Here is a 276,780-nt window from a genome sequence, read left to right as displayed (position 1 = left end):
TTAGCATAATAGAGACATTGTTGAGAACGAAACCATTTGTTTATGGCTTAGATGGGATTTAGATGATAATGATAAATGATGCTTTGACATAAGAAAAATATATTACTATCGCGTATAATTTTCTAAAAATAAAATTACTTGTCGGCATGAAAATGGTTTAGTGAAGGAGATGAAATCGGAACTAGATATCAATTCACAACCATATGTAAAATAAAGATTAATTTATAACTGCTATAAGACTATATATTTGTATCGATGTCAACAATCGCTGTAATACACGATACTGCAAGTGAAATAAAAAAAGTACTAAATCATGAGTTTCAAACTGTTAACAAGATGAGCAAGCACACGAAACCAAAATCATATAAATAAGTGGATAGAAGAAGAAGAAGAAGACAAGGAGAACACGAACAAGAGCACCAACCAATAACCAAAAATGGTTGACCAGAGAGGAAGGGACTGACAAGGCAACAGTCTTCACACGTTATTGGGCTCTCTATAGTAGTAAATATTAAGAGGGACCAACCCAACCGGCAATTGGGTTGGAAGGGAACACCGTGGGTCCCACTGATTGTAACAACACCCAACTTGCGAAGGCCCAAAAATCTTTCCGATCCGAATATAATCTTTTCCAAAACCAGAAACAGTCCCACGCTTCCGGACCCCACCCTGCGAAAACTAGAACCTGTTTATTACCTTTTCTTGTTTTTCTTAAAGACGGTAAATTTCTCTTTTTGGGGTAAAATTTCAGACAGTGAATCTGAAATGTCAGAGTCGGTGAGTGTGGGATTTGGTGCCAGCTGTAGAATCAACTGCCCAACTGCTTCTGGCTAAAAGTTGCGCCACGACGCTCTAATGGCTCCAAAAGTTGACAAATAGGCCACGTGGGTGGCTAGGATGCGACCATCATTAGGGTTTCTGTTGAGATTGTGTGAGCTCACTTACGCGAGCTTCTGAGTGCGTGCTGCTCAGTTTCTATTCGCCGTGCCTGGTTGCTCAGAGTGATGGTCGGTCTATCTTATAAAACAAAGACATAATCCATGCTTTTAAATAATTCTAAGATATCATCTACCTGTACTAATTTCTCACATTATAATGGTTTTGATGTGTGGTTTAGGGGTTTCCCTAATTAATTAAAACTTGATAGGGTTCCCATTAGAGTTAGTAGACAACTTTCTACTTGTGCCAACTTTAGTAAAACTGTTTGGACATTTTCTTTCAATTCCATTGCGGAAAAAAGATAATCTAGAACTTCGAGTTATAAACCTCTGTTTATACACCTTATTTTTCTTATTCGGCACCTGTTATTTTTCATTTTTAACTAAAATACTCAACAGAGAAAGGAAAAAAAAAAAACAACTAAAACAATTCCCTTATTTGAAAGTGAGAGTGACGCTCTGCGTAGGGGGAAGGTGGATGAGGCGAAAAAGTCAAACGGATTCAACTGGAATCACGTGAGATTCTTACAGGCTGGGAGTGGGGCCTTCCTACGTGGAAGACGTTGAAGTCATCCAAAACCGCTGCTTTATTTATTAATTAATATTTCAACCTTTTTTTTTACCAGGGTCTGCTTTTTTCAGATTGATCTCATCACATCATCCGAAGCCGTTGATTTCTACGACTCTGGACTCCTCCGAGAAAAAGATAGAGATGACTTTCACAGCTGTTAGTCAAAAAAAAGGAAGTATGGTCCCCACTTTCCGTTTTAAAACGTTTCTGTTGTGTTTAACAGCTCTGGCTTTCCTGTCATGTGTTAAATGCACTCTCTCTCCTAGCCTCCTTTAACAATTAAACATACCAATACAACTGGTACTACCTTAGTACTACTCTCTCTCTCTCTCTTGTCCCTGGTACGAGAATGATTTTATTACTTGTTTTTCTGCAGCCTTGGGGATTTCCCGGTTCCTCAATCTGCTTTCTCTTTTTTACCCCTCCATATATGTCTGTCAGTCTGTCTTATTTCTAATTTCAATTTCTCGTTTAATTTGCTCTCATTATCTCGCGAGAGTACACAACTGAATTGCACTATACAATTCTAGTTATGAATTGGCTCAAATAAATGTGGGTTTGTAATCAACTGATCATGATTCATCATCAGAAAACAACTGGTTAATAATGCATCTGCACAAGACAACCAAATGTGGTATCTATTCAATTTCAACTTTATTTCCATTTTTGTTTTCATAATGAATTTATTGGGCTAGGAGTTTGCTATCCACCGGATGTGTGGTACATATAAATGGGATCAAGCCTTAAATATAGATAATGACCTCAAAAAAGACAATTCTAATGAAAGTACTGTGTGCGCACATGAAAGTAATGCACACACATGATTAATGTGACTTGATTCTAGAATATCAATGTAATATTATATTCGATATAAAAAATTTAAGAAGAATAATGACATCAATAAAGAATTTAGTATAAATTTGGACACACATAGATACTTTGTGTTGTAGACAACAATCATCCCAATAGGTTCTATTGTGGATTTGAACGAGTTTTCAAATAAATTATAACCTTACATACAGTAACAAGTTCAATTAAAGATTGTATAAATTTATAGAAATATAAATATCTATTATAACTCAAATACTTGCCTTTTTTTTTATAAGGAGGGCTCAAAGACCGAAACACTAACTAAGTAAGAACAATTCTCGGTCTCAGTTGACCCTCTTTTTCTTCTTTGAGTCTTCCATTGATACAATCAAACGGTTCCTCACAAAAGTATTGTCCCAAATTCAAAGTATGTTCAAATTGTGCTAAACCATCTGCAGACATGTTACATTCTCAGTATATATGCATTATTGTGCAATTTCAATTCCTCAAATGCTTCCGCTTTTAGAAAATCCAACCAATAAGAAGTGATTTTTTAACAATTAACTCTTTTTTAATTTTCACTATCTGGATAATCATATGACCCTTTCAAAAACCAAATAATAATTTCAACGATATATTCGATGATCAACCAATGAGGGTCTCAATAAATCATGGAAGGGACAGAAGAGTAAAATTGCAAAACCAGCAACCGGAGACAAAGCACAATCAAGCTGAGACAAATCTGCGCGCAGAAAAATGAAAGAAAATGAGTAACGGGGTGCGCATCTACGCACTCGGTTCCAGTTAGTCCCCCCACCCACTTTACAAAAGCCAGTTTCCTGGAAGCACCTAACCCTCCTCCTCTCCCTCTCCCTCTCCCTCCCCAATATAACCCTCAGACCCATTAATTGGACACCCCAACTGCATAACTCCTTCTTCCTCCTAGTTCATGCACCTCTCTCTCTCCCTCTCCCTCTCCCTCTCCCTCTCGTATATAAACACCCAAAACCTTCCCTTTTCCTCATATTCTCTCTTACTCAAAGCCTCTAAAACTCTCAGTCACTAACAATGGATGCAAATATTGCCATGAATATGTGCTCTTCTTCTACTTCTACCTCCGACTCTTCTTCCTCGGAGTCCTCGCAGCCCAGAAATCCCAACAAGGCCGAGAGAATCAAGGGCCCATGGAGCGCCGAGGAGGACCGGGTTCTCACCCGCCTCGTCGAGCGCTACGGCCCCAGAAATTGGTCTTTGATTAGCCGCTACATTAAGGGTCGCTCGGGCAAGTCCTGCAGGCTTAGGTGGTGCAACCAGCTCAGCCCCAGCGTCCAGCACCGTCCCTTTTCCCAAGCCGAAGACGAAACCATCCTCGCCGCGCACGCCCGCTACGGCAACCGGTGGGCCACCATTGCCCGGTTGCTCCCGGGCCGGACCGACAATGCGGTCAAGAACCACTGGAACTCGACCCTGAAGAGAAGGGTAAGAGAACCACAAGACCACCAAGAACTGGATCATCAGGGCGAGGGTAACATTGGCATTGCAGCGATTGAGGTGATGATGATGGGTAATACTACTACTACTAGTAGTGCTTCAGCTGCCTCCGGGCGTAATGGGTCCATGGATCTGGATGACCCGTTGACCGAGTTGACTCTGGCCACGCCGGGGATTGGTGGCTCTGTGGTGTCGTCGTCGGAACAACACCACCATCACCAGAGCAGCAGCGAGAGTTTTCCTCCGGCGGGGTTTTGGGATGTGATGAGGGGTGTGATTGCCAGGGAAGTTAGGGATTACGTGAGCTCGTCATTTTCAGAAACTTCTGGGCTTCATTGATGATACTCTTCTTCTTTATATATATTGGTCATTGTCTCTTCCTGGGTTGAATTAGTTTTCTTTTTTTGTTAATATGTACGTGGTGGATTTAATTCAAAATGGGTTCAAATCAAATGAACTCTACTAGCTTCTTCAATTATGAAACTGGTATGAATTTACAGGCTGTAAGCTAGCAACGGACGAATATTATGGAATTCGATGAGATTCGGAAAGACAAAAGGGGGAGGATGTTAAGTGTTTAATTAATCACTTTTAAAGTACCTGCTTTCCGAACTTTGCAAAATATATATAAGGAGGTTTTACAATGCCGTGTTCTCATTCTGCAAATTGCAATGCATGGTTTTGCTTTTGCCTTTTCTTAGTTCTATGAAGTGTGATGACTGGATGAAAACAAGTGACTAACGAATTGGTTTGAATGGTATGCACAAATTGTTATAAAAAAAAAAAAAAATGGTATGCACAAAAATACACGTCGCCTTTGCCTCTATAATTAACATTTTTTTGGTAGTTTCTGAAACTTAGGAGTATGGAGCCCAGCTTATGCCCTGACCGAGATGTGAATGTTAGTACACATGCATCTCCACTGAATTACGGTACAATTGTTTGGATAAGAATGGATAATGTGGCATTGCATCTAAATATAAAAACAATTAAGTTTAGGAAAGGTATGAGATTTGTATGATGATTTGCTTTGTAATGTGTTCATTTTATAGTATAGTGGTCCAAAAGGGATCGAAGATTATTCTAAAACGCTATAAAATTTCAGAGTCCGAAACAGGTAGATTAATTTTTGTCTACGATGTGCTTTATAATGAGCTAAATCAACGTACAATTCTAGATAATACTCTCATAGGTTAAGCAAGGTTAAAATGAGGGCTCTCGCTCTCTCCTCTTGGCGACGGCTAACTCTAGGGTTTCGCCGGCCAATTTTCTTGGATTGCGACGTCGGTGTCTGTGGTCCTTGGCTGTCGAGTCTCTTGGACTCGAGAATCTCTCCTCTTCAACCTTCGGGTTGCTGCACCCTAATCTCGTCGTTTTGGCGATGGGATTCACCCCATTCGGGTTTTGCTCGTGCTACTGTGGCTGTAATCGGTTTCAATGATAATGGTGGAGGGCAGCGCTGTGATCTGGTGGATCCTAACCAAACTTGGGATCCGGGTTCTATCAACAATGCGTTCGGATCCTCTCTGTTTCGGGCCTTGGTTTTGCCAATGCAATCGGCTTCCGGTGGGAGATCTTTTCCTATTGCGCTTTGCCAGGAGAAGGTTTGGGTCAGATCCATTCATGGGCGACTAAAGGCGGTGTTAGGCGGCTGCATCATCGAGGAGGTAATGGGCGAGGGTGACCCCGTAGGGAGCGAGACGGCGAGACGACGACTGAGTCCTCTCCGGCGAGGGTTGGAGGCACTGCGTTTCTGGTATCGTCTGCAGATCGACTCAGAGATGTGCTTGTTCAAGTCATTCGCTCGACTGCTCTTCCCAGATCGATCTCTTCAATCAACATCGGTGGAGTGACGAGTTGATTCAAGAGGGGATGGCGGGGTTGCTGCTCAGATCGGTGATGGTTGGGTGCCCAGTTGCCTGGGTGCACAGAGCAGCGCTTCTTGGGCTTGGGCCCTTTTTGCTGCATCAGTTTCAATTTTGTCTTCGGGTCAGATATGGATCCGCATTTGGGACCCGGGTCGTACCCTAATTCTGATCTTGGATCCGAAACAGCTGCTCATATTGTTCTGGTATTCAGGTATTGGTTCTGGTTCTGGTTCTTGAGTTCGTCTGCCAACATCCGAGTTTTTGACACCCTCGGTTGCTTTCGATCTCTTGATGAACGAATCACCTCTCCTAGGTGGTCATATCATCGGCTATAGTTACGGTTACTCTTCTATTTACACTGCTTTAGTGACATATGCAGTGCAGCGATGCCTTATGGCATCAAGTCACATGGTTACCTTTCATCTCGATGCGATGGTGCATCTAGTTATGCGTTACTTTTACGTTATTATAGATGCGTTTGTGCATCTCGTTATATTTTATTACTTTCTTTCGATGTTTTATGCATCGCTCCATGTACTCCTCAGTTTCACTTAATATAGTTTGTCGTCCTTCTTTTAAAAAAAAAAAAAAAAAAACGTACAATTCTAGATTTAGAAATTTCAATATTTCAAATATTAAAAACACTTTTAGATACGCATATTCACACACTTATACAGGCAAAAGTGATTTAGGGTTTTGAAGGAAGGTTATTTAGTTTGAATTTCAATTCAAAGCCAAAAAGACGCAAACTAGCCCATAGGCGCCTATATGGAAACTTGATGGTTAACGCACTAGAAGATCTATGGAGTGTCAATGAAGACTGGTTTAAGCGTCAATGGTTAACGCAAACTCTTTATCTACAAGTTTACTAGTTAAACATCTTACTCGCTTCACCCGCTTGATGTCTTCGCAAAACATCAGAACATGCATTTGTTTCCTCAAAGACCGGTTTAAAATTGCAAATAATATAATCAAATAACAGTTTTGATAAATTGTCTTAAATAGCGTAACAATATATTGTCACCTCTCTAACGTATGAATCCTGACAACACACCATTTGATTATATACATTCACTGGTCTATCAAGAACCATTTCTTTCATGTAATCTGAGTAAAATCAAGTTCAGGTACTTTAAACTCCATGACTGGCCTCTCATGTCGAATACCGGACGTTGCTTTCTTTGAGTGGGAGAAAAAGAAGAGATCCGGATGAAAAGTAAGCAGGATATTAACGAATAAATTAAGAATAGGGGCACCTTGTTTCGGAGCGGTTTGAAGCAAGCAACTATGAACTGGCACTCAAACTTGTGTCCTACTTTAAACAAACAAACACACACTTTTGCCTTTTGGATTTGCCCAGTTGATGTGATTGGATTCATGCATATGCTAATCTATAGTGCATGCATGTTTTAAATGTGTCGAGCCTTTATCGGAAGGAACCATGAAGCACGTAACTCGTGCATGACAACCAAGAACTGTCTCGCTCATCTTGTCTGGGGTTTCATAACTTGAGAAGGCCTACGATCCAAATCCAACATAAACATGCTTGTGAACTCTATAATGACTATGAATCAAAAAAAAACTCTATAATGACTATCAAAGTGTATACCCAAAACCATGTATCAATAGGGGAAGAGGCCCGGCCCAGTGTTTAGAACCATTTTTTGCAACGCTTAGATTTTCAGATTCTATTGTGCAACACCTGCGACCGAAGTTTTAAGTGTCGGACATTACAAGCATATCGATACTCAAAATACTCAAACTCAAATTTAAGGAAATATAGGCAGATATATTGGAGATGTGTGATGAAGCGTATTTTTGGGGCAAATGATAGGCAGATATGTCAGAAGTATCGGCAAATATTTCATACCTTACGTACGATGTCGACTACACATATGGCCCCACTGTCAAGCAATTACGTATCTGGAATACATTGAATCACATATCATCCACACTAGAGTGAAAAGACAAGACGATTGGATGCATTTGCCATAGACATTAGACAGAGTACTCTGGTACTATTTTTGAACCAGGCATTGAATGCAAAGCCAGTAGCAACATGTGCAGAGGCTCGATAGATGTTATTTTGTGACGCAGTCGGATTGATAACTAGGTTTACCAGCAATAAACCTAAGCAAAAGATTCTGGAGTCCACCAGAGATAAAAGAGAAAATCTCTATTATATTGATTAAAAGTTGAAAGATGCGTTCTGCAGCCGCAAGTAAGAGAAAAGTATCCTAGGGCGACTAACAACGAAACCCTAAGGCCCATGGATAAAAACGAAAACAATCCAAAAATAACTAAGAAAACCAAAAACGGGTAAAATAGAAAAATGCCGTTTTGAGGCCCTAAAAGATCCCGAAAGCCCGAAAAATGCTACAGCTCATGGCATAGCAATGAGTCTTGTTTCTGGCGCGATTCCCTTTCCGGAAAGGTAAGGTGCGTCCCAATCAGACACCGAACTGCCATTTCCTGTCTACTAGTCACTTTTCGTTTTCCTCCTTTAGCACGGTCTAACTGTTGTTCAAATTGAGCCGCCATCCTCTCTGCATCATTTTGCAAAAACTTGAATATTTGGATTTGGGATTCTGTTTCCATTATGAAGCGTATGACTATATGAGCAAATGGCTTTTTTAGTTTACTTCTATTCTATTTTGGAGATTGTAATGTTTACTTTAGAGGAGTGAAATTTGCACTCTGTTGAAGGAATATCGATTTAGTGTGCCTTATCAAACTAGGAGTAGCAATAGGAGAGAAGGTTCTAGATTTCCTAATCCTACACGGATTGGTATTCCTTGTAACATTAGAACTAGTACTTTGTAATCCCTATATATAAGGCTCTTATTCTCAATAATAATACACATCTCTCTCATCAATCTCTCTCAATACCAATATACTTAAACACGTTATCAGCACGAGCCCTAAACCACAAAAGCCAAAAAGCCAAAAAGCCGAAAAGAATTTCATATCGCCAAAACTGCCGCAGCCCCTAGCCCGTGCTAGCATCGCTGCAGCCTGCCCCGCGTGCGCCCCTGCGCCTACTGCTGCCTCGCGTGCGCCCCTGCGCACACTGCTGCTCCGAGCGCCCGTGCGCCTGCAACCTTGCACAGCAGCCCCCGCTGTCCTGTGAGCTGCTCCTGCAGCCACACGCCCCTGCGTCGCTGCCTGCTGCCCCTACAGCTCTGCCGCACGTCTGCTGCTCCCTGCAGCACCTGTTGCGCCCGCTGCTACCTCCTGCGCGCCCATGCGCCTGCAGCTTTGCGTTTAGCAGCTGCCACCCCTGCAGCCTTACTGCACCTCTCGGCCCAGCTTCCTCCTGCAGCCCCTGCTGCACGCTGCTACTCAGATTGCTTCGCTCCATCACGCCTGCATCGACACGCGCGTGATCCAAAACCAACAAGTAAGTATCCAAGAGAGTAAGTTTTGAAGTTCTTAAAAATTTGAAATTTATATTTCTTCTTCTTTTCTCGGGGACTTGAAAACCTCCCTTCTTCTACATCCCACCTTTCTTATAACGTGGGTTCGATCATTGAAAAGCGGAATCGTGGGGATTCACGCAATTAACGAACTAAGAGCGTTCGTAAGACTTCGGACTAAGAGCGTCCGTAAGCATCGATTTAACGAACTAAGAGCGTTCGTATGCTACGGACTAAGAGCGTTCGTGAGCATCTATTTTGACCATTTAAACATCATTGTTTCGGTCTAATCCAATTATTCTTGGAAATCGATTTCTTGGTAGCATAGCTCGGAAATCTTATTTATATTAGTTTTCGTGGAAGCATTGACTCCGAAACTAACTTGTTCTTGTTTCATCTTTCAGGATGTCAAACATGAACAAACTCGATTTTGTTCCATTGGATTATGCAGGCAAAATGTACTTAATTTGGGTCACTGATGTCGAGATCCACCTTATTGCCCGTGATTTATTGCATACAATCCAAGAGCTTTGTCCTATAGAAACAGCTCCAGACCCTCAATCTGAGAAAGATAATTCCAAGGCACTTGCCTTCATGAAACGTCACATGGATAGTGACCTACAGTTTGAGTTCATAAATGAGGATAGCGCCATAAAGCTTTGGCATGCGCTTCGCTAACGATATGGCAATGTTCGTGACTCCATACTTCCGAATACAGAAGCAGAATGGAAAGATCTTCGCTTCTCTGAATTTGACACTGTCATGCAATTTTATTCGGAAGCTCTCAGCATCAGAGCAATGATGCGTCTCTGTGGAAAAACAATCACAGAAGACCAATTGATTGAGAAAACCCTCAATACCTTCCCCGTCTATGCTATGAGGTCCTCTGACTTACTCCGGACTCATGTAAATGCAAGACGGATCACAAGTTTTCAACAGCTTATTGAAGCTATGGCCACTACTGAAAGACATGGCAATGAACTTGTGCAAAGAAGATTTGATAGGCTTCAAGATAGCTATCAAGAGCATCGTCCTATGGCTAGAGAAAGTCGCCATCGACGTCATGATCCATACGATCGGAATGCTCAAGAAGGTAATCGCTCAAGGCGACAATCACACGACCGTAGGAGGCGTGATTTTGAGGGACATAGGGTTGGACACCATGGAGCCAACGTTGGCCATGGGCACCACTTTCCAACGCCACCAGTCCTAGGAACTATGCATATTGCGCCAATGCGCCTCAATCAAGGGAGAATCCTCTTTATGGTGTCTATTTCTGATATGGAACGTCTGATCAATGGACCTGAATTTGCAATGTACCTACGAAGGTAGTCGCATCATGGTGATCAAGACATCGAGTTCACAAAGACTTTAAATCTGGCGATGAAGATAAAATGCCGCAGATTTTATTTATAGTCTTTTATTTTTCCAAGAATTATGGCAATTATGCCTTAAATCAATAAAATGACTTATTGTATTCACTTTTTCCCTCTAGGCGTACTCAAGAGTACTTGTGATGTCTAGGCAAGGTTTGATCTGAGAGAACGGTTTTAAAAGTGAGCAACGCTCCACCAAAATCTCTCCTTACCTTACCTGGTCACAACTAAATTGAAATTACCGAACGGATTGAGTGACTACGATTTGTCTACGGTTTGATTTTTATGTTGGATTAGATTTTGGTCAAGAAACTTTGATGTAATCATTGGCTATTATTAATAAAGTGTCGATTTCTTTTATCTCATGTCTTGGATATCTTTTTCGACTTTATTAGCTTCAAAGATGTAAGAGCCAATGGTTTTCATGTGGAAACACATTGTGAGAATGGACAAGAGTTCCTTTGCATCACCTCTAATGACTACAGACATAAACGAGTATTAGAGAAACTTACGTGTCGCTCTAGTGAGTTGTATGCAACCACTATTCGAGTCATTGACTCCAACCATGTCATGAGAGATGATTTATGGGATTCCGACACATATAGGCTTTGGCACGACCGTTTGGGACACCCAGGTCGTGACATGATGATCCGTATATTAAAGACTTCACACGGACATCCCTTTTTCAGAACGAAAGGAAGTAAAACTCGAAATTTGGATCAAGGAGGAGCACCTGCGCCTCACGGCGCCTTCCCCCTTCAAGTCCGGCCACCACTAGCCGGCGCCGCCATCCCCCTGCGGCTCAAGGGTGGCTTTGACGCCACCTCTGCTCCCTTGACTCCAATTTCTACTTCTAAAGTCAATTGTGATTTCATGGCTCAACCAACATCCTCATTGGTTATTCCTAAAGCCCATTATTCGTTCTGCAAAGCCTGCTCTTTAGCAAAGTTAGGATCGAGACCATCCTATGCAAAGGACACTAAAGAAAATATACCATTCTTGCAAAGAATCCAAGGTGATATTTGTGGACCTATCCAACCACTATGCGGACCATTTCGATATTTTATGGTGTTGGTTGATGCATCGACACGCTGGTCACATGTCATGCTATTGTCCACAAGGAACGCTGCATTTGCTAAACTCCTAGCACAAATCATTAAGTTAAGGGCTCACCACCCTGCTCATCCTATTAAGTCTATAAGATTAGACAATGCTGGAGAGTTTACATCAAAGACTTTTGATGATTATTGCATACCCATTGGGATTGATGTTGAACATCCTGTTCCTCATGTTCACACCCAAAATGGTCTCGCAGAAGCCGCCATTAAACGACTACAAATGGTCGCTAGGGCATTGGTAATGCGCACCAATCTCCCTATTTCTGCTTGGGGCTATGCAATATTGCATGCAGCTGTGCTTATTCGTCGAAGGCCCACTGCCACTCCACCATTTTCTGCGTCCCAGATGGTAACTGGGTATGAGCCTCATGTCTCACACTTACGCATATTTGGGTGCGCAGTATATGTGCCTATTGCGCCGCCACAGCGCACCAAAATGGGTCCTCAACGACGATTAGGCATTTATGTTGGATATGATTCTCCAACGATTATCCGCTACATAGAACCCTTGACAGGCGATCTCTTTACCGCTAGATTTGCGGATTGTCACTTCGATGAGACAGTCTTCCCGTCGTTAGGGGGAGATAAGAACATAATGTTCAACAGGAACGACAGGAATTGTCGTGGTCTGTCCCCACTCTGTCTCATCTTGATCCCCGAACCGCACAGTCCGAAACTGAAGTGCGGAGAATTCTCGATCTTCAGAACGTAGCAGAATCGATGCCTGATACGTTTTCTGATATCGCTAAAGTGACGAGATCACACATACCTGCTGCAAACGTGCCTGCAAGGATTGATGTCCCTAAAACTAGAGGACATGACGCCAACTCAAGAGGATTTGAGCATGGCGCCAACGTCCCCTCTCACAGTGATGGTGACGTTGTGGCTAGGCGCATGGCTCCTGCCAGGAAGCGCGGGAGGCCTATAGGTTCGATGGATTCTCGCCCAAGAAAGAAAGCGAGTTTGGCACAAAATAATCCATTAATCATCGATGTGAATAATCCATCTCATGAGAATATTCCGGATTATGGTTATGTCAGAGAGACATCATTGGGGGACGCTCCAATGTCAGAACCAACTCCAGAGAATAGAGAGATCTCCATAAATTACACTAGTGTACATGAGATGATGGATAGAAATTCTATGGCAATTGATGATGCGTTTGCATATCATGTTGCAAAAGGAATCATAGAATATGATGATATCGAACCTCGCTCTGTTGAAGAATGTCAACGAAGAGCAGATTGGCCTAAATGGAAAGATGCGATCCAGGTTGAATTGGATTCACTAACAAAGAGACAGGTATTTGGGCCTGTAACGCAGACACCCCAAAGTGTAAAACCTGTTGGCCATAAATGGGTCTTTGTTAGAAAGCGTAATGAGAAAAATGAGGTGGTAAGATATAAAGCCCGCCTTGTGGCGCAAGGTTTCTCACAACGCTCTGGAATCGACTACGAGGAGACATATTCTCCCGTAATGGACGTTATAACGTTCCGCTACCTTGTCAGTTTGGTAGTTTCCGAAAAACTTGACATGCAGCTTATGGATGTGGTTACAACATATCTCTATGGGGATCTAGATTCAGAGATATATATGAAGGTTCCAGATGGACTTCAATTACCCAAATCAAGTGGCTCTAAACCACGGAGCGCGTTTTCAATAAGATTAAAACGCTCACTATATGGATTAAAACAATCCGGACGGATGTGGTATAACCGTCTAAGTGACTACTTGATTGGGAAGGGATATATTAACAATGAAATATGCCCATGCGTGTTTATTAAGAGAACAAGTTCCGGATTTGCAATCGTAGCAGTTTATGTCGATGACATGAACCTAATTGGAACTCTAGATGAGTTGAAGGAAACTGCTAAATACTTGAAATCCGAATTTGAGATGAAAGATCTTGGGAAAACACGGTTTTGTCTCGGTTTAGAACTCGAGCACCGTAGTGATGGGATTTTGATCCATCAGTCTGCATATACTCAGAAAATCCTAAGGCGCTTTAATGAAGATAAAGCAAAGCCTGTGAGTACTCCCATGATTGGTCGTAGTCTTGAGCCCGGAAAAGATCCGCTTCGTCCAAAGGATGAGGACGAAGAACCATTAGAGGCCGAAGTGCCCTATTTAAGTGCAACAGGCGCATTATTGTACTTAGCTCAGTGCACAAGACCGGATATCTCATTCGCAGTGAACTTGTTAACTCGACATAGCTCTGCGCAAACACGCCGCCATTGGATTGGTGTAAAGACAATCTTTCGATACCTAAGAGGTACGATTGATATGGGCCTATTTTATCCCTACAGAGAGAAGAGGAATGACGGAAGAATGGGATCGGACCCCATTAGGCATGGAGCCACCGTCCACCATGACAAAGTGGCCGGCCATATTGCCGCCGACGCCGCCACCAACACCAAGGGTGGCCGGCCTCACCCTACTCCCCTCCATCAAAACGACAGTGATGTTTTGATGGGTTTTGCTGATCCAGGGTACCTCACTGACCCTCACAAAGGTCGCTCCCAAACTGGTTATGTCTTTACCATGGGAAGCACTGCGATATCTTGGAGGTCTACGAAACAGACCCTTGTTGCTACTTCCTCGAATCATGCAGAGATTATTGTTCTACATGAAGCCGTTTGTGAATGTATATGGCTAAGGTCTGTGATTCGACATATTCAAGGAAGTTGTGGTTTGAAGTCTACCACAGATGAACCTACATGCATTTATGAGGATAATGCAGCTTGTATTGAACAAATGAAGTTAGGTTTCATCAAGGACGACAACACCAAGCATATATCGCCCAAGTTCTTTTATAATCAGCAACAACAATCACTTCTAAAGATTGAAGTGAATCAAATCCGATCAGAGGATAATATAGCGGACTTATTGACTAAGTCGTTACCTAAATCCACATTCGAGAAACATGTGAAGAGCATCGGATTGAGAAAGTTATCCGAACTCCCACGATTGTAGCAATCAGGGGGAGATATTGACATCAAGGGGAGTTATGATGTCTACATGTTCGATCTCGAAGAGTGAATGAAGTGTTGTGCTCTTTTTGTCCTTCGACCAGGGTTATTTTTATCCCACATGGTTTTTGTTACCTGGCAATGTTTTTAACTAGGCAACGGATGAAGCGTCACCACCAAGTTTGAAGCGGCACAAGGGGGAGTGTTGAAGGAATATCGATTTAGTGTGCCTTATCAAACTAGGAGTAGCAATAGGAGAGAAGGTTCTAGATTTCCCAATCCTACACGGATTGGTATTCCTTGTAACATTAGAACTAGTACTTTGTAATCCCTATATATAAGGCTCCTATTCTCAATAATAATACACATCTCTCTCATCAATCTCTCTCAATACCAATATACTTAAACAACACTCCACATTTTGCAAACCACACTTCCTTTGCTTTTTATTTCAGAAATACCCCTAGTCGTTTTCTTTCTTTCATTTATCTTTTTGTCTTCAGTTTTTCATATGCTCACCTAGCAATGCGGATGACAGTCGAGCCTTTGTAGCTACTCAAAGACCTGGAGATATTTAAGCCATGAAGTATTTTCCAGGGCGATTCTAGCCCTTGTATGTAATTTGGTGTTCACAATATTGCCTTTTTCACCTGATCAATATTCCTTGCCGATAAACCCAGGTTGTGCTAGAAGACCTAATGAGATCAGTGGGAACTTTAGGTTCGGAAAATTGGAATTCTAGAAACTGGTGTCACTTTCGCTGATGATCAAGCCAAACTGAACTTAATTGCGAAAGATTGTTGATTTCTTAAAGAACTTGAAGAAACATTAGATGTGATGAACTAATGATTGATATCGATGCTTATCAAGATAGGCCGTTGGTTGAAAGAGAAAACATTTCTTTTCTTTGAGGGAGACGAATAAACCCCAAAAGATTTTGAGTTGGGAATCAAGTTGAGAACGTTAATTCTTTTCGGTCTATAAGTTGGGATTTGGTTGATTGCAGGGTTGCTTTGTGGGTATTGGGTGGTTTTAAGAGTTTGGCTAGCTAGTTGAAACCCATAGCACAGAAGTTCAAGTTTTATTCTCTAATAGGTATTATAGGTTGGACTAGAAGGTTGAGAAGATAACAGGGAGATAGAGAAGATGATAGAGAAAGAGGTGTTGGAAACTTTCTGCAAATTGTTCTCTCTCACAGACGGGAGTTAAAGAAAAGCATAAGAAGTTGACGATGATAGCTTTGTAATTTACATGAATAAAAGTTACAACGGGAGTGTGGTTTGCAAAATATGGAGTGCAAATTTCACTCCTCTTACTTTAAGACTAAAACAAAATCCTCTTTTATTATGTATATGTAAATGAAGAAACAAGCACATTTCAATTTATTCTCCGATAACTTGTATACAGTGCCATAAAGAAGAAGAAGATCTATCACCGTCTTCATTATTCTCACTCAGATCCTTCCACAATTATTAAACACAGAATAATAATCAATCTGGTATGTGTGTGTGGTAAGTGCATGTGTTGATAATATTATATAAAGGCCAAAAAGGCTCTTGTTAATTGTGCGTATGGATCATCAGTTGTTCCAATGAGGAAGTGGCACGGCAAAGAACTTCATGAGCCCGTCCTGGCAATTGTAGCCATCTTTATCACCACTGGCAAAGTAGTAAGGCCTCCACTGGTTCAGCTCAACCTTGAACCCCTCGCCGCCGCCTTGGTTTGGACCGGCCAACATCTTGGCCTTGCTGAAGTCGCATTTGATGTAGCTCCACAGGTTGGGCAGCAGGTAGACACTGTAGCCGCTGTTGTTCTCGCTTGGCGGATCATACTTGAACACTGCGGCATTTTAACAAACACATGCTAAGCAAAACTAAATGACACGCATGCATGTGACGTGTTTTGAAATGGAACTTACCCAGTTCGTCATTTATGTAAAAAGGGCTGTTTTTGAAGACCCAATCGGTGTAGTTGAAGCCGAAACGCCATCCTTCGCTCCCTCCAACGACAATGGTTTTGGCGTCGCTGACTGCCAATAGAGAAGCAGCAGCTAGGAGGAGGATGAAGCCATGTGTAGTGTAACTGATGAAAGCCATTTTCGTATCTTAAAGCAGTAGTAGTTGCCCTTCAACTTCAACAATGCGCCAAGTAAAATGTATAAACTGGAAGATGAGAAGGTGATGAGAGAAGATAAGGGCTTATAGGGTTTATATAGGAAAAGGAATTTGACTATTGCCTCTTTCAATTGAATTGATTGGTGATGAAATGCGTGGCTTTTGATTCAGATAATTAGCATGTTCTTATCTCCAGTTTGACATGGTGACTTTCAGCTCCGTTTTTCTCAGTTCGTAATTTTTGAATTGCCAAAGTTCAATTAGTCAGATTAGGTTGCTTTGTAGGTGGCCTGAGACAGAAAGAGTCATTTTGTGACACATGATCATAAAAAATGGAGGGCAGAAGTGAAATGCATGGTTGACAAATATGGTTTTGGTCATGGTAATTCTGGTCATCATCCACTAAGAGCAAGAACTTCTGCAGTGGCTATAATTACAGGCGCATTAAGGGTTCAAAAGGTCATCGTAAGGCAACGGAATATATTCAAGTGTGGGTTCGTTAACACGAGGATTCAACGGTCAACCATCGCCATTTTCCTTTTCTCAGTTTGCAGGCTTGTAGAAAATTTACAGGAAGTGCGGTTCAGAGAAAATGGAGAAGTAGAGCGACCTAGAGAGATCGGAGAAGGAAGAACGCCATTTGCTCTATCGATCGCTTTGATTTGCATGACAAAGCTTGATAAAGACCATTCATATTCTAAAACACCTTTAGATTTCTACAAAAGATCAATCCAACTAGATCCAAAAACCATTCATATTCTAAAAACACCTCAACATATGCACTCAACTACTAGAAAAGCTAAAATTCAGTTCGATTCTCACTATGTCCATTCAATACTTATCGATTTTGAAAATCTTTCTTTGGATATCGATTTTGAATTTGATTAAGTTTTTGCAAAAGACAATCTATAATAATGAAAATTAATGATTACGACCATGATAATATGAGAAATTCTAAGCCTTAACCTTTCAAATATCCTATATGGTTTTTCTTGTGAAACCCTTTCGGCCAAGTATATTTTAGGTACGATTATGAGATTATCTGACCAACAAATCATAATAAACCACGTAGACCAGTATCAAAAATATTCTACACTACCTGTTATGAACCGTTGAACCCAAGTTATCGAAAATGTCATGATTCTACTAGTGAGCTTGACTGCCGCATCCAAAATCTGCTCCTTTCGGCTCGGCCAACTACGAGCTTGACATAAACGGATCCGGCTCCTCTAAAGTGAGAAAAGTGTGAATTTACTTCAATTTCATAAAATCTAAACTCTCTATCTAATCTAAAGGTCCTAACAATTGACACATCATTCTTCCACCAATTTTTGATTCTTTTGTCTAAACTCCAGTTAACTTACCGTTAACTCTAAAAAAAAAATTAGGATTTTCTCGTCGTGTTTTTCCTATGCATTAAGGTTTTTTTTTTTTTTTTTTTTTTTTTTTTCCAATTAACAAAATGGCCACAATTCATTCACTATAGGTGCCTATGGCACAAACTAGAACAATTTCTACGAAAGAACAGATTTCATAGCCTCGGATTACAACTGGACTTTCCTAAAAGGCTAAAACTTCAGTAGAGTATTTCGATAAGTACCTTCTGGAGGCATTGGTGGGTGGAATATACATGATCAACTTGTTGTTGAGAAGTTAAACTAAAACCAAGAACCAACCTACCCATTTCAGCACTGTACCCCAACTGCTATCTAAACCTAATGCCCAACTTATTTTTGTCCACGTACAGATGAACAAAATGGCCAAGCTGATTAAGCAAATTCCAATCGCCTATTACCGGCCATCGAAAGTAGCCACAGCCACAAGACCTTCTAGACTTGAATTGGGTTCGCCTCTTCTATGTCAAGAACAGCACCGTCATCCCCATAATTGCTTAGAGTTCCTTGTCACGACAAAGGGCCTCATAGCTCTCCAAACCAGTCTTCTCCAACCCATCTTCTTCTTTCTTTTGTAGTATATTGCAAAAGAAATCGGTCAATATAGTATTCTAATCAGGCAATTTTGTATAGCCAGGGAAATAATTGATGTCAATTCTCTACATCAAGTTCCATCTTTACACTTCATTTTCTATTTCTCTTTGCTTCCATTACTACGCACTAATCATGGAATGACTACGCATAGGGGGGGTTTAACTCTTTTTTTTTTTTTTTGCTAGAGTTAACGGCAAGTTAACTGAGGTTTAGACAAAAAATAAAAAATTGATGGAAGAGTGATGTGTCAATTATCAGGACCCTTAGATTAGATAGAGAGTTTTTTTTATTTTTTATTTTTTAGAATAAGATAGATAGAGAGTTCAGATTTTATGAAATTGAAGTAAATTCACACTCTCCTCACTTTAGAGGAGCCGGATCCGACGTAAACATAGCATTACAACATTATTGCCATATCCTGATGTGACAATTTTTGATTCCATCAGCCTTTGGGCATTTAACATTATTGACCAATAAATGCAAAATTGCAGAGTAATGCTTCGTGGCTTCAGTGGTTCTGTATATGGAAGCAGGCTAGGCTAGGCTGAACCCAAGCCATCCCAAATGTCATGTTTCTACTAGTGAGTCAGACCAATTTTTTGGTCCTAATGCTGGATCCAAGATCTTTCCATAGGCATAAACATTGCATTACTACATTATTGCCATATCCTGATGTGACAATTTTTGTTTCTTTTGGCCTTTGGGCATCTAACATTATTGACATCACACAAAAAAAAAACCCTAATGCGACTCTGAAGCCGCTCCCAAACCCTATTCCTCTTCCTCACGGCAGTAACCTTTACGGCCCCCTGTGCACTGCAAATGGCGTCCATTGACGACGTCACAGCGAGCTTCGCTACATCCCTTGCCTTAGCAGGCTCTGACGTAGTTGACATCTCACACTTGAATGGCTCAGAGAGGCGCTCAAACTCTCAGGCTTTTCTCTTAGCCAAACCGCTGACAAAGAAACCATTCGGCACTCAAGATCTCCTTCGCCACTTCCGACGCATCTGGGTCATCGATGGAGTCTTTAAGGTTCAAGATTGTACCCAAGGTCGTTTTGCCTTCTCCTTTGATCTGAAACGTGACCGAAATAAGATCTTAAGGGGAGGGCCGTGGTATTTCAACAAAGCCCCAGTTCTACTTCAGCAATATGATGGCCTGGAGGATCCCCTCCACATCCCCATGCATCTGCTCTTCTTCTGGGTCAAAATCACAGGTATCCCGCCAGCCCTAGAAGATAAGAAAACTATCATGAATGTTGCTTCTGTGGCGGGTAAGTATTTGGACTTTGATCAAAGACTTTTTGACAATAAAGGTCAGATTAGGGTTCACGTTGCTCATGCCATATCTCATCCATTTTTTCTGAAGAGGACTCTCAAAATCATTCCGGAAGTAGTAAAAGAAATTACCTTTTTCTTTGAGAACTTACGTGGACAATGCAGGGGTTGCCATCTTTTGTTTCATGAGCAGGGAGTTTGCCCTAATGCTGATGCACCAACTGTGGATGAAACTGCTGCAAGTGCGACGCAACTGGGGAAATCTCTAACATCCCAATTCCCAGGTTTTTCCGATCTTCGTTTCCAGAATGGAACATTTCGGTTTCAGGGCATACAAACCCCTATACTGCCCCCAATTGCGCGCAACCTGTTTGGCACTCCTGTCATGCACAAGCACCGCAAGCCTATTGTGCTCCGCAGTGAAGACTTCAAGCATGTTAATGAGGCAAATGGTTTAGCCTTGGTCCCTGTTGAAGTGGAGTCCTCCACGGCGAAACGAGGCCGTCCTCCATCGCCATATACATCCCCAAAAAAACTGAAGCTTCTGTTTCATGAAGGTGAGACTGCTGCTAGCTCATCTATGGTGCCCAAGAAATTGAAGGTCCCGGAATTCCACACAAAATTTTCAGCTAAATCCCTAGGTCTCATTGAAGCTCCAGGGGGTATCTTAGTTCCTAAGGAAGGCTCACTCCCTCAGGCATCTATGCAGCTGCTCAAGGTGGATCAAAAAAAGAAAAAAGGCCGGCCTCTGGGATCGAAAAACAAAAACCCTTCACTGAAGAGGGTTGCAGCTGAAAAGGTGCTTAGCGTGCTTTGCCCTGGAAAACCTCCTAGCCCTAGTGTTAAGGGCAAGGAGAAGATTTAGTTTTACGTTTCTTTGAACTATGCCTATTTACTTGTCATTGGTAACATAGTTTATAGGCTTTTCTTTGAATAAGTGAGCATGGGTACCGTCAAATGATCGGACCTAATCTATGTATCGCTGTGGTTTCACCACAAACTCTTTATCTACCCAAAGTCGGTAGAGGGAGGATATGTAATGGTCCTTTCTGGCCTGAGAATTATTTATATATCGACATGATATTCTTCAAAAAAATCTAACATTATTGACCAACTAATGCAAAATTGCAGAGTAATGCTTCATGGCTTCAGAAGCTCTGTATACGGCAGCAGGCTAGGCCAGCTAGCTGGCAGCTGGAAAATTGTTAGTAGCTGCCATTGAGATACTGTAATTGCCAGAACATAATGTCATTGAATTGCTGTGAAAAGGACTAGAAATTCAAAAAATATACCAAAAACCCACTGGCCATATAGCCATTATAAACTTAACAAGGTCTAGTACCTATCATTATCAGCCCAAGATGGGAATATATGATTTGATTTTGTTGCTGCTTCTGCAAAAGCATACAACTCTAGTACTAATCATCACATGGTCCATAGTCCATACACACATTGCATTAATGCCACAGCAACTCACAAGTCTAAGAATTGAATTGCAGAAGAACAAGAAGAAGTTCATTAATCAAACCAAAACCAGCTGAAGATCGCTACCAGTTCCACCTATTCTTCACTTAATCTAAGAGCTAAAGACATTGCCCTTTCCTTTTCAGTGGCTTAAATTGATGTAACATAGCACCTGACTTGGTCAATGATCAAGCAAATGTAGCAACTGCCATTAACTTATGTGTAAAATACAGCTGAAGAGCTAATCAGCTAGCTAGGCAATTCAAAAATTCAAAGACTGAGTCTTGCAAATGCAAAAGGACACCAAAACATCAAAAAACAAATAACGGAAAAGATCAATTTGCCTACGATATTGAATCGAAAACCCAGAAGCTAGCTAGCTAGAAGTTAATCATTTGCAGTAGGTGCTGATGTTTGAGCATCATATTGCTCAGATTGTTGGGCTGGTGATGTTGCTGTTGACACATTGGGCCTGGGAAGTGAAACACTGATCCTTCCATCAATGCAAGATGAGCATTTGGTCTCGGCCCAGCTCTCCATATCGAAATGGCCGTAGCCCATGATAGTCTTGCCGGAGCAGAGCCGTCCGATTACGACAGCAACTACGGCGAGGATTACGACCATTACAAGCACACCAACCACTGCACCAATCGAGCCGTGGGGGGAGTAAGTGCTGGCGTCGCTGCCCTGTAGCACAAAGGCTTGTGGTGGTGGTGGTGGTGGTGGTGGAGGTTGCTCAGCATATGGCCTAGACATTTTGTCGAATACCTGGTAGCTAGACTAAACCTGTGTTTTCCTTTCAGAACAGAACTGGCATTGAAATACACAAAGAGCAAAGCTTTGGTTCACCCAGAATGTAATCTAGCCAATGCATGGCGTGGGTTTGTGCAATTTGATTCTTGGAAAGGCTTGGTCACTTCATGACTACTTGTGACTTGTGAGAGAGAGAAGGCCCAGAGCTAGTGTTTATTCTCTCTCACTGGAGAGAGAGAAAGAGAGAGAGAGAGAGAGAGAGAGAGAGTGGAAAGATTCTGTTGATTTGAAAATATGAGAAAGAATCACCAATAGGCAAAAGGAAGGGATGAGGGGGTTGTTTTGAGTATTTGTCTTTGGTTTTTAAGTGAGGGGGATCCCCCGGAGGCAGTAAAAAGACAAGAGGAAAAGTAAAAAGTGACCGGAAAAGTTGGAATCTTTGGAAGTGTTGTTAAGTGCTTTCCAAGAGAAGCACTTTTCGAAAAAATGTCCTCGAGCCTTTTCAGTGGTTTTTTTTTCCGTCACTGTAGGAGAAATCCGGCAAACAATGATCTCAATACTGTAGTACCAGTCTTGACAATTCCCTGATTTCAAACTTGACCTTATTCTCAAGCCTCGGCTCGGTGTATAAATGGTAAACTCCGAACTCTCGAAATTAATCAATCAAAATGAAAGGTTATAATTTTTGTAATTGAAACTGAACAAAACTGTCTTAATTTTTGTTATTGTTAATATTGTTGAAAAATTGTTAGTCACTCTCTTTATATTATTTTCTTTAAACAAAATTAGTTCATTATTTTGCCATGATTTATGGTTTCGAAAAAAAATTAACAAGAAAATAAGCAATCAGATCATTGAGATGAATTCAGCAGGCCAAGCCAATGCTCAACTTGGTACCTTGGAAATTCCAAACCATGATTCTATGATTCCTCTCTACCCTCTAAACTAAAAAGCTGCTCAGACACTTGCTGGTCATCACTCATCAGTGATGAAGCTAATCAAGCTATAGGAGGAATAGGGCACAGCTATTAATCCCTATTATGGGATAGAGGAGTGACCCTGACAATACCATAACCCAATTCCTGATCCCCAGAATCTTTTAAGTCGTCTGAATCTACGGACCATGGTCTTTCTCCTTGCCCCATAAAAATTCAGTACTACTGTACTGCCACTCGTTACTCCTGTCCTGCCATGGAATAGAAATGATTCAAAAGGAAATGATAGACCAGCTAGGACACCATGTGATGGCTGCCCCAAATCATAGACATAATCAGGTCCGCTTACATAGTTTGATACTCTCGAGTCAAAGTAAATTCAAACAAAATCGAGTACTGATGGAGTGGGCATTTTCAGTTTGGGCTTGTGGGCAGGCTTGTTATTGATCTACCACTGTTTGGATGCTTGGCAATGGAGGCCCATCAAAACCATTCAACCATTCCTATCCACATCCAGAATTCGGCGTCACTTTTAGTGATATCAAAACAAAATATCAGTTGGTTTTTGTTTTTCTTGATTAAATCCGCCTCGTGCCTTTATCATATATATATAATATGGGGATAAGACCGCCCCAGGTCTCAACTTTTTCTCTGTCGACAAACCCAGAATTACGTGACGTATCACCTTATACGTCAGCGAGATCATCCCTCTGTGATTGCGGATATCCAATGATCATATCAGATTGCTCAAAGGATTAGTGGTGTTGATGAAAAACAGAAGCAACAGAACCATGCAATTAGACGCAGGTGAATGTTTTGCCCATAATAATATTACATATGTGAGCCCTAGCTCAAGAAAGCTGTGGCCCTGTGGGGACGTGCATTTTGTGACTTTTGTCTCCACGCGTGGGTTATTCGCTTTTTATCTGTTTGCGAGAGATATCGATCGACTGGTTCATTCATCCCCCCCATATACAAAAAACACACATACCAAGCCAGCTAGTCTAACTGGCCGGAGAGTAGTGCTTGAGTTGAGCGGCCTGAAGATGAATGGAAGCGACGGCGGCGGCGGTGGAGGCACAACTAGTGGTAAGCCCCAAGGTCAAGGTGGAAGAGGCCCTGTGCCCCCCAGAGGAGGTATTATTAAGAAGATCCTATCTGGTGCTTAGCTAGCTAGACCATTTTCCAGCGATCTGCTTCCTGTTTATATATTCTCATCGATCGTCATGAATCGAGCCATGTTTAATCTCTGTGGTTGTGATCTTGTGTAAATATGTGTTTGAAGACTGGCATCTTTTGTGTTGTAGTACTTGAAGAATAAACCCCCCATTGATTATATAGTGAAGCTAGAAAGTGGGGACGAGCTTAGAGAGACCAGGTTGTACTGATGGATCGATCTGATTTCTTTTGGAATTGATCTAGTTAATTCAATGTAAATACTTTCAGCACTTGCTTCTTATTTCTTTGATTTTTAAGTCTTTTTTTTACATCCCTTAGAGCCATGAGTTATAAGTCGGAGCTTGATTGTTCTTGAGATCTAACCATGATTCGGTACATTAATTTAACTTAATTTTCTTACAATATTAGAAATGATTAATTTTAGATTTGGTTAGAAATAAATTTGACTCCAAAGTTTTTCTTTACATTCCTTCCTCACCTAAAAAGTTGGAATAACTTTAGGTTAGTGAGTGATTTTTTCTTGTTAAAACATTGGGTTTGACCTTCAATATTGACAATTTTTTCATTCTGGCCCAAAAATTATGAAACAGCGGGTTAATCTGACCCAAAAATTGGACGGATAACCATTCCATATGCCCTAGCCCAAGTAACTTTAACTAAGGAATTAAACAGAATGTGAAGTCGGATACAATTTTGTGTCTGCAATCTCATTCTAGAAAGTGGAGACTAGAGAGGCATATAGATATGATGAAATCTTGAAAAGTAGCCACCATGTTCTACTTCTACCCAACCGTTACCCAACGGATTTCATACCCGGCAACCAAATTCAAATGTCTGAAAAGAAAAAGAGCAAAAGCAAAAGCCACACACACACACCCCTTTCCCTCTGTTTTTCACTTGAAAATAGGACTTGCACTATATCAACAGGTCACCCATATATGTTACCACATCAATTTCCTACAAGACGGCCAAAATCAAAACCCAGCAAAAATATGGGTTCTTGCATAAGCAAATGCAGTCCCAAAAACCACTTCCAAGTCGAAGAAGATGATCAATTCTGCAATCATGTCCAAGACAAACTGGTAATCTCGACCCAACCTCCTAAACCTACCACTCCAATTCCTTCTCACCATTCAAACAAAATCTCACCCTTTCCTTCTTCCCCTTCAAATTCCACTTCCTCAGCTTCTTCCTTCAGTTATTGCCCCACCACCACTACTAGTAGTACTACTAATTCTAACTCCACCATCAACTCATCGAGCTCAACCTTGTCAAGCAGCGCTTCTTCAGTTTCGAGCAGTTCAAAGATCGACAGATCATTTTCGAACGAGTTCTTGTGGTCTTGCTACAAAGAAAACCAGCATATATCTCGCATTGCTTCAATCAAGGAAGCACAAAAACCAGTTGCAGCGGCAACGTTGAAAAAACAGCAGCAGCCGAGCCCAATAAACAGAGGAAATGGGTGTACTAAAACGACACCGCAGAAGAGAGTCCGGACAAGTACTTCACCAACTCTGAAGCGACAGAAGAGCTTCCGTAAAGAGCCCGAGAAGCCCGTGATCTCTGCATATTCTAGAAGCTTGAGGTCACCGTCTCCGAGTAGAAGGTTCAATGTTTCAGAGAAGAACAGGGGAACAGTAATGGCCAACCCGCCAAAAAAGGGCTCAAATCTTAGGCCGGCTAGTCCGAACAACAACCCAAGTGGGTTAATGGCTCGGCCTTGTTTGAAGAGTCCTGCGAGAGAGACACAGACAAGGATTCACAGGATCAGTTCCAAAATCGATGAAGTTGCTGTTAGAGAAGCTCTGGCTCATGACCATTACATGGAGTCTGTTCCTGAGGACATTGATAACCCTCTAATCTCTTTGGATTGTTTTATTTTCTTGTAGACTTTCTTGTTCAGTGTGCTAGTGCATATAGAGAAGTTTTGATTTCCTTCATTAATTATGGGTTTAGCATTTGAATGGATTAAACCCTCTTCTGTATATTTGTTTGGTTTGATTTCTTGGGTTGTACTCGCAATATATTGTATCGTATCTTATGATGGTGTTCTTGCAACAAATGTTTGATGTTTTATTGCTTAAAAATCGAATTGATGTGTGAATGATAAATGACAAACTCAATCCTCTTTGCTCTACACCTTGGGCCTTCATTGTCTTGTTTATGGGCCCAATGAGTGGAAGATGCTGGCCCAAGATATTTTTGGTGGAGGGCAGGGCCTAAAACCCCAAAAGATTGAATTACATCACCAAATTCATGATCACAGGTCTGGATCGGACCGTCATTCTACATTACTTGTGAACTAACAAATTTTGATACAAATTCAAGGATGACTAAATTCAGTTTGCCTCCTCAAACTTTGGGACAAACATCAGTTTGGTCCCTAACCTTTTTTTTTTAGGACAAATTACTGGTCACACCCTGTACTTTGGGTGCGTCGACAGTTCAGTACCTAACATCCTAATTTTAACAAATAACTCCTCAGACATTCAAATCTCACACAATTTGATCTAAAATGACTATTTTACCCCTCACTTCCTTTTTTTTATCTTTTTTTTTTTTCCTCCCCCTCCCCCTTCTGGCTGGTTATACCCCCTTTTACTGGTCCAATTGCTCCAACACCTGATCTTTGGAAATCTCCTTACTCCCCTTAAACACATAGACCTTGCTCAATTCGGCGAACCCCAATTCATGCACCTGCACTTGAGTCCCGAACGAGATGAACCCAACCAACGCATTCTCAGGCAGTAACCCAATCGCCTGTTTCAGCGTCGATTTGACATAAGCCATCTCTTCCTCCATCATACACATGTCGAGCACGAAGACGAAGACCGGTGCCAGCAGAGAGTGCGGAGTCGAATCGAAGGGGAGGGAGTACTGGACAATGGCGTATTGGGGGTAGAGCTCGCCGAGGAGGTTGGTCTCGAAGATTAGGGAGTAGTTGGGAGGGAAGTGGTTGCTCTGGTAGCAGAAGGGGCATATCCAGATCTTGGCGTTGAAGTGAACGCGCGAGAAGGGGTTGAGGACGGCAGAGAAAGTCTTGCAGCGCAGCAGTGCGTAGGGGAGTGTGGGGATGTCGTTGTGGAAGTGGATCGGGGCGATGCAGGCGGCGAGTGGGTGGCCACACGTTCCACGTCATGCGGACTACATCGATCTCCTCAGAGTCGGTGTTCGCCATCTCCGACATTGCTACTATCTGCCACCATGTTTAGGGAGGAAATTTGTTTTTAGAAGAGAGAGAGAGAGAGAGAAAATAATTTTAAAAAAAATAAAAAACCGAGAGAGAAGAATTAAAAAAAAAAAAAAAAAAAAAGAGGAAGTGAGGGGTAAAATAGTCATTTTGGACTAAATTATATGAGATTTGAATGTCTGAGGAGTTATTTGTTAAAATTAGGATGTTAAGGATTGAACTGTCGACGCACCCAAAGTACAGGGTGTGACCAGTCATTTTCCTTTTTTTTAATCATGATGGTCCTCTTACTTCCATTTTTCATCACGAGCCTCCATAATTCAAAAATGACTTGAAATGTGACGTCATAGGCTGATCTAGACCAGACAGCAGAGGCCCACTTGTTAGATTTAATCACCCCTAAAAGGGCAGAACAGACATTTCGCAATATTTTGCCTCCAAAATTTAAATGACATAATCTAATCCCTTTTTAACCACAAAAGGGTTCCAAAATCTGCTCTAAACCTCCAAATTAACCTGCTTCACAGCAAAGCCTGAACATGACCAGAACACTACCAAAAAATTACCAAAACATGAACAAGAGCAGAAAATTACCAAAACATGAACAAGACCAGAAAATGGCCAAAAAATTACCAAAACCTGAAACTGAGCATAAAATGGAGTGCATAAATTACCAGAAATTGTTGTAGCAACCAAATAGATGCATCAAAGTGTTTTACATCCAAACCAACAAAAAATACAACTTGGATCGAGTTGCACATAATCATAAGTCTAATCATCTAAACAAAAGATTAGACCTAGCAACCTTTTGGCACAGCACAAGGTTGCACAAAAAATTGCAACATGCATCTCTAAATCATAACCTAATCTTGGTTGCTAACCCCATACAACTCCTGCTCTATTTTCCACCATTGTTTGCATTTTCCTGGATCCTTGCAGATGACCTTGATGAAGCCTGTGAAGAAGCAGCTGGTCTACCCTTGCTTGAAGGAGCTTTTGGAGGTCTTCCCTTGCTTGAAGCAGCTGTAGTTGTTGATGCCCTTGCTGCTGCCTTCTTTTCATCCCTCTTTTCCTACAATAATGAGATGAAAAATAACTTAGAGAACCAAACAATAACCAAAAATAATAAAACAACTAGTTGCATCAGTTTACCTTCTGTTGTTTAGTTATTCTCTTAGTTGTTTCTCTACGCTCATTTTTAGTCTTTGGCTGCTTTTTACTACCCTTGACCTACACAGCAAGTAATGTGGTCAGTGGCCACAGCTATATCATTTGCAAGTTCCTCTAATAACCAAACTGTGAAAAATATCTGAGTTTGAGTATGAGTTGATGATGCCTCTCCTGTGTTCAGTTTCCTCCTCTTACCTGCCTTTTCTTTGGGTGGAGGGTGCCTATGACATGTCTTCATAATATGACCCAGTATGCCACAATTGCTACACTTCAAACTCTTTTGAACCCTGCCAAGCTTTGGACCCTCATACTCCTTTTCAGATGTATCTTTGATCCTTTTGGTTCTTGGCCTACCAGGCTACCTATTGTACTGAGGTGGGAGGATTTTAGGTTCATTACTAGGGATCCATAAGTCCATACCATTCACTAGTTTTACTATGTTAGAGTAAACTGCCATGTAGGTCTTAGTGAGGTAGTAAGCATCCAAATAGTCTTCTGGACTCTGTCTCATGAAGTTGATAGCAGATATGGCATGCTTGCATATGCCTGTGACTCTGTGAGATCCAATCTCCTACATGCACATGTCGTCCTGGTCAGGTCAACCACATGCTTAGACCCTCCAAACCTTTCTACCTCAATTTGGGGGCTGCCAGAGCCATATGGTATGCAATCTGTTGCAAATTTGACCTTGTTCTTCTCTAGGAGTTCTCTAGGTTTGGGACAAATAGGGTCCAAAAATTTGCTCATCTTTTCTCTGCTCATAGCAATCCTCTTCATCATCACGACTCTAATATCTTCAAAGAATGAAATCACAGCCTTGCTTCAAGCAGGTAAAATGAAAGTATTGATACTTTCACACAAATTATTGAGAAGAACATCAAATTTCAGGTTGGTGCCAAAATGAGCTCTACACCAGTGTTTAGGTGGTCTCAAAGGATCTACAAAATGAAATACAAGACCATAATTAAACTTTTATCATAAACACATGTGGCTTACAATATATCATACCTGTTAACCAGTCATAAGCTTTGGGTTCCATTTGCTTCATCAGAACTAGCTCTTTTGGAGTAATAGGCCATGGTTGTTGCTTTGGCAATTGCCCAGACTTGATCCTTGAAAACTTTTTCAGGAAATAGCTTAATGAAATTGGTCCACAAGTGTCTAACATAGAACCTATGTTCTGCAAGTGGCACCACAGCTTCACATGCAGGTAGCAGTTCTTTTTGTTTATCTGATATGAAAGTCCAACCATTGCCTTCTCCTGTAATATCCAAATCCTTCACCAATAACCTCAAAAACCAATCCCATGAATCCTTACTCTCCATCTCAACCATAGCATAAGCTACCACACAAGTTGTGTTGTTTGGATCCAAACCCACTGCTAACAGTAGCTGACCACCATAAGCACTCTTCAAGTGGTAACCATCTAGCCCCAAAATGGGCCTGCATCCAGCTCTGAACCCCATCTTCAAAGCTCCTAAACAAATGTACATTCTCTTAAACACAAGGAGCTGACCAGGGTTGTTGAAATCACACTTGATATCAACTGTGGTGTTTGAATCAACCCTTTTTAGCTCCTGTGCATAATCTTGTACCCAGGCATATTGCTCCTTCATGCTCTTCTCAAGCAGACTCAATGCAGCCTTTTTAAAATGAGACTCTGGCTCTCACACCAGCTGCCATTATCTGCGCAAGAGACTTTGTGGCAACAAACAAGTACAAAAATGAATACATTGCTCCTTCATGCTCTTCTCAAGCAGACTCAATGCAACCTTCTTAAAATGAGACTCTGGCTCTCACACCAGCTGCCATTATCTGCGCAAGAGACTTTGTGGCAACAAACAAGTACAAAAATGAATACATTACAAACTGTTAAACACAGGCAGTAGGCCAATAAGAATTCAAAAGAAAGGAGTTGCAGATATTATACTTGTTGATATACCAGGATTGAGCTTGATTTACTTAGCAAACTTCTATGTGAGGTATGGTGTTTTTACCATACTATTATCAAGAATCTTTGGACAATTGTGTTCTCCATTGTAAGTCTTTATCATCAAGGTGTGCATCTTTGATGCAAACCGCTCAAAGGGACAGTATGGTGCCTTGCAAATGGCTCTAATCCTCAGCTTATCATTCTTCAAAAAAATAGCTTCCCAACCATTTTGAATGGCCCTCTCTCTTATGGCAGCTCTTAGTACCTTTGCTATGGCAACTTCAGCCCCTTGTAGAAGTGTGGGTCCCTCATATCAACCTTAGGATTAAACTCAGGGAATCTGTCCTTACCCCTATCATCATTAGAATTATACTCTGGCTCTAGCCTTTCCTCATATGAATCCTCTGCCCCAAACATTGTCTCATTGTCTTCTACATTCTCAAAACTTTCCTCATTACTCTCCTCAGCTCTACCTACCACAAAAGGGTCCTCCCCTTGATTAGACACAACCTCAGCTTCTGTTAGCCAATCAAAGAGAAAATCATCATCCACTCCATACCCTGCATACTCTTCATAATCTTTTGCAGGGTTGTAATCATAATCATTTGAATCATCCTCATCAGAAGCTTCCCAACCACCTTCTTCACCATCATCTGCTTCCTCCTCTTCTGGCTCTTCCTGAAACCAGCCATCATCTTCACTCTCATCTTCATCAACTAATTGCTCTAACTCCACTTTCTTCTTCCCCTTATCAGCAGGATCAACAGTTGGAGCTCTGCTAGCTTGAGTTGGAACTTCATCTTCAGACTCAGTGATCTTCACACCAGGTAGAGCAGGTAGGGCCTTCTTTTTGTTTGCATACACTTTATACCTTGTTGATGGTGTTGTCACTGGCTTTACCACCTCAGCCTGCCTTGTAGGTGAATTAGGCAACTCCTCAATCTTCACCCTTGATTTTAGCTTCTTTGGTGAATCAGGGAGCTCCTCTATTACAACCCCAGATGATCTAGCTTGACTGCATCCCCAATTAGGTATCTGATCCTCATACATGAACAAATCATCCAAATCTTCATAACCCGGGACAAGCTCTAAGTGGTCTAGGTACAGAACAACCAATCTGATTTCAGGCACCATACAACACATTCTGATGACATCTGAGTCATTGTTTAGCTTAGACATGACATCTTCCTCACTGCCAATAGAGTACCAGTAATCAATCCTTGTTCCCACATACTCACTCTTGATCCCTCTCACCATGCCATCCACCTCAATCAATGACATTTTGTCATTGTCAACATTATCATAGTAGCTTACAATTCCACCAATGTACACCCCATCTTCATGCTCTATATAGCCACCATTATATACCTTGATTTGTAAAATAATCAGGGTGTACTGCAACACAAGAATACAAAATCAGTGAGCACAATACCCTAGCCAAACAGAGCAATACATGAAACAAATGTAACGCTACTGACAGCACACCAGGGTTGCAACATCATACATCAATAAGCCCTAAACAATAAATAGGGTAGTTGAAAAAGGCAGCTTAAACAAAGGGTTAAACCTTACCCACCAACCCATTTCACAACTGTTCCAACCACTAAAACAGTAAAACCCTAAACAAAATTCAATTCTCCAATGGGACCATTTGAAATCCCTTTTGTTAAATCCCTTATTTGAGCTACCCAACAACAAACACATGCTCCATTCAATATTGAATATAAACCAGAAACAGACAAACCCTAAAAAAAACAAAAACAAAACAAAACCCTAAATCTCAAAACCCCCAATATGAAGCTTCTAAACCCTATCTCTTATAACCCACAACTAAAACCTTAAATTGGAAGCTTCTAAACCCTAAAATCCATAACACTTGCAAAAATCCACACAGATAAATTCATTGAAATCGAAAACCCTAACTCACAGTAATTGGGGATTTCCTCGCCTCTAGGCTTGATCAATCGGGGCCCCGGCCATGTCGCCAACACGGCGTGTTTATAATCCAATAATCTCTTAATCTGGGTTTCCAATTGTGTTTGAAGAGGATCATGATGAGAGAGAGATGAGAGTGAGGGAGTTCAGTTTTTGATTTTTGATTATGGGTCTTTGACTCGTGTAATGGAGCCGTAATTGAGTCAAAACGGTAATAAGGGGTTTTTAGGACATTTCGCCAAAAATGAAGGGACAAAGCAGAAAAGTAGGTCCTGCTGTCTGGTCCAGCTCAACCTATGACGTCATGTTTCGAGCCATTTTTGAATTTTGGAGGCTTGTGATGAAAAATGGTGTTTGAGCCCAAAATTATTTTTGGTAAGATCCCTTTAGGGGGTTCAGCATGGCCGGCCGATACCTGCGGCCCAAAATTAAGTCTACTTGGGTTTGAGTTACAACTTCGCCCATTCCGAGATCCATAAGGAAAACGAGCCCTTATAGGAATCGAGTAGCAGAGACTAATTATGAATCTTCAATTAATAATCCTTCTATGTCAAGGAACAGTCGAAACCCTAAGGTATAAATACTAGGGTTCAGGGACGAAAAAAAAACACAACTCTCAATCAACTAATCTCTCAGATTATCAAAGTCTCTCCGGAGTAAACCTACCTTCAACCTAGTTGAAGCCAGTGAAGCAAGGGTAACGCCATCGCAACCCAGCGAAGCTAAAGTCACGCTTTAGCAAAACCCGTGTTTTCTCCTACTTCCCGGTGATTGCTCTGCTTAACCTATAACGTTAAGTATCAACTCGGTGACGCAAATCTAAGGAAAACGAGCCCTTATAGGAATCGAGTAGCAGAGACTAATTATGAATCTTCAATTAATAATCCTTCTATGTCAAGGAACAGTCGAAACCCTAAGGTATAAATACTAGGGTTCAGAGACAAAAAAAAACGCAACTCTCAATCAACTAATCTCTTAGATTATCAAAGTCTCTCCGGAGCAAACCTACCTTCAACCTAGTTGAAGCCAGTGAAGCAAGGGTAACGCCCTCGCAACCCAGCGAAGCTAAAGTCACGCTTTAGCAAAACCCGTGTTTTCTCCTACTTCCCGGTGATTGCTCTGCTTAACCTACAAAGTTAAGTATCGACTCGGTGACACAAGAGATCACATCACAAGTCCTTATTCGTTAGGCGAAAGTCATTTTCCGAAAGGCAGAGAAAAGAACCCGGTGACGAGGTTGGTGCTCTCCTCGTCCACAACGTTTGATCAAGAAGTCAGGTCAATGGACGCCCCGACAACTACACCGAAATGTGTTGGCACGCTCGCGCATTCAAAAGAGACTATTTGCACGCCAAACTGGTTTTGGAGCCAAACAAATGGAAATAACATGACCATCATGATTAAAAAAAAAAAGTCAGGGACCAAACTGATGTTTGCCCCAAAGTTTGAGGGGGCCAACTAAATTTAGTCCTAAATTCAATAAGAATCCAATAATTTGGGTGATTTACTTTAGTATTTAGATTTTAGATAATAGTTGGAGAATTTTTTAACTTAATTGTTGATTGTATTGTCCAATCAAATACAAATATGCTATAATCTAACAAATCAAATACATATTTAGTTTTCAAGAATTTGCCTAGCTAATTGTCGAATTGCATTGAGTTGAAAGTTTTTCATAACCAACCGATTGAACTTAGGTTAATCCAATCCATTATCTATTGGAGAAATTTAGAGATATTAATATGATATTCTTTCCGGTATGTCACCACTATGTCAAAGCAAATGGAGTAGCTATTTGTGCATTCTTTGCTATTTGGTGCTTGTTAGAATACATAGAATTTATAGAGAGTCTTGATATTATTTCAGGATGTTCTCTTTATGCTTATTGTAATCTGGCGTTCAGGCTCTGTGTCCCCCCCCCCTTGTATTCTGCAATTTCATTAATCAAGGCTTGAGGGCAGCCGCACCAGCCCCTTAAAAAAAATGATATTCTTTGACCTAATGGAGAGTGGAAATATGAGTAGGCTCAAAAATTCTTCTATACACGGCGGTGCAAGTCCACATACACCAACTATGCAATCTCAGCTGTCCATATGTGGGGTCCGTTATTTATCACTCAAAACTGTACAATCTCAGCGGTGCATGTATATTCACGCCGTGTACCGAAGACTCTCCCAAGTAGGCTAGGATTGCAGTTGGTGTAATCCTACAACTAATTGAAGGAGCTTCAAAACTTGTAGGCCAACTTAAAATATGAGTTGACTACTTGTCCATATACTATTACGCGCTTTAAGCAGGTTGACTTATACTTAGATTATGCTTAACTCTATCCGGATCTTGTGGCAATCCTCCTCAATAATGTCTCCCAAGTCCCATCTTAATAAGGTTTAATTAAGAATTAATGGCAAAAACAGAAGAAGGTTTGATTAAGAGCGTTAAACCCAGAAGACAGGTAGGGCAAACATATTGCTGGAATAGGACGGCTGAGATCACGTGCAGCAGTCCTAGGACTAAGTTGGATACGCATGTCGGCAGTCGGCCAGAAGTGGTTAGTTTTTCTGTTGACCCCTTTTGCCATTTCCTTACTAAAAACCATAGAAGAAATGGCCCTCCCTCGCAAAGCTACTCGGTATTGCTTCAGATGGCTACTGTGGTTTTCAGAAACGTCGGCCAATCATTCACACCAAAACGAGATTATGGAAATCTAGGTCTGGCATGGGGTCTCATGTCTATCTTCCTATCCAGTTCTTGCTCGTCGAGGAATCTGAAAAAGACCCCCATTTTTCTTATATATGGAGCTACGTACGAACCCAGCTGGCTTCTGTTTTTCGTCCACAGAATCGAACTTTTGTTCTCCACTAGCCTAATATCAAAAGCCTAATGATGTTATTAGAGAAAGAGAAGTTTTATCCATCTATGATTATTCGATCTATTTTTATAATCTATGAATCTATCTACTGGTAGTTAAGTTATAAGTACTCCAACTAGATTGGTTAATTAATACTGAACTATAAAATGGGTCTAGACTGCAGCACCTTATTCGACTATATAATAAACACAAATGCATACATGGTTCGGCAAAGGGAGGTAGCCCTAGGTCGATCTCTTACATCGTTCTTCTATGTGTCGATACTCTGATGCCCTCGTTCAGGAAACAGAAAAATTATTGGCCAAAGAAAAAAAGAAAAACGAAACTGAAGACTATGCTGTAAGTACGAACGTACACCTCCTCGATTACCTTTGCATGTCCCTAACAAAAAGAAAGAAATAAAGATTAATACCGAATGAGATCATAATACGACCAAATAGTTTACTTAATTTCTTTCCCAGAGAAAAGGAAGTGATATGATTAAGAGTTTGGTAGTGAAGTAAGCAGTGAATTGAGCTAACAGACGAGAAGCCAATGAATTAAAGAATAATCCTCTGGTGAGTGTGATAGTTACATAGCCATTGGCCAATAGCTGAAAGTGTCTACTTCAATTAGCACTTGGATTACTTAATCTATATATGAACTCGATCAGTGTATACAGATCCAAAATACCTGCCAAGAGGCGCTGAAGATCAATTATAAATTAATACATTGATCATGCAAAAACTAATAAACCTTAAGCGTACGTGCAAGTGTCGTTTCCTGGTTAGGAACATATATGTTTTGGCCGGCCCTGATTTCAACTAGGTTCGATCTCATACAAAACTATAGTTGTGATTCTATGCATTCCAGTTGGTATAGTTTTTAATTTTGATCAAATACAGGTATATACAGTTTGTTGTTACATAAAGAAAAAAGGCAGAACGGTGTAATTAATTATATGTTGTGCAACTAGTATTTCCTGCCTCTTATCCCATGTCTATAGATGTATTGAGTTGGCTGCACCTACATGCAATGGCGGAAGCAGAATTGTTCTCTCGGGTGGCTAGAAAGCTCCATGATATGTAAATATATAAGAAACTCAATTTCACAAATGATCACTCAACTATGACTCATTTGCCATTTTGGTCACATAACTTTTAAATATATCACTTTGGTCACTCAACTATACTCTGTCAATCACTTTAGTCACCAAATGGGCATTTTGTCTCACTTTAATCACTTCTCATATCCATTTCAATTCAAATTTCTCAGTTTTTAACAATTGATTGGTCGAAAATATTCTTGATATTGTGAAAAATAATTTTTTTTTAATGAAAAAAATTAACGAAGTAACTAAAGTGAATAAGTTAAAGTTGAGTGACCAAAGTGATATATTTAAAAAGTGAGTGACCAAAGTGTTGAACATGTAAAAGTTGAGTGACCATTTGTGATATTATCCCCACAATCTATATAGAAGTTTCATTATGGTACGTACTTGGGCTATAGTATGGCTCCGCCCTTGCCTACATGATACCAAGTATATTATTATCATTTTGGTATAATACCAATATATTATTTTATTGTATTTTTAAAAAAGAAGAAGATCTCATTAATTCAAAAAACAAATTACTTACTTATTATTAGTATGAGCGTGGGTAAGACTTGCAGTAGCCACATGAAAACCTAAAAACTCGACAATGAGGATCAACACTTGTATGAATGAAATACGTGATGAGAGTCGTATTTAATCGATCACTTGTACGAGTGACTTTTTGAAACAAAATATAAGTACATGAGTGGATCATTTCAAATTTTTTGTAAATTCATTTTAATCAAGCAAACAAAGTAACAATTTTTTATATAAAGGATTATGTAATATTAGCCCTCGTTAGTGGTCTTTGTGTGAGGCGCCTACCCTCCCCATAGAGGGGAAATAACCATTACACCCGAAAATCTACCGCTCATCCCTCCATTTTATATTATTAATAAAAAAACAAATACAAGTGAAAAAGCAAACAAACTAAGAAGTGACTGTGATTCTATCTTAACCCAAAAAATATTTGCCTCTCAAACCCACACCATGGCTCTGGATGGATGGAGGGAGTAGGGGAGGGAAGATAAGATAGAGGGAAGGAGGGAAGTTTAATAAGCAATTTAGATGATTTGTTGAACTACTTAATGTCTAGGTTGTATCTTTCTATTTCTCTTTGGATGAGTTGCACAGTGTAATTTATTTAAAGTACACCTGTATAGAACTATAGATGTATAAGGTTTTGTTTTTTACCTAATCTAGCCTTAAGTTCGAAATTCAAATCCTTATAGATTTCACATACGAAATATAGCCTTATTTTCAAAATTCAAATCCTTGATATATATTCCAAGTCATTAATTAATGTCCATATGAAATGTCACCTACCAAATATTTAAAGAGCAGTTTTCAAAGAAACTTTATATTAGAGTCATTTATCTTATCTTAGTGATAGATTTTATTCTATTATGATTAAAGACTGACAATTCATCTTTTTCAAAAAAAAAAGATTGACAATTCATTAAACAATAATCAAAATCAAAATTCCGACAGAATTTTGTTCGAAGAATACTATTATTTTGATAGGAAAATAACAAAACTTATTTGTTAACAGTTTGTATGGAGAACATGTACAAAATGTATCTGTATAAGATTACAAATTTCATTTGTGTAGCCTTTGCCATGCCACATAACTGAAAGGAAATATTAATTACCATTCGTTTAATTTAAAAACTAGCATGGCCCACCCACTTTGTGTGTGGAGAGAAGTTAAAGGTAGTGGAAAATCTTTCATATAAGTAACCCGTTTTCTTAAAAAAAAAAAAAAAAAAAAAAACACCGTTTTCTACTATTTTTTTTTAATTTTATTAATTTATTTTCAATTTTACAATTCACTATATTATCCATATTAATTAATTGGATTAAAGTTTGTTTAGTCCATGTACTCTGACATTTTTCTCGTTTCAGTCCCTGACATTCTCATTTAATCTAAAAAGTCCCTAACGTCACAATTTCCTTCTGATCAGTACACTTCGTCCAATTGCTCCGTTTGTAGGCTGACGTGGCATCAAAGTCAACGCCACGTAAGCCTTTCCAATTGCGAAATGTCCATACTATCCTTGCCCTCCATTATGGGTGTTTAGGCCCCTTCTCCGTCCTTTTCTTGAGGAGCATCAGATCGAGCGACGGTGACCCAGCCCTCTCTCCACCTTCCGGCTACCTCTTGACGTCGGATCGGTGTCATTCGACTCTTCTTGGCGGCCCAAACCTGAGCCTGCTCTTCCTTGCTCCGAACGAGCGGCAATAGTGGCCGAGCGAAGCCCGAAAGCATAGAGCGTTTCTTGCGAGGTTTTCTGATTCCGGTCAAATCGTGGCTGCTCCTCTGAGTCCCAGACTGGAAATGGAATGAGCTGCTGGGCCAAGCGGCGTTGGGCTTGGCCTGATCTGAATTGACCGCGTCTTCTGATTCGAATTGAGGGGTGTCTTGGACGGCGGTGAGGGACATGATTTGTGCTCCAAATCTTCGGGTTGGGCGGCGGAGGACCAGGAAAGGATCACAAATGGAGCTCCGCGCGAGGAGTGTAGGCCTTGGCGTCGCAGGATTTCTATGGCTCTCACATGGAGCTCCGCGCTAAGGATCACACTCCTTCTCCTCCTCCTCGCCGCTATTGCCACCGTCTGTTTCACTCTCCCTGTTGAAAAGGTTTCATCTTTCTCTTCTGGGTTCCTCATATATGATTTCCTTGTGCCTTGTTTGATTTTTTTGTTATGTATTGTTAATTGGCTTATTGGGCATGTGAATTTAGCTCCCTTTATCATCTGTGATAATTTTGGATTCATTGTAGTTTTGTTGCAATTGGGGGCTTATGATATTGGTGGATTACATGTTTCTGGGCTTTGAACCGTATTGGAATGTGTATAATAAGAGCACCGATTTGGGGGAAGAACCTAATGTTGATGAATTGGGAGCTTGGATTATGGTTTTGAGCTTAACTACAATGCTGGGGGATTAGAAATGAGGAGTTGAGAGGCAGTGGCTTGGAGAAGTGGGTCTGGGGATGGTTGTGGTGGAGGGTAGGTGGTGGGATTGGGTGTTGTGACAGGTGGAGTAGGAGGTGGTGCAGCAGCAAGTGGTGGTGGTGAGAAGGTGGTTTTGGTGGTGGTGACCTTGAAACTGCTCTCGGCGAGTCCTTCAATATCAAAGAAGTTGGAGGATCATTGAATGACAAATCCGAGGAGGTTTTTGGATGGTAAGCTTAGTGGTGGTGGTGGATAGATTGGTGGCCGGTGGTAGTGGCGGTGGATTTTGGTGTGAAGAAAAGAAAAGAAAAAAAAAAAAGAATAAAAGAATGAATGAGGGAAAATCCGGGGGGGGGGGGGGGGGGGGGGGGTTATATTGGACAATTTACAGCTTATGTGGCATGCAAACTGCTGAGTTGGCATGGCTTCGAGTGCCACATCAGCAAGTTAACGGCCCAAATTGACGGAATGCTAACGGCAAGGACTGATCGGACGGAAATTGTGACGTTAGGGACTTTTTAGATTAAATGAGAATATCAAGGATTGAAACGATTTTGGAGTCATAGTACAGGGACTAAACATAATTTAATCCTAATTAATTCTATTTCATAATTTTTTAATATATAAAGGTTAAATTGGTAAAAAATTTCAGTTTTGGAGAGCAAGCTCTCTTATCTTAATAATAATATATATATTTTTTTTTTGACTTTGTCAAGGGGAACCCAAAGACTTCCTAGGCCTAGGATAAACCCCTTCGGCGCATGTGAAATGCTCCAACTGTGCATTGCAGCACAGTGTCTGGCCACTTTGACAGCTTCGGGGTTCGAACCTAGGTTGGGGAGCACACCCAACTAGGTAAGAACCATTAGGCAACTTGCAGTAGTTAATTAAGAACAATTCTCAGGTTCACCCCTTGGGGTGAAGCAGCATATTCACCCTCTCTTATGATTAACGCATAATAACTTTTTAATTTTCTAATCCAACCATTCAAGTTGTATAATGTAATACAAAGATTAGTTCTGTAAAAAATCAATCAAATTGAAGACCTTTTAATTATTCATTTATATGAAATACATGGACGATTCATCATAATAGCAGTAAGTGTTGTTAGAACCGTCCATTTATTTGATTCAATTAGATAATTAAACGATTTCCGATTCGATTGATTTTTTACAGAGATGATCTTTAAATGCTAATTTAAGATATGGACCGTTAGATTATAAATTTATTACGTAAAAGTGAGTTAATCAATAATAGGGGTGAATATGCTTGCTCATCCAGGGGTGAACCTAAGAATTGTTCGTTAATTAATAATAATAGTATAGATATACATGAATGGCAATCCCAAATTTTATTTTGTTGTAATTACAAAAGATTTTTTTTTTTTTTTTTTTTTTTAACAATAATCTGCGGATTTGCGGAATCCCGACAGAACTCTGTAATTTCCTGTATGTCCTAAAATATAATAGGAAAGTTATTCTTTTCCGGCTATAAAAGCAGCAGTCTTCCCGAATGAAATCTAACCAAATTCCCCTTGGTCCTTTTCTTAATTGTCCCAATAGTCTTCTTCTTCTTTCTCTCTCTCTCTCTCTCACTGTCTACCAGTATGGCCTCTATCCTTCTGTCATCACCATCAAAGCTCCATGCTCAACAAACCAACCGTGGCCCTATTGACTCTTCCTTTTTGCAGCGGCAAACCCGTGTTCCCAGTGGTTTCATTTGGCCAGAAGCCGACTTAGTGGCGGCTCACGAAGAGCTCGATGAACCACTGATTGATCTCAAGGGCTTCTTCAAGGGTGACGGTGTGGCAATCGAGAATGTTGCCAAGCTAATTAGGGCTTCTTGCTTAAGCCATGGCTTTTTCCAAGTCACTAACCACGGTGTGGACACCAGCCTCATCAAACTCGCTGACGACCATTTGGATCAGTTCTTTCACCTCCCCGTTAGCGAGAAGTTGAGGGTCAAGAGAGTCCCCGGTAGCCCTTGGGGTTATTCCGGCTCCCATGCTGACCGATTCTCCACCAAACTTCCCTGGAAGGAGACATTGTCTTTCGGCTTCCATGACAATGGCTCGGAGAAAGTTGTGGCGGATTTCTTTAAGTCCAGATTAGGGGATAGTTTTGAAGAGACTGGGTAAGTAATATGGTATACAAGTAATTATATTACTGAGTAATTTTTTTTCTTCTCTTTGCAAAACAGAATAATTATTATGATATCTTAGGTTGTCAAACTGATATATTAATTTGTCGAATTATATTTGACTTCATTCAAATGAATAGTCATGCAAGAGAGCAACAAAGCATATGAATGGTCATAAACAGTTAATTTGTTTCCATTGTTCAACAATTGTAGGGTGTTTAAATAGTTGTATTTAGACCCGTCAATGGACCGGATTTTTATTTGGATTGGTCCAAATTCGTGGTTATTGAACGGGTTTGGATTGAACATTTGATCTATTAATCTCGACAATGGTCCGGATCCATTAATCGGTTTATTTAACTGATCAAACACGGATTTAGGTTGATATGATCTATTAATGATGCAATATGTTTTTATGATTATTTAACTTGTATTTATAAAAAAAAAAAAAATAAAAAAAAATTTGCTTACTATGTTGTATTGTTCTCAGGAGTATTTTGATTATTTAATTCAACATTGGGTGATACTCTTCATTTTATTAAAATATTTTATTGAAATTTTACGAAGTATCAATGTATCATGATAAAACAAAAATTATTATTATTATTTAAAATTTAAAAATATTCATTAATTATAATAACGGTCATACTAGTCGACCGGGTATTCTTTAATCCACTGGATACGGATTTAGACTGAGTTATTAACGATCCGCTAGATTATCGGATCAGATTGGGTTGGGTTGAATTTTATTGTTAATAAATAAATTCAGATTTAGGTCGATCCACTGTAAACCCGATCCATTTACAGATTCAGCCTTGTATTAGATAATACTAGTCTTCCTCCACACATGTTCTGCATGTGCAAGTATTTTATTTTATTTTATTTTTTCAGAAAAAAAAAATGGATTAAAACAGTTATTGTAGAGAGAAGTTAGTGGGAGACAAAAGTGGGTTGTGGGATTTTTTTTTGTTTATTTTTTTAATAAAAATATAATTTGTAATTGTCATAATGTGATTTAATTAATTCTCAAAGTTTTTTAATATTTCAGGGTCATTTCTATCAAATTTTTTAGTTTTGGCTAACAAAGCCTCTTTTCTTAATAATAGTATAGATAATACACACACTGTCCAGCTAAGTTAGACAACGTGTTTGCTCTTAAGGCACTATGAATAATAAATTATACATGTACATGCAATATATATTAATTTGGTTTTGCGAATTTAATTAAATTTGCAGGAAGGTGTATCAAAAATACTGTGAAGCAATGAAGAGTTTGGCTCTTTCAATAATGGAGTTACTGGCAATCACCTTAGGAGTGAAGCGGTTGCACTACAGGGAATTCTTTGAGGATGCTCACTCTATCATGAGGTGCAACTACTATCCGACTTGCCAAGAGCCAAGCCTTTCTCTTGGGACTGGTCCTCATTGTGATCCAACATCCCTAACCATTCTTCACCAAGACCAAGTTGGGGGGCTTGAAGTGTTTGTCAACAACAAATGGCAATCTGTGAGACCTATTCAAGGTGCTCTGGTCATCAACATTGGTGACACCTTCACGGTACATATCTTAACCTAGCTAGACTTTAGATAGTACATGAGATAACTAGTACCACTCATAGTCATTTGAAATTATGATTAGAAGGGAATCGTTTAAATTTCGCCTAGAGACATTAAAATCTCAAATCCAACCTTAATTAAACAACATATTTGAGTCGAGAGACAACCCATATATATTATAAGAGATAGATACCAGATCACTAGCTAGATAGTGGCCGACCCCAGATTGTGTAAGATGATCGAGATAAGGTTTTTGCATGTTGAACTATGCTATATGGATCGAGAAACTACTAAATTAGCTAGCTAGCTTTTCAAGAGTACCAAATCAATGGATCACAATATTACAATGATTTTACTCGGTCTCATTGTACTTGGCAAGCAAGGATAGGTGCTCAAAACCATTAATGGAGAAAATATGTACATTATAACGAATGAATGGAGATTTTTCAGAATGAAATATCTAAATATAAATACAAAATTCTTTTAAATGTGAAATTAATAATGTACTTTCTCATATATGTCAGCATGCATGCAATGGTGCCCTAATCTGAATTTACGAACTTACTAATAAACCATTTAGTGTTTGAGCTCGCTCGAATCAATGTGTACGGACATGTTACAGGCACTATCGAATGGATTGTACAAGAGCTGCCTGCATCGGGCGAGTGTGAACGCAGTAAAGGAGAGGAGATCTTTGGCATTCTTTTTGTGCCCCAAGGATGACAAGGTGGTGAAACCTCCAGAGGAACTTGTTACTGAAGTAGGGACAAGGAAATACCCGGATTTCACTTGGGCCAAGCTACTCGGATTCACTCAGAACCACTACAGGGCTGATGAGTCTACCCTCCAGCAATTCTCCAAGTTTACCCAGTCCGAATCCAAATCAGTTAATTAAAACCTAGTCAGCTATTCTCTAAACTGACATAGATTGCCTAGCTATATATGTTGGAAATAACATTAATTTAGAAGTTGGAAATAACATTAATTTAGAACTATGTTAAGAGTTATGGTGAAAATAATGGTGAGAATTATGATGAGAATAATAGTGAGAGTTAGTGCTTCATAGGTTATGGGAGCTAGGAAGGTTTAAGGTTATTGTCACCGTCTAATACTTATGTCCGTTGTAATTGTCATATTTATGGCATTGTCTAGTGTAGGTCTATATAAGTAGGCTAGTCTAGTTGAGTAAGGTGTAGATGAATATTTTGTAGAAATATCGTAAGAGTGAATTCCTTTATCAGGTATTTTGATAGTCTCCTCCATATCTCTCTAGGAGCTCTGTACATGTCTTTGGACTATACATCTCCCATATTGAGTGTCATTCATGCACATATCTCCCTACCCAAATTAATTTTTCAATATTTACGCTTCCATTGTTATCCAACAAAGTGGTATCAGAGCCCAAGGCTCGATCTCTTGGGTATGGAGAAAATTTTTTCGTGGTGCTGGCTTAGGTCCTGATCGTGAGCGATGAGAAAGATGTTATGGTGTCTCAGTGAGATAGTTGGAGTAAAATATTTGCTCCAAAACTATTAAAAGAATTGAGAATCAAAATTCTCAATGAAGATCAACCTTGAAACTCAAAGGTTGCAAAGAGATTGAAGAGTTAGAGTGACCGGTCATACCAAGACTTGCTCATGTTGTTGCAAGGTGGTGGAGAAAAAAAAACGACGGTGTATCAACTGTTGCTGATGGGCAAAAGGTGAAAGAAAAATGAGAGAGAGAGAGAGAAGGGCGGCAAAGAAGAAAAAAAAAGGAGAGAGAGATGAGCAAAGGAAGGAAGAAAAATTGAAGAAGAGAAGATTGCGAAGAAGAAAAGAAAGGGAGTCAAAATGAGGGAGAAAAAAATAGAAAGGGAGGAATAGAAGAAAAAAAAAAGGGAGAGAGAGATGAGCAAAGAAAGAAAAATATAAGGTAGTCAAAAATATGGAGAAAGAAGAAAATGAGGGAGAAAAAAAATAGATGGAGAAGAAGAAAGAAAGGATAATGTATTCCTCGGTGAAAGGGTAAAAGTCATTGAAAGAAGGTAAAAGGTTAAAATCCCTCAAAGAAGATGAAAGAATTAAAGTCCCTAAAGGAATATAGGGTTAACGTCCCTAATAGAAGGTGAAGGGTTAACGTCTCTGAAAGAAAGAATGAAGGGTATAAGTCCCTGAATGAAGCATGACACAAATGGTGCCACTAAAAAGAGGTACAAAGGTGCCACTAAAAAGAGGTACAAAGGTGCCAAGAGGAAAGAAAATACTCCCTGGAAGTGGCAGAAGTCCTAAGATGAAGATGAAGGGTTAACGTCCCTAAATGAATATAGGGTTAATGTCCCTAATAGAAGGTGAAGGGTTAACATCCCTGAAAGAAAGAATGAAGGGTATAAGTCCCTGAATGAAGCATAACACAAATGGTGCCACGAAAAAGAGGTACAAAGGTGCCAAGAGAAAAATGCTCCCTGGAAGTGGCAGAAGTCCTAAGATGAAGATGAAGATGGCACAATGGTGTCAAGTTGACAAGGCTCCCTAAAGGCACAATGGTGCAAAGAAGTTGATAAGACTCCCTAGATGCATAATGGTGCAACGAAGATTGGGTGAAAGTCCCAAAGAAAAGTACTCCCTAGTGGCCAAAGTTGATGAAGACGAAGACAAGTCAGTGTTCATGGAAGCTCCAAGAGGCATAAAGGCCTTAAGCTATTAGTGAGGTATGAAATGATCTCACATGGAAAGGAGAGAAGAAATTTCTCTAAGTAGTGAGAGAAGAAAAGCTCCAAAGACCCGAAGTGACTAGAAAACTGTCACTAAAGTCAAGCAGATCAAGGTGTTGGTATTGTGTGAAGAAGATTTTGGCAATTTTCTAATGTGTGAAGACAAGCACAAGAATGACGGCGATGCATGTCAAAAAGACAATGAAGCAAGTTGAAGAAAAGAAGAAAGAAGGGATTGAGTCATTGACAGTGACCATGAAGATGTGAAGGCAAGAATCATGATGAAGAACTTGAAGTTAGAGTAATTCTAAATTAAGGGAGAATGTTGGAAATAACATTAATTTAGAATTATGTTGAGAGTTATGGTGAAAATAATGGTGAGAATTATGATGAGAATAATAGTGAGAGTTAGTGCTTCATAGGTTATGGGAGCTAGGAAGGTTTAAGGTTATTGTAACAGTCTAATACTTATGTCCGTTGTAATTGTCATACTTATGGCATTGTCTAGTGTATGTCTATATAAGTAGGCTAGTCTAGTTGAGTAAGGTGTAGAGGAATATTTTGTAGAAGTATCGTAAGAGTGAATTCCTTTATCAGGTATTTTGATAGTCTCCTCCATATCTCTCTAGGAGCTCTGTACATGTCTTTGGACTGTACATCTCCTATATTGTATGTCATTCATGCACATATATATCTCCCTACCCAAATTAGTTTTTCAATATTTAAGCTTCCGCTGTTATCCAACAATATATTGGTAGTGAAGGTCTCATGGTCCATTATCGACGTCAATTGCCATGAAGATTCTCTAATAATTTTTCATATCATTATACACAGATATCCTGAATTAGTTCTTAATCAGTTAATTGTTAAGGAATTTCTGCAACATTTTTAGTGATGATGATGAAAATTTGCAGGAAATCAAGAACAAACTGAAGGAAGAAGAAAAGACGATGAACATCTACTATCTTTGTTATAAATGGTTATTATATAAGGCTGAGCTGATTAACATAATGGAGAGGTTCAATTTATACTAACAGAGAGGCTTATAACAGAGTCTAAACACTACTTTAAATAAACACGCCCACTTTTGGATGCGTATCAAGCAGAGCTGCTAACCTGGCTACCTTCATTACCAATTATACTCTTTACAATTTCCCCTGCATGTAGTCTCTAATTCTTAGTTTTTATACCAAAAAGTATTTCTCTTGATCCTCTATAATATTTTCTCCTTGCAATTAATCTAACCCTCACTCTGTTCCCACAGTTTGATGATCAGAGTGATCAAAGACTCTCACTATGCACTATACTAATGATTAATGGAACTCTAAACCCGAAATTCGGAAATAACATCTAATAAAGTAACAATACGTACTGTTACTTTTGGTTTCTAATTTACTTACCATAACGCAATTCCAGGGGGAATCGGTAGTTGGGCACTTAGACACTGGATCCCGTTGGACTGGAGAACGTGTGACGTGGCAGACCCTTCTCCACAGTCCAAAACCATGGATTATGCATCAGAGATTTACTGAAACTCGGGAATCCAGTAGTACAAAGTACAAACATTGATGGATCACCAGGATGCACAAGGACAATAGGCTCACATCAATGTCCTTGTGTTTTTTCGAACAAAAACACACACATATAAGTACAGAGGAATATGCAGGGGAATCGGAGAATAGAAAATGGACGTGGCGAGAATATAGAGGGGGGCTGCATGCACACACAGGAATTAGGGTTGCTGGCTGTTGAGAGTACAGATCCCGCGTGGGAAAATTAAAATCTTACTTATGAGTTTATAAAGGTTTGAGTCATTCCATACAGAACTAAATTTGTTCACTATATTTAGTTAGGTGGTGATACCACCACTCCATAAACATTTGCTACGTGTCTCATAATCTAACTATGATTAAGTTTTTAGAATTAGTATTAATAAATTAATAATATTAATGGTTAATGAAGAGAGAGAAATAAAAAAGAAACAATACTCTCTCTCTTCCCCTTCAAACCCAGTAACATGCAATAGCAAAAATAGCACCACAACTTTGAATTAATGGTAACAAAGAGAGAGAAATACAAAATACTCTCTCTTTCATACCAGAAAACCCAGGTTTGGAATTTGATTTGAGTTCTGCAAACTTTTTCATTATCAATTTCTCCAAGTGACAGAAAAAGTCTTAATACTATAATACCCAGTCTTTAATTTCCAACAAAATTTTCACCTCGAAAACCCAAACTGAAATTGGTTGCCCACAATCATAGAACTTCAATTTCTCAAATTGCTTTGAACTTCATGCATGGAAAATTAAGCCCAAAAGTAAAAATAAGTTAGAAGAAGATCGATGGTAGGATGGTCTGCAATTGAGTTTGCTGGGATGGGAGGGAAGAGATCTGGGTTTGTATCTAATATGCCCTCACAAACCCATCACTGCTCTCCTTCGTTTTCGCATCACTTTCTATTCGTTTATGTGGCAGACAAAACCCAAAGAAGAGTTTATGTCCATTTGGGTTTTCTAGGTATGTAGGATTTTGCTGGGTTCTAAAGTTGAAAGAAATCATTGTAGGTTTTACAACTTTGTTGGGCTAGTGTCAGTGAAGAAGATGAGAGAATTAATATCTTTATTTAATTACTATCTTTTATTATTAGTTGATTTAGTGAATAATAATAAGAATTTTATTATTATTATTATTATTATTATTATTATTAATTAAGTTAACCATGGTTAGTTATGAGTATGATTTATCAGACATGGCAGTTGTTTATTGGGTGGTGGTTTCACCACCTAAAGAGTAGTGGTTAGCAAATTTGAATCCACTCCATTCTGTTAATTGGTTTTGAATGTAAACTTCATATTACTTTCTCACAAACAAAATTCTGACCCAGTAACAAGAAACTACATTTGTTGTTATCGAATATGGCTGCAGAGGTGGGTAAACTTTGTGGCTCACCACCGGCTAATGATTAACCGTAGTTAGCTCATCAGCTATCTAATTAATATCGTTTCTGATTTATTATGTTCCTTTAAGTTTGCTCAACAGCAGACAAAGGAAAAGATGATTGCTTACCAGGGATTCGATATAGTAACTTTGTACGACATGGATACAGGCTCTCTATGGCTATGTTTGGTATGGCTGTGCTTTTAAGAAAAGCTGGCTTCTGCTTATTTCTGAGAATAAGTGGCTGAAAAGCAAAGCAGCTGAGTGTTTGGTAAACTGACTTTTTATAAGTGCTGTCAGTGACAAAAGCAGTGGCAAAGTGCTTGATAAACTCAAATTGGCTTGTGATTTTTGTTTGTGGAATGACCAATTTGGACATGAAAGATTATTTTGCCTTGATTGTTTGGTAATACAATGTTGTTTAGATGCTCTTGTTATCATTTTTAATCTTTATTATTTCCTTATAAGTTTTTGTTAACTTCAATTTTTATAAATCATGGTGACCATATGATTAATATTGGCCAATTTTAAAAATAACTTATACAAATATATTAGTAAATTAATAACAATTGATTTCGGATTGGCATCAAGTAACCACAAAAAATATCATAACATATTCAAATGTCTACGTTATTACTCACACTCATCAAACTCTGAGTAATTTTATTTCTTATTGTTTCCATTTCTTGTGCATTATGACCATTGACTCCATTGTATTCTTCTTCTACATCATCATCCATCTCTATCCTACCACTTGACCCATCACCCAAACTTTCTTCACTGCGGACAAAATGTAGTCCAAGCTTTAGTACCTATGACATACATATGACAACAAGATACTAAATAAGCTGAAAGATTTTAAAAGCAAGGAAACAAGAAAAAAATAAGAAGAGTACCAAAAAACCCGACATAAGAAAGCAAAAGAAGGTAAGATTTTAGTCTGTGGTCTTCCAAATATGAATGTTTAATTAATCAACCATGCCTAAATCAAAGATTTTGGTCTGTGGTCTTCCACCAAAGTCTGCACGTCATATGAGGTATAATGTTGTGGACTTACGTATTTGCTTCAGTATCACTTACTTTGTGGTCTGCCTTCTTTATGTGGTTCGTGGCCAGGCAAGTGTGAAATAGCTACAAAGCTTCTAGCACAATCTTAATCATTCATCTCAGTTCTGATAGAGATTCATTAAAAAAAGACAATATTTTCCAAATTTGTAAGCAACAGAGGGACAACTATAAGTGTTGTAATTAGGTTTTGAATTAAATGCAAAGTAGCAATACGCTTTTACAGATCAAGCCTAAGATAGATTTAACACAACTGCAAATGCTTGAGGAAAGCAAAGAAAGTTCACTACAAAACATCTGTTAGCTAGCAATTCGAGAATCATCCATGTTCCACATGTAGTGATTCTGTCATATGCTTCTTCATCTTTCTTTTCAGAGACCAGCTTTGTTCAAATCATCAAAGTAAGGGTGTTCCATAGCCTTCTTTGCTGAAATGTGTTTTCCAAGCTCATATTGCAACATTTCCTGTACATGTAAACAATTCAAGCAAGTATTATTTACAGTGCAAAGTAACAAGAAACAATACTAAGTAAGAACAACCGAGTAGATCGACTTACCAACAACAGATACAACCCATCAATATCCAAATTCGGAACAGCTTTGGACAAACTCTGAGGTCTCCATTGGGGGTACTCATGCCAGTTCATGAGTTTGCTTACACCTGGCCACACTGTTTCATTTGGAGTACCCAACAACCTACATCACATATACATACACAATAAACACTTGATCTTTTGACAAGGAAAAAAGAAGGCACATCATCACTACTAAGGCAAAACTGGAGCCATCTTGGCCAACTTGAGTATATGTAGGAGCTGCTGCAGTTCAGAATCCCTAGGGAAGAGTGCTTGCTTTATGGACTTATGTATTTGCTTCAGTATCACTTACTGAAGCAAATACATAAGTCCACAGCATATTCTCTGCATAAGAGGTATAAAGTCTGCACGTCTTCCCCTTTCCCTTAATTAGACATCTTCATCTAATTTACTCCCTCTCCTAGCATATTCTCTACAAAAGTTCCTATGTCTCCACTGTATCAAGGGGTTGGTAAGCCAAATCATATCAAAGCTTTGAGAAACCAAACCACAGGGGATATATAAACAACCACAAACAAGACAGAAAAGAAATCACCTCATAATGTACAGCACCTCCAGATAAAACACATACACATACATGAAACCTCCCATGTCAGTAGAGATTTACAACTCCACTTTATTGAGAAATATATAGCATAACAATCACGTGATTAACTTCTAGAGTATACAACCTTACAAGAAGCCAAAGAATCTCAAGGCGAAACGTTTGCAATCTTATATTCATCATTTGGTTAGGAAATAAAAACCTCAGACAAAAAACCCTTAACATTTCGTTATTCTGTTTTCTAAATGAACATTTGATCATTTGCTAATGCTAAAACTAGTGTTGAATCCTAATGCTCCTCTTGATCATGAAAACTGATGAGGCAACCTCAACTTCATGATTTCAAAATTCATCAATTCCCAAACAAGTGTTAAATCTTTTATGCATCTTTAAGTATAATAAAGTGTCAAATCCATACATTATCATGAGGTAAGTGTTAAATCTTTTATGCATCTTCAAGTTTAGAATTTGAACAAAGATAATGGTGTATCAAGGTAAGTGTTCTGAACAGGCAAGTTTAAGAATCATATTGAGCCACCTCCTCCTCCTCCTCCTCCTCCTCTCTATTTTACTTTCTCACTCTTTATTCTCATGTGGTCACCCACACGCACACATCCAACGAACGTCATCAGTAAAGTCATTGTAGGGAGAAAGTAATTCCAAAAGCTAATTAGTTTGCTGCATTAAGAGAAAAACTAAATTGCAGCATCTACGTTTATCCCAAACAAGTGACATACATTCTGATCCATCCAAGAGAGACTATGCCTAACGCAACTAGAAATTTCTATATTAAGAGCCACAATATCCTTCAATCAACACATTGATTCAATGTTTTGAGAAAAGACCACACCAAATTAACTCTCCAGCTTAACAATTGTACCATCACATAACAAAGAGTTGCACAAAAAATGGAAAATGCCAGAGAACAAGCACCCAATTCCTACATTAATCACTGGAATATTCCTACTCATCTGTTATGAACCTATGAGCTCCCTAGCTACTTGTGGTGTCGAAAGATATTAAAATCATAGAGGTGTTGACTCACAAATTATCACTAACAGAAAGCTCAGTACATGAAACCGAAATTGAAGATACATATCTCACATGCTTCACCACCATACTTAGGTCGTAGATACTGACACTGAAACCGAAAACCCATCCAATTCTTGTCCACAACAATCAAAACACAAATTCGACTACAATCAATCTATAACAAGCAACAAACACATAGACATAATATCAACCAAACAATCCACAAAAGAACCCAAATTGCTCACCTCCCACTAAACAAGGCATTGAAAACGAACAAAACCATATGCTGATCAGAGAATGAAGGACGTACCTTTTCTTTCTGCAGGACGGGCGAGTGGCGTTGAAGTAGACACAATCGATGTTCCTCTTCAGCGTTGGTGATGCCAATGATCCACAGAGAGAGGAGTCCGTGAAGAAGAGAAGATGGCTAGGTGTAATTCCTCTAGGAAAGGGAGGGTAGGACTTGGTATTTAAAAAAATTCATTTAACTACAGTAATTATCGCTACAGTGGCGCATCCCTGCTTCTGCTTCCCCGGCTTCTAAGGCTATGTTTGGGGGGGCTTTTTAGCTCCCCTGCTTATAAGCACAAGAGGACTATGTGTTTGGTTAGCTGACTTATGCTCAGCTTCTTCGAAAAGCCACTGCAGCTTCTCTCGAAAAGCAGAAGCTGCCTGAGGCCAGCTTTCAGAAGCCAGAAGCCAGAAGTCAGCAGGCTACTGTAGCGGAGGGTACTGTAGCTAAATGAATGTTTCAAAATGACGGATTCTATCCTCCATTGGTTTAGGCAATTACAGATTGCCATCAAGCCTTCGAGATGCAATCAGAGGCCGCACAACATTTTCATCTCTATCCCATCTCCACTCTCCCTCTGACGTCGCCGGGCTCTCATCACAGACGAAGCTTCCCTCTCATCAAAGACGCCGCCTCAGCCTCTGATCACGAAAACCCCAAGCACAGAGCAACCGAGCCAAACAACATCACATCATGACCTGAACCCACATCCTCCCCCAATATCAGATCGGGAAGCCAGCTTTTCTTCATCCTCTCTTTCCTACAGAACGCATTCTAGTGAGGAAAAGCTAGTTTGTGTTTCTTGATTTTCGATCTCCGAAATCAATTTTTCTTTCAGCTTGGTTGAATAAAATTTCAAAAACCTGTTTGGGTTCTAGTATTTATTTCTATTTCAAGATTATGTGTGTGATTTTCAAACTTGGGTTTGATTTCTGGGCAACAAAACGTACGATTTGGTTGAAATTTTTTTTCAGACTTCATGGGTGAACAACGAGAGCTCTAATGGGTCAGCTGGGACAGCTGAGGAGGTGAAGGTGGTGAATTTGTTTGAGGACGCCAGATGGGTCAATGGGACTTGGGACTTGAAGCAGTTTGAGAAAAGTGGCAAAACGTGCTTTCTTCCTCAGCTCTCTCTCTCTCTCTCTCTGTCTATTGCTCAAAACAATAATCCCTAGCTGCTTCATTGTTCATGGTTTTGGGTGATAAGGGTGTTTGTTTGTTTATTAACTCATTGAGGATTATCGGGTATTTTCTCAATTTGTGTTTGAGCTGTGAATAATTGTTAGAGTATCGCAATTGAGGTCCTATCTGTAATTAATGAACTGTCAATGTTCGATGTAGATTTGTCTATAGTTTAAGTCGAATTTTGTTGTTAAAACTCTTATATGATTTCCTCGAAAGAGAAGAACAGCAGGGAATTACCTGGATGCCAAATGATAGTTTTTAGTTGTGTGATTATCGGAACTGCATTACATACACGTTTGTTTGGACCATCCACACAATGCAGTTCTCCTCATATGTTCATCTTTTGAGAAGGAGTGCCGCCCTTACATGTGTGACACAAGTTACCGCCCTTACATGGTTGTGGATGAAGTTGCATCAATATCACTACTTGGTTATGCTTCATATGATGTAAAATGTGTATATATGAGTTAATGTAATGTAAGTTCTGCTGAAACAAGGTTTGCCTCAGTTTGTCAATTGCAAAGTTTTTACTGATATTCAAGCAAAAAAAAATACAAAAACAAGAAGAAGAAAAAATTGTGGTATTAGTAATATCATATCATTTGATGGAGAATATAGTGGAAAGCTTGTATGATTTGCAGACGTTAACAAAAATTAATAAGGACATAATAAAGATGAAAAATAATAACAAGAAGTACTCATTGTATTACTAAACAATTAAGGCAAAATAATTTCTCATGTCCAATTTGGTCATTCCACAAACAAAAAGCACAAGCCAGTTTGATTTACCAAACACTTTGCCACTGCTTCTGTCACTGACAGCTCTTATAAAAAGCCAGTTTACCAAACACTCACCATCTTTGCTTTTCAGCCACTTATTCTCAGAAATAAGCAGAAGCCAGCTTTTCTGAAAAGCCCAGCCATACCAAACATAGCCTAAAAGCATTAAGCATGCCTGCAATGGCTTCTACTTTTTCAAAGAAAAAGCCGGTGCTTCTTGAAAAAGCAGGCTGGGTTGTCATTTACCAAACACTAATATGTGCTTTGCTTATAAGCACAGGAGCTAACCCGTACTGTGCTTTGGTGCAACTTATTTTTTACTTTAGTAGCTACTTGTATTAAGCAACTCCTCATCCAATCCAAAGAATCGAACAGAAAACCTGAGCACAACTTGTGGGTTGGTCTTTAAAAAACAGATCGACTATATATATATATGGTGTAGTGCATGTACATCAAGTACAAATGCATAAGTCATTGAAAAAAAAAGTACAAATGCATAAACCCAAACAACTCTACAATTAATGAGTGTAGTGCATGTAATTAGCCTATTTGTTTTAGTTAGATTGCAATTTTGATCTATATAGTGTTATTGTTAAATAATGAGAAGCGTGACTTATTACATTGATATTGTCTCAACTCAAATATCTATTATGTATCGAGTTTTAATTGAAAAAACCTCAGATACAATAGTTTCATATATCCTCCAGCTCTAGACCTCATGTGTCCATGCTCTAATACTATTCATGATTCATTTGTTGGATCTGGATCCTCTCCTTGACTCCACTAATCCTCATTTCTCATTGACTTTTAATGTCGTCCGTCGATCGGTTAATAACGCTCCACATCAGCATTTCTCATTTAAATAACCAAATATAAAACAAAAACGAAAAACCAACCGACGCCTTGTAGTTCCGTTACAAGACTGTTAGCCCATCGTTTTCTGTCTCTTCCAACCCAGTTTCTCTCATACTGTTTTTTTCTTTCATCATATTGAGTCGTTCTGGAAATTTCACTTTCTCAGCATCAAGAAGCATGGCAACTATGGACTTTCAAGAGACGCAAATACAAATTTGACCACTGCAACCTTTTTGTTACCCTCCCCTTGTCATTTTCATCTTGTTTCTCTTGGTTCTTATCGGTACTGCATCAAGTCCTGCAACTACTAATCATTGAAAAAAATTGCTTAGTACAAGCCTGGATTTTAGATTTACTGCATCAAACCCGTATTCTAATAACTTCAGACGTCAGACCCATATTTTTTGTTAGTCTCAATAACAATAAAAAAATAAAAAAAAATTCCACCTGGGGATCGTGCAATTCAGTAATAGATAAACTGAAAAGATTTCAACTTTTGTCAACAAGAAACCAAGCACGGCAAAGAAGGAAAAAAAAAAAACAAGCCTAGAGAATACCCCTTCATAAACTAAATGAAAAATTGAAAACCCATCTGAAGTCTGAACGAAAGATATGAAGGAGATATTTCTAAACTCCATAGCTACTGTGTTCTTGTTGATGGGGAGATTGAAATTTCTGGAAGAAGAAAGCAGACAAACATTGAGAAGGGAGAAAGGGGAAGAACAGAGCAACGGTGAAGGAAGATGAGTCGATGACGGAAAAGAACAGAAAACAGACGCCGTTAGCATTAAACAAACAATATTTAATTATTTAAATGTGAAGTGCTGATGTGGAGCGTTGTTAACCATCAGTTAAGGATAAACAAGAACTAGAGGAAGCCAAGGAGAAAATCCAGATCCTCATTAATTATGTTTCTGTCTTTATAGTTTATATGGAGAGAGGCACCATCAGTGAATTAGGCTTAATCTGTCAGCAGGTTGGACAAATAATTCAGGGATTCATAATTGAGACACTGCTTGGTTACCCATTGGCCGACAGACTATTAAGCTTGGATTAAACTGGAACTTATTGTACACGTTAGTCAATAGTTTGTCATATCCAATATACTCAATTATCGATGATATATAACAAAAATATCGACTTAATTGATAGAAGCTATATGAATTTCTCGACTAAAATCATTGAAAATGTATTAAAACAAAATATCTGTAAAAGTAAATTGAGAATTGGAATTGGTCTACTCATTTCATTTCATAGTCTCTTTATATATGGAGAGAATTATAACGGAAATATCAATTACAATGATGACATTAAATGCTGATTGATCCGTAATCCTTGATGATTGATGGTAATCGCTAATTCCTTGATTCTCTCTCCGTCAGTTATTTTGACGAAGACACATAATGTGCTTTTCTTTTAACACTCCCTCTTGTGCCAAGTCAAAGACGAAATGATGCATGAGTTGTTGTCTCACTAAAAACCTTGCCAAGTAACAATAAAAACCCTGTGGGACAAAAAATACACCTTGGTCGAAGGAAAATAGCACAACACACCTTTTACATTTGAAGATGACATGTGTGTGTTAGACTTCCCCTGACGTCTACACCTCCCCCTGATCCTTACATTAATCAAGGGAGCTTGGAAAGTCTTTGCATTCCTATGTTTTTCACATGTTTCTCAAATATGGCCTTAGGCAATGATTTGATGAACAAATCTGCCACATTCTCCTCAGACCTTACTTGATTCACTTGAATCTTGAGGAGGGCCTGTTGTTGCTGATTATAGAAAAACTTTGGCGATATGTGTTTTGTATTATCACCCTTGATATAATCTAGCTTCATCTATTCAATGCAAGCTGCATTATCTTCATAAATGCAAGTAGGCTCTTCAGTGGTAGAACTCAAACCACTAGTCCCTCGAATATGTGTAATGATAGCTTTTAACCATATACACTCACGAACCGCCGCATGTAGAGCAATGATCTCTGAGTGGTTCGAGGAGGTAGCCACAAGGGTTTGCTTGGTTGATCTCCAAGATATCGCCTTGTTCCCAATGGTAAATACATAACCAGTTTGGAAACGACCTTTATGTGGGTCAGAGAGGTACCCAGCATCAGCAAAACTAACTAAAACGTCATTTGGCGTTTCGGTGTAGTGAGTGGCCCTTTCACCATCAACATTTCCTTTAGGGATTGCAGTTCCATTTGCGGTCCCTCTTGTCTCTCTGTAGGGAAAGAACAGTCCCAAGTAAGTGGTTCCTTTTAGGTATCAGAAAATGTTCTTGATACCATTCCAGTGACGTTGCGTTGGCGCTGAGCTAAATCTAGCTAACAAGTTCACTGAGAATGCAATATCTGGTCAAGTACATTGGGCTAAGTACAATAATGCGCCTATTGCACTTCGATAGAGAATTTCAGCTCCCAACACCTCTTCGTCATCTTCCTTTGGACGAAATGGATCTTTCTTTGCATCCAAACTTCGACCGATCATGGGAGTGCTAGCAGGATGCGCTTTGTCCATGTTGATAGAAGCATTTTAATGTGATATTTTAATAGTTAATTCCTCACATTTTGCTTAGTTAATTCCTTAACGAATCGATTTTTAATTCAATTTTTATTTTTAGGTACATTGGAGTAGATGATGATGAAATAAGTGTTAGGTCCATAAAATGATGGAGAAAAATGGAAATGCACTAAAAAGGTCAACTTTACACATTTTCCTACTCCGGCTAGGAGAAACCAAGCCAAGCAAGGAAGAAGGAGCGACCACCTGACCAAATGAACTTCAAATGAGCTGAAACCTTCCAGATCCATTCTAGACATCCTAAGAAACATTTCTTATGAAGAGTGCAAGAGCCAAAAAGAAGTGGAAGGCCTTCAAACAGTCAGCCCAATGTTCTGCAGAAGCAAAACTGGAAAACTGGACCTGTAAGGAGTCCAGCAGAAATTCCGGCCCAAACACATGGAGATAAATTCTGAAAATTTTACAGAATGATCTACACTCATGATGGATCATTTCATATGAAGAAGTCACGGGCAAAATCTGAAGTCTTGGTGGAGAATTAATTGAAGGAAAAATGAGTAGAAAGTGACTCAAACCTAACAAATTCCATTAGTGTTTAAATATTCAAACCTAACAAATTCCATTAGTGTTTAAATATTCAAACCTAATAAATTCCATTAATGTTTAAATGCTCAAACCTAACATATCATCATTTGTTTAAATCCAAATAGTTTTGCTTGGTAGCCTATAAATAGAGGCTACAACAAAGAAGAAAGGACATTCCTTCATCCATTCCATCTTCTTTGTCTCTCCATTTCCTTTCCATTTTCCTTTCCATCCTCTAGTTTCAAGTTTAGTCATCTCCACGAGTTCAAGCAAGGCCAAAGAAGAAGAAGAGAAGCCGTGAGCACTTCCATCCATAGCCATCCTTGAAGCTTGCTTTCGAGTTTCAAGAATCCACAACGTGAATCATCCATCTCATCTTCATCCACGGTGTAATTCGATTCTCCTTTGTAACCTTTGCTTTGAATTTCGTTGGTTATGAACTAGTTGACATATATGTTTGAACAAAGTATTATTTCTGGAATTTTTATGATTAATTGAGAATTTTCAGATTCATATATTGTGATTCGAGAGTTGCTTATGTGGGTTTGTTTAATTAAATTTGCGTTATAGATAACTTTTGTATTTTAATCTTATGTGGTTGCAAACACTTAGGGTTTCGATATGAATGGTGCTAGGTTTAAGAACATGAAATCGACTTTTCGTTTTGTGTAAACTTGAATCAAAGTAGTAAAGGTTTTGTACAAAGATCGAATTTAATTAAAGAGAATTGCAATTAGGTGGACTTTTCCATACTAAGTTGTACACTTGAGTTGATAGCCTTTCTCTATGTGTAATGCGTTAAACATGACATGATTGACTAGCTTTCTAGGGTTTGATTGCATGTTTGATAGGATTAATCTAGGTGCTTTCGCTTAGGTTAATTAGCATTGAAAAGTAAAAAATGGGAATTCATTTGCTTTCGAATGTTTCACATGATCAACTCCTTTCTCATGACTTAGATGAACAATATTAGGGTTTGAATCAATTTTAATCATAAGTTTCGGTTTTGATCTTTGTTCCTTCATTCCATTCGTATTTTTATGTTTTTGCATTTTAATTGTTTTTGTTAACTTAGTTTCATTTTCAAAAAAAACCAAAAACAAAATCCCCCCTTTTCGTGTAAAATGTTTATATTTTGTGAATACATTTGTGAATATTATACTTTGTTTTAATTTTAATTGTTTAATTGTTTGACAATGACAGGTGTACCCTCAATCCCCGGAATAGAACGATCCCTATTTGCTTATACTACTAACGATCTTTTCAGGGTTAAATTATGCGCTTGCTTTGAGCGTATCAATTTTTGGCGCCGTTGCCGGGGATTGAAAAATCACTTGTTTTTGTTTATAATTGTTGTATATAAACTGTTTGATACTTAGTTTAAATTAACTAGGTTGTTTTTTTTTATTGTTGAATACGAATTTAATTGTAGGTTGTAAATTAAAGAAGGAATAGGTGAAGTCGTGTTTATTAATATTGGCCTAAACCCCTTATTGGTACCTAGTTCAGGTCCCTTAAGGTTGAGGGCGGCCTTTATTAACATTCATTGAACTGTCTAACACACTTAGGACCTTTTACATCCTAGTAAGAATATCCTATGTGAGATGGTGTCTAGGAAGGGGACAACGTTCATGACGGGTTTTTGAATCCAGAAGTGCTTATAAATGGGCTTAGCTCATGCCAAAATGGATTTTTCCTCTCGTGTTCACCCTCCCCTACCTGGCCATTTCAGTAAGGTTGCCCAACGGATGTAGGAGGGACTTTGTGTCTAGACGACTATACTTGGGCCGCACGTCCACTTGATTTACCGCTTGGAATTAGATTTGATATCAATAATGTTTATAACAAAAGAAATACTTGTGCATACTCTTTACGTGTAAATTATTTTGTTGTTTCACACTTTATACTTGTAAAAATACTTTTTACGTTTTATACTCACTTGTGTACTTAACTTGTGTCTTATGTACAAAATACTTGTTAATTATACTTGTAGTTTGTAATTCATAGTTACTTGTTTATTTTTTTTTGTATTTCTTTGTTAATATTAAGTTACTAACTTTATTTAATGTAGGTACCGTCTGGCTGCAAGACGTAAAATACAAGCGCTGCTTGGGAGGCAACCCAATTCAGAATATAATCAGATTTGCTTTCTCTTCCCCTTTTACTCCTCCATTTTCTTTTTGTTTTAGTAGTTATTTTCGTAAATTCCATCCCTATATGCTTACTTATTTCATTGCATGCTTTTAATTGATTACATTGAGGATAATGCAATATTTAAGTGTGGGGGAAGGGATTTATATTTTTGTCTTTCATTTTGAATCCTATAAATATTTTTGTCTTTCATTTTGTGTCCTATAAATATTTTTGAGTCCTATATTTTTTAATAATAATAAAAAAAAAATTAAAAAAAATAATAAAAATAAAAATAAAATAAAATGCATTCATTCAGTCTTATTAAATTCAGCTTTTTACAAAAAAAAAATAATAATAATAATAATAATAAAAAAAAAAATTTAAAAAAAAATAATAATAATAAAAAAAAAAAAAAATGCATTCATTCAGTCTTATTAATTTCAGCTATTTACAAAAAATAAAAAAAATAAAAAAAAAAAAAAAAAAATAATAATAATAATAATAATAATAATAATACTCTATACTAAGCCATGTCTGCATCTCTGTAGGAGTTGAGGCTGAGCTCAAGGGAAATGTGAGAGCCACCGCCATAACCGCTACCTCTCTCGGAAGTAGTCTTCATGATGCCCAAGATGTCCTCACCATGCATGGGGAACAATGGAAGGGTTTCAATCTCCTGGTGATCTCCTCCTCGTTGTTGCAGGGATGTTTGTCCTCCTGTTGTGCCAAAAGAGTTGTACTGGTAGAATCAAAATTTAGGGTTTAGGAAGAATCAAAATTAGTGTTGAAGTGTGAGGAAGAATATGAAACAAAATTTAAATCAAGAAATCCTTCATTACCAGTAGAATCAGTGGAACCAAAGTTGAGATTAATGGATCTACCATCATCAGTAGAACTAGTGGACCCAAAATTGATGTCAATGGATCCACCAGCTGGCCCAAAATTGATGTCGATGGATCCACCAGCACCAGTAGAACCAGCTGGCCCAAAATTGAGATCAATGGATCCACCAGTACCAGGAGAACTAGTTCCCATGGGCACTTGAGCAGCCTGATTGCACCTCTTCATCTGCTTCTCTCGAGCCCTGACATTCTGAAACCAAAAATAAATGTTCTTGCCCTCAACATGTCCATACTGGTTCAGCTGGAGACAGATCTCGTGAATATGCTCTGTAGTTGGGCGCTTAACTCCCTTGTCGTAGTAAAGATCCTTGAGGATCCTTATTTGATCTGGAGTAGGAACCCACCTGGCACGGCTTCGCCAGAAATCTGTGTAGGCACTACTCCCGGCTGCTTGGTTGTTTCCTCCATCCTCGATTTGTTGCTGGGTTTGTAGCTCCATCAGTTGCAGAGTTCGTGGTTCCATGGTGATGGGTTGAGGGGATGTGAAGATCGAAGAGTAAAGTTGTCAAGTGTTTGAAGGAGTTGTTGTTAAAGGGATTAAGGATGATGATGGTGTGTTGGAGATCTGAAAGTTCAGAGGAAAGATGAGATTGAATCAACTAGATGGGAGAGAAGATCAGAAGAGAAGGATTGAATCGAAGAAGAAATATTTTGAGTTTTGAAAGAAGAGGAAAAGCTGAAGAGTTGGGAGAGAGGGGCTGGAACTCAGGAGAGATTTTCGTTCCTTTGGAGTGAACAGTTGCGCCCTCAGAATGCACCTATTTATAGAGCGAGGTGAGCAGATCTCCACCGTTGGATGGACGATTCCTGTGATTCATTCTACGCGTTGGATTAAAGTCGCCCTGAAACCCGGAAAAGTTGTTGGCGCGTGGAGAGCGTGTAAGGGGACCGAGGGAATCTCGAGGCGCTGTGGCAGACAGCTGTAGCCGAAAGCAGATTTGACTGCCATAAATCACGGAAGGGATAAGCCGTGACACAAGTGGGCCGTACTTGGGCCTGTCTCGGATCAAGGCATCACTGTAGCTGTGGGTGGAGGCCTGATGGGCCGAGTTTCTGAAACAGTTTTGGACATGATGGGCCGAGTTTCTGAAACAGTTTTGGATGAGTTGGGCCGGATTTCTGCAACAGTCTTGGATGTTTTGTGCCGAATTGTTGAAACAGTTGAAACAGTTGGTTTAAATAAAAGGATTGGTATGGATAATAACGTGAGCAGCCGTGCTCGAGTGGTTGAGTGTAAAGTTCGTGTACAAGAGGTCTGAGGTTCGAACCTCGCCTCTCGTTTATTTTTATTATGTTCGTTTATGACATAATAAGTATAAAATTTGTACACATTATATTAAGCACAGCTTGTGCTCCAGTGGTTGGGGACAAAGGTTTCGTGCAGCAGGTTAAGGTTTCGAACCTTGCCTCCCCCGTTTTTATTTTTTTATTTTTTTTTTTTTTATTATTTTTTTTTTTATTTATGTCACTCCATCAGAACCCTCCTCCGAAGGCTGAAACCAGCAAGAAGGCTGCCACTCGCCCGCATACCGCTCCTCCAAAGGAGTAAATGGAGGTACAAGTCTAGGCTGAAAGACTTTAAACATTAAGCGCTGCATGGGAGGCAACTCATTTCAACCGTAGCTGTGGAGGAGCCATCAACGCAGATTTGCTCTCTTAAACTCTATCTCCTCTATTACTATTTTCTGATTGTATCTTTGTTATTTGCATTTTTAGTTTTTGTTTTTAGGTTTTCTTGAGTTAATCATTCCATTCACATGATAATTGTTCATTGCATGCTCTAACTTGTTTAACATTGAGGACAATGTATGATTTAAGTGTGGGGGGAAGGATTAATGCTTGTAGTTAGTTTTTGTCATAAAAAGAAAACAAAATAAAAAATCAGAAAAATCAGAAAATTAAAAAAAAAAAAAAAAAAAAAAAAAAAAAAAAAATCGTTAACTTTGTTTTAGGTTTTATATTCATGTTTTGGTTTTTGTTTATCTTTGTTCTTTAGTTTGTTTGTTTTGTTTGTTTGTTGTTAGAGTCAAAATGAATTTTGGGTAAATATCTTCTTCATCGTAGGCGCATCCAATGGGATGTGATGTCTAAAGGTCTAGTTTGGATATGAGAAGTGCTGACAAAGGGTCTCGTCCCCTGTCAATCAAGTGAGCTGAGCTCCGCCAAAATCGTTCCTCTCTTCACCTGGTCATGTTCCAAAGGAGTTACCGAAAGGAGAAGAGAAATATCCCTAAGTCCAAAACGTTTTTTTTTTTTTTTTTTTTTTTTTTTTCTTGTATGTTGCGTCACTTTATGTGTTGTTCTTGTTTTTGTTTTGTTTTGAGTCTTAGGATGCCTTTCAACTGTCTGGGATGATTCTATATCTCTGAAATCATGACTAAAAGAGGATCACAACATTGAGATGATTTTAAACATGGTATTCTTTGGTTAATTGAGATATATGAAAAATATGTGCTTTGTAGTGGATATGGATTGCATGACCTTGGTACAGAATATAAGCATGTTAAGATGAGTTGTGATTCATAAAGCCCATGTGAGATAATTGAGCCATGTCCCTTTTTCTTGGAGTGAAATGAAAATATATTCTTAATTTCTTGGCGATGTTTTGATGATCTCATTATTCTTTCATCTTGATTGACTGCTTGCCATAGATTAAGTTTAATGGACTAGAGAATGCTAGAATTCGCTCTTGTGCTTGTTGAGACGTGATATCAATACATGGCCCTGATTCTGGAAGGGATAGAGGTTCTCTAGGAATTACCACCATTGCCAAATAAACTTGTGTCCCCAATTGTGCCCGTCGTGGGACCCCTCTAGTTAAGCCCCTTTGAGCCTACATTAAGCCTTTTCGTTCATCACCCTTAAAATCCTTAACCATGAAGCTTAGTATAGTTACAACTCTACCCTTTGTTCTAAGAACTTAGTAGAGCTAACTTTTGAGACATATTACATGGGTTTGGTGTTAAAGATGAAGATTGAGAAGAGGTGAAAGTTCAAGTGTGGCGGTAGAATTGTCCATAAAGAAAAGATATGTGAAAGCCGTGAAAAATGAAAATAAAGAAAAATATATATATATATATATATACGGCTAAAAAGAAATAAAAAGAAAAGTATATGGACTTTAATACCCCATACTTAGTGATTTTGGAGTTTGCTTTGAATTGAAGGCCCACTACAGAAAAATTTGGCCTTTGTCCATTTCACTAGATTCAAGGGAAGTTTACATTGAAGATTGGGCCCAACATGAAGACATTTGGCCCTCTTATATTACCACTATGGGGAAGTGACGTTTTTGCAATGCCTTGGTGGAATATTTCGAAATCTCTACATTCATATGAGCTCTACTAGGTTTTTAGGACACTTTGATAAATCCTTACCTTTCGTTTCTTTAAACCTTGAGCCTGAGCCCCATTACAACCCTTGAGAGAGGACCTTCTTGATCCTTAAGATGGGACAGCCCTTGATGTGGAGATAAGTTACAAGAGTTGAACCTATGGCAGTCCATTCGTGCAAGTAGTTGATATCCTTCATGAGATCTTTAAAAGAAAAATTATGTGCTTTTGTTTCTATACATATGTGATCTACTTTGTTTATCTTTCACATGTACTTGAGTGAATAAGCTTTTAAGCATTGCCATGATCTGAGAGAAGAAAGAGGGATATACTTGTGAGATTTGAATCATACTTGTCTGAAGCATGCTAAGCTTAAACCCATCACCATTGTTACAACCAAGTCCTACTTGTGTATGTGTGGATTACATGTTTTAATTAACTCTCGAATGCCTAAACATTAATTCTTGGTTGAGTGCTAATCTTGGTGTGGTGAAAGTAAGAGATTGCTGAGACAAAAAGTTGAAGGGCAATAGAGTCATTGTATTTGTAGAGTCTTTAAATTTTCGTTGAGTCTTAGTTGTGTCTGTGTTTTGATTTTGCTAAGGGACTAGCAAAAGCTAAGTGTGGGGGAATTTGATAGAAGCATTTTAATGTGATATTTTAATAGTTAATTCCTCACATTTTGCTTAGTTAATTCCTTAACGAATCGATTTTTAATTCAATTTTTATTTTTAGGTACATTGGAGTAGATGATGATGAAATAAGTGTTAGGTCCATAAAATGATGGAGAAAAATGGAAATGCACTAAAAAGGTCAACTTTACACATTTTCCTACTCCGGCTAGGAGAAACCAAGCCAAGCAAGGAAGAAGGAGCGACCACCTGACCAAATGAACTTCAAATGAGCTGAAACCTTCCAGATCCATTCTAGACATCCTAAGAAACATTTCTTATGAAGAGTGCAAGAGCCAAAAAGAAGTGGAAGGCCTTCAAACAGTCAGCCCAATGTTCTGCAGAAGCAAAACTGGAAAACTGGACCTGTAAGGAGTCCAGCAGAAATTCCGGCCCAAACACATGGAGATAAATTCTGAAAATTTTACAGAATGATCTACACTCATGATGGATCATTTCATATGAAGAAGTCACGGGCAAAATCTGAAGTCTTGGTGGAGAATTAATTGAAGGAAAAATGAGTAGAAAGTGACTCAAACCTAACAAATTCCATTAGTGTTTAAATATTCAAACCTAACAAATTCCATTAGTGTTTAAATATTCAAACCTAATAAATTCCATTAATGTTTAAATGCTCAAACCTAACATATCATCATTTGTTTAAATCCAAATAGTTTTGCTTGGTAGCCTATAAATAGAGGCTACAACAAAGAAGAAAGGACATTCCTTCATCCATTCCATCTTCTTTGTCTCTCCATTTCCTTTCCATTTTCCTTTCCATCCTCTAGTTTCAAGTTTAGTCATCTCCACGAGTTCAAGCAAGGCCAAAGAAGAAGAAGAGAAGCCGTGAGCACTTCCATCCATAGCCATCCTTGAAGCTTGCTTTCGAGTTTCAAGAATCCACAACGTGAATCATCCATCTCATCTTCATCCACGGTGTAATTCGATTCTCCTTTGTAACCTTTGCTTTGAATTTCGTTGGTTATGAACTAGTTGACATATATGTTTGAACAAAGTATTATTTCTGGAATTTTTATGATTAATTGAGAATTTTCAGATTCATATATTGTGATTCGAGAGTTGCTTATGTGGGTTTGTTTAATTAAATTTGCGTTATAGATAACTTTTGTATTTTAATCTTATGTGGTTGCAAACACTTAGGGTTTCGATATGAATGGTGCTAGGTTTAAGAACATGAAATCGACTTTTCGTTTTGTGTAAACTTGAATCAAAGTAGTAAAGGTTTTGTACAAAGATCGAATTTAATTAAAGAGAATTGCAATTAGGTGGACTTTTCCATACTAAGTTGTACACTTGAGTTGATAGCCTTTCTCTATGTGTAATGCGTTAAACATGACATGATTGACTAGCTTTCTAGGGTTTGATTGCATGTTTGATAGGATTAATCTAGGTGCTTTCGCTTAGGTTAATTAGCATTGAAAAGTAAAAAATGGGAATTCATTTGCTTTCGAATGTTTCACATGATCAACTCCTTTCTCATGACTTAGATGAACAATATTAGGGTTTGAATCAATTTTAATCATAAGTTTCGGTTTTGATCTTTGTTCCTTCATTCCATTCGTATTTTTATGTTTTTGCATTTTAATTGTTTTTGTTAACTTAGTTTCATTTTCAAAAAAAACCAAAAACAAAATCCCCCCTTTTCGTGTAAAATGTTTATATTTTGTGAATACATTTGTGAATATTATACTTTGTTTTAATTTTAATTGTTTAATTGTTTGACAATGACAGGTGTACCCTCAATCCCCGGAATAGAACGATCCCTATTTGCTTATACTACTAACGATCTTTTCAGGGTTAAATTATGCGCTTGCTTTGAGCGTATCACATGTTAAATCGCTTGAGCATCTTTTGGACATACGCAGACTGGTGGATTAGTATTCCACAAACTCGGTGTTCTAGTTCAAGGCCTAGACAGAATCGAGTTTTCCCAAGTTCCTTAATCTCAAATTCGGATTTCAAGTAGCTCGCGGTTTCTCTTATTTCATCAAGAGTACCTATTATGTTCATATCATCGACATATACAGCTACAATTGCGAATCCGGAACTTGTTTTCTTTATGAATACGCAGGGGCGTAATTCATCGTTCTTATATCCCTTCCCAATCAAGTAGTCACTTAGACAGGTATACCACATCAGCCCGGATTGTTTCAATCCGTAAAGTGAGCGTTTCAACCTAATTGCAAACGCACTTCGTGGTTTAGAGTCACTTGACTTGGGTAATGTAAGGCCATTAGGCACTTTCATATATATCTCTGAATCAAGATCCCCATAGAGATATGCAGTAACCACATCCATGAGCTGCATTTCCAGTCCTTCGGAAACTACCAAGCTAACTAAGTAGCGGAAAGTTATAACGTCCATTACGGGAGAGTATGTCTCCTCGTAGTCAATTCCAAGGCGTTGTGAGAAATCTTGCGCCACAAGGCGAGCCTTGTACCTCAGGAATTCATTCTTCTCATTACGCTTTCTGACAAAGACCCATTTATGTCTTACAGGCTTTACACTTGGTGGGGTTAGCACTACCGGACCAAATACCTGTCTCTTTGTCAGAGAATCTAATTTTGCCTGGATTGCTTCTTTACATTTAGGTCAATCTACTCTTTGTTGACATTCTGCAACAGAGCGTGGTTCGATATCATCGTGCTCTATGATTTCTTGAGCAACAGTGTATGCAAATACATCATCAATGTGTATGGAAGATCTTTCTATCAACTCATACCCACTCTCGTAATCCATTGAGATTTCTTTGTTCTCTGGAATCATTTCAAACATCGGAGCGTCCTCCAATATTGATTCATGGACATAACTATAATCAGAGACAATCTCATGAGAGGGATTCTCTACATTGATGATTAATGGATCAGTTTGTGCCTTACTCGCCCTCTTCTTCCTTGGGTGAGTGTCAATCGAACCAAGTGGCCTCCCCCTCTTCCTTTGGGGAGCTACGGCCTCAACCACACCTCCACTAAGTGTGGTTGCAGTGCCTCTGTCTGCAGCACCGTGCCCTTTGTTGGGGACTTCTAACCTTGCAGGCACATTTGCAGCTGGTATATGTGATCTCGTCACTTTTGCGATATCAGTAAACACATCAGGCATCGAGTCTGCTACGTTCTGAAGATCGATTATTCTTTTCACTTCACTTTCATATTGTGAAGTGCGGGGATCAAAATGAGACAGAGTGGGGACAAACCATAACAATTCCTGTCGTTCCCTTGGAAAATCCTTTTTCCTATCTCCTCCTAACGACAGGAAGACTATCTCATCAAAGTGACAATCCGTAAATCTAGCGGTAAAGAGATCGCCTATCAAGGGTTCCAAGTAGCGGATAATTGTTGGGGATTCGTATCCAACATAAATACTTAATCGTCTCTGAGGACCCATTTTGGTGCGCTGTGGGGGCGCAATAGGCACATATACTGCACAACCAAATATGCGTAAGTGTCAAATGTCAGGCTCATATCCAGTTACCAACTGGTACGCATAAAATGGTTGGCTAGCAGTGGGTCTAAAACGAATAAGTAAAGCTGCGTGCAATATTGCATAACCCCATGAAGATATAGGCAGGTTGGTGCGCATAACCAATGCCCTGGCCACCATCTGTAGCCTTTTGATGGTGGCTTCTGCGAGACCATTTTGTATATGCACATGGGGTACAGGATGCTCTACATCGATCCCAATAGACATGCAATAATCATCAAATGCTTTTGATGTAAACTCTCCAGCGTTATCAAGCCTTATAGACTTGATATGGTGATCAGGGTGGTGAACCCTTAAGCGTATAATCTGTGCTAGGAGTTTTGCAAATGCAACATTTCTTGTGGACAATAAACGACATGTGACCAGTGTGTCGAAAGCATCCACCAGAACCATAAAGTACTTGAATGGTCCGCATTCTGGATGGATAGGTCCACAGATATCTCCTTGTATCCTTTGTAAGAATGGAATGTTTTGTTTTGTGTCTTTAGCATAGGAAGGTCTCGATCCTATTTTTGCTAAAGAGCAGGCTTTGCAAAACGAGTGATGTGCCTTTGAAATAGTCAATGAGGCATAATGGGAGGGAGGTAGTGCTTCTGGTACTTCAGAAGGCAATGACTGCTTTTGAGCAGTACTAGGACCGACACCTTGCAGTGTGGCAGATTTTTGTCCCATTTTATTTTTCACTCGAAAGAAAGGATGTCCGTGTGAGTTCTTTAAAATACAGATCATCATGTCACGACCGGGGTGCCTTGGGGGTCAAGCCAAAGCCTGTATGAGTCAGTGTCCCACATTTCATTGTTGGTGACAGCATAGGATTCAATGATCCGAATCGTAGAGAGGTACGGTCCACTAGATTGACTCATAAGTTTCTCTAAAATGCGTTTCCTTCCACATTCATTAGAGGTAATATGAAGGTATTCAGTTTCATTCTCATAGTGGGTTTCTATATGATAACCGTTGGCACGAATATCTTTGAAACTTAACAAGGTTCGATTAGCTCTTGGTGCATACAGAGCGTCTGTGACATTAAATATATCTCATATTAGTATTCCTATTTTAGGTAGAATGATAATCTTTTCATTCTAATAATTTTTTTTTTCTCTAGATGTATTGCTTTACATCTTTATATTGCTATTTCGAACCATGTAAATATGTGTAGTAAATAAAATCGAATAAATTCAATGCTTCAGAATAAAATCCGAAATTTATTAATAAGCCAACGATAATCAAATCAAGGTCTTGTTCAGAAATCTAATTCATCAAACCATTATTGAAAAAAAACTTTAAGACCAAGCAATAGTCTAATTAAAAATGAGGTATTACGCCTTCACAACTGTCTTTGGAAAATAAATAGATAAAGCAGATCAGTCAAAATCTAGTGCATCCATTGACTGATCAAGTTCTTTATTGCCATTGAAGTCTGCAATTGTGAGGATGACATCTGGCTCATGGCCTCTTTCTTCCATATAGTGACCTCTTGTTCTTTAGACTCCCTATACCTCTTGTAAGTGGCTGCAACTATGTTGCTTGCTTGGCAGTTCTTGACTTCTTGTACCAATGCATAATGACTCCACACCTATAGCATGGTTCATTGCCAACTCTTTCTTGTTTGACTGAAGGATTCTTAGGTGCCTTTTGCACCTTGTTTCCACGACCCACACGTCCCTTTCCACGTGGTGCATTGTTGCCACGTGGGTAGGGATCAGCACGTCCAAACCCCTTTTCATTGGGGTTCTTTCTAGGGCTAGATTCGGTTCTGAAAATGCAAAAATTCGCCGGAACCGGAACCGAAACCGGAAAGGGAACTTTGGTTCGGTTGTTGTAGTTGACAGTGCCGGATCCGACGGGAACCGGAACTGAGAACCTTCGGATCGGTTTTCCGGTTTCAACGGTTCCTTGATGAAGTTGAAAAAAAAAAAACCCAGAAACAGGCAATTTTCCAGTTCCATCTCTTTGCAGCAGCCTTCTTGGTGCTAGATTGAATGGGGACCTGGGCCGTCTTTGGCTTCAGGTCACGCATGACAGCCATGGCCGGGGCGGTCTTGCATCGCTGGAGAATGGTGGGTTTGCGGGTCGGGGCATTCCGGGGTCCGGAAGATGAGGAAGACGATGAAGAGGGATGTGGGTCTTGGTGTATTTCATCATGTTGGTGTGGGGGTTCTTGTAAGAGAAGCACAATTGGGTCGGTGAGGGGAGGAGGGAGATTGAAAGAGAAATCATGAGGGTCCTCAATGATGGGTTCAAGTGGGGGTGGGGAGGAGAGAAAAGGTTCATTCTCCATCGGAGAAAGCAAGGGAGGAAACAGTTTTTTTTGTTTGGACGTAGAAAGCAAGGGAGAAAAGCTGAAAAGAAGAGAAAGTTTGCATTTTTGTATATAAAATAGGCCTGAGATCTCCTATAGCAGAGTTTATTTTAGGGAAATAAGCTTGGTCAAACCTCCAATGATACAAGGACATATGTCGTTCGGTTCCCAGCAAAAAAAAAAAAGAGAACCGAAACCGAACCGAAAAAAACTTAAGTAAATATATTGGAGAACTGAACCGAACTGAGTTTTTCGGTCCGGTTCGGTGCGGTTTTGTCGGTTTTACGGTTCTAAATCCCAGCCCTAGTTCTTTCCACCTTTCATTTTGCCATAATTAGCCTCAGAAATTTTCTTTGTCCCATTGGGCCTGACATTGTTGTTCAAGAGAACCTCATTATGCCTCTCAGCCACTTGCAGTAGGTTGATCAGCTTATTGAAGGTTGTGATTTTTGTTGTCATACTCCAGCCTATACTAGTTCGCTAGTATAAGTGCTAAAGTGGGAAAAGTGGAAAGAGTTTTCTGGATCATATCATTCTCTGTGAGTTCATTTTCACAGAAATTTAGACGTGCCTTTAGGCACAACATGTCCTTGTTGAAGTCATTGACCATTTTGTAGTCAAGTAAGCGGATTTCATTCCACTGAACGGTCAGTTCTGGGAGCAAGGTGTCATGAATGTTCCCAAAACGTCCCTTAAGGGCATCCCACAGTTCTTTGGGTGTCTTCAACTGAAGGTACTCCCAGCGTAGGATAGGATCAATATGTCGCCTCAGAAACATTAAGGCATTTGCTTTCACCTTATTAGATGGTTCATCATCTTTGGGGTCAGTAATGGTGGCAGTGTAGTCTTTTGCCACAAAGGCAGTTTCCACATCGGAAACCTAACGATGGTACTCAAGTCCTTCTGAGTCCAAGATGTCAAATTCAGGTCGAGTTGGATCAGCCATCTACATAAACAAGAGGGAAGATATAAATTACGCAGTCATAAAGACATCCACGTGAATTATTTTCCAAAATATGAATTAGATTTCAAGACCAAGATTCGTAATGGTCACATTTTTTTCAATGCTATGTGAAAATGCTTTATCACGATAAGTGTGTATGTATAATGCGCATGAATTTTCATTATCATGGCAAACTGGAATTTATATGTTGCATTCTAAAAATATCCATAGCACATTTAATAATAAACAAAACATAGCATATATAAAGATAAACTACATGGCATGCTCAAAATTCACAAATATACAACAAAATATATGCTACACATAATAAAAGCAATAATGTATCATGCGTAAAATAAAATATAAACAATAGCATAATATAAAGGCATGCGTAGGAATAATTATATAAGCGTAAATAAAATTCACAAAACATGCTTACAAGTGCATAAATAATATATAACAAAATATATATGTCATGCTTAAAAGTAGTAAACATAAATAAATGAAATTCACATGTTTTAGATTCCACGAATATATATCACATATATAATAAGCAATAATATAGCATGCTCAAAAAAATTCTAATTATAAATAATTAAATTACCATAGTATGAAATTAAATAAATAAAAGAGAACATACTTTGGTTTCGAGAAAAATAAAACAATCCTAGCGCACGCGCATGTTGATGCATGCGTGCGTAGCGATGTTTTTGGGCTTGAGAAAACTGGGCCGCTTCCTCTCTTTTCAGTAGTGGGCCTTGTTTTTTTTTCTTTTCTTTCTCCTTTTTCTTTGCCTGCTTTTTTTTTTTTTCTTCTTTTCTGGGCCGCAAGGCCTGTTTCTTTTTTCTTTGCTTTTTTTTTTTTTGTTGGGCCGGGTAACACCTTTTTTTTTTTTTTTCTCTCTTCTTCTTCCTCCTCTGTCTGGTTTGCAGATGGGTTGGGTAGATCGGATCGGAGGCGCTGCTGCAACTGAAGAGGACGAATCGGAGTCTGAAGAAGAGGACGAATCGGAGTGTCAAGGGCGGCGCCGGTGGTCTGGGTCCTCTCTGTCAGAGATGGCGCTCGGTCTGCGTTGTCGGGTTGTGCGCAGGGAGGCCCGTGTGTTGCAGGCAGCAAAGCTGGAGGCTAGGTGAGGCCGGTCTGGACAGAATTTTTTTTTTTTTTTTTTGGGGGCGGTAGAGAAGAAAAAGTTTTTTTTTCTTCTTCTAGGTTTTGGTTGTTCGACGGGTGGAAGAAAAAAAAAAACTAGAAAACTAGAGTTTTTTTCTTGGCTATTTCGAAGCTAGAATTTTTTCTTTTGGTTATTGGCTCTCAGCGTGCTGATAACGTGTAAAAGTAAATTGAGAATTAGAATTGGTCTACTCATTTCATTTCATAGTCTCTTTATATAGGGAGAGAATTACAACGGAAATATCAATTACAATGATGACATTAAATGCTGATTGATCCGTAATCCTTGTTGATTGATGGTAATCGCTAATTCATTGATTCCCTCTCCGTCAGTTACTTTGACGAAGGCACATAATGTGGTTTTCCTTTAACAATATCAAAGAGATACTGTATTTATTATAGGTATTTGTTGAAAATACAAAATTTTAAAAAAAATTTCAAGCATGTCATAGTTTTTTACCCGTATCTTTAAATTTACCACAATTTTAAATAAAGACGGTATACCGACATATTATATGCTCAAAACGTTTGTTGCACAATTTTTATTTTTTATTTTAGAGTAACTCATAGTTGCTTAGCAATCTTTTGCTGTTGCTATTGGATCAGTGAATTCCAAATGATCTCGCGAGTAAACTCATCATTAATTCAGCTGAAGTTCTGTACCCAATAGCTTCTCAGAGGGTTAATTATATTAGGCAGGCTATTATATGATTTATATCAAAAACCATGCAATATTCAATCACAATCTCTTAGATAAGTCGGGGGTTACATGCTCAACAACCCTATGTAGTTTATCAGTTAAAAAGATCTTAAATAGATTTTTTGAAGGAAAAAAAATGTCAATCTAGTTTTAAAATTCAGCAAGCAGTACACTATCAATTAGGGAGGACATCTCTCCCACATCGAAAGTGAAGGAGAACTCATTCTCATTAATGCTCATTTAAGGAGCACAACCAATCTCATTAATAGGAACTAATAACTACCTATTGTCGTTACTCTGTCAAATTAAATAAAAGATACTGACTTTGGCATCAAAGTGATTTAGACCAACACGCTCGGTCATCTCCCTCGCAGCGGTACTATTATCAATAAGAGCAACTCCAACAGATTCCCTATATTTTGATTTTTCTCTACTTTAGGGAAAAATAAGCCACTTTTGCTCCAACAGATTCCCTATAACTATCTCTATTTTAGGGAAAGTGAGGAAAGAGAAAACCAAATTCCCTATATTTACAGCAAACTCTAAAATTTTAAGAAAGAATATGGAGATTTTACAGATTGTTGTAAAATAGGGAATCTGTTGGAGTTGGAGAAGAAAAAGAGGTTAAAGCTTTGACTTTTGCTTCCCTATAATACAGAAATTATAGAGAAACTGTTGGAGTTGCTCTAATCCTAGTCCCATAACTCACACGTACTTCTACTATTTCCTGCACTCGGACATAGACCGAAACACACTCAAATGACTCAATCACACACGTACACTAATATACTATCACCTCTGTATCAAAAAAAAAAAAAAAATATATATATATATATATATATATATATATATATATATATTTTTTGATATATATATATATAAAGAAAGATACAAGAAGATGATTTTATGAAAGGGTCTGTAGCTCTCTGTTTTTGTTCAGTCCCACACTTCTCCTATTAGACACCCACATGAGACACAAAGTCAAGGAAGACTTAAAAGTTCTACAACAACTTATTCAACATAAGTTAAAATTGACTAACGCATAAGGTTAAAGGAAGTAACTATCCTTAGATAATTAGCGGTGCTTGGTATTCTATATTTCTGATTTTTTCCATAGAACAAAAAAGTTGAATCCGTCACTCCCCTTGATGTGTATAGAATTTGATGATGTGAACCAAATTTAAATTATTATATATGTACAAAGACTTCAGTCGAATTAAATCAGCACTAATTAACTTTCTACACAAGATCTAAAAACAAATATTATGTATCAAATTGAAACATAGCTAGAGTGATGATCCAAGTGCGAAAACAATGATCCATGCGTTAATATTTTGACAAACACTTGGATAGTTGCTTGAAGTTTTATGTGAAAAATGGGCATGATATCCAAGTCGATTCCTCGAAAGTTCAGATAATTAATCAATTGGTGGGCTCTACACGAATCCATAATTCATGCACTAGGAACAAATTCTTCAGGTCAATCCTTCAGAACAGCTGGTTCTGCTCCAATCAATTTCTGGGGGTGGGGGGGCTCTTAGCCCCCGAAGACTAGCTTAGCTTGACTAGACCTTAATGCACCCATCGGTCTCTTCAGAATCTAAGGGCATAAATCAAATTAATTATCATTGGCGTACTTTCTCAACCATATGCTTGAATGATTAATTGCACGTACAAATGGGACTGTGTTCTATTAATTTAGATCCGAGAGGTAGAAGGAGCCATACTGGGATGCATGAATTTTTCTTTTGTGAAGGCCAGACTAAGAGAACCGCATTCATGCATTATATTTGCTTAATTAATTAGTTAGAAATATTAGTCTCTTATTATACTCCTAGCCTGCATGCATGTGCCCGGCTCTTGGTACTTTTTGACGCATTTTTACAAGAATTTTGTCACACCATAGCCTTGCAGAACATATAGGAGAAAATTCAAGGAGCTGGCCAGCTGGCCAGGTAATTTCTAGGTAGTAGATGAAGTACTGTATGTGAGACAAGAACTCACAGTCATAATTCATTTTCATAAATGGCTGGACCATGATGCTGCGTACGTACGTACGTAGGGTTAGCGTCTTACTGATAATTAGGACAGTCAACTGATCATAAATCTTCCTTTCCGAGTAGAGAGACTCGAGCAAGTCTTCCTATCTCCTAGCCGCCATTAAAAGGACCATAACTCTCTCACAAGTTTTCCACTCCCAAATTCCTCGTTCCAACAATAGATGAAACTAGCTAGCCATGTCTATGAGGATAAAGAAAATGTTTTTGCTGCAATTGGTGCTACTAGCTAGTATCATCCCAAACAGTGGATACTACAAGTATCATCCCAAACAGTGGTATCATCCCAAATAGAGGTGCTACTAGTATCATCCCAAACAGTGGATATTACAAGAGAGGGTTGCCAAGCCAAATGTGGCAATGTCAGCATTCCCTACCCGTTCGGAACAAGAGAGGGTTGTTACTATGATGAGGATTTCCTCATTACTTGTGATAGCACAAGTTATAACCCTCCGAAGCCATTCCTGAGAAAGAGTGACATTGAGGTCACAAACATATCCATTGATGGGAAGCTCTACATTACTCAAGACATAGCCATGGCTTGTTATACCAAATCAGGTGTGCCCTGGGAAGGCAACTACAGCCCTTATCTTTCTTTGAAAAAGTTCTACATCTCAGACACCGATAACAAATTCATAGGTGTAGGTTGCGACACCTATGCCGAAATTAGGGGCTTCCAGGGTACAAGGTGGGTGCTTGTCGAAATGTTATAGCACTGCCTTTTTCTCCAATTATTCATGCTCTGGCATAGGCTGTTGCCAAACACCTATTGCTAAAGGAATGACTTACTTTGTGAAAATACTAGATGGAACAAGTATTGATAAAATATTTTATCTCAATGAATTTAACTAAAGAAAGTACGATACACGACACGAGGATTTGCTAACGCAGTGTAAACCTCTCCACTGAGGAAACTTCACTGCGTGGCTTTTAACGTAGCCAACACGAAAAGAACAATCCAATATTAAACACAAGAGTTTACAGAACACAAGTAGTGTTGTTCATAACAAACAATTTCTCTTAGCAAGAAATGCTAACTTGTTTTACAACCGTTCTAACTCTTAATTCAACATTCTAGACAATCAATCTTCAATCTTCCTTTCACTCAAGTGAATCACTGATCTTGAGAATGAGTATGAATGATTATGCAATATCACACATGAAACAAGTAAAGAGGGTTTTTAGAAAAACGATTTTAACCTCACAAGTAGTTCAATAGAAAACAGTTTATACCGTCAAAAACCCCAACAAAAACTTTTGTTTTAAAACCTTTTTATAAGGGAGAAAAACTCCCCCTCAATCAAATCTTTTCTCAATAATTAATTAAGATAAACATGGAAAGGTTTAAAACAGTTTTTTGAATATGCAATCGATATTTTCCTAAACAAGATTTCAAATTGATATGCATGTTAAACACCACTTTAATGCATAAGAGATTATTTATTCAATACAACGATATGCATATCAATTTAGAATTATACCAAATAATATGGAATGAATACACATTAAACTCAAGATCAGTGACTCGATTTGGCTTGATCTTTTCTTCAAGATCCGATCTTGTGATCTTTCTCTTTGTTTTTCTTGAAGCTCCGGTTTCCTTGTTGTAATGGGAAATCATTTGTTGAATGGCAATGTGCCAATATACTTACACTTTGACATAAGCGTAAGCAGCTACAAAAACCAAACGAAAGTTTGGAACTTCAATCCCTGCAGCTATGCTTTTCTTGTCCAAGAGGGTAAGTTCAACTTCACCTCCGACATGTTGAGTGATTTAAGAAATATCTCTCAGTTTCCCGTGGTCCTCGATTGGTCAATTGGAAATGAGACATGCAGCCAGATCAAGAACAATGCATGTAAGGGGAACAGCAACTGTGTGGCTGTCGAGAATGGGCTCGGGTATCGCTGCAAGTGCAACGAAGGTTACGAAGGGAATCCATACCTAAATGGCTGCACTGGTACGTATTTCACTTCTCAAAAACTTGAATTACAAGCTGCTTATTTGTTGGTTGGTTCTTATCGATCTGTAGCTACTATATATATAATGTTATGTCATTTTTGCAGACATGCACGAATGAATGCGAGGATCCGGTAATTGCCAAGAAGTGCAAACAAAGTGCATAAATACAGAGGGGAACTATACTTGTGCTTGAAACAAGGGGTACCATAACAATGGCACAGCAGACTCGGTAGATTGTATCGCTGACCAAAAATTTGTTCAAATTATAGTTGGTAAGTCCAATAGCAATACTCTGCTCCATTTGGTTACGAAAAATACCAGAACTACTAATGCTTAGATGTGTGTTGGAAATGTAGGACTCGGTGTTGGCCTCATATCCTTATTAATAGGCAGCTCCTGGTTGTACTTGGTCTACAAAAGATGGAAGCTCATGAAGGTGAAGGAGAAGTTCTTCATCCAAAATGGAGGATTGTTGTTAAAGCAACAGCTTTCGAAACGACAAGGTGGTGCCACTAACCAAACGGCCAAAATCTTCACGGAAGACCAACTTAAGAAGGCTACCAACCATTTCAGTGAAGCCAGAATCGTTGGCAAAGGAGGTTTCGGTACAGTCTACAAAGGGATTATAGCAGATGAAAGAGCTAAGGAAACAGTGGTTGCAATCAAGAAATCCAAACTTGTGGATCGAAGCCAAATAGAGCAATTCATTAATGAAGTACAGGTGCTTTCCCAAATCAATCACAGGCATGTGGACATGTGGTGAAGCTTTTGGGTTGTTGTTTCGAGACAGAAGTCCCACTACTAGTTTATGAGTTTGTCACCAATGGTACGCTATTCGACTACATCCACAACAAAAGCAAGGCATCCAACTTTGCTTGGGAAATTCGTTTAAGGATAGCTGCAGAAACTGCTGGAGTGCTATCACACTTGCACTCTGAAGCTTCTATTCCCATCATTCACAGAGATGTCAAGTCCACAAACATACTCTTGGATGATAATCTTACAGCAAAAGTGTCCGATTTCGGTGCCTCCAGATTGGTTCCGTCAGATCAAGCTCAGCTATCTACAGTGGTGCAAGGAACGGTAGGGTATTTGGACCCTGAATACTTACAGACGAGCCAGTTGACTGACAAGAGTGATGTCTATAGCTTTGGGGTTGTTCTTGTGGAACTACTAACAGGAAAGAAGGCGCTTTCGTTCGACAAGCCGGAAAAGGAGAGAAATCTAGCCATGTATTTTCTTTCTGCCCTGAGAGAGGACCGATTGGTAGAGGTGATTGATGGTAGTGCCATTAACCGAGCAAACGTTGAGCAGCTTAAGGAAGTTTCAAACCTTGCAAGGAGGTGTTTGAAAGTAAAAGGAAAAGAAAGACCAACCATGAAGGAAGTGGCCATGGAGCTCGAGGGACTGAGAAGGATGGTAATGCATCCATGGGTTAATAATGATGAATCCAATGCAGAGGAGAATGAGCACTTGCTTGGTGAAATAAGACTGGAAACTTTTAGTCATGGAGGTGGTGGGGATACGAGTTCTGGGTATGATACCATGAGGAACCAGATCACATTACCAGTTGATGATGGGAGATAATTGTGCCACTGGTGCTGAACTAGTCCCATTTGACAATGTGCCGCGTCTCTGTGATTGTGTTGCTAGGCTTGTTGAGTCTGTTCTACGGAAATGCATAGAATCCTTAGTTTCTTTCTTCATCCTTGTCTTCTTCAGCGGTGGGAGTTGCAGATAGTTGTGACTTGTGACTGCCATTTGTGCCCTGTGAGCCTGTGACAAATATTTTCTAGTCTATAATAACTTTTTTTCCCTTAGTTTGTGTAGTGTGTGCAGAGAGACTTGAGCAAAAATAGTCTTGAATATCAGGCAGAAAGCAATGCTATCTCTATTAAGAAAATATGTGCAGTAAAATGTCAATTCTTGTAAATTGATTATCAAATTAGTTGCGTGAACCTGATCAACTCAAATACTAATTCTCAATTGATGTGCGCGTGGTTCTTGAATCTTGAGGTCACAATTTAGACCAGTCAAATTCTAATTGGAATATTGGTACATATGAACTTCGCATAAAGGTTCAGATGGATGACTTCTCAACTATACTTTTTTTATGTTTATAATTGTTTTTCTTGATTGATTAACCAGTTAATTACAGTTTTTCCTATCATTCTGATGTAATACCAGATGTCCAGATAACGTGTGAAACATCATACATTTCATACTTGTGCTTGACAAATTAAACGCTTGGATGATTGGTTTTGAAAAGTTTGCATCATTATTTTTTGGTTGAAATGGTCCATGAGTAAACAAGACCACACCAAATGTAAGAGCATCCCTTGATACGTTTGATATGAAATATCTAGTCTGGGATTCTACCTTCCTATTTAGCAGAGAAGAAGAACCGGAATCAAACACAACATTATGCTTCTCCAACTTCTGCTAATAGGGTCAGTACTAATAGCCACAGCAGCACAAGCACAACTAGCTGATCAATATGTGAAACCTGGTTGCGAAGCTACCTGTGGAAATGTTAACATACCATACCCTTTCGGTACCAGAGAAGCTTATTGTTACCATGATAAAGAGTTCCTTGTAACTTGCAACTCCACATATGACCCTCCGAAACTATTTCTGTCCGGAGGCACTGTTGAGGTCACAAACATTTCTGTTGATGGCAAGTTGAATATCATGCAATATATAGCTCACGATTGCTATGAATCATCTGGTTTCCGTATCAAGAACAATTCTCCATGGCTCCGCCTTTCAAAATTCATCATCTCCAACACCGATAATAAGTTCATTGCAGTTGGATGTGACACTTATGCAGAAATCCGAGGCTTCCAGGGCGAAATCAAGAAGTACACAGGTGGCTGCATATCAACATGTGACAGCATTGATTATGTTGCCAATGATTCATGTTCCGGTATAGGGTGTTGCCAGACATCAATTGCTAAAGGTGTGAGCTATTTTGATGTGTCTGTGGGCAGTTATCAAAATCATACAGATGTTTGGTCTTTCAATCCATGCAGCTTCGCCTTTATTGTGGAAGAAAGCAAGTTCAACTTCTCCAGAGCTATGCTCAAGGATTTAAAGAATGTAACAGTACTTCCTGTTGTGCTTGATTGGTCAATTGGAAATGAGACTTGCAAGCAAGTTGAAGGCAAAATGAAAGCTGGCAGCGCGTGCCAGGGGAACAGCACATGTGTTGATGTCGAAAATGGGTCTGGATACCGATGCAAGTGCAAGGATGGTTATCAAGGGAACCCATACCTCTCTAATGGTTGTCAAGGTATCCATCAATCATATATTCATATTCTTTTTTTGGTTTACCATAAAAGCTTTGCAAGTCTGAAGAGAACTATGTTGAGAATACTAATTCATTTTTCTTGTATTGACATTTATCTTGTATTGACATTTAATGTGTACAGATATTGATGAATGTGAGGATCCAAAACTCAGTAACTGTGCACAAAAATGTGTAAATAAGGAGGGAAGTCATTACTGTTCTTGCCGCAAAGGGTACCATGGCAATGGTATAGCAGGGGAAGAAGGTTGCATAGCTAACAGAGCATTAGTTGTTCAAATCACTGTTGGTGAGTAAAGTTACTCAGCATAGCCTATTGTTGATGCTCCATTTGGTTATATATGATGGTTCAGATATCAACCAGAGAGAGTTTATGTTTGATCATTTCTGAAAGCTATAGAGGTTAATGCTCAAAACTTTTGGAAATGCAGGAATTGCTGTCGGCCTCATATCGTTGCTAACGTGTTGCTCTTGGTTATATCTCGGCTACAGAAGATGGAAACTCATTAAGCTGAAGGAGAGATTCTTCAGACAAAATGGAGGATTAATGTTACAACAACAACTTTCAGAACGACAAGGTGGTGCCACTAACCAAAATGCAAAAATCTTTACTGCAGAAGAACTTGAGAAGGCCACCAACAACTACCATGAGACTAGAATCGTTGGCAAAGGAGGCTACGGTACAGTGTACAAAGGAATTTTATCAGATGGAAGAGTAGTTGCAATCAAGAAATCCAAAATAGTTGATCAAAGCCAAATAGAGCAATTCATTAATGAAGTACTGGTGCTTTCCCAAATCAATCACAGGAATGTGGTGAAGCTTTTGGGTTGTTGTTTCGAGACAGAAGTCCCACGACTAGTTTATGAGTTTGTCACCAATGGTACGCTATTTGACTACATCCACAACAAAAGCAAGGCATCCAACTTTGCTTGGGAAACTCGTTTAAGGATAGCTGCAGAAGCTGCTGGAGTGCTATCATACTTGCACTCAGCTGCTTCTGTCCCTATTATCCATAGAGATGTCAAGTCCACAAATATACTTTTAGATGAAACCCTTACAGCAAAAGTGTCTGATTTTGGTGCCTCCAGATTGGTACCATTGGATCAAACTGAGTTATCGACAATGGTACAAGGCACGCTCGGGTACTTAGACCCTGAATACTTTCAAACAAGCCAATTGACTGACAAGAGTGATGTCTATAGCTTTGGGGTTGTCCTTGTGGAGCTACTAACAGGAAAGAAGGCGCTTTCGTTCGACAGGCAAGAGGAGGATAGAAATCTAGCAATGTATTTTCTTTCCGCCCTGAAAGAAAACCGCTTGGTACAAGTGGTTGATGAGTGTGTTCTGAATGGGGCAAATGACGAGCAGCTTAAGGAAGTTTCTAACCTTGCAAAGAGGTGTTTGAAAGTGAAAGGAGAAGAAAGACCAACCATGATGGAAGTAGCAAGCGAGCTTGAGGGACTAAGAAGGATGGCAATGCATCATCCCTGGGTTAATAATGATGAATCCAATGCACAGGAGAATGAAAGCTTGCTTGGTGAAATATCACTGGAAACGTTTAGTCATGGAGGTGGTGGCGATACGAGTTCTGGGTATGATACAATGAGGAACCACATCATATTACCAGTAAATGATGGGAGATAATTGTGTTATTGTTTTGCTAGGCCTGCTGAGTCTATTCCATTGAAATGCTTGAACATTATTAGGTAAAAAGAAATGCAAGGATGGGAAGTGTTCAATCAAAAATAATTTACTTTTTCTGGTCCATATATTTTTTCTGTGTATAATTTAATTCCTGCCTAAATAAACCGACAATATTCTGGACTTAAATATCTATGGACAGCTCTTTTGCATGATTCTATTACAAGCCGTTTACATCCCTCTAAAACTAATTTAGTTTAGCATGTGAGACGACGTTTCTTTTATGTACACAAACGCATAGATCTGGTGTGGACATATATCCAGCTATGAGTCTACATCAGTATGCACCACGCCCACCACCGCCCACCAACCCTTCCCACACTTCTCCCTAAGGGAGCTAAGGGCAGGAGCTACCAGTTCCGCATACAATGGGTTGAGTTCTTGAAGGACTTGGTTTACCCGTCGATCCTTGCGGAAGCTGGAATAGCTTTGGACTGCATGCTCTGACACAATGGGTCATAAAAAATGGTTTCCCACTGTAGTATCTTCATCCTGCAAAACATGGAAGGAAAAAGTTATGTTACAACTCAAGACGCTCAAAACCTTCTTATATTTCTTTAAGAAAATTCTGGTCATACTTCTTTCAGAGAATGTCAAAGGAAGCTCCTCATCTACTGTCCCTATTTGATCTGACCAGCCAGGGAAACCCATCTTATCTTTTGAATATTTCCTACTAGATTCCGCAGGTAAGTTGTCTTCATCTATACCGCGATACAAGTGTTTCATTATGAAAAGGGCAGTATCGTAATCCCTCCAATAGTTTCTGCACACAAAGGGTTTACCAATCAAATGACGGACAGAAAAAAAAAATAGATGTGTTTTATAGACACAACAAACTGGAGGTACCACATCTATATACATTCATATGCTTATTGAAAAAAAGGACAAAGATAATATAGAAGATCCGACTTTTTTTTACAGTTCCACTCGTAAAATTATTACCTCTTTTTTTTTTTTTATTGATAGGGATCATTTTATTCATGGAAATACAAACAGAAAAGGATATGCTTCTGAAAAGCATACGTACTGATAACTTGGTAAAAAACTTATTGGCTATCTAAAATTATAAATAAAAGTCAATTTTCAATATGAGAAACATTCGATGAGGGCTTAATTGATAAATCCTGTGCTAGTGCAGAAGTATGCATGACAGTTTGCATCAATCATACCATGCTTGGGTTGATAAATAAAAAGGAGAAAGAAAAAAAAGGAAACAAAAACAAGTTCAATTGTACAAGAAGACATTCAAGCGGATACTTACGTATGTGCTCCAATTGCAGAAATATACGGATGTTCAAATGTCTTGTCCTGCATTATCAACACAAACTTAATTGAGGAATCAGAAAAAGTAGCTGTACTAGTTACATAAGAGAAATAAATATTGTGGATCTAACTGAGGTTAAGGAAAGCAACAAGGCAATAAGGCACAGTCATACATGGGGGGTGAATATTTAAAGCAGAAAGAAGGACCTTTAAATGAGGACTGAGCATCATCTATATATCCAAATAACTTATCACTTGCATCTTTTGTATGTCAAGGTGTCTAATTTAAATTCCTTAAGGGTTCTAAGTTAGCAAATACAGCATTCAAGTTCGCCACTTGTGAATTTACAATTGATGGTCCATGCAACAACATATGCCATTGCGACACTCTAACTACTTCTTCAATTTAACTTTTTGAACATTATTCACTTGTTCGGATGGTATTTTATATCACCATAAGAAAGAAGAAGCCGGGGAAGGAACAGTAACAGCATTATGATGGCCAGCCTCTTTTGTCAATCTCTCTCTCCTTCCCCTCCCCCATTCCAATCTAAGGCCTATCCTGATTCCCAACCCTAGTGTGGTGAGAAAGAAATTGGTGATTTCAGCACTAAAAGGAATTTGAAAGTAATTGCATATTCACACAGGAAGAGACAACAGAGACATGCAATTTCAGCACTAGAATAATAACTTATTAGTGCCAAGCATATGGGAGAAAGAAAGTTGCACGGCATATTTCTGGAAAGACAAAAATGAAAAATGAGACTGCGGATGGACAAGCGTGTGTGTGTGTGTTTGTTGTGCCTGAGTGGGTGAATGCTTGCATGTATGTCTATCAAGAGTGAATGGGTGCTGGGATACACACTTGAAGCACATGATCTATCCGTCCTTCTTCACTTCCAGTTATCCTTTCCATCATAAGAGTACCATATGATCTCTCCTCTCGTTCTTCGGCATTTTCTGCTGCTTCTGTGATTTAACAAAAAACAATACAAATGCAGTAATCGTCTGAAAAAAAAGTGATGGATAAGAATAGTATTACTACTTTTTATTATTATTAATTTATTACTATTTAGGGTTCGAAGTTTAAATTCCAACTCCCAAACTCTTTGTTTTATTTTTCGGTTTTTCCTACATAATATTAAGAGATCCTTCATTCTATATGTCACTTGAAGTAAAACAAAATATCTATTACCTTCTAGGATATCCGTCTTTCTTGACTGGCAAACTGTCAGAACTTTAACCTGTACAAATAGAGCAAAACCCTTAGGTTTGCAATAACTTCTACACATAATAGAACCAAAGCATACATGTAATCGAATAACTTGATTTTGTGCAACAATTTATGCAATCTGATTAGGAAATTAACAACGAACACATATGAGTATTTCTAAACTGGAGATTGCATATATCATTGTATGGACATAAATAACCATTAAGTAGGCAGTTGACATTAAGAAGAAGATGATATCAACTTTGAAAAGTATAACGGAACTCACTTTTACGAAGTTTAGATTATCCATTATTGCTTGAGAACGAGCAGCTAAATCTTCAGTAAATTCCTGCACTTTCAGAGTATGAGAGAGAGAAAGAGAGAGAAAAGTCTTCCACAATTCTGTATATGCTAAATTGCCTACCTGAAATCCAATATGCAACCTCTTTCCACCTTTGTGGTAGGGTATGATAACAGGTCGCTTGCCGAGGTATTCTTTACACACAAGTGGCTCTATTCTGTATTTAAATACGATACAAGTTATCTCAACCGTTCTAGATCCGACATGATTGTATAAGAAAAAACAAAAAAATAACAGAATCATCAACAAACACTATTGAAAAGTATAACTTCTTTTAGATGTTCAAGTGCAAATGTTCATATTAAGCAAAAAGATGACTGAAAGTGATCTTTAGCTGTGTGTGACTCCAGATTTAGCAGTCATAAGTCTTATGTTTGACCAACATGTGATCTCCAATGCATATGCTTCATTACACTAAATATAATTAAAACTAATATAAAACCCATCACAATTATAAGAATCTGCACACACACAAGGGGCATTTTCAAAATGAATTTTGGTCTAAGAATTTTATAATAGATTCGGTCACTCCAGTTTTTGTTTCATGTCATTTAAGCTAGCTACCATGTGACATTGATCCACCGAGTAGTTGCCTGTATGAGCCATATCCCAAAAGAGAAATGATGTTTGCTAATGTGTTGGTGCAAATTGGATTTCATATTAGATATTTGAATCAAGAGAGCTGGACTGCAACAGACCTATATGCAACAGGATCAAAGGGGTGAAATATGTTGAACATTTGCCGACAAGCTGGCATCTCCTCACTTATATTTTCCTCTTCCCAATAGTCTTTCCCCTTGCCTGGAATAGAGAGGAATTAGAGCACATTAAATCTCTGACGCAGGTCTCAAAAACATAAAACATCTAAGCTACCAAATCTGGACAGCCACCAGCCTAGCACCATACTATGACAACAAGAATTACAGAAGAACCCCCATTAAACAGAATCAATACAAATCTCAGCATATATCTAAATTCCAAACCCCATTGCTAACATATTGTATCAGCATATATGAGAATTAAACTATTCTATAGAGAGAGCTATATCTGGGCAAGAACCAGCAAGTAAAGCATATTAAGACATGTTCATTCATTATTACCAATTCCAATACGAATATTACGAAGGGCCAGGAAGACCCCAAGGGGTGATCCAACTGCAAAAAATGTATCAACCTGCAATATGAATGAGTTAAATTCAATGAGTGACAAAGTCCATAAAAGATTATATCTTTTTCACCATTTGCATTCAAAGAGTGCCATCCAAATTATTTTAACTTTCAAGATAAATGAATTCAAAACTTTATTTCTTTGCATATGCTACTCTGGCAGTAACATGGGTACACAATACAGGAATATATTTCTCCTTTTCTTGCACCTTGAATTCAAGTTTCGTGTATTTGATATAAGGGGTATAACTCTGAGTTGAGCCCTCTTGCCTGGGAGGCAATTTCTCCGATATGGATCTCTGCGGCGAAGTTGCAAGAACCTCTTCATTTTCTGTGCAGGTTATGCATATTATTGCACAAGAAGCAAAAGGTAAATGAAATGAATAATAGATAATACACATATCAGAGATCACCTTGATACAAACCAGGACTACCATCTCTACCACCACATTTGGTTTCCAGTTCTGCTATTTTGGCTTTTAGAGAATCAATCTGGATCAGAAAAAGAATATATATTAATAAAAACACAAAAAACCACTGAATATATACCTAAACAAAACATTCATAAAAAGGCCAGGCAGAGTATATCATCTCTTTATGTATCTCACCTCCTCCCTCAGCGATTTGACTACTTCGTCTTTATTGCTCGTTTCTTCACATACTTCTTCAACCACTTTCTCTATGTGATCAACTGGGACTCCACATTCCATTCTAGTAGTTTCATCTGAGATATCCTGTTTAAACTTGTCGCTAGCTTCACAAACTGATTCGTGCACGTAATTGTTACCCTGCGTTTGTTTCGAGTCCATAGACCTTGCATTAAACTCATTCAAATCTGATGTCTCACAACTCGCAACATTACACACATCTACAGCATTTCCCTCCTCATGCATTAATAGAGTTGGTTGTGCATTCAATTTTCCTTCAAGAATTGAACCCATGTCATCAGTTTGATTATATACAAAAGAGACTGCATCTCCCAAATTAGTAAGAGAGTCATCGGTAGGTGATTGGTTGTTCATATCAGGAGAAGATTCTTCATTTCTAGCATGTTCTTTGTACATCCAATCCATTGGAAATGGGGAGGACAAATTCTCTTGATGACAAAGGATATCATAAGAGAGGACACTTCCCAAAGAATGACCATATATGGAAACCTACATGGACGTAAGAACAACTTGAGATCACTAAACTTGATTTCAAACTATTATGGCCATCGCTTAACTAAATATATTAGTGAACTGTCTTTCAACCACATACCTTTCCATCATAACCTGGGTTCCTCCTAAGAAATTTTAAATATAACCGATTTAATTGGTTGGATACCTGGTCAGGAAAAAAAAAATATTGAGTGCAATGAAGACACCACCAGTTTTTTTCCAAGAGGACATCCAGAAGAAACTAGACTCACAATATCATCACAAGTATATCAAGAAAATATACTGACAATCTAACAACCAAGTATGCCCTACCGAGTTAATGATGTCCTGACAATATATGGGGCTCATGTAGTATAACACATCATGAACAGTCGCACTCAGCATGACACGCAAACCCTTCACACCGTCTAAAGTACATTTTTCCACTGCAGTTTCACCACTAAGCTTCAAACCCTTTCTCCACTGAAATGCAAATACCAGTAAGTTAGAATATAATACAAATTGTGTCCCACAGAAATGAGACAGGAGAGTTATGTTATCATACTTATTTTACATGGATCACAAAACTCTCCTGTCTCATGCTTTATGAGACGAGAGTTTAGTTATCATAGAATAGATATCAAGTTGATAGATATGGGCTAGACATTATATGAAAGAGATAACTTGCCTGGCATGGTATGAAAAGAACCCTCTGAGTATCACGTTGGAGTGAAGTAAGGTGTGTTTCGGCAAGACTTGCTGTTATATGGTGAAAATTACCGACGTCATCAACCAAATTGGATTTTTCCAATCTTTGACCAATACCATGAACCATGAACACAAGATGTCGAACAGGAATCTAAACCAGAAATGCAGCATTAAACATTATCACTTTTACAAGCAAACTGCAGCAGTAAATGTTATCACCAAAAAATAAATAAATAAAAGAGAGTTTACTGTTACAAGCAGCTGATTTAGGAAAAAGATTAACAACTCAAAAGACTGAAACAGACTCAAGACAGGCGCTTTTTTATCTTCTCTGAAAACTTTTCAGGTGAATAAGTTTATGCAGCCTGTAAATTAGAGCAATCACCCTTAAAAAGCATTTGTGACCTCGAAACTGAATATCAAGTTATTCTTAACCTAAAAATGATAATCTTATACACAAAAGGCAGGATGATTCTAAAAATATGGGTCACATGATGTTCTACTTCAGGGATATCTCAAATTGTTTTGAGATTGGCATTATATAAATCAATTATAAAACTAGTCAATCGCATACGCATTAATCCACAGCCTACACACTTTACTATGACCGGAGTTCAACAACACCGACTACCCAGGCCTTGCAGTGAATCACAAAATGACAACCAGTTGACTTGCAGCTCAAGGGAGCCATTCACCCTGCTATGTGTTTCTAGTTACAGATCAAGGTATTCATTCTCCCAGCTATTTGTTCAGAACTATATATCACTGAGATCTGTGTAACTTCATTTTTAGGGAAAAAATGCATATATTATGCAAAGGTTCTATGATGAAAAGAATACTTTAGGGAAAAAATCCAACAAGCAGAAATACATCTTTCTTTAAAAGTGAAACAATCATACCTGTGAACAATAATCATCCATTTTCTCCTCCTTCTGCTGACGTAATTCATTCTATTGAAAAAAAAAAACAAGGGGATAAGTCGCTTTGTATAGGACTCTTATGTAGAAACTGATAATATTATCTTGGTGGAAATCAGGACACAACAAGACTGGGATGTCAACAAACCATAATTAACATATACTGTTATGAAACTCAGGAGACAATCATACATTCTGTCTTGACACTAATGACAATATTCATGTGCTACACAAGATCTAAACATAGCTGCCTAATGAGACCCCATTCCAGTTGCTTCCACCTACCTATCAAGACCAAATGCAAGTAAACTCGAGAACTATCATGGTGTCAACATTAATTGTTGCTATTGTCTTTGTTGCCTTTTTTCTTTTCTCTTATTGGCATTATAGAAAAGATGAAATTTACGAGTACACCAGTTCTTGAACAGATTGCTGACTTCCACTAAACTTCAGATCATCCATCTCATATTCACACGTCCAGCCTCATATTCACACGTCCAGCATATACCAAATTATAGACACCAATAGATTAAAATGACATCAAAAGAAAAGCTCACACAGAAATAACAGTAGATACGTGCATCAATAACAGATATGCATTAGTGGGATACTCAGACAAACTCCGAAGAATCTGAGAGTTGAATCGAATATTGGAAGAAATGTACAATCTTGTAAAAAGAAATTGAAGGAAGTATCACAACTTATGTCCTGAAACCACTAACCTGAGTGGGTTTTGGAGAGTGAGATGCAGAATATCCACGCCGTAACTTAATTCCATTTCCGCTGAAAGAAATGACATTAGAAAAACCAGAAGCATCTGCATTGAGCCAAGCCTCCCAAGTATTATCTTCTCCAGTGAAAAGCACATGCAATCCCTAGAAGTGCATCACCAACTTGTGTTTAAGAATTAAATAATAACCTATAGAAAATTGTATGCAATACCAAAATCCTTACATAGATAGAGCCTTGCAAATCAACTCGAGCTGCAAAAAGTCCAGAGGGCTGAAAAGTTCTCCGATGCCAAACCTGCATAAGAAGTCAAATTTCATCTCCTTATGCTAACCACCTTGTAAACCAAGTGAGGCTGCTAGTATGAATTCTAAAATGAATGAGAGTCAATCAGATCTTCATACATGCAGAAACATGTAGAAGGTGCAGACTGCAACATCTTCATATAATCCATGGATCTAAAATTTGGTATATTTCATATATAAATAATCCCCAGATTCTACATAAACTTAGGCAGTTACCACACTCTCAGACATATAAAATCTGGAAAATGAGTACAATATGTAGATAAAAATAACACATCTCAATAAGAGGCAAAACCTGGCTGCGATATGCGATCTCCAATTGTTCAGCAACATTTTCACGAAGTGGCAGCCAATCAACCCCTTTACGAGCAAACCAGTGGCCTCTTAAGACACGCCGGTTTTCTCCATCCCAATATACAGGGAAACAATGCCGCTTCACTAAATCTACCTGCAGCAATTATTCAACTCAAATGATTATCCCAAAACTAGTAGGAGTTGGATTATTTCACGTTTAGGAGTTGGATTATTTCACGTTTAAAAGTTGCCGTTACTAAACAACAAAGTATCTTAGATGCTAGGACATTCCATATATTAGCTCAAATTTTTCCATATGAGTCTAGTAAGGAAAAGAAGGCATACTTCATAAAGCCCTCCCTTAACAGGGACACCAACTCTCTCTTCTTCTTCTTCATACAATGGAACCGAACGAGCCTTCTCATCCACTTTCTTACTGGAACTAGGCCGCTCTTTCGGACCTTCACTGCATTCTGCATACTCTCTCCACCAACAAGAAAGCAACTCTTCCTCCCTCTACATTGTGCAAATCAAACCACCATCTAATCAAACCAATTCCAACAGAAACATCTCAAATTCAGCTCTAAATCATAACAAAACAACCAACCTGCAAAAACGAGGCCTCGATTGCCAGAGAGTCCCTCATGCCGAAACGAAAATACTCCCCCTTCCCCACTATCTCAGTCCTCGGAACTGAAGCAGCCAGCTCTGCAAATCACAGAAGCGAAAATCATCAATTCCGAAACTCAGTAGCTTAACCTGGATGTTGACCAAGCCCTAATTACCATTCTCTCCCAGAGGGACCTTGTTAAAGTACCACCGGACGTCGCCACCGTCGGAAGGACTCAAAGTCTGCGCTAGATACTTCTGGTGGCCCTTACACTGCTCAATCTCATCTTCCAATCTCCGAATGTTCGACGGCGTGTTCTTCAGCAAATCGGGGAACGACGACTCTTCGGCCGGACGCTGTGCTCCGGAATCCGCCATAATCACAAGTGCCTTGAAACTCTGGCCGACTCTCTCAGCAACTTAAGGGTTGCATTACAAAACCCTAGCGAGAAATCGAAGCTCTGATATTATTGATCAGAGTGAGAGCGAGAGAGGATTTTTTTCAGAGGGGAATTGGGAATTGGGGAAATTGTGGAAACCGAAACGGAAGAGGAAGCAGGAGAAAGTGGAATGCAAAACCCCAATTTGTGCGGGAATTGCAGAATGAGAAGAGTGTGGAAAAATCATGACCGGGGAAGAAGAAAGGAAGCGAGATTCTTCGGAGGAAGGAATGACAGCTTTGAATGGCAGGTGGGTTACAACTGCTGCACATCGCTTTGGCGGTTGCGTGCCATTTCCTTTTTCTTTCTTATATTTTTTCTGTTTTTTTTTCAAAAATTTTTATTTTTATGATTTTTATTATTTTTTCTTCTTTTTTTTTCCTTCGACCTTCGTCTGTTTTAGATGAGTTTTAGCGTTGTAATGCAGAGATGTTCGCCGGTTTCAGTAACTAACCGAGCAAGAAAATTATCTCAACCATTTTTAGATATAGATCTAATGGTGAAAAATAAAGCAATTCAAACTTAAAAAAAAATTCATCTTTAAATCTAAATTCTGAAGTGATTTGGTGTAATTTCCTTAATGAGAAGTACTAAGTGGGTGGACATTATTAGTTTAGTGGGATTGTTGCTCTGTAAATGTTTACGTAAATAAACCTTATTTATTTTAATTTTTGTAAGTTACAATCGATCTCAGACATATCATTATATCGTTAAAATACAATTGTAGTAAATACCTTGAACCATGCTTACATGAACCTAACTCAATCAATACATGTATTAGAAAATTCATACTCAACAAATTTGTTTACTAAATTGGAACCTAACAAGCTCAGCTCGTGCAGCAAATATATAGTGTCAAATATATGTTCACCATACTTGTGCGATACACGTGTTATTGGTAAAAGAATGAAAAACGATGAAGTTTGAAATGGCTTAATACCTCAAACTTATTTGTTATATGAAGTGCATCAAAATGCATTTCTCCTATAAACACCACGACAATCATCTTTTGAATAAATTGTTATTGCATAGAAAAGAGAGATTTCAATTAGTGTTCAAATAATTGAAAAGGAAACCTCAAAACAAATGGCTTGCCATTTAATAATTTTTGTTCACTTACTTTTTGTTGATATAAACATTGGCAAACATGGGTTTGTATATTGCTCTAAACTTCTGAAGCATTGAAACTAATTTGAACGTGGTTAAGTCTCTCATGGAACCCATGAAGCATGGAAACTAACTTTAACATGGTTAAGTCTCTCATGGAATAACTGATGGAAACTTATTTGAACGTGATTAAGTCTCTCATGAGATAACTGTTCAATTTTTTAATGATTATGGATAACTGTATACTTTATATACTTCCAATAAGACCATTTAAATTTATTAGTTCTTTGAGTTTTGTTTTATTTAGGCAAGGATATATTAGTCAAACCATATATTGGTGAATCCTTTGACACCAAAAGAATGGCCTCACTTTATAGTAGTACAGATTAGTCGAGCAACCCCTTTGACTTGTTTTAGGTTATACTAGAAACTGTTCATACCCTATGGGTGTGGAAAGTGGGTGGCTACTCGTCCAGAAGTATGTGGTTTTTCTTTTATTGATCAAATAAGAACTTCATTAATGAACGTAGATTACAATGAGAAATGGTAATAAGAAGCTCCAATAGAAACTCTGCCCACTTAGACTTCACAATCGAAGTCTACTGATACATTGATGGAGCCAACTAGGTCCCTACTCCAAACACAAAAGAGGTTGACTTAACTTCTAGAAGTGAGTAGTTAGTTTATGAAAATAATAATAATTTTTTATTAATTCTTTATTTAAGTTTTGACTTTTTATCCCTGACATATAAAAAGATATATAAAGTTATTTAATATTATAGGGGTATAAAAGTAAAAAAATTCAGTTATGATAAGTAAATTTTTTCTCTTAAATTTAAGTAGCATGTGCCCACACTTCATGCATATCCCTTTTCACTTATGCAAATTCTCAGCTAAATTAATGATCGTTTGAGTATTCATAATCATGATTTACTAATTATAAACACGAACAGTTCATATTGGACAGATTCGGTTCGTCAATTGATTTGATGTAGTTCAATACCCAAACGATCATCAACTCAGCTGAAAATTTGCAGAAATATCTACTCATAGGAACCTAAAAACTGAACAATAAAGATGCTGATATGTAATTACAAATTAGCCTAAAAGATGATTAGTTTCTTAATACAAAACTAACTGGTTAGCTCTAAAAGGATATCCACGCAGAAAATGAAAGCTACAAATTCCAAAATATGTAGTATGGGCCTTTGGGCTACAAGGCAAATAACCATACAAAGGACTAGCAATCCATGTATATACTGGCCCAACAAACTCCAACCCTAAACTTGAAGGGTGGGTCACATAACCCGACTCTATTTAACGCCTTAAACCCTCCAAAGCTCACACGTAGAGACACACACAGTCGTATCCATTCTGATATATCAACTCGCTCCCTCCATCCATCCACTCAACCACACTGACATTTATTGAAAACCCTAGATTCCTGCCCCCACTCACCTCATCCAAGATTTTGTGGCCACTTTCCCTCTTTAGATTTTGATCCTATGGCGGAGGAGGAGGAGGTTGTGGTAGTCTCCGCGAGCCCTAAGCCGTCGGATCACAAACGAAAGCTCGAGGAGTTGGAGCCCGAACAAGAATCGGTCCTTGAACAGCCGCCTAAAAGCTCCGGCGAGATTGCCGACTCGAATGCGAAGCCCGATGCAGCCAATGAACTTGATGCCTCGCCGCCGTCGGACGAATCTGACGCCAAACGGCCGCGTCTTGATGACAAGTCCGATGATACAGGTATTATTTTAGCTCTGATTTGATTTCCAAGGTTTCTGCATCTCTATGTAGGTATGCACATAGCGTTTGAGTGTTCGATGCTGCCACTTGTAGCTTAATTCGTTTATCTTGTGTAATGGTGTTTTTTTTTTTTCCCTTTGATTTTCATCTGTTTCTGTTGTTTTTCCAATTTGCAGTAGAAGAATTAGGTTGATAATCTGCAGAACAGCTTTCCTCGTAGAGTTTAATATGAATTACGAAGCGAGTAGTTAAGACATTTTTAATATGAAGTTTCATGCCATGTTACAAGTTCATAAGACTCTCTGAGTTATTGCTTAAACTTTGAATTTGATGATAACAGCCAGAGCAAATGGTCACCAGGAGAAGTTGGATGATACTCCGAAGGAGAATGATGAGGAAGAGGTAGTGCCCGGCCCTGCATTTGTTGACCTTACGGAAACAGAGATTGCTCCTTCTCAGCCTGGGTTTGTGGACCTTACGGAAACAGCAACAAATGAAGAACACTTTGGCACCAATGGTGAGACAAGTGACATCCAAAAGCCTTCTGTTGAGGATTCTGTGGCCGATGCCGCTCAGGAACCTCCTCAAGAGGAGCCTCAACCGCACTCCGCTGAGGAAGGGGACGCTGTCCCTGCGCAACCAGAGCAAGGGGACGCTCTCTCTGGGCAACAAGAGAAAACAGATACTCTACCTGTGAACCAAGAGCAAGGTGATACTTTCTCTGGGCAACAGGAGCAAGGGGATGCTTTCTCTGCCCAACAGGATCAACTTCCTGAAAATGAGGCTATCACACACAGAATGGAGGTTCCTAATAATAAGGTCAGCTCAATATGCCTATAGTATGTTGTGCTAATGATTATGTCATGCTAATATTTTGTACATCATGTTGTGCTGCAACTGCTTTACCTTTGATGTTATTTGCTTTGGGAACCAACAGTCAAATTTTCCAGGAGGTAACTCCTGGGTAGATGTTGACAGTGTTGTTGCATTCTCTGCAACAGTCAAATCCCACCTTTAACTAATGTGGAATTCTAAACTAAAATTAAGTTGAAAGAGAAGATCCATATTCTGTGGAATTCTGACAGAAGCATTAAAATGCAGGTTGGGGTTCTGATTGGTAAGGCTGGGGATACTATTCGATACTTGCAATACAATTCTAGAGCAAAAATCCAAATCACAAAGGATGCTGATGCAGATCCATATTCTGCAACAAGGCCTGTAGAGATAACAGGAAGTTTGGATAGTGTCACCAAAGCTGAAAAGCTTATAAATGCTGTTATTGCAGAGGTTTGGTGCTGTCTCTGACTTAGATTTGTTGTGCTTCACTCTTATATATACATTTGGAAATCTAAATCTTCATATATGCTGAATTCAATGTACCTTTTGGTAGGCTGATGCGGGGGGTTCTCCTTCTCTGGTGGCTAGGGGCGTTGCTACCGCACAGGCTGTTGCAGCTGCAGAACAAATTCAGATACAAGTACCAAATGAAAAGGTAAGTTCTATTAGTGTTCTTTTGGTGGCTTACCTATCGACAATGCTGGATTTAAGACTTTTCTTTTACTTGCCAGGTTGGTTTGATAATAGGCAGAATGGGGGACACCATTAAAAGTCTGCAGGCCAAAACAGGGGCCCGTATCCAGGTAGTTTATTTTGTATGGCTTGCCTCGTTTTGATGCATGTAAGCACATAGTTGCTTATTTTTGTCGTCATCCCGGCTTTACCGACTTATCCTTTTTTTACTCGCTATTTTAGTTGATACCCCAACATCTTCCAAAGGGAGATGAATCCAAAGAAAGGACAGTGCGAGTAAGTGGTGATAAGAAGCAAATTGACATGGCCAGGGAATTGATAAAGGAAGTTATGAATCAGGTTAGTTCTTGGCCTGATGGTTTTCTCTTTAAAACAGGAACTCTGTTGGTATTTAATTTGTGGTCGTGTTGTTTTGGTGGTTATTTATTATATTTGATGGGAGTGATCTGCGGTTATTTTCGTTGTGGGGCGATACTGTGGTTATTAGAACTATTGTCAGTATAGTGTTTGAGTTCTCATGCCTTGTTCCTCTTTCTGATCTTGTATTCCCTCTTTCCTATACAACAAATGGTTGGTTTATGTATAAACTTGAGATTTGTGTTAGTGAGTGCCACTAGGAGTCTTCCTGAAGCATGGTGGGGCTGCTTCTTTACCAAATGATCTCTATATAGATTCTCTTTAATCATGGACCGTAGAATGAAGGACTTTTGTATGTGGTAAAATAAATTTGATTGGAGCCAATTAAAGTTGTGGCAGCGAGCTCATGATTTACTGTCTTGACTTGAGTAGAAATGAATCTGAGGTGTTTGGGTGTCTTAGATGCTATAAGTTATAGTCAGTAAATAGGTATAAGCATGATCATCTAGTTCATTGTATATGCCCTATGCAATTTCTAAGTAAGAATAACAGAAGATTGGTTAAGTTATAAATTCCTTTGGCAACAATCATTTATGGTTATGGAATGATTAGCTGTCCAATGAACTGTATTTGCATGCATGTGACACCTTTCGATCCATTTGAGGAAAACTGTTACATTATTTTCCATGGGAATGAGAGCCTGAACCTTTGATCCTAAGACTTTGCAATATTGATGAATGATCTATGCCAAGGTCACTTAAAATGCTGTTAGGAAGATCATGTATTCAATCAAAGATGCCGGTTGCCATGATTTTTTTGTGTTGAAGGTGCCGATTTCGAGTTGGTTGGCTTTAAAAATGCAGATTGGCTTTTGCCTTGTCCATGGGGTCAGCATGGCTTAGACAACAACTATTCATTCTCATCCACTGAAGAGAGGTATCAGGCTTATAACTCGCGATTGCTGGATGTTTATAGTTGGTAAGATTGCTTTGAGACCTGAAAGTTGACATAATTCAGTAAGACTATATTGCATTAGCCTTAGTGCTCATAAGCACCTCCCTTGTACTATGCATTAGACGTCTATGGAAATTTCTTTTCATTTCTGGTGAGTTGTTTGGATCTTTGTTTTTTGTATTCGAAGTATATGGGACCTGGTATGCATGCTTTAGTGTACAAGTCATTCTAAAGTTAGGATAGATGCTATAGCATAATATATGTGACCCCCGAATACATATGTTAGCCATTTGAGCCAAGTTGACATGATGCTGAAACATGTTGCATGTATACATCAATTAGGGTTGTTGACATAGTCTGAAAGAGTAATCAGTTAACCATGTTCCTTTCCATCCATTGCTAAATTTGTGGCCTTATTAGTCGTTCACGCTTCATCCTGACTTATCAAATGCGGTTAATAAATCTGTCGAATGCTGTGATTTTCTTGTATTGTTGTCATCAGAAATTTGAATCATTAGTTATGGCCCATTTGACTAGGAAGTACTAGGAAAACGAATGTTATTATTACTCTAGCATAATAGTGATAATGTTGAAGGGTTATCTTGCTGCTAGTTTGCTACCTAGGGTTATGAAACGATATATGCAGAGGCAATCCAAGCATTATCAAAACTTGACCATTGCATTGAAAATGTAGTTTGAGTAGTAGTGCTTCATGATCTAGGACATTATGTAATAACGTCTCTGGAGGCTGCCAAAGGGGTTGCAGATGGTTCAAACTTACAGAGGATATTTCCCAAATCATCTGGATATCTCTCAAATAATATGTTTTAATTTGGGTAAATTCCTCCTATGGTACCTGAGGTATTGCTACTTGGACAGTTTGATACCTGATGTATTAAAGGGGACAGTTTGGTACTTGAAGTTAGACTCCGTTTGACACTTTGGTACTTCTGTTAATTTTGCTGTTAAATGTAAGGATAAAATTGACATTTAGAATATATGTATAAAAACTTAATAAAAAAACATGAGTTTGTGGGTTGATTTTCTTCATAATTTTATAGGTATGAAGACCTAAAATAATACCAAATAATATCATCGCATTGTGTTTATGAAGAGGAGGAAAAATCCAAGTTTTGGAGGAAAAATCAGTGGATTCATAGAGAATAGTACAAAAAAAATATCTGATTATTATATTTTTTTAACATAAAATTCGAATATTTCACCTTCAACATAACTCATAAACATTAATTCATACCTATAAAATTATGAAGAACGACAATCAACCCACAAACTCATGTTTTTTTATTATGTTTTTATACATATATTCTAAATGTCAATTTTATCCTTACATTTAACTGAAAAATTAACAGAAGTACCAAAGTGTCAAACAGAGTCTAACTTCAGGTACCAAACTGTCCCTTTTAATATATTGGGTATCAAACTGTCCAAGTAGCAATACCTCAGGTACCATAGGAGGAATTTACCCTTTTAATTTTATTACGTTCCACCCTTTCTACTTGATTGATAAGGGAGGGATTGTGGTGCCAGATACATTTTTCAGGGCTTACATATCTTTTTCTTTTGTTGAGTATACTTCAGTTGAATTCTTTGGTAGCCTACAGCTTGCCTGTTATATTTGTATCCCTTTTATTCTGATGTTGTCTCTATGTGGGGCAACAGTAATATGCTGTTTGTTGCCTCAGACCTTTTTCTTAATTAATTCTGTGTCATGGTTGTTGATGGTAATTTCACACTTGTTCTGTATATATGTACATCTCCTTCAGTCTATATGATCCCCCGGAGCCCTCAAATTTTAAGAACAGGAGATGTGGTTAAAGACGCAACTTCTACATTCACTTTTAATTTTTAAAGTTATATATGAAATCATTCATTTCCCTCTGTTGATGATTTCTTTCTGTGATTGCCTTTGAATAGACTGTGAGGCCATCCAGTGGTTTTAACCATCAGGCTTATCGGTCCCATGGACCAGGTGGTCCTCACTGGGGTCCACGAGGTGCTCGTCCATCCCAGCACTCTTCATATGATTATCAGCAACGAGGACCATATCAGTCCCGTACTCAGTACCCTCCTGCATATGGGAATTATCCTCAACATATGGGTCCTAGAAGTGGCTTTGGTTCTGGTTGGGAGCAAAGGCCACCTCCAAACATGCAGGGGATGCCTCCACATGGCGGTGGTTATGATTATTATGGCGGACAAGGAGCTGAAGCCCCAGCCCAACATTCTACTCATGGCCCTTCTCATGCTCATGGCCCTTCTCCTAACCCTATAATGGGTGGACCTCCATCCCAAGCAAACTATAATTATGGACAGCCACATGGTTCAGACTATAGGCATCCGGCTCCTTTTTCTCATGCTGCACCTCCTCAGCATGGCTATGGGCATGGGTATGAAGAACCAAAATATGATAATCACGCTCCACCACAGCACTCATATGGAGGACACGGAGCTTCTCAGCCGTATCCACAAACTGGAGCTCAGCCAGGTTATGGTCCACAGCAGCATTATGGTAAGCCACCAGCATATACCATGCCATCTCAGGGACCACCTCCCCAGTCTTATGGCGGCCCCATGGGTAGCCAACCAGGAGAAGCAGTTTATCAGACACCAGCTCAGTCATATGGTCAGAATGTCCCAGCTCAACAGCCATATCCATATGCATCCACTGCACCTGCACAGCAGACTTATGCTCCGTATGGTTCTGCCCCAGCTGCTGATGGGTACACTCAGCCACCAACTGCTTCGAGTGCAGGTTATCCACAGCAAGGAGGGCAGCCTGCTAGTTATGGTCAGCCTGGCTCGCAGCCTGCACCTGGCTATGCACAAGCAGCTCCTGCAGGGTATGCACAATACCCAACGTCTCAACAAGGTTACTCCGAGCAGTCTGCTTCATACACTGGTGGTTATGGGTACCAAGGGTCTCAAGATCCTGCCTATGGAGGTGTCTCTGCACCTGCCTATGGTGGAGCTCCAGCTGCGCAACAGGGCTACGCACAACCGGCACCCGCAGCAGCTGGGGCACAGCAGGGCTACGCCCAGCCAGCACCAGCAACAACTCAACAAAGCTATGATCAATCGATCCCGCAGTCAGGCGGTTATGGGAAAACAGTATCACCTCAGCCTGGCTACGCTCAATACGACTCGAGTCAAATGTATGCTGCACCTCGTTGAATAATATTAATGTAGTTTTGAGAGCTTCATGTTGTGGCTGATGTGCCATGTTCATCTTTTGTTCTAGTAGTAAGTAGTTAGGCCTTTCTGACTGGATCGTTCATGGAACTTTTGCACTTGCTGCTTTTATTGATGTAATGCAGTGTTGATGCTTTCTTAAAATTCTGAAACTTGTCCATGAGTTGCTGATAATCAATCTTCTATGGTACTGTTGATGTCTATCAATTTGTTCGTGCCTCTCTTCCTTTTGTTTTTGTTTTCTTTTGTTTGTTTACATAAAATCTCAAAATGAACCGGATAATAGAGGCTAATAATAGGTGGATTTATAGCAATTCAACATCTATAAGAGTTTACAAGCGATGCTGGTCAGAATCTTCTTGTGATTTCCCTAAACCTGAAAGTTACCTAGTTCATTGGAGCAGTTTGCTCTGCTCCGTGGTACTCCGCTATCATTTGGTTCATTTTTATGAAGAAAAACTACATCAAATACTATGGAGAAAAATATCGTCAACATTCAAATTTTTTTTTTTTAAATTTTAAATTTCAGTTTTCTTCAAAATAAATGTTGTAATATCCTTAATCATCACAAAGATCATCAAATATTATAGACAAAAATACCATCAAATGTTAAGTTACATTAAAAAAGAAGTAAAAAGTAGACGAAAATCAAGGTACAATTATTCCTGCGCATTACATCAGGTGTAAAAGTGTAAACTGTAAAGAAAAAAAAGTAGATTATGAGATCATATTATGTTTAAATGTTTTATCAAATCGAGGTGTCCAGATATGGCAGGGGGTTTCAGCTTTCTGTGTATTGTAATAGCTATCTTGTGGGATACGCAACAGAAGGGTCCGATTCTGACATACATTTTTGGGGCACCTCACCCTCTCCTAACTCATTTATTATCTCACTCCATGTCGTCACTCTCCCATCAACACTCACATTCCATCCGTGAGATCCACGACATTATGCCATCACTACATAAAACTAGAGAGGTCCACATTTTTGGTGAGATTCTATTGTTCATATCCTCTAGCAATTTTATATTAGGTAACTTAATTCCTTCATAATCTAATTTTTAATCTGCAATTGCTACCAGTGATGACCATGGGTTAGAATTAGACTAGATTATAATTTGATACTTACCAAAGAAATTATCTGTTGAGAGACCAAATGACCAACAGGGTATGTAGTTACATGTTATTTATGAGTTTCATTTTTCGTTTTCTGTTAATAGTCCATTTTTACGGTTTTACATTTCCAAAATTCTAAAATGAAATATTGTTCTCCTCTCAATTTTTTTTTAAATTTTTTAAATTTTTTTACATGCATTCAATAATGTCATGAATTTCAGTTTGCTTTAGCAAGAGACTTGGGACAATAATAAGGTCCTTCTTAAGGTACTAGTAGTTGTCTAATGTCTAATATACAAGTAGTAGCAGGTTTTTTTTTTTTTTTTTGTTTTTTCAGTGTATCAAATGTTTATTAGGCTAAAAAACTAATTCATTGAGGGACCGAACGACCAATAGGGTATGTACCATCTTGAAAACTAACTCCGCACAAAGAAGTCGCTCCGGAGATCTCGGAGCTGAGCATACCAAACCCTAGAGGCTTCGGTAGCAGGGGCGACGGCGATCTCCGGATCTCCTTTTGCTTTGGGTGACTCGGGCGTCGCAGGCATCGCTCTTTCGCGGCGGAGGCGGTGCAGTCTGGTGGTGGATCAGTTTCGACTTGTGATCGGAGCTATCGGGCTTTGGGATTTCAGCCGCATCGGCGGTTTTGTTTGATCGTTAGCATACGGTGTGTAGCCGACGTGAAGCGGCGTCAACTTGGGTTGGTGGAGGGGTGAAGCGCTGGTCGGTGCTTTGTCGGAGGCGAAACAGGCTTCGTATTGGGATCTCTTTTTCCTTCGTTTGCAGATGCCTCCAAGCTAGAGCTAAAGCAGCTTTCCTTCCAGCTTTCTTGATGGGGGAAGGCCGTGGAAGGCCGCCAGAGGGGTGATGGGCGGAGGCCGCCTCTTCTGAAAGGTCAGAACCGGTCGATCTGGGTGTGGGAGGCGAAGGGTTTGGGTAGTGGACTTTTGGGCCTCTACCGATCTGGGCTGCACTGCAGGCTGGTGAACTGGGCCTAGTTGGTTCAGTTCCCCTTTCCTCCTACACTTGGGTTGGGCTGGGTTTTGGGATTTCTGGAAGGTGGCCTATCCTTCTCTTTACCCTGTACTGTTCCTCGAATGTTGCTGTGGCTGTGTTGAGTGTTGCGACGTACACCATGAAGGTCGATCTTAGGCGTCAAGATGTTCAATCCAGTGGTTCTATTTTAGGGCAGTGTAGGGATATGGAGTTTTTAATTTCTGCATTTTATTTTTGCAGTTCCTTTAGGATTTTAGTTTTTTTGGAGGTTCATTTTGGATTTTAGTCATTTTATTCGAGCATTGATTTGTAATATGAGGTGGTCTTTGGACCTCTCAAGCCTGACCGAGTGAGGTCGTATGATTTTAATATCAATGGATCAGTCTTCCATTCCCCTCAAAAAAAAAAAAAAAAAAAAAATAGGGTATGTACCATGTAGTAACAAGTTATTCATGAATTAACATTTTCCGTCTTATGTTAATAGTCCATTTTTACATCTCCAAAATACTGAAATGAAATATTGTCTTCTCTCACTGTTTTTTTACCTGCATTAAATAATATCATGAATTTCAGTTTACGACAAAAACATACACACTTATATCCAAAAAAAAAAAAAAAAAAAAATACACACTGAAGCAGAGAGTGTCCAAAAATATTCCTAACAATTCATAATAGTTATTTATAAACTAAATCAAAAATAGTAATCAACACTACATCAGGGATTGAAGAACAAATCTCCACACTTGCATCTCCAGCTTATGGGCTTGTAATTCGACAACTCGTCGCCTCCTCTGGAATAAGCAGTGCTCTTGGGGCTTGTTTTTCTAGTAGAAGAAGCAGAGCTGCTGCTGCGTTTTGCTCCATTGTTGTGGCTTTGTTGAACTTGGGGAGCCACCGGGACCTGCACCGCCACACAATGCCCGCAACCACCGCACCGCCTCTGGCATTGCGGCGGCCTTGACCCAATTTGACGAGCGTTGACCCTTTCCTTTCCGCCAGCATTTTCCTCGTTCAAAACATTGCCTCCCTGAAAATGACTCTTGTCAGAGATTAATAGACACAACTATAAAAGGAAAGAGTTGATTTCTAGAGTTATGAACTCTTACTGTAGTTGCTTCAGGTAGCTTGGTTGGAATTGGTCTAGTAGCTGGAATATAAATGAAGAAAACCCATTTTAATACTTAGTAAATTGATTTCAGACTCAGAAATTTGGATAATGAGGTGGGACTTTACTTACCTTGTGCTATGAAACTGAAGTGGGTACTGAAGCTTGAAACCAAAACTAGTAGGATGGGAATGATTATGTGTCTATTTCTGTGCCAACAAACCCAGTTTTGAGAGCTGGCCATTTTTCAGAAGAGGGTGGTGATTGAGATGAGAGACTTGTGATTAAGAGCAGAGCCGCAAAAACACAGCGGCTTTCTTAGTGTGTGAAACCTTGAGAGCAAGACAACTAGGAGAGAGAGGCAATTTAAAAACAGAGCAAACAGTTAGAGAGAGAGAGAGAGAGAGAGAGAGAGAGAGAGAGAGATGACTGGTGGCAGTGAGAGATACTAGAGGAATGTAAATACTTACTGCAAAGTGAAGGAAGGGAGGTTTCAGAAATTGAATGCCACCTCCATTATACAAAATACGATGGCTCTGTTTTGCTCTGTTTTGATCAGTTTTCACTTTCACCTCCCCAAGTACTCTGTTATATATAGTGAATGATCTCATGTAATATCAATGCAACGTGGAATTACACAGGCTCTACTACGTACAAATGGTGAGAGCTCACAAACGAAAACGCGAAGGACCTCAGAAGTCTCGATTTCTGAGCCTCCGGGAAACCAGGTTTGTACAATCAATTATAAATCTGGTGCAAAAGAGATAAACTTTGCTTTTATGATCTGTTTGTACATACAGAAAAAGAAAGAGAACTTTGACAGCGCAACTCCGATAGCGACTAGCTTCTCGGGAGGTCGTTTTCGTTTACTGTGTGGATATGAAAATCTTAGAGAGGCTTCGCTTGGATTTAGATTTGGATTTGGATTTAGATTTGGTTTTGGTTTTGGTTTTCTTGCTTCAATTGCTGGCCTAACGTTTGGTTTTCTTTTTGTGGAAAGCTGGGCTAGCTTAGGTCGCTCTTCCATTTTCACACGCTACAGTCAGACTGATTCTCTCCATTCGATCGCTTTTCTTGGAAACATACATGTAATGGGTTTATCTTAATTTTTTAACAGAAAATTCAGGCACCCATTTTGAGTCAGAGTACTGAGTAGTGTGATAATTGGTTTGCATTAGATTTTGCATTACATCATGAGTCGTGATCGAAGCAATAATGGGATTAGTTATTCATCAAGTCCCCAAGCTATTATTGGCCTAGGCTTTTGAATCAGATACCTTACGTGCGTAGTCTATCTGATTCATGCTTCTTTTGAGCCTAAACTTTGAGGGAGGCCAAACTTTGGATCGGAGACTCCATCCTTAATCGGGCAATCGAGTGCTTTGTTCTAACTTTTGGCTGCCACTTTTTCACAGAGGTTCAGCGAAAGGTCACATCAGCAATAGGATCAGTGTGTACTATACAGAACAAAACAATATTCTCTGTAAGGTATTGCTACTTAATTATAGTTAACTTGTTAATGCTAGGATTGCTGAATTTGTTTTAAAATTTGAAACCTCAGTGTGGAATGAACAAGTTTGGTGAATGTAATATTGTGCCGTTGCATATTCTCTGATTACAGTCATATGCCTCTCAATGTGAAAAGGTTAACAGGGATTCTATAGTAAGTGAATGGGGGGAGTTTTAATTGAATAAATGGTGTGAGGCCTGTTATAAAGTTGTTGGTCCCTGGTACAGAAGGTAATTTCAAGCATGAACGTGGCAGACTGAGTCATTTTTAATTTTATATGCATGAAGAGATACAAATCACGTCTTAAGGGTAGACAAGGACTCAAGGCCATTAGGCCAAGCCAAATCGAGCTCTGTCCATGCAATTAATATTGTCAACCCGTGAATGGGAAATACCAGTTTCTTCTCCCTCTAAGGCATTGAGTGAGTAGTGACCACATCGATCGGGTCCAAAAAATTGTAAATCTTCAGTCCAGCTTCCAACTGTTTCTGCTCTTATACTTTATGGACCACATTTACATCTTCCTCGTGTAAAAATTTCAGACAGCATGTAGGATCTCTGATAACTACATTTATGTTTCAGAATTAGTATCATCGACTCATCGGACAAGGTATCTGGTAACAGGGCATTACCCTATGAGCGTGTGTTTTACGCGGCACAAGCTGCTTCATATTTATTACTATAGAGATTATAAATGCTCAACTGGGATTATGAGTTCCTAAATATGACCTCAATGATAATGTAGAGAAGAAAATAACTAGTAGTATCACATCGGCTGATGAGCAGCTTCAAGTATTACTACTTTCTTCAAGAGACATGTACATGTGGAATCGGCAGGGGTTATGTTTGTATTCTTTGTATTGATGCTCCATGACTGTCTCTTTCCTTTCACACCCAAAAGTAGGTTTAAAATTCTCATCTGAGGCTGGAATGTTGACAACACTCCCGTAGTCCCTTCTCTTTGCCAAGAAAAGGGCGTCGTAGGGCATAGGAGATTCTGATGGCTTTCAGTTGATAGCAAATTTATTCACTGACCATGTCATATACGAAAATTGTCCACCATGTGTTGGATCACATCAGCTCCATCAGAATGTATACAATAAGTTTTCACCTGACCCACAAAAAGAGTAATTAAAGATTTGAGATCAGTGATTCAGTAAAGTATGCATGCATGGTGAAACAGATATTAAACATGGCAATGGTGAATTGCTGGAAGGTAACTCAGTCCACCGATGACATTAAAAGAGTTTACTTGTCACATGATGTGCTTCAAGGAAAATTTTCAATTTACCTGAATGGTATTATGTGCAAGGTACTTTTGTCTACTTCCACTAAAACTTACATCAATCCTTTCCCAGCTCACCTTGGTCAAACCTCTGATCATTTCCTCTGTAATCATGCTGAGAAATTAGTGGAAAAAGGCAAAAAAATAAAAAAATAAAAAAAACAAAATCAAGGAGCTAGAACTAATGCATTGACTGATTGACATGAGCTCAAACTAACTATCCACATTCTAATAAAGTAATAATAATATGTGAACTAAAGAGGAAATCTGGAGGGTTGTATTTCAATCCATTAAAAATTGGATTTTTAACAGTTGAAATTCTTCTGCAGCTTTGGCATGTATAAGCTTCAGAAAACAATTAATCACTAGTAATAAGTACTAAGTTACTGGTGAAACAAGATAAAGAACTAGCATACCTTCGAAGTCAATATTCACGTCGTCCTCCAAAGCAACTTCTTCTTGAGTACTAGCGGTGTTTATCATGTCCTCATTTACAATATGTGGATATTTGTTGTCTCTGGATAAATGTTTAAGCTGGTGGAAAATTTCATGGTAAGATTAACTCCAGATATAATCAAAGAATTCAAGTAGCTTCAAAATTACCTTTGGCAGCTCCTTCTTAGGACGTATAGAAGACGTACTCCATCCCACGAGGTCTATATGAGTCAAGTGTTCCACATATATAATGGATATAGTAACAAAAGATTTGTTGAGTATCAAATTGAAAATATTGATACACTTCAACTTTTACTTGCATCAGTTTAACAACAAAACTTTTATCTACATTTCAAGATCAGATCTGGATGGCAAAGTCCCAGATTGCAAAACATCTCCTTCAACAAGAAAAGCATATTAATTACAAAAGAAAACATTAAGAAAAAACATAGAGCTAAATAAATTAAGAGGATACGATCATAATGAGCATTTGCATAGGCAACATGACGCCTGAAGGACTTCAATGCAGATCTGCAGAGACAATAAATTTTTTGATGGCAAGTTATTGAATCATTACCACAGTTTCCTAGCATATGTTACAAAACAAATGCAATTATAATTAGGAATTAAGGACTCACAAGAATTTAAGATCTTCAGAATCATAAACCATCTGAAGTAAAAGGGGAGGTTTTCCTTTATCCCTATCAGTTAAAAACAGATGTCTTCCAGTTCTACCTAAACACCATGAAGTACGAGCTGCTGCTTTTTCAAGGATTTGAAAGCCACAAAACACTGGAACCTGAATCAAAAATAGAATCTAGACCTCATAAAGGAGATTTGAAGCTTCGCAATTCAATTAATTCTGCTATAAACATAGACCTAATTCTTCATTCAAGCAAAACAAAATCTCTAATTTGACTATCAAGTGGCACCAAAATGTAAGACATTTGATGTATAAATGAAACTTCTGGTATTATAATAGAGAGCTGAGTATGCAACCATAACCAACTGGAGTGACCTGTTTATGCCCCCATGAACCGAGGTGCGGAGTTGCAGACGTTATAAAATTCACGGGCTCCAGCCCAGCAATTTTGCTTTTCGCTTTCTGTTCCAGCGATGGATCCTCAAATCCATTGCCCCTACATTCTCCATTTTCCTGAGAAAGTTCCCTTGTTGTGTGGCGTTCATAAAGCCTGCCAATGGCATACCTTGCTATAAGGCCACCTAATGAGTGACCAACAAACGAGATCTTCTGAAGACTTTGGTGGCGTTTTATTACAGATTTAACCTGAACAAAACAACAACAAAAAGTATAAAGCTCGAAACTCAAACCAGCACTTTCAATCTGATCAACCCAACAAACACAAAATAATGATGATGATTCCAATTTGAAGGAAAAACGAAAAACAAACGAACCTCTTGTGCTAATCTCTCCCCCATTACATCCACACCATCAAATGTCAACGTTGAACAATTACATTCACTGCCTGCAATGCAAACTCAACACATGCAACTCAAATTGGAAAAACCTTGCCAAAATAAGAAACTTGAAAAAGAATGAAACTTTAAACTCACAATGCACAACAACATCTTCTGGGTATCTCTTCACAAACTGGGTCGCTGCATACCTCCAATCCTCGGCACTGCACCAATCAATCAAAAAGAGCCCTCAAAACTCAAAACTTTAAACCATACAACATTGAGTAAACAAAACCCAGAAACAATATTAACCTGCCTATAAGCCCATTAACCATTATGACAAGGTGGGTCGGGTCCGCTTCATCCTCCACCTCCATATCGAAACTCCCCTTCCCCTTCCCGTGACCGTCAGTCGTTTCCGATTTTAAACTAAAGCACCGAAATTTGGGGAGGTAACGAAACGCACCGTTTTTGGTCTTCTTCTTGTTGGTCCTATTTTTTCTGGCTCTCTGTTTGATTTCATTGGAAGATTCGGCGGTCCGTACAGAGCCGGCCTCCGACTCCAGAGAAGCCATGCTGGTCAAAATGGTTTTGTTTGTTTGGGAGCGTCGCTGCGGTTACGGACCGGACCTTTCAGTTTTCACTAGTTAAAAATACTTGAAATTTCATATGTATGGCTATGGCTCCACGCCGGAGATTGCCTTTTCCGTCAATGTTGACTCGTTTTGCTGTGTTTTTGTTGCTTTATACGTTGTTGGTCGGGTCATGCGAGGGTGTATGTAGGCCGGTGACATGGAAATTTCCACTTCAGGTTCTATTATTTTATTTAAGGGAAATATTGAAATAAATGCCATTAAGCCCAATAAGCGAAAGCCCAAAATATGAAAAATATCGTTTTACTTCGCCTTTTCCATGGTATGGTACGAGAGGTTGAAAGAACTGGTGGTGGAGAGCGGAGCAACTATTCTTTATACTTGTCAAAACTACATGGAGATTTCCGTGAGGATTTAATGGACTCTATTGCTCCTCCACCACTTTGGTGCCACGAAAAACAATGGGTTTGGGTTTTAGGCTGAACCTCAAGTGTGGTTTTCCAATTCATAATTCTCATTGGCAGACCAGTTCTCCTTCCAAGCTTTCTTCAACTTCTTCTGGTCAGTTCATTGCCTCTTTCACCTTATGACACTTTTGCTTTGATATTTTGGTGCAGCTATTTTTTGCAACCTTGAACAGTTCATAATATGTTACTTCTGAATTTGGATGTGTATATAATTCATATCAGAAACAAAGAGTAATCCCAAATGTACCATCTGATTGGTCTTGTTCTGTCGAATCGATACAGTTAGAGGCAGGGAGGGCTCTTTCAGTTCAGCAAGGCTGTCCCCTTTGTCTGTTATTTCTGAGGAATGTGAGACTTCTAATAAAGATTCTTTCAAAGTCTACACGTGTCCATCTGCATCCCCACAACTCTTAGATGATGGTTACTCAGAAGTGGAAGAGAAGGTTTTCCTTTGCACTGATTTGTTGCTAAAAAGTTGAAATCTTTTCGTTATTTTTGCGTGAAGTTAATCTTATGATAGCTTTTACCTTTCAGATGAACATTAGGGGGATGTCAAAGAGTGGCTCACCTAACATGATTGATGATAAAGAGCACAGCTTTATATCCAGTGCAGGGTTAAGAACATCTCATTTTAGCTTGTTGCTGCAAAATCTTAATGTTTTGGAGGAGACTTTTGCTGATTCAGATGTGTCAAAGTTGGAAAAGGAGATCCTTTCGCAATTAGGAAGGCTTGGAGCTCTGAAGTTATTTGATATTTGTCTATCGAGAACGCTTAAAACCTCGAGCTTTTTGGATTTATCAGACATACCTACTGAGCCGATTGAAGAGCATAAGATGGAAAGGATGAATATTGTCCGTTCTGGCAAAAGGGAAGAACGAAAATTAAGGAAAAGAACATCAGATGATTCCAAAAAGTTTACTGGTTCCTTGCCTTTAAAACCAATGAAGGAAGGTTTTAAAAAGCCTACTCCTTCATCATTTAGAAAAGCATCGAATTCTAGAAGTCAAAGACTATTGTTGGCTAAAAATGAGGCAGAAATGTCAGTCGGAGTTAAGGTAGTACTGACATTCAAGGGTGTGGATTTAAAATAAAATTCACATGCATGAAAGATGTTTTTACCAGCTATAGTTTTGTATCATTACAGGTGATCGCTGACTTGGAGAGGCTTAAAGCAATGTTGGAGAAGGAAACTGGTAAAGTACCGACCTTAAGATGCTGGGCAGAAGCAGCTGGAGTTGATGAAAAGGTGCTGCAACAACAATTGCATTTCGGTTGGTATTGCCAAGATGAGCTTGTAAGGAGCAGTCGGTCCTTGGTTCTATACCTTGCTCGAAACTATAGAGGACTTGGAGTAGCCTTGGATGATTTGCTGCAGGTTTGATAAGCATATACTCTTGTAGTTGTCCACTGTTCTTGTTTTAATGAAGTACTAGTTCTTTTTCTTATTTAGAAGAATATTTCTAAGTCAACCTTGCCTTGAATATTTTACATGAGATTATGTTTTCATTCAATCTGACTATACAACTTTTAGGTTTTGAAAGAGTCATTGTTAAATTATAGACTGAATTATTTGAACTGGGTTAAAGTCCCACTTGCCATAAAATAAGAGGATGAAGAGTTTTACTTGGCAGTGACATTCCGTTCTTTGTTGATTATTGAAACAGATGATATACAACAATATGTTTCAGATGTCAAAACATAATGCAGAAACTTTAAATTATAACGAACTCTGTAGTACTACATGTATTTGTGATATTTATGTAATTTTTACTCTTGTTCTGTTAGTCTCTCTCTTAATGTTCTGTATTATTCAGGCTGGAAACCTGGGACTCCTACAAGGTGCAGAAAGATTTGATCCCTCGCGGGGTTACAGATTCTCGACCTATGTCCAATACTGGATAAGAAAATCAATGTCAAGATTGCTGGCACAACATGCCAGAGGGATCAAAATTCCTGTATGTTCCTCTTCTCTTTGAAAGACCTTCTACAGACAATATGCATGTCAGTCAATGCTGTGGTTGATCCTTGACTTGTTTTCATTTTAGAACACACTAAGTAAAGCAATAAATCGGATACAGAAGGCTCGAAAAGCCAATTACAGCAGCCACATGAAATACCCAGATGATGAAGAAATTGCAAAGATTACAGGTCTTTCTTTGGCGAAAATCAGATCGGCTAGCAGGTGTCTGAGAGTTGTGGGTTCAGTAGATCATAAGATATGGGAATGCTCAGCTGGGACGTATATGGTATATTAATCCTGCCAACTCTCTCTGCTTCTCTTGCATATGCATTTATAATTTTATATACATATTTTTCTTTTGCTGGGATTTAATGACCTAATGGGAATAGAACTGAAAAAGCAAAATGGAGATCAGTAGATCATAAGATATGGGAATGCTCAGCTGGGACGTATATGGTATATTAATCCTGCCAACTCTCTCTGCTTCTCTTGCATATGCATTTATATGTATAAAATTATTTTTCTTTTGCTGGGATTTAATGACCTAATGGGAATAGAACTGAAAAAGCAAAATGGAGATCAGTAGATCATAAGATATGGGAATGCTCAGCTGGGACGTATATGGTATATCAATCCTGCCAACTCTCTGTGTCTCTCTTGCATATGCATTTATAATTTTATATACATATTTGTCTTTTGCTGGGATTTAATGACCTAATGGGAATAGAACTGAAAAAGCAAAATGGAGATCAGTATCATTAGCTTACTTCAGTCATCTTGCATGTTCAGCTATAAAAACTCTCATAGTTAGTTACATGCGACAATTTGGAAGTCAAAACATTGGTGTTCCCTAGTGATGTTTTACGGTGCTAGAGATTATTTAATTTTATTTACTAGAAATCGTGTTTTGCATTTTTGTCCAGGAGTTTACTCCAGATATAGCAGTAGAGAGTCCTGAAGAACCTGTCATGCGGCAACACATGAAAAACGACATTCATGATCTGCTGGAAGGCTTGAATTCTAGAGAGAAGCAAGTTTTGGCACTACGATATGGTCTAAACTACTGCAACCCCAAGTCACTTGAGGAGATTGGAAGGCTTTTCCATGTGAGCAAGGAGTGGATACGAAAGATAGAAAAGAATGCTCTGACCAAGCTGAGGGATGAAGAAACCAACAAAAACTTGAGCCATTATTTGAAGCAGTGGTAAGTTTCAGAATAATGTCAACAGAAAGTCAGAAAGTTTAAGGTTTTCTATCAGAGCAAGTAGCTAGGCTGGGCGAATAGTCATCAGATATCGATTACTGTCACTACTTTCTGGGAAACATAATAGAATACACAAACTTACCATCACTATTGCAGCTGACAACTCTACCATGGGAATTTTTGTTTCTCCATTTGAGGATTATAATGCCATATATGTTAGCATTCTTTCAGTTTCCTGGACTGGTGGGGGGAAGTTCATGTGCTGATTGTTCTTGTAGATCCCTTTTCAGTTGACTGTATAGTGTATTTGTCACTGGTACATATGATGATATACTGATAATCTGATATGAATACCGTTATGTAAAAATCCTTTTTCATTAGCTGAATTATGAAATGATTGCTTGCCTTTGTTTTATTTTTATGGTAAGGTGATAGTCTATTAAGAGCGAATATTAGAAGTGATGTCGCATCTTTTTTAAGGCACAATAATGAGTGACATTATATAAGTAACTTCACATATTTTTCAACGCAACAAGTGCAGAAATTACCAATTTTGAAATCGGCTATTAAAAACATGAACTCAATGTCTGAAACTTTCGACATCATATGCACCTAAGTAACTTTTCATTTTCACTAATGCAACAAGTGCATAACGGGCATACCTTGGAATTGACAATTAAGGACTATGAACTCAAGGTCCGAAACTTTTTATGTTGTTTTACCTAAACATAAATGAGTTAGAATAGCCTTTATCCTCCTGGGCTCATGCCTAAGAAGATACCAAAAAAATAGCCTAAGATTGTACAATTGATAGATCACGATAAACAATAATAAGCCCGAGTTGTGACCCACTACTGTATTGATTTATTCCAACTTAACCACCTATAACACAAGCCATTTACGGTTATCATGTTAAATAACGACAAGTTAACACAATATCGGTACAATAGTGAGCCACATACCATGCTTGTCGTTGTTTAACACATCACTTGAGTTTAAGGAAAATGCATAAGCCACCAGCAGACACCGAGACAGTTTAGAGTCATGAGGTCCTTGCTTGTAGAATGTTGTACAACATGATCACCATCAAAATGAATGCTCGAACCGGACCGTAGACACTGTGTTTTGTTCTAATTATTGTTATCAATTTATTATTCTAATTTGTTGTATTGTTCTAATTTATTATTATTATTATTAATTTTTTACTCTATTCTTGTTGTGATTTTGGGTTTTATATTCCTTTGCTGATCTAGTAAATCTGCTCAATTATGCAACGGAAAATGGAAAACTGGTCCCCTTCACTTCAATAAAAGTTCCTTAAATTTTGTTGTCTCATTATTTAGGGCATGTATAACTCAAGCAGTCACTCTCCTCTCTTTTTTAGTACCGACATACCACCAAATTTACATTAAATAATGATTTATTAATTAGAGTTTTTTTTTAATAAAAGGAAACAAATAGTTAGTCCCATCTGAGCTGCTTTCACCAAATTTATACACGTGTCCGACCTTTAACCTTTTGCACTAACCATCAAACCCATTTTGTTAAGAAAAAACGTTTCCATCACCCAGCTCTCCCCCGTTGAGCAGTCACAGACCAATAGTCTTCAACCCTTCCATTGACAATCAAAGTCAAACTTCGGATAAGCAGCCTCCGTCGGTGCCTTGCTGGCACCACCTCTTCTCTTGGGTCACGCAAACAACCTCCTCCGCGGGTGACTCAACAGTTTAACCTCCACTTACGACTTTATTGCCTCGGACACGCGCCGCGTCCTGATGCAAAGTCCGTTATTTTCCTTTGTACGGCGTCGTTTTCCACGTTTGGTTCATTATCCGTTCTCCGTTATCCAAGAGAGTGTAGTAGACGTTCCATTACAGCAGCGTGAGATCCATCTTAATATATGATCCTGCACGCTCAACCCCACGATACACCAAACCGCCTCCACCAATGCCACTCGACCATGCACAGAGAAGAACCAGTAACCGCCTTACACAACCACAAGCTCACATGCACCCGACCGCAGAGGATCACCCCCATTATCTTCCCCAAAAATCAATGAACTCCCCTCTTTCTTTTCTCTCTCCTCCATTTCTTCTTGCAGAGCGATTTCTAGGGTTCTTCCTCCTCAGTTGGAATTTCAATTTCAAGTCCAGGTCTTCGAAAATCCAATTGAGCTCAGAATCCAATTCCAAAAGCTTCAAATCAAATGAGTAATGACTCTCGCCAATAGTGAATGGCTCGCTTTCACCCTCCCACTCTTCATTTCGCATTCTGCTTCATCCTCATAGCTCTAACCACAAACCCTAGCCTCCTCCTTGCATCCGAAGACGACGACGAGTTTTCTGATTCCAATCTCTTCCACCAGGATTACTCGCCACCGGCTCCGCCGCCGCCGCCGCCGCACCCGCCGTCGGTGTCCTGCACCGATGACCTCGGCGGCGTCGGCTCGCTGGACACCACGTGTCAGATAGTCTCTGATTTGAACCTCACCAGAGACGTGTATATAGCAGGGAAAGGAAATTTTTATATCCTACCCGGTGTGAGATTCTATTGCGATACTCCTGGTTGCTCCATAATCGTTAACGTTACTGGTAATTTTAGCTTAGGTAACTCGTCGTCGGTTTTCGCCGGAGCTTTTGAGGTCGTGGCGCACAATGCCAGCTTTCTCAACGGCTCAGTTGTGAACACGACGGCTCTGGCGGGGAAACCGCCGCCGCAGACGAGCGGGACCCCGCAGGGGATAGACGGTGCCGGCGGCGGCCATGGAGGGCGCGGCGCGTGTTGTTTGGTGGACCATTCGAAGCTTCCGGAAGACGTGTGGGGCGGCGACGCCTACTCGTGGTCGTCGCTGCAGAGGCCGTGTAGTTTTGGGAGCAGAGGCGGTTCGACGAGTAAGGAAGTGGATTATGGAGGCTTAGGGGGAGGGATAGTGAAGCTGGTGATTACGAATTTTCTGGAGGTGAATGGGAGTGTTTTGGCAGAGGGAGGTGATGGAGGTGCCAAAGGTGGAGGTGGTTCTGGTGGCAGCATCTACATTAAGGCTCAGAGAATGTAAGTTTCCTGAATCATTCCTCCTCATATGTTTTCTCTTTTACCCTTGGGCACCGAAAGAGAAAACACTCTTTGTTTGAAAGATTTTCTAGCTCAAAGAACTATAGTACAAAAACGAATGAGGTGAATCTAGTTTCTTGTACTTCTTGCTTTACTGGATTCTAGTTGTGCATTAAGACATGGTTACAGCATAAGCATTATTCAGCTGAACATTTCCCACCCTGTTACATTTCATTGTTGTGACGCCCCACGTGTTAGCTGATTGTAGTTTCCATCTGTTGAAGTTGTATCACTGCAAAATTTGTCGTATGCCTTCTTTTTATGGAACTGGTAGTGAATGCCTTTTAACAGATGTATGCTATTATGAAGTGCAGGACTGGTAGTGGCAGGATAAGTGCTTGTGGTGGTAATGGTTATGCTGGTGGCGGTGGTGGAAGAGTGTCAATTGATGTTTTTAGCAGGCATGATGACCCTTCAGTATTTGTGCATGGTGAGACATCTTTTATTTGACTGACATCGCTACATCTGTTTCTGTTTCTCATATTAATCACATTTTCAGGACCTCTTTTTTCAACTTTCTATGTAATTGTATGAGTCAGGAGGGGTTTATAATTGAAGATCTTGGTGTAGTCTGTCCAATAGGTGCATTTTAGTTGGACCACCATGTTCACAATAATTGCTCTGATTAAATAGGGTTCTTGAGATCTGTCTTTCCCTTTTTAAAGTCCTGGTTATTTGGTGGTTGAAGCTGTTCTATATAACACAAGGCAGTCCTCTTGTTCACTAGTTAGACTTCTTAAATGAATAACTTTAAATGCTTCTTGGTTTATTGAACTTGTTTTGTCTAATTCCTAGAAAGTGTATTCTACTCGAGAACTCAACTCGGGTTCTTTCCTTAAATTTCTGGTTCAAAGTTTAAAGAAATATGGATTTTTATATTAACATGAATTATGCAGTTAGCCTCCTCGGAGAAGAAAAAGATTTTGTTGGTAGTGATTAATTATTGTTGTGAAATGATTGGAGTATCATTTTATAAGTGTGCAATAGTTTGACCTTAATTATCTTATATGCAGGAGGAAGTAGCAATGCATGTCCAGAAAATGCAGGCGGTGCTGGTACTTTATATGATGCAGTTCCTCAAAGCCTTATTATTAGCAATCATAACAAGTCAACAGATACAGAAACACTTCTTTTGGAGTTTCCTTATCAGCCTCTTATGACAAATGTATATGTTCGAAATAAAGCTAGGGCTACTGTCCCTCTGCTTTGGAGTCGAGTCCAGGTTTGTAAAGCTCCAAATTTACACTTCGGATGTTGTTTCTTCCTATCCTTTACATTTTCATATTTTTGACTGGCTTAGTTGTACACTTTCTTGTTGAGGATAATAGATGCTGATTACAGAAATTTGAAAGTGGTTTCAACCCCCGTTATTGTGTCTTTAGACGTGGCACAAAAGATGCGATGACACACCACAGATAACAGAAATGCTATAGTGTTTTTTTATTTATTTTTTAATTTAATTTAAATTTGTAATTATGAGATACATTATGTTACATATGAGGTTTTAGGTTCAGTCAACCATTCTTCATGCAATGTACAGGTGCAAGGACAGATAAGTCTTCTCTGTGACAGTGTGCTTAGCTTTGGACTTCAACATTATGCTTCATCAGAATTTGAGTTATTGGCTGAAGAATTGCTAATGAGCGATTCTGTAATAAAGGTGAGTGGTAACTTTGTGGATTTTCCTTGTTTGCAGTTCCTTTCTTTAGTCTATATGCAATCGCATTGAATATATAACTTTTTCATTCGCTTCACCTATTTAATTATTTAATTCCTTGTCATGTGGATACCTCCTATATATGTGGTAGTTTAACAGACAGATTGCGCCACTGAGAGAGCTTGATTTTTGCTAAATTTTTGGTGCGTGGACTTTATACGACTCTAATTATAAGCTGATGATAAACTGGCCTTTCATTTATTATTACTCCAGGTGTATGGAGCCTTGCGCATGTCCGTAAAAATGTTCTTGATGTGGAATTCCAAGATGCTTATAGATGGTGGTGGAGAAGAAGCTGTTGACACATCCTTACTTGAGGCTAGTAACTTGGTTGTTCTCAGGGTAAATTGCCTACTATCTATGTGCATTTCGTGGAGTTTGTTGCTCATGATACATTCATGTTTGATGTATCATGTTTGACAACTAATCTTTTTAATAGGAGTCATCTGTGATACACTCTAATGCAAATTTGGGAGTTCATGGACAAGGGTTACTGAACCTATCAGGACCAGGAGATTGGATTCAAGCACAACGTCTGGTGCTATCACTATTCTACAGTATTCATGTAAGTGCTTGTTTAGTCAAATTGTCATTTTTTTTCCTTTGTACATGATTTTTTATAATTCCTTTTCCTTTATGAAGGTTGGGCCTGGATCTGTTTTGCGTGGCCCCTTAGAGAACGCAACATCTGATTCTGTGTAAGTTTTACCAGGGTTGTATTGTTTCTAGTCTGGTTGAATCTTCCCTCCAACTGTAGAGCTTTGTATCGTCTGCTGGCTGAAATACTAATTCTTTCTATTGTCATGTTCCATAGAACACCAAAGCTCTACTGTGAAAATGAAGATTGCCCGGTTGAGCTACTTCATCCACCTGAAGATTGCAATGTGAACTCCTCATTGTCCTTTACACTTCAGGTCTGAATAAGTTGAGTACCAAGTCATGAGGCTTTGTATTAACTGGTGCAGACAAGTTTACAGTGTGGCTTTGCTTTTTCAGATATGCCGGGTTGAGGATATCAATATTGCAGGCCTGATAAAAGGATCCATTGTTCATTTTCACAGGGCAAGGACCATTGCTGTCCACTCTACTGGAATGATAAGTGCATCAGGAATGGGTAAGCTTTCAGGAATCCACTCCTCCCCCAAAACACTTGCAGCAGAGTATATTTTTCGGGTGGATGACATACTTGTCTTCATGCAGGCTGCACTGGTGGTATAGGGAGTGGCACCGTTCTAAGCAATGGAATTGGCAGTGGTGGTGGGCATGGCGGTAAAGGTGGGGCTGCATGTATTAATGGTAGTTGTGTTGGGGGTGGAATCACATATGGGAATGAAAAGTTGCCTTGCGAACTTGGTAGTGGAAGTGGATATAACAGTTCAGCTGGTTCAACTGCTGGCGGTGGTATTATTGGTAAGCTTATGTTTTGAGTTGATAGGCTAGGTGGTTTTCATGATACAAGAAATTTGAATCTAGCCACATCCTAGTGCTTGACTGGTAGTTTTCCTTCTCAGCATATGCCCAGGGCTAAAGTAAAGCTAATATCTGCCAATTTCTCTAAGCTTGAATTTGATTATGGTTTAGTTGGTTGCTTGTGTTATGACTTGTTCATACTTATTTGAGTTCACTGTTACCATTTTCCAGTTCTTTTTCCCTTAGTAAGATATTGTATTTTCTCAAACAGTAATGGGTTCTTTAGAACATCCATTGTCAAGTATGTCTGTTGAAGGCTTGGTGACAGCTGATGGTGAAGATTCTGAAAATGGACGTCCTGGGGGTGGTTCTGGTGGAACTATACTTCTCTTCTTGCGTACATTAGATCTTGGTGAATCTGCCAATCTCTCGAGTGCTGGGGGATATGGGAGTTCCAATGGGGCAGGTGGTGGTGGTGGTGGAAGAATTCATTTTCATTGGTCAGACATTCCCACTGGAGATGTTTATCAGCCCATTGCAAATGTGGAGGGAAACATCCATGCAAGGTTTGTAGTCTAAGCATATTTTGTTATATACCACCATGATTAGGACACTTCTAAATTCCAATCCACCTTGTTTTCTGTTTCACTATTGCAGGGGAGGGACAGGCAGAGACCAGGGTGGTGCTGGAGAACATGGGACAGTGACGGGAAAAGCATGCCCAAAAGGGCTATATGGGACCTTTTGTGAGGTAGCTTACATTGTTTTTTGACGCAGTTGAAATCTATCTTTTGTGCTGTTTCATTTGTTAAACCACTTTGCTTCTGTTTATATTGCCAAAACTGTGTTTTTAATAAATTTGAATTTCTTTTAGTAAACCCTTTAGCATGTCCGATTGCTGCGACACTTATCATGTTACCTCTTAACCACTTGGGGATCTCTCTCTCTCTCTCTCTCTCTCTATAGATCAGTTGACAATTCAAACACTTGTATTGCTAAAATTCTTATTTTGTTATTTAGGAATGTCCACCTGGCACTTATAAGGATGTCATTGGGTCTGATGGGGCACTTTGTCATGATTGTCCTGTTGAAGAGCTTCCTCAACGTGCTATTTATATTTCTGTTCGAGGTACTTCCATGTAAATAGGGTAGCCAGAAGGCTTTTGGGTTCCCATGGAATCACATTCTTTTGCATCTTGTTTCCAGCTCCATATTGTGTTTCTTGTTGTGAAAATCATGTTATAAGTATTTTCTCTTCTTGTAATTAATCTAGCAAACACATTGTTCTCTTATCAGGTGGTGTTGCCGAGATGCCTTGTCCTTACAAATGCATTTCAGACAGATATCACATGCCAAACTGTTATACGGCTCTTGAAGAGTTGATCTACACATTTGGTGGGCCTTGGCTATTTGGTCTTCTTCTGATTGGTCTCCTCATCCTGTTAGCTTTGGTGCTAAGTGTCGCGCGTATGAAATTTGTTGGGGTTGATGAATTACCAGGCCCAGCTCCCACTCAACATGGCTCACAAATAGACCACTCTTTTCCATTTCTTGAATCATTGAATGAGGTTTCATTCTTGCATTATAAAACTTGTCCTCGTACTAATTTTTGCCTGAAAAATAAGGGTTTGGCACTTAATTTGCCCCCACTTTAGAGATTGCTAAGCTGGTATTTGTATTATAGGTTTTGGAAACAAACAGAGCTGAGGAGTCCCATAGCCATGTGCACAGAATGTATTTTATGGGTCCGAATACATTCAGCGAACCTTGGCATCTGCCTCACACTCCTCCAGAACAAATAAAAGAGATTGTGTGAGTTACTTGTATTTACTTATTTCTTTATATTTCAGTATCCCGGTATTTAAGAAACTTTGGAGGTTATGGTTGCTCTCTATCTATTTATAATCAATTTTTGATTCCAATATAGTATTCCCTCCTAATTTTTCTGATCTGGCAGATACGAGGGTCCATTCAATACATTTGTTGATGAGATTAATGCCATAGCCAATTATCAGTGGTGGGAGGGAGCAATGTACATCATTCTTGCTGTTCTTGCATACCCCCTTGCATGCTCATGGCAACAGTGGCGCCGAAGATTGAAATTGCAACGCCTGCGTGAATTTGTTCGATCGGAATACGATCATGCCTGCTTACGGTCTTGTCGTTCACGTGCTCTTTATGAAGGAATTAAGGTTAGAATGGCAAATTTCTAGTTTCAATTTGCCCTGGTTTATAACACGATGTTGATTACAATGAATATTTTGATGTGATTAATTCCATATATATAAGGATGCTTGAAACTAATTTGATGTGATTAATTCAACTAGAATGTGTAGGGGAAATTGATCTATATGCTCTCAGTAAGATTAGCTTTCATTGCTTCCTTCATGAGCTGTTATGTTGTTAATATCTGTTCTTTCCCTTTCTTTGGAACTTTTTTTCCCCCTTTGTATGCTTTGAAACTCTTTCATGGATTGTTTATATGTATCGCATTGTTGATTATTTATATAATCAATAGTAAGCCTTGTAATGGTTTAGTTGTATTGCTGTTAGGTAGCTGCCACTTCTGATTTAATGCTAGCTTATGTGGACTTCTTCCTTGGTGGGGATGAAAAGAGAACTGATCTTCCTCCTCGTTTACATCAAAGATTTCCTATGTCATTACCTTTTGGGGGTGATGGAAGTTACATGGCTCCTTTCTGTCTTCACAGTGATAATATTGTCACAAGTCTCATGAGTCAGGTTTGTTGAATGATGATGACAGATTCAAAAGCCAGTTGGCTGAACTTTTTTTTGTTCTTCCCAAGTGATAACTCCTGTACAGTTTATTTAACTGTAAAGATTTGTTTTGCAGTCGATCCCACCGACCACATGGTACCGTATGGTGGCTGGTTTGAATGCTCAATTACGCTTAGTTTGCCGTGGAAGGCTAAGAGTTACACTCCTTCCTGTCCTTAGGTGGCTTGAAAGCCATGCCAATCCGGCTTTGAGGAATTATGGTGTACATGTTGATCTTGCATGGTTTCAGGCTACAGCTTTTGGTTATCGCCATTATGGACTAGTGGTGTATGCTCTTGAAGAAGACCACATTGATGGAGCAATTGGAACTGAAGAATCACGGTAATGGCTTGTAATGTTTGTGTTTGGAAATAATTGTGTACTATTTTTGTCTTATTTTGACCTCTGCTTATTCTGTCCTCGTGTTAGATTAGTGTCAGAACTGGTTCTGCATAATGAAAATCTGTCCATGAGTTTATAACTAAAAACACATGCATATATATATATATTGCTAGAGTTGTGTTTTATGGTCGATACCCTTTCCTTGCAAATTGGCATGCTTTGATTAATGTAATAAAGATAACCTCAACATAACGTGCAAATGCATGAACTGAGATCAGTGGTTAGACAATACAAGAAACAATGGCAGTCATAACATCAAATAAAGAAGTCTAGATGTGTGGTAAAACACTAAAATTGAACAGATATATACATAAGTTTGTATAAAGCATATATGTCGTGGTTCACTTGGATGATAGCTGAGTTTGACTTTTGCTCTTTGATTTTCAGTGCAAATAGCATTTACGATGAAAATTCTTCTGGTCATTTGATAGAAGAACCACTCATAAGCCAATCTCACAGAAGCAATGTGAGGCGAAGGAGAGCATATGGAGGGATTGTAGATGCCAACAATGTACAAATGCTTATGGAACCGAGAGATATATTTTATCCTGTCTCTCTTATGCTTCGTAATACTAAACCCGTTGGACACCAGGTATCTCTCATCCTTGAACTAATAAAATATATACACACACTATATATATGTATTTAATAGTAATGTCTGTGCTCAGATTTTACATCTCTCATTCTGACATGTTTCTTTTGTGAACTGCAGGATCTTGTTGGTTTAGTCATCTCAATGCTTCTTTTAGGAGATTTTAGTTTAGTTTTGCTCACATTACTCCAACTGTATTCGTTTACATTAGTGGACGTCTTTCTGGTTCTGTTTATTTTACCGCTCGGCATTCTTCTCCCATTTCCTGCTGGTATTAATGCTCTGTTCAGTCATGGACCCAGACGTTCTGCCGGGCTTGCACGTATACATGCTCTGTGGAATCTTACATCCTTAATTAATGTTGTAAGTTGCTGTTTTCTAACTTGTGTTTTGTAAGTCTGTCTGCTGAGTTGAATAACAAATAAATAAGGAACTACTTGCTCTTTTAGTTATTGGATGGCTTATAAAAGGAACAAATATTTGGTGCAGTTTTCATAACTTCAAAAGTGTTTTTTTTGTTTTGGCCCTTGCGAATTATGTGCTGACCGGAAACTGGCAAATTATTACATATTCTTGGAATGATTGAATATGGCATATTGATCTGGCATAATCTGTTCTCAGGTGGTTGCTTTCGTTTGTGGATATGTTCACTTTAATAGTCAAGCATCGAGTAAAAAACATCCATTTCAACCCTGGAATATAAGCATGTAAGAAGATTCTGTTGCTGAAAGTGCTTCCTTAGTTCAAATATATGTTATATCATCGACATTGTATTCAACTAATGGGTTGTTTGCCTTTATTATCTGTGGTTGTGGTGCAGGGATGACAGTGAATGGTGGATTTTTCCTGCTGGTCTGGTTGTTTGTAAAATTTTTCAATCACAGCTAATCAATTGGCATGTAGCCAACCTGGAGATTCAAGACCGTTCCTTGTACAGCAATGATTTTGAGCTGTTCTGGCAATCCTGATAATTTTTAACAGGAGAATGCTCTTCCACATTAACATGGTTTTTGGCCCTTTTGTAATACATTTCCTCTGTACGCTATTTTGACAGTAGGAGTGAGTGACATAGGCAGGTAGCAAAAGAAAAATGTTGAATATGAATTGTGAAAGTGAAAAGAAATAGAAGAGAGAAAGATAGGCATTGATGTTAATGTAACCACTTTTGAACAATGTGATGCAGTTTTCTGTATATAGTAATTGGGGCATATACCCACTCTTTAGTGGATTCTAGTATCGGCATTGTCAATTCTTTTGCACTACTCGTCCTTCGGCCTGCTCACAAGTGTGCAGGTTATTTTTGCTATTATGAAAGCCTTTTTTTTTTTTTTTTTTTTTGAAGTTCTGTTCCCTTACTGATCGTATGCCCAAAGGGAATAATGATCACCTAAATCAGTATACATGTTCTTCAATGCCTTGAGAATAGAATTCAAAGAAGAATTGAGAGTTTTTGATTTTCAGAATCAAGTATGGAATATTTGCCATTGTTGATTTACGGACTGGTACAGTCATATTTGTGCCGAGTATGAAAAGATATGGTTTTGTCCGGGCCAAGAACACAAGTGACGGCAGGTATTGGTAGTTAAAATCTATTAGAATAAGAAGAGTTTGCTTGTCCAACTCCAAATGCCAAGAGGTGTGCTGCTGAATTCAGGACGCCCCAAAGACCATGCTGTTCACTCCGGCTCTATATACATGCAACTGAGATGCACTCGTTACGCTAATCCGAGTATCTGCACATGCAAACAGAACATCTCCTTGGATAATTTCATTATCTCCATTACAAGTGCATATTGTTCCCTTTCCAAGAGTGACCACAAAAATTGAAGGACCAGCTACTGCAGGAAACTCGGTCGATTCCCCACCCGGAAGATGACACCGATCCACCTCAAATTCATCGAAAGGCGGGATGTACCTAGTCACATAAGGATTCATGGCAACTCCTCGCATGATTTCAGGGAAACCCTGCTTATATGTGAGCATAGAACAAAGGGTCTTAACATCTCGATGCTTAGGAGTAAGGCCAGCCCTGACTACGTTGTCCGAGGTCGCCATGCACTCAATGCAGTCCCCGGATACATAGGCATGAGGTTCATTTGCTCCGAGGCACAATGCTTCACAGTGCATTTCAGCTTCTGAACACTCCCCTGCCTCTCCATCTCCATTTTGCAATTTGATTTTGCTTTATTAACACTTAACAATCGAAAAACGAAATGGACTAGTGGAATTGAATTGTAAGGAAGGTTAATTATATGAAAATTATTCTTGGGATGCATAAATATAGGATGCTTGTGGGCATGGGCATACAAATAGGAGGGAGAGGATACGTGGTAGTCTATCATACAGGATGCTTTTTATAACTATTTACTACATCACTCCCTGGAAGTACATTGTACAATATCCTAATAAGTGTTTTATAGTGAGTTCTTGTTGAAAATTGATGTGCTCCAAAATCCAGTTTTTCATCCTAATTTGAGCGAGAGTAACAGTGCCTTCTCAAGCGAGAACTTGGCTGATGTGCTTCAAGAATGACTTTCTTCCCCCCAATTTGGTGACCACCGACTAGAGTTCATTTCACATCCCGAATTCTCAGTGATAAATGGCGTTAACTTGGCAGTTTAACATGGTGTCAATTTATGTTTATGGCGATATTTGCTGTCATGATTATGAATATTTGAAGTAAAACCTTTTGGAATTCAATTTTCTTGCTGTCTCAAGTCTTCCCAGGCAAAATGCTTTGATGGTGTCTCAACTTTGTGAAGTATTGAACCCCTAAAGCGAATCCAGTAAACAACAAACAATGGCTATTCCTTAAGATGAGGAGAGTGAGGTCAACAATTCAGGTGCCTTCAAGCACAAATCAGCTTGAATTTCACTAATAACCAACTATTACTGTAAAAATTAGGAGGAGTCTGAGACAGCAGAGAATTCCAACTACAATGATCAAAATGAAAGATCTAAATCCGGTGAAGGCAAAACGAGGTCGTTCATAATGCCAGTGATTCTGTCGTGATAACGCTACTCTTTGTTCAAGACCTTGGGAACCTTGATGTATGGCTCCTCATAATTTGGAATAGCAGCAATTATGGCATTCCTGTTGCATATCAGCATGCTTCGTTAATTAAGGATTCGCTTTGGAATAGACATTGCTTCTGCCTATTTCAAAGAACTGAAACTACCATCTCACCTATTCTCAACTGTTTCGGGGACATCAGCACGGAAATTATCACCTTCAGTATCTGTAATACACACAAAGAGGAATCAGTTATGCTACAAGTGAGAATGAATACGAAAGTAAGATCCAACCTCCTGCCTTGAACACAAAACACATCAACAGGAGAAACAATGTGATTGGATCCTCAATCCCATTCAGAAATGAATGGTTTCTTTTTCACAAAACAAAACCCTAATCAACAATGTGAAGTGCAAACTGAAACTGACTATGAAGCACCTGCTCTTATAGAGGGCTCCACGCTTTCAAGATCAACTGCTTGAAGCTGTCCAAACCTGCAAACAGACCCACCAATCATAACAACCGCAACACAAATTCAGCATGAGTTAATTGAAACAGAAGACTAATCTTTACCATTCCATGACTTGTCCAATTTTGGGAGCAAATTCTTCAACCTTCAAAACCGAAAAAAATTATAATGAAACATTTAACGAACACAATGTTTCTGAAGAGAAGAGGGGTAATGAACCTCTTGAGGGGTCAGAGAAATTCGAGCAGTCTCAGCCAGACGTGGCACATCCAGAGGTTCCAGAGAAGACCCAGCAGTTGTTGCAGCTGAAAAACTTCGCCGCCGGTGAAGCACTTGCGGAATTTTTCGGTGGGAGTTAAAGTTGGGTAAAAACTGGTTCTTGGGTAACAAAGAAGAAGACACCAGAAGCAAAGCCCTGCTCCCCATCTCTGATTCTCACTTCGCTTCTCAACTTCCTCCTATCTATATCTATATTATTATTAATTAGCTAGAAGCACAACCCGTTTCTCTCTTGACCCGACCCGTTTCAGTTGTGAATGAAATGACAATTTTATCCTTATACCTCCTCTTAAATATATAATATATAATAAATACTATAGGCAATAATAGAAACAAGAAGAATAATACTTCTTTTAGGCCAAAAAGAAGAATCAGCCATTCAAGCTATTCATATTTCAGCCTCGGGCTTTCACACTAAAAATGATCTTGACAACAACCTGTTTTCTTGCATCTTAAACGTGACATTAGCCTAATGATATGTGTTACTAACACGGGAGGAAATATTTACAGGACTGTCAAAAACAATCAGTTAACTGTGGTTCGAAAAGTTATATGTCAACTTTGTCTGAAGCTCCTTCATCTGCTGCTGTTGTATTGCTCCTCTCTGTAACGGGGTTGTTGCAATGCTGAAGTGGGGGAGCAGCAAATGAACTCGTCTGGTACATGTCAGAAGGTGGTTGATTTGTACATTGCGTTGTGCTCTCAGGCAATGAGGTAGATACTACTGCGTTTGCTGGATCTGTGTCGCTGGTTCCACTATGTCCGACTCCGTCTCTGCCACAAGCTGCTACCGATGCTGTAGCTACAGCCATAAACATACAAATGAAACTACTCAGCAAAATGCTTTTGCCCCCAAAAAAGGATGAACAGAATTCTAAAGTGAGCAATTTGTTTTGGCTCCCTTTCATCCCTATGCCTGGTCTCCATATACTGTCCCAAAACGATTTAACAAGAAAAGACAAAGGAAGAAGTTAAATAACCTGTATGAGCAGTGGTGGTGTTTGCTATGCTTGTGTTTGAGGGCACAGATGAGGTTCCTGCTCCTTTTTTCATTTTAGACTGCAAAAGATGACCACAAATACGTGATACATTAGTCAACTTCCTATCCATAACTACCAGAAACTAGTGCACAAGATCTGCTCTTGCTTTCTTCTAAACTAAATGCATTCATGTCCATGTTTGTTAACATAAAGAGATGCACGCCCTGGTGAATGTGAAATGCCTGTCTCAAGTTGAACCCAAAAGGAGAAGATATGCTCTACCCAAGAATTTACACATTTTTCAGCATCTCAAGAAAAACTCCTTTCAAATCATGTTAGTTTTCATACCCTTGCATTTTCTTCACAATGCTTTACAACAAAAGAGATGTTTGTGTAACGGCCATGCAATAGTGTGTAAGCCCACAAGAGAAGCTTCCTTGGAATGCTAAGGTCAAGGATTTCAGCCCCCTCCGTGCTTGGTCTGAATTGTGTATCCCTTGCTAACCATGATGAAACTAAATACAGATTGACACCGGATGAAGGCATTACACTTGAGCTCTCACGATAGAAGTTGTACGAAGATCGAAGCAAAGCACTGGCAGTCTCTAAATTTTCATCTGAAGCTTTCTTAACAACTAAGTTCTTTATTTTAGAGAAAACAGGATTTCGTTTTGCTTCAAGCTTTTTAAAATGGGTTGGGTCCTCAAAAGCTGAACTCCACAATTCATCTGTCTGCAAATCAACACAGAGCAGCTGGCTATTTTCCAACCCACCATCTGAAGGATTTAGAACCTGAATCTCACTTGCGATTTCAGACTGTGATGGAGTGATCTGTGCCAACCACAATATAACAGATCTACACCAAGCAATGGATGCATGCCTGCAAACTTTCGCACAGTTGCTGTTTGACAATTTTGGATTCTTGAAACGCTTTCGAATCTTCTCATTTATGGCTTCAAGAGTGTCCAATTTACCATTTTCCTCTAATGATATGATATGTTCATGAAGATATCTGCAGAAATTCAAAAGGTCCATTAGACTCGTTGACATGACCACTAACACATCGAAACTCACACTTATTTCTAAGATTAATAAAATGGATACAGACCAGGATACTGGAGACAATAAAAGCTCAGACTAAAAAAAATCTAAGACCTCCATCAAGGTTTCATCAACAACTTGAGAATTGATAACTATTCTGTAAAGCTTAGGACTTTTTGGAAAATAAAATCAGCTAAATAGTACGTAAATTACCCATATAAACTGCTTTCTGATGTTTCTGTGACCTTAATCTCAGGCAAACCACATATTTCAGGCCATAAGTTCCCCTGTTCCATGAACAAAGAAAACACTTTCTCCAATATATGCTCGGAATTATCTACAGCCCCAGAGCCAACAGTTTCAACTTGGCGGATCGATGAAACAAGGGCCTTTACATACCTCCCAAGGGCAACTGGAACAAGATCTTCAATGCATAGTGAAAACTGCATTTTTTAATCAAGTTGGATCATCTTAAATTGGTAGGGAAAAAAGCAGATGACATGTAGAATAAGATGAGCTATTTAACGGTAATATTGGCACATATATTATTAATACTTAAAACTGTATGGACAAGTAAGAAGCACTAGTAAATATAGATGAAAGATATAGACAGCGGAGAGATATAAAACTTCAGTTAGCTAATCTGTATACAGTCATGCACAAAGCTGCAAAATTTGTACTCTGGATTGTCTGTAATCCGTCTTTATACAGATTTTAAAAGCTGCAGATTTATATGCTGCAAAGTCATAATTTATGCACGACTGTATACAGATTTTGATGGCTGAGGTGGTTGTTAGCTAGCAGTAAACTATTCTCTGTGTCTCCACAGATTTTTAAAATCATCAAGAAATTGCTTCAGCCATAGCAGTCACTGAAACACACGAGAGATTAAATCATTACCCTCTTATCAGACCGAAGAGAGATATAAGCACGGTCAAGAGTACAGATGTCTCCAGTCTCCTCCAGCAGTTTCAAATAGAACAGAAGATATTTCCTAATGCAAGTAATGAATTTTCTAGAACTTTCAGGTAAGTTAACCTCAAGGGACCTTTTGCTCCCGCAAACTCCAGGAGTTTTCCGCCTGGTACAAGGAGAAGATATAACTGATTAGCTTCAAATGGAATTACAGTTTCAGCTACATAATACCAACTTAAAAAATATAGACGCTACATAGATTTATGGTTGTACCTTCCTTTTTTGGCTGTACTATCAATTTCCCACATATTTATTGTAAATGATGACCGAGATGACTTGAAGCAAAAAGAGAGTTCATCTTTTGCTCTCTCAGATGCACCACTTTTCCCTCTTTGATGCAGACCTTGTGCAAGCATATATCTGGCTTTATGAAAATGTTTAAGCTCCCCTTCAATACAAGTTTCAAGGGCACAAAGACAGTCGCTGTAAAGCATGTTCCACACCTCTGATTTAACCGCATCTTCATGCTTCACCTTCTCAGAGTTTGTTTCTGTGCTTCTATCCTTTGGTGAATTTGACATTTCCGCATCCATGTCACCTAACATTGTCATGACAGCATCCTTCGTTGATTGACTAAAGGCATATGCTGAAAGAACCTGGAATGGCCAAAGATTAATTGGGATATACACAAGTAACACAACTATAAGACAAATTGTCTCTAAGTCCATAAAGCATTTATTTGTAGGCAGGTCACAAAGACATGTCCATCTTAAAGACTTGGTCAGTTGTTCATCAGATTGTAAAAATATAAGGTGGACCAATTCAGGAAGATATCATTTGGATATTCCGAAAGTCTGAGGATTGAGAGATAGAATGTTGATGATCTGGAAGAGAAGCCAGACAAACATAAATAAAAAATAAAGGAAGAAAGAGAAAACCTTTAAAGCTTCTAGATTTTGTTTTCCACATGTAAAAAGTAATTTCAGGCGCGAAGCATGCATCCTGTAAACAGGATCTACAGCTGTTGGATTCAGAGCAATAGCTTTATCATAATATGATAAAGATGTCTCATAGGAGTACCCAAGCTTTTCACAGAGCTTCCCAATATAGTAAGCATGGGACCAGTCTTGCCTGATAAAGAAGAAAGCACATAAAAATCCATTTGAATTTGGCACATGAGGTTTGTATAGGTAATTGCACAGAAAGGAACTGCAGAAAAAAGTACATACTTGTGAGCAAAAGCCTTTTTAAAGTGTCTCATCGAGTTCTCGCAAAACACCACCCATGCTGCATCCTTCAAGGGTACAACAGTTCGTTGATCATAAAATGGCACCACGCTTTGAAGGCTATCATAGTATACCAATGCCAATAACTCGTGTATCTCACTCTGAGCCACAGATTAAAAACAAAAATCATTACCTTATCCTTGACATCCAAGAAATATTATAACTCATTGAGATAAGAGCCTTTACGACTTAAATGGCCTGTATATCATAGCATGTTAAGAATTTATATGGGATCCAATAGAACATGAACCCCAGCCTTAAAATCTGTAAATTCAAAAAAGTACCAACAATCTCAAAGAATTTGAAAAGTCCCAAATTAGTGATAGCAATACAATAAATAACCCTACCAGATTAAGGCTGAAGGCCACATGCAAGGACTTTAGATATGAAACCTAACCAAATAAGAGTGCAGTAATATTTATGTAGTATATAGATCTACAAAAAGATAAGAGGGTAAAACCTGCTGAGCTGATGTCTTTGCCAAAGCCAAACTCATTAACAGACACCGCCTACTCCTCCTTCGACTTGTCTCAACCCTCTGAGGTAATGTAACATTCTTCCTCCATCCTGCCACATTGATGTGTTTACTGCCATCATTTAGTAACAAGTCCACTTCCTGTAGAAAAGGATCCCCAGAACATGACACTTCAAGCATTTTTTTCGCCTGTATTCACAAACTAGAATGACAAACAACAGTAGATATTACCTCGTCATAGATATGTCCTAGTCTTTGCCAACTTTCAAAACGCAGAGGGTTGTAGAGTAAATCATATTTGAAGAGATTCGCATTATGCTGTACAAATTCTTCCCCTTCCTTTGTAAGCACAAAGCCAGGCCACTTGTCTGTAGCACTCATTTCCTCAGAGAGGGCAAGGAAATAATATAAATTGCAATAGACATCCAGATATGGTTCAGAGCTGCAAGCAGTCAATTACAGATAGTTCATGATCTCTGAATTTAACCATCAAGTGAGAGAATGAGGGATTACATTCTGAAAAAAAAAAAACAAACAAACAAATGCGAAGCTATACTTACCTCCCAACGGATGATGACTTTTGTTGTTTAAACCTTCTCTCATCAGGAAGTATCACCTTTGTTATGGTCTCAAGAAAGCCGTCAGACCCAGCCTCATCTGAGAGCTTATCTTCACATAAATTGAGATCATCTAAGAACTTATCTATTGCATTTCCAGCCAAAACATCTTCTGGTGGTTGCGGAAAGTGTTTGCGTATGGCTCTGAGTACTCTTCGAACTTTGACTAGTCCTGTCCTCTGCAACATACATGAGTAATGACAGTCCATAGTGGTTAGAAAACTATGTATTTAAGTAAGAAGCATACTTATTTAAATGGGGAACCATACAACATATACAAGCACTTGGAAGACGATAGAGAGAGAAAACTCACAGAAGAAGCCTTTGCATAAGGAAGTATGTACTGAAAAACATCAGCACATTGTTCCTTTGTCTGGTAATCACCAGGGCTAGTATTTTTGTGCACAGCTAAGTCATCTTCATAGGATGAATCAGATCTAATATTTAGACCATATAAGCAGAAGAAACACTGATCCAAGGCATAATCAATTTTCAACTCAACCTCCTCCCTTTCATCTTCTATGAGTTCATCTTCGTCTTCATTCAATTGATCGCTTGCTTCTTCACCTCTGTTGAACTTACCACCAGAACCATCTTCATCTTGCTTTCTACCTTCTGATTCCAAATTAAGATCTTCCTCTAGAGCTTTATCGGATAAAATGTTTTTTGATGATATTGCTTCTAATACATCCTTCCCTGCAGTACTGATTTCATCTCTTCCAGTGTGAACCATTTCCACATCTAGTGTATCTGATTTTAATTCATTTAGAGTTATTTTGGCAGGACTATTTAGGTCAAGCAGCTCGTTGTCTTCAGTTGTTTCTTTACTTGATGAGTTAAAGGTAGATTTAAACTTCATATCCAAGGCCAATAGATGCTTAATTGCAAATTTAAGAAACATTCCTTCTTCCTTTTCAGTACCCTGACCCGCACAGCAGAGTCCATATTCCGCCAGTAGATCGTGCATAGTGACAATTAAGTCAACCTAAGATGCAAAGTCAGAAAAAAGGAGAAATGAAAAGGGAAAGAAAGACAAATGAAAAAATAATCAGGAAAGAACTCAAAATATAACCAACTTGAGAATATTTTACTCACTTGAGTTTTAACAGGTATCATGTGGTTGAGGTGTTGAAGTTTGCAGAATGCAATGGAAGCTTCAATAAAGCAACTTTGTTCAATTTCATCAGCCGTCACTAGCTCAGGAGATTTCTTACAGAGGAATATGCTTGCAACATTACACATGACTGACAAGAGCAAGCATTGGAGATCACCTATGCTGCTCATTGGAACAGAATTGCTGTCCTACAAGCATGAGATAAATCATATAATCAGATACTGTACAATTTATGAAAGTATATTATCTTTAGATTAATCTATCGTTATTAACACTGTAATAAGTTTGCCAACATCATTACCCTCCTGTTTCTCTGATCCTTATTAGCATCTCGTTGGTTTTCAATTGAACAAATTTGATGAAACTTTACGGTTTGAGGTAAGCATGACCAACCCCCCCAAAAAAAAAAGGTAATATTAGAGCTATTCGTAATTTATTCATATACATTGACTTACAGAAGCTCCAGGTTGATCAATAAAGTTCTTCACTTGGGACGCACATTGAGAAATGGCCTTTACTTCCTCTGCAACCAAGAAATTCCAGCACTGCTTGCTCGAACTTTCATTTGAATCTATGACAGAATGGAAGCGAGCTTTTGACCCTGATTTAGAAAGGAAGGATTTACAGGAAGCCAGGCATTCATCAATCCCTGCTGCTGCCATAAGAATTTGCAGTTTCCGACGATGACAATTCAAATAAATGTCAACATCCACAGGTTTTGTCTTTTCACAAGCTTTGATTAAAATGTCTAGTGCTGACAGTTCAACTGAAGTAATTCCTTCACCTTCTTTATTAGCTAAGCGTAGAGGTAATGCATCAGGGGGCACATTTCTTGTGGCAAATAGAAGCGGAACAAGCAAGGTCATGCACTCCATATACATTTCCTTCTCAATCATCTCACCTAAAGTCTTCTGCGTCAAGAAATCAACCTTTAAAATGTTAATTTCATGGAGAATCCTACCAACAGTTAACTCTTTAACAACCTTGCCATATGGGAGGCGGATTACATGCTGCGAATCACTGATATTTTCCTTGTTTGCCAAAAGTGACAATGATATACAGAATTCTTGGTGGGCTTTTTCCTTGTTGCCGTCTAAAATAGATAATCGTCCACTTAACCAGAAAAACCGAACCCAAAAAGAGCTACTTGCTAACAACTTGTCACCTAATGATACATCCTTGCAAACAGAATTGTCGGCTGATATTCCATTATTACCGAAGAGTCTCTTAAGCCCAGATATGCTTTCATCTTCCAAAGCTACTGATTCGAGAATCTTACAAAGATGATAAGATGCCTCGGACATGAATACTGACAACCTTGAAGCATCAGACAATGAACCAAGGTCATAATAAAGCTCAGCAAGGAAAAGGCAGCATTCAGGGGTCCTATCCTTCCCCCAATTCCTTGTCATCTTTTCCAAGTCCAGAAACTTAACAAATGCATCCTGATGCTGAAGATCTCTACTTGCAACCTCTTCCAAAAGCAAGTGAGCCAAATGGAAAGCACCGTAGTTCTTTGAAGCTTTTTCAACAAATCTGCAAACATCACCATATTCAGTATCCCAGGGATTAGCTTGATCAGGACATGAAACAGAATGATTACTAGAATGATTGGACTCTGTGATTCCTGATCCGCCAGCAATAAAAGGTTCTAGACACTGAATAACAACCTTGGCCTGAGCTTTACCATTAGCAAAGTCAAGATCTTCTTTCTCTGGTTTACGAGTTCTAAGCCTTTCAAGGCGAGTACTCCGCCTCTCCTGTTTTTGGAATTCTAGAAGACTTGTCTCTTTCTCTTTAACACCTGTTCTTCCAGTGTTGCAATCACCAGAAGAGGTATTTTCACCAATTGGGGTCAAGTTATGTCCTTTTCTTTCCTCAGACCCTCTGTTACCTTCTGAACTAGAAGGTAAGTGTAAAATTAATCTGATGTCTCCAGATCTGTATTCTTTTGCATTCCCCATCTCAGATCTACAGCCATTCAACGGAAGTAAGATATCCAAGAGCGCATCAGCAAGAGCTGCCCAAGTAGCGTCTACAAGGTTCAAATCCATGCTCTGGTTCAGCTTCTTGGATGCAACGCCCTCCTCTAGAAGTGCTTGAGTTGCTTTTCTCTTGTCAACAAATTTGAGACGGACATGTTTAGGTTCCAGCTTATCTATACCTCTAGGAGCAAATGGAACTGGCTCTGACTCTTCAATTGTTTTCTTGACATGCAAAGCACGAGAATGTGATGGCCAATGCCTCAAAATTAACTCTGCCACAGAAAGGCATGCAACCTCATCACCGATAGCAATAAGAACTTCCAACAATTTCTCCATGCAGTTCCCTGCATAAACAGTTTCAAAGAAGATTCACGATTTGTATTACAAAAAAGTAATCACACAGAAAGCCAAGTATATAATTGAAATATTAAAATTCTTAAACACCAAAGACACTCACAATTATTAGGGCTGCACAAAAGCCCTTGCTCAAATGCCCAACGTGATATACTCAGAGAGCCCATCGAGCATGATAATGTTCCGAGCTGGTTCCAGACAACAGAATCTTTGGTATCAATCTCTACAGCTTGGAGATAACATCGTAGAGCACTCTCATAATGTTCTGAACCTTGTTGAAGAAAAACATTGGCAAGGTTCTTCAGTGCCAAAAATCTGCAGCCAGCAAGAAAAAATAATAATGCAAGGCTCTTCATCATATTCATTTTCTTTTCTTTTTATCTCTATTGTTCCTGAGAACTACCAAAAACCAAAACTAGCATCCTACATGATCTGTAAGACTTATCATTCATCTTATGTGCATTAGAAAATTGTAAATCCACTACAGATAAGTTCTCTAAAATTGGCCGAGACTACAACGGATGCTGGGATAATGCATGAATCCAAACCTGAGTTGCAATAGATGACAATCGCTGACATTACCATCCACCTGCACGGCAATAGAAATTTGAATGAATATCCGGCTCCGCTAACACAAAAGAACCACCAAACTACCATCTCAAAAAGTATTTCTTTTAAAGATCTTACCCGCGCGTTTTCTATTAAAGGGTCTATTAGAACAGATTCTAACAACTCACTAGCCCTCTTGTATTCTTTAGTTTGTAACTTGTGAAGTCCTTCATGATAAGTTTGTGAGAGATGAAATTCCTGACAAGACCAAACCAAACAATTCATCAGCTGTAAAAATGACAATGCTTCTGAATTGAGCTTACTATACAGAAACTATGCACTTAGTTCATAACATTCAGTTTATCTGAGCAATGCCAGGAATGTAATAAACTTCCCAAACACTAAAATTACCTCCAGTAAAATGTGAAAAAAACACTCAAACTTAGTCATTAGTAGAATACATCACAAAAATTCCAACTCAGTGAACAAAAATTCATGAAGTAATTCAAGAAAAGAAAGCAAATTTTCACAGAACAGAAAGAAAAAAAACGCAAAATAAACAGAGAGAGGGGATGGAGAGGCATGCCTGAGCTTCTTTGGTAGGAGCTAAGGGCTCCCACGTGCCTTTGGAGCCAGTATCGTCATTGATAGCTGCAATTGAGAACTGAAAAAGAAGCAAGCACACAAATTCAGAATTACATTACCAGAAAACTCAAAATTCAATTGAATAAACGAAACTCTCAAGCTCAACGCACCATCTTCAGTCGTCGTCGTTGGAATTCGGTAGCAGGCAGCAGGTTTTGCTTCGAATTTAGGGCTTACTATACTCAGAAACTAGAATTTTACAGAGGAATTAGGGTTTTTAAAAAGGGAGGGAGATTGATTTCGTAACTAAACTAGTGAAACGCCGGTGAGTGTAATAAATCCTTATTGGCTGGTTTAGTCAAAACAAAAACGGTGCGTTTTGTGCTGTGTGTTTAAGTGCGCGATCATTGTTGGAGTTGCTCAAGAAAAAATTAAACGGAGTCGGAGACCGCGAGGTTCTGATCGACTAGTGCTCCGATTGGTTGCTTCCAAAAGCCAAACAAAGAGAGAGGTAATAAAAACTTACCCACCTTCAAAACGATTCGTTTCGTTCTTGTTTCGCAACGATAAAAGGTTAAAACTACTCCCTTCAAAAAGAGTTTGTAGTGGATCTGTACAATTTTCATGAGTGTGTATTGCCCCGCCAGGTGTTTGATAAAATGCGCAACTGAAAGAAATCGAAGAACATAGCGGCAGCCACAATGTGTCAGATACGTGTTTGTAATGTTTTGATTACCACTCTCTACATTGTCTGGATTGCTATCGGTGGTTCGGGTTTAAGCCATGGAAGCCTGTGAGTGTATCGAAACAACCCCCAATATGTTTCTGCTGACATGGTGTTAGTTTTAACCAAATTTGCTGGCCTTACAGGATAGACAACAAGGTTCTGAATGTTGGGGAAGAGCTATGGAGGGAGACTCTGCCACTACGTATGGGTTCGCGGCTTTACCGGCTTCAAGGGATCAAGCCTGATACTTGGTATGAAGTGAAGATATCATATCCAGCTTCTGTATGTACTTCCCAACTTTTCATGGGGTTCACTTTTGAGTCTTTCACCAGTGCCATTAATTATGTATTTGTTTAACTTTGTATTGGCAAACAGATACCTGCTAGCTTTTCCATACAACTCAAGAGAGGGGACTTGGAATTGCCTTTGAATGGGAACAGAAGATTACTGAACACAGAAAAGCTGATTTTCAAGAGCGAAAATGATCAGGTTCGATTTCGCCACTGAAACTTTTTAATGCATTGTTGCTGCACTATGTAAATATACTTAATTACTGCTCAGGGTGGCATGTATGTGTTGGTGTCGGTGGAGCCTGAGGGGGTTGTTGCCATACCAAATGTGCAGGAGAGGGAGTACATCATTTTCAACATAGGTAATGTGCATTCACTAAATTGAGCTTAATTTAGCGATTAGTATGTTGTGTTTCCCTAGTGCTGAAGAAGATCAAAATGCTTCCTCATATACTTGCTTGCATAACAAAGTTTCATCTCTTGTTGGTAGCAGTTTGTGATGAACTATTGCTGGGGATTCCTCATCAAGCTTGGTGGGTTGTAGGCTTTGTGGTTGTGTGTTTGGTTTTGGCCTTCATCATACCCTCATTTCTTCCACCCTTTTTGTTACGAGCACTCGATCAGAATGCTTCGAAAGATTCTTGAATATGACTCTGACTCGAAACCAGTGGCCGACACCATCAAATTTTGAAGATCATTTCACTGAGGTTCCGAGCAGAGGTATCGAAAGTATGATAAATTTTCAGTTGGCTGCCGTAGATTGTTTTGAATCACTTCTGGGCATCAATGGGGCTTCTCAGTTTTTTCTTTTTCTCTCTTACAAATGATTAGATGAAGTAGACTTGTTAGCTTCAAAATTTCTTCCTCTCTCTTGTTATAGATAGATTGGCACATTATATGTTCAGTTCGGTATGCATTGAAATCAATAGAATACCACTTCGTTTTTCGTTAGTTTGGTAGTGCCAGAAACACTTTTGATTAAGCTAGCTTCACAAATGCGCACAGGCTATGAAAGCAGAAAAGGGGTTTACCATAAACAAGAACTTACACAAACCACATTCAATTACAGAAACAGAAAGAACGTAAACACAAACACAGAAGAAACACCAATGGCCTCATTCTATTACAACAAAACACAGTTATATATGACACTTTCATAGACCAATTTGCATGAAATTAGAGCCCCCATATGCGTCAGCCCTTTTCTTGGCAGCGAGGTAGTCAGATGCGTATTTAATCAACCATGATAGTGCCATAATCGCCACCACGCCACACCCGCCGGAGAAAACCAAACCACTTGCTGCAAGGAAGAGGACTATCCCAGCCGGGACTAGGACCGGACTAAACAGCACTATAACTGGGCTGGCCAAGATCAGGGTCATCACTGTCCCGGTTAAAGTTAACCCGGACAAGACTAAGAAAGTGACACCGATTGCTCCAGTTGTCAAGACCTTGGCAGTGCTGGTCCGGTCGCGTGAGGCCACCGGCTCATTGGGCTTCTGGGAAGAGGCGAATGACCTGATGTTGATCATGGCTACTGCGACTGAAAAGTATGAAGAAGAGTCATGGAATCGAACAAGTCGTATTTGTAGGAGAAGAACGGTCGGTGGTGATGATCTTATCGTGTTTTGTGTGGCTCGATTGGTGGTGGTGGGTTGCATGAGTTGATGTTCATCTGGAGTATAACACGTCGCTACGAGTGAATGGGTGCAAGAACAGGTGGCTGCATGCCTACATCCTAGAATTCACATTAACAACAGATTCTTCACCGTTTTCCATGTACACGCAATTGCCTTGAGAAAGTTTTTCACCTCCAAATTACATCCTCTAGTTTAACACTAATATCAAAACATACATGTCAAAACTCATTCCTTGTTTAACACCTATTTCTATTAAAAATTGTCTATGTCATAGTAATACATGATTTTAAAGAGCTGTTTCAAGTGATGGATTATAAAAAAATCAATCCAATTCTTTTGTAAGAAAAGCATATAAAATCTGTGGATGTGCTTAACCTAAATTGAAGAGACACTATTAGCCTCACTTGCATGGATGTGTATGTATACCGTCAGCTTCATTAAACAGGAGTACTTACATCGGTGTAAACACGCCCATACCATCGTAAGCCTAATGAGGCTTACCCACAGTTAACCTTGCTTGCATGAACGCGGATATGCTCACGATTAACCTCACTTACCATAAACATGCCATAAAACTTCGTAATGTATGCACTGCTTATGAAAGCTGAAAAGGACGTAAACGCAAACCACATTAATTCAATCGCTTGTATCCCCAAAAAACTGCCCACAAACCACGTTCAATTATAGAAAGAACGTCCCTTCACAAACACAACACTTACTCATTGATCACTTTCAAATAAACCCATATATGCGCGAGTGAGCCCTTTTCTGGCGGCCACGTAGTCAGATACGATACAACCATGACAATAACGTAATTCCTGCCACGCCACACCCGCCGGAGAGAGCCACACCAGTCGTTGCTGTGCAGAACAGGACTAGAATCGGATCTAAACACCGCCTGAGAATAAGAATGTACAGTGCAGACATATATATACTCACTACGTAGTACGTACAGTAAGATTTGACTTCACATCCAACCTAGCTTAGGCAATCCAGGTATACTTGCATATATGTATCGACTGAGAGTTCATGGCCGTGTTGCTTTAGCTGTTCCTCATGTTCTTGACATAGGTTATTTCTTTTTTTGGTATATCCTTTATCATCTGATCTATACTTGTTTTAGCACGAACATTGTTTGTTTTTCTTCCTGTAGATAAATTGGCATATTGTGTCAGGTTATGCTTCTTCTTTTTCTTTAGTTTGGTATTCAAGCTGCAACACGTTTCATTAAATTCACAATTGCTCACAGGCTATACATGAAAGCAGAAAATTAACGAGTTTATCAGAAACAAGAACTTACACATAAACCACATAATCTTGCAATCGATGCATTATTACAACGCACATATATATACGTACGCACACACTTTCATAGACCAAATTGAGCGTAAGACCCCCCATAAGTGTAATCCCTTCTGCTGGTAGAGACGTAGTTGGATACATACTTGTACAACCACGTCAGCGCCCCGATGGCAGCCACGCCACACCCGCCGGAGAAAACAAAACCAGCTGCTACTAGGACCACGACTATTGCCGCCGGGACTAGGACCGGACTAAACAGCACTAGAACTGGGGTGGCCAGGATCAGGGCCATCACGGTCCCGGTTAAAGTTAACGCGGACAAGCCTAAAAGCGTGGTGCCAATTGCGCCGGCGGTTAAGAACCTGGTTATGCTAGTCTGGCCCCGTGAGGACGGATACGAGTACTGATCGACGTCGTGCTTGTGATGAAAGTCGGCTGTGGCCATGATCGACGGCGGAGATGTGATTGAGACAATTAGTGATGGAGCCGAGAAGGGTTAGTTCTGTATGTATATGTATAAGAAGCAAAGGTTTGTTTGTTATTGCATGTGAGGTAGCACGCTGGTGATCCTAGACTGTAAACACGTAGCTAGCTAGAAGTGAATGATTGGCATGTCGCGGTGTCATGGCATCCATTTGTCAAACAAAACCAAAGAGAAGATGAACACGACAAGAAGTTAATGGTCGCTTTTGCTTATCGTTATTCTTGCAGATCGTAATACCGTTACGGCGTTATTTATGTCGTTTGTATTTATTTATTTTTTTATCTGAAATGTCGTTTGTATTTTTCTTTTCTTCTTTTCAACAAAAATTCGAACGTACGTGGATGTTCTAGAGACGGATTATAAGATTATTGATCTATATATTCGCATTTGTAGAATAGAAAATACTATCACATGCAGTTCTAGACTCCTATCATGAAATTGATGATTGATATATAATTCAATTTTCTAAACATTGAAGCCTAAATCTTTAGGTCTTGCTCTTTTTTTTTTTTTTTTTTTTTTTTTTTTTTTTTGAAATGGGGCTGATTTAGGTCTTGCTTATCCTAAACAAATCTGTTTAATATTGCTCAAAAGACATTATTCAACCACTTTTACTAGTATTGTGTTTTAATGTTCGGTTCATAATGCTAATCATTTAGGTTTCAGAACAGTATATAATCAAATAAATTGGATCATTTTGTTCCCGTACGTAGCTAGGATTATGAGTAACTGGTATGTTACTGAAAAAGATTTTTGGCAAAACAAAATACATTTTGCAAAGATATCGACTCCTATAGATTTAACTCTGTTCTTCAGGTATTAATTACACAAAAAATTAAAATTAAAAATAAAACATGAAAGCACACAGCTCTACTTGGATGGAATTATAGCAGCTAGAACATGGGTATACTTCATTAACAAACTAAATCACATAAACCACTTAACCCACTCCCACAATGACCATAACCAACCAATCCACCCGAATCTCATTTGCAAGTACTTCCTCACAAGCCTACGCCCCAGATCAAATAAAAACTGCGTCCAATTCATTTTCTTCGACGCGTACTTATACAACAACGATAATGCCCATATTGCACCCACCACCGACGACACAAAACCAGCTCCGACTAGGAGTACGAATATCCCTGCCGGAACCAGAATCGGACTAAACAACACTACAACTGGCGTAACCACGATCAGCGCCATCAAAGTCCCGGTTAAAGTTAACCCGGACAAGAAATATAGCGTGATACCAATCAGTGGCGTAGCCAGAAATATGAATTAGGAGGGTCAGGATTCAAATATTAACGATTAGTCAATTATATTAAATAAATATAAAATTTCATCAAATAACATAAAATTGCATATATTTTTTTTTTATCAATTAAAATTGCATATGTTAATCGTTAAAAAAATTGCATATATTCATTTATATATCATTCTTCTCATAAAAGAAAACTTTTAAATTATTACAATACTCAAACATAACAAATTCCTCCAAACCAATCATCACTTTTTATGATCTTCATGGTGAACAAAACTTGCTCTCTAGTTGATGTCAAAGTCTTCTCTAGGAGAGAAAATTGGAAAAAGACAGATGAATTCTTTAGTGAAATATAGATACAGGCGAGAAAGATGATTTAAGAGAAGAAAAAGTAAAAAAACCTAAATATATATGGATAATCATTGATCAATGAATAAAATATAGTAAAAATTAAAAGAACAGTGGAGCTGTGCAATTGTCCAAGTTGTAGATAATGGGTAAATGGGACAAAACTGTTCTCAACAATTTTGTTCCCTTCCTGTCAGAAGGGTCAAACAACATATTAGAATATAACTTTTGTGTTGGAAATCTCTTGTATCGAAACCAATCAGACTGTTTTCAAAAGCTCAGAAGGGTCATTTGACCCTTCTCGCCCTAGTGTGTCTACGCCACTGATACCAATTGCGGTTGAGCACAAAAACTTGACAGTACTAGCAGTGTCGCCGGATGATAGGGCCGAGTAATCTTCCGGCTTCTGATACGACTCCATCGCCGCCACGATCTCCGACTGTGATCAAACTTCAGCCTTCAACCTCCGTGATTGAGTGACATTTAAGGGGACAATGTACGGTGCATGGGGCGGTAGTGACGGTGAGCTTGAGTTTCTGAGCTTGACACATCACTAGAACTAAATGCGTGGCAGCACACTTGGCGGTTGTAGGCGACTCCACGTGGCGCGCATTGGGGAGATTGTCAGTTTCCTACTTCTCTTGACCGCTTGGTACGACTAGCTTGGCCCACATGGTAGAGGAGCGTCTAAGCGGTGGCAATCACCTGCATTACAGGGAAAAACTGGAGCGTTTTAAACCGTTGATATCTCGGGTTCGTAAATCACAAAGCTGCACACTAGTGTACGAGATTGCACCCAAAAATTTTGAAAATCTTAGGGAGGAGACCAGAAGCGGGATCCCACGTGGCGAGATCTGGGAATTCGACCGTTGCGAAGTACTGGCTTTATTCAATCCCCTTCTTTAGAAATCCCTCTCTCTAATTTCAATTTCCCTTCTCTCTCTTCTCTTCTCTTCTCTTCTCTTCTCTTCTCTCTCTAATGGCGATTGCTGCGGAGAACCAGCCCCAGGAGAAGGTATGAATCGAATTAGCCCCTTCAGATTTCAATTTTTGAAGCCGTTGGGGGCCCGCGAAGAAACCCCCAATTCGAATCCTAGGGTTTTATGTTCTTTCTGGTCATTCGTTTTTTCTTTTAGGGTTAGATAATGGTTTTTGTGTATTCTTTACTGTCCAATTGGGCTCGAAGGAAAAGAATTAGGGTTTTAGGAATTCTAGAATTTTTTTGGTGTAAGGAATTCTAGAATTTATTAATTCGAGGAATCTGGGATTGATTTGTTGGGTGATTGGGTTCGGGTTTTTTAGGGCTTTAAGCTAATTGATGATTGTGAGGAATTTAATTGTGGTTTTGGTTTCTGACAGGGTTCATCGGAGGTTTCGGCGACGGAGACGAAGAGGTGGACCCTCAATGACTTCGATATTGGAAAGCCTCTGGGACGAGGGAAGTTTGGTCATGTCTATTTGGCAAGAGAGAAGAGGGTATGGTCCTTCTTCTTTACTATCGGCATGTATTTGTTCAATTTGCTTCTTCTTAGCTTTTTTTTTGGATTACAATCTTGGTACTTTTCTTAATTATTGTTGATTATGGAATTGATTGGGTTTGTGGGGTTGATCTGCTATAGCTGTTGGATAAATGGAACTGTACTGATTAGTATACATAGGTGATCTACTGATTTCGTAAACTTTTCACAAGAAATGGAGAGAGGGGATGAGATATGTGCTTTCTTATCAAATGATGTGGAATGTCCTTTTGCAAATTTTAAGTTGGAAATGAATGTTTGCTATGCATCATATTGGTGTGGTATCTCTTTGTTTGCCTTCTGTGAATGGGTGTACACAGTTTTTGATATTTATCTATGCCTGAAACAGAGCAATCATATAGTGGCACTTAAAGTCCTCTTCAAGAGCCAGTTGCAACAGTCTCAGGTTGAACATCAGCTTCGCCGGGAAGTTGAAATACAAAGTCATCTTCGCCATCCCAATATTTTACGCCTTTACGGCTACTTTTATGATCAGGTATACTGCTCATAGGTGGTTTATGTTTGCACCAAATTGAACATCTACTTAATGGAACCACATTGGTACTGAGTTACTGACCCTTGTAGTGGAATTGTAATTATTGCAGAAACGAGTTTATTTGATATTGGAATATGCCGCCAAAGGTGAACTATACAAGGAACTCCAGCGGTGTAAATACTTTAGTGAAAGACGTGCTGCTACCGTAAGTTGTTTTTGTGGTTTCTCTGAAATCATTCCCCTTTCACTTTGTCTCTCAATTATTGAAAAAAAAAATGTAAAAATAAAAAAAGACCAGAAATCCTGATCCATGTGGCATTTGCAGTATGTTGCATCATTGGCCCGAGCCCTTATATACTGTCATGGAAAGCACGTAATTCACAGAGATATCAAACCAGAAAACCTTCTCATTGGTCAACAGGTGCTGACTGCCTTTCTTTGCTGTTATTCCTTTTCATGACTTATTGATGCATACTTGTTGCTTATCATGTCAATGTGGATTTTCTTTGTCAGGGTGAACTCAAGATAGCTGATTTTGGGTGGTCAGTGCATACATTCAACCGCAGGCGGACCATGTGTGGCACTCTTGATTACCTCCCTCCTGAGATGGGTATGAAAAAGTGTTTTCTGCAAATGCTAAACGAAATTTGTCTTGATTGTCTTCACTTGCTATGTTACATGTGTTTAATTTCATCCTTGAAAACCGGTCTGTTCATACTGATCTTCTTTCACATGCATTTTGTTTCATTATGTCAAAGAGAACTTTTATGGAAAACTTTTGAAACTTGTTTTGCAAAATCACAATTATTTTTAGCTAACACTCGGGGTTGTGAAACAGTGGAGAGTGTAGAGCATGATGCTAGTGTGGACATCTGGAGCCTTGGTGTCCTGTGCTATGAGTTTCTTTATGGAGTCCCTCCATTTGAGGCCAAGGAGCATTCAGACACATATAGAAGGTAAGGTGTGGATTGCAAAATGATTGAAGATTGTATATAATCATGGCTAAATGGCTCTACTATTTTGTCTTTGCAGGATTGTTCAAGTGGATCTGAAGTTCCCTCCTAAACCAATTGTCTCATCTGCTGCAAAGGACCTTATAAGTCAGGTGCTTTTGTCTACTATGATTTGCAGTTTGCACCTAATCAGTTCAAGTACTTGGTAGTATTCCATTGATTCCTCGAAATAAAAGGGTTGTTGGTAGTAATGCTGGATTATATTTGTCTTATAAATGCAGATGCTTGTCAAGGATTCTTCTCACCGCCTGCCATTACATAAGCTTCTTGAACATCCTTGGATTGTTCAGAACGCGGAGCCATCTGGCGTTTATAAGATCTAAGGGGAGAATGGCAGTGGTCCCTTTATTTTTTTTATGTAACAATCCAATATTATGAGCATCTAAACAATATCCTGTATTGATAAATGATAACAAATTGTTTGTTAATAAAAATTCTTTGTATTAATCATTGTTGTCTGATTTTACGATTCATTAAGAGGAGTGAAACATGTGAAGTTAAGATACTATAAAATGAAACATGGGAGTGTGGATTGTAAAATAAAGTGTAAATTTCAATCCCCTTCATTAATTCGTTTAATACGACTGACCTTGTGCCGCTAAACGATAAGCCAACCCCTAAACCCTTTTCCATTGGGAGTTTCGGGGTTGGCTTGTTGAAATCGGCTACCATGGAATCGATGAAGGGGTCGCCGGAAGAAGGTTTTGGGTTGGGTGGTGGATCGGTTGAGCTGTGCCCCTAAACGACAGGCCAACCCCTAAACCCTAAAGCCCATCGGGGGTTTCAGGGTTCGCTTGTTGAGGTTGTTGAAATCCGCGACCATGGAATCGATGAAGGGGTCGCTGGAAGAAGGTTCGGGTTGGGTGGTGGATTGGTTGAGCTGTGGAGGACTGAGAAGACTTGGCGGAGCATCCTCTAGTTGTTAGGACTCTTTGCGGTGTTTCCCTCTGTATTGAGCTTTTTCTAACCTTCAGCAGATGAACTGAGCTAATTGCACTACCCGCATTGCAGGAAATGTAACAGATGGCATAGCAACAGCTGATATGAACTCTTATACATCCAAACTACTATCAAACTTGAAACATCCAAAACTATCCGACAGAACAAATGGCCAGTAGCAGCACCTGACATAAAAATATGCAATGAACAAGTAATTTACAAATTCGTACAAGGGTGGAGCTTAATTGGATTCAGCTAAATAACATTCCAGAAGCTAGTTTGGCTGCTACCAAATGAGTAAATCTTAAGCAGGAATTCTTCTGATACAACAGCAAACAATTATGCTCCACAGATGATACTAGCAGTAAAAAATGTGAATTCACATCAACATTCCCATCAAGGAAAGATCTGAACTAATGATTCTAACAGAAGGTTTCGAATAAAACAGTCTCATGTTTTCATGTCATGCTAGGAATGTCTTTAGTACTTGCTATCTTTACAATTTTCCCCTTCTAGCAGTTGAGTTGGAGGCTCTTCCTCTTTTTGGACTTCATCAATGTCTTTGGGGTTCAAGAAGCTCGGCTGGTTGGTTGAAGAAAGGAGTCGTGCCCACATCCTATCGGTAATCACAACCTTGTTCTGGCTCTCAGTAATACGCTGTATATCAAAAGTTTAAAAAGATCAATCAGTAAGTCTCAACTTCAAACTCTTTGAGAGCAACATTTCGAATGATACAATATTAACGATGCAGTTAAAGTAGAAGACAAGTGTGACAATAAACAAACTTGTAAGAGGAAGGATAACTATGTGAGTGATGAAAAACCTACATTAAAAGGAATGTAAGAATGTCTTCCATTGACAGGCCCAACTACAAAGCCCGTGAACCCTGCCATTGCTCCATGAACGGCACTTTGAGCCAGCAGTGTGCAGTAGACATTGTCAGCTGCATTACTTGGAATAGCCCTGATCATGTATGTAGGATCTGGAAAACAATTTGACTCGTTAGATAGCATTTTTATACTCATTTAGTGAATTTTGGAATGAGGAATATAAACAATTACGGGAGGTAACCTGAGGCAACTAACCTATATATTTCAGATTAATAGACATCTTTTGTTGTCTTGCAAAGTGATCCTGAAACAGAAGCAAAAAAAATGGCTAGCCAAACAAAAGAAATTCACAGGTCCAGTACAAAGGTATCTACATCAATAATTAATTTCTCAATTGACATCACAGTTCACTTGGAAATGGAAGAACAGAGATCAATTTCCTTTCCTTTTATCTGATTCTTATTCCACCCAGATGAAAGCATGTAGGGGAATGTTTATGTCAATATGACTCTTTCATGATATCATGTGATGCAAAGAAGAAAATATAAGGGATTGCAAGTAATACCTTGATCCTCTGAGATATCCATAACCCAACATCTTGAAGTAGCTTGTTTCCTGAAGCATCTTGCTGGTTCATGGATTGCAAGCTCTCTGAAAGAAGATCCTGTCCTGCTCCCTCAGCCATCACAATAACCATATGTCCATTTTCTTTGAGTCGTCTTTCAATGAACTCAAAAAGTCCACCTCGTCCTTCAAGAAAGAAGGGGGACTCTGGAATCAAACAACAGTCCACATCTCGACTGGCAAGTGTAGCATACATAGCTATGAAACCTGCAACAGGAATTCCCGTTTAAGATGAAAGCTGTATAAGGAATCAGAACATAACTATTACAAAGATTAAGTATTAGGATCAGTATTTGCATGACACTGAAGAAAAATATGAAAATGTAGACATGATAATTACCGCTGTAGCGTCCCATTAGCTTCACAAGACCAATACCATGCTCAATACTTTCAGATTCCACATGAGCTGCACATATGGCACGCTGGGCCTCCTCAACCGCAGTATCAAAGCCAAAGGATCTATCTATAACCTGAATCAAGAAGACAAAAACACTGCATGAAGCAACAAAAGCAGAAAACTAAAATTAGATCATCTGTTCTGTGCTGTGTCTAAGAAGTACCGGTATGTCATTGTCTATTGTTTTAGGAACTCCTACAACAGAAACTTTGAGGCCACGGCGTCTAACTTCCTGCACAATCAGAAGTAACTGCCTCATGAATAGCTCAGACATCAGAAACAATATGACGATATTTTTCCCTGCCTCATGAATAGCTCAGACATCAGAAACAATATGACGATATTTTTCTATTACAAAATTGATGCAAAGCAATGCAATGAACTATATGGGAGGGGGAGATATGTAAATATGTACATATATGATAGTATAGAGAGACTGTATATCGATACATGCACGTCCTGGGGACATTAAACCATGCCTTAGGCACCCAAAAATTACTAACACCAAGGAACCATCAAATAACCCATTCTACCACCATGACCTTGTAAATAGTGACTAATTGTTTTTTTTTTCAAACTAATTATTATGCAGGCTGGACTAGCAAGGTACCTGATACGTTAAGGAACTTAATTTTGATACCAAAGACAGAAATGAGATTGTAACATATACTTCACCAAAATAAGTCAGATGCAGTTTCAATAAATCCGTTAATATTGACCGTAACGATGAGTTTTAAGGTGGCCTCATAAGTAACTACAAAGGTTACATCTAGAAATATATATACATAATGTCCTAATGAGAAGACATCAAAATTGAATCCTTTAGCAGAGAGTAGATTAACCTCAAATATCACAGATGCTCCTTTTTGAGTTCCATCACCTCCAATTATGTAAACCTGTATCACAAGTAGAGAATGCCATGAGAGTCTGTCAGTGTGCCTGAGCTATGAGCTATAATGTTTGAATTTAGAATGTATGGCAAACATCAAGCAGAACAGTTTAGCCTTACATGGTTAATTCCACGATCATGAATGCTGTCAACTATCTTCGAGGTATCATAGCCTCCTCGTGATGTCCCAAGGATAGTACCACCACGTTTGTGGATGTCATTCACAACCCTAGGTGTCAACTCAATAGTATTTCGGGAATAGAAACCACTATATCCTCCCTAATATAGGTCAAACAGAATATGTTAGCGCAAAATAATGAACCTCATGATATGCAAACCACAACTCTTGTAAAAAAAGTAGTACCAAATTTATCCCTTTATTGAAATTATGGAAACAGATTAAACATCGATTTCACCAGCATATATGGTTACTCACATCTATTCCAAGAACCCTGGTGACACCATACATGTGATAAAGTCCACAGACAATTTCCCTGATCACCGTGTTGAGCCCAGGGCACAAACCACCACAAGTCACAACACAGGCATGCACTTCATCCGCCTCAAAATACACCTGAACCAACACACAACCCATCAATGCATGCACTACAAATGCAAAGTGCATTTCTATGTAGTATTACTTCAACAGCATCCAGACAAACATAAAATGTGGTACCTTTTGGCGTGGTCCTGCTCGCCGAAGGTGTGTCCCTCTTGGACTATCCTTGTGCACAACAATCTATAAACAAGTGGAACCAACACAAATTAAGCTCACATATAACTCAGCATTCACTCATTTGTCTTGATCAAAATCAAATCTTCTTGGACATGATCATCTTTTGGTCACTGTAGTCCAATTCTTTTTGGTAACACAGTACTCAAATTGATGAGATCTCAACTGAAATAAATATATATATCTTTTTACGAAAAGCTTAAAATCAGAGTGCTACCTTTTGAGCAACAGTGTCATCTTGGTTAACAAAATATTGCCTGGAAAAAAAAAAAGTTAGGTCTTAAAAGAGTCGCTGTGTACTGAACTGGAAACGAATCAAACCAAAAGCATAGATCATCGTTCTGGAAAACTAGTACGTACTTGACTACAGAGTAAGCAGGATTGATTTGCAGTGGATTGGGATAAGTCTGCAACCAAACGCCGCCAAAATCGATTCAATCATAGTGTTCAAATACAACGACTTCAATGCGAAGACTAAAAGAGTGTGAGTGAGAAAATTACAGGAAGATCGGACAAGTAATCGGCGAGATGAGGCACATCTTCGAGGACGTAACCGGCGTCGCCTTTGACGATCTTCATCTTCAGATCACCGGAAACCGCCATTGTTGTTGTTTCTGGATTTCAATAAGAACCAGCAGCAGCCAAGTAAATTGATTTGGACTAGCAGAAGCGAGGAGTTAAACGTAGATTTGAAAGAGGGATATTTAAAGGCCGCGGAGATTGGGCCCGTGAGGTCCGGAACGCGTGAACGGCACGTGAGTCGTGTTGTTAAAGCTAAACTGGTGGCTGGTTTTTGAGTGGCGGGTTTGGAATAAAGGAAAAGTGGAATGATGCGACGCCGTTTTGGTGCTGGAAAACAGGTGGCGGATTACTGGTCTTTCGTACCTGGTTTTGTTTTTGTCAAGTCCAAGTAGGGACGAGTTCAGTATAATCATGTGCTTTCACATCGGTCTCTCTAGAGTCTAGAATGAGAATATCTAGATGACGAGAACAACGGCTTTGAAATTACGTCGTTGATAATTCGCATGACTAGTTAGTTCTACCGACTAGATGTAGTTCCCTGTCTAAACAAATTTCATAGTTTAAGTTGTTTTTGGCCATGAAACAAAGAAATTACAATCTAAATCTAATATAATTACTGTCAAAATTGTCAAAGTAAAAAGCTAAACTAGCTGAAAGAAGCAAAGCATTGGCCCAAGCTTGAGCTGCTTTTAGATGACTAATTTTAGGCTTTTAGCAATTGTATCGACAAGAAAATTGGCCTCACACCTGACATATGTTTGAAAAAAAACTACTTGAATCTTGGAAGCGAGATTAAGATTTTAATCTTCCAAGGAGCTTGGCAAGCAGCATATATACTATCAAAGAGAGCTATCGTTCAGCCGCTTCACGTATTATTTACAAAAACTGTATTGCCCAAAGGGGGCATGCTGCAAGAGCGTAGGTGAGTGGTTAGCGTAGGAGGCGTGCCTTTGAATCTCCTTCAACTTCAATATTGGTGAAACCATGAATTAAGGCTACCTGTAAACCAGCTCTAAGGCCATGTTTGGTTTGCGGAATTAGGGCCTTGAGAAAGGAAAGTCATTCATTTTATGTGTTTGGGATGGCAGAGGAAAGGAAATTTGGGGGGAGGGGAGGGGGGGGGTTATGGTACTCCCCACCCACCATAGGATTCACTTTCCCTCCTAGTTTCCTGCAATTATTACAAAAATATATGACCATATCCCTGGCCTTTTCAAACACTGGAAAGGAAAATTGATGGGAATTGCAATTTCCCATGCCAGTGGAATTGATTTCCTCTCATTTCCTTTCCGCGAACCAAACAAGGTCTTCCGCATACTGCAGTAAGAGCATTTTTAGCAAACTCTCTATTTTGGCTTTTTAGCTATTTTGGGGAGCATGTTTAGCTTTTTATATATTTTAGCAGCTGCATCAGACTCCTAAGTGGCTCTCTATTATAACTTTTAGCTATCTCGCTCCTAAGAGCATCTTTAGCAATGCTAGCCATTTTTTAGTCAAATTTTAGCTAAAGTAGCTAAAAAGTTATTTTAGCTAGCCACTTTAGAATTACGTCTGCATCAATGCTCTCTATTTTAGCTAGTTTTGAATTTATATTATTTTTTAAATGAATATTAAATAGTTTAAATGTATTTACAAATTACATAAAATAACTTAAAATGAATGTTTTAAATTATAGAGAGCCTCATCCCGCTCTCTATATTTAGGAGCGAGATAGCTAAAAGTTATAATAGAGAGCCACTTAGGAGTCTGGTGCAGCTGCTAAAATAGATAAAAAGCTAAACATGCTCTCCAAAATAGCTAAGGAGCCACAATAGAAAGTCTGCTAAAGATGCTCTAAATATACTAATATAGAGAGCGAGATGAGACTCTCTATAATTTAAAACATTCATTTTGAGTTATTTTATGTAATTTATAAATATATTTAAACAATTTAATCTTCATTTAAAAAATAATATAAATTGAAAACTAGCTAAAATAGAGAGCAATGATGCAGACGTATTTCTAAAGTGGCTTGCCAAAATGATTTTGATTTTTTAGCTACTTTAGTTAAAATTTGACTCAAAAATGGTTAACATTGCTAAAGATGCTCTAAGCACATAAGTGATTCCTAAATTCTTGAAAGCAGCTAAAATAGGATTACCATCATCATTCCGAAAAACAAACCCAGCAGTACTTTGATTGTTTTTCAACAACTTTACGTCGAATTTTCCTAAAAGCTTTTGTATATAGTTTTAATTCTTTCCTTAAAAAAAAAAATTAAATAAATAAAAAAATGCACGGACTCTTCTCGGCCCAACCAATTACTTGAAAATGAGTTTGGTCCACCGAAGAAAATTGAACTTGTTCTAGAGTCGTGGACTTCTTCTCCAGGCCAATAGAGTCGTGGATTTATGGCTCTCCGAAAAAGGCCAAACAAGTCCATTTACATTCGCTTCGGCTTTAGTCCATAAAAAAGGGACAACTCACACCTCGCCACGTAGCTTGGCCGTGACAGCAGAGCTGTCGTCTTAGAAAAGCGAGCAAGCGTCACCAAAATTCTTACACACCCCATTTAATTTCTCATAAATCTTCGCACCTTCCATTTCCATCGACTCTCTCTCTCTAGAACCATCATCTCTCTCTCTCTTACACACCCCAAAAAATCAGTGAAGGAAAGCCAAGAGAAGACCAAAACGATGTCGTGGCAGCAGTACGTGGACGAGCACTTGATGTGCGAAATCGACGGCAACGCCCTCACGGCCGCGGCCATCCTCGGCCAAGACGGCAGCGTTTGGTCCAAGAGCGCCAACTTTCCTCAGGTTCCTTCCACTCATTCGTCTCTACTACTTCAAGTTTAAGCTCTAGAATTTACTTCGTCTCTGGATCTGATTTGTTAGCTAGGTTTCAGTATGATCTGATGATCAAGCTTTAGAAAAATCACTGATGAACTCAAATTTGAAGTGTTTGTGTTGTTATTGATATGAGAATTTGATGTTTAGAATGGGAATTAGGTTAGCTAGAACAGATTGATAGGTTTATTGTGTATGCGATTTTTGTTGGATATGGTTTATATTTGGATTATTGTTGATCGGAGCTATTGGTTGTGTGGTGTTGTAGTTTAAGCCGGAAGAGATTGCGGCCATTATGAAAGATTTTGATCAACCCGGAACGCTTGCCCCCACTGGATTATTCCTTGGAGGGACTAAGTATATGGTGATTCAAGGTGAAGCCGGAGCGGTAATTCGTGGAAAGAAGGTAAGGTTTTAGTATCCTGATGTATATATCTCCTATGTATGCGTTTTGAATTTGGATGGAAAATATGCAAGAATGCGTTGATTTATGGCTCGATTCTGAAATGGTATATTGAATAGTAGTGCTTTGTTTACCTGGCATGCTCTCGTGACAAAATAGTGAGAATTAGAAACCGCGTGATAGATGTGTTTGTCACGTTGTGTATTTCGTTTGACTTGATATATATGCTCCATACCAGGGCTCTGGTGGCATTACTGTTAAGAAGACCAGTCAGGCCTTGATCATTGGCATATATGATGAGCCTTTGACTCCTGGGCAGTGCAACATGATAGTTGAAAGGCTGGGCGATTATCTTATTGAACAGGGTCTGTAATTGCACTGGTAAGTTGATGATTTCTCCATTTCCTTGAATATTCATGGTTTTTTGGAGGAAGGGTTAGTTTGCGTAACTAAATTAACTGTGTTTTTGTTTTTTTTGGTACAGTACGTTACTATTTCATGGTGAACTAGGAGTGAGAACGAAGTTGTTGCTGCTTGGAATGTGATGGATTATGTGTGAGCCATTTGTTCTGGATTGCCTTTGTGAATGATAGTATCTGGATTTTACAGTTAATATTTTACTGGAGTTATTGACTTATTTCTATACTGTTCCGCTGAAGCGTATGTAATTGAATTTGTCTTCTTGGAGATACCATGAACGTATGGCTTTGTAGTAGTTTGTTCCATCAGAAATATGACTTGGGTGTAAAATATGAAACATTCTGCTTAACCTTCCTTTTCACCGTCTGCTGAAGATGTTTACTATTCTTGAGAAAGTGGATTTGCCATAATGGGATTTGGAGAGCCAAAAGTTTTGTCGGTTAAATCGTGTATGTTAGGCATAATTTGGTTTCTGTATCAGTAGTCATTGCCCGAACATTTTCCATATTTGAAATGATGGAATTGACCGTCTCGCACGAAAATTTCAAGCTCAATGATTCTAGAGATTAATTTTGTCGTGTAATGGTCGTTACAAACTCGTGAATCTTCACGCTAAAATTGTAGTTACGGGACTAGTGCTGATAAGCCCAAATGCAATGGCCATCACAGCCAAAATTGTAGTTCCGGGACTGGTGCTGATGAAGCATCCTCTTCTTCTTCGACTGTGTAATGAAGCACCGGATCTGTTTGTAAACTTTGTATCCAGCTAGCTTCATCTTCCTCCTTAGAGCAAGTTCACCGGGCTTGATTATGCCCGGGCTCCACGTCAAAAAGTGACCAAAGTCACCAAAATCTAACTATTGAAGCTTCCACCGGGCTTGGGCAAGCGAACAGTGCGTGGCCTAGGACACGAGCTCGGGCAGCAGGGTGACTGAGGGCGTGACCCAGGGCTCCAACGTGGCCGAAGAGGACAGACGCGCTAGGACAAATGCATGTGGTTCACTAGCTTGGAGCGTAGTGCCGAGAAACCCAGATGCGCGTGAAGTGCAGGTTTTTGTCATGTAGCGGCAGTGGGGGGCCGACGTGGCAAGTAGCCATTGGTCTCCTTTGGAATTTGAATGTAAGGTCCACAGATCTGGACCGTTGTTTTGTTTAATTATGGACCTATGAACTAGGTTTGCAGATAAAAAAAAAGGGGCAGAAAAAAAATTTAGGGAAAAGTATAAATACCTCACCTCCTATTTTACCTCTCACACAAAAATGATGTAGTGTAAAAGCATCTCCAACAGCTTCCCTATAATTTCTCTATTATAGGGAAGCAAAAATTAAAATCTCCAAAAAAAATTCTGCTCCAACTCCAACAGATTCTCTATTTTACAGATTCCATAATTTAGGAATCCTTTCCTAAAATTTTGCAGATTGCTGTAAATATAGGGAATTTTGTTTTCTCTCTCATCACTATCTCTATTTTAGGGATAATTATAGGGAATCTGTTGGAGCAAAACAGCTAAATTTTTCCCTAAAATGGAGAAAAATCAAGATATAGGGAAACTGTCGGAGTTGCTCTAAAGATCATGTCTATTTATTGAAATTTTTCATGCAGATAAAAGTCGGTAGATTTTCACTCTTTTAAAAACAAATTGTCGGTTGTGTACATAAGACTTAAGTTATTAAAAAAAAAAAAAAAAGACTCGTCGGTGGATATATCATTTTTTTATCCATAAATTTTTTTTTGGTTGGATTTCCAAATTGTTTATCAATACTATTTATTTATATCATACATTTCTCATTTTCAAAAAAAAAATTAATAAAATATTCGATGAACAATAACTGACTGGTGAGTGGTGACCCTGACCCAACGGGTGGAAGGAAAGATCCAGTGGCAGTGAATAGTTTCCTGCCCTGGTGACCCAACGGGTGAACTTGCTCTTAGTCTCTAAACTTCGGGCATATTTTGTTGAGTAGAGGATAGATAAATCTCCTGTGGACTCATGAGCTATGTTATCCACCTCTGTCCAACTACGGCTAGGGGTCTTTGTTACTCCCTAATTTCACCCTGTCTGCCTACACTATTGCATCATCAAGCCTGTTCAGTGACTATGCAATACAAATGAGATACAATTGAGTAACTTTGCAACCGGAACTTCTACTACACACAAACACACATGATTCTATGGTGGTCGAGCATTGTAACGGCTTTACAGCGCATCACTTGCAATTTGGTGTACAGTAGCTGATGGGTCACTGTACTAATACACAAAATTAAAAATTAAAGGACCCCTTTCTCCCAACGAGAGCTGCTTTAACATTTTGACATGGATCCTTTACACCAGTGATCAAAAAGTTCGTCAAGAAGAACCTGCATGAGTCTAAGCATCTTTGGCACATCGAGAACTTGGATGCTCTAAGCAGTTCCAATCCCTCGAGTGAAATCTGGAGAATAATCCATGTCCGAGATAAGCTTTGTGGACTCGCGGATTGGCATCCTAGAATCAGCAGGATCACTAATACCATCATCAAAGAGCGTGTCAGAATTCCTATATATTTGCTTTTATCCTTGTCACCTCCTCTCCTTATGGAGTGAAACAAAGCATGGACTGTATTCGATCAGCAGCATCACAGAAATTGCATCGAGTCTGAATAATTTTAGTTTTCTTGAAACTCTCCTTTTCTTGATTATAAAAGACCACAACCCGATCATTATATATCATAAGGATTTCACCATCACTGAAGAACATAATTGTTTCATAAATATCACGGAAGTGATCATACAGGAAATCAGTTATATACGTACAAGTTTTCAATGACAAGACTTTTAGTCCAAGACTCTCGGACACCATTTATAATCCTTCACAAACCAAATTTCAAATTCGTGCTCATCAACACCAACCACAGATAATGACAGACAACTTTCCCAAACTCCTAACCTGAAACAATCATATTGGGAGCAAGACCTCAAACGATCTTCAGAAGGCAAAAGTAGTGGTCGAAATTGTTCAGTTTCGAAATCGAAAGAATGTATAACGTGAGAACCATTTAAACCCATGAGAAGCCAATGAAGAGTTACATGCAGAAGAGAATTGCATGGTGACATGTCATCAATCATCAGTAGGAGCATTTCCAATGCTTCTACAAACTCCTGTACCAATTTAGCCTCAAGGTAATCGCTACACAAGTTTGGACGAAAGGTATCCAACAGCTTGTACTGATTGGTTTGGACGCTAAAACCAATTCCAAAAAAAGCTCCAGGTTGCTGGTCCTTATGATAAGCGGTGGAATGGTAATAGACTCGCTCAAAATGGGATTGCACATGTAAGAAACAATCTCATTTAGAACCAGACCTAGACAAACAAACTAATTAAGCCGTCGCACGAGTTTATCAGAACAAATTCAGTATTGGGTACGCTGTTTTTAGGAGTAAAAGTCATTTTCTGCTCGAGAAAATCAGAACCACCGTCAGCAGATTTTTGTGCCTAAACGAAATGAAGCCTCTTTGAAATATTTCTACTGAGATTAGAGCGGAGCTGGTACAAGATTCCAACGGGTGATCTTGAATGGTGGAGAAGAACAAAACGAGGGTCGGAATTTATAAGAAGCCATGCTTTGGAAACGCACCTGCAATTGAATAGGGTTTTGGCAGAGAGCCTTGAGAGAATGTCGACCAGTAAATCATCAGGAAGGTGTTCGAATCTGCACGGCTCATCTCTATGCCTCTTTGCAGCTGATACCTGCTCAGTGTGTCCCTTTCTTTCTTCTCTTGGCAATCAGCATTACTTGTTTTTTTGGATCGAATTAGCGGCAATGGAAAAGAGAGCTGTTTGTAGGGTTTCAAAGGTCAGGCTGGGTTTTTTTCTCATGAAAATTAAAGGGTTTTTTATAGTGCTCTTCCCATCTTCCCACCGACTTTTCTAATTCCATTTCTACCAATTGCGTCATTGTTATTGCTTTTTAAATAACTATCGATTCATCTTTTGATCCAATGAATAATATAGTTATATATGAAGGTCTATCCATGTAGCTTGACCTGCCATTATTAGGCTAGTGATTGTCTATGGGGTCATTGATATACATCGCCAACAAAAAATAAATTCAATAATACAGCACACATTTAGACAGCAACTAAACTATTTCTCACTTCAGAAACATTTAAGAAGAAAAAATAAACATTCTATCATAAATTGGACTATGGTATACTCCTGTATAAGGTAGATGTTCGCAAAACAAAGAACACCACCACTGCTAGCTGTACAGCCTGTACTTTGTAGATTCCTTTTGGTTACACAATCATAAGCACCCTATGTATTTTGTATTTTTTGTTTGTGCTAAGAAACAATGCAGTTGGTTTGCATATTTAGATTGATAAGAATGACATTAGTAAAACATATATGCTAGACTGGAGAAGTAAGCTTGTAAAATTAGGAGAAAATCATAACAAATTAAGAAAAAGCAAAAAAAAGCCTGGGGTTAGAAAATACCAATAGAAATTTCATAATAACTAGGAACTTCAAGTTTAAACAGTACAAGCTCTGAAGCTAGGATTGGTCCAACAAATTAAAAAAAAAAAGAAAAAAAAAACAGACTAGGCATTAGGTGCATGTTGTTTTGGTAGTATGATACATGGTTACTGTCACGCTAGAACAAAAACAAGCAGCCTTTTTCCCATCTCTGCCAAGGACCAAAGCCACAACAACCTTCTCAGTTACAATAACTTCCACACACTAGCTAGTAATTGAAATAAGAACAAAGTCACAACAACTTTCACACAAGTGATTGAAAAATTGTGAAGTAGAACCGGCATGCATGAGTTGAAGAATCCTTACAAATTAGCAACTCCTTCATTGTGAAAACATAATATCCTTAGTGCACGTGCCAAGTAGTAGAAACCTTAAATGAGTAGCATCTCGATCAAAACCAGCAGAACCATGTACTACTCCACCAAAGAGCTTGTCCGATTTCCTATCCTCTCATCTTCCTGACCTCCTCTCCTTCAAATAAACTGTGAAGTGATGCAAAGCAGGGACTATATGCAACTGAGTGAAAGGAGTTGCACCGAGTCTGAATGATTTTTGTTTTTTTGAAAGTTTTTGTTTTCAGATTATAAGAAACTATAATCCGATCATTATAGACCATTAAAATTTCCCCATCCCTCAAGTACATAACCGGTTCGTAAAATTCAGTTTCAATGCGCTCAGTTGGAAACATGTTTTCAACGACAAGAGCTTTTATCCAAGACTCCTGCACCCCATACTCCTTCATAATCCACAAGTCAAATTTGGTAGCATGTACATCAAACACACAATATGAGAGACCACTCTCCCACACTCCCAAACTTATACCACCTCTGTTAGACTTCAACTTCAACTGATCACTTGAGGGTGGCGGCTGTGCTTGAAACTGTTCTCTTTCAAAATTGAAAGAATGTATCAAGGAAGAACCTCTAGAATCGATGGGAGCAAAATGAATAGCTCCATGCAGAAAAGAATTAAAGGGTAATATAGCCTTGTCAGTAGGAGCATTTCCAATGCTCCTCCAAACTCCTGAGCCGATAGTGTATACTTCAGCCTGACGGTTATTCGTATAATTACACCAATCTGGAGAAAATATTCGCAACAACTTGTATTCATTTGTCACTGAGCTAAAACCAAGTGCAGCAAAATCTCCCCATTTCTTATTTCTAGCGAGAGGAACTTTAATGTACTCGTGCAAAAGAGGATTACACACAATCAAAGAGCTCTCTTCTTTATATATACCCAGACAAACAAACCAAACCGTTGCAGGAGTTCACTACTGTAAATACATCAACGGGTGCAGTGTTTTTAGTAGTGAAGGTCAATTTTTCCATGAGCAAATTATCAGAACCAGCACACTTATCTACCTGAGTGAAATGCAGTCTCCTAGCAATATTTTTATTATGGGGAGTACTACGGATCTGAATCAAGATCCCAGAGGCAGATCTTGAATGGTGCAGACGGACAAAACGGGGTTCAGAAATTACTAAAAGCCAGGCTTTACAAACAAACTTACAATTCCAGATGGTCTTCACCGGGAGCCATGACAGAATCTCAATGAGTAAGTCATTTTGAAGGTGTTGGATTATGCAAGGTCCGTCAGGTTCCCATTTCTCTTGGATGATCGGTGGTGCTTCGGGTTGCCTTGGATAATCCCCTGAGCGGTCGCCTCGGTTTCTCTTTGCAATCGGCACTTTGGGTGGTTTTGTTTTGTTTTTGCTGAAACTGAGTACCGGAGTAGCTGGCACAAGAGGGGAGCTGTTCTTAGGGTTTCAAGACCCACACTGGGATTGGGATTTCTCTTCCTTTTTATTTGAGTAGGTTTATATGGAAACCATTCATGGTGTCTTTTTATTTTCTCCAGGTGCCAACCATGCTATAGCTTGTTCCAATAAATTAATAATTACGTCATTATGACTGTTGCAGAACTATGAACTTGTATCAATCTACTAATTAATAACATGAACAAAGGATATATATATATAAAAATATATATACAGATTTGCTCACCTAAGAGACAGTTTTAAGGGACTGTGGATTAATCTGGCTTTGCCAGGCTTTCGCCGCAATGTCGGTGCAGGTGTCCTGGCGCTGGGATACCACTGCATGGGTGTGTGAGTTACTAACAACTAACCCGATCAAAAAAAAAAAAAAAAAAACAGTTTTAAGGGACTGTGAGGGACAAATGCATCTCAACCACATTTATTAATAAATATAAAAGTAGAAATTATAACAACTTAAAACTGTGCATTTATTTTCAGCCGTCAGATTCACTTGTCCCTCACAATCCCTTAAAAACTGTCCCTTAGGTGAGCAAGTATTTATATATATATATATATATATAGAGGGTTATCTAGGGCTTTTTCTTTCCTCGTGGACAAGGTGGAGATTTTTCGTTTTCGTACGTTGGCATGGGACGAAACTTTGAGTGCGGACAAAGTTACCAACACATAACGGCTGTCAATCAGTAATCGCGTGTTGAAATTCTTTTAATCGGATAATCATCCAAAGAACTCAAATAAGAAGCATAAATACTTGTTCCGCTTATATTTTCTAGATTTGGATATCACGTAAATAAAGTTGTTGACTTTTTATGTTTAAGGACTATAAAAACAACATTACTGCTTTATTTCCTTAATTTATAAATGATTTAAATAAACCGAGTGTCTTAACTTCGTATATGTGAGCGATGTTGATGTCTATTTATGAGAGTATGAGACATTATGAGGTTCATCGAACTAGTTATAATACATGGATTCATTTAACTAATGAGACCTGTTATATAAGTGGTGGCTGGCTGATGAAGTAGGAAAGGTGGTCAGACGTTAACATGAGGGTTAACATCGATTGGCACGACAACCGTAACTAGGTGTTAAAAATTGAGCAGAATGGACATGTATCTTTGTATCTCAAGATAATAATAATAATAAAAAAGATTATCAATTTGAGTCAAGCCCTTTCTGGATTTTGCTTTTAGATATTAGTGATTTGAAGTTGAGCTCATCTTACGATTTTATTTGGATTGGATTTAGTTTGCAATTTTGATTTTGGGAGAAGAAAATGGATATGATGTGCAGTTGGGGAGGGGGCGGTTTTGAGATTCATGGTGGGTAGTGGGAGCTTGTGAGCAGAGATTCATGGTGGCCGACCGGTATTCATGGTGGCTGGTAATGAGAGAGAGAGAGAGAGAGGAGGTTTCAGATTTGAGTGGGGAGAGAAAAAAAATTAGAAATTAAATTAAATTTGAAATGTCCATTTTACCCTTCTTGTGGGTTCAAAATCAGATATGTGGGACCTCCTTGTCGGCTCCAGCTCAGCGAATGACGTCATCTTTGGAGTCAAATTCAAATTTTGGACGAAGTTGATGCAATTTGGGAGATCAGGGATGAGTTTGATTAAAAAAAAAAGAAGAGGGACCAAACTGATGTTTGACCTAAAGTTTGAGGGACTAAACTGAATTTAATCCTTTAATTTTTGTTATTGAAAAAAAAAAATTATGCTGTCTGATTAAGGAATGGATATGTAATTAAGATTTATAGAGTAATTAATTCATTGAATTAACTAAGTTTTTTATTTTAAAGATTAGTTTGTTTGTAAATTATATGAGTGAAGTTATTTGAGGAAATTCAGTGAGGTTTAGTGAGTAAATTTAGTATTAGAAAATTTGATAGGAGGTGTAAAAAGCATAGGAGGTCAAGTAAGTAAATTTGGAGGTTCCAATAGAAAAACTCATTAAACATCACCTATTTAGTATGAAAATTGTTGGGCTCTCTCAATATGATTACTGATCTTTATAGGAAATTATTAGAAAGAAAAAACTATCTAGATTGAAACCCAAAAGACACCAGCCCCAAACCCAGTAGTAGTCTGACCCAAGCCCCGGCCGCACCTCCATGCACAGAGCCTATCCATGATTGCCCGTAGTTGTCACGGTACAAAGGTTGCTGCCGCCACCACTATAGCCAACGACGGGCCCGTGCAACGATCTAAACCCATCTGAAGTGAATCCTATCGCACTGACCACCAACACACTCTTTGATGTCGACATTGACCCTCCCCCGTCCCATGATCGAACCCAATTTTGACATGCCTCCATGAATCTCAACCTCACCTGCTTCAGATGCGTTAGCCAGGGAACCCAGCCCGTCGACCGCTCCTATCAGCCTTGCAGCCACGAGCTCTAGACAACCACCACCCATTCGACACTACTTATTAATATGTTTTTGAATATTATATACTATTTATTTCATGTATTTATGTACTATTTCATCAATGATTAATATTTTTTGTGATATATCTTTTATTTATTACATCAACTATTACTCTATATATTTATTGGGTCTTTAAGAATGTGTAAAAAAATTATTATATGATGCATTTCACTAGGTTTTTAGTAATATAAAATTTTTAATTTATTGAGATTTTACTGTAGCTCGTTTAATCTTCAAGACCTGCACAATCACTATGTTCATTTTTAAAAGTAAATATTTAAGAAAAAAGAAAGAAAGTAAAAAAATTGTTTGGAAAAAAGAAAACCTTTTCCTAATAGTAATATGTATTTTGGTAAAGGTAGTGTCCTATCGGTGGTCGATTTAGGATTAAACTAGACTCCATATCGCCCCATATCGGTGGTCGTATAAACACCCCATATCGCCGCCCCGCTGAGGAACATAGAAAAGCAGTAGTCCCCAGTTATTGAAGCAAGCATGGCCACCATCTTTGAGAGACGTGAATTTACCACCACCGTTTATCAAAGGTATGAAAACAGAACCTACCGAAGCAAATCCTGCGTGGACGTACTTCCGATCAAATTCTACCGGTGGAAGACATATTCAGACCATAACCCAGATATGCAAGTTTTTGACACTAAACCTCCAATTTTGTCATCTACAAAAGTTCTCAAGTTGCGGTTCTCGAGGGAGAGGGCAAGTGGAAATGCAAGGACAACGATGGAGAGACTTGCTAGGTATCAAAGGGTCATAGCTGGGTCTCCCAGGGAAGCAAACAAGTTACAGAACAAGTTGGGTAGGTACCTTACCACAACTTTGGGAATTCACGAAGATGAGCAACCGTTTGTTATTGTAAAAGTATTGGAAATGCTCCGAGAAGCCGTCCCCGATAAAATTATAGAAGTGCACTTGATAGAAATTACATTTAGAAGTACGAATTGGTCCTTTCTGTGGGGCTTCGACAAGGACGGGGACGATATACACTACAGGGCTAAGCTAGTTCCTGCTCCAAAATCATTCATCGAGTCTCTGGAGGAAGTGAGACTACTTGATGATGATAATCTGGAATTGCTTGGATTGGAGTGTCCTATTTGTTTGCAGGTGTTTGCAGAGAAAAAAGATACCAGCATTACTCGATTGCCATGCTCACACTATTATCATCGAGATTGCATTGTCCAGTGGCTCCAGATCAATCATGTCTGCCCCACTTGTCGACACCCTAATGCTCCGAGTTGAGTTGAGTTGATGCCCCAGGCCATCAAGGGAAGGAATCTGGCTACTACCTTGTTATTGAAATTATTTCTATGTTTTTGCTGCCTTGATCATCCATCTTTTGTATAACGAAAATTCCAATGTTAGAACAAATTTCAAACTGTTGCTCAGTTGCTACAATCTACATTACATGTATGCTGTTTAATCTTCCCATATACAGTTAATTCTTTTGTTTGCTGCTGGGATGTACTTGAAACTGCTTGTCACCATAGTTCATATCCCTAGCATGGCTGTGGGCTCTCTACATCTCTGTATTCGCTTGATAGCTATAGATTGCTTTGGCATCTTTGTAAATTTTCTTTGTATCTAGCACCAAGCTCATATTTTATAGGGCGTTCACCTTTTGTGGTCATAGCTGTAGGCTACGCTTATTTGCCACTTAGAGGCTTGCCTGGGTAATTTCACTTGGGACATCTCTCTGTACATCTTGTAGCTTGAAAATATATCCATCTATTCAACAATTCGGCAAAGACCCCCGTGCTAAGCATATGACTACTTAACTCTTGTTACGTCAGCTCATTAGTGATGAACCTGTGTCAATGCCCAGACGCGGACCAAGTGGGGCACCAGTTCCACAAATCTATCTATATATAAACTCCTAGAAGTTTATTGGAACACAAAGGTATAGCTATCTCAATAGGAGTCCATCTAAGATCAAGGTAATAATAGTTTATATAATAGACATCCTTCATATTCCAACACCCCTATGAATTGAGCCACCAGATGAAAGAGTCTCGCTAGTCGAGACCAATTCATAGAGTGCCCTCGAGGTCCAGCTCACTAAAGTCACAGGTGAGCAAGTCTTAACAGCCTAGACTAACACACATAGTGCACTCGAGGTCCAACTCACTTGATTCGCCAGGTGAGAGAGTCTCAATGGCCGAGATTTGCAAAGAACACTCGAGGTTGGTCGACTCCCAACCACCACGACCACCATTTATGAGACTTTTAGACCGAACAATAGTTAGAGGTCTTACACTCCCTTATAAATTATGCTAATAGTTTAGTTATGGCAAAAGTAGAGACAATACACTTAGGTACAAAATTAGAGCCAATAGTTAGAGCTCAAAGGGAGACAAAAGGAAGTCATTTAACCTATCCTCACCTTAATTTGTCAAGGATGTCACCCTTCTTTCTATTGGAGATCAGTCACCAATGAGTTCAGTCTCCTATCATGGACCTTCGACATTTAAGGTTATCATCACCCCTAGTCGAGGATGTCATCCTAATCCACTCTTGTATTCTCACTAAGAACCACCTACTCAAGCTTAGATTCACCAAATTCTTCCTCATATTGAGTCCCCTACCCAACATAAGCCTTGCTTGGCCAGGGAACTGGGGGCTTGTTGATGTCATAATTTGGTTCAACAAATAATTTTGACTTTTCAACCCATTTCACTTAGAACGCGTTGAAATGTCAAAGAGTCCACGTAGGACTCTAACCTTTCAACGCACTTAATCCTTTCATCTAGAAAGAAAAGGAATCCTTAGACATAAATAAACATGACTAGTGAGATGCCTAACCATGGTATGCCGAGTCTTTGACCTTAGACATCCACCTCTCAGGTCTTGGACAGTCACCATGTAATTGACTTATCGTCTTAGATGGCAAGGTCAGAGCATATCGTGACCTAGCTATTAGAATAGCATAGTCCGAAGGAATCAGGAGTCTCAACCCCCAAGGCCAAGAATTCGACCTCCAAGGCTTAGAAGCCTCGACCTCTAAGGATCATGACCACGACTTCCAAGGCTAAAGCCTCGACCTCCAAGGCCACGCACATGCAATCGTCATGAAGAGACATGGAACACCAATCAAGGCAAAATCTCACCAACCATGCCAAGTGTCAAGTTCTGACATAAGGCATGGCTCTTAGGCATGGCCCACGAGCAATTCAAGGAAAAGGTAAACTTGGATAGGCGACACCTGTCTCTTGACACTTCACCAACCAAATCAGACTACATGGTGGTGGCATGTGTCACTGAATCTGTCAAACCCATCCTGGAGTGTCAGTAAGCAGAGAGTAGGGGCTGACACCCGGATTTTATGGGATTGAGCCCATGCTTTTCCCTTTCCATCTCAACCAACTTTCTCCTATAAATACCCAGCATTCACAAGGCTGAGGGAGGGACTTCAGCTCTCTCTTCTCTCCCAACACTATGCCGAAATATCTATGCCATGAAGCTCTGCCAGTTGGAGGCCCAGCATCAGGTGAAGGAAGTCCGAGACGAGACTATTAGTTTCAACCAACAATGTAGCTTGGAGGCCCAACATCAGGTGAAGGAAGTCCGAGACGAGACTATCAGTTTCACCCAACAAGGTAGCTTGGAGGCCCAGCATCAGGTGAAGGAAGTCCGAAACGAGACTATCAATTTCACCCAACAAAGGAGCTTGGAGGCCCAACATCAGGTGAAGGAAGTCCGAGACGAGACTATCAGTTTTACCCAACAAAGGAGCTTGGAGGCCCAACATCAGGTGAAGGAAGTCCGAGACGAGACTATCAGTTTCACCCAACAAGGAGTGTGGAGGCCCAACATCAGGTGAAGGAAGTCCGAGACGAGACTATCAGTTTCACCCAAACAAGGAGCGTGGAGGCCCAACATCAGGTGAAGGAAGTCCGAGACGAGACTATCAGTTTCACCCAACAAGGTAGCTTGGAGGCCCAACATTAGGTGAAGGAAGTCCGAGACGAGTCTATCAGTTTCACCCAACAAGGAGCGTGGAGGCCCATCATTAGGTGAAGGAAGTCCGAGACGAGACTATCAGTTTCACCTAACAAGGCAGCTTGGAGGCCATACCTTCAGTCACAAGAAGTGGACGACCAAGGCCACATATATAATCAAACTAATCGAAGGAAGAGATAGGCCCACTTTAAGAAAAGCAACCCCACCACTTTACACTCGAATTTCAACGGAACCTCCGTTGACTCGTTGTTGCCGAAATTGGCACCAACACTCATTTTAGTTTTGTATTTAACGATTCTTCTCTCTCTTGTAGCCTTTCTTATTGCTTCTAAGAGAGTGGTATCTCCATATGACTAAGAACGAACCTTCTGTTTCACACAATGAATTGACATCCCTGGAACATCCAGGCAGGTAAGCATATTCATTCCTTATTCTTGGATTGGCTGACTGGTTTGCTTTATTGTTGTGACTTGATAGGGGGCAGCTAGGAATAAGTCATTGAGGTTGGTGTACAAATCCTTTCAGGCCATATGTAATCAAAATTTAGTTAAGGATTGTCTAAGGAGAAGGTCATGTGATATGCTTGCAATAGAAATTAATGAACTTTGAAATGCTGGCAGGTTAGGACCAAAATGTGTTGGAATGGACTGGGTAGCAATGGTTAGGGTAAATTGGAAGGGATCCAACAACCTAGATGTGAGCTAATTATTAAGAGATGGCTGGTGAAGCAATTTGTGGCCACGATGAGAGATGTATATGTGTTCTGTCCATATAAATAAAGAAAAATGCAGATTTTGCTTAGCTTGATGGGTTTGGTAATGCTAGTCATCGTTTGGTTGATGAGGCTTGCATGTATCTTGATAATAAATTGTTGAAGCATGAATCTGTATATATCTTGGCATATAGCGTAGGCAGGAACGAATGTGTATAGAAAATTATATTTGGTTATAACTGGTTGATGATTACAGTTATTTTCTTGCTACATATTACATGTGTAACTTTTCTTTGTGCTTGGCCTGGATTTGATTTGGTTTGTGTAGCTTAGACTAGCTTGATTAACAAAAATTTATTTGCTCGGCTCGACCTTGTTTGATTTGAGCTGTTCACAGCCATGCTTGGTTGAGATTTGAGCTTGTGTTTGCCCCATTGCTTACGATGATGCATTTAGAATCAAATGGACTACACAATCAGTATGGCAAAAACAATTTTTTTTTTTTTTTCTAGTAGTTTAAAAGAAATTTCTCGTATCTATACGAAGCAACACTGAGTTTGAAATATGAACTACTATTTTGAAAAGTGGTATGAAAGAACAGTTGAGTGGGCAGTGACAGAAATTTCTCGTATCTAAACGAATAAAGACATCTCCATGATCATTCGAATTGTGTATATGTACAATATCAATACAATGATATTATAAACACACATGCATTACCTATACTTTGTTTATAGTAGAACTGAGACACTCTTTTACTATCTCCTGAATCCTTTTCTTCAACAGCTTTTCTTTAACACCTTCAAGCATTTTTTGATAGAACTTTTCCAACCTTACGAGCTTCGCAGGATCTGCTGACTCTAGCATTCTGTCCCATTCCTTTCCAATGTCATGAATACCTGAGTTCTGCAAGGAGATTGGAATATCCTGCTCTTCCAAGGGTTTTCCAAATATTGAACCATGAAGTATGTCAGCATATCGTTCCATCACTGCGAGTTTTGATTGAAGAAGTTTCGTTTCTTCAATTGCTGAACACAAGGCTTTTTCTGTTTTGGTGACTCCTTTAGAATTCTCTTCCGCAATTCTGTCTCCCTCCCCAACAGTATTTAGTTCTTCTTGCTTGAAATCCTCTGTAAGTGGAGGCCACAATACAACAGTGGGAGAAAAACAGTCGATTGTCTTGCCATTTCCGAGAACCCCACTTCTTCCTCTCCCCCAAGACCAAAGCTTATATCCATCATTTGCTACAAGAACAGTATGGGCAGCACCACATACAACTTGGACCGGCTCCTGAAATTTAGACCCATTGGATCCGTTACACAGAATCTGTAAGGGAGAAATGGCATCCCCTGCATCTGTCCCAGTAAAACTAGCATCTGGGCATAGACCGAGACCCTTCTCCATCCCCCATGACCACACATCTCCTGCAGATGAAACAACACTAGTGTGGAATAAGCCACAGTCAACAGAGATCAGATACACATATTGTGGCAATTCTTTCACAGTTTCAGGAGATGAGGCACTTTGGGTGGTTCCATGCCCAAGTTGCCCATTTTCTCCAAGGCCAAACGTCCAGCACATGCTTTCTAATGTCTCACTTGGTCTTTTCTTGTGGGTAAGCACAGCTGTGTGAAAAGCCCCACATGCTACTTCATAAACCGCAAATATGGAGTCCTTGTTAAAATCTTCTACTATTTCAGGACGACTCCGGTTCTCTTTATCCCCGAGGCCTAACTGCCCATGATTGTTACTACCCCAAGAGAAGCATATAAGATCTTCACCTTTATATGTTTCTCCAGCCGTGACTAGGGCTACTACATGCTCATTTCCGCATGCTACCTTCACAACCATGTGGCCATGGAAATCCCACACTGGGGTTGGAGTGAAACTGCTCACAAGAGAGAACCCACCTTCACTGCTGCTGCTTTCTAGTGGACAATTGCCCCACATCCAAAGGGTACCGAGATTATCTATTGCTAGGGACATCATTCCTCCAGCCTTAACAGAACAAACCTGATGTAGACATAAGCGGCAACAAAAAGACAGCATATATCAGGCTCTTATCTTACTTAGTTCAAGTTGGCAGCGATAATACAATTCTTCCATACCTGTAGTGGCACTTCACTCCTCGTTCCAGAGCCCAACTCAAGGAATCGCTCTAGCAAGCAGGGTACTAGAGAATTTTCTCCATTTACACCAAGTTGGCCATCCATTCAACAGTCAAGGAATTAAACAATGTAAACAAGGGGGGGAAAAAGAGCTTATGATGCAACTTCCACAACTAAATCCTGTTATGAAGGATACAGATGTTGTAACCCCAACACCAAATGGACCCATCATCTGCAACAACAAGAGGACAGTTAGAGCATATGAGATCATGTACACCGATGAATTATTTCATTGTGCTGTCAGTTCAAAAGTAGATAGGCTAAAACCCTTCACAGACATATATTGTTGAGTTCTGATATCTAGAGGATTTGATGGTTAGTTATATATAATCCTTAACGGTGTCAATTAAACCAGTCATTGCATTTACAGTAAGCACAATGCACAAAGCCAAATCACAACACTTATAAGTAATAATGTAGATGATTCTATCCACAGGTCATGCAAAGAAGTATAGTAGGCTTGAACTTGATAATCTATAATTCCATTCCTAGGCTCTATAGTTGAATAACTTTCCATGCCATCTAAGCCCAGTAAAAACTTCAGACAGGCAAACTAGCCTGATTTGTGGATGCAAATAGGAGAAAGCTATCAACTTTAACCATCCAGCGGATTCTTCAATAACAATAGAACAAGAAGAAGCCTCTTTCTTGTTGTTTGGGGATAGATTGGAAATGGTTGAGATAAGTGAGGAAGAATCACATATACCATAAGTCTTATGTTATGCAACACCACTATATCATCATCTACTAATTTCAATGTCTGCCACAAACATCTGCTAAAAATTTCAAGAATCAAAGACTCAATGAACTCAGAACAAAGATCATCAAAACAGGTAGTAAAGCCTATTCCAGCAATCACCATAGCTAAAAGATTGATGCTTGTCACTACTCAAAGCTAAAACTTACCAGCCAGAGCAAGACTGTGGTAAGCACCAGCAGCCACTCCCACAAATTTGAGCCCCTTTTCTGGTTTAAATTTGACCCGAACCGGACAGAGCTCGTCGGATTCCGAACCGGTTCCGAGCCGCCCAAACATGCCTCTCCCCCATGAATACACATACCCATCACCTGAAAATCAACCCCACAATCATTCAAACTCAAAATTCATGAAATTCTATCATCATGCTCTCTATGTTATAGTCTCTCCTACCTGTGAGGGCCAGAGTGTGAGCTTCTCCGGCAGCCACCGTCACCACTTTACGAGCCAAGTTGCCGCCACTGGAGGGAGACACGCTGACATCATCGCTCTCCTCCATTGAGAAATGCAGAGCTCTATAGTCTATACTGAAACTGTTTCTGCTCACCTGGTGTTTGACCAATGACAGACGAACAGGTCTATATGCTCTCGAAAAATATAGTCACTCGTATATATACTACTCTGGGAGCATAATAAAAAAATTGTGATATTTTGGGCAAATTTTGGCAAACCATCATGAATCTATGACTAATCGCACCGCATGGTTCTTGTTAATTACGTCTTCAATTTGGTTGATTAAGTATGATATAGATATGTACCTGATAATGCTAAAGAATGTGGCATTTTCAACTGGACACTAATTTGGTTGTAAAGTCGTCATTGGCACATGTATGTTGAACTGGACTTGATCAGAAGCCAAGGGACCATGTCGTTGAGAAGTTTATCTTATCTAATTCTGTTCTTCGTCAAATACATATCATTCACATTGTGACTCAACGCGGAAAACCCTCATACGTATCGTTAATCCGCTCCTCATGCAATGAGAATTACGAGGCAGATGCATTCATTTCCGTCAAGTCGGTGCTAATTTACATCACACACAGTGCTATTTACACTTACGTACTAATCATCCCGATCCTTCATCCTTGATGTGATGTTGTACCAAAAAAAAGCTTCGTCACATTAGATCACCTTGTCCTAGTCTGCGCACTTCCATCACTTCATTGCTAATATATATATATATATATACCGTTTTGTAGGACTCTATACCGAAAGTGTTTCTGCTTATCTGGTGTTTGATCCAATACAGATGAAGAGGGGTCTATATGCTCTGGAAAACGTAATGTCACTGATATATGGGAAATATACTACTCTGGGAGCAATTATTATTTTTTTTTTTTTTGTATTCCTTAATCAAAATTTGTCATACACCTGATTCCATTCATAATTCTCATTCTGAACCACCAGATGCAATGAGAATCTCATAAATACAAACCTATAGGAGGCAATGACCTGCAAAAAAAGGCAGTAAGTTGCTCTAGACCATAAACGACATAGTTGGTGGAACAACCACTTCACATTAGAAAAATTCAGGAGCAAAACCTAGCTTGTGGAACAAAGACTAATTGACCACACATCAACATTATGGAATGTCCATCACAAAGTATAGGGGAATAATTTTTTATTTCTATTAATCTCATAATGAGGTTTAAATAGAATTACATCAAGTATACACATGGTAAACATTTAACACCTATACTAATCAATCAACCATCAATCCTAATCGGAACAGCTAGCTCATGCAACAATGTCAAGCTCTATGAACCTCAAGATGAGCAGTTGTTCTTTCTCCTGGAAGATCTCCTCAAGAATTCCGCAACCAACTTCGAAAATGCAGAAGAGTTTTCCTTAATCAGCCGAGCAGGAGAGTCATACTCCACAATCCTACCTGTATGAACCAAAATGTGAACGAAATTCAGTCACTAATGCAAGCCGTATCAAGTTCTAGATGACATATATTCCTACTGCAGTATGTATACTATATGTCAAAATTTTCTTAAGATGACCATACAAGTTTTACTGTTTTATTTCTCATAAACTGTTTTCTAAAAATTTTACCGAACACATTCTCAAGTCACAAAAATGCCAAGTAAAATTCATTGTTTTTGTTTTGTGAAACAATTTTTCAAAAATCATTTTGTAAAATGTTACCGAACAGGCCCTTAGGTTTTGATATATTGTTTATAGAATAATAGTTCAAACACAAGAAATCAAGAATATATTTTTGAAATTGGGCATTTTCGAAATTAGACTTCAAATGCCCAATTTCAAGAAATCAAATGGGCTAAATTCTTACCCTCTGGTGACGAGTACCAGTGACCTCAGCCAAACCGTCTTGAACAGTTATTGTACGAGTATGCTGAAAAAAAAATTGATTATGAAAGAGGCATTAACAATCATTATGAAAATCTAGAACCTCACAATCAACATCAAAACACCATTATGAAAGTTAAATTGCTGCAATATTGCTGCAGATATAGACTTCCATAGGCTAACGCCGTGTGTCTATCCAGCTGATACGTACGTGTGTTATTATAAGTTTAAAAACAATGCTAAAAAAATTTATGAAACTCACCCTTATATTGTTTGTTTTGAGAGATTACTTTGGCACGAGCAGCCGTGAATTCTTCTGGAAGCACAAGACCCACAGCAACCTGCCAGCATTTCATATTTTATTACTTGGATTGTAAATTAATTTAATGGATGAAGTTAAAATGGGCTGAATTCTTACCCTCTGGTGACGAGTACCAATGACCACAGCTAAACCGTCTTGAAGAGTTGTTGTAGTGTGCTAAATAATGCCCAATTTCAAAAATATATTCTTGATTTCTTGAAATTGGGCATTTGAAGTCCAATTTCGAAATTAGGTCTGATTGTGAATGTGATAATAGGGTGTAGGTCTGATTGTGAATGTGATAATATGCATGTTCACACCTATTTAGGGTTGTTGGATAAGGATGGGGTGGTTTCACCACCAATATCTTCCATTGACATTCTCGGAAGAAAACTTAAGTTTTCATCCCAACATCCGTAGTTGCGTTCACTTGCCTTTTTTATTTTCCTGTGATAAAATAAGGGAAATTGAATGCGTTCATCTTTGTTTCTTATTTTCCCAACATTCACGTTCACATTCCCAACATCCGTAGTTGCGTTCACTTGCCTTTTTTTATTTCAGCCACGATCTTCAATGCATCCAGAAACTCAGAGGCATACATTTTCCGGGTATCGGGATTCCTACTGTTGCGAAATCGATCACGAATGTTAATCAACTCTACTTGTACTGAATCCATGGGCGATAACATTTTACGGGTCAGACCACGAGCCAAACGAGTATGAGTGCGACCAGAAGCCTGCAAAAACAGAAACATTAAATTCCAGATAATTTGATTAATATTGCAACTAAATCAAGAATGGGGAGAGAGAATTACCACAAACTTGTGAACAACGTAATAGTACAACGTAATAGTGATATATTGCACATCTCATCCTCTGAAATGAAAACAGATTCGCATCTTCAACCACCTCATTCCTGATTTGCTACAGATATAGACTTCCATAGGCTAACGTCGTGTGTCTATCCAGCTGATACGTACGTGTGTTATTATAAGTTTAAAAACAACGCTAAAAAAATTTACGTACGTGTGTTATTCCTGATTCTGGATGCATTCAATTTCCCTTATTTTCCTGATTGTGAATGTGATAATAGGTCTGATTGTGAATGTGATAATAGGTCTGATTGTCTGATTGTGAATGTGGTAATATGTCTGATTGTGAATGTTATAATATGTCTGATTGTGAATGTGATATTAGGGAGAGTGCTGGGAGGCAGGTCTGAGGAGTGAGAACGTGAGAGAGTGTTTCCCAACATCTGTAGTTGGGTTCATTCTCCTTTTTTTTTTCAAATTTATTGAGAAAAAATTACAAGTGACAATACACAAAATAGTACGGAAAAACACAAGAACATTGGGTTTATTCTAAATTGAGAAAAAAAAAGGCAAGTGAACCCATCTAAGGATATTGGGATGAAAACTTGAATTTTCTTCCGAGAATGTCAATAAAAGATATTGGTGGTAGAACCACCCCATCCTTATCCTTGTGATTCGAATTCTAGGGTTGGTAAATATGTTCAGACGTGTTTAGTGGTTATCAATTGCTTATTTAACTCTTCCATTCATTGATAGATCAATATAGAACGCTATCCTATCAATATCACATATAGTAAAACATACTCAATGCATTAAGATTGAATGGAAGTTTGATCGATTTTAGAAAAGCACATAAGTGTGGAACGCCTACCTTACATGCAATTCTAATTGTTGATTTAACTTTCGTCCAAAAATCTTACTACTTATGAATTAAGATCATAGAACGCTACTTTCTTAAAACTAGAACAATTATGCTTATATCCTAAGTTGACCATCAAAGAACACAAACACATAAAAGATATCTATATGCACGAAATCAACAATAATTCTTAAACATAATTCCTTATTTTGAGAATGATCGACAAATCCTTTTGAGCAACTATAATTCAGTAAATTTCTTCATTGGACTATTTCAAAACTTGTGATATTTTGGCCAAATTTTGGCAAACCATCATGAATCTATGACTAATCGCACCGCATGGTTCTTGTTAATTACGTCTTTAATTTGGTTGATTAAATATGATATAGATATGTACCTGATAATGCTAAAGAATGTGTCATTTTCAGCTGGACACTAATCTGGTTGTAAAGTCGTCATTGGACATATGTACGTTGAACTGGACTTGATCAGAAGCCAAGGGACCATGTCGTTGAGAAGTTTATCTTATCTAATTCTGTTCTTCGTCAAATACATATCATTCACATTGTGACTCAACGCGGAAAACCCTCGTATGTATCGTTAATCTGCTCCTCATGCAATGAGAATTACGAAGCAGATGCATTCATTTCCGTCAAGTCTATTTACAGGTACGTACTGATCATCCCGATCCTTCATATCCTTGATGTGATGTTGTACCAAAAAAAGCTTCGTCACATTAGATCACCTTGTTCTAGTCTGCGCACTTCCATCGATCACTTCATTGATAATATATATATACATCATTTACACATTTATTTATGGTTTTGGAGAATCGTCCCTAGTCGTCATCCTCCTCATCCTAGTCGTAAGCAGCTAAATTCAAGTACATGTGCTACGCCTGCTCGCGGCTGATTGTACTGCTCCATTTTGCACTGCATATTGCACAATGAGGCGACTTGTTCCTTGCGCTCCTCCCCCACTTCAAGAAGCATTCCTCATGCATTGGATTCCTACATTGCCCACAATGCACCGCTTTATCTCTCTTTCTTATCTCATCCAAGCAAACAAGGTAGCAGCTACCATCTTCAATTCGCAGACTTAGGCTTGGCCTTGATGAGAAAGACCTCTCCTGCTGGCTGCTGCTGCTGTTTCTTTCCAAGAGGATGGATCTGATGAAACCAGTGTCGGACACTATCCTCAGCCAGTGATGCGCGTGACATGGGCAGCCCCAACAGCCAGCTCACCTCGCTTGGATGGAGTGCGCTCCTCCTAACATAACGGGTGTCGATACAAACACCCAATACTTGGAGATACACAAACAGCAGGTGCTTGCAGGGGGAGACAACGTCAGGGCACGAGCATGTTGACTCGGTGGACAATGTGACAGTGTACACATTTTTGGTGTGTCCTAAAACGAAGAACCTGGAACCAGAGCGGTGCAGGAGGCGGATGTGCTGGTGGATGGCTCGCTCCACCCGGTCTTCGAAAGGTTTGTCCGGGTTGTGCCACCGCGACATTGGAATTGAAAGACTTAGGCAGTTGTGAACAAGCAAATGTGTTTGAAATGTTGGATTCTTTCGTCGGAATTGGAGAACTACTTGAGTAGGGAATTATGAAGTTGAAAAAATGCAAAACCTTGACTTGCAATCCACAAGATCACTTCTCCTAAAATTACAGAAATGTAATTGTAAGAAATCAGTCAACATCGAACAAAAGAAAAGTAAAACTGCAATCTATTCCACTTTGAAGCCAAACTAAACGATTGAAAGGGTAAAAAAAAGCAGATATAATTTACAAGAACCCAAAGGATTGACATGTATCCCGAATGCCTCAAGATAATTGAAAACACAAAATCTGGGTCGCAAGGATTGATAGGCATATACAATCCCTTACTGCAGTTTGGTAATTTTATTCAAGTTAAAATTGAGCATAATTTTCATCAAAGCCTATTCACCCTCCTCTAGGCTTAAACGTTATCCATCCTAGTATTTTCACTTGGTATCAGAGCTCATATTGTTAGTTGACCTATTTTTCTTTTTAGACAGAACAGTTTTTCTAAAAAGATTAACAAACATGTGAAACTCTTCCTCACCCACAACATAACCCATCCTTACTACCCTCAGATCTCACTAAGTATGTCTAGTGACCCGCTCTGATGCCAAGTGAAAATACTAGGATGGATAACGTTTAAGCCTAGAGGAGGGTGAATAGGCTTTGATGAAAATTATGCTCAATTTTAACTTGAATAAAATTACCAAATTGCAGTAAGGGATTGTATATGCCTATCAATCCTTGCGACCTAGATTTTGTGTTTTCAAAAATAACCGTGAAGAGAGCAACACACAATCAAAAGGCACAGCGGAAATAAATAACTCAAACACAAGAGATTTGCTGACGTAGTAAAACCCTCAAATCGAGGTAAACAACTGCGGGCCTTAACTCTTGAAGGCCAAGTGTAAAGCCACTCACTAGGTGAATATGAACAAACAAATATGAACTTACAACCAACGCGAATAGCTATGAACTCGGTTATTTCTGACTAGACTCCTCTAGACGGTTGCACGAACACCACATTGTTTTTCTCCACCTTCTGAACTGCTTCCACTCGTCTCTCTAACTTTGACACATGAACTATGCACGACACTTCCTCCCAACTGATCTCGTGGGGTTCTCGGACGTGCAGATGATATGAATGATATGAGAGTGTTTGAATGACTTATCAATCCACTTCAACATGAAAGAAGTGAATTAATAGTTCTCAATGAAGCTCATGAGTTTTTCTATGAATGAAAAAAAAAACTCTCTCAACTAACAATGGACGCACAATATAATCTTCAGAAGCGTCGAAGAAAGAAAATACTTTTCTCCTATTTGTATGCACAGCCAACATCCCAAGACATCAAGGGAATTTAAAACTCTATACCTAATTGATTTCTATTAGGAAAGAAATATTCCTAAAGAATATCTAGGTAATAAAAACTGATTTTCATCCCTAAATAAGATGCTATGCATAACTAACCAAATCAATCAAATAAAATGCAATCCTATAAATTAGACATATGATTGATTTCAATTGAAACTCGTCCATAATGGTAAACTAACATTAATCACGCACAACTACCTTTCAGACTACTTCGGGATTGAAACACAGTCTTCAAAAGCAATCACACAAGAAACAACCATGCTATATGAGATGCAATGAATGAATTACCTTTTCAGAGAATCATCTAGGATCAGCTGGGGTCTTGATCTTCATCTTGTGATTCAATCGCTTTAGTCTTTACTTCAAATACTCACACAGTTCTAACCTAGGCCTAAGACTCATTGTTTTATGTAGGGAATGCCAATACACAAAATTCTTATACTAACAATAATAAACAAAACATAATTTGACTCAAATCACTGCACTTCTTCAAATGGATAAGAGTAACGCATATTTGACCAAACAAAATAAAATGATGTGACAAATTCCTTCAAAGAAAAAGAAATCAAATTTGTTTTTTATTTTGATTACCAAGAAAAGAGAGAGAAATCAAATCAAATTTGTACCAAAAAGCATTACCGGAACGGACAAGAATACGTAATTTTAATCTTAAAAAAAAAAAAAACAACGTGGCAGTTGCAGCGGTAAGGCGGCGAGCGCTTTTGTCTGTGGGCGTCCTTTCCAGATTCATATGAACTCACTCTTAGAAGTTAGAATCGTAAACAAGAACAAACGCGCCTCTCTCTCTCTCAAAAATCCTCTCTGTGTTTTGTTTTCTTGAGAATGGGAATTCCATCGGAAATGAGGGACATGTGGGTGAACAACCGTCGAAACTCTCTGCTGATTCCTTCGCCATATGAAGATGAGATTCAACAGAAGGCCTTAAGGGCCAAAACTTGCACCCAAGGTTTGATTTTTATCACTAATCCTGCCTTCCCCATTTTGATATCTAATTCCGGGTTGAGTTTGATCGGAGTATCTGATTGATTTGTATGATTAATTGATAAGTGTTTTTGGTTGGTTTTGATTGAGGAAAACAAGAGTGACGATTTGATGCGTTCTTAAAAAGGTTGAAAACAACCTTTTTGCTGATGTTAAGCTGAAAAGCAAAGAATACAAACAAATTGGGGGTCATATTTTGTTATTGTTAATCTGATGTGAGAGGGTCTAATATTTCCATGATTTGCAGAGGGCGCTCGCCAGGGATTCAAGGCAGCTTGCATTTGGGGTGCTGTCAGCGCTGTGCCTACAGTATGTGTTTCGTTCAACTCTTTAATCTGTTTTCGGCTGGAATTTGTTTCTTCCATTAGAGATTGGTAGTTGTGTAATATGCATCGGAGAAACTTGAATGGCATCATGACCTTCTAAACTCGTTGGCATTACCTTCCTGGTTTACTGCAAGATGAATCAGTGAACTTCAATGTCCATATGACAGATATCTTTGAGAAAAGAAAGGTCCCATACTTTTTTCCTTGGCGCAACCTAGCTAGCTCCAAAACTAGTGGTCGCAGGTTTGAGTTGCCAAAACAACCTAATTAGAAATAGGGAAATTGCAGCAGCACATGTGTCCTCCTCTCCAGATATTGCATTGACAGCCTTATGCCAAAGCCATTTCTTTTTACGTAGTCTTTGTGTTTTTGTGGGTTCAATTGACATGACAGCTTGCAATTGACATGATCTTCATATTTCCAGTTGGCTGCTGTTCGTACGATTCCTTGGGCAAAGGCTAACCTCAATTATACTGCTCAAGCACTGATGATATCTGCTGGTATGTTTTTGTATTCATATATTGCAGGCCTTGTATAGCAATTCAGAGTTTTAATTGTCAATGCCCCTAACAAATTGAATAAATTTTGGAAAGTTTTAACATGTGTTTTTATTTGATCAACAGCATCAATTGCTGCTTACTTCATCACCGCTGATAAAACCATCTTGGAGTGTGCTAGAAAAAATGCGCAGTTGCAACAAGCCTTGAGCCGCCAGCAGTGATATCAATCATATCATGCCTGTAACTCAAAATGATATGAATACCATCCAGTGACTTATCATGGCACATGATGGTGCGGCTTGTTATGGATAGCAGAGGAGTCTGTTTTGTGTATTAAGTGTACTCCACCTTCTCCTAACAGAATTTTCATTTTACATTCCAAGCTTTATAAGCAAGATTTTTTAAAGATTCTTTGTGTTTTCTTCTATTTGGCCAAGGAAGAATAGTGTGTTCATTAATAAGGCTGGGGATCGGTACTGTGAAATCGTTCTGTGGCCTTATTACAATAATTACAAGGATTTCAGTTTGTTAATGTGCATTGTGTTCATATCAGTGGATGTGCGTGTAGCTCTTGCCGACCCCTTTTTGGGGTAGAAAATTGGGGAATTCTGAAAAGTGAATTTGGCCCTTTACTTTCTGAAATTGAAGAGATTTATAAGTCACATGACCAAAGAAAGAACCTATGCCATTAAAGCACTGTGATTTTACATTCTTTCTCAACATGAAAAATACAAAAAATGAAGGAACTCCACAAAATTACATTCCTTCATTTGTCCACCTATAAGTTAGTTTCTTTTCAGCTTTGAAAGACATCATGGACAAGTGTTATGGAGGTAATTACATAAACAAATTGCATGCCGGAACTGTGTTCAGATAAATGTATCTAGCACAAATCTCTTTTTGAGCATAAAGAATGGAAGTTTCAGTCATTTTTGACGGAAACAATCGAATCATCTTAAAAGAATCTGGCAGGCAGCATGCCTCATCCTAATTATTAAGCTATGTCCTATTCCAGTTCTTCTCTGTCTGAATCAAAGCTCAAAATGCATACCGGTAGATCGCATCAGCTGCACCATCTTCGTCGTTACTGGCACCAATTAAATTAGCCACAGCTTTTGTTTTCTCTGAACCATTGCTAAGAGCAACACCTAAAGAAGCTAGTTCAAGCATCTCAATGTCATTTTCTCCATCGCCAATAGCCATGATCTAGATAATAAGTAGAATCAATCAGGAATGAAATCATATCTCCTATGATTGTATATAACAAAGGTCTAAGAAGGGAACATATAAACATTCAACAGGGCCCATTTGTGAATTCGGAAGGACTCTCCCAATATAAGCTACTTGTGGGTTTGGATAGTGAACATACTACTTGAATGAAAGCAACTCTGAATACAGTACCATGTCATATTAACTGTTTTTGTCCATCCCATGATCCAGTTACGTGAAAATAAATGAACAAGTGTATGAGGTGATAATCTGTGGATCACATTACCATTTGTAACTGCTCAGCTATGCTTATATTACCAGGCAATGATTGAACACCCTTTCTCAATTTTTCTTGATATGTTTGATGCCAGTCAAGTGGAGATAACCAAATAACTCCCTTTAAAGTATTAAAAGGCAAGCATATACAAGATATAAATGTAATTATGTTAATCCTTAGTCCTTACCTCCTTTGGAGTGATGCCCAAATGATCAAGCAGCAATTTTACTCCACTCCCTTTTGAGGTCCCCGGAGGGACAATTTCAAGCATGTCCGGCTGAGCTTGAACAACTGCTGCACGATCTCTAATTGCTCCTGACCAGTGTGGCCTCAAAGTAGTTGCGACTCCTTCGGCAGTGTCCATGAAGATTACTTTCTGTATATAAGGGGTGTGTCCTCAGATGAAGCAAAAGCAGTATGTACAATATATTAAGTTAATCATGTTGTTACAGTTGATACCAAGTGCTGTGGAGAAGAAACAAGATCCCTGACATCAATTTCCCACAGGAACAAGTGTTGTATTAATCAAGAGAAACTATGAGGTCCCTTTGCGCACACTCGTAGTTTCACGAGCAAAAGCATAAAATATTGTTATACAAATCTAAAGTGTAATTTGTTGTTGTTTGGTTGGGCCCCATGACCCTAGCCAGGGCTGAGCCTGCTAATAAGCAAAGCTGGATGCAAGGACCATACAATTTCATAGAACATAAACTTGAAATGGCTTGAAAGCAAATCAAGATTAGATATCCGTTCAGAAAATTAAACCAAGTCGACACTGAGACAATAACATTAATGGAACAAAATGGTTAACTATCTTTCATCCTGTTGAAGTTGTGGAATGCATACAAGGAATGTAAATGAACTTATTTATGCCTTCTTCAGGACCATACCTGTATGTCACCAGCAGCCAAGAGATGCTCAACTGAAGGCATGATCTCCCCCTGTAAAAATGTCTCCATGTAAAATATGTATAAAAGGAAAAGGGAGGGAACCTTATTAGATAACAGAAGACTTTTGACCCTGATGAAACATTAATCTTTTAGTACCTTTGGCTCATGATATACAGTATGTAGTGAGTCAACTAGTGGGTGGTCAAATAGAGTGAAGCAACGATCCTCACTGTAAGCAATAAGAGGTATCCTATTCTCCCAAGAGTAAAGACACGCCTGCACATAAAGAGCATATTGTCGTTTGCATTATAACAATTCCAATAAAACAATGAACTTGCATGCCTTAACAAGGTAATACCTCTCTGCAGACATTTGGATCTAAATTCCCTTTAAAGATTTCCCGACCTTGCTTACCATAAACAAGCAATCCCTGGAACCAAGTGGAGGCAGACAATAAGGCCAAAATGTAGTAATATAAACCCCAGACAAGAAAGGAGAAATATGTGCAACAATTAATAATGCATTCTGGTTCTGGAAGAGGACACGGGACTTTGGTGACGGACAGAAAATGGAAATGTTTAAGCCGGAATATGTATGGGTACCACAATTCACTGTAGTGCCTTAATCAAGCTCAAAATGTAATGATTTACAGTGACAGAATTGGGTAGATAAGTGAATTATGCCATGGTATATAAACACTTGAATATATTATTGATAAGAGCTCTCTGAACAGAAGAGTTGGAATGTATCTGACAAAAGAGCTCAAATACAATTATTTTATCACATTGAACTTGGCAACATGTCGAGGATAAAAATTGCAAGGATAAAAGATAAACCTGGCAGAAAACCCCAGGAGAAAATTCTGAAACAATGCCATCTTTTCCTGCTAAGTCTACCATTTTAAAAATGTTGATCACAGCTGAGCGAGTCTGTTCCAAAGAATTAACAGCAATAAGATGATTGTTTTTTAATCAGCAGTATCCATCACTAAAGAAATAAAGTAATAGGTAATCCTAGATCAACAGTAGCAGATAATAATAACAAAGTTACTACGACAGACCAATCAACATAAGTTAAAATTTCTATTGACCAAGATATATGGAACACATAACGATATGCCTGATAATTAATAATAAAAAAATGTTCTTACTTTTCCAGTTGCTATCACTATTTTCACACCCCTTGATGAGACCTCTTTAAGAGCCTTTGCAGTTGTTGAACTGATTTGAGTTTTACTGTTGAGAAGGGTGCCTTGTAAACCAAGAGAATAAACATAAGGCTACTAATAGAAATAGAAAACACAACAAACGAATGCATAAGAGCAGAGTATAGCCTCAAACTTACCATCCATATCGCAGAATATATATTTGAACTTTGGTTTATAGTATCGAAGGCTGCCTTCTCTCTTCCTGTCTTTTAACAAAAACTTGGAAGATTATCTCACTACAAAAATAGCTACAGAATAAGTGGGAAATGGATATGATTAACAAGCTAAATAAGGTCCAAAGACCACTGATGTCAAGTGAAACTGAAGGACGAAAAAAGTTACCATCCTGTTTCTCCTCATGGGAAATTGCATTGATTTCAGCATTGGACGCACTCTGAATCAATCCTTTTCCCGTCCACCCAAGGCTCTTCAAGAGAAGCTCCTCCTCCTTCTCCATTTCCACTTCGGCTTCTTCGCTAATCTCATGATCAAATCCTAGTAGATGCAGCAATCCATGTATCTGCAGGAGAGTTCAGTAAATAACGTTATCAAATGACACTAAACATATTATGAATCCAAACCACCACATAAAACTTCAAATATAAACACATTAAGAAGCCAACCATGAGAATACGTATCTCGTCAAGAATCGTATGTCCTCTTTCTTCTGCTTGTCTCGCCGCAGTCTCAACAGAAATCACAACGTCACCCAACATAAGCTGCAAAGACGAAAACACCGAGTAATCACCAAATGTACCTCCTTTATTTCAATATATCAAAACTAAAAACAAGCATAAAGCAAATGAGCTAGTACAATGGGAAGCCTAAGCTCAGGGACATGTTGTGACATTGAAAGCACATCAGTAGCATGGTCCTCATCTCTCCATTCTTTGTTAAGCTTTCGGATAAACTCGTCATTGCAAAGCATCACCGAAAGCTCCACGCTCTGAAACCCTCCGACGTCACTGATGCCATCGTCCCTGGTTTTATACTCCGAATCTTTCAAGCCATCAAACGCTAGCTTCATTGCCATCGGAACATTAATCCTGAGCAACTCCGCTATCCCCTGCATTGTTCAATGTCAAAACGTCAGAGGCATTTCCACAAACACTTGGTGTGCGTTTCAGAATGGCTCAGGCTTACAAGGATTTCAGGATCGTCAGGCAACTCTTCTTCGATGCAAATGCTGACGTTGAGCTCGAGCTCCTTGTCCTTTCTCTTCGGGGCTCGCCGCCTCACTTTCCGGTAGTCTCTCTGCGCAGCACAGATGCGTAACGACGGTCTCGGACGAGCTCTCCAGTCGCCGCCGCAGAGGGCGTGGAATCTCCGGCCGAAGAAGAGCGAGGCTTTGGAGGCGTCGAAACGGTGCGGTTGGGGAGGGACGATTGAATTCCGTCTGGGGGTGGTGTTTCGGATGGGAATGGGGGTGATGGATATGAGGGTGGCGCGTGGGATGTAACGCGCCATTGGGCGGGTAGAATGGATGGCGCGGAGGAGAGTAGAGAGATGGAGGAGCATGTAGAGAGAGAGAGGCCTTTGGAACTCGTGAACGGAAGAAATGGTTGGTTGGTTGGTTCGCGCTTTGTTAGTCACAAACTAACAGTGACTTTCAAAACCAAACTACCAAAGGCTTTTATTTTTATTTTATTGAGATAGGTTATGCAGCGAGTTAGTAACAAATTTACCCGATCAGTATTTGGAATATACTAGCAAAAGTTCCCACCGCAGATGCACAGACTCGAACGCCCCTCAAACTTGCTAGCTACAAATAGGTGAGAGTTAGGACTTGAATACTAGACATGAGGGTTTCATACTAGGTCGCTCGATCAAAAAAAATCCAAAAAACAAAAAATCTCCATTGTAATGTAGGTTTCTGCTCCTCCATGGATACATGTACAAAGCTCTTTTGAATAGAAAGAATAAGATCTCCATCTCTGTAGCTAGAATCACTAGCAGTTCTTTTTAACAGAGAAAATAATGGGATCGTTTTAAACTGTCAAGAATCTTCAGGAGGGTTGAAAGCCTCATCGTAACTATTAAGCTGTTTATATTGCTGTTCTTGTTTTGGTTGAATTGAAGCTCACAATGCATAGCGGTAGATTGCATCAGCAGCACCATCTTCGTCGTTGCTGGCACCGATTACATTCGCCACAGCTTTTGTTTTCTCTGATCCATTACTGAGACAAATGCCCAAACCAGCCAGCTCAAGCATCTCAACATCATTCTCCCCATCACCAATAGCCATGATCTAAAGAACATAAGTAATAATAGTAGTCATAATCCTACCATGATCAAACACCCTTTCCTAATCAGTAGTCATAATCCTAATGTCGATCAAGTGGAGGTACATGATTCTGACATTAATAACTGGCAAACAGAAAAAGGCCCCTACCTCCTTTGCAGTGATTCCCAAATGATCAAGCAACATCTTTACTCCAATACCTTTTGAGGTTCCTGGGGGAACAAGTTCAAGCATGTCCGGCACAGTTTGAACAACTGTGGCACGATCTCCAGTTGCTTCTGACCAATACGGCCTCAGAGCAGTAGATACTCCCTCAGCAGTGTCCATGAAGACCAGTTTCTGTATATGGATAAGGTGTGCACATCAGTACATGAACCAAATGCAGCAAGACAATTGTATTATGTGTCATATTTTTCAGTCTATACATAAATAATGGCCTTCTCAAAAGTCACAAAACTAAATCTTATACAAAGAAGTGTTCTTTGAATAACGGGGGAGAATTATTTTGCCATCTTGAGGATCATACCTGTATGTCAGCAGCAGCCAAGAACTGCTCAACTGAAGGCATGATCTCTGCCTGTAAATCATATATAAAAGGAGGGAAATAAATATGGAAGTTGAGGTCAATATACTATAGATTAACAAAATACCAAAGCATCAGATGTAAAGAAGGTTTTCAATGCTGGTTTTCCGGTTATACGAGCAACCCCACAAGCTTTTACATTGGAACAACGAAATGCATATTAGCGTGATGAAACATGAATCTTTTCACACCTTTGGCTCATGATATACAGTATGCATAGCATCAACATATGGGTGATCAAACAGACTCGAGCACCGGTCCTTGCTGAATGCAATGAGAGGAACCTTATTCTCCAATGAGTAAAGACATGCCTGCGCAAAAGGATCATATGGCTGTTGCTTAATTTATAACCAACAAAACAATGAAATTCTTGCATGTTGTGCCGAGGATTTACCTCTCTGCAGACATTTGGATCTAGATTCCTTTTACAAATTTCCTGACCTTGAATTCCATAAACCAGCAATCCCTGGAGTCAAGTAGAGGCGCAGAGTAAGGACATGATGTACTAAAGTTAATCTGAGACTGAAGTAAATATAGTTTTAAGAAGTGCAAATATTTGCAAACAATCAATAATGCATATTTGTTTCTTAAAAATTTGACCTAGTATTACACAGTGGAGTCATTGGTTCTATATCTTACACAGAGGAATATGCTTGGATGGGAACAGGAATGAGTGCTGCAATTCACTACAGTACCTTTATCAATCAAACAATAGAAAATACACACAAATCTAAACCCAATGCAAATTGAGAGCATCACAAATAAGGTACTTGGGTGGATGCAATCATCCAAGTGAATAGATTAGAGGCAAACTTGAAAATACAAAAGATAACATCTCTGACAAAAGAGTAAGCATGTATCTGACAAGTGAAGACAGTTCTTTGTTCATCACATTCAACTCAGCAGCATGCTTAAGTTGAAATCTTCAAAGGAGAAAGGATAAACCTGCAAGTAAACCCCAGGAGAAAATTCTGAAACAATACCATCTTTTCCAGCTAAATCTACCATCTTAAAGACACGCATCACAGCTGGACGAGCCTGTTCCAAACCGCTGTTAACACTATTCAGCAATCAAAGAAGAAAAGAAGTAATATTGTAGCATACAAACCACAAAAAGTAACAAAGTAACTAAACAGATCAAAATAAAAAAGTGAAATTATAGTAGCGAAGACAGATGAGAGCACATTTCAACTATCATATCTTGAAAATGATCGAAAGAAGATGTGCTTACTTTACCCGTGGCAATCACTATTTTCACACCCCTTGATGAGGCTTCTTTGAGAGCCCTGGCAGTGGTTGAACTCAATTGACTTTTGCTGTTGAGGAGGGTTCCTTGAATAGCAATAAACATCAAACAATTATTACAAGCTAAACAAAGAATGTGATGAGTGTATAAGAGCAAAACAAGGCTAAACTTACCATCCATGTCACAGAACACATATTTGAACTTTGGTTTATAAAGTCGGAGGCTGCCTTCTTTCTTCCTGTCTTTTAACAATTCACTTGTGAGATTCTCTCATTACAAACTTGACTAAGCAAATCTTGGCTACAGAATCAATTGAACTATTTATAATTTTACGTAGTTAACAGAGTAAAATAAGGATCAAAGAAGAATGAAGTGAAACTGAAACTGATAAATAATAACATTACCATCTTTTCCCCTCGTTGGCTTTTGGATGGGTTTCAGCATCAGATGCAACCATTCTTTTCCCCTTCCACCCAAGACTGTCTAAAAGACGTTCCTCCTCCTTCTCCATTTCCCCTGTAGCCTCTTTACTGATCTCATGATCAGATCTCAATAAATGTAACAATCCCTGCACCTGCAGCATGGTTCAAGGATATCAAATTACAACAAAATTACTATGAGTACTTTAACAGATCAAAACCACACATTCACTTGGATTTTCCTTTTACTCGTTTTTCTTTCTCTTTTCGGTCATAAAGTTCTTTACTTGTTATGGCTGTGAGTTCACATATATAATAGCCAACAACTATTCCTGCATGAGAAATTATCTCTTCACTGAAAACCTTAACCCACAGCTGGCTTGCACATTAGAAACGGGCAATCCAAGATGTGTTTCTCCCAATGAAATCAAAAGTACTATACATTCAGCCTTCCAGTAGCAATTTTTGCCATAATGGCATCAACATGCGACTTTCACATCAGCAATTATCATGGATAAATGCACTATAATGGGACTCAGAAAGCATCACATTCATTCAACAAAATGTCACATATAGCAAGAGTAATATAAGCATGAAACAAACACTAATTGTCCTACCATGAGAAGGCGCATCTCATCAAGAAGTGTGTGGCCTCTTTGCTCTGCTTGCCTCGCCGCCATCTCAACAGAAATCACAATGTCACCCAACACAACCTGCATATTAATACCAATACCCGTCACACATTCATCTCCAAAAAATACATCCTTTACACCTTTACATCTTAAAAAGTAAAGACGAAAATACAACTTCCTACATTTGGAATCTTAAGACCAGACACATGCTTGGACTTGGAAACAACACCAATAGCACGGTCCTCGTCTCTCGATTCCTTGTTACGTTTTCTCATAAACTCATCATTGCACAGAATCACCGAAAGCTCCGCGCTTTCAAAACCACCACCGGAATCTTTCAATCCACCAAACGCTAGGTTCAATGCAGTTCGAACATTTAGCCTAAGCAATTCGGCAATCCTCTGCAAATTTCATCATGTAATTTGCTTCAGCCACCATACTCAAAACATTTAGACCAACATTAGTTGAGCTTACCGATATTTCGTGATCCTCAGGCAAACCTTGTTCGATGCTAACGCTCACATTGACCTGGAGCTCCTTCTCCTTCTGCCCAGCGAAGACTCGCGTCCTCACCAATGGCCTCGCAGCGTCTCTCCGATCGTAACGGCACAGCGCGTGGAGTTTCCGGCCGAATAGCGCAGATTTCGAGGCCTCGACGCGATTCGTTCTGCCAGGGACGACCAGTTTCGGAAATGACGCGGTGGATATCAGGGTGGCGCGTGGGACGCAACGCGCCATTTGAGTGGCGGAGGAGACTAGAGAAGAAGGTTGGTTTGTTCGTTCGCGCTTCGGGAGTGACAAACTGATGGTAACGGCGACGTTACCGGTTAAAATGAAAGTCAAATAAGTCAAAAAAAACTAGCGGGGAGTATTTGGTAATTTCGCATAGAATATAGAGAAAGCCGAGGGCTTTGCTGGATGAAACGTTTGGAGTCTTTTTAATTAATCAAAGTCTGTGCATCTTAAGATCAAAATCGAACGACTCTCTCTCTCTCTCAAATCCTCATCTCCACTTGTTTTCTCGATCTTCCCACCCACCTCTTCAATCCCCCAATTCCGTCCAAAAAAAAAAAACCTAATCCCGATTTCCGATCTGGAATTCGTTAGGTTTCCGATCTCAACAAATTAGGGTTTTTGCTTTCGGCATTTTCACTCTGTTTAAGTCAAATTTTGCCTCCTAAGCCCATTTTTACTCAATTTTGCAGAGAATTTTGATATTTATTTCCCAGATATTTTTGGAAATTTTGCTATTTTTGGTATAGAGGCTATAGCCGTGGTGTGTTGAGGTGAGAAAAAAGGTTGGGGTTTTTTCTGGTGCTGAGATGGCGGCCTCTGAGAGTCGGAAAAATGCTTTGTCTTCTTCGTCTGAGACTCCGCAGCCGCCGAGGAGTTACGGCATCACGAAGCCGATTTTTCTCTCCGGGCCGTCGCAGTCTGATCGTCAACGAAATATCGAACTCGGGAAGGTAATCTGTAGTCATTTGGTTATGGTTTTTGTGTGATTTGTGGTGGACCTTGATTTGAAAGTTTGTGATTTTTGTTTAACGTTGTTCTGATTTAGTTCTTGGTTGATTCGGGGCTGTATGAGAGCAAAGACGAGGCTGCGAAAAGAGAAGAGGTTCTTGGCTGCATTGGTCAGGTAATTGATCATTATCCGTGTCTCGCAATTTATTGAGCAAAATCAGTTATAGGGCACTGGTTTAGTTTGATTAGATTGAGAATGCCTGACAATTTGGTATTGTATATTTGGAGTGGTGCAATATTTGCATTGGATGCAGTTTTATGTGGTGGAAGTATTGTTGATACTGAGCTATATTTTGCTGTAGATTGTGAAAGACTGGGTGAAGCAATTGACACGCCAGAGAGGCTACACCGATCAGATGGTGGAGGATGCAAATGCTGTCATTTTTACTTTTGGATCGTATCGGCTTGGGGTGAGTTTATGTTTTCCGCAGTTTCTTCATGGTGCTGTACATATTGGCTTCATGGATCATATTTCCAGCTACATACGTAATGAAACTATTAATGCCTTCTGTGCCATGTAACGTAATGAAACTATTAATGCCTTCTGTGCCATGTAACATTTTTCCTCATTTTTTTTTCAATGGACTGTGCTTTGACGTAGCAAAAAATTTATTGACAGGTCCATGGGCCTGGAGCTGATATAGATACTTTGTGTGTTGGACCATCATATGTGAATCGAGAGGTAATTTTATCTGCTCTGAGTATATGTATATTCTTTATTCATCTTTGATGCGTATGACCAGATTTATTCTCAGTGGTTCTACCTCACACTTGATTTTCTCACTCCAGGAGGATTTTTTTATTATTTTGCATGACATCCTGTGTGAAATGGAAGAGGTAACTGAACTTCAACGAGTTCCTGATGCTCATGTCCCGGTCATGAAATTCAAGTTTCAGGGCATATCAATTGATCTTTTGTATGCAAGCATATCTCTCTTGGTTGTCCCAGAGGTGAGTTCAGAATTCAGCTTCTTAAAACATGTTTCTTTTTTACTTTTTTTTTTTTTTTTCATTTACCAATTTTTTGTGCTTGTAACCATATGTTACTCATAGTCATATAGAGGACTATTTTCAAGCCTATCTAAACATAGTCATATGAGTTGCTTGCCGCATTTAACAAGAACAACTCTGTTTTTCACCTAATTCAGTTGATGGAAAATTTTTCTCCTTATGGGAATTTAAATTTCTGGTTTTAACACCTTATATTCAAGACATTATACGATGTACTAATATTGTAACAAATTTGTAAGGTACTAACATTTGAAAGACCATTAAGCTGCTATATTGATTCCTGGTGTTATTTATACTATTGATGTGGTGTTGGAACATGCTTGTCGACAGGATCTGGACATCTCAGATGAATCTGTGCTATGCAATGTTGACGAGCAAACTGTTCGAAGTCTGAATGGTTGCAGGGTTGCAGATCAAATTCTTAAGCTTGTTCCAAATGTTGAGGTTGATCTTATCCTATCTATTACCCTGGTTTATTTCTGTGTTCAAATGACTCGTCCCTTGACACTCTATTTGATTGTAGCACTTCCGCACAACACTCAGGTGTTTGAAGTTTTGGGGCAAAAGGCGCGGTGTATATTCTAATGTAAGTTTGGCAGTGGTATAAGGTTCTCATTGTCATTAAATCATTAGTGTCACACTTTTGAATTGTCATATATGTGTGTAGGTTACTGGATTTCTTGGTGGTGTAAATTGGGCTATTTTAGTTGCTCGGATATGTCAGCTTTATCCCAATGCAAATCCTAGTATGTTGGTTTCTCGGTTTTTCAGAGTGTACACTCAGTGGCGTTGGCCAAATCCTGTACTTCTTTGTTCAATAGAAGAGAATGAACTTGGGTTACCTACATGGGATCCTCGTAAAAACCCTCAGGATCGCTTTCATCATATGCCGATAATAACTCCTGCATACCCTTGTATGAACTCTAGTTACAATGTCTCAGTAAGTACTCTACGTGTTATGACAGAGCAGTTCCACCATGGTAACAGGATATGTGAGGTAAGAACATGAATTGAATTTCAAAATGGCTTGCTGCCTATGTTTGAGCATTGATGTGAATTGCTTATTGGTTTTCATACAGGAGATTGAGCTGAAGAAAAGCCAGTGGAGCGCTCTGTTTGAACCTTATCTTTTCTTCGAGGCATACAAAAACTATCTGCAGGTGGACATAGTAGCAGCCGATGCTGATGATTTGTTGGCGTGGAAGGGGTGGGTGGAATCTCGGCTTAGACAGCTCACCTTGAAGGTAATTTTTCTGGGGAGACAATTCATAGAGTAAAGGCTACTGAGTTTTGTATCGTACATGTCCACCAAGTGAGTCTATTAAGACAATTAGTTAATTGAAATTGTTGTTTTTCCTGAATGTTATTTGTCTTCTTGCAGATAGAGCGAGACACAAGTGGAATGCTTCAGTGCCATCCATATCCAAAGGAGTATACAGACGCATCCAAGCCTTGTGCGCATTGTGCTTTCTTTATGGGTTTGCAGAGGAAAGAAGGAGTAAGAGGTCAAGAAGGTCAGCAATTTGATATACGTGGAACAGTCGATGAGTTCAGGCTTGATGTAAACAGGTATGGATTTTGGAAACCTGGGATGGACATGTATGTTTGTCATGTTCGCCGGAAGCAGCTTCCTCCCTTTGTCTTCCCCGATGGGTATAAACGGTCTCGATTTTCAAGACATATAAGCCAGCAAGATGAAGGAACTTATGAAGAACCCTCTGGGCCTACTGAAAGACACATCAGGAGGAAAATTAATCCTAAAATAGAGGACACGAGGCCGAGTGAACTAGAGAAGCAAACCTCTATTAGCCCACTACGGGTGGAGTCTGTATCCCCAGAAAGTATTGCAGGTATATCTGGTGGAACACCTAATCCTAGCTTCAGTAATGGTGGTAGATTAGAGTGTCTACCAACTGGAGGCAATTCTGGTGGGCAACTGGAGAGTGTAAAGGGTACCATGGTACCTGTGGGGTTAGTTGAAAATGTTGTGTGGGAGTCCATCGCTGAAAATGAATCAACAGCTATGTGTGCTTCTGAATTCCCTACAGTCCAGAAGCCTTCAGAAGAGGGTAAGGAGTTGGTACATCCGTCTGCAATATCTTTCTCGGAATCCAAGGAAACATGCCAGATTGAAATAAATGGGGACAGAGTTGGAAATGTGGTTTTGGTGGACAGGAAGAATATGGAGACTGACTCTACTGGTAGTGTGCTGAATTGGACAGAGGGTGCTATTGATGTTGACCAAGAATTAGTCAAACCATGCAGTCAGACTATGGGGGTGGAGAATGCTGAAGGTGTATTAAAATCAACTTCCAGCAGTCGGAACCTCAATTGCGAGGTGAGTTTCTCCATATGAGGATTGTGGATTAGGCATGTACTGGATGGAAGTGAGAAAACTAAGAGTTTTGGAGATAGTGAAACATGGGGATCTTTGCAGGATGATTTACTTTCATCAGGAGCACAGTTCCTTCGGAAAAGTGGCACTGGAAATCTGCACGGCGTACTATAAAATGCCTGATCAGAAGAGTTGGAGGTTTTGAACATAAACTCTCTTATGCTTTATTCTCTCTTGTTTGGTTCTCTTTTAGACTCGTGTACATAATCTTCCATTGTCTTTTTCTGTCCTTCACTCTTTTTTGTGTTAACTGCTTGACTAAACTCTTTTCCTTCACATGCTGGTATTAAATTTTTTTATTTTATTTTTGGGTTATTATCACAAATGGTACCTGAACTATACCTTAATTTTATTGATGGTACCTGAACTTCAATTTTGATCACAACCAGTACCTGAACTTTTCGATTTCATTTTAAATGGTACCTAGAGCCACCTCCGGTCACTATTCCAACTAAAAACGGCATGGGAGGCGATCATAGTGATGATTTTTAATGATTTCAAGGGTTGCGATCATATATAGTGATGATTTTTTGGTAATAGACTTGCCTTGAACTTGTTTTTTTTGTTTTTTATTTTTTTAGATTTGGGTTTTTTGGCCGGAATAGTGACTGAAGGTGCCATTTAAAATGAAATCGAAAAGTTCGGGTACTGGTTGTGATCAAAATTGAAGTTCAGGTACCATCGATAAAATAGAGGAAAAGTTCAGGTACCATTTGTGATAAACTGATAATAACCCTTTATTTTTTATTCTAGATTTAGATATTGATAATGATAAATTTCTTTTTTTCTTTTTTCTTTTTTCCTTTTTTCCCCCTCTGAACAGACAATGTGCTTACTGGTGCATATTGTGGTGGCAGGTCCTGCACCACTATAAGCGCTTTGTTTCCAGTAACTATGCTTAGACCTTACTATCTTCGTATCTCATTCCCTTTTTATTTTTTTTTCATCTCTTCTACACAATATATGTTTTTGTTAACCTGATGAGTCTTTCTGATCCTTGATTTTGTATTGTATAGCCAACTGTAATCGCATATGCTGTCAATTTGGAAGCTGGAGCTAGGTCAGAATCTATGCAATAGCCAACAATATGGCCTGCTTTGAAACTCTTTGTTCTATTAAGCAAATCATTATATCTTTATGCTGGTCTGTTTTGTTGTGCGGCTGTTCTGTAACAGGTTAAGTCTGAGATCAATGGAATGACATAGCCGAGGAGAATTGTTGAAGAGGGAGTCTCACTGCTATTAGAGAAAGACCCAGCACAATGGTAAGTGCCACATAACTGCTGGCTTTCATTATGGCTTAGGTGGGCATGTGTAAAATGTGAAGCCTAGTGCCTGGGAAGGTTCAGCAATGCAAATAGCACTGTGGTGGTCTAGTGCGTTGGAATTTCGAAGCTGGTGGCGAGACATTGAGCACCATGAATTTGAACCGAGTATGCTGGTGCATTGCAGACTCAAAAGGACCTTGTTATTTGAGGCAACTTGGTGAGGGTGGGAAGGAAGTTCTGCTGCTCTGTATTGAAACTCTTTCTTGGCAAAGTGGTTGCACAAGGACTTAAGGACCCTGTTATTTGAGGCAACTTGAGTGTGTGGGAAGGTAATTCTACAGCTGTCTGCGTATGGAAAAGTCATTGTTGGGGCAAATAGGTTCCAAAATATTTGGGGCAGCGAGCAGTTACTTTCTTGTTTTTTGCCATGTATAACACTCGTCAAACTTATTAACTTTGTACCCCCCAGACCATTGTAACACAGTTTCTTATACAAGTTGTCTTTTGCCATCTCTCTCTCTCTCTCTCTCTCTCTCTCTCACACACACACACACACTGCACGCAACAAATGAAGCATCAGAGACAACTGTTTTATAAATTGTTGTGCACAAGCAGATTTATTTCATGAAACAGGAATGTATTTTTCCAAGTTTGATGAAAGGCAGGAGTTTATGATAAAGCTGGCAGAAACAGTTTGTCAATATACAATAGCCATTATTAGGGATGAGTAAAGAGAATTGACTGGAGCATTGATCCTGAAAGCTTAAAACAACAGTATTGTGTAACAGCCTTGAGCTTGGCTAACTTAGTCTTAGGCCCCGTTTGAGATTGCTTCGCTTTTAAAAAAAATCAGCTTTTGTTTAAAATTTTAGATTTTATTGTGTTTGGTAAATAGATAAAAAACAGCTTCAATTGAAAATTATAGGTCACTGGCAGTAGAATTTAGAAGCAACCCAAAAGTTGGGTTGCTTCTAGAAGAAGCTGTGGATCAAAACACGCTCTAAAGTTGTTTTATGTACTGACAACACTTTTAAAAATATTATTTATCAAACACGAAAACAGCTGATTATTCTGACAACACAGCAGCAAAAGTCACAACAATCCCAAACTAGCCCTTACAATCCTTTTAAGCAGAATCCTCAAGAAAGTATCAATACCCTGTGTGTGAAAAACTACACTGATTTTGAGACAGACTTGAGCATGGATAACCTAGTATTTACTATATAAGCTCAAAAAAACTAAAAGCAGAGGATCCTCTATCCAGTGCTCAGATTTCTTCACAGCTATCCAGAGCACATTACACACTGTAAACTATGCTATCATCTACCTTTTTACTGCGCTTGTAACTAGAAAGGTAAGTCGCAGTGTTAAGGAGAGGCGCAATGTCAAACTCACTCCCCACCTTTTTGACATCAGAACCATCTGACAAACCATACCCGCGAAGAATGTGCAGAACTTCTTTCATGGCAGGCCGAGTTGAAGGTAGTGTGCTAGTGCAGATAAGTCCCAGTTTAAACACAGTAGCCATCTCTTCCAAGTAACATGTTTTCTTTATATCCTCATCCAGGGCCTCATTAACGTTCTTTCCTTCGCCAAATAGCTGCCATGCCCATTCTGCTAGGTTGGTATATTCGCCTCCACTATTAGGTTCTCTGCCTGTTGTTAGTTCTAGAAGTACTACTCCAAAGCTGTATACATCGATCTTTTCATTGATTTTTGTCGTATAAGCATATTCTGCACGAAACATCACAATGTCAAGGTCAGGTAATGATCAAAACTGAATGTAGCACCAAAATAGTATGTTCAAGAACATGAAACAGTTTAGGTTAATGCTCAAAACAGACCAATTAAAGACTTTACCTGGGGCAATATAACCAAAAGAGCCTGCAATAACAGACATAGTGTGGGGTTGTCCTTCTCCATGCTTGGCCAAGATCTTGGCCAGCCCGAAATCTGCAATGCGAGCTTTGAATTCTGAGTCCAACAAGATATTGCTGGACTTGACATCTCTATGAATTACTGGGGGAGAGCACTCATGGTGCATGTAGTACAAGCCTTGTGCTGCCCCTATTGCAATCTCCAGTCTCTTTGGCCAGTCCAAAACAACATGTTGAGCCAAAGTCATTCCCGCCATTATTCTTGTCTTCTTTCCATGAAGCCACTTATCTAGGCTATGATTCTCCATGTATTCATACACCAGAAGCTTTGAATTCTCACTAGAAATGCAGCACAGCAACTTAACAATGTTTGAATGACGAATGGTGCCCAGTATCTCAACCTCAGCATTGAATTCTTTCTCGAGCTTCTGATCTAGTTCCTTGCTGTTCCAAATCCTTTTAACCGCGACAAATTCACGTGGGCAGTTAGTACTAACTCGATAAACCTTCCCTGAGCCTCCACTTCCAATGAGATTAGTATCTGTCAAGTTTGTCAAGACATTGAACTCAGTGAAATCCAACCTCTGGAATGAGGTAAGCTTCCATGTTGCCAAGTCACGGCCACGCTTCTTCCTCCGGTAGTCTCTGACCACGAAAAATGTCAATAGAACAGTAACTAGAAACACAAGAATGGAGAGGACTAAGATCATGGCAAGGACTCTGGAGGACAACTTGTGGGAACTATGGATTTTGGTGTAGCAACTGGGAAGGTTTAGAATTGGACTATTAGCACATAGATTTGAATTGTTCAAGAAACTATTTTCATAAGCAAGGTTATCAAACACATCTGGAATATTCCCAGAAAGCTCGTTTGAAGACAAGTTGAGGGAGTTGAGCCTCAAGTGGCCTAATTCAGATGGGATTTGACCTGAGAATTTGTTTCCTGACAAATCCAAGTAGAGGAGGTCAGGCAGAGAACCAATAGCTGTTGGAATGTAGCCTGAAAGCTCATTTCTTGAGAGATCTAGAGTAGTCAATGATCCCCACGCAATGATCTGCGATGGTAATTCACCCGAAAATCGATTCCCACCGAGTGACAAAGTGTTCAGCTGTGAAAGACTCGTCAATTCTACTGGGATTTTCCCTGAAAACAGATTCCCACTTGCCTTAAAAACAACCAAAGTTTGCCAAGATGAAACTTGAACTGGAATTTCACCAGAAAATTTATTGTTGCTGATTTCCAGTCTAGACAGATTCGAAGCTAGACTTGTGCTGGGAAGCTGCCCCGAAAACGAATTGTTGCTCATCATCAGGGTTGAAAGATTCAGTGAAGTCCAAAGTCCCTCGGGCAGCTCACCCGAAAAACTGTTGTCGTGAACTTGAACTGCACGCAAAGCACGACAATTCCCAAGCCCTTTAGGCAACTCTCCACTAAGTTTGTTAGAGAACGCAATAACTCCTTGCAACATGCCTTTGCTGCACAGATGCTCCGGCAGTGCGCCACTCAGCTGATTCTCCGAAACCTCGAATCCTTCGAGCTCCGAGTTAAGACCTAACTCCGGCGGCAAAGTCCCATTCAGCTTGTTCTTGAAAACCCGAAAGCCCCTCAGCGTCGAAATAAGGCCTAAACTTGCAGGAATTCCACCCGTTAGTTGATTCGAGTACAAATTCAAGACAGTCAGGTTGCTCAGCTTGCCGAAATCCGGTGGAATTGAGCCGGTCAAGTTGTTCATAGCAAGGTCAACTTCTGCCAAACTCAATGCTTCAACGGTGATCGGTATCTCTCCGGTCAATCTATTGCGGAAGAGATACAAATTCCTCAAATCCTTGAACAAAAACAAGCCATCAGGAATCTTGCCTTCCAAATTGTTATAGCCAAGATCAAGCTCCTGGAGGCTCACAAGATTAGAGAAAGTAGCCGGGATTGGACCGATCAACTTCGACCCCCTCATCCGGAATTCCTTCAGCTTCTCCAACTTTCCCAACTCCGGCGGGATTTGCGCAGCGATCAGATCACCGTTAAACGAAATGTTTAAGATCTCGAGATTCAACAAGTTGCCTATCTCCCTCGGAACTGTTCCGTTTAACAGATTTGAGTAAAGCTGCAAGGCCTTCAGCTCCGTTAGGTTTCCGATAGCCGCCGGAACGTCGCCGGAGAAGTTGTTCCCGCCGAGGTCCAAGTATTGTAGAGACGACGAAATCCGGTCGATATCGCCGGGAATTGAACCGACGAAGTAGTTCTGGGAGAGGTCCAGGTATTGCAGCTTGGAGCAGTTGTAGAGAGACGTCGGAAACTCGCCGGGAATGTAATTCCAGGCGAGGTTGAGGACGGTGAGGTTCGGAAGGTCGCAAATGGTGGCCGGAATTTTCTCCGTGATATCTTTTCCTGGGAGTAAGAGACCGGTGACATTGCCGGAGGTGCAGCGGACCTCCGGCCAATCGCACGGTGAGGATGAAGAGTTCCAGGACTGGATGGACGGTGGATCGCCCCATTGCTGTTTGAGGTTGAGTAGGATCGCCTGCTCGGAATCCGAGGATTGTGAAATTACGGTAAAGGGTAAGGAGATGAGGAGGATGGAGAAGAAGAGTGGTAGGAGTATTTCGGCCATTTCATGTGGCTCTGTTGGTTGCTCCGCCTTCTGTGTTTTTTTTTTTTTTACCGGGAAAATGTGGGCTGCTATTCAAACTTGGGCTGGTCAAGGAAGCCGCGCTATTATATGTGTTTGTGTTTATTAAAATGACTCCAGTGTTGCAATTAATTACATTATGCCACTGAAAGTGATTTTGGCCTGTCACGTATTAGTCAACTCAGAGTTTATTCTTGACACGGATCAGGCCGAGGTAATAATCATTACTTAAGGGAAAAAAATATGAGAACAACATATCTTGGCGTAGTCCAGTACTATTCATTTTGGAGAAATGAAAAAGGTTCTTGTGAACATCTTATCATTACAAATCGTACACGTTAAGAGAATGCCAACGAGATAGTTGATATTCTTTAGACCTTCATTATTTACGAGCGTACTTAGCATTCTTAACTCGTAAATTGTATTTCATTTTATTATAACGTAAAATTTAATTTTGAATAATACATCTTTCGTTTTCTTATACTGATAAAATGAAAATTAAGTTGCAGTACACAATAAACTAATGAAATCGAATCCAGGGAAACAACACACCAATCTAGGGGATGATTGTTTGTGTTTATCTAATTAGAATCTCAGAACATAGTTTAATACTTGTAAGCATAATTTAATTAGAAGTCGTTGTAGGAATAGTTGGTGATCTATTAACAGTATTACAAGTTGGCCGTATGTGCAGGGTAGGACCCTTATTCTAGAAGACGGACATATATATATATATATAACACAAACTTTTTTTTTTTTTTTTTTTTTGAGAATATATATAACACAAACAAAGCAATTCAGGAAAGTGACTAATTTAATCACAGGTTGTTAACTTGTTAGATAGAATGAAAGTAGTACTCTATTAAACTTCGAGTGGCATATCCGTAAATCAGAAAACAAACATGGGCTTTCTCTTACCTTTCTCCGGTGTATTATCCGTGGAGCTTTCAGTTAGATTCAAGTCATTCAACTAATGTCTGCATTTTAGAAGTCAAATAGTGTGCCATGAACGATGATAGTGGCTGGTGTTGGTGAGCGGAAATTTCATAGTTGGTTTTGTTTGTCTTATCTTTTTATTAAATTCTAGTCACAGCGGTTTTTGCCATTGTCAGTAACGATATATATAAAATTCATATATAATATTAATGTATCGATACGTCAAGTAAATTTTCTCTGAAAATATTAGGAGAAACCGATTTTAAATAGTAGTAGATTAGATCGACTTGATTTCAAACTAGTCTACGACTGTACGAAACTAGTCTATTGCTATACAGATACGTTAATATATCGTCGAACTTTTGTATGTGTAATTTAGAAGATATTCAAAGTATGGGAATGCTAGTCGATCTGGTCTAGTTTATAAAACTTGTAGTCAAAGAAAAAGACCTCATAAAGACAAACTTTTGAACGCACTCATTTTCCTCTAGTTTACCGGTTGAATGAGCTTAAAGGCTAGTGACTGGTTGTTCCCCAAGCTTTCTAACACGAGAGTCAGTGTGGAAAATCATGGACTAATCACTTCAAGATTCAAAGATTGGAAAAGAAAACATAGATCTTTTTGACTCGTCCATTACTTCTAGAAATGATAAAGTAAAATAATCATGTTTTTCTATGCCAGAGGCCCAGGATTCATGCATGTTCCTGCGCGCAAATGCATGAAATTAACTGACAATTAACTTGAGTTCCTTACAGGGGAGGTCTGTGACTCTGTTATGTTCCGAGAGATTTTTGAGAACTCAAACTCCTTAATTTCTTGAAAAATACATCTATGAATCTTTAATTACCTAAAGAGATGTCTCTATAATGATTAATGAACATGCTATTCTAAATATACTTGAGAGCTTAGGGTTCTTTTCTAAAATTGAAGAAATATTTAAGATCGATTGATCTCCCCAGTACTCTTGTCTTTTAAAAGAAAAATTTATGAATTTGCCGTTATTATTAATATTTTTTGTAATGTAATTTCTAACAAATGTATAATTTGGGACTTCCTATCTATAGAAAGAAAACGATAGCGGATCCTGACTCAGTTTTCTGCGTTTAGTCTAATACAGTAATACATACCCAGAAATCACGCTTAATTACTATGACATTAAAGGCCAATAAACTCGTCTTTGAAAGAAACTTCAATGTAACTACTAATTAGTAATTACTAACCAAATGGTCGAATTACCAGAAAAATCCAAAGATGATGCATGCATATATGGGCCATATATCATCCTCCGTCTAGAAGGAATGCGACACCAGAAACCAGCTGGTTGGTGAAGTAGGACAGACCATGGGCATCGTCATATACATGTCTTCTCTATTTTAGCTTAAATTATTTATCTACATCATCACTTTGAATTGCTTGCTCTAGGAGTCTACGTTCTAGCTAGCTATCCTGGTTTTGTCAAGTTATGAATTTCAGTCTAGCTGCTTGGACTGGAGATATTCGTGGCCGGGTTTTGCATTTGTATTTTTGGGTATTGCTCCAATAGGCTTGATCACTATGCTAGTGAGGCCTCAGATAATATTGATAATGTTGGCAAAGGCATCCATTTTGTGCTCCAAAACAGTTCTAGATTCTGAAGTGGGTTTGCACATGGTTAGATTAATTATACAATATCACTTCTTAAATCTAGAAGTGGGAAGGTAAAATTGCATGATGGGTTGTTAAAGGTAATACGATGAATTTCTAAATGCATGGTATGGTAGGTGATCTCTGTTCACCTATCATACTGATAATTTCATCGACAGTGACACAGTATATGATTCTATAATATCTCCAATTCCACTGAATACCCGAAGAACAAAGAATTAAAAAGGAGAGAAAAAGCAGAACCTGTTAAAGTAAAATGGAATTGCAGAGAGAATTGTGTCTTATTATTGATAATAGGAGCCCTTTGTATAGGGAATTACAGAGTACATGAAAGGTAATAGAATCCGAATATAACTAGGAAATCTAGAACATTCTCCTATTACAACTCTAGGACTAAACCCTAGTTTGAAGAGGCACACATGATGTCGACTTCCTTCAACACTCCCCCTTGTGCCGCTCAAACTTGGTGATGACGCTTTGATCGTTGCCTTACTAAAAACCTTGCCAGGTAACAAAAACCATGTGGGACAAAAATAATCTTGGTCGAATGACAAAAAGAGCACAACACGTCCTTCACTATTCGAGATCGAACATGTAGACATCATAACTCCCCCTGATTGCTACAATCATGGGAGTTCGGATAACTTTCTCAATCCGATGCTCTTCACATGTTTCTCGAAGGTGGATTTAGGTAACGACTTAGTAAATAAGTCCGCTACATTATCCTCAGATCGGATTTGATTCACTTCAATATTTAGAAGTGCTTGTTGTTGCTGATTGTAAAAGAACTTAGGTGATATATGCTTGGTGTTGTCGCCCTTGATGAAACCTAATTTCATTTGCTCAATACATGTGACGCATCATTAGGGCAAGTGCCCTAGAATTGTCGATCTCAGTTTGAGGAATGAGGGTCTGGAGCAGTTCCTTCATGACAAAGCTCTTGGATTGTATGCAATAAGTCACGGGCAATGAGGTGGAGCTCAACATCCTGAGCCCACATTAGGTATCTTTTGCCTGCATAATCCAATGGAACAAAATCGAGTATGTTCGAGTTTGACATCATGAAAAAGGGTGAAACAAGAACGAATTAGTTTCGGAGCTAAACTTCCACGAAAACTAATAATAATAAGATTTCCGAGTTATGCTACCAAGAAATCGATTTCCAAGAATATTTGGATTAGACCGAAACATTGATGTTTTAATATAGTCACAATTTGATGCTTGCAGACGCTCTTAGTCCGAATATTATGAACACTCTTAGTTCATTGATTACGAACGCTCTTGGTTCGTTTATTATGAACACTCTTAGTTCATTGATTACGAACGCTCTTAGTTCGTTTAGCGTGAATCCCCACAATTCCGCTTATTAAATAATCGAACTCATGTTCGTATTATACAAATCCTGCAGCAAATAAAGGAATTTAAAAGACAAGAAAGCAGGAACTTTAATCACAAAAGCTTACTTGATGATTCGGGGCTTGAGAACACGCGCGTGTTGGAGCAGGCGTGTTAAGGCAGCAGCAGCAACAATTGACAGTAGCAGCAGGTGGCGGGGCAGCAGCAGGCTCAGCGCAGGGCAGCAGCGGGACTTGCGGTAGTGGGTTGCAGTGTTTGTGGCAGGAGGCTGCGGGGCTTGAAACTGGCTCAGGATTGCAGATGCTGCTTCAATCCTAAGCTAGGATTGCAGTGGCTGTTCGATCCTAATCTGGGATTGTAACTTGTTTACAATCCTGGTCGTGGCTAATGGCTCGGTGGTGGTGCAGGAAGCAGTTTGCGGGTGCTGCCGGTCGGTGGCTTTGCTAGCTGGAACGCGGGAGCTTGCGGCAGGAGGCTGCAGGTGCGCGCGGGGTGTAGGCTGCAGGGCTGCAGGTCGTGGGAGGCGGATGAGCACACGGGTGCGCAGGAAAGCTGCGGGGGCAGCGCGGTGCTTAGGCTGCAGGGGCAGGGCTGCAACGCGGGGAGCAAGTGCGCAGGAGGCTAGCACGGGCTGTAGGCTGCAGCGCGGGGAGCAGCTTGCGGCAGTTTTGGTGAGGGGAGTTTAGGGTTTTGTTTTTTCCTTTTTCTTTTAGGCTAGGGTTAGGGCTCATGCTGATAACGTGTTAAAGTAAAATGGAATTGCAGAGAGAATTGTGTCTTATTATTGACAATAGGAGCCCTTTATATAGGGAATTACAGAGTACATGAAAGGTAATAGAATCCAAATATAACTAAGAAATCTAGAACCTTCTCCTATTACAACTCTATGACTAAACCCTAGTTTGAACAGGCACACATTATGTCGACTTCCTTCAACAGAACCCCATTTGTAGAAAGCATATGTGAATATAAATAATGAAGGCTGCTGAGTTGAAAAGTCTCTTGGACCATCTGCATTCTGCATTCTACTTCAATCATGTATCAAGAAGAGGAAAAATGCACAATAATCACCACAAACATGCATCAGGTTCCTAAAGCGATCAGTCTAAAATGGTGAGAGAGGGTGGGAAAATGAGTGACGATTAGAATAAGTTCAATCTATTCTAGTGAATTTATAATCGCAAGAAGACATCAAGCTACATATGTACCCATCAACTTAACTATACTCAATAGTCGATACTCCATTATGTTGCTACGACGCAATAGTTCTCTTCTTGGCTGAATGAGTTCAAATTAAAATTTGACGATAATTGACATATCCGCTACACTAATAAATCTTACGGATAGGTTAATGTTTTCTTGTCATGAATCTGAAGTTCTGAACCAGATAAATGAAGTGTCCAGATTCAGACTCCAACAACATAATCATCATATTTTGTCAGATTATTTGGCAAGAGAACATAATGTTCGTCTAAACATATACTAATTTTGCGATCACTCTTTAACTTGGAAGAGCTTGTACGCACCGAGACCCTTATGCAGACCATAAATGGAACCAGATGCTGCAGCCAAGGAAAGAAGCAAGCACAAAAAGCTCAGGAGTTGGAGCCCGAACCAGCGAAGGGTTTGTTTCTGAATCTTGTTTTGCACAATGTGCATCTCTATTGGGACATAAACGATAAGAGGCCAGTACCCGATAGCTCCAAGAAGCGCAAGCATGTCTGTGAAGAATGGCATTGCCATGGCAATGAAAGTCGCCAACACCACAAAGGTTGTTCTCCATGTCAGCCTAAACATGTTTATATCGAACTTCATGTACCCTAGTCTGACTTGGTTCTCTTTGTTAATGAAATTGGACTTTGGCCACCTTCTACTAGCCAACAGTTCAACAATGCCAAACACTGGTTGGCATAGTACCTGCTCAGAAATAACGATACACATCACCAGATGTCATACATAATGTAGGGTAATGGTTCTTTTCCGAATATCTATCTAACATGCATGTTATATTGTCAGACTATTAATGTTCATGCTCACACATTCAAAAGTCAGCTAATAAGTATATTATCGTAACACTTATTACAATATTCATAATTTTGAGTAAAGTAGTATATGCACGCACCTGAAATGCACCAACTATGTGCAACACAACACAAAAATTAGCCAAATCAAGAAGCCAGAATGCCCAGGGCATCTCATCTCCAAAACCAGCAAGCAGGTTTTCCGGTGTCTTGTTGCCGAACGCAGCATAACCCAAGCTAGCACACATCATGAAGAATAATGTCATAGTCGAACCCCCTATCACAACAGCCCTCTTCATCACTTTGTTTTCTGGTGGCGATGACTTCAGGGTGTCCTGAAAATCACAGGAAATGCAATGTTAAAGAAGAGACGAGGGGTTTTCCCAAGCTAAGGAGGAAAACCGCATAAAGGGTGTAGTTGATATGGCTTACTTGGATCTCAAACAGGACAAGAGCATACGAGCAAGCAAATGCAATATCTCCCACTGCTATAAGCATCATCCAAATTTTTTCCAATGACGACTGATCCGCCCCTGCAAGAAAGGTTGTTCCTCCATCCCCTGTTCAAAATAAACTTTTCATTTTTAGATGCTACTCTTTCATTTTGAGGAGTTGGGCTTTACATTTTGTGGGCTCATGTTATTCTTGAAGGGGAAATTCAAGCCAATCTACCAATGACCCAAGGCCCGCTTAAAATATGGATGAGAACTTGCCTGATATGATCTTAGCAAGAGAAAGTCCAATTCCAATAGTTGCATAGACAAATGACATAATAGCTGCAAGCTTAGAGAGCCAAGTCAATTTGTGAAAGTTTTGGAGTTGTGATAAGAGAATTTCAACAAGCCCAAATCCAACCATGTGTGGAATATAGGAAAACATGCATGGAGAATCTTCACCATTTTTGCGATGACAATTGGACTTCTGTATAGCCCTGAATTGAATAGCCATCAATTTCGAGTACAAGTAGGATTAGAACTTGGAATGGTTACTAGCTAGTGTTGATTATCAATTAACACTTACACCAAGCTATTTGCAGTGGTTATAGTGAAGCCAACTCCAATGGCAGCAAGGTCTAAATATAAAATCCATCCACAAATCATGTGCATTGTTCCACCTAGACATTAGGAAGTTGAACCAAATATCAAATCAAGAATTTCTGATCCATTAAATAAACTTCAATAGTATACTATAAAACAAACACGAGACTTATAACTAAAATGGATAATGGCCGAACTTACAACTATAAATTAATTAGTGATAATAAATTTCCCTCATGTGATGAACTTACCTAAATAGACTTTGACAGTCTCCATATAAGAGCAGTTTCTCTTGCCTGAAACTGGGTCTGGATATCTGTAACAATCTGCTAAGAGAGTGGAAGCGTAGCCAGCAGTGAAGGTGCAGAACAAGAGAATAAAAACCCCGGCAAGCCATCCGAGTTGGGCCATTGCCCAGGCTAGAGATAGCACCCCTGCACCTATTGATGTTGTGATTATATGGGCACTGGCAGTCCATACTGTTCCTGCATGATCACACAAATTAAAGCAATTGATTACTAGGTAAGTCGTGATGTCGTATTATTTGATAATCAAATTTAATCAAGTCCTTCTGTTAAGTTTAAGTTTAGATACATTTCCAATTTCGAAATTAATTGGTGAGATACACCCATAATCTTCAACTTTTTTTTTTTTTTTTTCTGTTTTCTTAAATTTCACTTAACTAGTACAGAAACTTTGATAGTAGGTGAGCTTTAATGCATAGCGAAATCTGCTTGCATTAATACCTGTATCTAAAAGGAGGATTTGTTCCATTAATTTATTAATGACAGTATTCCAAGTAAAAAAAAAAAAGAACAAGAAGAAGAAGAAGAAAACCAAACAAACCAGTGCACTAAATTCATGAATATATGCATCATGCCATATGATCAAACTCATCAAAGTATCATGTGCCCTTAAGCCTTCAATGAAGATAATTATTGGTAGTTATTTTTTCTTTCTTCTCTTTTCTGCTGGTGCGTATGAAATCATTTAGTCTACATTGTATAGCCTATAGAATAGATCTCTAGCTAAAGATGTATTTTTGTAATTCAGACCCCAAAAAGAAAGGATTTGCTAGCTATATGTTAAATTGATTTGATAGTCTTTCATAGCCAAAAGAAGGGAAAGCAGTCTCCCTTTCTGAAATTCAATACTCATCACTAATCTAAAAAGAATCAGAAAAATTGCTAATAGAGACGAACATGACGTAGAGAGATCGAATACCAGTTCTTTTGAGTTTGCCATCATCATCCACCAGCAGTTCTTCTCCAGCTTCCACGTTTTTCGCAGTATTGTTCAAACCAGATTCAGACAAGTCATGTTGAAATTCAGCCTTAACCTCACTCAACGCCATCACAATTCTAGCTTTGCATGTAATTCGGAGTACTCAGAATCTCACGGAGATTACAAGAAAATGATGAAGAACGTACACAATATATAAGAAGATAGTAATTCCCCTCGGGGTGTATAAGTTTGAAACGAGTCAAATGCCTACTATAATTCTGCATGACCTCTTTAATTTCTGTCAGATATTTAAAATCTGGACAACCTACTCCCATAGACTCTACTGGCTATATTTGGTATTCTTCCGAGGACAACAGCGAACTCCATTAATTTATATGAAACGTCTCAACCAGTGTAGTAATTAATTTCCTTAATTATGTTTTCATTATCGAAGTTGCATCACATTCGAATTGGCCATTTGTAACTGACAACAAGCTAGGCCTAATTTCAGCATGCATGCATGATAATAGGGTGGCCAAATGGAGGAGGTAATTAACAGTTGCGTCCAACCTTGTCAAGATAATAAAAAGTTTTATTAAAAAAAAAATAATAATAATAAGATAATAAAAAGTTCTTAAAATTTTTCCCGATATTAAGTTGACCCTTGAAAAAAATTCAAAAAATAGTGCCACATCGGTCCACTAAATATCAAGACTGTCAATTTTACAAATTTACCTGAAAATTTTCATAATATTTACCAAAAAGCCACTGCCATAACCCAGTCTCATCTCTCATCTCTCATCTTCCTCCTCTTCGTCAATGAGTCGAATTACGGCTACCAGCAGGGAACGGACCGCAGCGACATTGTACGGACGGCGATGACGGCGATTCGAGGAGATCTGAGCGTCGATAACTGGGTGTGTTACTCGGAGCTGGTGAAGGAGGAGGTTGAATTAACGACGACGAGCTCGGCGAGCACTTGCAGCGTTGACGATTATCGGAAAAGTCATCACGATAACGGTTGGCGTTGAAGCTTGACTATGAGGAGGTCTTGAATGCTAGCTCTGATAAGGCTCGCTGTACATTAGAACCGAAGACAGCGACTCGCCATCGGCCCAGAAAAACCGCCAACTGGTCATCTTTAATTGGGTATTGCACGTACAAAAAAAGGAAGGAGAAGTCCAGGAACAAAGTGAGGGTTCTATCTCACTTGGTCACTTTTAATGGGAAGAAGCAATAACTACTAATATTAGCTATGTCTATCTCATTCTCTACGGCAAGCTTCTAGTATGAACTTCGATCAGTTGATCTTGTGCTAATCTCTTGGGATACATGAGGTACGTAGATATAAAAACATAGCCATACTACCAACTGTATGCAATACATGTGCTCCTGAGGCTTACTGGTAACCGTCTTTAAAGCTAATCTCTTGGGATACATGAGGTACGTAGATATAAAACATAGCCATACTACCAAGTATGCAATACATGTGCTCCTGAGGCTTACTGGTCACCGTCTTTAAAAAAAAAAAAAAAAAAAAAAGGGGTTTACCCCAGTTTTCGACTAAGACTTTACACTTTCTTAACCACATTCTTAATTCGGACAGGAAAATATTTTAAGAAAATTTGAACAAGCAGCCTTCTCATATGAATTGAGCTGTACATAACATTATTAATTCGAGCCATACTCCGACTGGTAGCACTTGATGCATCTCTTCAGCTTGATGTTGTCGCGTCTACAGGTATGCTGAGAAAGGAGATACAAGTAGCACCTGATGCAGTTGCAGCTTGAGCTTGTCCTGTCAACGCTCGGAATTGAACTGGCATGGGGAGGAAAATCTGGAAAAAATGGACTTACTAATACAACTGCACACCCCTACTAATGTTTGCCAAGTCTGTTTGACACAAAAATCAGTTGGCTTGCAAACAGTCTCTTTTGCTGTTGTGATTGCACGGGCGTGCCAGCACCGTGGGGTGCAGTCGTTGGGGGAGTCCCTTGACCTGACTTCTTACCAAACGCTGTGGACGAGGAGAGCACCAACCTCGTCACTAGGTTCTTTTCTATGCCTTTTGAAAAAGGACTTCTTGCCTTACGGATAAGGACTTTGGTGTGGTCTCTTACGTTCACCGAATCGATACTTAACGTTGTAGGTTAAGCAGAGCAATCATTGGGAAGTAGGAGAAAGTACGGGTTTTGCTAAAGCGTGACTTTAGCTTCGCTGGGTTGCGAGGGCGTTACCCTTGCTTCGCTGGTCGAGATAGTATCGGTGACAGTGGTACTGGCAGTCGGCTCCTGGGGAGACTGGGGCTGGAAGTACGGTCGCCGGGTTGGTTTGGTGGCACTGACAGTCGGCTCTTGAGGAGACTGGGACTGGAGTGTGGTCACCAGTAAGAGAGGTTGCTCCGGGGAAACTTGGGTAATCGTAGAGATTAGTTGATTGAAGAGTTGTTCTTGGTTGTATCGTCTTAGCCTCTATATATAGGCTACTCGTAGATTCTCCTTCCTAATAGGAATGAAATACTATATTTTATGCCACAGTTATTGGCATTGAATCAAATCAAAACACTTAATAGTTTTGATATCATAATAATTATCCTCCTCAATCGTAGCTAGAATGTAGGCAAAGTTAATTGCCTCTTGGAGTCTTGGACGTAATCTTCTTCTTCAGCGAACTGTTTGATATGCATTTATCTTAATTGCAAATATATCGTCGCGAGGACTCTGTAGGTCGCGGCATGCAATTATGTATCTTCTTGTTGACATTCAGCTTAATTGTATGGGAAAGCATTGATTGGCTGGTGGCCATTGGTAGCGAAGGATGATAGCCCACCATGCTATTCCTTCCTTAATTGTTTCACCATGCAAGATATATACATTCCTTAATCAATAGGAGTCCATTCTTGCACGTCCCCCTTAATTGCATCATTGCATGGGAGACTTGGCTTCTTCCTCAATTGGTCCACCGTTGGACCTAACATGCATGGGCAACTATGTATACATATATAATCATACTTGCAATCAAGATGATTGATTCCTACCCAAATTGCTCGCGCTCTGGATGGCTTGCATAATCTTCCCGTCTCGCACTAATCAAGCAAATCACCATTAATTATCAAATATATTGATAATTACTAGTAAATCAATGAATATCCAGATTTGCTTCAAAATTGCTTGATCTCCAAGTAGGCTTTATTTAGCCTCTAAATAATATATTTCGAACTTGTCGAAAATAAATAGCTTGGGCCACGGATATTAACTCTATTTTCTTCGAGTCCCCCTTGTCAGGAAAAAATATTTATTTTGGGTTCAAACAAAGTCATTTCTAACTGTTGTGCAATTTCGGCCTTCCTATCTATCAAAAGAAAACGATAGTTGGATCCTGGCTCAATTCTATGCATTTAGTCTAATACATACCCATAAATCACGCTTAATTACTAGGACAAAAAAGGCCCATAGACTCGTCTTTGAAAGAAACATCAATGCATGTAACAACTAAGTACTAACCAAACGGTGGAACTACCAGCAAAATCCAAAGATGATGATGCATGCATATACAGGCCATCATCGTCTAGTCTAGAAGGAATGCGACACCGACACCAGAAACCTAGTTGGTGAAATAGGACAGACAATGAATCATAGGCATCATATACTTGTTTTTTTCTATTTTAGCTTCAATTATTTATCTACATCATCACTTTGAATTGTTGCTCTAGGTTCTAGCTAGCTAGCTAATAACCTGCTTTTGTCATGTCATGAATTTCAGTCCAGCTTGGACTGGAGATATTAGTGGGTTTTGCATTTGTATGTTTGGGTATTGCTTCAATAGGCTTGATCACTATGCTGGTGAGGCCTCAGATAATATTGATAATATAGGCGAAGCCGTCCATTTTGTGCTCCAGCACAATTCTAGATTGTGAAGTGGCGGGTCTGCACATGTTCAGATTAATTATACAATAATATTAGTTCTTAAATCTAGAAGTGGGAAGGTAAAATCACATTATGGTAGGTGATCTATTCATCTGTCATACTGAGAGTTTCTTCAACAGTGAGACAAAAGTATGAATCTACAATATCACCAAACTCCACTGAATACTTTGAAGAACAAAGAATGAAAATGGAGAGAAAAGGCAGAACCCCATTAGCAGAAAGCATATGTGAATGTAAATAATGAAGGCTGCTGAGTTGAAAAGTCTCTTGGACCATTTGCATTCTGCAGTCTACTTCAATCATGTATCAAGAAGCGGAAAAACGCACAATAATCACTACCAACATGCATCAGGTTCTAAAGCGATTAGTCTAAAATGGTGAGAGAGGGTGTGAAATTGAGTGACAATTAGATTATTCTTTCTTGACTATATATACTCGATACTCCATTATGTTGGTACAACACAATAGCTCTCTTCTTTTTTTAGAATACACAATAGTTCTCTTCTTGTACCGAATAAGTTCAAAATTAAAACTTGACGATAATTGATATTTCCCCTACACTAATATATCATAGGGATAGGTTAATTCTCTTGTCATGAATCTGAACCAGATTAATGAATTGTCCAGATTCAGACTCCAACAACATAAGCATGCATCATATGTTGTTAGATTATTTGGCAAGAGAACATTTCCGTATAAACATATACTAATTTTGCTATCAGTCTTTAACTTGGAAGAGCTTGTACGCACCGAGACCCTTATGCAGACCATAAATGGAACCAGATGTCGCGGCCAAGGAAAGAAGCAAGCACAAAAAGCTCAGGAGTTGGAGCCCGAACCAGCGAAGGGTTTGTTTCTGAATCTTGTTTTGCACAATGGGCATCTCTATTGGGACATAAACTATAAGAGGCCAGTACCCGATAGCACCGAGAAGCGCCAGCATATCTGTGAAGAATGGCATTGCCATGGCAATGACAGTCACCAACACCACAAAGGATGTTCTCCATGTCAGCCTAAACATGTTTATATTGAACTTCATCTTCCCTAGTATGACCGGGTTCTCTTTGGTAATGAAATTGGATTTTGGCCACCTTCTTCTAGCCAACAGTTCGACAATGCGAAACACTGGTTGGCACAGTACCTGCTCAGAAATAACAATACACATCATAACATGTACCCATACATAATGTAGGGTAATGGTTTCTTGCCGAATATCTATCTGACATGTTATATTTCAGACTATTAATGTTGACGCTCACACATTGAAAGAGCATATTATCCCAATTACAATTACTACAATTCACGCACCTGAAATGCACCAACTATGTGCACCACAATGCAAAAATTAGCCAAATCCAGGAGCCAGAATGCCCAGGGCATCTCATCTCCAAAACCAGCAAGCAGGTTTTCGGGTGTGATGTTGCCAAACGCGGCATAACCCAAGCTACCACACATCATGAAGAGTAATGCCATAGTCAAACCCCCTATAACGACAGCCCTCTTCATCACTTTGTTCTCTGGTGGCGATGACTTCAGTGTGTCCTTAAAATCACAATTGAATGTCAAAAAGAAAGAGTTTTTTCCCAAGCTAAATAGGAAAACCGCAAAAAGGGTGTAGTTGATATGGCTTACTTGGATATCAAACAGGATAAGAGAATACGAGCAAGCAAATGCAATATCTCCGGCTGCTATAAACATCATCCAAATTTTTTCCGATGACGACCGGTCTGCCCCTGCAACATATGTTGTTCCTCCATCCCCTGTTCAAAATAAACTCCTCAATTACTCTTTCATTTTGAGAAGTTGGGCTTTACATATTGTGGGCTGATGTTAAAAATATAGATGAGAGCTTACCTGATATGATCTTAGCTAGAGAAAGTCCAATTCCAATAGTTGCATAGACAAAAGACATCACGGCTGCAAGCTTAGAGAGCCAAGTCAACTTGTGAAAGTTTTGGAGTTGTGATAAGAGAATTTCAACAAGCCCAAATCCAACCATATGTGGAATGTTGGAAAACATGCATGGAGAATCTTCACCATTTTTGCGATGACAACTCGACTTCTGTATAGCCCTGAATTGAATAGCCATCAATTTCGAGTGGATTAGAATGGTTACTAGCTAGTGTTGATTATCAATAAAAACTTACACCAAGCTTTTTGCGGTGGTTATAGTGAAGCCAACTCCAATGGTAGCAAGGTTCAAATATAACATCCATCCACAAATCTTGTGCATTGTTCCACCTAGATCGACATTCCCAAACTTTTATCAAATCAAGAATTAATTTCCGATCCATTAAATTAACTTCAATACTACACTATAAAAACAAAACGAAACTTATAACTAAAATGGACAAGAGCCGAACTTACAACTAAAAATTAATTAGTCATAACATGCATATTTCGCTTACGTAATGGATTTACCTAAATAGACTTTGACAGCCTCCATATAGGAGTAGTTTCTCTTGCCTGACACTGGGTCCGGAAATCTGTAACAATCTGCTAAGAGAGTGGAAGCGTAGCCAGCAGTGAAGGTGCAGAACAAGAGAATGAAAATGCCGGCAAGCCATCCGAGTTGGGCCATTGCCCAGGCTAGAGATAGCACTCCAGCTCCTATTGATGCTGTGATTATATGGGCACAGGCAGTCCATACCGTTCCTGCATGATCACATAAATTAAAGCAATTGATTACTAGTTGAGTCGTGATGTCGTATTATTTTATCAAATTTAATCAAGTCCGATAAAGTGTGAGTAACTTTTAAGTTTAGTTACATTTCCAATTTCGAAATTAATTGGTGAGATTTACACCCATAATTTTCAAGGGCAATGATATGGGACATCAATGAGACCTAAGATTTGTGGCCTCAAATCCTAAGTGTCATGTCATATAAGTAAATACAAATTTTATTTTCAATTCCACATAATATATCTTGCCACATCATACTATTGCAACACCAACTTTACCCTTTTACATTTCCTTTTAGATGTTAGGGGGTGAATCAATTACAATAATGAATTTAATTAGGTGACGGAAAAAATATCAGCTATTAATTATGTATTAATGTAAGAGATATGTCTATAGATTCTTTGACCAATATTTTTCTTCATTTAGTTAAATTTTTTCCTTTAATTTTTCTTTCCAAATGGTATTAATATATTGAATTATGTGCCAAGAAATAGACGTTAACTTTTCTTTCCAAATATTGATTAATTTCATCCCAAAAAAAAAAGTAGCATTAATAAATTGAATTTGGGAAATACTTATGTCTAAATTTCTAAATTAAGAGGTAAGAAAAAATTTCCACGTTAGCAGCCATTAATTAACATCTACAATCTAGATATAAGGGAAAAATAAACAAAAAATAATGAATTCAGATCTAACGTTTAAACCCTACCTACATAAAGAGAAAACAATGAACAAAAGAATATATACAATCATATGAATATGTATTTTTCACATTATATTTTCAAAATTTGCAGGAACCCAACAAATTAAGGTTGAATTCATATACATGTGTTATGCAAATCTATTAATCTATTGACTGAATTACATGAAATTTTTTGTACTCTTGATTGATATGATGTTGTTTAAATCTAAGCATGAGTGTAATGAAACGAAAAAAAAAATGAAAGAAAGCCAAATTTTTTTTTCTTTAGAAGAAAGCCAAAATAATTTAGAGTCATTAATTAGATTTTAGAAAGATAAGATAGTCTTTTTCTCAAGAATTACATAGCATGATTTGACAAATAGGTGATGTGTGTGGATGACATGACATGACACCTAAGAGAAAGTCTTGGGTAGGGGCTGCCACGTGGTAGGGCAGTGCGGCCCGCCAATCAAAACTCAAAAAAAAAAAAATCTTGTTCCAAAACTGTCCTCAATTTGCAAAATAAAATACCCAAAATACCCCCCTGCTAGGCAGTGATTGGAGGGCCTCATTGCCCCACCACGTGGCAGCCCTACCTAAGACCTTCTCGACACCTAAAATTGAGGTCACAAATCATTTTCCAATCTTCAACTTTCTTTTTGTTTTCTTAATTTTCACTTAACTAGTACAGAAACTTTGATAGTAGGTGAGCTTTAATGCATAGCGCTATCTGCTTGCATTAATACCTGTATCTAAACGGAGGATTTGTTCCATCAATTTATTAATGACAATATTCCAAGTGGGGGAAAAAAAAAACAAGAAGAAGAAAACCAAACACAGTGGTCTCAAAAAAAAAAAAAAACATACAAACCACTGAACCAGTGCACTGAATTCATATATGCGTCATGCATGTATGCATGTATGATTAAAGTATCATGTGCCCTTAAGCCTTCAATGAAGATAATTATAGGCTCGTGATTAGCTAGTTATTTTTTCTTATTTCTTCTGTTTTCTATTCTCTACATTGTTGCATCCTAGCTTATAGATCTCAAGCTAAAGTTGTTGTTTGTAATTCAGACCCCAAAAAATGGATGTGCTAGCTACATGTTAAATTAATTTGATAGTATTTCACTGTCCTCCTCAGCTAGCTAAAGGAAGGGAATTGGTAGTCTCCCTCTCTGAAAATCAATACTCATCAGAATGGTAAAAAGAAGCAGAAAAATTGCTAATAGAGACGAAAAGACGTAGAGAGAATACCAGTCCTTTTGAGTTTGCCATCATCATCCACCTGTAGTTCTTCTCCAGCTTCCCCGTACTTCGCTGGATTGTTCAAACCAGATTCAGATAAGTCATGTTGAAATTCAGCTTCAACCTCACTCAACGCCATTACAACTAGCTTTGCATGTAATTCGGTGTACACGGAATTACAGAGATTACTAGAAAATGATGAAGAACACAGTATATAAGAAGATAGTACGTAGTTCCCTAGAGAATCTTTTCGAGGTGTGAAAGTTTGAAACGAGTCAAATTAATGCCTATTAAATCTGCATGACCTCTTTAATTTCTGTCAGATAATTAAAATCTGGACAACCTACTCCCGTAGATAGATAGATAGAGATCGATATCCTGCTGGTTATATTTGGTATTCTCCAAGGACAACAGCAAACTCCATTATCTCCTTATGTTTTCTTTAGCGAAGTTGCATCACATTATTGGAAATGGCCATTTGTAACTGACCACAAGCTAGGCCTAACTTTAGCATGCATGACAAGATAGGGTGGCCAGATGGAGGAGGTTAACAGTTGCGTCCAACCTTGTCAAAGATACGTGTATGTAAAGTGAGAGAAAAGCCATCCTCTCACAATTTTCAATTTTGCCACATTATATATACTAGAAAAGACAACCGCGCGATGCCGCGGGAATCGGATTTGTTAGTTGTTAACAATTTTTTATGTAGTGCTTAGTTGTTAAACAATTCTTTTTGTAATTCTGATAAAAAATGTAATAGATCATAGTTACATAAGTTTGAGAAGTATAATTTTAGATTGTAGCTTAAGCAGATTATGACCGATTCATAAACAAAGTCTCTATAGTGCCAGTTTTAATAAGCTACTTGAACAGATTACACATTTGCGAGAACTACAATTACAAAAATATGATTAATGGAACTCTTTCATTTTTAAGATTAAAAAAAAAAAAAAAAAAAAAAAAACCTACTTTAGGTATCATTTGTAAAAATTTACAAATACAAAACAGAATTATTCTCCTATAAATATATATATATATATATATATATATTATATATATATATATATATATAAATTTAAAAAAAAAAAACTGAAAAGATATGGCAAAATTGAAAAAAAAAAAAAACAAAACAAAAAAAGACAGATTGTAATTTTAGTTACATGAACAGTGATAAACAGTGGATATGCTGGGAGGCAGATGGAGGAAAATAGAGGTAAAAATGACAGTGGCAGAGTCGTAAAAAAATTCAAATGAGGGCAAAATTGTCTTTTTATTCATGAATAAACAATGATTAATGGCAGCTTCGTATTTTTCCATAAATGCAAGAATAAAATAGACTGTTCATTGTACTTAGCAATGCTGCGGGATAAAAGTAATAAGGTGTGCGAAATAAAGTTGATCAAAAAACGGCTTACATTGTATCATCGTGTACAAATCATCATCGCATCAAAAAATAGTTGATATGATTGCCATGTAAGGAAAAAAAAAAAAAAATCCTATAGCTTCATAGCACTTCCATTTACATTGTTCAAATGTGTACAAATCATTGTTTCATCAAAAAATGGCTGGAATCATTCCAGCACATGAGATTGTCATGTAGGAAGCAGAAAAATATCTTCATGGCTTGCTTGGTCCTTATATTTTTAATCTTGGTTGGCATGGGACTGATGTGGTTTTGATGTGCCTTTGTCTATCGTCGTGTGTAAAGCAAAGACAATATCATCATTGTTATGGAAGTAACCGATTTATCTATGAAAAATTTCTGCTTTGAAGACATTATCCTTGACTTGAGCTAGAAGCATCTTAGTATTTCCATCAATAAACTAAAAACCATCAACAAATGACTCGATGCATCAAACAATACGTTTGTTCGGAAACTATACAATTCAAGACAACTAAAAAATGATCCAAAGAGCTCATAATGTGAAGATCAAATAGTACAAAGAAGATGAACTTTTATCTTGCATTCATAGTCAGAAAAGTTTGCTCCATTTGGCGACATTAACACATTGTGCATTTCAATGGAGCACAACTGAAGGAATCACTCTAACCAATTCTCTAAACTTTCACCTACCTGGACTGTATATGCTTAAATTCCTTGCTTAACGTTCTCTGCAATTTATCATAGCCTGTTTCATAAGGCAGTGCTTAAACATTGACTTGTACCTGACAAAAATACAAAATAAACTGATGTGATTACAAAAAACAACATTGAGTAGAAGTAGCTAAGAATAGTTAATAGAGTTAGTAAATGTACCACTAAATAAAAGCAGAACATTAGTGTGAAAAAAATTTTTGGGGCACAAACCATTGCTGGTGCAAGCTTCAGTTGGAGAAGGAAAAATGGTTACTGTGTATTGCAACTTCCTATTATGAACTTCCTGCAAAGCACACAATTGACAATATCAAGCATTCAAAATGGAAAACACTACCTTAACTAAACCCCATCCTATTTCACATATTATGCTCCAAAACAGTAACTACACTCTCATGATCACCATCCTCTTTATTTAGTAATGCTTATCTGCTCAAATTCAATAATAAAAAAAGTATGAGAAGCTAGTTGATTTTAAAATGCTACTAATCGCTAAATAGGGGCTCCTAGTTGTTCACATAGATTCTTTTAGGCTCAAAATCCCCTTGGGAGATATTAAGCAAATTTCATTCCTTCCAAACCTTGCACATGTCTGTATATGTATGAACAAACATACAATAAATGAATCTCAAACCTCAATGAAAAACAGGATCATGTATTTGTTAACCATTTGCCACTCAGGTATTTGCCACTCATCATGTTTGTATCTGTATTAGAAAAAAAAAAAAAAAAGTTGAAACCAAGTGCAATTGATAAAAATTGAATTAGCTAGCTTAGCTGAAGTAACTCTAGGGCTATTATTGTATATCGGAGTAGCATATGCAGTTAGTATGATTTATTTTCATGATGTGAGACCTGTGATGATAATGATGATGGAGTTATGTTAGTTATATCAGACTTGCACTTTACTGAAAGCATGATTGCTTGTAATAACTGAACGCAGGAAAATTATTGAGTATAGTCAAACTGGTTTATAACAGTTTGGTGGAAAATAGCTATAACCAAAAACAATTTTAATCACTTTTAATCATTTTTAAATCAGTTCCAAACTCTTAATTTTTAAGTGAGTTGCAGATTCTTAAATCACTTTTAACCTAAAATAAATACTGCAGAAAAAAGTGTAACCATGCTAGATATCAGTAATTGATCTATCATGCCAGAAAATGTATCTCCTGTGATTTTTTTTACCTGCATTAGCTACAATACTCATCTTTCCTTGTCTGTGTTGAAGAGTTACCCGCTTTCTCTGCTTACTAAATTACCTTGATGATTTGATTTTCCACAGTCGACCTGCCAAAAAAAAAAAAAAAGAAGTAAAAAACAGCACTAAAATCAAGTAACAATAACTACATTGAAATCAATTAAAAGCATCGCGCTTACTGTTTGAACAAATATTTAGTAAAGTTTTCTTGCTGCTACAATAAACTACTGCTGAAAAAAAAAATAACCTGCATACTAATCATTCATCACTTCTAAATAGTGAAATCCACTTGCTATTGTACCAGAAAACTGTATCAGAAGCATATACTCACTCCCTCAGTTCATTAGATGAAGCAAGATCAAGACAACTATTCGAAATCTTGTGGGCTTTGCAAGAAAAACGAATCCAGAAAAAAAATGCAAGCGAACATGAAGCTATGTAATGTTAGTTTACATTAGACTCAATCAAAACGCAAATCTCTGGATACAAAACAAAAACGAAGCAAACACCGATTATAACCACTACAAAACTGAAAAACACACATAACAAATTCAAGCTCAATTCCTCATTGTTATCCAAATTCATCATTGTTATTAATCAAAAGAAAGATTAATAACAATGAATACCAACTAATCTGATCAAAAATCACAAAATAAATCCATGAAATCAGGTAAGTCAAACTTGAATTCAATTGAGATAAGAGGCCAAAATTTATCAGATCTGTGATTCAAGAAAAAAAAAAGTGAAACATAGTGATTGATGATACTAACCCAGTTTCTATGGAGCTTGATGTCGGGTTAGATAGAGACTTCCCGGAGCAACAACTTGGCTATAAGATCCTCCAACTGTTCCTGCAAAACCGATAGAAAATAATATTGTGGACTGGAATGCGAAATAAATATGCAAACCAAATGAATTTCCACAAAGAAAGTGCAGTCTTTTTCTGCACTGGAATGCCTCCCCCCGTTCACAAAGAAACTGTGGGTTGCGACTGGATTGGAATGTGAAATAAACCAAAAGAAAGAAATATTAAAAAAAAGCTCCACCTTTTATTTTAAACTCTGCAGCTTTGACACTTCAGCTGCTATTCTGTTTTAAACCTGCACAAAAGCAGTTGGTCAAAAAAAAAAAAAAAAAAAAAAACAGAGAATATAGAACCAAAAAAATTATAAAAAAAAAAAGAAAAAGCAAGAAGGTGAAGCATTACCAATTTACCATATCGGTAGTAGTTAAGCAAATTCATTAAGAAATTCAATACTAACATCCAAAATTGCATTAGATCAGCTTTATCACAAACACCCTTTAAATCATATTCAGTCCTTCATAAATCTTCCAAGCTAACCATGGAGTTTAGAATCAGGAAACCAGACCAAAAGTCTCTCAAGATCTACTTTAGGAAAAAGAAAAAGAAAGAACTTTTTCCTGATAAAGAAGAGAAAGAAAAAAAGAAAAAAGAAAAAAAAAAGGGAACATTCTCATAGTTTAATTAACCTATGCATAAGAGAAAAAAGGTTTAAATTAATAAAGTGCAAGCAAAGTTCTTTCTTTTTCAGGAAACAAAAAGCAAAACACTTTTGATCAATTCCATACAATAATCCAACAGATGATTATAAGTTTATAACCTACCTACCTTATTCCATACAAACATATATATTGGTATAAACAAATCAACCCAAACCTACCTTCAAATCTCTGAACCTAGAAATGAACAAAGACACAGCTGCTTATGATTCTTAAGCAAATCCGCGTTCCTTCCTACATGCAACATCATCATGATTACAGTGAAAAAAATGTAAACCAAAGATATTAAGTGAATTAATCAGTCCACATCCATATTATGGCCAATAAGAGCAGGAGACTGTAATAACAGTAAACGATGCACAGAGGAACAGCAGCAGAAATAATGCAACTTCTACACCAAGATGTGGTTCACAGATCTTATCCTATTTCATTTTCAAGGTATATAAATGAACATGCATAGAGAAAAGCTGCAGTTTTAATTTTTGAATGAAGAACAGTAAATAAGAAGCTATAGCAGTTTAGATGTATAATAAAAGGAGAGATTGTTGGAAAACAAACAATATGGAAAGTACTTATTCAAGAATTGTTTCTAAAATGAAAAGAGTAATGTGTGTCGTGTAAAACATATACAATGTTAACAGAAATTCTCAAAGACCTTTAATATTACCCAAAAAAACAAAAGATTAAAAGATTTAAGTTTCACCTGTGAAATTGGAGACAAAACTGATTTGCCTTGTTCTCTTTTCTATTGCAGTGCTTGAGGCTTTACAAAGACTGCAAATTATGGAAAATTAATTTCAGATGAATTGATTTTTAAAAGGTATGTTTGTGACAGAAAACTAAGTCAAAGGAGTTTCACGAATTTTTTTTCCCCTCTGCTACCCATTTTTAGCTAGAATATCTAGGGTCAAAGGCACACCCATTTTTAGCTATCGTTGTGATCCGGGTTGAATTTTACTTTCATTCTCAATCTTTCAATAGTTGCAACATTCAAAAGAGCACCACACTCTTGTAATGTTATTGTCCAGTTTCCCTTCACTTCAATTCTACATAGGCAGAGAGAAAAAAAAATTTACTCACGACGCATTCATAGATACAGATCTATATGTATGAAATTTGGTAATCCTTCAACAAAAGATACAATCTGAGAGACAAAACCCATGCTAGAGAAATTTTACAGAACTCTTAATCAAACAATCCCCAAAAACCGTACCCAACAAAATTTACCGACAAATTAACATCAAGAACTCACCCTTTACGCAACAGCTTCCCGTCCATCTTTTGTCCTCCTCTTCCTTCGTTCTCGTTCTCTTCTCCCTCTCTTTTTATTTTTCGTCTCGCCACTTTTCTCTGTATTCGATGACCAAAAAGATCTCCTCAAATTTTCCCTGCAAAACCAATATAAGAAAAAAACACGAATCAGAAACCCAACATAGACTGAAATCCAATTCACCTCGTACTCAGATCGTAAGGTGAAAATTTTCCTTCAATCCGTCTATCAATTCGCACAAACCAAACAAACACACATTCTCCTCCTCTCTCTCAGTCGTTCTTCTTGACCACTGATCTCTCTATACATTTTCCCCCCTTTTCTTGAATACACCGATCTCTCTAGATTATAAATCAAATCTCACTCCAAAGCTCTCTCCCTCCCTCCCTCCCTCACAACAGATCAAATCTCTCTCCGATGATTCCATGTCTATCACTATACCTATCACACAGAACACCGACAACAGAATTGTGATTCAAACCCGCACCCACTGACTTCAACTCATCTTTAGTATAACCTTGACTCACCACCCGAACTCAGTTTTAACAAATGATCTCCCCAGAAACCCCCACAGCACTTTTGTGACTCCCCAAAAACACCTACAGCAATATTGTGATTCCAACCCAAACCCAGAGACAGCTCCGTCATCTCAGAACGCGGATGAACAATTGAAAACAGTATCCCCAACCCATCTTTTAGTATAACCTTGACTCACCACCCGAACTCAGTTTTAACAACTGATCTTTAGCTCCCAATTGCTCTATCATGTTATTTGCCCAATTGCCCATGATCAATTCCCACAATCTTTCTAAGAAAAGCGATCATATCAATTGAACGCAGAAGAAAAGAAGGATCCCAAATAATTGAACCCAGAATCAAACATCAAAGCAAACATCAAATACAGATTGACTTCAATTCTAAAACAAATAGAAATTTTGGAGGATCAAAGATTGAAGAAAGAGTACCAGGTGCTCTCGATCGAATGGAATACCTATCAGCAATCCCTAAATAATTGAGATCGATCTCAAAACAAACCCAGACGGATGCAGATCGTCCTCCAAAACGCAGGCCTTCTTCCTCTCTCTGGCTTTCTCTCGTTCTCTCTCTCTCTCTCTGGCTTTCTTTCGCTCTGTCTCTCTCTCTTTTTTGCGCATCAATTTTTATCAATTGCACTTGGTTTCAATTTTTATTGTGTAGATGAGAGGAATCAAGAACTTAATTTGATCAGCCTATATTCTCTTCCTCACAATGAGACGAAAAACCAAAGCAACTAATTTCGAAACAGAAAGATTGATTTCAACTTGATGTACACAATAATGAGATATATTCCAGAAAACTGAGCAACTCGATTTATCAATTTCCATTTAGTGCAAAAGAAATCAAATTCTATACGAAATCCCACAGCTTGTCAGCTACAACAAAACGCAAATAAATATAGAGAAATTACACTTACACTTGTTTTGGGGCAACCGACTTTTAAAGCTGAAGCCAGTCTCCAAAATTGCCAAGTTTTAAGCTTCACAACAACTTTAACTTCTCAGACCACAAAAAAAAAACACAACTTTAACTTCATCGCCATCTTCTTCTTATTCTGCTTCAGTTGCATCGCCCGGAATAACATCAACATCGCCCTCTTCTTCATTGTCCTCCTCCTCTTCCTCATCTTCACCTCTCTCGTTGTACGAATCAAAATAGCAAAGCCTTTACGATTGGGTGGAGAGTAGATGAGGGTCGGAAAGAGAAGGACTTTGATTCGATTGGGTTAAGGTTTTGGATAATTGGAAACTGGGATCCCAAGCTTTTTCCGTTGTTGATGTCGGTGGCTCACTCTGACTGTAAACAGAGGCTTCCAGACCAGACCTCATGGTTATGCTTATCCACACACCAATGGCAGCCTGAAATTGCGAGAACAATCCAAGGGCAAAATCGGCATTCCACTGTACTTAGAACAGTGTAACAGTGCATCGACGCTTTATATATGTATAATATAATTACACACACACACTGCAGTTTTGCTAGCTTTAGGGACCACGTTAATTAATTTGTGCATGAAAAGGTTTATGAGTCTTTGTATTGATTTTCTTTATTTATGGGCACCTAACCAACAAGAACTCTCAAGGGAGAGAGAGTTACGATACTATTGTTTGGATTTTCTTTCCTTGCTACCACCCTAGATGATCGTACGTATGTGTTCCTCAATCGTCACACAATACACACCCTCAATCGTGTGATGAGAGATTAATTACAATACACACAATCTTTGATTTTTCTTTTCTATCACTATAGATATTGTAGTAGAACTTTTTGTGTCTCAAAGTATTAGAACGCTCCTGACACGCGCCTGTGATAATCGCCCTACGTGGGAATTTAGGGTTTTGCGGGCTGCGGCCGCATCGCGGTGGCTCTCCATGGCGGTCTGCCCTTGGAGCTTCCTTGGTCCCCTCTCATATACACGGCCCCCAACATCATCATCTGTTCAGAAGATCCAAAAGCCAAAAACTTTTGCTTCTATTCTTGCGGGAGCCGAGGAGAATAATTTTACCATAAGGATTCTCCTACAATTCGAGGTGACACTGTTTGTCAAGATTAATGAGACAATATACCAGGAGCAGATCAAGGCTTGTCGCACCAATCTTATTGGACGTCTTCTACTTCGGAAGGGTACCAGTCCCATGAAAACCGAATTGCTAAAAGCTTCTTTGAATTCCTTATGGCAGCCATTGGGCCCATGGAGACTAGTTCTCATTGGCAAGGGATACTATGATCTCCATTTTAATTCGGAAGCTGACCTGCGCAAGGTTTGGGGTGGTGGCACCTGCACTCTTGAGTCTGGAATCTTTCGGTTGTCGCAATGGCAGCCGGACTTTAAGCCTGGGGATGTTCTTCCTCAAACCCATGCTCAAATATGGATAAGAATATCTGGTCTTAGTCAAGAGTACTGGCATCAGCAACACATCATGGAAATTGCACGTGGTACAGATTGATGCAGCAACAAAAGAGCAGCGTTTTGGGTACTATGCTCGGGTATTAGTGGATATTGATTTACTTGGTTCTCTCCCTTCATCAATCATGGTGGAACGAGAGCACCATTGCTTTCCTGTTGGAATTGATTATGAGAATTTGCCTCCTCAATGCAACCATTGTGGCCTTATTGGCCATCAAACATCGAATTGTAGGCAGTTGAAGTCGAAAAGAACAATCAAAAGAACCTCAGAAAAAGCTTAACGTCATCCGTCAAGAATATCGGCCCAAGCAGAAGGTTTCCAATGTTCATGAAGTTCCTACCAGTAAGGCTACTTCCTCCGACCCCCAGGTTAGGGATGGTACAGAAACGAGGGAGGTTGTGGAGGCCGTAACAGGGAAGGTTGTGGAGGGAGTTGAGACTCCACCCGCATTGCCGCAATTGGCAACCGTTTCAACAACTGAAGCCGTTTCTGCTGAGCCCCTTGCGACTCACAAAGGTATTCAGGTTGCTCTGACCAATGTTAGTGCTTCAAGTATCCCAGCTGCTACCCAAGACGGAGTTGTTGTCTTTGTGAATAATGTTCTTGAAGAGGCTGCTTCAGACATAATGGAGGAGATTGCAGAGAGGGTGATGACTGATTCTGTTATTGAGGAGTGTAATTTTTTTTTTTTGGTCGGTGAAATAAACTTTCATTTAGAAGGAAAAACTTACAATAAAATGCCTAGTAAACAGAGATTGGTTGTGACTGGCTGATGTACTTATTAGGCTGACCTGAAGAAGTACATGACCCAATCTCAATAAATCTTGATTTAGTAGGCATTCTAAAATAAACGATACAAAACCTAATAAAAAGGCCGAAAAGATAAATAAATACACAAAAGTCGGAGCCCAAACAAACAGTAGGAGGCCCAACAGAAAACAACAAACAAAAGAAAACCCTAATTCTAAACTTCTCCTTGTCTTCAGCCGCCACAGATCTAGCACCACCAACGTCCACCATGGCCGTCGTAGCTGAATCCATACATGGGACTCCAAAATTGCAGCTTGAAGAGAGACCCCTACAGTCCTACACCAAAGCCCGATCAAAATAACCCTGAAAATGGAAAAAAAGAAGAAAATAGAAGATCCAAACACAGATTCATCATCATCCCCACAGTAGAAATCTGCACCATAACATGAGATTTGCAGCCACAACTCAGAGAACAAATCTGGGCAAACGAAGCCCAGAACACATGGAGCCAATAGACCCCGATAATAGAACATAGAAGGAGGTGGTGCATGCACCTGAGCCAAAGCTCTACCTATCTTCCGAGTGAGACGCGAGAAATCGCGTTTGAGAGGAGTCACTGCAAGAACCAAGCCATAGTACCGATTTGAAAAGGAAAAGAAAAAATCTGGGCAACAAGATCTGGAGATGAGAGATGGTGGGTACAAGAAGGTGATGGGTGGTGAGGAATGAGTTAGAGAAAATTTGGGGCTAAGATACAGACAGAAAAATGGGGCAAGATGGAAGGAGAAGGAAAGGAGACCGGAGGAGAAAAAAAGAGATGAAGCAAAAGGCAAAAGCCTCAGATCTGAGACATAGCTCAGGGAAGCTGAGACATAGCTCAGGCAAGCACCCATAAAGGGTGGGTAGTGCCACTGACTCTCAAGGCACGGAGGGGTTTCAGAGAGAGAAAAAATCTCTCTCCAGCCGAAAGGGGGACATGGATCTTGGTTGTTTACTTTTGAGGAGTGTAATGATGTGTAATGATGATAACCATGTCTCCCATGCGTCACCGTCTCGCTCTTGGCATGACATTGTTCAAGAGGGGATTAATAGTGAAGATGAGATTCATGTTGAGTCGGGTGATGCTAATGCATCCACTCATCCTCCTGGATTCGGTCCAGACAGCTCAGGAGCTGCAGCAGAGATTGATGCAGTGGCTCGTTTCAGGGAGGGGCAAGACATTGAGGGTTTCAGCCCAGTTCTTACTAAGTCCCAAAAGAAAAAGCTTAAACGACAGGAAAAAGTTGTTGTTTATTCTCGTACTGAACCATACCCAGCACGGGTACGTCAAAAGTCTGTTCGTCTCCAATGAAGTTACTTTACTGGAATATTCGGGGCATAGGTAATAGTGACTCACGCTCTGAGTTATCTAATATCTGTCGTATTCATAAACCGGACTTGGTCTGTATCTCTAAACCTATGGTTTCTTTTGCTTCTATACCTGTGTCTTATTGGGTTTCGTTAAATCTTAATTTAATTTCTTTTAATTCCCGGGTTGATTCAGCCCCGAATATTTGGCTATTTGGCAAGGGACATATTGCCTACTCTGTGATTTCTATGTCAAATCAACAAATTGCATTCCAAGCTGCCTTTGAAGGGGTGTTGTCCCAGTTTACTTTGGTGTATGCTGCTACAACGACTTTAGGTCGTAAATCCTTATGGCAGGAGCTGCTGGCTCTTCGTCAAACTACCACTGTACCTTGGATGGTAATTGGTGATTTTAATTCTATTTTAGGAGCTCATGAGTCAACAGGAGGAGGTTTGCCTAATCGCTCTTCTTGTGAGGATTTTCGTAGTGTCACGGAATTGTGTGGTTTCACTCACTTGGACATTGCTGGTTCTTTTTTCACTTGGTCAAGAACTTGGTTCAATGGTCGGTTGGAACGCAGGCTTGACCGGTCTTTATGTGATGATCAGTGGTTAAGCTCTTGGTCTTTCTCTTCATGTACAGCTCTGCCAAGGGTGATGTCTGATCACAATTGTCTCATCTTTTCAGCTACCAGTTCACTTTCTGATGGTCCCAAGCCTTTTCGTTTTCAGTCTATGTGGACCCTTCATCAGACTTTTAAAGAGGTTGTGGCTAATTGTTGGAAAGGTACTGAAGTTTATGGTTGTCCTATGTTTGTAACAGTGCAAAAATTAAAAGCTTTAAAGGCTTCTTTAAGGATGTGGAATAACCAAGTCTTTGGGGATGTTCATCGTAATCTCCACGACGCTCGTCTAGCTCTTTCTGATATCCAACATGAAATTGCCTCATCGGGTATCAGTTTACAAAAATCTGAGATGGAGATTGCTGCTAAGCAAGCGGTTCTTGAAGCTATGCGGCATCAGGAGTACTTTTGGAGGGATCGTGCCCGTGTCAAATGGTTAACTGAAGGTGATAGGTGCACTTCATTTTTTCATGCTTATGCTCGAGTTCAGCGTACTAGATCTCGCATTACTACCTTAATGGATGGGGATGATGTACTCACTTATTCAGCTGCTGTCTCTAGTCACATAGTGCAATTCTATAAGTCTTTGTACAATTCTGATGCTTCAAGTATTAGTTCCTTCGCTATTTGTGAGGTTATTCCATCTTTGGTTTCTGATGATGAAAATGTCTCTTTAACAAAATTGCCTTCCATGGAGGAAGTTCGGGATGCAGTCTTCTCTATGGACCCATCAAGTGCGCCTGGGCCAGATGGTTTTCCCGGCTTTTTCTTTCAGCACTGTTGGGATATTGTTGGGGAGGATGTTGTTGCTTTTGTGCAGTATTTCTTCCGTAATAACTGGTTGCTTCCCAATGTGAATTCAAATTTTATAGTTCTTATTCCCAAAGTTGATGGAGCTAACACAGTTTCTCAATATCGGCCAATTGCTTTAGCTAATTTTCTTTTTAAGATTATTCCAAAGATTCTAGCAATGCGGCTGGCGCCAATAGTTTCTCGGATTATATCTCCCGAACAATCGGCTTTCATTAAGGGACGGCGAATCTCCGACTGCATTGGTTTGGTCTCTGAGGGGTTCAATCTTCTTGAGAAAAAGATACGTGGTGGGAATGTTGGAATAAAGGTTGATATTGCTAAAGCTTTTGACATGCTCAGTTGGCCTTTTCTTTTCCAAGTGCTTCATGAGTTTGGTTTCTCTCACTCTTTTGTGGACTGGGTCCGAACTATATTGCACTCTGCTCGGCTTTCTGTTCTTATCAATGGGTCTCCTCATGGTTTCTTCTCTTGTGATCGTGGTGTTCGTCAGGGGGATCCTCTTTCTCCTATTCTTTTTTGTTTAGCGGAAGATGTTTTAAGCCGGGGGCTTGCCAACTTGTTTTCTGCTGGGCGTATTCGTTCCATTTCTACTCCAAGGGGTTGCTCTCCAATTTCTCATGTTCTTTATGCAGATGACCTGTTTATCTTTTGTAGAGGTGATGGTCCTTCTCTTCGTTGTCTCCAACGATTTCTTACTCTTTATGGTAAAGCTTCAGGGCAACTAATTAATAAGAACAAGAGCACTTTCTACTTGGGTACTCCTTATTTGCATCGTCAGCGTTATTTCAAGCGTTTGTTGGGGTTCAAGAGAGGAATGACTCCATTCACCTATTTGGGAGTACCAATTTTTTGTGGTAAGCCTCGACGCATTCATCTCCAAGCCTTGGCAGATAAGGCTAAATCTAAGCTTGCTGGTTGGAAAGGAAAGCTTTTATCTATGGCAAGCAGGGTACAACTTGTTCAATCAGTGTTTCAAAGCATGCTTCTTCATAGTTTCACAGTGTATATTTGGCCTTCTTCTCTTCTAAGGAATTTAGCTATCTGTGCTCGGAATTTTGTTTGGTCAGGAGACCGGGCAATACGAAAGATGGTTACTGTGCCTTGGAGTCAGGTTTGTACTCCTAAGATTGAGGGGGGGCTTGGCTTACGGGACCCTAAGGTTCTCAACCAAGCGGCGCTTCTTCGGTTTAGTTGGGGAACTCTCACCTCAGACTCTCCTTGGGGTCTCTTTGCTAGGCACCGTTTTTCAGTTTCGCGGTTTATGAGATTAAAGTTTTTTACTTCTTCAATCTGGCATGGTTTGAAAGTTTATCTCCCTTTAATCTATCAGAACTCCAGATGGCTTATTGGCAATGGTTCTATGGTGAATTTCTGGTCGGATAAATGGTTGGATGTTCCAATCTTAGAGGAGTTGCAACGTGTTTCTCTTTCTCCTCAATTGCACACTCTTGTCTCTGACTTTATTTCTAACCAACAATGGTCCTTGCCAGCTCGGTTTTACTCTCTGTATCCGCATATTGCACAAAAGATCCTCAACATTACTCTTCCCCTCCATGCTGAGTGTGATTGTCTCATCTGGGAACACTCAAGTTCTAGGGTCCCTTCTTTTTCAGATGGTTATGAGTTGGTTCGTCAGAAGTTCAATAAAAAAAGTTGGGCTACTAGCATTTGGAAATCTTTTATTCCTCCCAGGTATTCTTTATTAGCTTGGAGGATTTTCTATGATAGGTTACCCACGGATTTGCAACTCCAGCGTCGTGGGGTTACCCTTGTTTCGAAATGTCCCTTGTGCTCTTTGGGGTGTGTGGAAGATTCAGTGCATCTCTTTTTCAATTGCTCATTTGCCCAACATATTTGGCAGTGGTTAGCTTGTTGTTTTGGCACTTCTTTGCCTTCTCATGGGTCGCTTGATGACTTCTGGTCTTCTTTTATTGGTAAGAAATTCTCTCCTCAATTAGCAAATGTTTGGTTAGCAGCGGGTCTATTTGCTCTGATGCAGATTTGGAAGGTGCGGAACAAGCTGGTCTTCGATAATAAGCAGCCCTCTCTCTGGCGTGTTCTCTGTTCAATTAAATCTTGGGTTTGTTTTGCTGCACCGTATTTTCTGGGTAGTTCGAAAGGATTGTTGGATGTAAATATTCTTGAGGAATTTGGAGTTCAGCCAGTTATTCAATAGGTGCGACTCCCTCGTATGGTTAGGTGGCTTCCTCCGACTCACTCCTGGGTTAAGCTCAACACTGATGGCCTTGCTAAAGGGAACCCTAGGCCAGCTGCATGTGGTGGCCTCTTTAGAGTTTCTGGTGGGCGTTATGTTGGAGGCTATTGTTAGAACTTGGGTTTCCAGAATGCTTTTTATTCAGAGTTAATGGCAGTGATTATTGGAGTGGAGTTTGCTTATCAATTTGGTTGACATACTCTCTGGTTGGAGAGTGATTCTATGGCTGTGATTGAAGGGTTGAAGTCTTCTACCTTCATGCCCCCTTGGCCTCTGCGTGTTCATTGGCGCAATTGTTTATCTCGTCTTAATTTCATGCAACTTCATTGCAGTCATATTCATAGGGAAGGCAACTCGGTGGCAGATTGCTTGGCGAATTTGGGATTGGCATTTCCTTCTCTTACCTGGCTCCCTACGGCTCCAATGGAGATTGTTTCTAAGCTTCGTGATGATGCCTTAGGAGTCCTTCATTATCGCTGAATTGGTTGTGATTCTGCAGCTATGGGTTGCAAGTATATTTTTTCGGTGATTTTGGAAGCATCGGATCTTTTTTGTTGCATTCAGCATTTATACTTGGAGCAAGCTTTTGTCTTGTCAGAGTATGACGCTACAAGCCTATCATTTAAGTTTGATTTGGAGCAACATGTGAACCAAAGGCGACAAAGTCCTACCAATTTAAATAACTGTTGCTGCATAGCCACCTATAATTGTTTAATTATATGGTGCACTATTGCAGCTGCAGTGAGTCTCTATAATTTTGTTTTTTGTTTTTCTTATGGCTACTGATACCATTTGTGGGTGATCCAAATGTGCTATGGCCACCCATATATGTTACTATAGCCTTTGTTGTCTTGTTTTTTAGTCTAGAGTTGCTTTTGTTTTCTTTTTTGGGGAGAGGTTTTGGTCTAGTCCCCCTTTCCCTTTTGTAATTTTCTCTTTGTCAATAAATGGAATCGAGCGTGGGGCTGAGCCTAGCTCCCAGTTAGGCTGGGTTCCAAACCCCTTTATAAAAAAATAAAAATAAAAAATAAAAAATATTGTAGTTGTTCAAGTAAACCCTAATTTGTGTTTGGCCCAAACCCTAGGTTACTTGACCTAGTGGTAATAGGGTTAAATTAGAAGGATCTAGATTCCTATTCAATGTATGATTAAGATTCTATGCATTGTAATCCTCTATATAAAGAGGCCCCTATTATCAATAAGAATAGACAACAAATTTCTCTCAAATTCAGTTTCTCTACAACACGTTATCAGCACGAGCCCTAACCCTAGCTTTAGAAACCAAAACCCCAGAAATTGATCAAGCTCCACCAGATTTGCCTTGCCTACGCTACTACTGCCCCCGCAGCCCCCGCGTCGCAACTCATCGCTAACCCTACCAGGTTAGCCTCGCTGCCCCTGTAGCGCCCGCAAGCACTGCTTGCCTTCTACCTTCGCGCGCACTCGCCTGCCCTCGCGACCGCGACTCACTAGTGGCCTCGCGGCATCTCCACAGCATCCCCGCAACTGTTCTCGCGGCCTCGCGACATCCCCGCAGCAGTCGCATCCCCACAGCATCCCCGCAACTGTCCTCGCGGCCTCGCGACATCCCCGCAGCGGCCCCACAACTGTCCTCGCGGCCTCGCGACATCCGAGCAGCAGTCGCATCCCCGCAGCGGCCCCGCAACTGTCCTCGCGACATCCCCGCAGCAGTCGCATCCCCGCAGTGGCCCCGCAACAGTCCTCGCGGCATCTCCGTAGCGTCCTCGCGACATCCTCGCAGCGACCCTGCAGTATCACTGCATAGCCCAACCAACATCTTTTCCGGTCAAGAATTCCGGCATCTTTTCAAGGTAAACTTTTCTAAAAGTTCCCGTTTTTGAAGTTTTTCAATTTCTTCTTCTTTTTCTCGGGGGCTTCCAACATCCCTTCTTCTACCCCCCTTTCTTCTTCATAGGGGATACCAATAGCCGAACTGTGGGGCTTCGTGCTCACTCCAAGCTTGGAGCTTGTAGAGTCCTCCAAACTTAGAGTTTGTTGAGAAGAAAACGATCGACCACATACATCGTCGTTTCTATCTAATCCAAAAACCCCTCTTGGAATCGGATTTTCTTGGAAGCGACTACGCTCAGAAAATCCCTAATTTCTTGGAAGCGACTACGCTCAGAAATTTTATAGTTTTTCGTGATAGCCTTCTTCGCTCCGAAACTAACCCTATTTTCTTGTTGTTTTTCAGGATGAGTAACCTGAACAAGTTGAGCTTCGCTCCACTAGAGACAACAGGCGCTGGATACCACAAGTGGGTCCGTGATGTGCGCCAGCATCTTAAGGCTGATGGGATCCTGAGTACGATCCAAGAGCCAAGTCAGGACGTGCGTACTCCTCAACAAGCTGCTATTTTTGAAGCAAATAGAGCTACGAGAGAGGCGAATGAAGCTAAAGCCATCATTCTCATGACAAGGCACATGAATGACGCGCTCCAAAATGAGTACCTCAATGAGGAAGACCCAAGAAGACTATGGGTAGAACTCGAGCAGCGTTTTGGCAACGTCCGTGATTCCCTGCTTCCAGACTTAGAAGTGAGATGGCATAGCCTCCGCTTCTGTGATTTCAAGTCTATACTTGACTACAATTCAGAAGCACTTCATATCAAGTCTATGATGGAATTCTGTGGACATAACATCACTGATACGATGTTGATCGAGAAAACTCTCTCCCGTCTCTGCATTGATGATAGCCAAAAACTATCGGATTGATGTCAATGCTAGACGCATCACAAGATTTCATGAGCTAATTGGTGCCTTGAACGTGGCTGAAAAGCACGACAACATACTTGTGAAGAACTATAACTCTAGACCCGTGGGAACCAAGTCAAATCTGGAGTCTAATTATAGTCGCGCCTCCAAGGGAGGACGCAAGGAGCGAAACCTTAAGAATAGGGATAATTCTGGACGTTCTGGTCCATATTCTCGCCCTAAAGAGGAAGGAAACCGCCAAGATAGGCGTGCACGGTACCGTGGAGGTAAACGTGTGAAGAGAGAGAGAGGCCAAGCCTCCGGTTATGGTGGTAACGCCACCAAAGGCAATAACCGTCCTCAAAATGCTCCCAGAGCGCCTCGATCAAGGGAACTTGACCATAATGATGCTTGTCTCAGATGTGGATCAAGTGGACATTGGGCAAAGAAGTGTACTGCATCCCAGAACGTTACAAACGCATACAAGATGTATCGTGAAGCAAGGGAGGCAAATTACATGGAACAAGAAGATCAAGATGGTGATCTCGATCTAAGGGTGAAAGACTACAAGGATCAAGACCCAGAAACTGGCGATTTTGATTAAGTCTTTTTATTTTCCAAGAGATGTAGGCAATTGCCATATTGGTTAAAGAAACGATGATGTAATTCCGTTTGGCTTATTAATAAAAGTTGAGTTCTTTTCTTTATGACTCCTTTTTAATTACGAGCTTTTCTTTTAGGAATGGATGAACTTCAATGTCTTGCGGATAGTGCGACTACGCACACCATTCTACGACATAGGCAATTATTCTTGGAGATGTTGCCTACATATTCATCTGTGACTACGATGGCTGGGCCATCAGGTTTAGTTCAAGGACATGGAATGGCCCAATTCCTTTTGCCTAATGACACCTTGATTAAAGTCACTGAAGCTCTCTACGCTCCTAAGGCAAATCGAACCTTATTGAGCTTTAAAGATATTAGAGCCAACAGATTCCATGCGGAAACGCATAGTGAGAACGGAATAGAATTCTTTTGCATTACCTCTAATGATTGGGGAAGAAAACGCATCTTAGAGAAGCTTATGTGTCAATCTAGTGGACTTTATGTCACTACAATTCGACCTATTGAATCCAATAATGTCATAAGAGAAGATCTCTTGGATTCAGACACATATTGGCTTTGGCATGACCGACTAGGACATCCTGGTCGTGATATGATGCTCCGTATACTAAAGACTTCACACGGACATCCATTCTTCAGAGTGAGAAGAAGCAAGAATCGAAAATTGATTCCAGGACTTAGCACGACCGCAACAATTGCAGCATCTGGCGCTGCAGCCGTCTTGGCCGGGGCGCCATAGGGCCGCCCAAGTCCCATGTGATGACGCCATCAATGGCGCCAACCATGAGCATGACGCCATGGTTGTTCCTCCCAATGACCATGACGCCATAAACAAAAATTCCCATGGCTCGAATGCCATGATGGGAGATGTAGTCACACATTTTGCTTCTAATAGCGCTACAGTCGCTCAGGCCCAACCAAAATCCTCCTTGGTTGCTTCTAAGGCCCCTCGCTCTTTCTGCAAAGTTTGTTCATTCGGGAAATTAGGACCGAGACCGTCCTACGCAAAGGATCCCAAAATACTCATTTCGTTCTTACAGAGAATCCAAGGGGATATCTGTGGACCAATTCAACCATCATGCGGACCTTTTAAATACTTTATGGTATTGGTTGATGCGTCGACACGCTGGTCACATGTCGTGCTATTGTCTACTCGAAATGTTGCTTATGCTAAACTCCTCGCCCAGATTATCCGTCTACGGGCTCACTACCCTGACCATCCTATTAAGTCAATTCGACTTGATAATGCTGGGGAGTTTACATCGAAAACGTTCGATGACTATTGCATGTCACTGGGGATTGATGTAGAGCATCCAGTTCCCCATGTTCATACCCAAAATGGTCTCGCAGAAGCCGCTATCAAACGACTACAGATGATAGCACAGACATTGGTTATGCGCACCAATCTCCCTGTTTCTGCTTGGGGATATGCAATATTGCATGCAGCGACGCTAATTCGTCTACGACCCACTGCCACCCAATCTTACTCTGCGTTACAGCTAGTGACTGGGTACGAGCCTGATATCTCGCACTTACGCATTTTTGGGTGTGCCATTTATGTGCCTATTACGCCGCCACAGCGTACTAAGATGGGTCCACAACGACGAATGGGCATTTATGTTGGATATGAATCTCCAACGATCGTCCGCTACCTTGAACCCTTGAAGGCGATCTCTTTACCGCTAGATTTGCGGATTGTCACTTTGATGAGACAGTCTTCCCATCGTTAGGGGGAGATAAGAACACAGATGTTCAACAGGAACGACAGGAATTGTCGTGGTCTGTCCCCACTATGTCTCATCTCGATCCCCGTACCGCACAGTCCGAACTTGAAGTGCGAAGAATAATCGAGCTCCAGAACGTAGCAGACATTCTGCCGGATGCGTTTTCTGATGTTGCCAAACTGACGAGATCACACATACCTGCTGCAAACGTGCCTGCAAGGATCGATGTCCCAAATACTAGACACCACGCCACTCCTGTGACACCAGGAGATGGCGCCATTGCCCAACATGGCAATAATGTGGCATCTATGGTCGCAGGTCCCGCAAGAAAGCGCGGTAGACCGATTGGTTCGAAGGATACTCGCCCTAGAAAGAGAGCGAATGAGGCACAAACAAATCCTTTGATCATCGATACTCAAAATCCGTCCCATGAGAATGTTCCGGATTATGGTTATGTCCAAGAGACATCATTGGGGGACGCCTCAATGTCAGAACCTATCCCTGAGAACGTAGAGATCTCTGTTAATTACACTAGTGTACATGGAACGTGGGAAAGAAACTCCATCATCATTGATGATGTATTCGCGTATTCAGTGGCGCGTGAGATTATTGAGACCGATGACATCGAACCACGCTCCGTTGATGAATGCCAACGTAGAGCTGATTGGCCAAAGTGGAAAGATGCGATCCAGGCAGAACTTGATTCTCTAGCGAAAAGAAAGGTATTCGGACCAGTTGTGCCAATACCGCCCAACACCAAACCAGTTGGTCACAAATGGGTATTCGTTAGAAAGCGTAATGAGAAAAACGAGATTGTAAGGTACAAAGCTCGCCTTGTGGCGCAAGGTTTCTCACAACGCCCTGGAATCGACTACGAGCAGACCTATTCTCCCGTAATGGACGTCATAACATTCCGCTACCTTGTCAGTTTGGTAGTTTCCGAAAAACTGAACATGCAGCTTATGGATGTGGTTACTGCGTATCTATATGGGGATCTAGATATAGAGATATACATGAAGATTCCAGACGGAATTCAGTTACCCAAATCAAGTGGCTCTAAACCACGGAGCGCGTTTGCGATTAGATTGAAACGCTCACTATATGGATTGAAACAATCCGGACGGATGTGGTATAACCGTCTAAGTGAATACTTGATTGGAAAGGGATATGTCAACAATGAACTATGCCCATGTGTGTTCATAAAAAGGACAAGTTCCGGATTTGCAATAGTAGCGGTTTATGTCGATGACATGAACATAATTGGCACCCTTAAAGAGTTAAGGGAAACCGCTGAACACTTGAAATCCGAGTTTGAGATGAAAGATCTTGGGAAAACACGGTTTTGCCTCGGTTTAGAACTTGAGCACCGTAGAGATGGTATCCTGATTCATCAATCAGCTTATACCCAAAAGATGCTTAGGCATTTCAACACTGATAAGATTAAGCCTTCAAGCACCCCAATGGTCGTCCGTAGTCTTGATCCAAAGAAGGATCAATTTCGTCCAAAAGATGACGATGAAGAAGTGCTAGAGGCAGAAGTGCCCTACCTAAGTGCAATAGGCGCATTATTGTACTTAGCACAATGCACAAGACCGGATATCTCATTCGCTGTGAACTTGCTAGCTAGATATAGCTCTGCGCCAACACGTCGCCATTGGACTGGTGTTAAAGATATCTTTCGATACCTAAGTGGTACGATCGATATGGGCTTGTTCTATCCCTACAGAGAGAAGATGGATTCGGACCCATCAAGTACCAGGGACGCCACACATGGTGGATTGCGTTCCCTCTCCCCATCCCAAAACGATATAAGTGTTTTGGAAGGTTTTGCTGATGCTGGGTACCTCTCTGACCCACACAAAGGTCGCTCCCAAACTGGTTATGTTTTCACCATGGGAAAGACCGCGATATCTTGGAGGTCTACAAAGCAGACCTTAGTCGCTACCTCTTCGAATCATGCAGAGATTATTGCTCTTCACGAAGCAGTTCGTGAATGTATATGGCTTCGGTCCATAGTTACGCATGTTCGTAGCAATTGTGGTTTGAAGTCTACCACAGATGAGCTAACAAGCATTTATGAGGATAATGCTGCTTGCATTGAACAAATGAAGCAAGACTACATCAAAGGCGACAATACCAAGCACATATCGCCTAAATTCTTCTACAATCAGCAACAACAGAAGCTCCTCAAGATCAAAGTGAACCAGGTTCGATCTGAGGACAATGTAGCAGACTTGTTTACTAAGTCATTGCCCAAATCCACGTTCGAGAAACATGTGGCAAGAATTGGCTTGCGGAAATTATCTGAACTCCCATGATCGTAGTCATCAGGGGGAGGCGCAGACATCAGGGGGAGATGTCTACATGTTCGTCTCGAAACGTGAAGGGTGTGTTGTGCTCTTTTTCCCCTTCGACCGAGGTTATTTTTGTCCCACTGGGTTTTTGTTACTCGGCAAGGTTTTTATCGAGGCAACGAGAGAAGCACCGCGTTTGGGCAACACAAGGGGGAGTGTTCAAGTAAACCCTAATTTGTGTTTGGCTCAAACCCTAGGTTACTCGACCTAGTGGTAATAGGGTTAAATTAGAAGGATCTAAATTCCTATTCAATGTATGATTACTTTCCTAGCTTGTATGATTAAGATTCTATGCATTGTAATCCTCTATATAAAGAGGCTCCTATTATCAATAAGAATAGACAGCAAATTTCTCTCAAATTCAGTTTCTCTACAACAGTAGTAGAATTATATATGTACGACTATGCCTCTCGATCATCACACAATATTCTTCAAGACTTTTTCATGTCCTACGGATGCATGTGGATGGTCTGTGCATTAAGAAATTCTATTGTATTAACATATTTTACCGGACATGAAAATTAACTTCTACAAGATCATGAGTCCATCTACCATGCATTTGGCGCGGCTGTGGTTTTTTTTTTTTTTTTTTTTTTTTTAAACAAATGAATCAAATACATTATTATTCATGTGTTTAAATCAAAAATTGAAAACCTAGATAGTTCAAAAACCATGTCATTTTGGACACAAGCATATAATGCCATCATATGATCACACAAAACAAAGAAAAAAAAATTATATTTGATCATCTTCTACACGCTTAATTAATATACAGAATATAGGACATTAGAAAGAAAAGAGAGAACTTAATGAGAAGCCTTTAATTATACAGAGCAGCTAGCTAGGAGAGAGCTTGATGCAGACATATGGGAATTTCTCCACTAATAATAGCAGCTGCCTCCTCATCTTCCAATTTCCATGGCAGACTCGAGTGGTGTCTTTTCATGCCGACTGCTGCTAACTGAAAATAACAGGCAAACTTCCATTATTGTAAATATTCTGATCGATCGAAAAGCTAAAAAGCTAGCCATCAAAATTTGACATCACTAGCAGCTTCTCAATTTATGAGAAAAGGTAAAGTTAATCTCACGTCGTAGAGTGGATAGCTCTGAGCTCTTTAGCACACGTAGCCTCTTTGCCGTGGAAACAAACATGCTGTGATTTTAGAATGAAATGAAAGAAGAAAATGTTACCACTGTGTCAAGTGACCAACTAATGCATGTATATGAGAAATTAAGGTTTCAGCTAAAGGAGATCTGATATGTATGCTTGAGTCTAGCCGTGCTTTATAAATCTAAGAGCATATTAGCACACCGGCCGTATGGGATTTATAACCATTATTTCGGTGTGTGGGACTGGGATGAGATGTGAACTCTTAGATTTGTAATATACGGCTAGGATTAAAGTAAAAATAAGTACATCCTAGTTTAGATCTATATATATAATGACAAAATGCTTACTTCCATGGGACATCACCAACAAGCATCCTGTCTCCTTCATTATCCTCATAGAGTAGAGTATATGAATCACTAATTGCTTTGGTCTCTTCCTTGTTCTCTTTTTCAACAGCAGAATGATCTCTTTGAGCTGTAAAAAACAAAGGACAAATTAAAAAAGTAGCAAATATGCATATTCTTTTATCATAATCATTGATCTTTAACTAGCAAAACGTACATGACTAGCAAAGAAGCAGTACTAAGCTTACATGTATCTGAGTTTTGTGAAAGATTGACTAACCAGCAAGAAGACCTTGGAAGAGGTGATCTATGGCAGAGGAGAGCTTCTCATAACTATCATAGGCTTTGAGGTTAACTTTTCTTCCAATGGGAACCCCTTCCATGTTGATCTTCACAAACATATGCTCTTTGGTACTACTCTCTGCGGATTTTCCTTTACTCTCCTCCTGCAAAGTCTCAAGTGGTGGCTGATCCGAAGCCGCCTTCGCGAGGCTCTTGTTTGCAAGATTTTTTCTGAATGAACGGACTGGAGGCCACCCAACTACCGGAGCTTGTGCAATTCTGCTTTTACTGAAGTAGCAACAGGAAGTAATAAACCTCACTTATAAGAAGAAAAACAGAAACACAATATGGGAAAAGTAGGATACTTCTATTAAATCACTTGGTTCAACTCAACTACAAGACCTTAACTTCATAACAACTACTTCACTATGTATTTCAATAAAAATCAGTCAAGTAATTGCAACCCTTATAAAGTAATAAAAAAAATTGAGCACCTTTTCTCATCAGAGCCATTTGCTGCAGCCGAAATGGGAAATTTTGAAGCAGTGGCAGGATCTGAACACGCTTTCTTATCTGGATGAGGAATCATTGGGTACTGGAAATAGGAAGACTTTGGCTGATGCTGAGCAGTGTTTGCCAACCACTTTGTCTCTTCATTTTTGGCCTTAACTTGTAAGTCATGACAGACTCTTTTGGCTTCAGGATTAGAACTAATGAAACCAAGCTGGGAGTGAACAGACTGTTCTTGATCTCCTGGAGGACCCAACCTCAGCTCCAGCTTTTTGTCTTCAGATGCAACACCACAGCTTCTCTTATTTGCTCTCACAGGCATTTCTTCAGTTACATGGAGTTCATCAAGATTATACAACTGACCCATACTCTTCAACAAAACCTATTTCAAGAGAAGCTCAAACACTATTTTCAGCCCAGACAAGTAGCTAGCAAAAACCAAAGTGGTTGTATTGGAAATATATAGCAAAGTGTGCCAACCATGACCTTTTTTAGAGGCCCAAGTATAGAGCAAGAAAAGGAAAGTGTTAGAAAGTTTCCTAGGCTCAATTTTTGCACTGAAAATGGAAATGCAGAGTCTGAAACATAAGTATCGGCGGCCGCGTAGATTGGAATATGGGGCAAGTCATATCATATATACATGACACTAAATATGATATATGACCAAGACAGCATTCTCAAAAATACACAATGTGCTTGTATGTGTGGTGTGCGTGTGTGACTGTGAAAGAGATGAGTCTTGTAATTATGTTTTCATATGAAAAAGAAAAGAAGCACATGCCCATTTATTCCATATCTGGGAGCCACCAAGTTCCTAATGCCCTTTGTACTTTTTTGTTGCTGTTTTTCTCATAAATTCATAATGCATGCCTTGCCACATAAACTAGGTTAACTACAGCTGAGCTAAAGTGCTAAACTAGCTCTCAGTTTTGCTTTTGGCTTGCAATCAACTTCAGAACTTTAAGACGAATCAATTTGATCATGAGTAAAATTACGTACCCTAAGTTTGTTGGGGTTGTGCTCACATCGGTTATGTATGTAAACTTCACATACAATTAGTTATTTTAGGGTATATATATATATATCGCCAGAATGGCGAGGCTACTGCATTTCTGAGTGAAATGTATTAATCTCTATGGATCAATTAACTTGTCAAATGAGCTTAAAACATGTATGCATGATAGGAGACCTGGATTGAATATGCTCCATAGACTTTCAAGTGCTACTACTGACTTGGATAGATTCAAGAAAGAGTCAAATATGTGTAGCAGTAGTAGCAACAGCTAGCACTATCTTGTAATTTTCATGGAGAAGACTTCCTAGTCACTAAAAAGTACTAGTAGTGGTCCTCTACTCCACTAGCTAGCTAATATCTTAGCTACAATAACATGTGCTTCTTAAAACCCTAAGCCTTCTTTGCCATAATACACTGGGCACTGAGATCTGATAAAACTAACTGGTGCTTAAGCTGCTTTACAGACTCAAGATTTTGAAGGATTAACAACATGCCTTTCTGGCATGCTCTTGCAATTGATGGGTTGGTGGGGAAAGATTACCAGATAATCTCATGATTTTTGAGGTTATTATCATTCTGTTAATTAATCTTGAAAGCTTCTCTTTCCTTGAAAAGAAGCAATTGAGAAAGTACTGATGATCAAATGTTCAATGAATATTGAGCATATTTGCAGATGGAGCAAGTCATGATCATCATCATTAGCAAGGCCAACCCTTTTTCAATTACCATCTCTAGTGGGTGGTGGACCCCTACATTCCACTTATAAAGATATCATATCACTCACTGCCCTCAATCAGTTCATCCTGATAAACCCAACTTTCACTTTAGGCCTTTTTCTGCTTTCTCATCTCCTCTCTTTAGTTTCTTCATTTCTTGATTGTTGTTATCATTGCTAGTTTTTCCTGCGCTCTAACAAACCTTCCAATATGTTCACAAGAAAACCATGCTTGGTTATTGATGATGGCATTAAGAATTTAATATACCAAATTCATGCATCTCTGATCGATTCACCATATATATATGAACCGAAATAGCTATGATGGTCTGTTTGTGATAATTACAAGTGCTTGATGGCTTCTTTTATGACTAAGACAATCTTAAACTAAATAGGCTGATTCCTTGACCCTTTAAGTCAATCAGTACCCTACTAGAAAGTTTAACATGTATCAAGTTCTCTCACATCCAACCTCTCATGACCTCCCTTGTTATCATTAGATCAGGAAGTTAAGAATTACATGCTACACATAAGGGCAATTAAATGACAACAACACAGCTGCAAATTTATTTATTAAAAGAAGAAAGGCCTTCATATCGTAATACATGCATTGCAGTATATAGCATAGAGGAGTAGAAATTGCCTTATTGGTAAATCTAGAAGTAGATTTTTCGAACAATATTACTTCTATAGATTATTATAAATGGCTAACCAAAACTCAGTATCTGCATATTACAGTAGCTAAACTTGAATATGGTGCCTTCTATAGTAAAATATATATTACGTAGCTAGGAGTCCACAAAATACATAGTTCTCAACTAGTTTCTCCCTATTATATGGGCACCTCAGGTTAGATTGGCGATGTGTGGCATTCAAGACCTTTGTGCCATTCCAGCTTGTCTTCTCAACTACAAATATAAGAAAGAAAAATAGCTCCTAGAGTTAATTAATTAATTGAACACGGCGTACAGTTGCCCAGAGAGAAAGAAAGTGTCTAGAGGTACCTGGAAATAAGTTTCAAGCTGCCTCTTCAAGGCCTCATGCTCATGTTTCACTCTCTGGAAAGCCCTCAAGCATCTGCAAAATTCAATCATAATCATGAGGCCCCAACAGGGAGAAAATGAAGAACTAGTAGTAATAGTATCGATGTGAATGCACATAAGAGACATGTTTGCTTTACCCTTCAGCATTTCCTGCCAGACAAAATTCTTTGAATTGTGTGCATTCATTCTTCACCTTTATAGCACCAATGCTATTAGAAATCAAACTTTCATCAGTACATTGGAGTAACAATGGGATTACTCAAAGAGTCACAAAATCTCAAAAAACTAAAGTTGTCCTGAAATGAACCAACAGTATGTCTCAACAGCTAACAAAGTTATGATCGAAAGTTGAAACAAAGAACAAGTAGCTAGTATTGGTTTTAGTAGAGTGATCAACCTTGAGCTACTACCCTTGAACTGGTGCACGTAATCATCCAGCCTGGCAAAATCCATAGGTACACTATGCCTGCAAAATTCATCTTAATCATCACTTTTCATTCTTATCACTACTACCAGGAATAAAATAAGCAGGACTGTTATTCCCATTAACGAAAAAAAGGTAGCTACTTGATGACTTACAGTGCTTGATCAATCTTTTGGAAGAGTCTAGATGAGTCTTTGTAGAACAATGTCACAATTTCCTCCACAAAGTTTGGGTTACTATCGTCTTCCAAATCCTCCAGCTGGACAAATTGCTGCTGATCCAAGTAATGCTGCAAAGATCAATCAAACCGTCATTAAGTATTGGGCCTACATATGGGCCGAAGTGCATTCTAATAGGAGAAAAGGTCGGTCCTCTGTATCTCGTCAAATAAAGAAGTTGGGCTTTGGTAGATTCATGGAATAGAGCCCTAGTCAAACCTAGGACATCAATACACCACCGGTCACCGGATCTATTTTGAAGAAATTAGGTTGTGAATGATCGAACTTTAAAGAATGAAATGCAAGGATACTCATTAGAACATTTATAAAAGACAGTGCTTATTCATTTCGTACTAATGTCATCGTTATAGTCCCTCATTAGTTGTTAAATTTTTATGTTCACCTCAAGTGATGATGGTGAATCAAAGGGATAATGAATTAAGATTATGATACATTAACGGTTAATATTGTACATCAAGAACATGAAAGCACGTCATTATCAAAGAAAAAAAAAAATACTCAGTATCCCAACAACCCGTCCCTGAAAAAAAAATGACAAAAAAACAATAATGATGAACCTGCTCAATGAGAGAACTTCTCATGTGGGCAACCTGGCGTCGCAACTGGTTTCTGTCCATTCTTCGTTTACAAGGATATGCAAAACAAGACTGAAATGAGAAACTGAAACTGGGATATGGAGCAGAGAGCTAAAATCTCGATGGATTGATTGTTATATTATAGAATCATGGGCAGCCAACCTATTTATAGCAAGTTCAGCATAGAGGGAAGGGTAGCGTCTGAAATTAAAGGCAGAGAACAAATCAAGGGGGTACGTGTCAACAAAATATCTTAGCTTGTTTATCCATTTTGGTATTGATATCGATATCGATATCGATATAATGTATATGCATGAAGATACACAGAACTATCAAAAGGGAAAATAGTCCCATAATCTAGTGAAATTTTCCTAAATAAAAAAGTTCAATAATCTAGCTATATATGAAAGAGCTATTTACAGACTACAAAGAAAATGGGAGAGCCCTTGTTAGATTGCAAATCATGGTAACCTAGACGGGAGGGATCCAATCAAAGATCTCATTGAAATTAAGTTTAGGGTGTTGTTAGTGGTAAGAGTTTACCAAAGCAAATCACAGCAAGAAAAAAGAACACATATAATTTGTTTGGAGAATTTACTCATATGATAACTTTTTTATTTAAAAATATTATTGGCATTTCGAGAAAGTTGTTGTACAATTTGCACCCACTCTGTATATACTAATATACACTGCATTTGTGAAAGCGTCAATAACATTTCATGTTTATATTTTGATGAATGAAAGAAATTCGAGACCTCATATACCATTTGAATGGTAATCACTTACACCTTACTGATCGGCACGTATATGGATAGAAAAAAATATGGTGATAATTAAGTACATGTTTTTCCATAAATTGATCTGTTAAGAAGGCGTGTCCCACAGACAAAATCCTGTTGAGAAGGCTTGTCCCACAGACAATGCCTACTAGAAGGCACACAAATAACACACTCGGGCCTCTCCCAATGTCATGCCACTTTGGAACAAATCCTGGAATCTTTCCTTCCTTTCAAGGATTTGGATTGTTGGCAAATGAAAGTCTCAATTCAGAAATTTTTTGAGAATGCTTCCCAGCAGATATAACAGTATAGGTACTACTTCCAAGTTCCGACGTGCTTATTCTCCCTAGCTACCTTTTTCATCATCTTATACTTTGTTTAAATATAAATTTCTTGGTTGCAAACGATTTTGCAAGATATTTCCTGATAATATATGTATGTCCTGAAAATGTTATAATAGTAGGAAACTTTGACTACATATAACATCTTTGATTATCTGCAGTCATCAGGGATCCCAGATTATCATGCGAAGTTGTTAACACCCTAATAAGATATCTAGCAAATGTACATCAGTACGCTTAATAATACCAGGAAGTGATGGGAAATAAACGCCTGGGCACTAATCAAAACTGAGGCCGGTTGCTCATGGGCGTGTGGAATGAGTTCCAGCCACTGATGCATCTACGACTGGAAATCATGCGCACATGGACGTGACTCTCGCTTTCCATCTTTGCAAGGAATCAACTATATCTTTCTTATTAACAAAAACATTTTGGTAAACAAAGCTTTAAATCAATAACAGGGTTCGAGTAATGAAGTTCTGTTATGTGAACACTACTGGCAAATTCAAGGGGCCGCAAAAGAGGAAGAAGTTAAAGAAAATAACTGATTGAAATGAGAATATAACCTTTTTGAAGGGGCAAAAAGTTGTCATTGTCGTGCCTTTCGGAAATGTTTGGAAGGAGAAAGAAGAGCAGAGAGGAGAAGCACTTATTCACTCGGTGTCTGTTATGTAGATGCGTGGTCACATCGCCTCTTTTGTAAAGAAACAAGGCCATGGGTGGATTGAATGGGATGAGAATATGAGATTTATGTTTTTTGAACTTGTCTAATCATTGGAAGGATTGATATTCTCTCTTTCTATCATATCTCCTGTGTCGATAAGAATCCCCATCCCTCCACAGATGTGATGAACGCATACCGGTCCTGTGGGTTTAGGCTTCTTCTAAACAGATACGAGCTTCCAAGAAAAAGCTTCTCCAAAAATAAAACTCTAAGTGAAGAAAATACCTTTAGGCAGAAATCGCTTGTAGATGACTGTTACCAGCAGAGAACCTGATAAACAATGCTGGTAGACCATTTTCAAAACTAAAAGTTTCTTCAGCCACAACCATATTCCTGAATCATGACCAGCTAAACAATGATTCCGCCTGATTGTTATATATGCCTTAATGATAATGGTACATTATAGATGATAGTAAATCAGACTCAGCTACAGCTGATCCAAGCGCAGCACACATTCACATCTAAGTGATCATAGGTTTACCATTAGAGTATCGTATTGTTTCAATGTTTTTTGAGGAAAAAAGACTAAAAGAGGCGTGGCTTCTAGCAGACAAATGACAATTCCCTGATTGTAGGAAGAAAAGAAAATATTAATCATCGGATAGTCACATTATACTACATTTTAATACATTTTAAAAGAGGCAAAATCACAAAATTATATTGAATGAAAAATACACCTATCTGGACAGAGGCAACAACATCAATTAATATTCGAGGCCTTTCCGTTAAATAACTTTCCACTCATCAAGAATATGCTTATGGTTGTTATACTCCGAAAAAAGTTGTGTGGGGGGGGGTGGTCATCCATCATCCAAAGTAAACTTTAAGTCTCTATCTTACTGGTCTTTTCACATGGATTCTTCCTGCAGCATCGGTTCTGCTCATCTCCGCAAGAATCCCATAGCCTGATAAACATTATTGAGAGTAGTATCAGCTATATCTGAAGCTTTCGTGGCACCTTCTGCCAAAATTCCATCCAAATAAGCTGCATCAGAAATGATTTCCTCGTAGCGAACCTGCAAAAGTAGAAAATGAAGATGTTGACAGGGAACACCACAATCAATGATGGAATAATATGGTACACTTAATGACAAGTGAAAAAGATCATTTCCTAAAATTGAAGACCACGCGAATCAATTAAATGATTGGACAAATGACATCAATATATCTTTGGCTGAATAATACAAAGGCATGCAGCCTGAAGCATAAGAACAACCAGCAAGCAATATAATACAATATTCCCACCAATTTATTGTGTGCAGTTTGTGCATCCTAACAAATAAAGGTAAATTGCCCAACAGCTGAAAGGGAATCATCTCAGCAGAACTGTTACGGGATCAGGATCAATGAAATTGATACTTAAAAAGCATAAACATGCCTTCGGAGTTTGGAAGCACATAAAAGTTCTTTTCTTTTTCCTTAGTGTTTTTGCTGGGGGGAATAAACATATCAAGATATGGGAAAAAAATCAACATACCTGCAGCAAACGGTTGCAAATGAACCTAGAATTAATACAAAACCTATTATAGCTGTTCTAACCCAAGATCTTAGGAAACGCCAATACCAGTGCTGGATTCTAACCTAGAGTTAACATAACATATTAAAAATGCTTCATATATAGATATTAAAACCTGGATAGGATACAGATGATCAATCAACGCGTCAGCCAGGAGTGACTTAAATGTGCCCCAGTTCATATCTTGGCATTCTTGTGCAACTTCCTGCCATAATAAAGGTTCACTGGTTAACTAATCTCAAACCTAGTGCAAAGTTCATAATTACAAGATGATAGGCCATCTTCATATTCCCGAAATTCTTTATAAACAAAATTTTGCACTACACACCCCATGAATTACCTCTTTTGTCTTTCCCGATATGAGCTGATATATTGAGAGAAGATTATTGCACTCAGGCCTTTCTGGATTATCAAATTCCATGCTGTAAGAATTACCCATGAAACAAACCAAAAACAGAGAATGTGACCTCCCAATAAACAAAGGGACAAACACAGCATCATAAAAAGAAAAAAAATCCACGAAGCAGAACATCAAAGTGAAAAAGATTCAAATGATTTGGAAGATAGATATTCACCCTGGAAATGAGTCTGTTTTGCACCTCTTTATCTTGTTAGCTATTACCTATAGAACAATTAAGACACTTGGATCAACTTCCTGAGGGGAATAATATGAAACTAAAGAAAATAAATTGAAAACAAAAACCAAAATAGGTAGGCCACAAGGATCAATAAAAGTACTTAACTAATAAATGCCAAGGTATGGATCTAGTCAACCATTTACAGCAACAAGAAGTGAAATGAGAATGATAGATAAATGGTTCTGGCAGAAATTGCAGTACTCTTGACTACTTTAACTATTCTGAGAAGTTTCAACGTCAGGAAAAAGAAAAACTGTTACATCAGTGGTTGCTCTATAATCTATACTTTCCTTCTAGCAATATAAAAAGATCTATAAGCAGCATCAGATTAAAGGAGTGTGAGGCAATCTAGACTAGTTTGTGACAGTCAATTCAACCTCCATAACGTCAATATACATATAGAAATAATAGAATAATGCAAACCTACGCTAAAGCTTGGTTATGTCAAAATCAATGACAATTGATAAACACAAAACACATCGTACACGCATGCTATTATGCTGATAAAAGGATCCATATAGAACCAAAAACAAGGAGCGGGCAAATTTCTATTTCTCACATCTTTTGGGTCAAGAAGATTTATCCGCGACTGATCAGAAGGCGCCGATTTGGACATCTGTAATGTTGCAATCAAAAGATATGTCAGTAACTAAAAGTGTAGGATGTTTCATAGCTGTAGTTTCATACTAACCAAAACCCATCTATTTTCTTCTTCCTTTGGTCATTATCTGAACCCCTATCATATCCCTCAAGTGCTTCATAGTCTTAATTCACTTTTAAAACTGTAGTTTTATTCATTTTCTACTTTGATGCTAGATGGATATATTTCATCGGTACCTAAAACAATAATATAAACATCCCTTCCAAAATAGAAAATACTGTGAACACAAAATCAGATGTACACTATTCTGCTGTAAGTTGATATGAGAACTCAAACAATCAAAAAGGAACAACCTTGGAACAACCATCAGTAAGGGACATCACTCGAGCTCCAACTGGTGGTATAAGAGGCTCAGGGACCTTAACAACAAAAGGCCATAGTTATTAATCTTATGATGCTGACAAGCTCGCTCAAGTTAACATTAACAACCAAAAAAAAAAAATCACCTTGAAAAGTGCACCTCCTCTCCTGCATCCACGTATAAAATACATATGTTAACATATAAAATAGTCATCGAGTCAAATGGAAAACTTTCATGTCTAAGTCATGGATGATCTCATATTTGTAAGTTGTAAACTCTCACCCTCCTAATTTTTTCCATTTCCGTCCTCCAAATAAATTATTAACACGCTCAGCCAGCTCACGTGTCAACTCCAAATGCTGCTTTTGATCTTCACCGACTGGGACAAAGTCAGACTACAGAAGCATGCAGGAAATCATAAGAATAATAGATGGCATAATTGTTAACTATCATCAATATGTATAGTTAACCAAGCACACACATAGAAGCATTGAAGTTGCTACAAGTACTGCATGATTATTACACCTTAAATGGTTGTAACAACTGCAGTGCTTCTATGTGTAACTCAGCTGATGCATCCAGTAAAGGAACCCAAAACCTCAATCTGCACTCTGTACTTAGGACAGAGATAATTATCTGATATAATATTTCAAATCCTATCTGGAAGTTTTGAAGATTACCTGATATAAAAGAATATCAGACGCCATCAAAACAGGGTAAGTCAAGAGAGCAACACCAACATTTTCATCCCCCTACAATAGCAGACCCAAAAGATAAATCATACAATTTAACATGTAGAAACTGTAAAACACCCAAAACAGGCAATTTAAAGCTATTTCTATGAAGAACTACAATAACCAAATTGAGATACAAACAATTTAATAAATGACAATAAGTCGTAAAAATGCTAGTCAATAAAAATCTTGATTGATTATTTGTCTGCTACTGTCAATAAAACAGAGTGAGAGATAAAAACCCTAACATATTGACCAGAATGATTTCCTATTTGTATAATTTGTCATCAATGAGAACACTTCTAAGTAGATTAGACACAAAACTGATGATAGAGCTTTCATACAGCTATAAACGCACCGCCTTGCGTGATTTCTCTTTAAACTGAATCATTCTGTTAAGCCATCCAACAGGTGCTACAGAACTTAAAAGCCACATCAGTTCTACATGGGCACGAACATGAGACTGCACGAAGACAGATGCCTGCACATACAAAATCATAATAGAACATAAGCAAAAGTAAAATCTTCTAACAAACATCAGAAAGGACCAATATCTGCCTTGGACCTTCGAGGTGTCAACTCCACATGCCAAATAAAGAGCTGCTGTATCCCTCGTTGCCCTGGATAATTGTTGTGCATCATACGGTAATGTAATCTGTGAGAAGGAAAACGAAAACTTTGAAACGCTAATAAGAAAATCATAAACCAGATTCATTTTCCAAGCATAGCAAGACAAACCCTGAGCCTCTTTCTCCATGTATTCATATATTTACAGTCCCACACTGAAAAAAAAACAAAAAGAAAAAAAAAAACACATTCTGTTCTAATTGTACACTATGGCCACAAAAATTTATCATTTAAAGAGAACATCAGCAGTCCGCAATTACTTGCGTGAATACCACAGCACATATTACAAACAACAAGCCAATGAATCTTATAAGCAAATGATTCTACTCTAATCTATCTGTGGGTACTACATGCACAAGCAACAATGGAAAGTGAAAAAAGAGTAGTATCACATCATAAATTAAAAGATGAATTAAGGAACTGAAAACATACCGCATGGAGGTCCACAATGAAAAAGAGAGTATCGTATGTATTCTGCAAGCAATAGATACCACATTGCATATTAGCTAACTATCTAAACATATCAGATTCAATTAACTACTCCTAAAGCACACAATTCAGTGCTACCTGTAATGTAATCCAGTTTCGTATGGCACCGAGATAATTCCCCAGGTGGATAGAACCTGTCGGCTGGACTCCAGACACTATTCTCTTCCTACAAATGAAGAATCTAAATTCAATGAACCTGAATACAAATGTAATCCAATTCCAATCTATTCAAATATGTGTGTGACCAATAAATTTTTCAATTTAACCAATATCATCTACAATGTAGCTACATATAAGACGGAACAAGTAAGAATTTGGCAGTAAATAGTAAAAAAATGGAAAGGATTACTTTACAGTGGTCGGAGAACTCTCGGAAACAGCCGGTTGCGCGAGCGAAACGCTGCAACAGCATCGGAATCCGGCGGAGCTTCGTGGACTCGGAAGCCAATTCTGAGGACTTGAACTAGCTCCTTTCAAGTGCCTGATTTGAAATCCACGCGCGCGCCTGCATCAAAAAAATCAAAACCATACAAGAATGTGAAGCTTTCAATTGGAGATTGACGGCGACGAGAGAGAGAGAGAGAGAGAGAGATTACAGTGAGGAAGAAGCGAGGCGAGGAGAAGAGTTGGAGATGGTGAGGAAGTGAGAGAGGACTAAGCGACCCATGGCCTTTGCTTGGTTTCGCGGCTTTGGAAATTTTATCCGACGCTCCTTTATATGTGTCTCGACGAGTGACGGAGTGAATGGCGATTAAATTACCAATTACCCGTTTTGTCTTTGTTCGGAAGTTACAGCCCTTTACCATTGCACTTTTTTCTTGATAAAGTTAGGCATGAAATCTAGCGAGACTAATGATGCTCAAGTCGTTACAAGTATCAAGCGAGGCTAATCATGTATGTATTCAAGTGAGGTTTATAATACTTACATCCATGCAAGTGAAACTAAGCACACATAAACATGTAGTGTGATATTCCAACTCCATATAAACCGATTCTAAAACTGATAAATCATGTTCTTATTCTCGTCAAACTGTCTTCACCGATAAATCAAATCGTAATTATAGAACTAACAAACCTCATAAATCTCAATATTGCTTTTTGTTACTAATTTCTAAAGTTTGAAAATTGGAAAAATAAAAAAATAAAAAATATATATATGTTGTAGAGAAACTGAATTTGAGAGGAATTTGCTGTGTATTCTCATTGATAATAGGGGCCTCTTTATATAGAGGATTACAATGCATAGAATCTCAATCATACAAGGAAAGTAATTCTACATTGATTAGGATTCTAGATCCTTCTAATTAAATCCTATTACCACTAGGTCAAGTAACCTAGAGTTTGGACCAGACACATAATCGGGATTTCCTTGAACACTCCCCCTTGTGTCGTCCAAACGTGGTGCTTCTCTCGTTGCCTCATTAAAAAACCTTGCCGAGTAACAAAAACCCAGTGGGACAAAAATAACCTCGGTCGAAGGGGAAAAAGAGCACAACACACCCTTCACGTTTCGAGACCATACATGTGGACATCTCCCCCTGATGTCTGCATCTCCCCCTGATGACTACGGTCATGGGAGTTCGGATAACTTCCGTAAACGATGCTACCAACATGTTTCTCGAAAGTGGAATTTAGGCAATGACTTAGTGAGCAAGTCTGCCACACTGTCCTCAGATCGAACCTAGTTCATTTTGATCTTGAGGAGAGTCTGTTGTTGCTGATTAAGCTTGGTGTTGTCGCTTTGATGTAGCCTTACTTCATTTGTTCAAAACAAGCTGCATTATCCTAAATGCTCGTAGGCTCATCTGTGGTAGACTTCAAACCACAATTGTTCGAACATGCGTAATTATGGATCCAATCCATATACATTCACGAATCTCTTCGTGAAGAGCAATAGTCTCTGCATGGTCCGAAGATATAGCGACTAGGGTCTATTCTGTAGACCTCCAAGATATCGCAGTCTTTACCCATGGTGAACACTTAACCAGTTTGGGAATGACCTTTGTGTGGGTCAGAGAGGTACCCAGCATCAGCAAAACCTTCAAAAACGCTAACTTCGTTTTGGGATGGGGAGAGGGGACGCATGCCGGTGTTGGCGGCGTTCCTGGTGTGTGATGGGTCCGAATCCATCATCTCTCTGTAGGGATAGAACAGGCCCATATCAATCGTACATCTCAAGTATCGAAAGATATCTTTTACACCAATCCAATGGCGTCGCGTTGGCGCAGAGCTATATCTAGCTAACAAGTTCACAATATATGAGATGTCCGGTCTTGTGCATGGAGCTAAGAACAATAATGCGCCAATTGTACTAAGTAAGACACTTCTGCCTCTAGCACATCTTCGTCATCATCCTTTCGACGAAGAGGATCCTTTTCAGGATCAAGACTACGGACAATCATGGGGGTGCTTGAAGGTTTGACCTTGTCAAAATGCCTAAGCATCTATCAACACGATGCTCAAGTTCCAAACCGAGATATAATCGTGTTCTCCCAAAATCCTTCATCTCAAACTCGGATTTCTAATGTTCAGCGGTTTCCCTTAACTCTTTAAGGGCTTCTAATGAAGATCATGTCCAGCATGAACCGCGATAGAATCCGAAACTTGTTATGGAAACGCGTGGGCATATCCCTTCCCAATCAAGTAGTCATCTTAGTGAGTGTTTCAACCTCTTTGTAAAACGCGCCCCGTGGTCTAGAGCCACTTGACTTGGGTAAATGAAGTTCACCATGAACCTTCATGTATATTCCGTATCTAGATCCCCATAGAGATACATAGTGACCACATTTGTAAGCTGCATGTTCAGTTATTCGAAAACTACCAAACTGACAAGGTAGTGGAGTGCAATGACATCCATTACGAGAGAATATGTCTCATCGTAGTCGATTCCAGGGCGTTTTGTGAGAAGCCTTGCGCCATAAGGCGAGATTGCCATCTCTTTTTCTCATCACGCTTTCTAACGAAGACCCATTAGTCAATAGGTTTTATGTCAGGAGGTGTTGGCATCACTAGCTCAGAAAACCTTCCTCTTCGTTTAGAGAATCCATCTTAACCTGGATCGCATCTTTCCATTTGGGCCAAATCTCTCTACGTTGGCATTCATTCATCAACGGAGCGTGGTTCGATATCATCGGACTCAACAAACTCATGCGCAACGAAATGCGTGACTACATCATCAATTATGATGGAGTTTTTATCACACGTCTCATGTACACTAGTGTAAGTTTCATAGAGCTCTATATTCTCAGGAATAGGGTTCTAACGTTGAGGCGTCCCCCAACGATAACCATAACCCGAAAGATTCTCATGAGACGGATTATGAGTGTCGATGATCAAAGGATTGGAATGTGCCAAAGTATCATTCGAATCCACGGGCCTCCCACGCATCCTAGCTAGGGCCATGGCCTATAACGCCAGAGTGCCACTCTCATTGGCGTTGGCGCCATGCCTACCTTCGTGTAGGGTGGCGCTACGTCCTCTGGTAGGGATGTACTTCCTTGCAGGCATATTTGCAGCAGATGTGTGATCTCGTCACTTTAATAGGGATCAAGATGAGACATAGTGGGGACAGACTACGACAATTCCTGTCGTTCCTGTTGAACATTCGTGTTCTTATCTCCCCCTAACGACGGGAAGACTGTCTCATCAAAGTGACATCCGCAAATCTAGCGGTAAGGAGATCGCCTAGCAAGGGTATGAAGTGGCGGACGATTGTTGGAGTCTCAAATCCAACGTAGTTGCCCATTCGTCTGTATGGACCCATCATAGAGCGCTGTGGCGGCGCAATTGGCACATAAATGGCACACTCAAATATGCGTAAGTACGATACTTGTACCCAGTCACTAGCTGTAACGCCGAGGTAGATTGAGTGGCGGTAGGTCGTAGACGAATTAGCATAGCTGCATGCGATATTGCATCACCCCAAGCGGATATAAGGAGATTGGTGCGCATTACCAATGTCTTGACTACCATCGTAGTCGTTTCCGCGAGACCATTTGGGTGTGTACAGGAGAATATGATGTCCAACATCAGTCTCATTGCAATATCCATCGAAAGTCTTCGATGTAAACTCACTAGCATAGTCAAATCCAATTTACTGAATAGGATGATTCGGGGAGTGTGCTAGGAGTGTTTCATAAGCCCGTTGTCATAGGATGTGTGCTAGGAGTGTTTCATAAGCAGCATTACAAGTGGACAATGGCACAACACGGGACCAGCGTGTGGGCATATCAACCAACATCATGAGATATTTAAACGTCCGCAAGTTGGTGGAATCAGTCCACAGAATCCCTACGGATTCTATGTAAGAACATAATGAGTATTTTCATATCCTTTGCATAGGACGGTCTCAGTCCTAATTTTCCTAAGGAAATGGCTTTGTAAAATGAGCGAGAGGCCTTAGAAGCAACCAAGGAGAGTTTTGGTTGGGCCTGAGCGTTTGAAACGCATATTGAAGCAAAGTTTGTGACTACATCACCCATCATGGTGTCGTGACCATGGGAAGTGGCATCCATGGCGGTATAACCATGGGGATTGACATCCATGGCGTCATGGCCATGGGTAGCGCCAAATATGGCGTTGTCACAAGGGACTTGGGCGGCCATATGGCGCTCCAAGACAGCTGCAGCGCCAGATGCTGCAATTGTTGCGGTCTTGCTAAGTCCAGGAATCAATTTTTGATTCTTGCTTCATTTCGCTCGAGGGTGTCCATGTGAAGTCTTTAGTAGACGGACCACCAGATCATGACCAGGGTGACTTATCCTGTCGAGACAAAGCCAATATGTGTCTAAATCCAAGAGATCTTCTCTCATAACTTTATTGGATTTAATAGCTCGAATAGTGACATAGAGTCCACTAGAGAGACACATAAACTTCTCTAAGATGCGCATTCGTTCGCAATCATTAGAAGCATTACAAAGGAACTCATTTCTGTTCTCTACATGCGTTTTCGCATGGAGTTCGTTGGCTATCCATAGGTGCGAGTTGCCCTAGGAGCGTAGAGAGTTTCTGTGACATTAATCAAGGTGCCATTTGGCAAAGAGAACTTGGGCTATTCCATGTCCTTGAATTAATACTGATGGCCCAGCCATCGTAGTCACAAAATAACATGCTCATGAATCAAAATGGAGTCATAATGAAAAGAACTCAAAATTTTATTCATAAGCCAACGGAGTACATCATTGTCTCTTAACCATTTGGAGAATCTAATCCAAATGCTTAGCTAATGCAAAACAATGGTAGTCGTCTAACATCTTTCGGTAATTCCAACGCAAATGTGACCAGGTGAGTAGGGAGATGTCGGTGGAGCAAAGCTCGCTTAATTACCACTTATCTCAAAACCTTCCTAGACATCACATTTACATTGAGTACGCCTACTTTGAAGAAAGACTAAACCATAGGCATCTACTACAAAAATAATATGGCAATTGCCTACATCTCTTGGAAAATAAAGACTTAAACAGAATTGGCGATCTATTGATCCCAGCCAGATTCGTAGTCTTCAACCCTTCACTCTAGATCATCTTCTTGATCTTCTTGCTCAACATAGTGAGCTTCTCTTGCTTCACAATATGTTTTGTAGGCGGTGACAGTTTCTTCACGAGTTCTACAAGTGTGCCCAATGACCAGACACTCCACATTGAGAACATACATCTCTTTGCTCAAACTCCATTGATTGAGGCGCTTTGAAAGCGTCATTTAGATGGCTCTTAGTGTTGGTGGCGCCACCAACATGGCCAGAGGCGTTGCCTCCCTCTCTCTTTCCACGTTGACCTCTTCGGTTCCGTGTTCGCCTATATTGGCGGTTACCTTCCCAAGTAGAGCGATTATATGGACCAGAACGTCCAGAAGTATCCCTAAGGTTAGGGTTTCGCTCTTGGCGCCTTCTCTTAGGGGCGCAACTATAATTGGATTCCGGAATATGCTTTGTTCCCACGGATCTCGAATTATAGTTCTTCACAAGGATGTTGTCATACTTTTTAGTGACATTCATAGCTCCAATGAGCTCATGAAACCTTGTGATCTGTCCTGCAGTAACATCAATTCGATAGTTCTTAGCAACCATCAATGCAGAAACGGGGAAGGTAGAGAGAATCTTCTCAATCAACATCGCATTTGTGATCTCTTTACCACAGAATTCCATTAAGGATTTAATGCGAAGTGCTTCCGAGTTGTAGTCAAGAACTGACTTGAAATCATAGGAGTGGAGGCTATGCCATCTCACTTCTAGGTCAGGAAGCAAGGAAGGAGTCATGGACGTTGCCAAATCTTTCTTCGAGTGAGACCCACAGCCTTCTGGGGTCTTCTTCATTCATACACTCGTACTGGAGCGAATCATCCATATGACGAGTCATTAGGATGATGGCTTTCGCCTTATTTGCCTCTAAGGCTGCTCTATTTGCTTCCAAAGCTTGAGCTTGCTCAACAGTTAGCACGTCCTGGCTAGGCTCGAGAATCGTATCCAGGATTCCATCGGCCTTGAGATGCTGGCGGACATCACGAACCCACCTGTGATATTCAGAGCCAGTTGTTCCCAATGGAGTAAAGTCCAATTTGTTCAGGTTACTCATCCTGAAAGAGAACAAGAAATTAGGGTTAGTTTCGGAGCGTGAAAGGCTACCACGAAAACATATAAAATTCCTGAGCGTAGTCGCTTCCAAGAAATTAGGAATTTCCGAGCGTAGTCGCTTCCAAGAAATTAGGGATTTTCTGAGCATAGTCGCTTCCAAGAAAATCCGATTCCAAGAGGGGTTTTGGATTAGATCGAAACAATGATGTATGTGGTCGATCGTTTTTCTTCTCAACAAACTCTAAGTTTGGAGGACTCTACAAGCTCCAAGCTTGGAGTGAGCACGAACCCCCACAGTTCGGCTTTTGGTCTCCCCTATGAAGAAGAAAGGGGGGTAGAAGAAGGGAGGTTGAAAGTCCTCGAGAAAAGAAGAGAAATTGAATTTAAAAACTCTAAAAAACGGGAACGTTTAGTAAAAAATACCTCGAAATAAGTCGCCGGAAAATTTGGCCGGAAAAGTCGCCGGAAAGTGGCCGGAAAAGTTGCCGGAAAGTGGCCGGAAGTCGGTTGACCTGAGGGTTGACCGGCGTTGACCGATGTTGACCGAAGGTGCTGACGTAGCGGCCGGTTGCTGACGTGGCAGGCAAAGGGACGCTAATTGTGTGCCTGCGTGGATGATGATGTGGCCTGGGCTGGACCCCTTCTGCTTCTGGGCTTCTGGGCTTCTTCCTGCTACTGGGCCTAGGCTGCACAGTTGCTTCTGGGCTTCCCTCCTGGGCTCTGCGCCCCTTTTTCTTTCTTCCTCTGCCGGTTTGGTTGTAGCCGGTTGTGGTGGCCGGTTCAGGTCCTTTTAGGCCGGTTCCGGTGAAGATTTCTCCGGTTCCGGGATTCTGGAGTATGGCTGAAGCTTCTGACGGAGGAAGGTGGTGACAGGTGGATGGGAAGGATGCGAACCCGGCTGGAGATCGTTGGATTCTTCTTTGGGACCGGATTCAGTCACTTCTGGCGGCCGGTTCAGGTCGATTCCGGCCGGTTCCGGTGGTTTCGCCGGAGGTTCCGAGCTCCTGGGATCTGGGGCTTCAAGGTGGGTTGCGGAAGTTTCTGGGATTTTAAGGCTACAAATTTAGGGTTTCAGGGTTAGGGCTTCGTGCTGATAACGTGTTGTAGAGAAACTGAATTTGAGAGGAATTTGCTGTGTATTCTCATTGATAATAGGGGCCTCTTTATATAGAGGATTACAATGCATAGAATCTCAATCATACAAGGAAAGTAATTCTACATTGATTAGGATTCTAGATCATTCTAATTAAATTCTATTACCACTAGGTCAAGTAACCTAGAGTTTGGACCAGACACATAATCGGGATTTCCTTGAACAATATATATATAAATTTGGGTTAATATTTTTGAGTTCTGTCACTTGAAGAAACTCCTAAAACTCATATTTTACTAAAAGAGATTATAGCATATGAGAATTTCAATATTAAAAAGGTGTTGATAAAATTCGAGTACTCTCATAACACCTTGAAGTCTGTCAAATGGAGCCACCTCTGCATATAAGGGGCGGCGAACCAACATCTACACTAAATTAGTTCGCCATCGAGTGACTCATCACGTCTTGAAAATTCCTATATATTTACCTGATTTTTTTTTTTTTTTTTGGGCCTTAAAAAGGTAAATTTATTTTATTAAAAAAAAAAAAGAAAGGTAAATTTATTTTATTCAACGATGCTAGAAAATTCGGCCAAGTGCCGTGAGGCTGTGGCAAGTGTGTGAGTCAGTGGCACCAGGTCAGTGGAGGGAGACAACTGATTAGAGCGGGAGAAATAACAGTGCCACCGCCGGAGGGTAACCATTCAAACCCCCTTACAAATTTCTCATTTCTTCCAAACCAAAGCACTCGAAATTCACAGCGAGGTAACATCTCAACGATGGTCGACCACGAACGCCTTCTGGCGAGAGAGCGGCTACAGATCGAGCAGATTCGAGCACTCGATCTCGAGGAGCTGGAGGTCGAGGAGGTCGATGACGACTACAACGACGACTCTTCCGCCGACGACGCCGCCGCCGCCGCCACGTAATTATCATCCTCCACCTTCTTCTTCTTTTAACTCGTAACTCATCACTAGACCTGTGTGAATTTGGGACCTAGGGTTTATGAATCCAATTCGAATTGATTTTTTTTTTTTTTTTTGACTGTGAGATTTGGATACTGACTTCGTTATGGAAATTTTAACTTGGAAGTGGCCGCGGCATGGCTGATGAATATACCTTCAATACTTGTTTGGCTTCATTGCATACGTATCTTGGCGGTATGCACTTAATCTGGTTATTTATTCGTTTTTGTGTAGTTACTGGTTCAAAGTTTTGATGCTTAATTGCTTAGTTCATTGTTATTTGTAACAGAGGTTGAAGACACTCATCATAGGATGGCGTTTTTGGATGGCGGTGCGGTATTGAACCTCCCAATCTTCTATCTCGAAGGTACTCCTCTATGTATTATTACATTCGATAGTTCAATTTGATCCAGTCTCTCACCGCGGTGGCAGCCGAAGTTGTACAACGCTTTATCATGTGTGTGTTGTCGACATTTCCGAGTAATGTGAAGAAATAATTACTTGACTAAAGTATCTGAAAATATTAGGGGAATAACAGATAGTTTATATGGTATGTATACAATTCAGATTCTTGTTAGATGTTCAAAATATAATAGTGTCTTTTAAATGCTCCCTGTCAATGGAATAGCTCCCTAGAGATATCACAAGAGTCTGTGCTAGTGGTATCTCACTACTGCCACCTTTCTGAACTTTGTTGCGACTGATGTTTTAGCTGCTGTAATAACATTACCTGATTGTTAGCCCAAACCATTTTTGTCCAAATGCATGAGGATATAGAAGAATTAAAGTTAAGTAAGGCACTGATGATGTTTTAGGAATGCCTTCTTCAGCTCTTCCTCTTTCTCATATTGTCACAATGCTTTTATTCATTTTATAGTTATTCAATGTCTAAAGAAAACTTAGATTTTTTCTACGTGGTGTATCGCAGGAGTTGTCCTGTTCCCAGACGCTACCCTTCCACTAAGAGTTATTCAACCCAATTTTGTAGTCGCTATTGAGAGAGCACTATCCCAAGTTGACGCTCCTTATACCATTGGTGTGGTATGTCGAACTGCTTGTGACAGCTGCTGACTTGTTCTGCCCACATATTGCATTTCCTTCTCTGGATTTTCATCGTAATTTTTTCTCCTGAATTTTTTTTTGCAGATTCGTGTTTACAGAGATCCCAACAATAGAAGCATAAAGTTTGCAAATATTGGGACAACTGCGGAGGTATGTTTAGTTTGGCCTACTGCTCATATGTCTGAATCTACGTCATCTCATTTATATGTGCTAGATTACTAAACTATTAATTTTTTTTCTCTCTCTTTTACAGATTCGCCAATATAGGAGATTAGAGGATGGCTCACTGAACGTGGTAACCCGTGGTCAACAGCGATTTCGTCTTAGACGCCGTTGGATTGATGTGGAAGGAGCGGTTAGAATAACTTTGTGTTTCAGAGATTGCCAGTTCATGACTCTATTGGTTATATGGTCATCTATATAATGACTAATTTGTTGTAAAATTTTCATCTGTCAGCCATACGGGGAAATCCAAATTATAGAAGAAGATGTACCATTGAGGGCTCCACGGGCTGCATTTGGAGATCTGGCACCATTTAGTAATCGAAAAGGCCATAGTTTCCCGCGTGCAATGCCTTCGCACGCTTCTCGTGGAAATTCAAATGGATCTATGGATGTGGACAATGACTCAGAGGCAAATTCAGATGAAAGCTTTGAGAGTGCACTTTCTTTGACAGAAAAGGGAATTCACCAATCTGCAATTGAATCCTATTATGGATCTGATGTGTCAACAAGCAGTGATGGTGAGAAGTCAGAATTCTTATCTCAAGGATCACAATCAAAAGACTCTGATTCCACAGATTCATTGCATTCGTGCCCTGAGAGTTTGGTTGATTTGGGGAGCAGTTCCATATCGGAGATGCAATCATCCAAACAGAAAGATCCAAGTAGTTGGAGAAATACAGACTCTAAACAGATACGTAGAGTTCCAAGAGCATTCTGGCCCTATTGGGTATATCGCATGTATGACTCCTATTGTCTTGCTCAAGGAGTGGCAGGTAGTTTTACTTTGCTTTGGTTCACACCTGATTTCCAAGTTCTTAAAGATTCCTTGATATATTAGCAGATTTTCCCTGGTTATAACTAAATTGAAAAACGATCAAGAACTTTTGTATTGTCCACTTTGTGATGCAGAACATGTTTAATCTAAGTTTTATTTGAGTATACTTGTGAAATCACTTTAGAATTACAATGACATTAGCAGAATCATTATTAATCATGGCAATACCTACTAGAGTTGTTCAATCAACTTCATTAGATATAGATGACGGCGCAGAAAAAAGAAATAAGAAGAGACAACCAAAGATTTAGTCCCAGGTTATCTCTGAGCATTTTGCAACATCCTGCTGTATCATATATGAATTGAGTGAAAAAGAGAGTTTAAGGATTCAACTTCACATATTGTTAGTTTCCTGTTTGTGTTTTTAGTCAACCAGGTGCGCACCTGTTGACATGGTTTTTCATACTTTATATTTCATTCTGCATTGATTGCAGATATGTGGAAACAGATAGTTGGGGCACCATTAATGGATGGTCTGGTGAAGAAGCCTGATCTTTTGTCATTTTACATCGCTAGTAAACTTCCTGTTTCTGAATCTACAAGGCAGGAGCTTTTGGAGATTGATGGTATTTCATATAGGTTACGTCGGGAAATTGAGTTGCTTCAGACTGTTAATCTTCTCCGGTGTAAAACTTGTCAGGTTGCTTTTGCTTTGGAACTCTGCGTGCATAAATACATACAATTTGCCAATATATGCTCTATTTACATATGTGGGTGTGTGTCTTTGGTATACGCTGCAGACTGTTTTTGCAAGGCGGAGTGATATGCTAGTGATGTCAAGTGATGGTCCTCTTGGTGCTTATGTAAACCCCTATGGTTGTGTACACGAGATAATGACTCTCTACAAAGCAACTGGCTTGGCACTCGTAGGTTCAGCAGTGAAAGAATACAGCTGGTTTCCTGGGTATGACCTTGTACTAGCATTGTTCTAATTCTCTGACCAAGTTATTATTCTTACCAAATCCTTATTTTCTTTACATCGTAGTGCATTTACTGTCCTCAAGGCCAATGGGTTTTTCCTGTTTGATGCTTTTTCAAAGAACAAAACAATAATATCTTTATAGAGCTTACATGTGAAACCATGACAGTGTGATTTCAAGATATGAGGTGATTAGCAAACTTGAGGGAGTTTGTAAGATTATGGTCGAACAAATGCAGAAATGTAGTTCATTATTTCGGGAAAAGAACTTATGTCATAATCATAATATTACATGGAATGACTGTAACCTGAGGTGTAATTGCAAGGATAGTAAATCTGGGCAATTTATTGATGTGCTATTTATCCCCTTTCAAATCCTGGGAATTTTGTCACTTTATTGTAATTGATGGTTTGGTTTTCTAATGATAATATTTTATGCTGCTAATTTCTATGACTTATTTGATTGGAGTAATCTTAGAATTTGATTGTTGTGTGAATCTTGTAAATAATAAATAAAAAATTGTTATGTGAGAGGCTAAGATGCTAGTTTGCTCATGTTTGCAGGTATGCATGGACAGTAACAAACTGTGCCACCTGTGAAACTCAAATGGGTTGGCTCTTCACAGCCACAAAAAAGAATTTGAAGCCTAAATTGTTTTGGGGGATTCGGAGTTCCCAAGTTTCTGATGACTTGCACTAAATTTGAGTCACTGCCCTGAATTTTACTGTTATGTAATGCGCTATATTTGTATATAGCTACTTGTATCTATCTGCAAATTGACACTGCACTTACCAATCTTGTTTGAAATCAGGAAATTTTACCTACCCATAATTCATATATAGAAAAGGTGGTTCTGGTAGATAGTTCATAGTTCCTTCTGGCTTGAGAGCCTTTGTCAACTAGTAGCTGTAAAACATCAGCATGTTCGAAGTACCACGTGACATTGGTATTATGCTATTACATCATTCTGATCTCAGTCTTGCATTACATTTTCCTACCAAAAGTGTAGTTCTCAACCTCTTATATCAGTTCCCGTTGGTATATAGCATTTAGTAATATATATAAACACACACACATTTACCAATGAATTATTCCAAAGCCTACTAAAAGAAAGGGATGGAAAATCGTCGACAAGAATGCTACCACTCATATACTGAAGTAGCCATTTTTATATGAGAATGCTTTTGCATTAGGGACTCTTGTTCCATTTAGTTTTACCCATTTCCACCATGACAATAACCACACCATGGTAATAAGCCAAGACATGTTTGTAAAGCTGCTTTGATATATTGATACTTTAATGAAGAGTTCCAATGGAAAAATTACATAGCTGCTCGAAATTGGAACAAAGAAAAAAAAAAAAATCAAGTTTGCAAGTTCTAAAAGCAACGCAAAAGGACCGAACCAACAAAGTAACCCAATTTTGACCAAAAAAAAAAAAACAAAGTAACCCAATGAAAGCAGTTATTTTTGGGGAAAGAATGATAATCAGGCATATTTTGGGGAAAGAATAGAATGATAATCAGGCATTGCAGACCACACGAGACACTGTACTTTCAAAGATAGTTTCTGTAGAGTGGGCTGTACATTCTGCTCTCTGCATACTTAACAAGATCTTTTGGTCGAGGCAGATTAGAAGCCAGACCTATAATACAATCGGTAATGCGACGTTAGTACAACTATTAGCAGAAGTGCTTGTGTGACTAGAACAATGTCAGAGAAGGTAACTTACCAAGGTCATAAACCGTAGCAGCGACCTTAGCAGCGATGTTTGCTGATATCTTTCTGATGTTGGTAAATGGTGGGTAAATCAATCCTTTGTCGTAGTTTTCTTGGGTGACTTGGGTAGCCAAAGCTTCAGCTGTTGCATAAAGTAGAATGGAAGAAGTTATGTAATGAGCCTAGCTTTATCACTAGCATTATTAGATAACCAATGTCACTGTATAAATCATCCTTCCAGTACTTACAGGCTGCCAAAAGCATTTCATCGTGTACACGAATGGCACCAGAGATGATCAATCCCAAACCGAAACCAGGAAATATGTAAGCATTGTTGGCCTGAATGAGATAGTGAGGAAAAGTAAGATCCCATTGTCCAAGTAAATAAATTTCAGATGAAGAGAGTAGTAATTCATAACAGAAAATTGCTCGAGCTGTATATACAAACCTGGCCAGGCACTAGGAGTTTGTCCTCATATTCAACCGGGTCAAATGGGCTTCCACTAGCAAAGATTGCTTGACCCTGAGCATGAAAAGAGATGTGATAAAAAAAGGGTTGTACTAGCGCCGCAACTAAAGAAGATAGCAAGAAATCAAGAATGTACTAATTACCTTGGTCCATGTGTAAGCTTCTTCAGCAGTACACTCAGATTGTGATGTTGGGTTGGAAAGAGCGAGGATAAGAGGTTTCTACATGCCAATCACCAGATCAATGTCACTACTTAAGTTGATAATCACATTTACATACAGAAAGAGTGAGAACCTCATTAAAAGATGCCATGGCCTCGACCACTTCCTGTGTAAATTGCTTTCCTACACCAGATGTTCCTATCAACACTGTTGGTTTGATTGCCTGAGGAATTATGAGCACAATGTAAGATCACAATTGGGAATTTTTGTTGAAAGATATATTCATTCATCAACTAAAATAATCAAACCATTTTCACACCTTCACAGCATCGACAAGTTCCCTTATGGGTTCATGCTCATGAGCCCAAGGCTTCTTAAAATGTTGAAGTGATTCTACACGAGATTGAACAATCAATCCCTGCAACAAATATGAGACCCAGTTATAACCCAAAAGAGAATGAGCAGGCTATTTTCTATAAAATATACCAAGGAAATGCATAATTTTTACAGAGGAAAATCATATTTTAAGTACCTTTGAATCCACAAGCCAAATCTTCTTACGGGTTTCTTCAACTGGAGCTTTGGTCTGCCAAGGTTTTAACACGTCATTAGTAACAAATCCTTAGCTGAAGGAAGCGACTTTGTTTTGGGAAAAAGGGAGAAGGAAGCAAATACCTTTTTTGATATCTCAAGAGCAATAAGCTCCGCTATACCAGTTCCAGCCTTCAGTAGCCAAGAAACTAAAGTGAGAAACTACACCCAGAAAACAGTGCATTTAAGAACACACAGACTTAGTTCTGAGTATTTGAGGTTACCTCTCCGGCACCCAAAAATAAGAAAGTATGATCAGCTAAAGTTCCCCCAATTAATTTCAAGGATGCTATAAGCCCTGCTAACACCACAGATGCTGTTCCCTGAATAAAAATGAAAGAAACCACAGTTTGAAATAGTTATCCCAAAGCTTTCTAACAAGAGTCAAAAGAAGCTGAACATGTTACCTGTATATCATCATTAAACACAAGGTGACTTGAACTGTATTTAGACAGCAGTTCAAATGCATTGTGGTTTGCAAAATCTTCAAACTATAAAACCGGAGAAAGAAAACCTGGTCAATCAATGCCCAATAAAACTGGTTGAAAAAAAAAAAAAAACTCGAAGGTTACAGATATGCAACATGTTGAGATGAAAACAATTCTACCTGAACTAGAATTTTCTCCCCATAATTCCTCTTGACTGCAGTCATGAATTCCTCAAGAAGCTCTGCATATTCCTAAATCATAAACAAAAAATACCACCTTAGTTTTAGAGAATCACATATTGCATGCTGTCAAAAAACATACAAAAAGATAGAGATCAAGGAAAAAATATTAAACCTGTCCAGTTGCCCTCTTGTGCTTAAGCCCAGTGTAAAACTCATCATTCAGCAACTTCTCATTGTTTGTGCCAACATCAATGGTTATAGGCAAGCACTGTAAACAATACATACAAATTTTAAAAGTTCTTATGAAACAAATGTTGATCAACAAAAGGACACAGTAGTGGTGAAAACTTACTGCTGAAGGAGGAACTCCTCCCAATGCTGTATACAAAGAAAGCTTTCCAACTGGAATTCCCATTCCCTGAAAAATTTGGAACATTTATGTCAATGAAATCAACTAGAGATGAAGTATACATGAATTCAACTAGAGACAAAATTTCCAACTGATATATATACATGAATTCAGAGAAACAGTTTCAACATAGTATACATGCATAACTATTGGAAGTTAAACTGAATAAACCTGCCGTACATACCTGACAGCCAAGATCTCCAAGCCCCAAAATACGCTCACCATCAGTCACAACAATAACTTGAATTCTCCTTTCTGGCCAGTTTTTTAATACTTCAAGGATTTTTCCCCTAGAAAATTTCAACACTCAATATATGCTTGACAGATTCACAGCTAATTCATAAGAGTCGGAGGTAAAAAAAAAAAAAAATACTGTTAACTGGCCATACTTGTCTTTTAAACTGACATAAAGACCCTGAGGACGCCTGAAAATGCTACCATATTTTTGGCAAGCCTCACCAACTGTAGGGGTGTACACGACAGGGAGCAGCTCCTCAACATTATCAATCAAAAGTTTATAAAACAGCCCTTCATTTCTCTCCTGTACAACGAAACAAAAGTACCAAAGAATTTGTATGATATGAAGCTCAACAGTTTCAATTTTTATGGGCGTGTACCAATTTAATATATCTATACTCTACAATGATATCCAGAACCAATAAACAATAAATTTTACCTGAAGATCCATCATGGCCATATATCTTTGCAATGGAACCTCATATTTTCGAAGATTGTGCATCATCTTCTTTTCCTAATCACCAAAAAGTATTACAGAAATGTTTAGCAAAAGAGAAACACCAAAAGGCAGACTTATAGCAGTGAGAAATAACTTCGTCTGTTAAACAAAAGAACTAAGATGAACTTTGAGCAATGCCATTTTGTAACCTGAAGCTCTTGGGTCAGGACGGCTGGAGGCAGAAGCCCACGCAAGTAATGAGCATCTCTCTCCCTCTCAGTGAAGGCAAGTCCTTTGTTGTAGCGTGGTTCCCGCAACAAAGTATGTCCACTGTAACACATATAGATTGCAGGTAATGCATCAAAAACTTTAAAATGTGCATATGCAAGTTCCTGAAATTGATTCATTAACTCGAATCATTGTGGAGGAAAAAAAAAAAACATGGTATTTACAAGGTGTCTATTAGATAGCCACATTCCTATATTACTGTTCTTACATGAAAAGAATGAAGTTGTCCAGTCCTCTTGTAGGAGACTAGGAACAACAAGTGCTGAAGCAATCAAAGAATAACCAATCACACTTCCTTCCATCTTGTGTTATCAAAACATCTAGCCGAAAATTGCAAGAGTCTGTCCTACAAATTTAAGTTTTGATACAATTTTTTTTTTTTTTTTTTTAAGCAACTCCTCTCATGCTAAAGAAGGCCATATTCTATGTGATCCCTATAAATCTGAGGTGAGAGAAGAATATGAAAGAAAAGGGTCTGCCGACGTAGATTAAATTGAGGATTCTTTTGAAAATCAGGAATTTTCTCTTCAAAGCAAATGAAAAATGTGGACCATCTGATCCAATCCAACCTGCAAACTGTAATGAACCTCAAAACACAATCTTTCTATTAAAACGTAATACAAACAAATGGTTCCCAACAAATCAAAAGGAGCACACATCAACACCTTTAACCAAAAAAACCCCAGAATCTTTAAACGCCGTGAACAGACAACTTAAACATTAAACTTTGCATAAAGGACAACGACACCAAAAAAAAAAACAGGGAATACAAACACAACAATCAAAATTCCCATATCCACGATTCCATGAAAGTTAGATAAGCCTATCTAACTCACCTTGCAACAGAAGCAGTCCAGGGGGTGAGAACCTGATCCTCCGAGGCACAATCCTCACCGTACACGTCCTGAACACCCCCACCAAAACCAGCCTTGCTCTCCATCTCCTTCACCATACTCCCCATGAAAGCCCAAACCTTTGGTTCTCCCACACCCACTATTCTCTTCTGAAATCAACACACAAGCTTAAACACCAGTAATGCAGAGCAACCCAGAAAACAATACAGGCAAAGCTGAATTGTTTTGCGAAGACTTGGACAATGCCCCCCCCCCACTTATATAGCAAAATTAAGAGCAAGATTGGGTCTTTTTCTCTCTCTGATTTATTACAAATTTACATAAAGAGGTGAAAACAACATGTTGGGTTTCATTGTCAAAGAGAAGAACAGGCGATGTAACCACGTGCAAGATCTTATTCAACTAATCAAATATATATGGCGATTCTATTCTTTTGCTAAATTTTTACTAAGGGAATGACAGTCAGATGCAATGACATGAGTTTAATGATATGTTACCAGAAAAGTGCGTCTGGTCAGAGACATCATCATATTAGAGGCTACGGCAGATATTATCATATTCTTACGTCCTCATAAAACCGCGTGTCTCCACACTTGTAGAGGGAGAGAGAAATATTAAAAATTATTTTGGACTGTCACTATTATTTTTTTTTTTTTACTTTCTGGGAAGCAAAAATTGACTTGGAACATTGGCGCCAGAGTAATATACTTTTTTCATTGTTTGCTTCATTTGATGCGACTTGTGTATTTTTAGTCGTCAATCAAAATATCATTTCATTTAGTGATGAGACATTTTTATACAACAAAATGCAAATTATCGTGGATGTTTAGAGTTCGGTTTCATTTTAATGCAAACCAAATGTCAATAAATGCTTTGAGTTCAACTTTCTCCTCTCCTTTGCTAAAAGAAAATATAGCGGTGATGGTCGGACCAAAAGGGAAAGAAACCAGCTGCAAACTAAACCATGTTGTTTCTTTCTTCTGTGGGAATGAACGAGATCCACATTTTGTGACGGAGAATAGAGATTGGCACAAACACTCCAACGAGATATGAAATGGCAGCCACCAATAAAATCAGTTTCCTTCGCTGCGGACTTTGATATCCTCTCTTCTTGTCATATCTATATATAATTTTTTGTTTTTGTTTTTTAAGTAGAATCAAATCAACAACCCTACCACATTTGGTTTTTGCTCAAAGGTCATTTTCTTTTCAATAGTATTAATATGACCTTAAATACCATGACCTAACCACTTAGCCGTGCGACCTTGAAATGACATGAATATAACTTGATACTATGAATCTATTCTATCCCCGCTTCTTCTTTCTTCTTCCACCTGTGTGCGATTCACTTGGTTAGGATTGATCTTGAGGCTTTAAAATTGATAAAAATCTATGGTCATTATAGTTTTTAGTTTTAGTAACGTTAGTTGAGCGGGAAATCCATTTCTTCTTGTGATCAAAATATTCTTGATCCTTTTCTTTTGGTTTTGGATTTTTGATTGATGGAAAATCAACTTTCAAACACTGAGAAGTACTTGCCAAAAAGAAAATTATCACCAAGAAGACGGTCAGTAATTGATCAATCTGGTCAATTTCGTACAAACTACAAAGAAACACTCCTTTTTCCTCTATTCTCTACCACTATATACATGTTTATTTATTTTTTTATCCCCATGACGCCATTACATTCATCTACAAATATTATTCTTTTTGTTTTTATCATTTTAAGAGATCACTTATTATACCAATTTTTCCATCATTGTATTTAAGGTCATATATACACACACACGTCCAAAATAATTGTCTGTCGTTGCAAAACAGGTGGTGCGCGTATATATTTTAATGGCGTAGTGCATGTCTTTGTTTATTTGATGAGATCATATAAACATCTAAAAGAGATTATGATATCGAATACTCTGCAGAATAGGTCATGGATATTCAATCATAAATTATGAAGTGTGTATATATATCATTGTATATTGGATCTTATCTACACGTTCGTCTTAATTGAGATGCCCGTACATGATAAACTGGCTTACTAATTATTATTATCGTAGATCGCCAAACTCCATATAATAGTAAACTAGTTTCCACTTGATTGTAGATAACTCCATATATATAATAGGGGTTTTGTCCATTTACCTCATTTTTAAGGATTTTTTTCCCACTTTACCCCATTAAGTTTTTTTTAATTCCCTCTTACCCAAAACACTCTAAGGAGGTCTTTCCTAATACCCCATTAAGTTTTTTTTTTTGCTTTTTAATTTTTTTTAATACCATTTTACCATCACCCCTTTATTACTTAGAGAGAGAGAGAAAGAAAATGGAAGAGAGAGAAACCATAGAGACTTCGCCGGAGCCGATCACCGGATTCCGGTCACCGGCCGCCAGATTCCGGCCAACTTTCGCTGGATTCCGGTCACCGGGCGCCTGAATTTGCTGAAAATCTCACCATAAATGTTTTTTTGCCCCCAATAGACATCTATTGCCCCCTAATAGAAGGGCAATAGAGGTCTATTGCTCCTCAGTAGACATCTATTGCCCCCCAATAGACGTCTATTGCCCTCCAATAAAACTTGCATAATTGATCTGCTATAAGCTAACCTTTAGATTTGTAATGGACAGTTTATATTAGGTAAAGCACCTCATCGCAAGTATCTATGGATCATGACTTCAAGCTAAAATAATGATCAGCCATGCAAAAAAAAAAAATTGAGGTGAGTTATTGATCTCATACGTACGTACTTCACGTCGAAATTGACTTTGGTGGTAGTTTTAGTTTATTATTCCACCCGAAAGGAGCAACCAAACTATTTTCCATGACTCTTTACTCTTTGTGCTCGAGTTTGTTAGACTTTTTGGGTGAGTGAGAAAGGAAATATTGCAAAAGTGGTCGTTGTTGTATTTTGTTCACGTGTTCATACTAATCTGAGGTGGTGACTGGTGGAGCTATATCCATTTGATAAACTCCATACCAAACCCGTCATACCTTTTGGACCTAGCTACCAGCTCGCGGGTGACTTTGATTTCCGTCTATAAATATTTCTGGTTTTTTAATGAGGACCACTAAAATGAGAACTTCATGAAGATTTTCTTATGAGATTCATTTTTATATCACATTTCTGTAAATCAATTGTTAGATATTTAAATATTTATATGTAGATTATTAATACAATTTTTTAATCCAATTAAATACGTTAAGGCATTCATAATCGTAAACCGTTATGTTTTATCCCAACAACCTCGAAATATGTTAAAAAAAATGATACAATTACTGCGTATTTACAGGTTGTCGGCACTTGGTCTTCACGATGTGAATTACAATCCATGATCCATCATTATATATCGATGGACAGCATCATATTGGTATTCTGCTGAACAAATTGATGTATCTATTCTGTTGGTCAAACTCTCTAATGTTAATTATTATATATGAATATCTAATTCGTATGGCGCCAATATATTATTTTCCACATCCTTTTTTGTTTTAAAACGACACTCAACTCTCAAACAACTATGGAGTTGTAGTACTTGGACTTGATTATATGATTATATGCGGCCCCGTTCACATGGTCACCTACTGACCAAATATCATTTGGTCAGTCACCGTTCAATTGAGATCAGACGATTGACAGCTCTCATCTCAGATTTCATCACTTAGCTGTCAACCGTCCGATGTCAATCGAACGGTGACTGACCAAATAATATTGTGATCATGACTATGATTATATGAATATCTAATTCGTATGCCAATATATTATTTTCCACATCCTTTTTTGTTTTAAAACTACACTCAACTCTCAAACAACTATGGAGTTGTAGTACTTGGACTTGATTACTGAGGTATTGGAGATTTGCATGGAGTCACCGTGTTTGATTTACTCTACTCCCCTCAATTTGGACCAAAAAATTTATATATGCTTTTATAAGGGACACAACAATAAATCAAAAAGTCCATTTTCCCTTATTTGAATTTGAAATATTAATACTCGTTTCATGGCATGTGGACTCCGTTATGTTCAATATCTAGCTACCAAAAAACCAAGGCATTGCACCTACCAACTCCAAACTTGTATGTATATGCCCATACTTGTATGAATATGAAAGGAAGCAACATCTTATTATAAATATATACACATGGATGATGAATTTATACGTATTATTGTGTTTATTGTTATCTCATGTTACATGCTCCCACATTATCACTATCGAGTCGCAAAATGCATAATCCTTTTTTGTAATATGAAGATCTCGAAAAATAATAGGACAAAAAGTATCAAATCCTTTAAGTTTGGTGTTATTCTATCATGCGTTGTATGGTGTCGACCCACCTACTGAAATATACTCTTACTAATTCTGTCTTCCTCTTCTTCTTCATGACATGATTAAAGCATGAAAATAGTAACAACTTGTTGTTTTGTATTGTTTTACTCGAGGCGGTGTGCGAATCTTTATGACACAAGTACTTTAAATAATTAAATTGTGATTTTTTTTTTCCCGATAAAATACAATAGTTTTAAGTGAATGTTACTAATTTTATAGTTTTGATCACTTTTGATATATTCACGATGAAACGCTCTCATCGTTTCCTTCCACTCCAACATCAAGTTTGGTAATGAACCAAGTTGCTGATGATAAATTTCTTCCACTTAATTCGACCTTAAACAACGAAGATGACTAGAAGAACTGCCCAACAAAACTACATGGACCACTTTTTAATGTCAAAATATTGAGACATGAGCAGTTGGGTAGGAGGCAATGAACTCATTGGGCCAGGCTTTTACTTTGAGTTGGGCCCTTTTATTCCTGACACACCTGGTAGTACCCAAACTGTTGTGTTCTTCTTCTCACATTTCAATGCAAGCAAAAGGTAGCTAAACCTCTGAAAGTTTGGAAACCCAAACCTCAATCTCAATTCTCAAGCTTAAATTCCAAAGTCGCTTACCAAGCTTCTAGGGTTTTCCAGGAGGAAGCAAGATTGGGAAAAAAATTCCAAACTCTGTAATTAGGGTTTTAGAGAGACACAGTAATATGGACCATGGCCTTCGTCCCAGACAGAGGGAGTTCTTCATTGGCTTCACAAAGGGCGAGGTTTGTATAAAGTTCTCTCCTTTTTTGCTTTTATTCTATTAAATTTCATTGCTTTAACTTTATAGCTATCTGGGTTTTATTGGGATTATTTGATATTTGCATTCATTGAAAATTTGGGCATTATTGGCTATCTTGGTGTGGTTGTTTGCATGGTGTATGATCATTCAATTGAAATCTTTATATGACTATATCAACTGTCTTTTAGACAATGAAAAACCTGCATGCAATCACTGATATTGAGAGTTTTCTTTATTTGTCTTCACCATTATGAACAGATGGAGAGAATGGACAAATTGGTGAGGGAATCAGGAGAAGCAGTGCTGGCCAAAGAATTTTGTCAAAATTTGGCGAAAAGTTTTAAGTGAGTTTTCATTTTATGGTCTGAACTCACTTTGAACTTCATAGTTATATTGATTCTTTTTTTTCCTTTCCAATGATTGTTTTTCTGTTCTCTAAGTGCTGATTTGACTTTGTTGTGCCTGTGCAGTCGCTCTGCTGGTCGTGCTGGAAAACCAATTGTCAAATGGATTCAGGTTGCACATTTTATTCTCTTTTCCTTCCTTTCCTTTTATTGCAGTGGAATATCGCTATGCTGTTGTTAGTCTGTTACTATTGTTCTCACTATATGGTGGCATCTATTCTGTTACTCTTGCGTTAGGTGCAAAATTGGTTCCAGGAAAGGATGCAAGAGTTACCTAACATATTAAAAGATCTCCAGGGAGTTTGCCCTTCCACTAAGGCACCTAAAAGCAAAGAAAAACCTAAAGGTGCCTCTCATTATTGCTTGTTTCTCTTATGTCTATCTCTTGTATTACACAAGCTTGTAAAGGCTTTTTCAAATTGATTAAATGTATTTGTGTGTTCAGCTGGTGAACTCATATACTATACAGAACAATAGAAAGTGTTTAACCAAAAGATAGCTGAGCAAAGTGAAATTTTGAAATGTTTTACTTACTACTAGTTCTTTTATAATCTTGGTTTTTGCCCTCTAGTTAGATACTGTAATGCTGACAACTCTTCCGCCTATTATAGCCATCAATGACATATTTAATAAGTTGGCTGAACTGTTACATATAACATCATTTGCTAATTGTTGTTTCAATTTTTACGTTAAGCCCACTCCAAAGCAGAAGAAAAGATCCCAGAGTCAGAGTTGGAATTTGAGGCTAGGTCATCAAAGGACGGGGCATGGTAAGCATTTACAAGAAACAACAACAAAAGTTTCATTCTGGTCCTTTTATGTTTTTCCTTTGGATTCATTAAGCTGATGTTTATCTTGGCGAGCTAGTGTTAAATAATTAATCATAAGAAGATTGATATGAGGCATTTGATACAAGATTTTAAGGAAAGATTGCTTATGCAAAATTCAACTATCCTGAAAACTGTATAACTTTGGTGCCTGGTCTTGTCAGCTATCTCAGTTTAAAGAAGAGATAGAGCAAGTTAGAGCAAGGATGATGAAGAATCTGATAAATTCATTTTTAGGTTACGTCTGATAGTGACCCCCTTCAAATCATTTCTTGTAATGAAGACTCTTAAATATTTGTACCCATTTCAACTGTATGTTTTGTTTGGTTAATGCAAATATAGTCACCCTGATAGTAATTTTAAAGAAAGGGTGTTTTTCTCAACTGAACTGAGGTTCAGAGTTTGCCTTAAATATCTTCTGATGTTATATAGCAGATGTTTCATCAGCATAGTTTTTTGGCTTAATTTTCATCCCTGATTGGTAATGGTATATTGATGCATTTGATTTCAATGGGAGTTCCCACATGTTTTGAATTTCTTATATCACTTTACAGGTATGATGTTGATATGTTCCTGTGTCACCGAGTTGCTAGTGCGGGAGAAACTGTAAGTTTATCATAACCTTTTCATATTGCTTCATACATGCTGAGATGTTTCCAATTGAGCCAACAGTCTGAACTTAGGGGTAGTTTCAAATCCTAACTGGTGCTGCACTTGGTATAGAGAAAATGTTGTCTACCAAATAGGCCTATCTGTACCTAACAACAGAATACTTGGATAAGGTTGATAAATGTTGCATCCCTTTTGCATATATCTTTTTAATCATTTGATGGTTTTTGTCATTTATTAAAGGAAGTTCGTGTTAGATTTGTTGGGTTTGGAGCCGAAGAGGATGAGTGGGTTAATGTTAAAAAAGCAGTGCGAGAGCGTTCTGTACCCCTAGAGAATTCAGAATGTAGTTCATTGAAGGTTGGAGACCATGTCCTCTGCTTGCTGGTAATATAAAATTGTTGTGTATTTTTGTATAACCTTTATAATTCATAGATCTTCCAAGTTGGTAGCACTTTACATTTGGTGTTTTGGCTGTAATCAGGAGAAGAGAGATCAAGCGATCTACTATGATGCTCATATTATAGAAATCCATCGAAGAATGCATGATATAAGGGGGTGTAGGTGTCTTTTCTTTATTCGGTATAATCATGACAACAGTGAGGTAAGTGTAAATTGTTTTTCTTTTTCAATTCAGTTGTCTTATTGGGTTAAGGTCAGTTGGCTTCGATGTGATAATACTCATCTGTCTGCAGGAAAAAGTTCGGTTAAGGAGACTGTGTCGTCGTCCAATACGGTAGATGATGGGCAATGACGAAGTCGTTCTTAACCAAATGCTAGTCACTCTTTTTGCACACGACCTGTGCGGCAAGGATAGACATGGGTGCTTTGCAAGGGAAAAGAGGAACTGGAGTTGTGGGTCTGATAAATCACGACATCACTAGATCAAGGATGCATGATAGTGGTTGGTGCGGTTGTAAACTTGTATCGTAGTTATTTTCTTTGTATCAGAATCATGGTTTGATTAATAAAAAATTTAAATTTAAAAAAAAAAAAAAACGAAGAAAAAGAAGTCGCTTTTGCTTCTTGATCGCATATTTGTGATAAGCGGCTATCTTTTCAGCGTTCCACCATAAAATTTGATGAGGTGGTTTGTTTTCATCTTATTATGTCTTAAGTTAAACATCTTGAATTAACTTCTCAAAAAAAAAATTTAATAATTAATTAATTAAGCCTCTCGAGTTGGGAGTGTGGATTTGATTTTGGAAACAATTTTGTGAGGAAAAAAAAGATTTTGGAACAATGATGCAGAGAAATTA

The 276,780-nt window shown here is 39.0% G+C and overlaps 34 protein-coding genes and 3 long non-coding RNA genes across 52 annotated transcripts; 16 read left to right on the top strand and 21 right to left on the bottom strand.

Annotated features, from left to right (window-relative positions):
* Nucleotides 1–3,132: 3,132 nt before the first annotated feature.
* LOC133738071 (transcription factor MYB44-like) lies at nt 3,133–4,454 on the top strand. Its single transcript, XM_062165511.1, has one exon. The coding sequence runs from the start codon at nt 3,388–3,390 to the stop codon at nt 4,147–4,149; it is 762 nt and encodes a 253-aa protein (XP_062021495.1). The 5' UTR covers nt 3,133–3,387; the 3' UTR covers nt 4,150–4,454.
* Nucleotides 4,455–15,881: 11,427 nt separating this feature from the next.
* Nucleotides 15,882–16,752, bottom strand: LOC133735289 (uncharacterized). The gene is made up of 2 exons (XM_062162700.1): nt 16,476–16,752; nt 15,882–16,396 (listed from the first exon to the last, which is right to left on the bottom strand). Exons 1-2 carry the CDS (start codon nt 16,651–16,653, stop codon nt 16,137–16,139), a joined length of 438 nt encoding a protein of 145 aa, XP_062018684.1. The 5' UTR covers nt 16,654–16,752; the 3' UTR covers nt 15,882–16,136.
* A 4,632-nt stretch (nt 16,753–21,384) lies between these two features.
* On the bottom strand, nt 21,385–22,459 carry LOC133735246 (uncharacterized). The gene has a single exon (XM_062162658.1). It carries the CDS (start codon nt 22,157–22,159, stop codon nt 21,791–21,793), a length of 369 nt encoding a protein of 122 aa, XP_062018642.1. The 5' UTR covers nt 22,160–22,459; the 3' UTR covers nt 21,385–21,790.
* Nucleotides 22,460–25,068: 2,609 nt separating this feature from the next.
* Nucleotides 25,069–26,341, top strand: LOC133739013 (A-agglutinin anchorage subunit). The gene has a single exon (XM_062166721.1). The coding sequence runs from the start codon at nt 25,101–25,103 to the stop codon at nt 26,157–26,159; it is 1,059 nt and encodes a 352-aa protein (XP_062022705.1). The 5' UTR covers nt 25,069–25,100; the 3' UTR covers nt 26,160–26,341.
* Nucleotides 26,342–38,984: 12,643 nt separating this feature from the next.
* LOC133737965 (gibberellin 20 oxidase 2-like) lies at nt 38,985–43,988 on the top strand. The gene is made up of 4 exons (XM_062165418.1): nt 38,985–39,129; nt 40,960–41,530; nt 42,773–43,094; nt 43,716–43,988. The coding sequence occupies exons 1-4, from the start codon at nt 38,985–38,987 to the stop codon at nt 43,986–43,988; spliced, it is 1,311 nt and encodes a 436-aa protein (XP_062021402.1).
* Nucleotides 43,989–49,962: 5,974 nt separating this feature from the next.
* LOC133740535 (uncharacterized) lies at nt 49,963–52,409 on the bottom strand. Its single transcript, XR_009861281.1, has 3 exons — nt 52,270–52,409; nt 50,345–50,483; nt 49,963–50,252 (listed from the first exon to the last, which is right to left on the bottom strand). It is a non-coding gene; the product is annotated as an uncharacterized LOC133740535 (long non-coding RNA).
* A 5,676-nt stretch (nt 52,410–58,085) lies between these two features.
* On the top strand, nt 58,086–60,281 carry LOC133741214 (uncharacterized). Its single transcript, XR_009861688.1, has 2 exons — nt 58,086–58,567; nt 59,382–60,281. It is a non-coding gene; the product is annotated as an uncharacterized LOC133741214 (long non-coding RNA).
* A 17,683-nt stretch (nt 60,282–77,964) lies between these two features.
* Nucleotides 77,965–82,922, top strand: LOC133740798 (wall-associated receptor kinase 5-like). Its single transcript, XM_062168741.1, is given in 5 exon segments — nt 77,965–78,600; nt 78,603–79,386; nt 80,356–81,141; nt 81,281–81,445; nt 81,588–82,922. Coding segments are annotated over 5 exon segments (3,363 nt in total). The 5' UTR covers nt 77,965–78,186; the 3' UTR covers nt 82,802–82,922.
* LOC133740796 (phospholipase SGR2) lies at nt 82,885–92,272 on the bottom strand. 2 transcript variants are annotated; one of them, XM_062168739.1, is made up of 22 exons: nt 91,739–92,272; nt 91,561–91,661; nt 91,299–91,469; nt 90,955–91,107; nt 90,580–90,651; nt 90,348–90,500; nt 89,608–89,658; nt 88,689–88,859; nt 88,334–88,483; nt 88,122–88,187; nt 87,470–88,018; nt 87,275–87,353; nt 87,071–87,192; nt 86,796–86,868; nt 86,394–86,496; nt 85,759–85,852; nt 85,621–85,683; nt 85,317–85,365; nt 84,987–85,090; nt 84,120–84,166; nt 83,437–83,621; nt 82,885–83,350 (listed from the first exon to the last, which is right to left on the bottom strand). In XM_062168739.1, the coding sequence occupies exons 1-22, from the start codon at nt 91,938–91,940 to the stop codon at nt 83,346–83,348; spliced, it is 2,763 nt and encodes a 920-aa protein (XP_062024723.1). In that variant the 5' UTR covers nt 91,941–92,272; the 3' UTR covers nt 82,885–83,345. The 2 variants fall into 2 exon arrangements, with proteins under 2 accessions (XP_062024723.1, XP_062024724.1); XM_062168740.1 differs by having other exon boundaries at nt 87,287–87,353.
* Nucleotides 92,273–94,450: 2,178 nt separating this feature from the next.
* On the top strand, nt 94,451–101,107 carry LOC133741192 (flowering locus K homology domain-like). The gene is made up of 7 exons (XM_062169129.1): nt 94,451–94,855; nt 95,196–95,674; nt 95,957–96,142; nt 96,246–96,347; nt 96,424–96,495; nt 96,608–96,724; nt 99,632–101,107. Exons 1-7 carry the CDS (start codon nt 94,615–94,617, stop codon nt 100,886–100,888), a joined length of 2,454 nt encoding a protein of 817 aa, XP_062025113.1. The 5' UTR covers nt 94,451–94,614; the 3' UTR covers nt 100,889–101,107.
* Nucleotides 101,108–103,526: 2,419 nt separating this feature from the next.
* Nucleotides 103,527–104,896, bottom strand: LOC133736061 (EPIDERMAL PATTERNING FACTOR-like protein 2). Its single transcript, XM_062163500.1, has 4 exons — nt 104,594–104,896; nt 104,256–104,471; nt 104,125–104,165; nt 103,527–104,045 (listed from the first exon to the last, which is right to left on the bottom strand). The coding sequence occupies exons 2-4, from the start codon at nt 104,365–104,367 to the stop codon at nt 103,734–103,736; spliced, it is 465 nt and encodes a 154-aa protein (XP_062019484.1). The 5' UTR covers nt 104,368–104,471; nt 104,594–104,896; the 3' UTR covers nt 103,527–103,733.
* Nucleotides 104,897–106,183: 1,287 nt separating this feature from the next.
* LOC133736060 (putative lipase ROG1) lies at nt 106,184–109,573 on the bottom strand. Of its 2 annotated transcripts, XM_062163498.1 has the most exons (10): nt 109,085–109,570; nt 108,929–108,996; nt 108,770–108,840; nt 108,372–108,641; nt 107,992–108,152; nt 107,829–107,884; nt 107,522–107,574; nt 107,335–107,452; nt 106,925–107,022; nt 106,184–106,744 (listed from the first exon to the last, which is right to left on the bottom strand). In XM_062163498.1, exons 1-10 carry the CDS (start codon nt 109,345–109,347, stop codon nt 106,673–106,675), a joined length of 1,230 nt encoding a protein of 409 aa, XP_062019482.1. In that variant the 5' UTR covers nt 109,348–109,570; the 3' UTR covers nt 106,184–106,672. The 2 variants fall into 2 exon arrangements, with proteins under 2 accessions (XP_062019482.1, XP_062019483.1); XM_062163499.1 differs by lacking the exon at nt 106,184–106,744 and having other exon boundaries at nt 106,935–107,033; nt 109,085–109,573.
* Nucleotides 109,574–109,703: 130 nt separating this feature from the next.
* Nucleotides 109,704–113,412, top strand: LOC133736059 (RNA polymerase sigma factor sigC). Of its 2 annotated transcripts, none has more exons than XM_062163496.1 (7): nt 109,704–109,926; nt 110,115–110,275; nt 110,367–110,888; nt 110,978–111,208; nt 111,648–111,788; nt 111,879–112,079; nt 112,717–113,412. In XM_062163496.1, the coding sequence occupies exons 1-7, from the start codon at nt 109,827–109,829 to the stop codon at nt 112,999–113,001; spliced, it is 1,641 nt and encodes a 546-aa protein (XP_062019480.1). In that variant the 5' UTR covers nt 109,704–109,826; the 3' UTR covers nt 113,002–113,412. The 2 variants fall into 2 exon arrangements, with proteins under 2 accessions (XP_062019480.1, XP_062019481.1); XM_062163497.1 differs by having other exon boundaries at nt 109,775–109,926; nt 110,055–110,275.
* A 1,630-nt stretch (nt 113,413–115,042) lies between these two features.
* On the top strand, nt 115,043–124,243 carry LOC133735722 (uncharacterized). The gene is made up of 22 exons (XM_062163156.1): nt 115,043–116,048; nt 116,423–116,538; nt 117,122–117,330; nt 117,649–117,768; nt 118,039–118,167; nt 118,265–118,390; nt 118,468–118,523; nt 118,640–118,739; nt 118,822–118,939; nt 119,026–119,235; nt 119,507–119,801; nt 119,893–119,986; nt 120,256–120,364; nt 120,532–120,803; nt 120,920–121,047; nt 121,193–121,427; nt 121,789–121,977; nt 122,090–122,355; nt 122,803–123,007; nt 123,128–123,370; nt 123,629–123,714; nt 123,828–124,243. The coding sequence occupies exons 1-22, from the start codon at nt 115,231–115,233 to the stop codon at nt 123,973–123,975; spliced, it is 4,272 nt and encodes a 1,423-aa protein (XP_062019140.1). The 5' UTR covers nt 115,043–115,230; the 3' UTR covers nt 123,976–124,243.
* A 187-nt stretch (nt 124,244–124,430) lies between these two features.
* LOC133740041 (mannose-6-phosphate isomerase 2-like) lies at nt 124,431–125,648 on the bottom strand. The gene has a single exon (XM_062167872.1). The coding sequence runs from the start codon at nt 125,132–125,134 to the stop codon at nt 124,658–124,660; it is 477 nt and encodes a 158-aa protein (XP_062023856.1). The 5' UTR covers nt 125,135–125,648; the 3' UTR covers nt 124,431–124,657.
* Nucleotides 125,649–125,789: 141 nt separating this feature from the next.
* LOC133740042 (glutamyl-tRNA(Gln) amidotransferase subunit C, chloroplastic/mitochondrial) lies at nt 125,790–127,057 on the bottom strand. The gene is made up of 5 exons (XM_062167873.1): nt 126,709–127,057; nt 126,594–126,634; nt 126,459–126,514; nt 126,195–126,246; nt 125,790–126,101 (listed from the first exon to the last, which is right to left on the bottom strand). Exons 1-5 carry the CDS (start codon nt 126,913–126,915, stop codon nt 126,026–126,028), a joined length of 432 nt encoding a protein of 143 aa, XP_062023857.1. The 5' UTR covers nt 126,916–127,057; the 3' UTR covers nt 125,790–126,025.
* Nucleotides 127,058–127,101: 44 nt separating this feature from the next.
* LOC133740039 (calcineurin-binding protein 1) lies at nt 127,102–136,979 on the bottom strand. Of its 2 annotated transcripts, none has more exons than XM_062167869.1 (19): nt 136,840–136,979; nt 136,671–136,748; nt 136,223–136,342; nt 136,084–136,124; nt 135,639–135,850; nt 133,652–135,525; nt 133,178–133,384; nt 132,396–133,067; nt 132,026–132,261; nt 131,697–131,907; nt 131,451–131,606; nt 130,934–131,091; nt 130,643–130,835; nt 129,978–130,360; nt 129,690–129,870; nt 129,003–129,232; nt 128,097–128,760; nt 127,749–127,827; nt 127,102–127,570 (listed from the first exon to the last, which is right to left on the bottom strand). In XM_062167869.1, exons 1-19 carry the CDS (start codon nt 136,840–136,842, stop codon nt 127,317–127,319), a joined length of 5,952 nt encoding a protein of 1,983 aa, XP_062023853.1. In that variant the 5' UTR covers nt 136,843–136,979; the 3' UTR covers nt 127,102–127,316. The 2 variants fall into 2 exon arrangements, with proteins under 2 accessions (XP_062023853.1, XP_062023854.1); XM_062167870.1 differs by having other exon boundaries at nt 127,102–127,564.
* A 63-nt stretch (nt 136,980–137,042) lies between these two features.
* Nucleotides 137,043–138,637, top strand: LOC133740040 (uncharacterized). Its single transcript, XM_062167871.1, has 6 exons — nt 137,043–137,180; nt 137,317–137,462; nt 137,540–137,678; nt 137,772–137,885; nt 137,958–138,048; nt 138,180–138,637. The coding sequence occupies exons 2-6, from the start codon at nt 137,371–137,373 to the stop codon at nt 138,329–138,331; spliced, it is 588 nt and encodes a 195-aa protein (XP_062023855.1). The 5' UTR covers nt 137,043–137,180; nt 137,317–137,370; the 3' UTR covers nt 138,332–138,637.
* A 4,951-nt stretch (nt 138,638–143,588) lies between these two features.
* Nucleotides 143,589–146,197, top strand: LOC133736688 (serine/threonine-protein kinase Aurora-1). The gene is made up of 9 exons (XM_062164281.1): nt 143,589–143,739; nt 144,084–144,200; nt 144,591–144,737; nt 144,847–144,942; nt 145,063–145,158; nt 145,251–145,347; nt 145,576–145,693; nt 145,770–145,842; nt 145,972–146,197. The coding sequence occupies exons 1-9, from the start codon at nt 143,704–143,706 to the stop codon at nt 146,071–146,073; spliced, it is 882 nt and encodes a 293-aa protein (XP_062020265.1). The 5' UTR covers nt 143,589–143,703; the 3' UTR covers nt 146,074–146,197.
* A 654-nt stretch (nt 146,198–146,851) lies between these two features.
* On the bottom strand, nt 146,852–150,848 carry LOC133736687 (ATP-dependent 6-phosphofructokinase 6). Its single transcript, XM_062164280.1, is given in 14 exon segments — nt 146,852–147,175; nt 147,177–147,346; nt 147,517–147,671; nt 147,775–147,823; nt 148,085–148,350; nt 148,484–148,613; nt 148,704–148,772; nt 149,383–149,436; nt 149,550–149,708; nt 149,866–150,003; nt 150,106–150,168; nt 150,380–150,419; nt 150,523–150,569; nt 150,664–150,848. Coding segments are annotated over 14 exon segments (1,470 nt in total). The 5' UTR covers nt 150,766–150,848; the 3' UTR covers nt 146,852–147,147.
* Nucleotides 150,849–153,224: 2,376 nt separating this feature from the next.
* LOC133740234 (profilin) lies at nt 153,225–154,690 on the top strand. Its single transcript, XM_062168171.1, has 4 exons — nt 153,225–153,482; nt 153,781–153,918; nt 154,154–154,296; nt 154,400–154,690. The coding sequence occupies exons 1-3, from the start codon at nt 153,360–153,362 to the stop codon at nt 154,286–154,288; spliced, it is 396 nt and encodes a 131-aa protein (XP_062024155.1). The 5' UTR covers nt 153,225–153,359; the 3' UTR covers nt 154,289–154,296; nt 154,400–154,690.
* Nucleotides 154,691–163,549: 8,859 nt separating this feature from the next.
* LOC133737964 (uncharacterized) lies at nt 163,550–164,308 on the top strand. The gene has a single exon (XM_062165417.1). It carries the CDS (start codon nt 163,550–163,552, stop codon nt 164,306–164,308), a length of 759 nt encoding a protein of 252 aa, XP_062021401.1.
* A 4,063-nt stretch (nt 164,309–168,371) lies between these two features.
* On the bottom strand, nt 168,372–171,278 carry LOC133739066 (ultraviolet-B receptor UVR8-like). Its single transcript, XM_062166780.1, has 5 exons — nt 171,057–171,278; nt 170,813–170,974; nt 170,043–170,078; nt 169,847–169,947; nt 168,372–169,751 (listed from the first exon to the last, which is right to left on the bottom strand). The coding sequence occupies exons 1-5, from the start codon at nt 171,160–171,162 to the stop codon at nt 168,459–168,461; spliced, it is 1,698 nt and encodes a 565-aa protein (XP_062022764.1). The 5' UTR covers nt 171,163–171,278; the 3' UTR covers nt 168,372–168,458.
* A 7,273-nt stretch (nt 171,279–178,551) lies between these two features.
* On the top strand, nt 178,552–180,230 carry LOC133735396 (early nodulin-93-like). Its single transcript, XM_062162814.1, has 4 exons — nt 178,552–178,837; nt 179,120–179,181; nt 179,623–179,698; nt 179,822–180,230. The coding sequence occupies exons 1-4, from the start codon at nt 178,714–178,716 to the stop codon at nt 179,917–179,919; spliced, it is 360 nt and encodes a 119-aa protein (XP_062018798.1). The 5' UTR covers nt 178,552–178,713; the 3' UTR covers nt 179,920–180,230.
* Nucleotides 180,231–180,515: 285 nt separating this feature from the next.
* On the bottom strand, nt 180,516–184,994 carry LOC133735394 (endoribonuclease YBEY, chloroplastic-like). Its single transcript, XM_062162810.1, has 12 exons — nt 184,425–184,994; nt 184,096–184,347; nt 183,905–184,000; nt 183,624–183,801; nt 183,419–183,487; nt 183,225–183,325; nt 182,911–183,003; nt 182,433–182,504; nt 182,231–182,350; nt 182,075–182,125; nt 181,372–181,560; nt 180,516–180,904 (listed from the first exon to the last, which is right to left on the bottom strand). The coding sequence occupies exons 1-12, from the start codon at nt 184,797–184,799 to the stop codon at nt 180,737–180,739; spliced, it is 1,764 nt and encodes a 587-aa protein (XP_062018794.1). The 5' UTR covers nt 184,800–184,994; the 3' UTR covers nt 180,516–180,736.
* Nucleotides 184,995–185,114: 120 nt separating this feature from the next.
* Nucleotides 185,115–189,264, bottom strand: LOC133735395 (endoribonuclease YBEY, chloroplastic-like). Of its 2 annotated transcripts, XM_062162812.1 has the most exons (12): nt 188,878–189,257; nt 188,586–188,804; nt 188,389–188,484; nt 187,757–187,926; nt 187,526–187,590; nt 187,338–187,438; nt 187,052–187,144; nt 186,501–186,572; nt 186,298–186,417; nt 186,050–186,100; nt 185,674–185,862; nt 185,115–185,529 (listed from the first exon to the last, which is right to left on the bottom strand). In XM_062162812.1, the coding sequence occupies exons 1-12, from the start codon at nt 189,139–189,141 to the stop codon at nt 185,362–185,364; spliced, it is 1,608 nt and encodes a 535-aa protein (XP_062018796.1). In that variant the 5' UTR covers nt 189,142–189,257; the 3' UTR covers nt 185,115–185,361. The 2 variants fall into 2 exon arrangements, with proteins under 2 accessions (XP_062018796.1, XP_062018797.1); XM_062162813.1 differs by lacking the exon at nt 188,586–188,804 and having other exon boundaries at nt 188,878–189,264.
* Nucleotides 189,265–189,386: 122 nt separating this feature from the next.
* LOC133735393 (nuclear poly(A) polymerase 4-like) lies at nt 189,387–195,110 on the top strand. 5 transcript variants are annotated; one of them, XM_062162809.1, is made up of 14 exons: nt 189,387–189,869; nt 189,965–190,042; nt 190,230–190,337; nt 190,547–190,609; nt 190,717–190,878; nt 191,269–191,382; nt 191,462–191,524; nt 191,606–191,935; nt 192,018–192,182; nt 192,320–193,276; nt 193,376–193,471; nt 194,157–194,221; nt 194,350–194,393; nt 194,509–195,110. In XM_062162809.1, exons 1-11 carry the CDS (start codon nt 189,726–189,728, stop codon nt 193,445–193,447), a joined length of 2,256 nt encoding a protein of 751 aa, XP_062018793.1. In that variant the 5' UTR covers nt 189,387–189,725; the 3' UTR covers nt 193,448–193,471; nt 194,157–194,221; nt 194,350–194,393; nt 194,509–195,110. The 5 variants fall into 5 exon arrangements, with proteins under 5 accessions (XP_062018793.1, XP_062018792.1, XP_062018788.1 ...); XM_062162808.1 differs by having other exon boundaries at nt 193,376–194,039; XM_062162804.1 differs by lacking the exon at nt 194,157–194,221.
* A 556-nt stretch (nt 195,111–195,666) lies between these two features.
* On the bottom strand, nt 195,667–199,154 carry LOC133735392 (receptor-like protein kinase 5). Its single transcript, XM_062162803.1, has 2 exons — nt 196,461–199,154; nt 195,667–196,334 (listed from the first exon to the last, which is right to left on the bottom strand). The coding sequence occupies exons 1-2, from the start codon at nt 199,084–199,086 to the stop codon at nt 195,898–195,900; spliced, it is 3,063 nt and encodes a 1,020-aa protein (XP_062018787.1). The 5' UTR covers nt 199,087–199,154; the 3' UTR covers nt 195,667–195,897.
* Nucleotides 199,155–204,390: 5,236 nt separating this feature from the next.
* Nucleotides 204,391–208,114, bottom strand: LOC133741358 (amino acid permease 8-like). Its single transcript, XM_062169278.1, has 8 exons — nt 208,059–208,114; nt 207,324–207,460; nt 206,351–206,584; nt 206,083–206,176; nt 205,776–205,993; nt 205,495–205,622; nt 205,164–205,397; nt 204,391–204,958 (listed from the first exon to the last, which is right to left on the bottom strand). Exons 1-8 carry the CDS (start codon nt 208,109–208,111, stop codon nt 204,536–204,538), a joined length of 1,521 nt encoding a protein of 506 aa, XP_062025262.1. The 5' UTR covers nt 208,112–208,114; the 3' UTR covers nt 204,391–204,535.
* A 3,558-nt stretch (nt 208,115–211,672) lies between these two features.
* LOC133740856 (amino acid permease 8-like) lies at nt 211,673–216,225 on the bottom strand. Its single transcript, XM_062168794.1, has 7 exons — nt 215,873–216,225; nt 213,672–213,905; nt 213,398–213,491; nt 213,105–213,322; nt 212,883–213,010; nt 212,559–212,792; nt 211,673–212,391 (listed from the first exon to the last, which is right to left on the bottom strand). Exons 1-7 carry the CDS (start codon nt 216,000–216,002, stop codon nt 211,969–211,971), a joined length of 1,461 nt encoding a protein of 486 aa, XP_062024778.1. The 5' UTR covers nt 216,003–216,225; the 3' UTR covers nt 211,673–211,968.
* Nucleotides 216,226–217,645: 1,420 nt separating this feature from the next.
* Nucleotides 217,646–223,827, bottom strand: LOC133739711 (uncharacterized). 6 transcript variants are annotated; one of them, XR_009860764.1, is made up of 11 exons: nt 223,404–223,827; nt 221,933–222,068; nt 221,600–221,726; nt 221,384–221,454; nt 220,842–220,914; nt 220,206–220,259; nt 219,930–220,010; nt 219,147–219,248; nt 218,593–218,665; nt 218,172–218,244; nt 217,646–218,029 (listed from the first exon to the last, which is right to left on the bottom strand). It is a non-coding gene; the product is annotated as an uncharacterized LOC133739711 (long non-coding RNA). The 6 variants fall into 6 exon arrangements; XR_009860766.1 differs by lacking the exons at nt 221,600–221,726; nt 223,404–223,827 and adding exons at nt 222,134–222,758; nt 222,916–223,375; XR_009860763.1 differs by lacking the exon at nt 221,600–221,726 and having other exon boundaries at nt 218,121–218,244; nt 223,404–223,825.
* A 14,940-nt stretch (nt 223,828–238,767) lies between these two features.
* On the bottom strand, nt 238,768–241,005 carry LOC133738126 (auxin-responsive protein IAA2-like). The gene is made up of 5 exons (XM_062165577.1): nt 240,293–241,005; nt 239,797–240,086; nt 239,520–239,646; nt 239,150–239,214; nt 238,768–239,020 (listed from the first exon to the last, which is right to left on the bottom strand). Exons 1-5 carry the CDS (start codon nt 240,673–240,675, stop codon nt 238,962–238,964), a joined length of 924 nt encoding a protein of 307 aa, XP_062021561.1. The 5' UTR covers nt 240,676–241,005; the 3' UTR covers nt 238,768–238,961.
* Nucleotides 241,006–242,588: 1,583 nt separating this feature from the next.
* On the bottom strand, nt 242,589–244,442 carry LOC133740946 (histidine-containing phosphotransfer protein 4-like). The gene is made up of 6 exons (XM_062168884.1): nt 244,302–244,442; nt 243,661–243,794; nt 243,479–243,547; nt 243,219–243,290; nt 243,043–243,115; nt 242,589–242,946 (listed from the first exon to the last, which is right to left on the bottom strand). The coding sequence occupies exons 1-6, from the start codon at nt 244,359–244,361 to the stop codon at nt 242,911–242,913; spliced, it is 444 nt and encodes a 147-aa protein (XP_062024868.1). The 5' UTR covers nt 244,362–244,442; the 3' UTR covers nt 242,589–242,910.
* A 2,290-nt stretch (nt 244,443–246,732) lies between these two features.
* On the bottom strand, nt 246,733–251,861 carry LOC133738088 (tryptophan--tRNA ligase, chloroplastic/mitochondrial). The gene is made up of 15 exons (XM_062165529.1): nt 251,726–251,861; nt 251,479–251,634; nt 251,208–251,295; nt 251,073–251,114; nt 250,579–250,668; nt 250,372–250,494; nt 249,960–250,031; nt 249,562–249,674; nt 249,425–249,446; nt 249,272–249,337; nt 248,877–248,933; nt 248,255–248,301; nt 248,020–248,101; nt 247,795–247,884; nt 246,733–247,179 (listed from the first exon to the last, which is right to left on the bottom strand). Exons 1-15 carry the CDS (start codon nt 251,794–251,796, stop codon nt 247,045–247,047), a joined length of 1,254 nt encoding a protein of 417 aa, XP_062021513.1. The 5' UTR covers nt 251,797–251,861; the 3' UTR covers nt 246,733–247,044.
* A 7,527-nt stretch (nt 251,862–259,388) lies between these two features.
* LOC133741284 (uncharacterized) lies at nt 259,389–264,242 on the top strand. The gene is made up of 10 exons (XM_062169220.1): nt 259,389–259,714; nt 259,882–259,949; nt 260,044–260,121; nt 260,683–260,795; nt 260,901–260,966; nt 261,070–261,171; nt 261,274–261,814; nt 262,311–262,516; nt 262,617–262,780; nt 263,360–264,242. Exons 1-10 carry the CDS (start codon nt 259,569–259,571, stop codon nt 263,493–263,495), a joined length of 1,620 nt encoding a protein of 539 aa, XP_062025204.1. The 5' UTR covers nt 259,389–259,568; the 3' UTR covers nt 263,496–264,242.
* On the bottom strand, nt 264,062–268,836 carry LOC133741283 (NADP-dependent malic enzyme). Of its 2 annotated transcripts, XR_009861784.1 has the most exons (20): nt 268,556–268,836; nt 267,641–267,761; nt 267,432–267,506; nt 267,145–267,296; nt 266,940–267,045; nt 266,699–266,764; nt 266,519–266,614; nt 266,344–266,415; nt 266,144–266,227; nt 265,961–266,059; nt 265,821–265,868; nt 265,678–265,731; nt 265,465–265,563; nt 265,279–265,368; nt 265,128–265,205; nt 264,964–265,038; nt 264,764–264,854; nt 264,529–264,657; nt 264,298–264,441; nt 264,062–264,267 (listed from the first exon to the last, which is right to left on the bottom strand). XR_009861784.1 is itself a non-coding variant. In XM_062169219.1 (19 exons), exons 1-19 carry the CDS (start codon nt 268,678–268,680, stop codon nt 264,353–264,355), a joined length of 1,749 nt encoding a protein of 582 aa, XP_062025203.1. In that variant the 5' UTR covers nt 268,681–268,835; the 3' UTR covers nt 264,062–264,352. The 2 variants fall into 2 exon arrangements, 1 of the variants encoding a protein (XP_062025203.1); XM_062169219.1 differs by having other exon boundaries at nt 264,062–264,441; nt 268,556–268,835.
* A 4,562-nt stretch (nt 268,837–273,398) lies between these two features.
* Nucleotides 273,399–276,533, top strand: LOC133738626 (protein SAWADEE HOMEODOMAIN HOMOLOG 1-like). The gene is made up of 9 exons (XM_062166201.1): nt 273,399–273,664; nt 273,940–274,025; nt 274,152–274,197; nt 274,323–274,431; nt 274,780–274,855; nt 275,467–275,518; nt 275,765–275,908; nt 276,006–276,125; nt 276,217–276,533. The coding sequence occupies exons 1-9, from the start codon at nt 273,605–273,607 to the stop codon at nt 276,259–276,261; spliced, it is 738 nt and encodes a 245-aa protein (XP_062022185.1). The 5' UTR covers nt 273,399–273,604; the 3' UTR covers nt 276,262–276,533.
* The last annotated feature ends 247 nt before the right edge of the window (nt 276,534–276,780 follow it).

This window comes from Rosa rugosa, chromosome 3, assembly GCF_958449725.1.
Source record: "Rosa rugosa chromosome 3, drRosRugo1.1, whole genome shotgun sequence".
Classification (NCBI taxonomy): Eukaryota; Viridiplantae; Streptophyta; class Magnoliopsida; order Rosales; family Rosaceae; genus Rosa; species Rosa rugosa.
The sequence above is the reverse complement of the archived record's forward strand: the minus strand, read 5'-3'. Positions and strand labels throughout refer to the sequence as shown.

What these genes read in the sequence shown, in the direction of transcription:
- LOC133735394 (XM_062162810.1), bottom strand. Translation starts at nt 184,799, where the DNA reads ATGCTCCTCCATCTCTCTACTCTCCTCCGCGCCATCCATTCTACCCGC. An exon ending in CCATGAGGAGAAACAGGATG is followed by an intron (nt 183,488 to 183,623) that starts GTAACTTTTTTC and finishes TTTTGTTAAAAG; the next exon opens with ACAGGAAGAGAGAAGGCAGC. An exon ending in ATCCAAATGTCTGCAGAGAG is followed by an intron (nt 182,351 to 182,432) that starts GTATTACCTTGT and finishes CTTTATGTGCAG; the next exon opens with GCGTGTCTTTACTCTTGGGA.
- LOC133738626 (XM_062166201.1), top strand. Translation starts at nt 273,605, where the DNA reads ATGGACCATGGCCTTCGTCCCAGACAGAGGGAGTTCTTCATTGGCTTC. An exon ending in TCATCAAAGGACGGGGCATG is followed by an intron (nt 274,856 to 275,466) that starts GTAAGCATTTAC and finishes ATCACTTTACAG; the next exon opens with GTATGATGTTGATATGTTCC. An exon ending in ACCATGTCCTCTGCTTGCTG is followed by an intron (nt 275,909 to 276,005) that starts GTAATATAAAAT and finishes GGCTGTAATCAG; the next exon opens with GAGAAGAGAGATCAAGCGAT.
- LOC133740946 (XM_062168884.1), bottom strand. Translation starts at nt 244,361, where the DNA reads ATGGACAGAAACCAGTTGCGACGCCAGGTTGCCCACATGAGAAGTTCT. An exon ending in GAAGTTCTCTCATTGAGCAG is followed by an intron (nt 243,795 to 244,301) that starts GTTCATCATTAT and finishes TGATCTTTGCAG; the next exon opens with CATTACTTGGATCAGCAGCA. An exon ending in CAAAAGATTGATCAAGCACT is followed by an intron (nt 243,548 to 243,660) that starts GTAAGTCATCAA and finishes TGAATTTTGCAG; the next exon opens with GCATAGTGTACCTATGGATT.
- LOC133740039 (XM_062167869.1), bottom strand. An exon ending in CTCCTACCAAAGAAGCTCAG is followed by an intron (nt 136,343 to 136,670) that starts GCATGCCTCTCC and finishes TGGTCTTGTCAG; the next exon opens with GAATTTCATCTCTCACAAAC. An exon ending in TTTGTGCAGCCCTAATAATT is followed by an intron (nt 135,526 to 135,638) that starts GTGAGTGTCTTT and finishes CTGTTTATGCAG; the next exon opens with GGAACTGCATGGAGAAATTG.
- LOC133736059 (XM_062163496.1), top strand. Translation starts at nt 109,827, where the DNA reads ATGGGTTTGGGTTTTAGGCTGAACCTCAAGTGTGGTTTTCCAATTCAT. An exon ending in GCTTTCTTCAACTTCTTCTG is followed by an intron (nt 109,927 to 110,114) that starts GTCAGTTCATTG and finishes GAATCGATACAG; the next exon opens with TTAGAGGCAGGGAGGGCTCT. An exon ending in AAATGTCAGTCGGAGTTAAG is followed by an intron (nt 110,889 to 110,977) that starts GTAGTACTGACA and finishes GTATCATTACAG; the next exon opens with GTGATCGCTGACTTGGAGAG.
- LOC133735393 (XM_062162804.1), top strand. Translation starts at nt 189,726, where the DNA reads ATGGCGGCCTCTGAGAGTCGGAAAAATGCTTTGTCTTCTTCGTCTGAG. An exon ending in AGCTTGTTCCAAATGTTGAG is followed by an intron (nt 191,383 to 191,461) that starts GTTGATCTTATC and finishes ATTTGATTGTAG; the next exon opens with CACTTCCGCACAACACTCAG. An exon ending in ATGGTAACAGGATATGTGAG is followed by an intron (nt 191,936 to 192,017) that starts GTAAGAACATGA and finishes GTTTTCATACAG; the next exon opens with GAGATTGAGCTGAAGAAAAG.
- LOC133740234 (XM_062168171.1), top strand. Translation starts at nt 153,360, where the DNA reads ATGTCGTGGCAGCAGTACGTGGACGAGCACTTGATGTGCGAAATCGAC. An exon ending in AGAGCGCCAACTTTCCTCAG is followed by an intron (nt 153,483 to 153,780) that starts GTTCCTTCCACT and finishes GTGGTGTTGTAG; the next exon opens with TTTAAGCCGGAAGAGATTGC. An exon ending in CGGTAATTCGTGGAAAGAAG is followed by an intron (nt 153,919 to 154,153) that starts GTAAGGTTTTAG and finishes GCTCCATACCAG; the next exon opens with GGCTCTGGTGGCATTACTGT.
- LOC133735246 (XM_062162658.1), bottom strand. Translation starts at nt 22,159, where the DNA reads ATGTCTAGGCCATATGCTGAGCAACCTCCACCACCACCACCACCACCA.
- LOC133740040 (XM_062167871.1), top strand. Translation starts at nt 137,371, where the DNA reads ATGTGTCAGATACGTGTTTGTAATGTTTTGATTACCACTCTCTACATT. An exon ending in AGATATCATATCCAGCTTCT is followed by an intron (nt 137,679 to 137,771) that starts GTATGTACTTCC and finishes ATTGGCAAACAG; the next exon opens with ATACCTGCTAGCTTTTCCAT. An exon ending in GTACATCATTTTCAACATAG is followed by an intron (nt 138,049 to 138,179) that starts GTAATGTGCATT and finishes TGTTGGTAGCAG; the next exon opens with TTTGTGATGAACTATTGCTG.
- LOC133739066 (XM_062166780.1), bottom strand. Translation starts at nt 171,162, where the DNA reads ATGGAGGAGAGCGATGATGTCAGCGTGTCTCCCTCCAGTGGCGGCAAC. An exon ending in GTGTTGGGGTTACAACATCT is followed by an intron (nt 169,948 to 170,042) that starts GTATCCTTCATA and finishes ACTGTTGAATGG; the next exon opens with ATGGCCAACTTGGTGTAAAT. An exon ending in GGAGTGAAGTGCCACTACAG is followed by an intron (nt 169,752 to 169,846) that starts GTATGGAAGAAT and finishes TGTCTACATCAG; the next exon opens with GTTTGTTCTGTTAAGGCTGG.
- LOC133737965 (XM_062165418.1), top strand. Translation starts at nt 38,985, where the DNA reads ATGGCTCTCACATGGAGCTCCGCGCTAAGGATCACACTCCTTCTCCTC. An exon ending in GATAGTTTTGAAGAGACTGG is followed by an intron (nt 41,531 to 42,772) that starts GTAAGTAATATG and finishes TTAAATTTGCAG; the next exon opens with GAAGGTGTATCAAAAATACT. An exon ending in ACATTGGTGACACCTTCACG is followed by an intron (nt 43,095 to 43,715) that starts GTACATATCTTA and finishes GACATGTTACAG; the next exon opens with GCACTATCGAATGGATTGTA.
- LOC133738088 (XM_062165529.1), bottom strand. Translation starts at nt 251,796, where the DNA reads ATGGGTCGCTTAGTCCTCTCTCACTTCCTCACCATCTCCAACTCTTCT. An exon ending in CTGATATTCTTTTATATCAG is followed by an intron (nt 249,675 to 249,959) that starts GTAATCTTCAAA and finishes ATGCTTCTGTAG; the next exon opens with TCTGACTTTGTCCCAGTCGG. An exon ending in TATCGGGAAAGACAAAAGAG is followed by an intron (nt 247,885 to 248,019) that starts GTAATTCATGGG and finishes TTATTATGGCAG; the next exon opens with GAAGTTGCACAAGAATGCCA.
- LOC133738126 (XM_062165577.1), bottom strand. Translation starts at nt 240,675, where the DNA reads ATGGGTCAGTTGTATAATCTTGATGAACTCCATGTAACTGAAGAAATG. An exon ending in AATGGCTCTGATGAGAAAAG is followed by an intron (nt 240,087 to 240,292) that starts GTGCTCAATTTT and finishes TTGCTACTTCAG; the next exon opens with TAAAAGCAGAATTGCACAAG. An exon ending in GTTGGTGATGTCCCATGGAA is followed by an intron (nt 239,215 to 239,519) that starts GTAAGCATTTTG and finishes CTAAAATCACAG; the next exon opens with CATGTTTGTTTCCACGGCAA.
- LOC133736061 (XM_062163500.1), bottom strand. Translation starts at nt 104,367, where the DNA reads ATGGCCAGCTCTCAAAACTGGGTTTGTTGGCACAGAAATAGACACATA. An exon ending in CTTCAGTTTCATAGCACAAG is followed by an intron (nt 104,166 to 104,255) that starts GTAAGTAAAGTC and finishes TTTATATTCCAG; the next exon opens with CTACTAGACCAATTCCAACC. An exon ending in AGCTACCTGAAGCAACTACA is followed by an intron (nt 104,046 to 104,124) that starts GTAAGAGTTCAT and finishes AGTCATTTTCAG; the next exon opens with GGAGGCAATGTTTTGAACGA.
- LOC133738071 (XM_062165511.1), top strand. Translation starts at nt 3,388, where the DNA reads ATGGATGCAAATATTGCCATGAATATGTGCTCTTCTTCTACTTCTACC.
- LOC133741283 (XM_062169219.1), bottom strand. Translation starts at nt 268,680, where the DNA reads ATGGGGAGTATGGTGAAGGAGATGGAGAGCAAGGCTGGTTTTGGTGGG. An exon ending in TATGTCAGTTTAAAAGACAA is followed by an intron (nt 267,046 to 267,144) that starts GTATGGCCAGTT and finishes GAAATTTTCTAG; the next exon opens with GGGAAAAATCCTTGAAGTAT. An exon ending in AACTTGTCGATGCTGTGAAG is followed by an intron (nt 265,369 to 265,464) that starts GTGTGAAAATGG and finishes ATAATTCCTCAG; the next exon opens with GCAATCAAACCAACAGTGTT.
- LOC133735722 (XM_062163156.1), top strand. Translation starts at nt 115,231, where the DNA reads ATGGCTCGCTTTCACCCTCCCACTCTTCATTTCGCATTCTGCTTCATC. An exon ending in TGCTGGCGGTGGTATTATTG is followed by an intron (nt 119,236 to 119,506) that starts GTAAGCTTATGT and finishes TTTCTCAAACAG; the next exon opens with TAATGGGTTCTTTAGAACAT. An exon ending in TATTTATATTTCTGTTCGAG is followed by an intron (nt 120,365 to 120,531) that starts GTACTTCCATGT and finishes TTCTCTTATCAG; the next exon opens with GTGGTGTTGCCGAGATGCCT.
- LOC133735396 (XM_062162814.1), top strand. Translation starts at nt 178,714, where the DNA reads ATGGGAATTCCATCGGAAATGAGGGACATGTGGGTGAACAACCGTCGA. An exon ending in GGCCAAAACTTGCACCCAAG is followed by an intron (nt 178,838 to 179,119) that starts GTTTGATTTTTA and finishes CATGATTTGCAG; the next exon opens with AGGGCGCTCGCCAGGGATTC. An exon ending in CTGTCAGCGCTGTGCCTACA is followed by an intron (nt 179,182 to 179,622) that starts GTATGTGTTTCG and finishes TCATATTTCCAG; the next exon opens with TTGGCTGCTGTTCGTACGAT.
- LOC133741192 (XM_062169129.1), top strand. Translation starts at nt 94,615, where the DNA reads ATGGCGGAGGAGGAGGAGGTTGTGGTAGTCTCCGCGAGCCCTAAGCCG. An exon ending in TGACAAGTCCGATGATACAG is followed by an intron (nt 94,856 to 95,195) that starts GTATTATTTTAG and finishes TGATGATAACAG; the next exon opens with CCAGAGCAAATGGTCACCAG. An exon ending in TGGAGGTTCCTAATAATAAG is followed by an intron (nt 95,675 to 95,956) that starts GTCAGCTCAATA and finishes ATTAAAATGCAG; the next exon opens with GTTGGGGTTCTGATTGGTAA.
- LOC133741284 (XM_062169220.1), top strand. Translation starts at nt 259,569, where the DNA reads ATGGTCGACCACGAACGCCTTCTGGCGAGAGAGCGGCTACAGATCGAG. An exon ending in GACGCCGCCGCCGCCGCCAC is followed by an intron (nt 259,715 to 259,881) that starts GTAATTATCATC and finishes TTAACTTGGAAG; the next exon opens with TGGCCGCGGCATGGCTGATG. An exon ending in ATTGCATACGTATCTTGGCG is followed by an intron (nt 259,950 to 260,043) that starts GTATGCACTTAA and finishes TATTTGTAACAG; the next exon opens with AGGTTGAAGACACTCATCAT.
- LOC133740042 (XM_062167873.1), bottom strand. Translation starts at nt 126,915, where the DNA reads ATGGGGAGCAGGGCTTTGCTTCTGGTGTCTTCTTCTTTGTTACCCAAG. An exon ending in ATTGGACAAGTCATGGAATG is followed by an intron (nt 126,515 to 126,593) that starts GTAAAGATTAGT and finishes GTCTGTTTGCAG; the next exon opens with GTTTGGACAGCTTCAAGCAG. An exon ending in GGAGCCCTCTATAAGAGCAG is followed by an intron (nt 126,247 to 126,458) that starts GTGCTTCATAGT and finishes TGTGTATTACAG; the next exon opens with ATACTGAAGGTGATAATTTC.
- LOC133741358 (XM_062169278.1), bottom strand. Translation starts at nt 208,111, where the DNA reads ATGAGACTGGGTTATGGCAGTGGCTTTTTGGTAAATATTATGAAAATT. An exon ending in TGGCAAACTCAAAAGAACTG is followed by an intron (nt 206,585 to 207,323) that starts GTATTCGATCTC and finishes GTGATCATGCAG; the next exon opens with GAACAGTATGGACTGCCAGT. An exon ending in TTGTCCTGTTTGAGATCCAA is followed by an intron (nt 205,398 to 205,494) that starts GTAAGCCATATC and finishes TGTGATTTTCAG; the next exon opens with GACACCCTGAAGTCATCGCC.
- LOC133735289 (XM_062162700.1), bottom strand. Translation starts at nt 16,653, where the DNA reads ATGGCTTTCATCAGTTACACTACACATGGCTTCATCCTCCTCCTAGCT. An exon ending in TTACATAAATGACGAACTGG is followed by an intron (nt 16,397 to 16,475) that starts GTAAGTTCCATT and finishes AAAATGCCGCAG; the next exon opens with TGTTCAAGTATGATCCGCCA.
- LOC133736060 (XM_062163498.1), bottom strand. Translation starts at nt 109,347, where the DNA reads ATGGCTTCTCTGGAGTCGGAGGCCGGCTCTGTACGGACCGCCGAATCT. An exon ending in GTTCATGGGGGCATAAACAG is followed by an intron (nt 108,153 to 108,371) that starts GTCACTCCAGTT and finishes TTTTTGATTCAG; the next exon opens with GTTCCAGTGTTTTGTGGCTT. An exon ending in TGCAAATGCTCATTATGATC is followed by an intron (nt 107,575 to 107,828) that starts GTATCCTCTTAA and finishes TGACTCATATAG; the next exon opens with ACCTCGTGGGATGGAGTACG.
- LOC133740856 (XM_062168794.1), bottom strand. Translation starts at nt 216,002, where the DNA reads ATGGCGTTGAGTGAGGTTGAAGCTGAATTTCAACATGACTTATCTGAA. An exon ending in ACCACCGCAAAAAGCTTGGT is followed by an intron (nt 213,323 to 213,397) that starts GTAAGTTTTTAT and finishes TATTCAATTCAG; the next exon opens with GGCTATACAGAAGTCGAGTT. An exon ending in TCTAGCTAAGATCATATCAG is followed by an intron (nt 213,011 to 213,104) that starts GTAAGCTCTCAT and finishes TATTTTGAACAG; the next exon opens with GGGATGGAGGAACAACATAT.
- LOC133737964 (XM_062165417.1), top strand. Translation starts at nt 163,550, where the DNA reads ATGGCCACCATCTTTGAGAGACGTGAATTTACCACCACCGTTTATCAA.
- LOC133736688 (XM_062164281.1), top strand. Translation starts at nt 143,704, where the DNA reads ATGGCGATTGCTGCGGAGAACCAGCCCCAGGAGAAG. An exon ending in ATTTGGCAAGAGAGAAGAGG is followed by an intron (nt 144,201 to 144,590) that starts GTATGGTCCTTC and finishes TGCCTGAAACAG; the next exon opens with AGCAATCATATAGTGGCACT. An exon ending in ACGGCTACTTTTATGATCAG is followed by an intron (nt 144,738 to 144,846) that starts GTATACTGCTCA and finishes TAATTATTGCAG; the next exon opens with AAACGAGTTTATTTGATATT.
- LOC133740796 (XM_062168739.1), bottom strand. Translation starts at nt 91,940, where the DNA reads ATGGCGGATTCCGGAGCACAGCGTCCGGCCGAAGAGTCGTCGTTCCCC. An exon ending in AGATCGCATATCGCAGCCAG is followed by an intron (nt 90,652 to 90,954) that starts GTTTTGCCTCTT and finishes CTTCTTATGCAG; the next exon opens with GTTTGGCATCGGAGAACTTT. An exon ending in ATAATCTAAACTTCGTAAAA is followed by an intron (nt 85,366 to 85,620) that starts GTGAGTTCCGTT and finishes CTATTTGTACAG; the next exon opens with GTTAAAGTTCTGACAGTTTG.
- LOC133735392 (XM_062162803.1), bottom strand. Translation starts at nt 199,086, where the DNA reads ATGGCCGAAATACTCCTACCACTCTTCTTCTCCATCCTCCTCATCTCC. An exon ending in TTTTGGTTATATTGCCCCAG is followed by an intron (nt 196,335 to 196,460) that starts GTAAAGTCTTTA and finishes TGTTTCGTGCAG; the next exon opens with AATATGCTTATACGACAAAA.
- LOC133740041 (XM_062167872.1), bottom strand. Translation starts at nt 125,134, where the DNA reads ATGCACTGTGAAGCATTGTGCCTCGGAGCAAATGAACCTCATGCCTAT.
- LOC133735395 (XM_062162812.1), bottom strand. Translation starts at nt 189,141, where the DNA reads ATGGCGCGTTGCGTCCCACGCGCCACCCTGATATCCACCGCGTCATTT. An exon ending in GCCAACGAGGGGAAAAGATG is followed by an intron (nt 187,591 to 187,756) that starts GTAATGTTATTA and finishes GTTAAAAGACAG; the next exon opens with GAAGAAAGAAGGCAGCCTCC. An exon ending in CTCCTGGGGTTTACTTGCAG is followed by an intron (nt 186,573 to 187,051) that starts GTTTATCCTTTC and finishes ACTTGACTCCAG; the next exon opens with GGATTGCTGGTTTATGGAAT.
- LOC133739013 (XM_062166721.1), top strand. Translation starts at nt 25,101, where the DNA reads ATGTCTGAAAAGAAAAAGAGCAAAAGCAAAAGCCACACACACACACCC.